Source organism: Bufo gargarizans, chromosome 5, assembly GCF_014858855.1.
Source record: "Bufo gargarizans isolate SCDJY-AF-19 chromosome 5, ASM1485885v1, whole genome shotgun sequence".
In the NCBI taxonomy this organism is placed as follows: Eukaryota; Metazoa; Chordata; class Amphibia; order Anura; family Bufonidae; genus Bufo; species Bufo gargarizans.
The window spans coordinates 144,386,823-144,635,936 of record NC_058084.1 but is presented as its reverse complement, the minus strand read 5'-3'; the positions used below and the strand labels follow the sequence as shown (position 1 = coordinate 144,635,936).

General features: G+C 43.3%; 1 protein-coding gene and 1 pseudogene across 6 annotated transcripts; one reads left to right on the top strand and one right to left on the bottom strand.

The window, feature by feature from the left end:
- Window positions 1-27,602: 27,602 nt before the first annotated feature.
- Window positions 27,603-242,736, bottom strand: ARHGAP28 (Rho GTPase activating protein 28). Of its 6 annotated transcripts, XM_044293643.1 has the most exons (16): window positions 219,034-219,048; window positions 160,443-160,566; window positions 112,856-113,052; window positions 110,001-110,218; window positions 97,647-97,734; window positions 93,903-94,045; window positions 88,370-88,535; window positions 88,197-88,288; window positions 86,504-86,581; window positions 82,495-82,657; window positions 79,291-79,373; window positions 61,463-61,660; window positions 49,387-49,530; window positions 46,389-46,516; window positions 33,448-33,506; window positions 27,605-30,814 (listed from the first exon to the last, which is right to left on the bottom strand). In XM_044293643.1, exons 2-16 carry the CDS (start codon window positions 160,448-160,450, stop codon window positions 30,723-30,725), a joined length of 1,857 nt encoding a protein of 618 aa, XP_044149578.1. In that variant the 5' UTR covers window positions 160,451-160,566; window positions 219,034-219,048; the 3' UTR covers window positions 27,605-30,722. The 6 variants fall into 6 exon arrangements, with proteins under 6 accessions (XP_044149579.1, XP_044149582.1, XP_044149581.1 ...); XM_044293644.1 differs by lacking the exons at window positions 160,443-160,566; window positions 219,034-219,048 and adding an exon at window positions 242,377-242,736 and having other exon boundaries at window positions 27,603-30,814; XM_044293647.1 differs by lacking the exons at window positions 160,443-160,566; window positions 219,034-219,048 and adding an exon at window positions 179,480-179,536 and having other exon boundaries at window positions 27,603-30,814.
- LOC122939732 lies at window positions 84,775-84,871 on the top strand (annotated as a pseudogene).
- Window positions 242,737-249,114: the final 6,378 nt, after the last annotated feature.

The following is a 249,114-nucleotide window of genomic DNA, read 5'->3' as shown; positions in this document are numbered from 1 at the left end:
TATGATTAGTAGAGTTGAGCGAACACCTGGATGTTCGGGTTCGAGAAGTTCGGCCGAACATCCCGGAAATGTTCGGGTTCGGGATCCGAACCCGATCCGAACTTCGTCCCGAACCCGAACCCCATTGAAGTCAATGGGGACCCGAACTTTTCGGCACTAAAACGGCTGTAAAACAGCCCAGGAAAGGGCTAGAGGGCTGCAAAAGGCAGCAACATGTAGGTAAATCCCCTGCAAACAAATGTGGATAGGGAAATTAATTAAAATAAAAATTAAATAAATAAAAATTAACCAAAATCAATTGGAGAGAGGTTCCATAGCAGAGAATCTGGCTTCCCGTCACCCACCACTGGAACAGTCCATTCTCAGATATTTAGGCCCCGGCACCCAGGCAGAGGAGAGAGGTCCCGTAACAGAGAATCTGTCTTCATGTCAGCAGAGAATTAGTCTGCATGTCATAGCAGAGAATGAGGCTTCACGTCAGCCACCACTGCAACAGTCCATTGGCATATATTTAGGCCTAGCACACAGGCAGAGCAGAGAGGTCCCGTAACAGACAATCTGGCTTCATGACAGCAGAGAATCAGTCTGCATGTCATAGCAGAGAATGAGGCTTCACGTCACCCACCACTGCAACAGTCCATTGGCATATATTTAGGCCTAGCACACAGGCAGAGCAGAGAGGTCCCGTAACAGACAATCTGGCTTCATGTCAGCAGAGAATCAGTCTGCATGTCATAGCAGAGAATGAGGCTTCACGTCACCCACCACTGCAACAGTCCATTGGCATATATTTAGGCCTAGCACACAGGCAGAGCAGAGAGGTCCCGTAACAGACGATCTGGCTTCATGTCAGCAGAGAATCAGTCTGCATGTCATAGCAGAGAATCAGGCTTCACGTCAGCCACCACTGCAACAGTCCATTGTCATAAATTTAGGCCCAGCACCCAGGCAGAGGAGAGAGGTCCCGTAACAGACAATCTGGCTTCATGTCAGCAGAGAATTAGTCTGCATGTCATAGCAGAGAATCAGGCTTCATGTCAGCCACCACTGCAACAGTCCATTGGCATATATTTAGGCCTAGCACACAGGCAGAGGAGAGGTTCATTCAACTTTGGGTAGCATCGCAATATAATGGTAAAATGAAAATAAAAATAGGATTGAATGAGGAAGTGCCCTGGAGTCCAATAATATATGGTTATGGGGAGGTAGTTAATGTCTAATCTGGACAAGGGACGGACAGGTCCTGTGGGATCCATGCCTGGTTCATTTTTATGAACGTCAGCTTGTCCACATTGGCTGTAGACAGGCGGCTGCGTTTGTCTGTAATGACGCCCCCTGCCGTGCTGAATACACGTTCAGACAAAACGCTGGCTGCCGGGCAGGCCAGCACCTCCAAGGCATAAAAGGCTAGCTCTGGCCACGTGGACAATTTAGAGACCCAGAAGTTGAATGGGGCCGAACCATCAGTCAGTACGTGGAGGGGTGTGCACACGTACTGTTCCACCATGTTAGTGAAATGTTGCCTCCTGCTAACACGTTGCGTATCAGGTGGTGGTGCAGTTAGCTGTGGCGTGTTGACAAAAGTTTTCCACATCTCTGCCATGCTAACCCTGCCCTCAGAGGAGCTGGCCGTGACACAGCTGCCTTGGCGACCTCTTGCTCCTCCTCTGCCTTGGCCTTGGGCTTCCACTTGTTCCCCTGTGACATTTGGGAATGCTCTCAGTAGCGCGTCTACCAACGTGCGCTTGTACTCGCGCATCTTCCTATCACGCTCCAGTGCAGGAAGTAAGGTGGGCACATTGTCTTTGTAGCGTGGATCCAGCAGGGTGGCAACCCAGTAGTCCGCACAGGTTAAAATGTGGGCAACTCTGCTGTCGTTGCGCAGGCACTGCAGCATGTAGTCGCTCATGTGTGCCAGGCTGCCCAGGGGTAAGGACAAGCTGTCCTCTGTGGGAGGCGTATCGTCATCGTCCTGCCTTTCCCCCCAGCCACGCACCAGTGATGGACCCGAGCTGCGTTGGGTGCCACCCCGCTGTGACCATGCTTCATCCTCATCCTCCTCCACCTCCTCCTCATCCTCGTCCTCCTCGTCCTCCAGTAGTGGGCCCTGGCTGGCCACATTTGTACCTGGCCTCTGCTGTTGCAAAAAACCTCCCTCTGAGTCACTTCGAAGAGACTGGCCTGAAAGTGCTAAAAATGACCCCTCTTCCTCATCCTCCTCCTCCTCCTCCTGGGCCACCTCCTGTTCCATCATCGCCCTAAGTGTTTTCTCAAGGAGACATAGAAGTGGTATTGTAACGCTGATAACGGTGTCATCGCCACTGGCCATGTTGGTGGAGTACTCGAAACAGCGCAACAGGGCACACAGGTCTCGCATGGAGGCCCAGTCATTGGTGGTGAAGTGGTGCTGTTCTGTAGTGCGACTGACCCGTGCGTGCTGCAGCTGAAACTCCACTATGGCCTGCTGCTGCTCGCACAGTCTGTCCAGCATGTGCAAGGTGGAGTTCCACCTGGTGGGCACGTCGCATATGAGGCGGTGAGCGGGAAGGCCGAAGTTACGCTGTAGCGCAGACAGGCGAGCAGCGGCAGGATGTGAACGCCGGAAGCGCGAACAGACGGCCCGCACTTTATGCAGCAGCTCTGACATGTCGGGGTAGTTGTGAATGAACTTCTGCACCACCAAATTCAGCACATGCGCCAAGCAAGGGATGTGCGTCAAATTGGCTAGTCCCAGAGCTGCAACGAGATTTCGCCCATTATCACACACCACCAGGCCGGGCTTGAGGCTCACCGGCAGCAACCACTCGTCGGTCTGTTGTTCAATACCCCGCCACAACTCCTGTGCGGTGTGGGGCCTGTCCCCCAAACATATGAGTTTCAGAATGGCCTGCTGACGTTTACCCCGGGCTGTGCTGAAGTTGGTGGTGAAGGTGTGTGGCTGACTGGATGAGCAGGTGGAAGAAGAGGAGGAGGAAGCCGAGAAGGAGGAGGTGGCAACAGGAGGCAAAGAATGTTGCCCTGCGATCCTTGGCGGCGGCAGGACGTGCGCCAAACAGCTCTCCGCCTGGGGCCCAGCTGCCACTACATTTACCCAGTGTGCAGTTAGGGAGATATAGCGTCCCTGGCCGTGCTTACTGGTCCACGTATCTGTGGTTAGGTGGACCTTGCTACAGATGGCGTTGCGCAGTGCACACTTGATTTTATCGGATACTTGGTTGTGCAGGGAAGGCACGGCTCTCTTGGAGAAGTAGTGCCGGCTGGGAACAACATACTGTGGGACAGCAAGCGACATGAGCTGTTTGAAGCTGTCTGTGTCCACCAGCCTAAATGACAGCATTTCATAGGCCAGTAGTTTAGAAATGCTGGCATTCAGGGCCAGGGATCGAGGGTGGCTAGGTGGGAATTTACGCTTTCTATCAAATGTTTGTGAGATGGAGAGCTGAACGCTGGCGTGTGACATGGTTGAGACGCTTGGTGACGGAGGTGGTGGTGGTGGTGTTGGTGGTACATCCCCTGTTTGCTGGGCGGCAGGTGCCAACGTTCCTCCAGAGGCGGAGGAAGAGGCCGAGGCGGCAGCAGCAGAATAGGCCGAGGCGGCAGCAGCAGAAGAGGTAGCAGGGGGAGCCTGAGTGACTTCCTTGGTTTTAAGGTGTTTACTCCACTGCAGTTCATGCTTTGCATGCAGGTGCCTGGTCATGCAGGTTGTGCTCAGGTTCAGAACGTTAATGCCTCGCTTCAGGCTCTGATGGCACAGCGTGCAAACCACTCGGGTCTTGTCGTCAGCACATTGTTTGAAGAAGTGCCATGCCAGGGAACTCCTTGAAGCTGCCTTTGGGGTGCTCGGTCCCAGATGGCGGCGGTCAGTAGCAGGCGGAGTCTCTTGGCGGCGGGTGTTCTGCTTTTGCCCACTGCTCCCTCTTTTGCTACGCTGTTTGCTCGGTCTCACCACTGCCTCTTCCTCCGAACTGTGAAAGTCAGTGGCACGACCTTCATTCCATGTGGGGTCTAGGACCTCATCGTCCCCTGCATCGTCTTCCACCCAGTCTTGATCCCTGACCTCCTGTTCAGTCTGCACACTGCAGAAAGACGCAGCAGTTGGCACCTGTGTTTCGTCATCATCAGAGACATGCTGAGGTGGTATTCCCATGTCCTCATCATCAGGAAACATAAGTGGTTGTGCGTCAGTGCATTCTATGTCTTTCACCGCTGGGGAAGGGCTAGGTGGATGCCCTTGGGAAACCCTGCCAGCGGAGTCTTCAAACAGCATAAGAGACTGCTGCATAACTTGAGGCTGAGACAGTTTCCCTGGTATGCATGGGGGTGATGTGACAGACTGATGGGGTTGGTTTTCAGGCGCCATCTGTGCGCTTTCTGCAGAAGACTGGGTGGGAGATAATGTGAACGTGCTGGATCCACTGTCGGCCACCCAATTGACTAATGCCTGTACCTGCTCAGGCCTTACCATCCTTAGAACGGCATTGGGCCCCACCATATATCGCTGTAAATTCTGGCGGCTACTGGGACCTGAGGTAGTTGGTACACTAGGACGTGTGGATGTGGCAGAACGGCCACGTCCTCTCCCAGCACCAGAGGGTCCACTAACACCACCACGACCATGTCCACGTCCGCGTCCCTTACTAGATGTTTTTCTCATTGTTATGGTTCACCACAACAACAAATATATTATTTGGCCCAATGTATTGTATTCAAATTCAGCGGGATATAAATTTGAGGCCTAGTATTTAGGCGCTGGGTGACCGGTATGGATTTAGTGACAGAATTAGACTTGGAAATGCACAGAAGCGTGTGTGTGAAGTTATTCTGAATGACCCAATGTGCACCTTGAATATTATATACCCTTTTTGGGATAGATTTCAAATAGCTCTGATATAGCAGGAACCACTAAATTATGAAATTGCTAAATTGGGAATTGTACTTCAACCCAGAACAAAAAATGTGCTTTGACGGGCACTAAATAACTTTCCCAGCTACAACAGTACAGCGGTAACGAGAGATTTAGAGGGATTTAAATTTGAGGCCTAGTATTTAGGCGCTGGGTGACAGGTATGGGTTTAGTGACAGAATTAGACTTGGAAATACACAGTAGCGGGTGTGTGTGAAGTTATTCTGAATGACCCAATGTGCACCTTCAATATTATATACCCTTTTTGGGATAGATTTCAAATAGCTCTGATATAGCAGGAACCACTAAATTATGAAATTGCTAAATTGGGAATTGTACTTCAACCCAGAACAAAAAATGTGCTTTGACGGACACTAAATATCTTGCCCAGCAACAACAGTACAGCGGTGGGTAACGAGAGATTTAGAGGGATTTAAATTTGAGGCCTAGTATTTAGGCGCTGGGTGACAGGTATGGGTTTAGTGACAGAATTAGACTTGGAAATACACAGTAGCGGGTGTGTGTGAAGTTATTCTGAATGACCCAATGTGCACCTTCAATATTATATACCCTTTTTGGGATAGATTTCAAATAGCTCTGATATAGCAGGAACCACTAAATTATGAAATTGCTAAATTGGGAATTGTATTTCAACCCAGAACAAGAAATGTGCTTGAACGGACACTAAATAACTCGCCCAGCTACAGCACTAGGGACAGATTTAGCTGGATATAAATTTGAGGCCTAGTATTTAGGCGCTGGGTGACCGGTATGGATTTAGTGACAGAATTAGACTGGGATATGGCCAAAAAATGAACAGACTATTGCTGGTTAAATGCACTTGGTGTGACAGCTTCACCCTGATGTAGGCTTTAGCCAAAAAACAACCACACCATTGAGGGTTAAATGCACTTGGTGACAGGCGCAGCTTGCCCCTGATTTTGTATATGGCCAAAAAATGAACAGACTATTGCTGGTTAAATGCACTTGGTGTGACAGCTTCACCCTGATGTAGGCTTTAGCCAAAAAACAACCACACCATTGAGGGTTAAATGCACTTGGTGACAGGTGCAGCTTGCCCCTGATTTTGTATATGGCCAAAAAATGAACAGACTATTGCTGGTTAAATGCACTTGGTGTGACAGCTTCACCCTGATGTAGGCTTTAGCCAAAAAACAACCACACCATTGAGGGTTAAATGCACTTGGTGACAGGCGCAGCTTGCCCCTGATTTTGTATATGGCCAAAAAATGAACAGACTATTGCTGGTTAAATGCACTTGGTGTGACAGCTTCACCCTGATGTAGGCTTTAGCCAAAAAACAACCACACCATTGAGGGTTAAATGCACTTGGTCGCAGCTTGTGCTGGCGCACCACAAGACACAAAATGGCCGCCGATCACCCCAGAAAAATGAGACTGACAAACGGTCTGTGCAGCCTAAAAACAGTGAGCAATTGAGGATCAGCAGCTCAATGATCCACAGCTGCAGATCGATCAGTTAATTAAGTCCTTTGGAGGAGTTAATCTGCCTAATCTCGCCCTACTGTCGCAGCCGCAACCTCTCCCTACGCTAATCAGAGCAGAGTGACGGGCGGCGCTATGTGACTCCAGCTTAAATAGAGGCTGGGTCACATGGTGCTCTGGCCAATCACAGCCATGCCAATAGTAGGCATGGCTGTGATGGCCTCTTGGGGCAAGTAGTATGACGCTTGTTGATTGGCTGCTTTGCAGCCTTTCAAAAAGCGCCAAGAAAGCGTCACAAAAGCGCGAAGAAAGCGACGAACACCGAACCCGAACCCGGACTTTTACGAAAATGTCCGGGTTCGGGTCCGTGTCACGGACACCCCAAAATTCGGTACGAACCCGAACTATACAGTTCGAGTTCGCTCATCCCTAATGATTAGGCATCTTTCACTGGTACGGTGACCCAAACATACACATTGGCCTAAATCAGGCAATGTTTATCTAACATGTATGGGACCTTAACTAGTCGACACAGACAGTTTAGTGATTATATAAGCAATGATGGACCTGATACCAATTCTGTATAGGAATCTTGTTTATCATTTTAGGATAGTTAAGGCAGGGTTCACATCTGCGCTGTGAACTCCGGCAGTCTACCTAATATCAACAAAGCAGATCTTCTGTTTTCTTACCAATAAAGGAATCTGTATTCAGCGCTCATTGCTGAGCATTGCAACACACTGTAGACTGGACTAGTTCAGGTAATGTGCACTGCTAAGAAACTATACTTGTCAGGGTTACCAGCAGCCAATGTTTTTATGGACAAATTGGAAAACCAAAAGGAATCATAAATATAAAAAGTGATAGTACTAATACTAGCAGCATTTACTGTGAGCTGTAACATGTTGAGAATTATACTCACAATGACCTGCACAAGCTCAAAAAAGTGGAAAAACACTCCCTATTTTTATGGACTGTTAAGGAATATGGATGGCTGGAAGCCCTGCTTTGTGTCTTTCTGTGTTCTTGTGCTGCAAACAGCCAACAGCATTGTATAATATATTACTGATTCCTGGGCGACAGCAAAATAATGACAATGCCACCAATGCCCCCTTTAGTGGGCACAGGGTATATTAGAGAATTATAGCCGAGGATATAATATCCGCTGGTGACAGCATTGACATTATCTGCGGGATATCTCCTGGATGATGTTTCCACATCCCAAATACCTTTTTTAATTTGTTTGCGCATACACTTCCAAATCATACGCTACTGTACATGTGACAGACTTTCAATCGTATATAACATTTAATATGAAGAAGTCGAGCAGTAAGGGATGGGCAGTGGCCGCGATGCAGATGATGCACGCAGAGGCCGTGGCCCTGGGCCCGATTAAACTGTGCCTGCTGCCAGAGCACAAGAAAAACAATCATCCACGATACCTAGCTTCATGTCCCAGTTTGCAGGGCGGCACAGGACACGACTCTTGAAGTCAGACCAGTACAATGAGGTGGTCGGTTGGATTGCAGCAGATAATGCTTTCACTCAGTTAAGCACCACCCTGTCTTCCACCAAGTCCAGTCTCAGTAGCCAAGAGTCTGCTCAACCCAATCCTAACCCTGATCCTCCTTTCTCCCACCATGGAGAGTCTGAGCAAACAAGTGACCCCACACTCGGATATTCAGAGAAGCTCTTTTCAGCGCCATTCCTTGATTTGGCCCTCTCGTCAAGCACGCTTGAAGAGGGACAGATCTTATGCCCTGATTCCCAAACTCTTGAGCATCCACAATCACAAGAAGATGACGGTGGGGAATGGCAACTACTGTTTAATAAGGTGAATGATGATGAAACACAGTTGCCAATAACTCAACGGCAATTACTGTCTCAAGAGGTTGATGAAGAGGATGAGACACAGTTGTCAATCACTGAGGTAGTGGATAGGTCAACAAGTCAGGAGGATGAGCAGAGTGAGGAAGTGGAAGAGGAGGTGGTGGACGATGAAGTCACTGACCCAAACTGGGAAGGTGGAAAGCCGAGCGAGGACAAAAGTACAGAGGGGGAGGGATCTTCTGCACCGCAAAAGGCTGGAAGAGGCAGTGGGGTGGCAAAAGGGAGAAGACGGGCCACACCAAACAGGTCACCATCTGTTCCCCGGAGCACCCTCTTTTGGGGTTAAAATAGCAGTCTGGCGCTTTTTTGAGGAAAGTGCGGACGACAAAAGAATTATAATTTGCAACCTGTGCCATACAAAAATGAGCAGGGGCGTGAAGACTAGCAACCTCACCACCACCAGCATTATCCGCACATGGCATTAAAGCACCTTAATAGCTGGGCCGAATGCCTGGATCCACAATCTGTGTCTGCGGGTCATGCCTCCTCTTCACTTGTGTTACGTGCTGGCCAATCCCCTGTCGAAGGCGCAGGCCCGGATGCCTTCCGTCCTGCACCTGGAACTTCGCAAGCACCATCAGCAACCACATCCACTTCCATGTCCCAGTGCAGAGTACAAATGTCCTTACCCCAGGCATTTAAACACAAGCGCAAATACCCAGCCACCCACCCACAGGCCATAGCACTAAATGTTCAGCTTTCCAAATTACTGGCCCTGGAAATGTTGCAGCTTAGGCTTGTGGACACTGAGGCCTCTGCAGCCTGATATTGGTGGCCATCACGTGTCACGCAATACCCAGTCACCACCATTTTTCAAGGTGTGCCGTGCCCGCCTTACACCATGTGTCCCGTAACATCACACGTACCCTGACCAACAAAGTTACAGGAAAGGTCCACTTAACCACAGACACATGGACAAGTGCATTCGGCCAGGGACGCTACATTTCCCTGACGGGACAATGGGTGAATGTTGTGGCGGCCGGGATACTAAAATGAGCATGCTGATTCCAAATATGAACTCTGAATTTGCCTGACACGTCTAGATTTCAACCCCTTAAGGACCCTGGGATTTTCCATTTTTGTGTTTTGTTTTTCACTGCCCGCCTTCCCAAAGTCCTAACTTTTTTTTCCCATTCACATAGCCTTATGAAGTTATAAGGGCTTATTTTTTGCGGCACAAGTTGTACTTTATAATGGCACCATTTACGGTTGCATACCATGTAGTAGGAATCAGGATAAAAATGGGGTAGAATTAGAAAAAAATGCAATTCTGATAAAGGTTTTTATTTATTTTTTACACTGTACACTATGCGGTAAAATTGACTTGTTATCTTCATTCTCCAGGTCAGTACGGTTCCAACGGTACCACACTTCTATAATTTTTCTTGCGTTTTAATACAGATTTTTTTTTTAACCTTTGGGGGAAAAAAACATTTTATTTTAGAACCATATTCTGACCCCTATAACTTATTTTTTTTTATGTGTACATGTGTACGGGGCTGTGTGAGGGCTCATTTTTTGCGGGACGGTCTGTTCTTTTCAGTGATACTAATGTGAAGTGTGTGCGACTTTTTAATCACTTTTTATAAAATAATTATTGGGCAGTTGAAGTGATAAAAAATGAGAAATTGGCTGTTTTTATTTTTTTCCCATTACGCCATTTGCCGTATGCCATTAATATTGTTATATTTTAATAGTATGGGCATTTTCGCATGCGGCGATGCCCATGGTGTTTATTTTTTTATTGTTTAAGTATTTTTATTTTAAGGAAAGGGGGGTGATTTGAACTTGTATTTTTTTAAATATTTTTTATATTTGCCAAAAAATTTTTACTTTTTTTTAACTTTTTTTACGTCACCTTGGGTGACAATAACTGACAATCATAAGATTGCCTATTGTGTTCATTGATGTCTATATAGACACCATTGAACACTTAATTTGCACTATACCAATACAATGCTGCCACCTAGTGGCCTGCATTGGTATAGTCATCTATTAGGCACCGAAGCCTGCTTGAGGATTTAGCCTATTAAATCAATGTAATAGGTTCCCCGATGTCAGATGGGAAACGCTGTTACCAGAGCGGAACTGCGTGACTTCCGCTTCCGGACTGCGCAGATTTCGTTGTAACATTTGACCACGGCATCTGAGAGAGAAAATTTATGTGATCAGCCTTATGGCTTTGGCGCCGACTGCAGGTGCGAGCGGGTGCTATGTTTGGGGACCGGACTTTTGCTGTATAGCAGACGAAAAGTTTTTTTTGTTGCGTGGTGTAATGGCCGTAAGCTCACACACATCCCGTGCCTAGCCCACGTCTTAAAATTAGTGGTTCAGCGGTTTCTCAAAACCTACCCCAATTTGCCTGAGCTGCTGGTAAAGGTGCGCCGCAAGTGTGCACATTTCCGCAAGTCATCAACAGCTTCAGCCGGTCTGTCAAGGCTGCAGCAGTGCTTGAAATTGCCAGCTCACCGGCTGTTGTGCGACGTGAGCACGAGCTTGAACTCGACGTTCCACATGTTGGCCAGGCTTTATGAGCAGCAGAGGGCAGTAGTGGAATACCAGCTGCAACATGGTCGTCGCCTTTCCAGTCAGCTCCCGCTATGCACAAGCGAGGAGTGGGCATGGATGTCTGATCTCTGTGAGGTTTTAAGAAACTTTGAGGAATCAACACAGATGGTGAGCGGTGATAACGCTATTATCAGCATAACCATCACACTTCTGTGTCTACTCAAATGCTCTCTGCTCACAATTAACGACGCTTTGCATGTGGAAGGCGTGGAAATGGTGGAAGACATTACACAGGGTGATAGCCAGACAACCCTCAGTTCGTCTTCTCAGCACAAATTGAATAATGAAGATTAGGAGGAGGAGGAGCAGGAGATGGTTGCCTTCGCTACAGATTGGAGTACCCATGGAAGTTTAATTCCATCTGTTCAGCGTGGGTGGGCAGAAGAGGAGGAAGAGGCTGAGGAGATTGAGAGTGATCCTCCTAATGACCACAGCGAAGTCTTGCCTGTTGGTACTCTGGCACACATGGCTGGCTTCATGTTAGGCTGCCTTTCCCGTGACCCGTGCGTTATACACATTTTAGACAACACAGAATACTGGCTGTTCACCCTTTTCGACCCCCGCTACAAAGAGAACTTCTCATCTCTCATTCCTCTGGTGGACAGGACAAGCAAAATGGTGAAATACCAGAACATCCTTGTTAAAATATTTCTCCAAAAATTTCTATCTGACAACTCTGGCGGCAGAGTCCGTAGTTCCTTGGCCAAACGAGGAGGGGAGAGAAGGGGAACACATAGCAGTTCCCACAGAGGCAGGGCAACACTCTCCAAAGCCTGGGACAGTTTCATGACACCCTGCCAGCACCCTCACCCTGATGCACGGCCTAGTGTCACAAGGAGGGAAAATTTTGGGAAGATGGTGAAGGAGTACATAGCAGACCGTGTCAGCGTCCTCAATGATCCCTCAGTGCCTTACAACTACTGGATGTCCACAAACTGGCACTCTACACCTTGGAGGTGCTGGCCCGCCCTGCTGTCAGCGTTTTGTCTGTGCGGGTATTTAGTGCTTCTGGTGGCATTATAACAGATAAGCGTATCCGCCTGTCAACTGAAAATGCTGACAGGTTGACTCTTATAAAAAAGACTTCTCGACTCCACTAGCGTTGAGCAAGCATGCTCATGTTCATATATGGAGTCAGTGCTTGGGGACACCCCAGTGTATTTAAATCTAATTTAGCCTGTATTTCAGAAAAGTTTCTTAATACAAACTTACAACCTTCTGCATTAGAGGCAAGGCACTCAACCACTATATATGGAGTCAGAGCAGGGACTCCTAAGCCGAAGAAGAGTCCCAACACCCACCCCTCTTCAGAACAGGGGGTGCCTGGGGTTCCCCCATTGACTTCTATTGTGCACAGTGCTCGATCGACACTAGACTCCACCAGAGGAAAGCTGATGAACGTAAAGGCACTATAAATGTGTTGTTTATAATGTACTGAATACACTGTGTATTTTCTTGCACCCCTTCCACCACAAACAAGGGTATATGGTTGAATCTTCCTTTTCTCATCCTATTCCTCCTCTTCCATTATATCAACATGCTTATTCGTCGCATATATGTTCTTCACATATAATGTTTTACAGGGTCAGATCAGCTGCAGGCCCTCGCATATAATTTTTTAGAGGGTCAGCTCACCAGCAGGCCCTAACCTACAATCTTTTACAGGGTCAGGTCACCAGCAGGCCCTCGGATATAAATTTTTAGAGGGTCAGCTCACCAGCAGGCCCGCACCTAAAATCTTTTACAGGGTCAGCTCACCAGCAGGCCCTCGCATATAATTTTTTAGAGGGTCAGCTCACCAGCAGGCCTTCACATACAATCTTTTACAGGGTCAGCTCATCAGCAGGCCTGCACCAAAAATCTTTTACAGGGTGAGCTCACCAGCAGGCCCTCGCACAAAATCTTTTACAGGGTGAGCTCACCAGCAGGCCCTCGCATATAATTTTTTACAGGGTCAGCTCACCAGCAGGCCTTCACCTACAAACTTTTACAGGGTCAGCTTACCAGCAGGCCCGCCTTAAAATCTTTTACAGGGTCAGCTCACCTGCAGGTCCTTGCATATAATGTTTTACAGAGTCAGCTCACCAGCAGGCCTTCACCTACAAAGTTTTACAAGGTCAGCTCACCAGCAGGCCCGCACCTAAAATCTTTTACAGGGTCAGCTCACCAGCAGACCCTCGCACAAAATATTTTACAGGATGAGCTCACCAGCAGGCCCTAGCATATAATTTTTTACAGGCTCAGCTCACCAGCAGGCCCTTATCTACAATTTTTTACAGGGTCAGCTCACCAGCAGGCCCGCCTTAAAATCTTTTACAGGGTCAGCTCACCTGCAGGTCCTTGCATATAATGTTTTACAGGGTCAGCTTACCAGCAGGTCCTCGCATATAATTTTTTACAGGGCCAGATCACCAGGAGGCCTTCACCTACAATCTTTTACAGGATTAGCTCACCTGAAGGCCCTCTCATATAATGTTTTAGAAGGTCAACTCACCTGCAGGCCCTCACCTACAACCTTATAGAGGGTCAGCTCACCAGCAGGCCCTCACCTACAATCTTTTACAGGGTCAGCTCACCTGCAGGTCCGCACCTAAAATCTTTTACAGGGTCTGCTGACCTACAGGCCCACACATGTAATGTTTTACAGGGTCAGCTCACCTGCAGGCCCTGGCATATAATTTTTTAGAGGGCCAGGTCAGCAGCAGGCCCTTAACCATTATTTTTTTGATGGTCCGCTCAGCAGCAGCCCTTTCACTTAGTGCAAATTTTTATGATCAGTCAGCACAGTGACTTGGTGCTGAGCCACATCACTCAAGATTGCCGATATCATAGTTTTTCTCAGCAGGGAATTGAAACCTATAACTGGCAAGGGTGTATTGCCAGCAGGAGATTAAGGCTACTTTTACATCTGCATTTTAGCTGGATCCGTCAGGGGATCAGCAAAAAATGCATCCGGTCAATAATACAACCGTCTGCATCTGTTATAGTCAATGGGGTCGGAGCGGCATTCCGGGGGCACAAGTGAACTAGCGGCAGGATGGATCTGACAAGCTGTTCGCCCGCCGGAACAGCCCACTGGAGTCCCATGCCGCTAAAGTGAAAGTACCCTAAGAAAGAAGCTATAAATCATCAGATATTAAGTGCTATCTAATATATAAAGCTGAGTGTATGTGTGTGTGTGCATGTATGTTCGCTAAAGGAAACCGCACCATCGCATTTACAATCATGAAATTTGGCTCAAAGGTACATCAGGTGTCTGGGAAGGTTTTAGACCAGGTCTTAGCTCTCTAGCACGTACCGTTCCTGAGAAATTCCCCCAAAATGCATTAACCAATAGAAACCTGGTCACATGACCCTTGCCAGCCAATTGAAGCTCGCAGGCCACTCTCCACATACACACAACTTTACACCAGGTTTCCATAACAACCCAGCCATTTTTCTTCACTGCTGTAGATGAGCTTTAAAGGAAATCTGTCACCAGGATAATCACTATTGAAGTAAAGCCATGGAATAATAGAACATATTACCTAATTTCAAGATGTGCCTTTGTTCCAACAATAGATGTTTTGATCCCCTAAAAATCCAGTTTATTTGGTATGCAAATGAGTCAGTAAGGTGCCCAAAGGGGTGTCACTCTTGCAGGAAGGAGTCCAGACACGCCCCCTGCCACAATAGGTTCACCCTCAAAAGACAAAATTAAAACCCCCACCCCCAGGTCCTGCTAAGCCACGCCCCTGATCCAGTTAGGTCACGCCCCCTACTACTACTTCCTGCAGCTCACACTCAGACAGCACAGTAGTGCCGTCTTAGAGTGAGCTGTTCAAAAGGACACACCCTCGATCCTGTTAGGCCATGCCCCCTCCCACTCCTCAGCCAATAAGGATTGAAAAAGTGAAGTTAAAAATCAACTTTTAGGTCCCGCTAAGTCACACCCTAGATTCGGTTAGGTTATGCCCCCTCCCACTCCTCAGCCGACAGGGATTGAAATAATGCAGCTCACTCTCAGACAGCACAGTGCTGCTGTCATAGAGTGAGCTGTTAAAAAGGACATGCCCCTGAAATGGTTAGGCCACGCCCCCTCCCACTCCTCAGCCGACAGGGATTGAAAAAATGAAGTTAAAGGGATTCTATCACCTCCCCTAACCCAAAATCCGATTTTAAAGCAGCCATGCAGCACAGCTTACCTTGATTAGGCTGTGCTATTTTATCTTGTAATCCGTCCAGTAGTTTCTGTAAAAAACGACTTTTATGGATATGCAAATGAGCCCTGAATGTGCCCAGAGGGGCGTTTTGTTCCTCTTAGAGAGCCCAGTACCGCCCCTCTTACAGTGCCCAGCCCGCCTTCCTTGCACTGTCTAACCACCCCCAGCCTCCCACAGCCTCCCACAGCCTCTCCTCCCTCTCCTCCCCCTCCCTCACGGCCGAACGAACTCTCGCACAGGCGCAGTACCCACTGAGGGCTGCACCTGTGCGATCAGCAGGAGACTGAGGGCAGGCGCTTCATCCTCGTCACTGGGCATGCGCCGAGCCCAGTGACGTCCGTTTCTCGCTCTTCCCTCAGTCAGCCTGGTAGGAAGCGCAGAGGATAGCCGATCGCTGCTGCACCCTGCGCTTTCTCCAGCCTGCCTGCCTGCCTGCCACAGTGAAGCCAGCCAGCGATTTCTTTCCCCACAGTCTCCTGCTGATCGCACAGGCGCAGCCCTCAGTGGGTACTGCGCCTGTGCGAGAGTTCGTTCGGCCGTGAGGGAGGGGGAGGAGAGGGAGGAGAGGCTGTGGGAGGCTGGGGGCGGTTAGACAGTGCAAGGAAGGCGGGCTGGGCACTGTAAGAGGGGCGGTACTGGGCTCTCTAAGAGGAACAAAACGCCCCTCTGGGCACATTCAGGGCTCATTTGCATATCCATAAAAGTCGTTTTTTTACAGAAACTACTGGACGGATTACAAGATAAAAGAGCACAGCCTAATCAAGGTAAGCTGTGCTGCATGGCTGCTTTAAAATCGGATTTTGGGTTAGGGGAGGTGACAGAATCCCTTTAAAAATCAACTTATAGGTCCCGCTAAGTCATGCCCCGATCTAGTTAGGCCGCTCCCCCTCCCACTCCTTAGCTGACAGGGACAGGACACATTCTAACTTGTGCTAATTACTGGGTGGCCACGCTGCTGGATCCCTGTTACAAGGACAACGTACCGTTCTTAATTCCGTCACTGGAGAGTGATCGTAAGATGCGCAAGTAGAAGCGCAAGCTGTTAGATGCACTGCTGGTAGCATTCCCGCCTGACAGCGGGGGCACAGTGGAAGCATAAGGCAGAGGAGGAGGAAGAGGTCGCCAACGCAGCTGGGGAACCACCAGCACCTCAGAAGGCAGGGTTAGCATGGCTGAAATGTGGAAAAGCTTTGTCAGCACACCACAACAACCAGCACCACCAGCTGATATGGAACGTCTTAGCAGGAGGCAGCATTTCAGCAACATGGTGGACCAGTATGTGTGCACACGCCTACACGTACTGAATGACTTGTGTTCCCCCTTCAACTTCTGGGTCTCCAAATTGGGCACATGGCCTGAGCTTGCCCTTTGCGTCTTGGACGAGCTGGCCTGCCCTGCAGTCAGTGTATTGTCTGAACGTGTGTTTAGCACGGCAGGGGGCATTATCACAGACAAGCACAGCTGCCTGTCCACAGCCAATGTGGACAAGCTCACGTTCATTAAAACGAACCAGGAATGGATCCCACAGGACTTGTCCGTACCTTGTGCAGAATAGACATGTATACCGGCCTTACCCAGCCATTGTTATACTACAGCGCAATTGCTCATTGTTGTATTTTGGATATTTCCCACTCTATTGGAGTGTACACTAATAAAAAAAAAATTATAATAAATAAAACAAAAAAACAGTGTTGGCTACCTCTTCCTCCTCCACCGCTGCTTCCACCTACACCGCTACATCCACCGCCTCCTCAAACTCCTACTCCATATGGACCTCCACCTCATAAATCAAGATAATTTTTTTAAAATTTGTACGTATTTTATTTTATGTCATTTCACTCATTTTTCTGTTACATTTTTGGGTGAAATTACCAATTTTTGGGTGTGATATACCCCTGCTCTACCTAGTAAACAGGTACAAAAAAAATCACTAATTTGTCTGTTACATATTCGGGTGAAATTCACAAACTTTTGGGTGTGATATACCCCTGCTCTACCTAGTAGACAGGTAATAAAAATTCACTAATTTGTCTGTTACATATTCGGGTGAAATTCACCAATTTTTTAGTGTGATATACCCCTGTTCTACCTAGTAGACAGGTAAAAAAAAATTAACTAATTTGTCTGTTACATTGTTGGGTGACATTCCCAAATTTTTGGCTGTGGTATACCCCTGCTATACCTAGTAGACAGGTAAAAGAATTTCACAAATTTGTCTGTTACATATTCGGGTGAAATTCACCAATTTTTGGGTGTGATATACCCCTGCTCTACCTAGTAGATAGGTAAAAACCTTTTACTAATTTGTCTGTTACATTTTCAGGTGACATTTTACCAATTTTGCCGTATACAAACCCCTGTTCTGCATAGGTGACAGGGAATTAAATTTAAAAAAATATTTAATTGAGGCGCGCCACCTCCTTTACTTGTAAGCTTCGGCTTCAATAATTTGTCCTACTTTTCCGCTCGATCAACATTTAATTTCATCCATTGACCTCCCTTGGATGTGGTATGTCGTTATTACGCTCCTTCTCCGGCGTGGAACCCTGATTCGCCAATATAACCGTGATCAACATGGTAGGCGCAGAAAAGAACATCGAAAGTTAATAGAGAAGATATCCAAATGGATCGTGGCTGTCACAGGGACATGCGATCAGGCAGAAGTTATCTAGAGTCAACAAAGCGGCAGCAGCGTCTCTCCTGTCTAACGTTTCCAAATCCAAAATACCCCAGTGACATTCCCTATAATTTTTTAATAATCATTCCAAAAACAGGGCATCTTAAGAGTCCTGTATTGTTATTTCGGGAGTGGCTAATTGCAGCGTGCCCCCTCCTTAACTTAGAAGCTTCTGCTTCAATACTTTGTCCCACATTTCCACTCAATCACATTGAATTTCATCCATTGACCTCCCTTGGATGTAGTATCCCTTTCTCACACTCCCTCTACGGCGTGGAACCCTGATTCGCCGCTAACCGTGATCAACATGGTAGGCACAGAAAAGAACATCGAAAGTTCATAGAGGTACATATCCAATTGGATCGTGAATATCACGGGGACTTGCGACATGGTGGAGCAGTATGTGTGCACACGCCTACACATACTGACTGATGGGTCTGCCCCCTTCAACTTCTGGGTCTCCAAATTGGACACATGGCCTGAGCTTGCCCTTTACACCTTGGAGGTGCTGGTCTGCCCTGCAAGCAAGTGTATTGTCTGAACGTTTGTTTAGCACAACTGGAGGGGGTTATCACAGGTTATATTTCCCAATGTTTTGGGGTGTACCCTAATTTAAACAAAAAAAATAATAATTAAAACCAAAAAACAGTCTAGGCTACCTCCTCCTCCACCGCAGCTTCCACCTACACTACCACATCCACTGCCTCCTCAACCTCCTACTCCATATGGACCTCGTCCTCCTAGATCAAGAGTATTATTTTTAATTTTTACGTATTTTATGTTATTTTAAGTCATTTCCCTATCCACATTTGTTTGCAGAGCACTTGCCATGCTCCTAACCACATTTTAATGCCATTTGCACCCTTTAGCCATTTTGATGACATTTTTAGAGCCATTTTAGTACTCCAAAGTTTAGGTCCCCATTGACTTCAATGGGGTTCGGGTTCGGGGTCAAGTTCAGGTCCAGAACGCAAACTTTTTTGTGAAGTTCGGCCAAACCCGTTGAACCAGAACATCCAGGTGTCCGCTCAACTTTAATTGTGTGGAGTAGGGCAGAAACACTGCTGAACCAAACATCCATAAAAGTTATGAAGTTAAAACATTATAATGATATAAAACCAAAATACTTTTTTTTATCTATGCGATACAAATGAAATCAAATCTACTGAGCATTTTCCATGGTTTCAGAGAGGTGATTGTGATACAGTCAGTATGGCTTTGCTATCTTTCAAAGTAAGATGTAGCTCTACATTAAGTTAAGCTGCACTTCCATAAACTCTAGTATTTGAAGGCTTAAAGGAAATTTCATTACAATTGGGACATGAAAGGGTGTTCAGTGATATCATGAGATACAGATAACAGTGATTTAAAGAGGTTCTCCCTCCCCCCCTTTTAGAAATGAGCTAGTATACACATGTTTAACCACTTCAGCCCCGCTAGCTGAAACCCCCTTCATGACCAGAGCACTTTTTACACTTCGGCACTACACTCCTTTCACTGTTTATCGCTCGGTCATGCAACTTACCACCCAAATGAATTTTACCTCCTTTTCTTCTCACTAATAGAGCTTTCATTTGGTGGTATTTTATTGCTGCTGACATTTTTACTTTTTTTGTTATTAATCAAAATGTAACGATTTTTTTGCAAAAAAAATGACATTTTTCACTTTCAGCTGTAAAATTTTGCAAAAAAAAACGACATCCATATATAAATTTTGCGCCAAATTTATTGTTATACATGTCTTTGATAAAAAAAAAAAATTTGGGCAAAAAAAAAGAAACGGTTTGGGTAAAAGTTATAGCGTTTACACACTATGGTACAAAAAAAATTTCCGCTTTTTGAAACAGCTCTGATTTTCTGAGCACCTGTCATGATTCCTGAGGTTCTACAATGCCCAAACAGTAGAAAAACCCCACAAATGACCCCATTTCGGAAAGTAATGATTTTTTTTTTTTTTTTCTTACAAAGTCTCATATTCCACTAACTTGCGACAAAAAATAAAAAATTCTAGGAACTCACCATGCCCCTCACAGAATACCTTGGGGTGTCTTCTTTCCAAAATGGGGTCACTTGTGGGTTAGTTATACATAGTCACACATCTGGTATCGCCGTACTCAGGAGAAGTTGGGGAATGTGTTTTGGGGTGTCATTTTACATATACCCATGCTGGGTGAGAGAAATATCCTGGCAAAAGACAACTTTTCCAATTTTAATATACAAAGTTGGCATTTGATCAAGATGTTTATCTCACCCAGCATGGGTATATGTAAAATGACACCCCAAAACACATTCCCCAGCTTCTCCTGAGTACGGCGATACCAGATGTGTGACACTTTTTTGCAGCCTAGATGCGCAAAGGTGCCCAAATTCCTTTTAGGAGGGCATTTTTAGACATCTGGATCCCAGACTTCTTCTCACGCTTTAGGGCCCCTAAAAAGCCAGGGCAGTATAAATACCCCACATGTGACCCCACTTTGGAAAGAAGACACCCCAAGGTATCCAATGAGGGGCCTGGCAAGTTCATAGAATATTATTTTTTTCGCATAAGTTAGCGGAAATTGATTTTTATTTATTTTTTCTCACAAAGTCTCACTTTCCGCTAACTTAGGACAAAAATTTAAATCTTTCATGGACTCAATATGCCCCTCAGCAAATACCTTGGGGTGTCTTCTTTCCAAAATGGGGTCAGTTGTGGGGTGTTTGTACTGCCCTGGCATTTGAGGGTCTCCGCAATCATTACATGTATGGCCAGCATTAGGAGTTTCTGCTATTCTCCTTAGGCCTCATGCACACGACCGTTGTGTGCATCCGTGGCCGTTGTGCCGTTTTCCGTTTTTTTTCGCGGACCCATTGACTTTCAATGGGTCTGTGGAAAAATCGGAAAATGCACCGTTTTGCAGCCGAGGCCGTGATCCGTGTATCCTGTCCGTCAAAAAAATATGACCTGTCCTATTTTTTTGACGGACAACGGTTCACGGACCCATTCAAGTCAATGGGTCCGTGAAAGAACACGGATGCACACAAGATTGGCATCCGTGTCCGTGATCCGTGGCCGTAGGTTGCTTTCATACAGACGGATCCGAAGATCCGTCTGCATAAAAGCTTTTTCTGATCTAAGTTTTCACTCCGTGAAAACTCATTTCCGACAGTATATTCTAACACAGAAGCGTTCCCATGGTGATGGGGACGCTTCTAGTTAGAATACACTGCAAACTTGGTACAAGACTGCCCCCTGCTGCCTGGCAGCACCCGATCTCTTACAGGGGGATATGATAGCACAATTAACCCCTTCAGGTGCGGCATCATATCCCCCTGTAAGAGATCAGGGCTGCCAGGCAGCAGGGGGCAGACCCCCCCCCCCCAGTTTGAATATCGTTGGTGGCACAGTGTGCCCCCACCATCGCCCCCCCTCCCTCCCTCTATTGTATTAAATCGTTGGTGGCACAGTGTGCCAACCACCATCGGCCCCCCTCCCTCTATTGTATTAAATCGTTGGTGGCACAGTGTGCCAACCACCATCGCCCCCCCCCCCCCTCTATAGCAGTAACATTGGTGGCAGTGTGCGGTCTCAACAGTAGAAGATTCATACTTACCTGCTTCTTGCTGCTGCGATGTCTGTGTCCGGCCGGGAGCTCCTCCTACTGGTAAGTGACAGTTCTTTAGCAATGCGCCGCACAGACCTTTCACTTACCAGTAGGAGGAGCTCCCGGCCGGACACAGACGTCGCAGCAGCAAGAAGCAGGTAAGTATGAATCTTCTACTGTTGAGACCGCGCACTGCCACCAATGTTACTGCTATAGAGGGAGGGAGGGGGGGGGGGGCGATGGTGGTTGGCACACTGTGCCACCAACGATTTAATACAATAGAGGGAGGGAGGGGGGCCGATGGTGGTTGGCACACTGTGCCACCAACGATTTAATACAATAGAGGGAGGGAGGGGGGCCGATGGTGGTTGGCACACTGTGCCACCAACGATTTAATACAATAGAGGGAGGGAGGGGGGGGCACACTGTGCCACCAACGATATTCAAACTGGGGAGGGGGGGGCTGCCCCCTGCTGCCTGGCAGCCCTTATCTCTTACAGGGGAATATGATAGTACAATTAACCCCTTTAGGTGCCGCACTTAAAGGGGTTAATTGTGCTATCATATCCCCCAGTAAGAGATCGGGTGCTGCCAGGCAGCAGGGGGCAGTCTTGTACAAAGTTTGTAGTGTATTCTAACCTGAAGCGTCCCCATCACCATGGGAACGCCTCTGTGTTAGAATATACTGTCGGATTTGAGGTTCACGAAGTAGCTCATATCCGACAGTATATTCTAACATAGAGGCGTTCCCATGGTGATGGGGACGCTTCAAGTTAAAATATACCATCGGATTGGAGAAAACTCCAATCCGATGGTATAAAAGAACTCCAGACTTTACATTGAAAGTCAATGGGGACGGATCCGTTTGAAATGGCACCATATTGTGTCAACATCAAACGGATCCGTCCCCATTGACTTGCATTGTAATTCAGGACGGATCCGTTTGGCTCCGCACGGCCAGGCGGACACCAAAACGACTTTTTTTTCATGTCCGTGGATCCTCCAAAAATCAAGGAAGACCCACGGACGAAAAAAACGGTCACGGATCACGGACCCACGGACCCCGTTTTTGCGGGCCGTGAAAAAAAACTGTCGTGTGCATGAGGCCTTATATTGAGCATACAGATAATGAGATTTTTTTTTTCTGTTCAGCCTCTGGGCTGAAAGAAAAAAATGAACGGCCCAGATTTCTTCATTCGCATCGATCAATGTGGATGAAAAAATCTCTGCCAGGCTGAAAGAAAAAAATGAACGGCCCAGATTTCTTCATTCGCATCGATCAATGTGGATGAAAAAATCTCTGCCAAAAAAAAAAAATGGAGGGGAAAGGCGTCTGCCAGGACATAGGAGCTCCGCCCTACATCCATACCCACTTAGCTCGTATGCCCTGGCAAACAAGATTTCTCCATTCACATCAATCGATGTGGATGAATAAATCATTGCCGGGATTTTTTTTTATTTTTTATATATATATACAAAGTGTTTGCCAAAGCATAGGAACGCCGCCTCCTCCTCAGCTCGTATGCATCGGCAAACGTATCTGTTACTGCAGAGTAGAAATCTCGTCTTGCAGCGCCGCATACACTGACTTGCGTGTAATCTGACAGCAGCGCAATGCTTCTGTCAGAATGCACATCAGTGCTGCAGCTAATCGATCGGTTGGTCCACCTGGAAGGTAAAAAAACAAAAAAAAAACAGGCCGCAACGCAATAATTTTATTAACTTTGCAACAGAACATATAAACTTTAACTTTTTTAACTGAACAACTTTTTTGCTTACTGGTGTTTTTTTTTTTTTTTTTTGTTTTTTTTTACCTTTGTAGAACAAACCTCTCCTTCCCCATGGGTCAATGTGCAAAGCGCAAATCGCCCAAAGATGTGGCGAAGTGCGTTATGCACTTTGTCCCATGTGAAAGGAGACGTTTGCAGCAGCTGTGTGAGTGAATGGGCCCTAATAGCCCTGTGTGCCTGTCCTGGTGAGATGATCCCTATGCTAATAGTGTACCTGTGAGTGGTACTTCCGGAAACACTCTCCAAAGCATAGGGCAGGGTGGTCAGGACAGTCAGGACAGAAATAGCGGGTGTCACGCCTTATTCCACTCCTGCTACAGACACGACATCTTTTTCGGGGTGACGGTTGGGTTGAGGTACCAGGAACGACATTGGGGAAATGTCGCTCGTGTAGACGGCTAACTACACTGGTGGATGGGGCCACGGAACCTCCTGGATACAGGAGGTTCTCGATGATCTCTTCCTGAAATTTGAGGAAGGATCCAGTTCTCCCAGCCTTACTGTAGAGAACAAAACTATTATACAGAGCCAATTGAATTAAATATACAGACACCTTCTTATACCAGCGTCTGGTTCTGCGGGAAACTAAATACGGAGACAACATCTGGTCATTGAAGTCCACCCCTCCCATGTGAAGGTTATAGTCGTGGACTGAGAGGGGCTTTTCAATGACACGGGTTGCTCGCTCAATTTGTATTGTCGTGTCTGCGTGAATGGAGGAGAGCATGTAAACGTCACGCTTGTCTCTCCATTTCACCGCGAGCAGTTCTTCGTTGCACAGTGCGGCCCTCTGCCCCCTTGCAAGACGGGTGGTAACGAGCCGTTGGGGGAAGCCCGCGCGACTAGTTCGGTACCACAGGCGCCAATCCGTTCTAGAAACAAATGCCTAAAGAGGGCCACACTTGTGTAAAAATTGTCCACATAAAGATGGTACCCCTTGCCGAATAAGGGTGACACCAAGTCCCAAACTGTCTTCCCACTGCTCCCCAGGTAGTCAGGGCAACCGACCGGCTCCAGGGTCTGATCTTTTCCCTCATAGATCCGAAATTTGTGGGTATAGCCTGTGGCCCTTTCACAGAGCTTATACAATTTGACCCCATACCGGGCGTGCTTGCTTGGGATGTATTGTTTGAAGCCAAGGCGCCCGGTAAAATGTATCAGGGACTCGTCTACGCAGATGTTTTGCTCTGGGGTATACAAATCTGCAAATTTCTGGTTAAAATGGTCTATGAGGGGCCGAATTTTGTGGAGCCGGTCAAAAGCAGGGTGGCCTCTGGGACGGGAGGTGCTGTTATCACTAAAGTGCAGGAAACGCAGGATGGCCTCAAAACGTGCCCTGGACATAGCAGCAGAGAACATGGGCATGTGATGAATTGGGTTCGTGGACCAATATGACCGCAATTCATGCTTTTTTGTCAGGCCCATGTTGAGGAGGAGGCCCAGAAAAGTTTTAATTTCGGAAACTTGGACTGGTTTCCACCGGAAAGGCTGGGCATAAAAGCTTCCCGGGTTAGCGGTGATAAATTGTGTGGCATATCTGTTTGTTTCGGCCACAACTATGTCTAAGAGCTCCGCAGTCAAGAACAGCTCAAAAAATCCCAGGGCCGAACCGATCTGAGCTGTCTCAACCCGAACTCCAGACTGGGCAGTGAAAGGGAAAACTACAGGTGCGGCTGAAGTTGGGGACTGCCAATCAGGGTTTGCCAGCACCTCTGGGATTCTAGGGGCTCTACGGGCACGTCTTTGCGGTGGCTGCGACGGGGTCACTACTGCACGTGCCACCGTACCAGCTTCAACTGCCCTTCTGGTGCTCGCTACTTCACCAGGTTGTACGGCAGTGCTGGTACTAGGTCCAGGGAGGGCTGGGCTGCTGGTGTATGCCTCACCACGTAATCCGACAGCACCAGCCCCACTCTGCTGCTCTTGAAGCGGATCCTGCGCAACCTGTGGTCTAGCGACACGGGGCCGGGTACGCCTGGTGGTATCAGGGACCTCAGCCTCCTCGTCCGAACTTTGGGTCAGAGAGCCACTGCTTTCTACAGGTTCGTATTCTGACCCGCTGGATTCATCAGATGAGGGTTCCCACTCCTCATCCGACTGGGTCAGAAGCCTGTAGGCCTCTTCAGAGGAATACCCCCTTTTTGACATTTTGGGCAACTAAATTTAGGGGTATTCCCTGAGACTACCCAAGAAAAAAAAAGCAAGCCTGTCTTACAAAGGGGAGGTTAGCGAAGTACCGGAGGCTGCTGCGGTTGATAAAAAATATCAAAACTGATTTTTTTATCGCCGCAGTGCGTGTAAAGTGATTGTGCAGTGATCAAAAAAAAAAATTTTTTTGTCACTGCGGTGGGGCGGGCGTGGGTGAACGCACGTGTGGGCGACCGATCAGGCCTGATCGGGCAAACACTGCGTTTTGGGTGGAGGGCGAACTTAAGTGACACTAATACAATTATAGATCTGACCGTGATCAGTTTTGATCACTTCCAGATACTATAAAAGTACAAATGCTGATTAGCGATACGCTAATCAGCGAATAACGGACTACGGTGCGGTGGGCTGGGCGCTAGCTGATCGCTAACTACCTAACCAAGGGGCCTAAACTATACCTAAAACCTAACGGTCAATACCAGTGAAAAAAAAAAGTGACAGTTTACACTGATCACTTTTTTCCTTTCACTAGTGATTGACAAAGGGGTGATCAAAGGGTTAATTGGGGTTCAGGGGGGTGATCTGGGGCTAAAGTGTGCTGTTTGGTGTACTCACTGTGTAGCCTGCTCCTCTGCTGGATCCAACCGACGAAAAGAACCAGCAGAGGAGCAGGCAGCCATATAACAGATCATATTTACAAATATGATCTGTTATCTGGCTCTGTGATTGTTTTTTTTGAAAATCATCAGCTTGCCAGCCGCGATCATTGGCTGGCAAGCTGATGACGAAATGGTCCCTGACGAAATGCCGGCCCGAACTGGGCATGCGCGGGCCGCATAGCGCGTCATCTCGCGTCTCGCGAGATGACGCGTATATGCGTCGTTGTGCGCAGCGCTGCCGCCTCCGGACCGCACATCTGCGTTAAGCGGTCCGGAGGCGGTTAAAGGGAACCTGTCAGCTGGATTTTGTGTATAGAGCTGAGGACATGGGCTGCTAGATCACCGCTAGCACATCCGCAATATCCAATCCCCATAGCTCTGTGTGCTTTTATTGAAAAAAAAAAAAGATTTTATATATATGTAAATGAGGCAAGTAAGAAGCCCAAGGAGCTGTTACTAACGTTTCCGGAGCCCAGCCACGCCCACTGTGAAGGAGCCCAGCACTGGTCGCAATCCTCTGAATCTCCTCCTTGCTCCCGGACATCACAAAGCTAGAGTGCCGTAATCTCGCAATGTGTAAGCTAGCGCATGCGCAGTGTCGGCATAGTGTTCCTTCCCTGTGCTGGCATCAGCCTCAGGGAATGAACTGCACATGCGCTAGCTCGTGCATCGCGAGATTACGGCGGTCTAGATTTGTGACGTCAGGGAGCAAGGAGGAGATTCGGAGGATGCAGGGCGGTGATGGGCTCCTTCACAGTGGTCGTGGCTGGGCTCAGAGTCAGAGAACGCTGGGCTCATCTCTCAAGCATGGAGTAGACTCATCTAAGGTTCATTTACATATATATAAAATCATTTTTTTGACACAATAAAAGCCCACAGAGCTATGGGGACTGGATATTGCGGATGTACTAGCGGCGATCTAGCAGCCCATGTCCTCAGCTCTATACCCAAAATCCAAGTGACAGGTTCCCTTTAAAAAAACTTACATATGGATTTATTGATGTACTTTTAGCCTCAGTTACTTTTTCAGTTAGGTCATATTTTCCCTTTATGAGACTATGATCCCCCAACGTATCCCTAGCCACTGGATACAGAATAAGTTTCTGATTGGTGGGGAGGTCTGACCGCTGGACCATCATCAATCACATAAACGGGGGTTACATGTCCTCTGAATTTAGAGGTGACCAAACATGCACACTGCCATTCCATTCACTCCCTATGGGACTGCTGGAAATAGCTGACTATAGCTCTCACAAGAATAAACGTTGGGGGCATTCATTGCAGGTACGGTAAAGTCGGGAAATCAGTCCCTTCATTTTCTCCCTTCTGTTTAAATAATTTTCATGTAGTGATTTTAAATGCATGTTGGTAAAAGGGGTATTTCGCCTTTTTATGTTGATGACTTATCCTCCAGACAGTTCATCGATATCAGATCTGTGGGTGTCTAACACCTGCACCCCCACAATCACTTTTTACAGGCAGCCACTGGTGAGGGAAACATAACAATGGAAGAAGCCAGAAGTAGAATACTCTATCCATTGTGTAGTGGCCATGTCACAAGGAAATGAGCTGTAGTACGCTGACACCTGAGCTGCCTGAGCCACAAGATTTTACATACAAAATTTCATGGTGTATAAGGATTATGTTGATTAGGAATACATTAAGGCTATGTTCACATCTGCATCATCATTTCCATTTCACCATACAATATGACACGCTGCACAGTTTTTTACAGTATTTTTAAAAATCTGCAACAAAGGCTCCTAATGTAGATGTGAACACAACCTGAATTTAAAGACTATGTATTACTATGTTGCTGTAACTACTTCTTTATAAAAAAAAAACATATTGGAACTTTATTAGTATTTTGGCATGCAGCGGTACCATTTTTTAAGCACTCAGCATAGCAAGATACATGCATGGACCTTGTATGACAAGACACAGAGTCTGTGCTACCACATTGTATCTATATGAGACTTTATTCCTCTCTAAATAGAAAACTCAGATTAAGAAAAAAATGGTTACAGTATAGACGCATGACAGGCCATGGCTCTATATATTAGATCTGTGCTGAGGTTTACCCGTCCTGAATAACATACTTCCTTATTTCCTGGGGCTGTCCGACAATTATCCCTGAATATAAATTGGTAAATATGCAATGTCATAGCTAACCTGGATTGAAAGCCTAACAAAATTAGGATTAAGTTTGGGAATCTATAGTGAAGTATGACTGTTGAGCGGCATCTGTTGGAGGTATCTGTAGGACATATAATTTATATTTTTTTGAATAATCACATTGATGAAGTCTGTTTTCCCGAATCACTACAGATTTTCCAAAGGAATGGGCTCTATAAAGTCCAGTAAAACCCACTTAGCTATTGCACATAGATTTCAAAGTTTTCACAACATTGCAGCAATAATGATATTGATATTAATGGTCTTTTAGTAAGTAACGTAAAAAATTTGGTAATAGAAATCAGTGATGACCTGGGATTACAGACTTTTCATCAATAGGATTTTCTTATACAATGCTTTCGAAAAGACTTGACTCTTTTCAATTTTTTCACATTTTATGTTATGGCCTTGTGCTAAAATAAAAAAAAAAAACACATCGAGTTTCCCCCATCATTCTGCATAATACCCCATAATGACAAAGTGAAAACAGAATTTTAGAAATGTTTGCACACTTATTTAAAAGGAAAAGCTAAAATATTGCATGAACATAAGTATTTAGAACCTTTGCTATGACACTAGAAATTTCTTTCTGGGCCTTCCATTTTTGGATCATCTTTGAGATGTTTCTATACGTTGATTGTAGTTCACCTGTGTTAAATTCCGTTGACTGGACATGATTTGGAAACACACACCTATTTATATGTAAGGTCTCTGCTGACAATGCAAATCAGTGCAGAAACCAAGCCAAAAGGAGGAAGAACTCAGACTGTGATAAAACAGATTCTCTGGACTGATGAAACCTCAATTCTAAGTGTCATGTCTAGCACTGCTCATCACCTGCTAATATCATCCCTACAGTGAAGCATGGTGGTGGCTTCATTATGCTATTGAGGTGTTCATCATGCTATTGGGTTGTTTATCAATGTCTGGGGAAGGGAGACTGGTCAGAGTTGAGGGAAAGCTTAAAGTAGAGATTTTCTTAATGAAAACCTGATCCAGAGTGCTTTGGACTTCAGATTGTGCCAAAGGTCCACCTTCCAACAAGAAAATAACCCTAAGCACACAGCCAAGTAGTAGCAGTAGTGGCTTAGCGACATCTCTGTGAATATTCTTGAGTAGCCTAGCCTGTGCCCTGACTTGATTGAACCCAATTGAACATCTCTGGAGAGACCTGAAAACGGGCTGCCTCTGACGGTCCCCATCCAACCTGAGAGATCTTAAGATGATCTGCAGAGAATAATAGCAGGAAATCCCCAAATCAAGATGTGCAAACCTTGTGGCATGTCACTTAAAAAAACTAGAGGCTGAAATCACTTCAACTTCACTTCCTGAATGCACGATTTTATGTTTTCTTTTTCAATAAATTAGCAAAGACTTTTAACATTCTGTTTTAATGTTGTCATTTTGGGATAATGAGTGCAGAATGATGAGGAAAAACTTGATTTTTATTTTATTTTAGTATAAGGCCACAACATAACAAAATGTGAAAAAAGTGAAGACTTTTTGAATGCACTGTAAGTTTCCATGACATTCGATGATATTCAATGAATTTCTCATTTAAGTCCCTTTTATAATGGCAGCTGTGAGGAATATGAGCAAAATAAGGAAACCAATGACCAAAGTCCATTCTCCCGAAGGGTTAGGTGCCTCTCTGTATATTATGACACAATGCAGCACCTTTCTATTGAACACTGGATTTATGCTTATACATGTGAATTCATTTTCATACAAACCTGCAATAATAATGCATTCCACAATCAAAATAAACAAGTCACGCAAGAATCGCTTTAACACAAGTCTAAAACATACATGCCAGTTGGCAAGGTGCCTGGATATTTCAATTTACAACATATCCCCTGGCAGAAACACTCATGGCCTATGGAAGAGGCACCCACTATTGTGAATGTTAAAAACATATTATGTGAATACTGAAGTAATGACAGATGGTTGACATATGTTACATATGCGTTCAGAGGAAATGTTTAAAAAATACAAAAAAAACAAACATTATGGAATATCTACAAATAGATATAAAATGTAACTGTACAAAAGTAGTGGTTCCTATACAAAAGGACGTACAACAGTTACAGTCAAGATTTCTTCTGAGATGCTGAGTAAAGCATTCATGTCACAATATAAAGAGTTTCTAAATGCATCAATGTGACCCATGAAAGGGTTCAATGTCTGTCCAGCAGTAAAAAGGCCAACATTACATCAATGTCAACAATAATACTTGTAGAAGGGACAGTCAGTAAGGACTGAGGATCGGATCTGACAACTCCAGCATTCTGGTAGTGTTTTACTTAGTCAACAGAACCAAGGACTCCCAGCCAGACTCCCAAGCTGGTACTTGCCAGGTCTTGAGCTGCAATCTGACGAGACCAGGTACATTCAGCTTAGAATGGCCGTTAAATGTTTTACTTAAAAAAAAAAAAAATGGCATAAATTATATTCCACTAAGAGCAAAAATAAGATGCTCATTCAAGGGCCACATATTTTCTCCACAGATTTAGTGTTCACTTTCCAAAGTACCCATGTCTTCATAGTCTATCATCTCAAGCAATGTGAGTCATAGTACATAGCACCTGTACTGCCCTCAGTCCAATACATTCCAACAGTGTGGCTTGAAGATAAAGGAATTGCTGCACAATCCATGGTTCTCAGCTGTTTTTGGGTTTTAATATCCATTCTGCATTAGGATTTACATGATATACATCCAGCATATAGGTGTCCGGGTCTAAGCAGTGTTCACCTAGAGAAGAAAAGAGTGGTGTAGTCAGTGACAGATGGAATACATTTTGGGTAAAAACAAAGTCAGATTGCAGTGCTCACCCGGCTGTTCAAAATCCAAGGGAGGCGCGGATAGACGTCAGGAACCAAGCGCCAAATGCAAAAAATCAAACAGAAAAAAAATCCAGCTTCCCAAGAAAAGTGATAATCTTTAATACATACGTGCCTTACAAGCCACCATACAATACATACATGTCTACGCGTTTCAGATCACAAAAATGTGGACCCTTACTTATGACTAAGTAATGTCATGAGTAAGGGTCCACATTTTTGTGATCCGAAAAGCGTAGACATGTATGTATTGTATGTCGGCTTGTAAGGCACGTATGTATTAAAGATTATCACATTTCTTGGAAAGCTGGATTTTTCTTCTGTTTGTTTTTTTACATTTTGGGTAAAGATCTGTGAACACTTTATAGACATATTGTATTATGTTACTAATCATATTACTTGTTAGCATAGCTGTAACCTTCTGACTGACCCAGGATTTTAGGATGGAATGTACTATAATGTCATACATCAGTTTTAATAAATAGTGCACTGGAATAAGATCTAACAAATTTATTATATGAGGCTGGGGCCTCTTAATACATTTGTTGCATTTTAAGGCAATCCATACAGGGCGGTTGCAGGGACATTGCTGGCGGGGCCCCTGTCCCCACTGTTTCCCTGCCAGAGCAGAAGTGATGGCATTCTGTTCCTATTCATGTAATCACTGAGACCAAGCACTGGCATCAGCAGTCATCTGGGTAAGAATGGAAAGTGAATGCAGAGGCTCAGTGGTCATATGGCATCCATACACACATAACCATAGGGTTTGGACATCATCACTCCCAGTCCAGTGGTGATTGAAAGTGGTGTAAATGGAACAGCAGGGCTTTAAAAGGTAGCATTATTTTATTTTCGTGTCAATCATTAATTTTATTTATTTAGGTCAGACAGCCCCTTTAACAGATACTGTCAGTAGTGCTAAAGCTGTAGCAGGCTTAAAGGGGTATTCCCATTTTGCTAAATCAACCTGAGCTGCAGTTACAGCAGAACTCACTTCCTGGTTTGAGGCTTCTAAAGCTGGACGGGCTTAGGCAGCTAGAGTGAAGGCTGGCCACGCCTCCTTATGACCTCACACTGAGAGCTGAGTCCTGCGTGCTCGTTCATGTGAATAGTATGAGTCATCAGGCTGACTGGCTCCCGGCAGTGTCTGTGAAGCTCATCTCTCCTGCTGTGGATTGCTATCACTCAGCAAGTAACAGCACAGGGGGAGTCGTGCAGGGACTCATAATCGTCTGAGAGTTTATTAGTTAAAAGAATCGAATGAGTCTCAGACTCATTTGATTCTTTGAGTTAAAGAGGACCTTTCACTAGTTTAAAAACTAAAAACTAACTATATCAGTGGGCAGAGCGGCGACCAGGGGTCCCCCTGCACTTACTAGTATGTCTGGGCGCCGCTCCTTTCGCCCGGTATAGGCTCCGGTGTCTGCAGCTCCCTCTGTTGTACTGGGCAGAGTTTTTGTATTAGGGTTGTCCCTTGCTGCAGCGTTGGCCAATCGTAGCGCACAGCTCATAGCCTGGGAGTCCCACATTACATGTATAATAAGAAATGTTCAGTGGGGGGCAATGATTTAATGTAACCCTATTTAATGAAGTGGGAATACCCCTTTAAACAAAGGTTGTAAACTGAGTCGGGCAATTACAGAGGCATTTATCATTGCTGATTTACAGATGCCCTGAGCTTTGGAAAATTGTTGCTCACTGCCCGTTTTTTGGTTATGATCCAAAAGTCCGGCTATTATTAAACTAGAAAACAGGAAAAAGGGCATCAGATGGAAAAATAAAAGTAACGACCTGGACAAAGCTACAGTGCATCACAGAATGCTTTCTACTGCAGTAGTAAGCTTTATATAGTGGTTGTTTAAGTGCCTAACTGATAACATTTTCTGGGCCATTGTAACTTGTAAACACATTCAATTTATAATGCCAGTGGTGTGGTAAATGTCCTCCTACAGGTGTCGTGGCCTGCTTTGAATCTGATACTTGGTATCTATTATTACTAACCTGAGCTGATGTTTTTAGGTTTCTAATGTGAGAACACATTACTGCAGCATTACAGATAGTCTTGAAACATTCTGGCAATTCTTGAGTAGTTTTATTTCTACCTAAAGTGAAGCTGTAAGGAGATTTCTGCTGCCCTATCTGAGAGCAAGAATGGAGGAAGAGAATCTGAGCTTTGTGATGAACAGGTTTATATGATTTAAAGCAGACAGGACTCCTAATAGAGACAGTGAGAGTCCTAAATTACTCCGCCCACACACAGCGATGGACAGCCTTCTGTGTACACACTGATACAAGACGGGTTGTCATTGATCCTACATGGGTGGAGTAATCAGGACTATCTCTACTCATCCTGTTCCAATCATTTAAATCTACAGTATATCTCCCTCTATCACCTCCAGCTCTTAGATAGGGCAGCAGAAATCAACTGACAAGTCCCTTTTAACCTTGCCTGCTACATTCATACAACCATGGTAGATCATGAATATGGTTCAGTCGAGCAAGCTATGACATCATACATAATGTACAGCTGACAATCATGCTTACCTATGTTTCCGCCAATTTCATATAAACTTTGGTTGAGTGATTTATCAGAAGTGCCACGGCTGAAAAGCAAAACAGAACATTTCAGGCCTTTGATTGGAAACATCTCTATGTAGTTTGCTTTCATTCTAAATATGTAAAACCAGCCTATTGTATGAGATTCTTGGCCCCAGCTGTCATCTCTGCGTTGTATTCTCTGGGGTGTACCACTAATTAGTTCCAGAATTCTAACCAGACATTCTGGTGCAAAACTGTTTGGTTCCCCTCTTATTACTATAATGAATATAGCCCTCAACAAAGATTCTCGATTCATTAAACAAGAAGAGAAAGCCAGATGCCACCAATAATATTTGTATAATGTTTACAGGCAAATAAACAAAATCTGAATATAATCTCTAGTAAACATGTAACTGCACCAGCTGCAATGAGGAGTTAATTCAATTCCATATTGCCTGCTATTAATTGTGCTTGACCTTCTATACAGCAGCGCATAAAAATGTCGCTTATCAATGGCACTTATCTTTGAACAACCAATATTCAGAAGAGACTAAGAGCTTCTGAGCTATTTCAACAATGATATTTTAAGACTACAAACACGTAATATACAGTTGCAAGAAAAAGTATGCAAACCCTTTGGAATAATATGGATTTCTGCACAAATTGGTCATAAAATGTGATCTGAGCTTCATCTAAGTCACAACAATAGACAATCACAGTCTTCTTAAACTAATAACACACAAAGAATAAAATGTTACCATGTTTTTATTGAACACACCATGTAAACATTCACAGTGCAGGTGGAAAAAGTATGTAAACCCTTGGATTTAATAACTGGTTGAACCTCCTTTGGCAGCAATAACTTCAACCAAACGTTTCCTGTAGTTGCAGATCAGACATGTACAACGGTCAGGAGTAATTCTTGACCATTCCTCTTTACAGAACTGTTTCAGTTCAGCAATATTCTTGGGATGTCTGGTGTGAATCGCTTTCTTGAGGTCATGCCACAGCATCTCAATCAGGTTGAGATCAGGACTCTGACTGGACCACTCCAGAGGGCGTATTTTATTCTGTTTAAGCCATTCTGTTGTTGATTTACTTCTATGTTTTGGGTCGTTGTCCTGTTGCAACACCCATCTTCTGTTGAGCTTCAGCTGGTGGACAGATGGCCTTAAGTTCTCCTGCAAAATGTCTTGATAAACTTGGGAATTTATTTTTCCTTCGATGATAGGATGCGTACAGGCCCTGACGCAGCAAAGCAGCCCCAAACCATTATACCCCCACCACCATACTTCACAGTTGGGATGAGGTTTTGATGTTGGTGTGCTGTGCCTCTTTTTCTCCACACATAGTGTTGTGTGTTTCTTCCAAACAACTCAACTTTGGTTTAATCTGTCTACAGAATATTTTGCCAGTACTGCAGTGGAACATCCAGGTGCTCTTGTGCAAACTGTAAACGTGCAGCAATGTTTTTTTTGGACATCAGTGGCTTCCTATGTGGTATCCTCCCATGAAATCCATTCTTGTTTAGTGTTTTACCTATCGTAGATTCACTAACAGGATGTTAGCATATGCCAGAGACTTTTGTAAGTCTTTAGCTGACACTCTAGGATTCGTCTTCACCTCATTGAGGAGTCTGCGGTGTGCTCCTGCAGTCATCTTTACAAGACGGCCACTCCTAGGGAGAGTAGCAGCAGTGCTCAACTTTCTCCTGATGAACAGAAAGGCTTTTGGAGATACTTTTATAACCCTTTCCAGCTTTATGCAAGTCAACAATTCTTAATCGTAGGTCTTCTGAAAGCTCTTTTGTGCGAGGCATCATTAACATCAGGCTATGCTTCTTGTGAAAAGAAAACCCAAAACTGGTGTGTGTTTTTTATAGGGCAGGGCAGCTGTAACAAACACCTTCAATCTTATCTCATTGATCGGACTCCAGTTGACTGACCCCTCACTCCAATTAGCTCTTGGAGATGTCATTAGTCTAGGGCTTCACATACTTTTTCCACCTGCACTATGAATGTTTACATGGTGTGTTCAATACAAACATGGTAACATTTAATTATTTGTGTGTTATTAGTTTAAGCAGACTGTGATTGTCTATTGTTGTGACTTAGATGAAGATCAGATCACATTTTATGACCAATTTGTGCAGAAATTCATATCATTCCAAAGGGTTCACATACTTTTTCTTGCAACTGTAAATAGGCAGAGTGTCTGTGCAAAGATCTTTTTGTGAGGAGCCCTTAAAGAAAACCATCATCAACTTTATGCTGACCTCACTGAGGGCAGCATAAAATAGTGACAGAAATGCTGATTTCAGCAGTGTGTCACTCATGAGCTAAAAGTAAGTCATTGCCGAGAACAAGCATCATAATCATTGCAGAACAGGCCTTTAATAGAGTCAGATCTACCTGAGAAGAGTCATGGTTATTCACAATCTCCTGCACTCTCACTCATCTGCTGATGGTTGGCAGTTCTCTCCTACAGAGAAAGGGAGAAAACTAGGTAGAAGACGGTCAGTCATCAGCTGGTGGGCGGGAGAGCAGGAATTCAGGAATAACCATGAATCTTCTCAGGTGGCCGGGACTCTTTTCCAGGCCTAGTCTGCAATGATTGTGAGGTTAATTCTCGCAACCACTTACTTTTAACTTTTAAATGACAGACTGCTGAAATCAACTCACCTGCCTCTACTTTATTCTGCCGTTAGTATGGGCAGCATACAGTTGATGACAGGTTCCCTTTAAAGGTTAAGTATCTTTGCAATATTTCTTTGCTCCTATTCATCCAATACATTTTGAATGTATTTGAGTGTATACAGCTTGTGTGCAGACCTATGTGTCTTTATGGTTACAAACAAATCCATAGAGGATATGTTTAGTGGACAATTTCAAACAGTCCAAACAGCCCAGCAGAATGTAATCCAGGTGTGGTGTGGATTTAGCTTCACCCTCTTCCCCATTTTTCCTCTCCCACTGTAGGTTAGAAAATAAGGGGGAAGATATAATGTAGTAACCCACGGGTAGGTTCACACAGAGCTTTGTTGGAGGAGGTTTTGAGTCAGATTTTCCTGCAGGTGAATCAGCCAAAGCCAGCAGTGGATCCATCAGGAAGGAGAAGTATAAGTCCTTCCTTTATGTTTCTGATTCCTTTTGAAAACCTGCAGAAAAATCTATTTCAAAATGTCCTCCAAAATAATTCTGGTTGAACCTACCCCATGACTGTTGGATCACACTTTATAAACGGTTTATTTAGAGCTTATACCTCTTGATATGTAGACGTTTGAAAAAGAGCCGTAGACACAAAATGGTATAAGATTTTTAATCAAGACTGACTCTAGAGAAAGTCAATTTAATGAAGTGCATGCACACCAAGCCTGACTGCATAGAACAAACATTTCTCCAAAACCCAAATTCCTCTTGTAAAATATTCATAGTAATAGCATTCAGTTTTCCTAATAAACAATGATTTGACCCTACTGTATACTAAACAGATTTGGAAACCATGACGGCAGCACACAAGTATAACACATGAAATAGTGGGTGTTACGCTGAGCGCTCCGGGTCCCCTGCTGGCCGCGGAGCGCTCACAGCGTATGCCCCCAGGCAGCACTCCAGTGTCTCGGCGTGTGCGTCCTCGCTCTCTAGGGCGCGCGTGCGCCGGGACTCTTAGATTCAAAGGGCCAGTGCACCAGTGATTGGTGCCTGGTCCAAAAGGGATATTAAGGGTTAAGGTTTGTGAGAGGCAGTGCTGACTTAATTAGGCTGCACCTGTGCACTGCCCATTTATACCTTCTCCTCCCACAGCTTCCTGCCGGATCTTTGTGCCTTGTGCCTCAGAGAAAGCGTTCCACAGTGTTTGTTTGCCTTGCCTGTTGCCGAACCCGTTGCTACCAGCTACTCGCCTTAGAACCTTTGCCGCCTGCCCTGACCTCTGCTACGTCCGACTACGCTCTTGCCTTCTCCCTGTGTACCACGCCTTATCAGCTGCCAGAGAGGTCGAGTTGTTACTAGGGGACACGACCTGGTAGTTACCGCCGCAGCAAATCCATCCCGCCTTGCGGCGGGCTCTGGTGAAGACCAGTAACTGCTTAGAACCGGTCCTTTTAGTACAACCCGCGCCATCGCCTCTCTGGTCCAGAGGATCCACTACCTGTCCTGCCGGTACGTGACAGTGGGGCCTAAGATAAACGCATGTAAACATTAAAGCCTGCCACAACAGAGTTTAAGGATTTTCTGCTCCAACTCTGATTAAAAGAGGGTTGCAACTTTTTTAAAGTGTTAGTTCTCTCCTACTAAGGCTTTGGGAGTGATAGATATCACCCCTATAATCCAGTTTAACATAGACATTTTATACGTAGATGCTGTTATGGAAAGCACCAATCAAACTGTTACTTTAATGCCTTCCTGCCTTACTTCTTTCTTAAAGTGGTTTACAGGATTAGAATAAAGAGGTCTTTTTCACTCATGTCCATTAGTGCACCCCTATTCAAGTAAATAAGGCTGAGTTCAGAAGTGAAACTTGATGCTTTTGGGCCCCAGTGCAAAATTTGTGAGGGCCTGCTCTTATTATGTGTCATTTATAATAACTGTCTCTTCTTTATAGTAACTGTATCTTCTTGCTATGTAGTACCATAATGAAACCTTGGACAGGAGTGCTGCTGGTTACTTTAAAGGGATTGTACATGTTGCTCTATTATAGCTATAACCTGCTGGCCGGCTGTTAGAATTGTGAAAAAAAACTTACATTACATTCCTGAGCCCCCTCTAATACAACACTGCCATTCTGTCTTTTTCCCTGGTCTGCAGCCATGAAACATTTTTTGGCTTATAAGAAACGTTAGTCCAGCTCACCTAATCAGCATGTAATATCCTGTGTGCCCGGAGTAAAACCAGCAAGTTCCTGGATGTGTAGGCAAAGTGAAGTGAAAAAAGATTCCGGCACTGTATTTTCTTCCCATAAAATCTTCCTCTTTATTAAATCACAGCATGTGCGGACAGTATCACAAACAAGCAGTTGTTTACGCATTTCAGAGACCTTCTCCTTAGTCGTAACAATATGGTCTGAGGGTTTAGAAAATTTAAAGACCTCTGTACCCTCCCCCAACTGGTGGGTGGTGGTAACATGATGTCATAGCTTAATCAACCCAAAGACTCAAACCTGGAGTATCATTTTCAGTAAACATATTAGTTAAAAAAGCCCCACACGATGCGCTCCGCACTACCCTGCGCTTGGACTATGCATGTCATCATGGCTAGAAGCCTTTGCATATCAAGAAAGCAAGCACAAGCGCAAGGTTTGAGGAGACGCATCATGTGAATAAGGCATGTACAAAATATCAATAACAAATAAAATATACATACATATAACCTGTAGAGAACTCTACATGCAAAATGAGTGGAGAGATGGATTATGCACGGCCACAATCTCCTAGTTATTATAATATGAATGGAAATATTGGGATTGCTTGTAAGTAAACCATAATAGACAGACATATAATATGATATAGTAATTATCATCCAATGGCAACTAAAAGGTTAAATGCTAACTTCCGATATAAAAATAAAATTATTGGTAAATATACACTCACCTAAAGAATTACTAGGAACACCTTACTAATACGGTGTTGGACCCCCTTTTGCCTTCAGAACTGCCTTAATTCTACATGGCATTAATTCAACAAGGTGCTGATAGCATTCTTTAGAAATGTTGGCCCATATTGATAGGATAGCATCTTGCAGTTGATGGAGATTTGAGGGATGCACATCCAGGGCACGAAGCTCCCATTCCACCACATCCCAAAGATGCTCTATTGGGTTGAGATCTAGTGACTGTGGGGGCCATTTTAGCACAGTGAACTCATTGTCATGTTCAAGAAACCAATTTGAAATGATTCGAGCTTTGTGACATGGTGCATTATCCTGCTGGAAGTAGCCATCAGAGGATGGGTACATGGTGGTCATGAAGGGATGGACATGGTCAGAAACAATGCTCAGGTAGCCCGTGGCATTTAAACGATGGCCAATTGGCACTAAGGGGCCTAAAGTGTGCCCAGAAAACATCCCCCACACCATTACACCACCACCACCAGCCTGCACAGTGGTAACAAGGCATGATGAATACATGTTCTCATTCTGTTTATGCCAAATTCGGACTCTACCATTTGAATGTCTCAACAGAAATCGAGACTCATCAGACCAGGCAAAATTTTTCCAGTCTTCAACAGTCCAATTTTGGTAAGCTTGTGCAAATTGTAGCCTCTTTTTCCTATTTGTAGTGGAGATGAGAGGTACCCAGTGGGGTCTTCTGCTGTTGTAGCCCATCCGCCTCAAGGTTGTGCGTGTTGTGGCTTCACAGATGCTTTGCTGCATACCTCGGTTGTAACGAGTGGTTATTTAAGTCAACGTTGCTCTTCTATCAGCTTGAATCAGTCGGCCCATTCTCCTCTGACCTCTAGCATCAACAAGGCATTTTCGCCCACAGGACTGGCGCATACTGGATGTTTTTCCCTTTTCACACCATTCTTTGTAAACACTAGAAATGGTTGTGCGTGAAAATCCCAGTAACTGAGCAGATTGTGAAATACTCAGACCGGCCCATCTGGCACCAACAACCATGCCACACTCAAAATTTCTTAAATCACCTTTCTTTCCCATTCTGACATTCAGTTTGGAGTTCAGGAGATTGTCTTGACCAGGACCACAACCCTACATGCATTGAAGCAACTGCCATGTGATTGGTTGACTAGATAATCGCATTAATGAGAAATAGAACAGGTGTTCCTAATAATTCTTTAGGTGAGTGTACATCACCCCTATAATCCAGTTTAACATAGACATTTTATACGTAGATGCTGTTATGGAAAGCACCAATCAAACTGTTACTTTAATGCCTTCCTGCCTTACTTCTTTCTTAAAGTGGTTTACAGGATTAGAATAAAGAGGTCTTTTTCACTCATGTCCATTAGTGCACCCCTATTCAAGTAAATAAGGCTGAGTTCAGAAGTGAAACTTGATGCTTTTGGGCCCCAGTGCAAAATTTGTGAGGGCCTGCTCTTATTATGTGTCATTTATAATAACTGTCTCTTCTTTATAGTAACTGTATCTTCTTGCTATGTAGTACCATAATGAAACCTTGGACAGGAGTGCTGCTGGTTACTTTAAAGGGATTGTACATGTTGCTCTATTATAGCTATAACCTGCTGGCCGGCTGTTAGAATTGTGAAAAAAAACTTACATTACATTCCTGAGCCCCCTCTAATACAACACTGCCATTCTGTCTTTTTCCCTGGTCTGCAGCCATGAAACATTTTTTGGCTTATAAGAAACGTTAGTCCAGCTCACCTAATCAGCATGTAATATCCTGTGTGCCCGGAGTAAAACCAGCAAGTTCCTGGATGTGTAGGCAAAGTGAAGTGAAAAAAGATTCCGGCACTGTATTTTCTTCCCATAAAATCTTCCTCTTTATTAAATCACAGCATGTGCGGACAGTATCACAAACAAGCAGTTGTTTACGCATTTCAGAGACCTTCTCCTTAGTCGTAACAATATGGTCTGAGGGTTTAGAAAATTTAAAGACCTCTGTACCCTCCCCCAACTGGTGGGTGGTGGTAACATGATGTCATAGCTTAATCAACCCAAAGACTCAAACCTGGAGTATCATTTTCAGTAAACATATTAGTTAAAAAAGCCCCACACGATGCGCTCCGCACTACCCTGCGCTTGGACTATGCATGTCATCATGGCTAGAAGCCTTTGCATATCAAGAAAGCAAGCACAAGCGCAAGGTTTGAGGAGACGCATCATGTGAATAAGGCATGTACAAAATATCAATAACAAATAAAATATACATACATATAACCTGTAGAGAACTCTACATGCAAAATGAGTGGAGAGATGGATTATGCACGGCCACAATCTCCTAGTTATTATAATATGAATGGAAATATTGGGATTGCTTGTAAGTAAACCATAATAGACAGACATATAATATGATATAGTAATTATCATCCAATGGCAACTAAAAGGTTAAATGCTAACTTCCGATATAAAAATAAAATTATTGGTAAATATACACTCACCTAAAGAATTACTAGGAACACCTTACTAATACGGTGTTGGACCCCCTTTTGCCTTCAGAACTGCCTTAATTCTACATGGCATTAATTCAACAAGGTGCTGATAGCATTCTTTAGAAATGTTGGCCCATATTGATATGATAGCATCTTGCAGTTGATGGAGATTTGAGGGATGCACATCCAGGGCACGAAGCTCCCATTCCACCACATCCCAAAGATGCTCTATTGGGTTGAGATCTAGTGACTGTGGGGGCCATTTTAGCACAGTGAACTCATTGTCATGTTCAAGAAACCAATTTGAAATGATTCGAGCTTTGTGACATGGTGCATTATCCTGCTGGAAGTAGCCATCAGAGGATGGGTACATGGTGGTCATGAAGGGATGGACATGGTCAGAAACAATGCTCAGGTAGCCCGTGGCATTTAAACGATGGCCAATTGGCACTAAGGGGCCTAAAGTGTGCCCAGAAAACATCCCCCACACCATTACACCACCACCACCAGCCTGCACAGTGGTAACAAGGCATGATGAATACATGTTCTCATTCTGTTTATGCCAAATTCGGACTCTACCATTTGAATGTCTCAACAGAAATCGAGACTCATCAGACCAGGCAAAATTTTTCCAGTCTTCAACAGTCCAATTTTGGTAAGCTTGTGCAAATTGTAGCCTCTTTTTCCTATTTGTAGTGGAGATGAGAGGTACCCAGTGGGGTCTTCTGCTGTTGTAGCCCATCCGCCTCAAGGTTGTGCGTGTTGTGGCTTCACAGATGCTTTGCTGCATACCTCGGTTGTAACGAGTGGTTATTTAAGTCAACGTTGCTCTTCTATCAGCTTGAATCAGTCGGCCCATTCTCCTCTGACCTCTAGCATCAACAAGGCATTTTCGCCCACAGGACTGGCGCATACTGGATGTTTTTCCCTTTTCACACCATTCTTTGTAAACACTAGAAATGGTTGTGCGTGAAAATCCCAGTAACTGAGCAGATTGTGAAATACTCAGACCGGCCCATCTGGCACCAACAACCATGCCACACTCAAAATTTCTTAAATCACCTTTCTTTCCCATTCTGACATTCAGTTTGGAGTTCAGGAGATTGTCTTGACCAGGACCACAACCCTACATGCATTGAAGCAACTGCCATGTGATTGGTTGACTAGATAATCGCATTAATGAGAAATAGAACAGGTGTTCCTAATAATTCTTTAGGTGAGTGTACATCAGTTCTTTCTTTTGATTAAGACCTGTTGGCACCCTTGTATTTAAAAGGAAAATCCAAAAGGCCTCTCTCAAAAGTATTTTCTTTTGGTGGTCCCCTCCCCTGGCTGGCACCATTACCTTCTCAATTGCAAATGCACGGAGGGAACCCGTACTACGATTGTGTGTGTGGATGAAGTGTTTGGCAGCACCAGATATATTAAGAATAGATGGATTTGAAATGTAGTTCAAATGTTCTAATATTCTGTTTTTAAACTGATGCTGCTAACATACATCAAATCACACTCCACACACTGTATGACATAGATCACCCCGTGCTTTTGCAATTGACGATAGGGAAGGTTGTGGAATGGTCAGCATTGTGGAAACTTTTTTTGACTGATACATACTTGCATGTTTTACAAGGATGGCTACCACATTTCACGAAGCCTTTGTAATTGATCCACATGCTCTGTAATTTTTTGTCTTTGTTGGCCATGTACAGGGAAGGGGAAAGGGAACTCGCCATGGTTAATGCTTTTCTGGGTACTATTTTACAGCCATATTTTAAAGCATTGTACAGAATATTGTCATCAAATAAAATAGGCAGACACTTCTGCACAATGCTTCGTATTTTATTGAACTGCCGTCTGTATGTCAAAACCAATGTTTGTGGGTCATTCTCTGCTATTTCCCATTTGTATTTATCCTTTGCTTGCATGTTATCCCTATTCATAGCTTTCTTACTGGTTTGATTTGCTGTTTTCATATATTCGCTGGCTTTTTGGTCTGCAGTTTTATTAAGGGTATTTTTAGATCCAAATAATAGATTGCATCTAGATTTGTTTAACACAATATTAATCCCTCTTTCTAGCATCCATGTCGAATATCCTTTTTTTTTTATCTCCTCTTAATTCCATCACATTCTTTTTGGAAAGCCACTTCTGTATTACAGTTTCTGCGTGCGCGCATGAATTCCCCCACAGATATGGCCCTTATAACATGCGTCGGATGATGGCTATTAGCATGTAATTTGGGGTTTCCTGCAGTTTTTTTCCCTATGGGTCTCCGTGTAGATTACTTCATCCGGAACACCAGTTAATTTCAAATCCAGGAAACTAATGGACTCCACCTCCACAGTACACGTAAAACGCAAGTTGTACATGTTGTCGTTCAGATAGTGCTTGAAATCCGATACGGCAGACACATCGCCGTCCCATACAAAATTATACATAGCACGCAACACATCTCCTGTATCTTTAAGATACCCCGGTATTCTTTTCACCAAAGGCTGCAGTATATTGTCCAGCCAATTACCCATGCGTTCAGTTAGGGACCCAATGCCCAAGATAATGGGGCGCAATGGAGGGGGAACCACCCCTTTGTGTACCTTTGGCAAGGCGTGCATGATAGGGGTTATGGGTGCATTCACACAGAGAAAGCGATATTGGGTGTCATTGAAATAACCTAGAGTTAATCCTTTCTGAATAAGTAGGTTATACTCACATTTATATTCCACAAGTGAGTTTTTGTCAAGCTTTCTATATGTGGACGCATCACACAAAATTTCCCCTACCTGCTCTTGTCAAGTACCACGATGGATACCCCTTTATCAGCCATCTTGATGACTACTTCTGTCATGGATTCTAATTCCACCAGGGCCTGTTTTTGGGAACCAGAGAGATTGTTAGATCGTACCTCTGACATGGTATTTTTATATAGCCCTGTTAATTCCTTTTCAAGTATGTCCTGAAAGGTATCCATGCTAGTGGTTCTGGAAATTAGGGGATAAAAGTGTGGGTTATGTGTTTTGAATCCCTCTATTGGTTCTACCCCACCTGATTCTGCATGGAGATCTGAGAGACAGAGAAGAGACAGCTGTTCATTGAATGAAAGATCTGTATACATATTAACATTTACTTTGCTTTCTATATTGGGTGTATGATCTACTGTATCAGGTATATCATGGAAGTGTCTCGATACTGTGAGGTTTCTGATAAATTTCTTAACGTCCAAAATAGTGGTGAAAAAATCAAAATCAGCTGACGGTGCAAAGTTCAAACCTAGGGATAGCACTTGTATTTGTTTTTCTGTAAATTTTACTTTAGACAGGCTCAGAACATCCAAGTCGTTATTGTATGACTCTCCATTTTTTATTTCTTGTGTACGGGTAGACATTGCATACATTTTTCCTATGTTTGCGTCCTGCATGTTTTCTTTGTTTTTTGATGACTTGCCATCAGTTGATTTCTCGTTATTTTTATTTCTTTTATAGTAAGACGGCTTTACTGTGATATTTTCACGTTCACTAGCAGGCAAGCTAATGTCATCCTGTGAGGCTTGTGAGGCATCCGTATATTCTGTAGAGTCCAATTCAGACGAGAAGCTGACTCTTGCGGTTCTCTGCGTCTTTCGTTGGTATTTACCATGGTGCTTTAATATGGACTTTGGGGTGGAGCAGAGGTTCTCCCTCCTGCCCCATTCATACACCTGATTCCGTGCATAGTCGTGGAGATCTCGCTGAAATTTTGAGTGTTTGGTGCTCATGATTTTATCTTCCAGCTGTTTAACTGATGTCATAATTTTTTGCTCCATCTCAGTATAATCAGCTTCTCCCTCATATTTGATTAGACTATCTTTGCACTCCTGGATTTCAGATTGTAATGATTGTAGTTTCTCATTTTCACAATTAATAATAAGCCCCATAAGTTCCAATGAACAATGTGACAGAATGCTGTTCCACTTGGTAACAAAGGTATCGGAAAATATGGTGGTGGGCATTTTTCTGATCCTTAATCCACGTGGGATCATCGATTTCTCTGTATATTTGACCAATGTAGTATAGTCCCACCATACGCGGGTTTCTTTTTTGTGATTTAATAAAGAGGACGATTTTATGGGAAGAAAATACAGTGCCGGAATCGTCTTTTTCACTTTAAATTGTTTTGGCTGCAGTGGTGATATTCTGTATGTCACTGCGGCCAATCTCTGGCATCAGTAGTCTCAAGCCATACATTGATAAGGCCAGTGATTGGCTGCAGTAGTATATATGATGTTGCACTGCAGCCAAAACAATATGTCACAGCTGCAGCCTGAGGAAAAGGATAGATTGGTGGCACTGAAACAGAGGGGGCTCAAGAAGGTAAGGTAAGTTTTTTCATTATTTTAACTGGCTGCCAGAGGTTACAGCTATAATAAACCAACTTGGACAACCCCTTTAAAACATCAAAAACAATTTTTAAAATATTGAATTCTACTCATTTTGGGCTAAAAATCGGACCCCCGCCTGTCAGATGCTTATGATCTATCCAGAGGATAGATCATCAGTTTAAACTAAACTGCAGAACCCCTTTAAACATAGACCACTGTTGAAAAGTGTTGCGGACCAAATGTCACAGAAAACGCCACAATCGCCATGACTTTTTTAAGCCACAATAGTGACGTAGGTATCTGATTTGTGTTTAAAGCAGTATGCCAAAGGTTCCTCGGATATTGTATTAATTCTTTTGTGTAAACCTACTTGAAAATAAGTAGTCCTAAATTCTAATTAATTACATTAAAAACAGATGGAAGACAACGGATCATCAAGTCATATGACATAACAATTGTGAAGCTATTATGTTGCATAAAATGAATATAAAGGGAAGGAAGCGGAGGGAAAGATCACCACAGCACCTGTTTTCACACTGAAACCGCGCCAGGATGTCTTTGGCTTTTGTCCGAGTGTTCAGCTGGATTGCCATGGAAACCTTTGAGTGCAATGGAGCATAGACTCTTATCACTCCTTCAGGTACATCACAGTGCTGAAATATAAAAGCAGAATGGAGCTGTAATAATCAGAACACAGGACGCTTTCTCCTTTGGGCTCAGAGGCGATGATGGATGTAGTATAAATTAAACCCAACAAAAAAATCGCGTAACATCTAGTCATTCTTGGATCTTCGGTTTACAATGTTACACAACACATATTTTATAGGACTTGAGTGCAAATCTAAAAACATGTCACTGAAAGAGATATGAGTATGGATAAAGGTGGGATTATGTAAGAAATTATTGCAACCAATCAAACAGTTTCTCTTATAGTCTTCACTATATACTGAGTTCTCAGAATCAGCACCAGCAAGAAGCACAAACGTTATACTAGGCATATACATGATATTAAATATCAGATACTATCAGATGTTTGGGTAAGATATCTCAAACTAAAAGGAAAAGGACAGTAGTCACAATAAAAATGGAAGCTCCACCAGCCATTGATTAGTAAATGTGCCACAAGCCACGTCTAATCTCACTTTTAGCCCTTAAACATAGACCACTGTTGAAAAGTGGAACTGACCAAATGTCACAGAAAACGCCTCAATGAGAGAGAACTGATGACTGGACTGGGAATCCTAAACCTCATTCCTCATAATTATACATTCTACAGCTAGGTCCAATACAATGCGTTTATTTGGTCAGATTCAGAGAATCTACCAGTACTTTTTAAAGAGATAGCTATTACAGCACCTTTTAACCTACCACCCTTCTACTGTATTGTATTTCTCATAGTGTTTCATTGACTCCCAAAAATGTCATGGCAGATGCAACTCATCTGACACCGAACACATCTCAGAACTATTAATTAGATAAGCTATCAGCGTGTAATGGGAAGTATTCACATTGCACATGGCACGTACCAAGTATCAGAATAAATGGGAAGAGTTCTTTAAGGAAATACCATCCAATCTTGATGTCTTGTGGCCACATTAGATAAATGACAGTTCCATACAGTTTCTAGCTGACTTTATCAAACTTCCTGCTGTATTTTCCATCTTATTTACATTACATACATTCCTTTGTCTAGTCTGGTGCATGTTCTTATATAGATGGCATATGATCAAAGTCAGCACTGTAAACATTTGCCTGGAAAATGAATGCACTCCCTTTATACTAACACTTTGTTCTAATGTAACTGAAGTCCAACTAACATTATACTAAGCTTCTAAATTGATAAGCCCACCAAGAGAGAAAAGTCACTATTCATTTTCTTACAAAATAGTGTCTGCAATGTTGTTAATTATTTTGGAGACCCCCCTAAACACATCCCTTATATCATAGTTTACTGTCCCCCATGAAAGTAACATGAAGGTAGTGGGACATACGTATTTATTTACTGTAATCAGATATCAATGCTTAAGGCTACTTTCACACTAGCGTTCGGGCGGATCCGTTCTGAACGGATCCGCCCATAATAATGCAGACGGAGGCTCCGTTCAGAACGGATCCGTCTGCATTATATTAGCTAAAAAAAGCTAAGTGTGAAAATAGCCTGGGACGGATCCGTCCAGACTTTCAATGTAAAGTCAATGGGGGACGGATCCGCTTGAAGATTGAGCCACATTGTGGCATCTTCAAACGGATCCGTCCCCATTGACTTACATTGTAAGTCTGGACGGATCCGCACGCCTCCGCACGGCCAGGCGGACACCCGAACGCTGCAAGCAGCGTTCAGCTGTCCGCCTGTCCGTGCGGAGGCGAGCGGAGCGGAGGCTGAACGCCGCCAGACTGATGCAGTCTGAGCGGATCCGCCTCCATTCAGACTGCATCAGGGCTGGACGGCTGCGTTCGGGTCCGCTCGTGAGCTCCTTCAAACGGAGCTCACGAACGGAAACCCGAACGCTAGTGTGAAAGCAGCCTAAATGTGTAATTGCTATTTATTTTATACTGTATAGGGACAGGGATGTTAAACATTTTTGTAATATGGTTTATTAGGGAAAGATGTTTCTTTGTACTAGAAAACTGCATGCAAACAGTCTTCACAGCAAAGCTTACTACCACAGTCGCTGACTATGTGCATGGGACCTATCACTGCCCATCATGCTGCATATCTGACTTGTTACACACAGGTGTCTTCAGTGCTTAGCAGAACACTGAAGACTAAGCACAGACTCTTCTTAGCAATGCTCAGTTCAAGCTTTGCTAAGAAGACTGGTTACACCTTGTTTTCTAGTACAAAGAAACATATTCTTCCCAGTATATTCCCAAAAATTTTAACAAAACTTCCCCTACAATATATCTAAAATAAGCTATAACAATAATTATATTTTAACACAATCAATCTTAAGAGGTAGAGGTCTGGTGGCTCCTCTGCAGCGAAGTCCAGGATAATGCTCTTAGACTTTACCCTAAGCCAAACGAGTTGGTTTATACAGTGCCACACCTACTACCCGTAACACCCACAAAGCTAAATGAGGGAGGTCGCAGAGGTACTAAACACTGATTATCACCCACTCACACAACTACCATCTAAGAAGAGTGTAGGTACTTACTGTTCTAAATACACACAGATAAAAGCCTAGGGTAATGGTCACAACGCTTTGATTTGCTTTTAGTGTACAGTATCACAAGGCAATGAGGACCATGACATGGTTCTGTATACAGGTTATCCTGCTGATTTTACAGTAGCAGCAAAATAGAAGAGGATTCACAGGCTGCACAAAAAATCCACAGCAAGTCAATTAATGCTAAAGATTTCCACAGCAAAAACAGTGTATCAATAAGTATGACCTTTTTTTTTTTTAACAGTGAATGACTGCAATCTTTCATTGACTTGCCGTGTGCATTAAAAGTATATAAATGTGAATTGACACAGATAGAAATGTTATTCTATCTAAGTATGAAGATTAAGACACACCTCTCTTCTTTCAGGCCTTTCACGCTCCATAGTCTTTCTCCTTAATAATTTCCTTACGCTCTTATCGAAAATAAGCTGTTTCTTGTTATTGTTCAACGCCGCCTCATTCATTTTCCGTACTTGCGAGATCAGAAAGGCTGGAACCTATATTAAGACAGGAAGCAACCCTTAAGATGTCTGTAAAACAGTATTTACTATATCAGTGCTTATACTATTACTCGACAGCAATAAAAGTAATAAGTAGCAGACTTGTTTGTGTAATTTGGTGGAAACATCCTGTGATCAGTGCTTGGTTTGCATTACAAATGTAAGTTCCTGCAGGTTTAGTGCTTCTCTTTATATGCATTTGTAGCTAAAAGGTAAAAGAGAGGTTTATACACAGCGTGGAATGGAGTCTATCCGCAGAGAACAGATGTGTGCAACAATGTCTATTTCAGCTACATGACTGAACTAAAGCCAGTATAATATGTATAGATTGCACAGTTCCCAATTCAATACAGTACCATCATAGAGATGTACACGTAGGAGATGTTAAACTACATAAAGAGGCACACTAAATAATATTTATGCAACAGGGTTGTCATATGTTATAACTGCTACCCAAACAGTGTTAATAGCATTACTTTAATGCCTGCTACATCCGTAGTCTACTCTCTTGGTAAAATTATCTTTTCAAGCCCTCCAGCAGCTTTCTCAACTAGACTTTGCTGCTCTGATGATTATTCATCATTGCATGTTAGTCTCATGGTAGTACATGCCCCCACAACAGCCACTGCAAACAATATCTAGTGTAACATGGTGCTCATTAATTTGAATGGTGAGCATACATGGCCAGAGCTGAGGCCAACAAAGTTTTGTTCTAATGTTTAGATAAATAGGGCTTTTCTATGTTAAGCAACCCCTTTATAAAGATTATTTATACATGGATAAACCTTGAGAACAATAAAGTTTGGATAACCTGTCCATTTTCACAGTTATCCTAGATGTAAAACTGACACAACTTGGAAGCATAACTCCAAAAGACCTACATTTCATCGGACCACAAATCTTTTTACCTACATTAAGAGATCCAGTTTTGCTGCGGGAGAAACTACTGATCCTAATGTGCTTTACCTCTTGTGAACAAGCTGATTTCTGGATGTTTCTATGTTTTGCCCCATCTGTAAACACCCCAAGATTTGTTCTGTTGAACTCTATGAACAATGCAGTGGGCAAGAATTAATGAAAGGAGGTCACTGGACCTTTTTTCTTCCAATAGTGTTGAGACTAAAATATGGGATCCACACCTATCAGGCATTTATGGTATATACTGTGGATCCTGTGGAATACCTCCTTAAAGGGGTTGTCTCATCACAGACAATGGGGGCATATTGCTAGGATATGCCCCCATTGTCTTATAGGTGCGAGTCCAACCACTGGAACCCGCACCTATATCGAGAACAGAGCCCTGAAAGTGGTAGAGGGCACACTGCGCATGAACAGCCACCTTCCATTCATTTTCTATGGGGCCGTCAAAAATAGCCGAGCGCTGGCTTGGCTATTTCCGTCGAACCCATGGAAGTGAATGAGAGCAGTGGCCGGCCATTTACTTCTATGGGGAGCGCGGTGGGACCAGCAACTATAAGACAATGAGGGCATATCCTAACGATATGCCCCCATTGTTTGTGATCAGACAACCCTTTTAAGCATCATAAACCACTAAGTTCCACAATGTGTTTAATTTGACATTTGAAATCAAACTGTGTAAATTAAATCAATGACAGCAAATGCCTAGTAGGTGATATTCTTATTTCAGTACTCTAGGGGTTCTCTGGGAATTAAGAAAGTAAAATTACTGAAAATACTTAAATATTACTTTATTATAAATATATTCTCTAATAACTTTCACTAGTTATACTTGTTTTGTCTGGGAAGCAATCTTTAGGCAAAATTAATGATTAATACACACTGATCACACAGGAGGACAAGCTACTTCACAACACTGAGCTAAAGAACTGCCTCAGCCTCCTCTGCTCTCCTTGTCATGGATTATGATCCTGAATACAGCTGATAATATCTTCAGTTAAATCTCTGGTTGAATGAAGTTCATAAGGAGACATGAAGTACAGAGAAGACGGATAGAACAGACTGGTAATGTAGCGACTGAATACAAGAGCTGCTGCTCATTAGCCACATCTCCACCCTCCTCTCTGTACTTCATGTCTCCTCATTAACTCTATCCCTACAGAGATTCAGCTGAAGATGTTATCAGCTATATTCAGGATCAGGGTTGAGTGAATCAGGTTCTGATTGCTGTATCTGAACCTGATTCTTTTAGTAACTACTGTTAAGGAAATTATCCAGCTTTTCTGAAAGTGGATATAAAATTCATAAGATGTTTTTCATTTTCTCTGTAAATATGATATAATGTGGTGACATTTGAAAAGAACAAGCATAAGCTAAAAAACCTATAGAAGTGAACTGTGTGTGTTAAGATAAGATAACATTTGTACTACTCCTGGGAAATTTTGCCTCTCTTGCTTAAAAACTAAACCCATTAGTTAACACATTTTTGTAAAAGTGAAACTTGAAAAATAACTAACCAATCAATAGATGGATTCAAAAGCCATTATTGAAATGTCTGTAAACCAATCATGTTTTACTTTGAGGGGTTACACCCTTTGAACTGTGTATAAATAAAGGGTGCAGGACACTTTCACTTTAGGGTCCTGACAAGGTTTTGAACCTTACTCAGACTTCTGTCATTTTCCTCCGTCGACGTCATTCACCTGAACACGAGGCAACGATTATCACGTGGCTGACCCTTTTCTGGTGGAGAATGCGGGCACCACAACAACGCTCCTAGCTGCAGATCGCGACACGGAGACCAGGACCCAGGAAGACCGCGGTAAGTAACCCATTGTGTTACTACCTGTCTCCTGAGCTCTGCTCGCTGTTCTGCAGTGTGGTGTGTGAACGTGGTGCCTGTACCGTGTTCTGGTGAATGTATTATTTCCCCTATATGTGCTAAACTGTTTTTAGGCGTATGAATGCACGAATGTGTGAGTGGCTGAGATAAGCTGAATCTTGGAGGGGTCTGGCTCTGCTCCTCCTGACTCAAGCTGAAAGTCTAGAGCTCACTGACTGGCTTGTCCGGTCCCTGACTCTGGAGGCCTCTGGTTCTGGTGGAGAAAGGGTTGACAGACCTATACTGGAGGAGGCTGTGAGAAGTGGCAGTGTATAAAGCTGTCCAGTAAGTTTGGATAGGGGCCCTGCAGTTCCTTGTTGGTACCTGAAAAGGCGCCTGAGGTCAGGGGTTGTTCCAATGTTATGTCATACTGTGTGGTTTCACATGTACTGAGTGCCTGCTGGTATTGTGTGAGGAAGAATTACTGCATTGCTGCAAATTCCTGTGCTGTACAGTGTATACATGCGTGGGTATTATGATTCCAGTTTGGATTGGGTGGTTGCAGTTATAATCATTTGGATTGCAGTATTTGTTTGCTTCCTGTGCCATAGAAAGAACGTAGAGGGGTTTAAGGGGTTTCCAGCGAGTAACCCCAGAGAGGACGTGTGAATTACTCTGTGTGAGGGCAAGACTATATTGTAGTATTCACAACCAAGAGATGTTAGGCTAGAGTGTAAGAGAATATGTGTGTACATAAATAGAGAACCTGAAAAGTCACACACATATATATTTGATAATTCTTTATTAGTAGAAAAATACAATAATAACTACATATATGGCGGTTTCAATTAATGGTAAAAAGTGCAGGAATATAAAGTGACAAGTGCATGGAGCCACCCAACCAATCCAAAAGCTGATATATCTGATGGGTAAGATGGTACAAGGGGTAATAGGACGATTATTATCTAAGCTAATGCAATAAATGGTAAAGATCCCAATAATAATTGCACAAAAAGCACAACATCCATATTACACCACCAGAGGTCATTAGTATATAAGAACATAAAGTCGCACTATGATTGCAGAGCAGTCAGCAAATAAAGCTAACACCAGTGAGCAGATGCTGATCCGCCTGCAAACGGCAGTTCAAATGCAATAGACCGTGGTAACCTATACTGACCAGAGAGGATAGCGTGATGGCTCCTTGCTTTTTGTGCAATTATTATTGGGATCTTTACCATTTATTGCATAAGCTTAGATAATAATCGTCCTATTACCCCTTGTACCATCTTACCCATCAGATATATCAGCTTTTGGATTGGTTGGGTGGCTCCATGCACTTGTCACTTTATACTCCTGCACTTTTTACCATTAATTGAAACCGCCATATATATAATTATTATTGTATTTTTCTACTAATAAAGAATTATCAAATATATATGTGTGTGACTTTTTAGGTTCTCTATATTGTAGTATTGCCAGACCAGTGGATCAGTGCTGCCTCGGAAGTGTGCCCACAACACCACTGGTAGTAGGAAAATTGGTGCCGCCTCGGAAGTGTGTCCACGGCACCACTAGTAGTGCCGCCTCGGAAGTGTGTCCACGGCACTACTGATAGTGCTGCCTCGGAAGTGTGTCCACAGCACCACTGGTAGTAGGAGAATTGGTGCCGCCTCGGAAGTGTGTCCACGGCACCACTAGTAGTGCCGCCTCGGAAGTGTGTCCACGGCACTACTGATAGTGCTGCCTCGGAAGTGTGTCCACAGCACTGTTGTAATTCACCAGGTGTGTGAGTACCTGGATAGTGAATTACAAGGAGCCACCCACGGGATGGGGGCTACACAGAGTAAGCGTTCCTCTGAGAAGGGAGCAGAGAAATGGGTCTCTGCAATTGATATTATGCAATGCGCAAAGGGCACTGAAGCAACCAAAGACTGTAGACAAATGCTAAAGAAATTAGGAGCAGGTGTGAATGGAACATTGGATGAACCAGTATGGCAGAAATTTCTTACTAATTTTAAGGGGTGGTTGGAAGACCATAACAAATATGACCAGGCCACAATGTGGTATGATGTAGCCCAGGGAATGACTTTGACTGCCCATAAGGCAAAAGACACTGACAAAGGGACTATGTATGAAATATGGAATGAAATTAAATTGCCAACAAAAGAATTAAACATCCCTTCTGAAGTACGGTGTATTATCCCCCATAAACCACAAAAATCTCTCCCTCCCACAGCACCACCTCCATATAAAAGCCCGGAGGGGTGGACTTGTCCTAATTGTGGACAACAGAACCCAGACACAAGAGTGAGATGCTCAGCCTGTGGGAGGCCCAAGCCACACTCTCGTGTGGGCTTATACCCATTAGTCAATAAAACCCTCCCCACAGTAAAAGCTGGGCAACTGGAAACACATGATTATGAGGTTTATAGGCCATGGACTCCTAGTGAGTTACTGGCTATGTGTAACACTTTGCCAGACCCCCGTACTGTCCCCAGTACTTTCCTTCGTAAATTGGAAAGTATCCAGACCGCATATAAAGCCACTTGGGCGGATCTGGAGAGTCTTCTAGAGACTAAAGGAGGGGAAGTACTTAAGAATCAAATGATGGCAAAGGCCCCTGGTACTGTCCCAGTGGATAAGGCCACAGACCAGTCAGGCCAGGAATTTATCATGGCCCTTAAACCCTGGGTAAAAGAGCAACAGGACAATCAGACTGACACTTTTATGATGTAAACACAAGACGCTAAGCAGACTGTAGCTGACTAAGCCATAGCTTTAGAACAGCTCTGGCTTGACTATGGGTATGAGACAGGAGACAGTAAGGACATGAGACTACTAAAACATACATTCATGTCTGGATTAAAAGCACCCATACAGGATGCTGTGAAGAAGGCTCGCCCTGATTGGCGGACCTGCCAGTTCCCTGACCTAGTGGCCATAGCAAAGGGAGCTGAGCTAGACTTACAAAATAAAAAAAAGCCAATAATGGCTAACCAACCTTTTAAACCTAAGGGCAGGTTTCAGGAAAGAATACCAGGTGGGGATCAGTCTCCACGTAACTGGGACCAAGTAACATGCTGGAATTGTGGGAAAAAAGGCATTACTCAGTCAAATGTCCCCGGAGAGGTCAGGCTACTGCCCGGACCTCTCAATGAAGTGACGCCAATCCTGTGTGTTCCCTCAACGTTAACTACCCCCTTGACGCAATCCCAGGTCCACAACTAATCATCACATCCACATGTGAGGACACGGGGAATTCAATTGACTTTTTGGTAGACACAGGAGCAGCCCATACCCTAATACAAGAAAAATATGTGCCTGAAGAGCTTATCTCCTCAGATTACATCTACTGCCAATGGGTTGAGGGAACAACTGTTAAACTCCCACTAACAAAGCCTGTTAAACTTAATATTTATGATGCCTTATCTATTGTCACGCGTGTGTTGGTAAGCTCAGATAGTCCATACAATTTGCTGGGGACTGACGTACTCAGTGCCATGAGGGCATCTGTGGATTTCTCTTCAGGAAACCCCCAAATTACAGCCCCTGTGCCTGAAGACTCTGTGTGCACTCATGTCCTTAATGACATTTAGTGCCTCCTCTACCTCTCAGAATACACCCCAGATTGGCTGTCTGAAGTGTCATCACATTTGTGGGCAACTTCCAAGACAGATGTGGGCAGACTACCAGTAACTCCGGTGGTTGTGCAGCTGAAACCTGGCATTAAGCCGCCATGTGTGTGTCAGTACCCATTAAATTCTTCACAGGAAGATGCCATTGCAAATGATCTGAAAGATCTCTTGGGGAAAGGGTTAATAATCCCTATAAAAAGCCCCTTTAATACACCCCTATTTCCTGTAAAGAAGAAACAGACTGTGAAGGGTCAGCCTCCAGTCTATCGTATGGTACATGATTTAAGGGCAGTGAATGCTGTAACTGTCATAAATACACCACAAGTGCCCAATCCACACACGCTGTTCAACCAAGTGCCCATAGATGCCACATCTTTTTCTGTCATTGATCTTGCAAATGCTTTCTTCTCTGTCCCTTTACATGAAGAATGCTGGCCCTATTTTGCTTTCACTTTTCGTCACAAGCAGTATGCATGGGTCGTTTTACCACAAGGGGCTGCCAATTCCCCTGATATTTTCTCCACTGCTTTACACTCTGTGTTGCAGTCCTGGTAGCCGGCCTATCCGGACTCTGTTCTTTTACAATATATTGATGATCTGTTGCTTTGTTGCCACAGCTCTGAACAGTGTAAAGAAGAAACTTTATCTTTGCTTATTTTCCTTGCTGAAAATGGTTGTAAAGCCTCCAAAGAGAAGCTGCAACTTTGTAAATCTACTGTGATTTTCCTAGGCCACTGTATTTCTCCAGGTTCCAAACACCTCACAACTGAGAGGGTTACTGCTATACAGCAGCACCCCCTGCCAAGTACTCCAAGGGCTCTACGTGCCTTTATTGGACTTGTCAGTTACTGTCACCCCTGGATTAAGGATTGCTCTCAGATGATGCAGCCACTATATGATTGCCTCAAAGGAGAGACCTTTGAACTCACACCATGAGCTGTGAGTGCATTTCATACATTAAAACTCACTCTCACCACGACACCAGCATTGGGCATCCCCAATTACAAACAAACCTTCACATTGTATTGTCATGAGCAAGGGGGATTTGCCTCAGATGTACTGACGCAGAAACATGGGGATCGTATGCGGCCTATAGCATACTGTTCTACCAGTTTGGATTGTATTGCCAGAGCACTACCCACATGTTTCAGAGCTGTCGCTGCTGCCTCTGAATTGGTGCTAAAGACGGAAGACTTGGTACTACAACACCCTCTTACCTTACAAGCACCACATTCAGTTGCTGAATTACTACACTCCACCAAACTGAAACATTTGTCTCAAGCCAGAATCACAAAATATGAGATGACACTCCTCAGTCCCCACATTACCTTACAGCGATGTACTGTTCTAAATCCAGCTACTTTGATGCCAGTGGATTTAGAAGAGGAGGGGGGAGTGGGAGTAGTAGACATGTCTGATCCAGTTGCAAATCATAACTGTCATGAATTGATGATTGCAGAAACAAAAGGGTTACCAAATGTTACTGAAACACCATTAACTAATCCTGATGCTGAGTATTTTGTAGATGGCTCCAGATGGTGGAATGACGAACAAGGACACTTTGTCACCGGGTATGCGGTAATCCAGGATGGTAAGGTAATCATACAAAAACCACTCCCATCTTGTGCGTCTGCACAGGAGGCAGAGTTGAAGGCACTCACTGACGCATGTACTGACAGGGACTGAGAATAAATTGTTACACTGATTCCAGGTATGCTTTTGGGGTAGCACATGATTTTGGTGTTATCTGGAAATCTAGGGGATTTCTGACTTCCTCGGGCAAACCAATTAAAAATTCAGAAGCAGTACAGAGCCTCATAGAGGCCTTAGAGCTGCCCACAGAGGTAGCCATTGTTAAAGTGCCAGCCCATGTGAAGCAAGATGATCCGCTAGCTGTGGGAAATGCTCAAGCAGACCAAGCAGCCAAACAAGCAGCTGGTCTGCCTCTCCTGACATTGTTTTTTCCAACTATGCCAGATTTGTCGCTCTTGCAGGTATTACAGGCCCAGATAATGCCTCAGGACAAAAAGGTATGGATGGAGGCGGGGGCTACGAAGACAGGAGAGCTCTGGCAGGTAAATGGCAGAACATGTTTGCCTCGGAGTTTGTATCCGCTGATGGCCAATTTAGCACATGGCCCTACTCATTTGTCGAAAGGAGCTATGAGCGCACTAGTGTTAGAACATTGGTTTGCACCTGGAATTCAGACCCTCTTTGAAAAGTTTGTTTAGGGTTGTCTTACATGTGCCAGACATAACCCTGGGAGGTTTGTAAAGACCCCCAAGAAACACACTCCCAAACCCTTGTACCCGTTTAAAAGAGTGCAGGTGGATTACATACAGCTACCCAAGGTGAGCACATATGAGTATGTCCTTGTAGCCATTGATGTATTCTCAGGCTGGCCAGAAGCTTGGCCAGTAACTACGGCTACAGCCAAAAATACTGCTAAGAAAATATTGTCAGAGGTAGTCTGCACATATGGGATTCCAGAGGTGATAGAGTCAGACAGAGGTACCCACTTCACTGGGGAGATAATGGGACACATACTGAAGACCCTAGGGATCACACAAGCTCTACACTCTCAACAGTATGGAGTCACTATAGTGGTGGTCCAAGATGGAATCACTCATGTTGTACGGTTACTGCTTTATTACTTTCTGTTCTGTATTAAGTAGCTCTAGGACCTAAGTGGAAGTTCGGATGGAGACGCATCTTTTGCAGGAAGGAAGTGTCCATTCCAGGTTTCCCATCACCGAAGTGTCCATAACGTTGACTTGAGGAGGATGGAGGTGGACTTTCAAGGCAGTTCCAGGCCTACTCACCATATTGGTCAAGGGATATGCCATGATTGACAGCACTGTCCAACCAAGGGACAGCAACGCCCAAGATGATGTTTATCTTCCTGATTCTACAACAGAGGACCACAGCTACACAGAAACTTTTAGGCTTACTGCTGATGCTCCTAGCAGGTATAGCTGACCTACCAGCTCCTAGAGATTCCAACACAGGAGCAGAAGAAGGTGTATCCAGAACTATGGACAATGATGCATGGAACAACAATGCTGCACCTACATCCACTTAGTGTGTTTGTGTGTCGTATGTGGTTTTAATAAAATGTATGTATGCTTAATCAAATGACAACTACTAGACAGAATGGAATCGATGCTTGCATCGCATGGTCTATGCAGCTTATCTGTATACTCTGTGAAGTACGGGCTGTCTAAGGGGTAATTTGTTTGTTCAGGCAGGTTAGTAGTGTAGTGTCCCACTAGGTAAAGGTGGGCACTGCACAGGTTAATGTGTATTCATTGCATTAAATGTCATGCGTTTATTTTCCCTGTATTATCTGGGTGTCAGGCCTGTCAGGGTGTAGTTTAGCCTCCCGGACGTTAGAGGGAGCTGGAGAGCCCTAGTGATATATAGGAAGGCCCAGACAGGGAAGTGTTAGTTCATTCCAGGGGACTAGAGGAGTTACTTCGTCCACCTGAAGCTCCTGAGGCTAGGACTAGCTCAGTAGAGACACCCCAGTTGCAGGACCCAACCTCCTGGGAGAAACCCACAGTCAATCCACAGGCAAGTGAGAAAGATCCAGGGAAAGATAAGTAACCCTGATGGGCAGATGCAAATAGAAAGGAAAGCAAGGACTTAATTAATACCAGAGGAAGATAGTAACCAAGGATTTAAGCCACCCTTTAGGCATCCGGGCCTTGGGATATAAAGCCAGAGCAGGAGTTCTAGAAAGGACAGTGTACATTGATTCTGAGGAAAGGTACAACCTGCTGCTGAGTGCTTGTGAAGTTACCCTCTGCGTATCTTGCATAAATATTGCCTGCCGTTTTGTGAATAAGCCTACTTGTGGAACTGTGATTGAAAGACTGTGTTACTACCTTCTGTACAAAGTTGGACTGTTCAGTAAAAGTAACGTTTGGTTCACTATTCTACCTGTGTACCTCCATCATTCCAACTACCAACGGGTGTGCCACCGTCAAAAGGCACTGGCGTCACGAATCCGTAAAGGGACCTTGCCTCAGGCACTCTAAACACCTGCAACAACCAGGGCACCTCACCCAACATCAGGCCAGGTCTCTACACCCAGAGTGTGCCCCAGAGGAACTAGTGTCTGCCTCTCATTCACTGTCGCATGCCTGCCCAGGGTCCTCCAAAAAGTGAGTAACCCTCTATTGCCCATACCGTGACCTCACTGTCGCTATACCCTGCAGGTCTGGCGTGCTGCAGTAGTTACCAAGACACACATGATACAATGAAGCCTTCAGAAGGAAAAAACGTCTACCACGTGAACAGAAAAATTGAAAAAAAGGAGGGAAATGTTAAGGAAATTATCCAGCTTTTCTGAAAGTGGATATAAAATTCATAAGATGTTTTTCATTTTCTCTGTAAATGTAATATAATGTGGTGACATTTGAAAAGAACAAGCATAAGCTAAAAAACCTATAGAAGTGAACTGTGTGTGTTAAGATAAGATAACATTTGTACTACTCCTGGGAAATTTTGCCTCTCTTGCTTAAAAACTAAACCCATTAGTTAACACATTTTTGTAAAAGTGAAACTTGAAAAATAACTAACCAATCAATAGATGGATTCAAAAGCCATTATTGAAATGTCTGTAAACCAATCATGTTTTACTTTGAGGGGTTACACCCTTTGAACTATGTATAAATAAAGGGTGCAGGACACTTTCACTTTAGGGTCCTGACAAGGTTTTGAACTATACTCAGACTTCTGTCATTTTCCTCCGTCGACGTCATTCACCTGAACACGAGGCAACGATTATCATGTGGCTGACCCTTGGCCTGCCGCAACACTACCTTAATAATATGGGCTCCGTCTTACTATAAAATGTATGTCCTCCGTGGAGGTCTTTCTGAAGTTTCTGCAAATAATGCGAGACTTACTTTGCTTTGCTTCTATCACATATCAGTTTGTTTATTGGCATAAATTAGTGTATCAAAATACAAAGCTGAACTTGGCTTTGTTAATGAGGAACAAAGCCAATTTTGTCTTAGTATTTTGATACACTAATTTATGCCAATAAACTTACTGGCGTGATATAAGTGAGACAAAGCAAGTCTTGCGATATTTACAGAAACTTCGGAAGGACCTCCGCAGAGAACATATATTTTACAGTAAGATGGAACCCATATTATTAAGATAGCTTTCAATCGAATCGGGTTCGGATACAGCAATCCAAACCCAATTCTCTCAACCCTATTCAGGATCATAATCCATGACAAGCAGAGCAGAGAGGACACTGAGGCACCTCTTTAGCTCAGTGTTCTGAAGTAGCCTGTCCTGCTGTGTGATGTGGACAGGTTTTTTTGTGTACTAATAGGACTGCGGTCATTTTATTTACCCTGATGATAGAAACCCCCAAACAAAACAAGCCATTTTAAATAATGAAAGATATTAGGAAATGTATTTATATTAAAGTAATATTTACATATTTTCAGTAATTTTATTTTAATTAATTCTTGGAGAATCCCTTAAAGAACCTTTTTTTTCTATAAACTTAACATAAAAATGTTTTTCTCACCGTCCATAAAATGTCCTGGTACCTAATTAAAATTCGGACAATGTGTGCAGTAAATGCTGCCGCCTTCATCTCTTCTTGGCTGGGACTTTTGCCTTTGTAAATAAACAGGTTTGGTGCAAGGATCATTGATACGTTCCACAAACTCATTTTGTTTTTTACTTCATTTGACACAACTTTTTTAAGGAAGTGCAGTAAAGCCTAATAAAAAAAATACAATGAAAACAATGTAGAAATAATGTTATTTCTTATAAAGTACAGAACAGTAGAAGATGGAATATAACAGATGTTACATATCTTGTCATAGGTGTTTATGAGCCACTCACAACCTCTATCACCTCATAAACATATGACAATCTTTTCTAAATAGTTGATATTGCTGGTATTGCTCAAACGTATCCCAGTCCAATTTATAAAAGACCCTGCAACAAGCAGGAATTATGTCTGGTATGAGGGCCTGACACCCTGCACCCCTGACAATTAGCTGTTTACTTGTAGATCCAGAGCAGGAACCACACAGTATGTCCATTCTGTAGTGGACAGAGCTGGTTACTGCAGCGCTGCTTTCCTTCACTAGAATGGGAGCAGCATTGCAGTTATCAGCTCTGTTCACTAAACAATGAATGGAGCTGTGTAGTTTTGGTGCCAGAACAACTCAGGAACAGCTGATTGGCGAGGGTGCTGGGCGTATCCTGAGGATAGACCATAAATATCACCGCAAATTGTGGATCGGCAAAATGCAGATACCGGCCGTGTGCGTTCTGCATTTTACGGACCGCAAATGCCCGACCCTATGATAGAAATGCTTATTCTTGTCTGCAATTGTGGACAGGAATAGGACATGCTCTATCTTTTTTGCAGGGCCGCGGAATGGAAGCACGGACACTATGTGCTGTCCGCCTCTTTTGTGGGCCCAGTGAAGTGAATGTTTTCCCACCCGTTCCGCTAAATTGCTGAACGGATGCGGACCCAGAACTACAGACGTGTGAATAGATCCTAAAGGGAATGTATCACGCTATTAATAACTAAAACAAGTATTTTTCTAATAGTTTTTTTATTTTGTGGTTTTAGCTTTTTTATTATTATTGTACATGACTATGGGGAAAAGTCATCTTGTCTGAGCTGCTGTTCTGCTTTTTTGCAGCACTTACAGATACTTACAGGAGAAACCACATAGACATAGGAAACTGGGGTCTGTACTTTGACTTCTACATGAGCTCTTTGGCTACCCTGTGACATACATCATGTAGAGGTCACTGTGCAGGAAGGGGGAGGAGGATAGATAAAGTGTTCTTTGTCCATCACCTATTGAGAATGGTGGTCCTGTGTTATCTATATACAGTACTTAGAAAAATTATTCATACCCCTTGAACTTTTCCAAATTTTTTCATGTTGCATCCACAAACTTAAATGTATTTTATTGGGATTTTATTTGACAGACCAACACAAAGTAGCAATAATGTGTGAAGTGAAAACAAAATGATACATGATTTTCAATTTTTTTAAATAAATAAAAATCTGAAAAGTGTGGTATTCATTTGTATTTAGCCCCCTGTACTCTGATACCCCTAAATAAAATTCAGTGTTACCAATTGCCATCAGAAGTCACTTAATTAGTAGAGTCCATCTGTGTGTAATTTATTCTGAATACAACTACAGCTGTTTTGTGAAGGCCTCAGTGGTTTGTTAGAGAATATTAGAGATCAAACAGCATCATGAAAAGCAAGAAACAAACAAGGCAGGTCAGGGACAAATTTATGGAGAAGTGTAAAGCAGAGTTAGGTTCTAAAAACACAAGATCTGAACATCTCACAGAGCACTGTTCAATCCATCATCCGAAAATGGAAGAAGTATTGTAGAGTTGAGCGAACACCTGGATGTTCGGGTTCGAGAAGTTCGGCCGAACTTCCCGGAAATGTTCGGGTTCGGGATCCTAACCCGATCCGAACTTCGTCCCGAACCCGAACCCCATTGAAGTCAATGGGGACCCGAACTTTTCGGCACTAAAACGGCTGTAAAACAGCCCAGGAAAGGGCTAGAGGGCTGCAAAAGGCAGCAACATGTGTTAAGGCCGATTCATTGGCCTGTATTTGTGGGAGGGGCACGGTTGCCTATATCATGGCACCTCTACCCCTCCTTCAATGAACGACGTGTCAAACGCTGGCCTCGTTCGGTGCGTGAAGTTGCGTCTGGTCCTGGAAGTTCGTTTCCACGCAAAGCAAGCTACTAGATCAGGTAAGTGGCTGCCACAATTGCAGTCTCGGCTCACAAGTCCGGCCGGCAGTGCCGGCTCCCTTAGGTAAGAGGGGGCCACACTGCACCGGAGCGTCTGCCAGGAGCCCCGACTCCCACGTGGCATGAATCGTAGGGTGCAGGGATCAGCGCGATCCCGATTCATACGTCTCTCCTCCCCTAATGTCTGGCACGGGCCGCTGTGCCATTAGCTAGGTAGGGCTCTCGGTAGCTGTAGTTAATTCTTTCCCCTCATGCCCCTCATGTCCCCCATGTCCGCTCTGGCCCTTGTCATGTCAGCCGCACACTCACCTCAGCGTCCTGCTTGCTGTCTCCTCCGCTGTCTGCCCGTGCTGCAGGTGGCCGGCGCTGTGTGAGCTCCCCCTGGTGGCCGCCGGAGTCAATGCAGTCCATGGAGCAGTGTTGGTTGTCACAGGCTCCCTCTGGTGGCGTCTGCCGGCTGTACAGTCCATGGTGCTGTGCCCTGTGTTGGCTCCATCTAGTGGCCACCAGGGGTTATGACCACAAAAAAAAAAAAAAAAAAGGGAGTGTTGAGAAATGGTGTGTGTGTGTGTGTATATATATATATATATTTATACATATACATTTAAGAAGAAAAAAAAAGGGGGAGAAAAGAATCATTATAGAGTGTTACCCATGCTTCACTGATGGAGTTTAAGGAAGGGGCGATATACTTGTTCAGTGCTAGTTAGAGGATCTCCGTATTGTTGGGCACACGCCTCTACGCCTGGCGGTATGTCGTACGCAGGGATCTTACATATGAATTATTCCAGGATCTGTGTCGTCCTTCTTCCAATATATTCTGCACGTTGTTCAACCATCAGGGTACAGTATGGCAGTAGCTGTGTCGTGTTACTATTCCTCTTCTCTCCTTCTGGTGGTGGGTCAGTTGTGCCACCGTCAGACTCATCAATCACTGGGGTGTTCTAGGTTCAGCTATCGCTTCTCCTCGGCTCAGGTCCTCTCGTCCCTTTTCACTCGTATTCTTCACAGTTGCATGGGTCTCGACCTTCCCACAGCTTACGTCACATGATCCCGGTGTCGGTTGGCAGTCAGAAATTGATTTGTGCATGCTGTATTTACAGGATATGTCACGCGCTTCAGACATAGTGGAGGCTTCGGTCGACAAGAACCCCGCCAGGATGTCAGAAGGGGGCAATGTGTCGTCTCCTCGCACTTGGACCGTCCCTAGGCTGATGACGGAGATGTCCAGACGGGGTGTTTCGCATCCCGCTTCTGCTGGGAAGGCTGAGTTATACCGGTTATTGTCATTAACTAAGGCCCTCAGCAGCAGGTAGAAGTCTCAGTGGTCACTGTTCAGAACTCGCTGACACAGATCCATCTGTTGTTGAAAACAGTAGGGTAATTGCCTGTCGGGATGTGTCAGTGGTCCTGGAAGGCCGGGACCACAGGCTGAACCGCAAGCTCACGGTACCTGAGTTTGTGCTCGTTTTTAGTTTGTACAGAGACGTAGTCTGTTCAGTTCGTCCCGAGAGAAGGGTTGAACTGGATTTATACTTGTTCAGGATAACAGAGTTGGGCTACAAGTACGGTGGGAGTTCCTTCTACGACTACCATTGTTCTTCTCGGTCAAGGCAGCTGCCACCTCAAGTCAGTTCCAGTTTCTTACTAACTGGGCCAATATTGATTCAGAGATTTGTAGGCATTTCGCCGGGCTTAAAGCACTATCATGCTCCCTGTGCCAGTCAATTGACCATTCTACGGTGTGGTGTCATAAGGCTGCCCAGAGTGAGAGGTCTAGTTCTACAGGTCCTGTTTCCGGCCCGTCCGATTCACAGATCCTCTGGTTTAGGTGACAAGCTGGGTAGACCCATCGAACTACTCGGCAGGTCACAAATTGTAATAATTTCAACCATGCGTCCTGTAACTTCAGTCAGTGCCGCTTGCTACACATATGTACTAACTGCTTCAGAGCCCACCCTAAGTAGTCTGTTCATTAAAAGAAGATAATAATTACATGTGTGTTGTCAATATAGTTCGGTTGCAGCAGTTCCCATACTTAACATCAACTCTCGTCCCATCAGAAGAGGTTAGCATGAGATACAGACGTGGACAAAATTGTTGGTACCCTTTGGTCAATGAAAGAAAAAGTCACAATGGTCACAGAAATAACTTTAATCTGACAAAAGTAATAATAAATTAAAATTCTATAAATGTTAACCAATGAAAGTCAGACATTGTTTTTCAACCATGCTTCAACAGAATTATGTAAAAAAATAAACTCATGAAACAGGCATGGACAAAAATGATGGTACCCCTAACTTAATATTTTGTTGCGCAACCTTTTGAGGCAATCACTGCAATCAAACGCTTCCTGTAACTGTCAATGAGACATCTGCACCTCTCAGCAGGTATTTTGGCCCACTCCTCATGAGCAAACTGCTCCAGTTGTGTCCGGTTTGAAGGGTGCCTTTTCCAGACTGCATGTTTCAGCTCCTTCCAAAGATGCTCAATAGGATTGAGGTCAGGGCTCATAGAAGGCCACTTTAGAATAGTCCAATTTTTTCCTCTTAGCCATTCTTGGGTGTTTTTAGCGGTGTGTTTTGGGTCATTGTCCTGTTGCAAGACCCATGACCTGCGACTGAGACCAAGCTTTCTGACACTGGCTAGTACATTTCTCTCTAGAATTCCTTGATAGTCTTGAGATTTCATTGTACCCTGCACAGATTCAAGACACCCTGTGCCAGACGCAGCAAAGCAGCCCCAGAACATAACAGAGCCTCCTCCATGTTTCACAGTAGGGACAGTGTTCTTTTCTTGATATGCTTCATTTTTTCGTCTGTGAACATACAGCTGATGTGCCTTGGCAAAAACTTCGATTTTTGTCTCATCTGTCCACAGGACATTCTCCCAGAAGCTTTGTGGCTTGTCAACATGTAGTTTGGCATATTCCAGTCTTGCTTTTTTATGATTCGTTTTCAACAATGGTGTCCTCCTTGGTCGTCTCCCATGTAGTCCACTTTGGCTCAAACAACGACGGATGGTGCGATCTGACACTGATGTTCCTTGAGCATGAAGTTCACCTTGAATCTCTTTAGAAGTCTTTCTAGGCTCTTTTGTTACCATTCGGATTATCCGTCTCTTAGATTTGTCATCAATTTTCCTCCTGCGGCCACGTCCAGGGAGGTTGGCTACAGTCCCATGGATCTTAAACTTATGAATAATATGTGCAACTGTACTCACAGGAACATCTAGTTGCTTGGAGATGGTCTTATAGCCTTTACCTTTAACATGCTTGTCTATAATTTTCTTTCTGATCTCTTGAGACAGCTCTTTCCTTTGCTTCCTCTGGTCCATGTCGAGTGTGGTACACACCATATCACCAAACAACACAGTGATTACCTGGAGCCATATATATAGGCCCAATGGCTGATTACAAGGTTGTAGACACCTGTGATGCTAATTAGTGGACACACCTTGAATTAACATGTCCCTTTGGTCACATTATGTTCTGTGTTTTCTAGGGGTACCATCATTTTTGTCCATGCCTGTTTCATGAGTTTATTTTTTTACATAATTCTGTTGAAGCATGGTTGAAAAACAATGTCTGACTTTCATTGGTTAACATTTATAGAATTTTAATTTATTATTACTTTTGTCAGATTAAAGTTATTTCTGTGACCATTGTGACTTTTTCTTTCATTGACCAAAGGGTACCAACAATTTTGTCCACGTCTGTATGTCACCATAGATCAAGCCATCGCTCTTATCTTACAGTTAGGTCCCAGCACCATCCTTTCTAAAGCTGATATTGCAGACGCCTTCAAATTACTACCGATCAAACCATCCCTCTGGCAATGGCATGGCATCAAATGGAGGGACCTTTATTATTTTGCTTTCAATCTCACATTCGGGTCTAAGAGTAGCCTGTGGTTATTTGACCAATTAGCCAAGGCTCTCCACTGGATTTAGTCCATGAATTCCACTGTAGCTATGTTATTCACTTCCTGAATAGTTTTTAATTATTGAGCGTCCTGACGCTCCCCCCAAAGACCTTCGTTGCTACTGGAGTGTTTCAGACAATTAGGGGTTCCTGTCTCTCCCAAGAAAGTGGAAGGTCCCTCCGCAGTCATCACATTCCTTGGTATAGTATTGGACACCCAGAACATGGTTGCCAAGGGACAAATTACAGAGAATCAGGGAAGTCGTTCATAGTTTCACATCCACTAGAGTGATTATAAAGTTCAGCTTCAGTCCCTGTTAGGTATGTTGAACTTTTGCCATGCGTACAATTCCGCAAGGTAGGGCATTCGTATCTCGTTACTTTCACTCCTTCCTACAGCCCCTTCCCAGGATAGCAGCATAGGTCTGGGCGATATGGTCATAGCTGACTTGAACATGTGGAATCATTTCTCACGCAATGGAATGGCATCTCGCTCTTTGTTCCCACAATATCCGGCAACTCCCCCGTAATTTTGTCCGACGCCGCTGCCAATACAGGTTTCGCAGCTATTTTTGGCAATCATTGGTTAGCAGACAGATGGCCAATCGAAGTCAGTTCCATTCCTGGGTTTTCCGTACCTCAGCAGTTTTGTACTCTAGCCCTTAGTGGCAGCATCCCATACCTGGGGTCAAAGTTGGTCAGGTCAGACAACGTCCTTCGCGTCCGATAATGCAGCCGTCATCGAGTTTCTCAATAGTGGTTCTTCTAAGTCTGTATGTCATGTTATTTCTTAGGCGCCTGGTCCTTCTGTCATTACAACACCAGTTTCGTTACATAGCTTCACATAGCCGGTAACCACAACGCAGCAGACGACGCATTATCTCGTTTATTACCCTCTTTTCACAGATCTGTCCAGAAGCCGATGTCATCGGGAGTCCAGTCCCGCCATACGCTGCTCTATTCCTTCCATAGACGCTCATCTCGCCACCGCTCGGTCACTGTTAGACAAGTCCCTCTCACCCAATACAGCCAGAGCCTACCAGACAGGTTGGAGAGCCTTCCAGAGATTTCAGGACTCCTGTCCGCAAGGTGACACTGAGTTCGTTCCGTACATCCTGGCGTTTATAGGTTACTGTCACCCCAATCTGAAACTATCCCACGCCGCGGTCAAGTCCTACCTCGCAGGGGTGCAACATTTTAGAGCCATGAGTTTCACCCAGCCAGGTTCGTTGTTTTCAATCCATGCCATTAAAGCTACTCTGAGGGGTCTCGAGAGAAGCGACTGCGAGACACGCACTCGCCGGCTACCCGTCACTGGCCAGCTTTTCCGCGACCTTTCCGACCTGCTAGACAAAACCATTCGGTGCACTGCATAGTTGATAATTAAGCTGCCATGTACCTGGCCTTTTACGGGTTGAGACCGGCCGAGTTTACCTCCCTGGCTAACAGTAGCAGATACGTCACTCTCGGTCAGCTCTCGGCTTCCAGAGATGGTTACATACTCTCGCTACTCATCACCAAGACCTCTCAGGTAGGCACCCCGACCCAGGTGTTTCTTCCCGACCTCTCATCAATGGGGCCCCGTGCGCGTGCTGCTACAGCTTCTGTCCTCTCTGCCAAACAAACCGCCCGACAGTCCTTTGCTACCATTCCATAATACTCACCTTACCTGTCCCCAATTCATAACTCATATTCGCGTTTTACTGACTAATCTGGCAGTAGACCCGTCCTCAATATGCGGGTTCGGAATCGGGTTCCAGCACATATAATCATAAGACTAGGTCGTTGGCGTTCGTCATGTTTCAGCCGCTACATTCCTTGTCCATATACTGAAATGAGTCTTGCTTGTCAGAATTTGGTGTTATGAATAAATGTTTGTAGCGTTCCGATATGATAGGAATTGTTGCTCTTTTTGGCCTCCTTCAGCTATTCCTTCAACGTCGCGGTTCCGGCATAACTCTAACCGCTTTAGCTAGCCAGCAGGTAGGAGTCCTTCTTTCGTGAGTGCCCCGACCACAAGTGTTAAGGCCGATTCATTGGCCTGTATTTGTGGGAGGGGCACGGTTGCCTATATCATGGCACCTCTGCCCCTCCTTCAATGAACGACGTGTCAAACTCTCCCACCCTACCCACCCTCATTCTCAGCTTCACACCAAGGGGATGGCCTCCTTCAGCTATTCCTTCAACGTCGCGGTTCCGGCATAACTCTAACCGCTTTAGCTAGCCAGCAGGTAGGAGTCCTTCTTTCGTGAGTGCCCCGACCACAAGTAGGTAAATCCCCTGCAAACAAATGTGGATAGGGAAATGAATTAAAATAAAAATTAAATAAATAAAAATTAACCAAAATCAATTGGAGAGAGGTCCCATAGCAGAGAATCTGGCTTCCCGTCACCCACCACTGGAACAGTCCATTCTCAGATATTTAGGCCCCGGCACCCAGGCAGAGGAGAGAGGTCCCGTAACAGACAATCTGGCTTCATGTCAGCAGTGAATTAGTCTGCATGTCATAGCAGAGAATGAGGCTTCACATCAGCCACCACTGCAACAGTCCATTGGCATATATTTAGGCCCAGCACACAGGCAGAGGAGAGAGGTCCCGTAACAGAGGATCTGGCTTCACGTCAGCAGAGAATTAGTCTGCATGTCATAGCAGAGAATGAGGCTTCACGTCAGCCACCACTGCAACAGTCCATTGGCATATATTTAGGCCCAGCACACAGGCAGAGGAGAGAGGTCCCGTAACAGACAATCTGGCTTCACGTCAGCAGAGAATTAGTCTGCATGTCATAGCAGAGAATGAGGCTTCACGTCAGCCACCACTGCAACAGTCCATTGGCATATATTTAGGCCCAGCACACAGGCAGAGGAGAGAGGTCCCGTAACAGAGGATCTGGCTTCATGTCAGCAGAGAATCAGTCTTCATGTCATAGCAGAGAATCAGGCTTCACGTCACCCACCACTGCAACAGTCCATTTTCATAAATTTAGGCCCAGCACCCAGGCAGAGGAGAGAGGTCCCATAACAGACAATCTGGCTTCATGTCAGCAGAGAATTAGTCTGCATGTCATAGCAGAGAATGAGGCTTCACGTCAGCCACCACTGCAACAGTCCATTGGCATATATTTAGGCCCAGCACACAGGCAGAGGAGAGAGGTCCCGTAACAGAGGATCTGGCTTCATGTCAGCAGAGAATCAGTCTGCATGTCATAGCAGAAAATCAGGCTTCACGTCAGCCACCACTGCAACAGTCCATTTTCATAAATTTAGGCCCAGCACACAGGCAGAGGAGAGAGGTCCCGTAACAGACAATCTGGCTTCATGTCAGCAGAGAATTAGTCTGCATGTTATAGCAGAGAATGAGGCTTCACGTCAGCCACCACTGCAACAGTCCATTGGCATATATTTAGGCCCAGCACACAGGCAGAGGAGAGAGGTCCCGTAACAGACAATCTGGCTTCACGTCAGCAGAGAATTAGTCTGCATGTCATAGCAGAGAATGAGGCTTCACGTCAGCCACCACTGCAACAGTCCATTGGCATATATTTAGGCCCAGCACACAGGCAGAGGAGAGAGGTCCCGTAACAGACAATCTGGCTTCACGTCAGCAGAGAATTAGTCTGCATGTCATAGCAGAGAATGAGGCTTCACGTCAGCCACCACTGCAACAGTCCATTGGCATATATTTAGGCCCAGCACACAGGCAGAGGAGAGAGGTCCCGTAACAGACAATCTGGCTTCATGTCAGCAGAGAATCAGTCTGCATGTCATAGCAGAGAATCAGGCTTCACGTCACCCACCACTGCAACAGTCCATTGTCAGATATTTAGGCCCAGCACCCAGGCAGAGGAGAGAGGTCCCGTAACAGAGAATCTGTCTTCATGTCAGCAGAGAATTAGTCTGCATGTCATAGCAGAGAATCAGGCTTCACGTCACCCAACATTGGAACAGTCCATTGGCATATATTTAGGCCCCGGCACCCAGACAGAGGAGAGGTTCATTCAACTTTGGGTAGCCTCGCAATATAATGGTAAAATGAAAATAAAAATAGGATTGAATGAGGAAGTGCCCTGGAGTCCAATAATATATGGTTAAGGGGAGGTAGTTAATGTCTAATCTGGACAAGGGACGGACAGGTCCTGTGGGATCCATGCCTGGTTCATTTTTATGAACGTCAGCTTGTCCACATTGGCTGTAGACAGGCGGCTGCGTTTGTCTGTAATGACGCCCCCTGCCGTGCTGAATACACGTTCAGACAAAACGCTGGCCGCCGGGCAGGCCAGCACCTCCAAGGCATAAAAGGCTAGCTCTGGCCACGTGGACAATTTAGAGACCCAGAAGTTGAATGGGGCCGAACCATCAGTCAGTACGTGGAGGGGTGTGCACACGTACTGTTCCACCATGTTAGTGAAATGTTGCCTCCTGCTAACACGTTGCGTATCAGGTGGTGGTGCAGTTAGCTGTGGCGTGTTGACAAAAGTTTTCCACATCTCTGCCATGCTAACCCTGCCCTCAGAGGAGCTGGCCGTGACACAGCTGCCTTGGCGACCTCTTGCTCCTCCTCTGCCTTGGCCTTGGGCTTCCACTTGTTCCCCTGTGACATTTGGGAATGCTCTCAGTAGCGCGTCTACCAACGTGCGCTTGTACTCGCGCATCTTCCTATCACGCTCCAGTGCAGGAAGTAAGGTGGGCACATTGTCTTTGTAGCGTGGATCCAGCAGGGTGGCAACCCAGTAGTCCGCACAGGTTAAAATGTGGGCAACTCTGCTGTCGTTGTGCAGGCACTGCAGCATGTAGTCGCTCATGTGTGCCAGGCTGCCCAGGGGTAAGGACAAGCTGTCCTCTGTGGGAGGCGTATCGTCATTGTCCTGCCTTTCCCCCCAGCCATGCACCAGTGATGGACCCGAGCTGCGTTGGGTGCCACCCCGCTGTGACCATGCTTCATCCTCATCCTCCTCCACCTCCTCCTCATCCTCGTCCTCCTCGTCCTCCAGTAGTGCGCCCTGTCTGGCCACATTTGTACCTGGCCTCTGCTGTTGCCAAAAACCTCCCTCTGAGTCACTTCGAAGAGACTGGCCTGAAAGTGCTAAAAATGACCCCTCTTCCTCCTCCTCCTCCTCCTGGGCCACCTCCTCTTCCATCATCGCCCTAAGTGTTTTCTCAAGGAGACATAGAAGTGGTATTGTAATGCTGATAACGGCGTCATCGCCACTGGCCATGTTGGTGGAGTACTCGAAACAGCGCAACAGGGCACACAGGTCTCGCATGGAGGCCCAGTCATTGGTGGTGAAGTGGTGCTGTTCTGTAGTGCGACTGACCCGTGCGTGCTGCAGCTGAAACTCCACTATGGCCTGCTGCTGCTCGCACAGTCTGTCCAGCATGTGCAAGGTGGAGTTCCACCTGGTGGGCACGTCGCATATGAGGCGGTGAGCGGGAAGGCCGAAGTTACGCTGTAGTGCAGACAGGCGAGCAGCAGCAGGATGTGAACGCCGGAAGCGCGAACAGACGGCCCGCACTTTATGCAGCAGCTCTGACATGGGGTAGTTGTGAATGAACTTCTGCACCACCAAATTCAGCACATGCGCCAAGCAAGGGATGTGCGTCAAATTGGCTAGTCCCAGAGCTGCAACGAGATTTCGCCCATTATCACACACCACCAGGCCGGGCTTGAGGCTCACCGGCAGCAACCACTCGTCGGTCTGTTGTTCTATACCCCGCCACAACTCCTGTGCGGTGTGGGGCCTGTCCCCCAAACATATGAGTTTCAGAATGGCCTGCTGACGTTTACCCCGGGCTGTGCTGAAGTTGGTGGTGAAGGTGTGTGGCTGACTGGATGAGCAGGTGGAAGAAGAGGAGGAGGAAGCCGAGAAGGAGGAGGTGGCAACAGGAGGCAAAGAATGTTGCCCTGCGATCCTTGGCGGCGGAAGGACGTGCGCTAAACAGCTCTCCGCCTGGGGCCCAGCTGCCACTACATTTACCCAGTGTGCAGTTAGGGAGATATAGCGTCCCTGGCCGTGCTTACTGGTCCACGTATCTGTGGTTAGGTGGACCTTGCTACAGATGGCGTTGCGCAGTGCACACTTGATTTTATCGGATACTTGGTTGTGCAGGGAAGGCACGGCTCTCTTGGAGAAGTAGTGGTGGCTGGGAACAACATACTGTGGGACAGCAAGCGACATGAGCTGTTTGAAGCTGTCTGTGTCCACCAGCCTAAATGACAGCATTTCATAGGCCAGTAGTTTAGAAATGCTGGCATTCAGGGCTAGGTGGGAATTTACGCTTTTTCTCAAATGTTTGTGAGATGGAGAGCTGAACGCTGCCGTGTGACATGGTTGAGACGCTTGGTGACGGAGGTGGTGGTGGTGTTGGTGGTACATCCCCTGTTTGCTGGGCGGCAGGTGCCAACATTTCTCCAGAGGCAGAGGAAGAGGCCGAGGCGGCAGCAGCAGAAGAGGTAGCAGGGGGAGCCTGAGTGACTTCCTTGGTTTTAAGGTGTTTACTCCACTGCAGTTCATGCTTTGCATGCAGGTGCCTGGTCATGCAGGTTGTGCTCAGGTTCAGAACGTTAATGCCTCGCTTCAGGCTCTGATGGCACAGCGTGAAAACCACTCGGGTCTTGTCGTCAGCACATTGTTTGAAGAAGTGCCATGCCAGGGAACTCCTTGAAGCTGCCTTTGGGGTGCTCGGTCCCAGATGGCGGCGGTCAGTAGCAGGCGGAGTCTCTTGGCGGCGGGTGTTCTGCTTTTGCCCACTGCTCCCTCTTTTGCTACGCTGTTGGCTCGGTCTCACCACTGCCTCTTCCTCCGAACTGTGAAAGTCAGTGGCACGACCTTCATTCCATGTGGGGTCTAGGACCTCATCGTCCCCTGCATCGTCTTCCACCCAGTCTTGATCCCTGACCTCCTGTTCAGTCTGCACACTGCAGAAAGACGCAGCAGTTGGCACCTGTGTTTCGTCATCATCAGAGACATGCTGAGGTGGTATTCCCATGTCCTCATCATCAGGAAACATAAGTGGTTGTGCGTCAGTGCATTCTATGTCTTTCACCGCTGGGGAAGGACTAGGTGGATGCCCTTGGGAAACCCTGCCAGCGGAGTCTTCAAACAGCATAAGAGACTGCTGCATAACTTGAGGCTGAGACAGTTTCCCTGGTATGCATGGGGGTGATGTGACAGACTGATGGGGTTGGTTTTCAGGCGCCATCTGTGCGCTTTCTGCAGAAGACTGGGTGGGAGATAATGTGAACGTGCTGGATCCACTGTCGGCCACCCAATTGACTAATGCCTGTACCTGCTCAGGCCTTACCATCCTTAGAACGGCATTGGGCCCCACCATATATCGCTGTAAATTCTGGCGGCTACTGGGACCTGAGGTAGTTGGTACACTAGGACGTGTGGATGTGGCAGAACGGCCACGTCCTCTCCCAGCACCAGAGGGTCCACTAACACCACCACGACCATGTCCACGTCCGCGTCCCTTACTAGATGTTTTCCTCATTGTTATGGTTCACCACAACAACAAAAATATTATTTGGCCCAATGTATTGTATTCAAATTCAGCGGGATATAAATTTGAGGCCTAGTATTTAGGCGCTGGGTGACCGGTATGGATTTAGTTACAGAATTAGACTTGGAAATGCACAGTAGCGTGTGTGTGAAGTTATTCTGAATGACCCTATGTGCACCTTGAATATTATATACCCTTTTAGGGATAGATTTCAAATAGCTCTGATATAGCAGGAACCACAAAATTATGAAATTGCTAAATTGGGAATTGTATTTCAACCCAGAACAAAAAATGTGCTTTGACGGACACTAAATAACTTGCCCATCCACAACAGGACAGCGGTAACGACAGATTTGGCGGGATATAAATTTGAGGCCTAGTATTTAGGCGCTGGGTGACCGGTATGGATTTAGTGACAGAATTAGACTGGGATATGGCCAAAAAATAACCACACTATTGCTGGTTAAATGCACTTGGTGTGACAGCTTGACCAACCACACTACTGAGGGTTAAATGCACTTGGTGACGGGCGCAGCTTGCCCCTGATGTAGTATATGGCCAAAAAATGAACAGACTATTGCTGGTTAAATGCACTTGGTGTGACAGCTTCACCCTGATGTAGGCTTTAGCCAAAAAACAACCACACCATTGAGGGTTAAATGCACTTGGTGACAGGCGCAGCTTGCCCCTGATGTAGTATATGGCCAAAAAATGAACAGACTATTGCTGGTTAAATGCACTTGGTGTGACAGCTTGACCAACCACACTACTGAGGGTTAAATGCACTTGGTGACGGGCGCAGCTTGCCCCTGATGTAGTATATGGCCAAAAAATGAACAGACTATTGCTGGTTAAATGCACTTGGTGTGACAGCTTGACCAACCACACTACTGAGGGTTAAATGCACTTGGTGACGGGCGCAGCTTGCCCCTGATGTAGTATATGGCCAAAAAATTAACAGACTATTGCTGGTTAAATGCACTTGGTGTGACAGCTTCACCCTGATGTAGGTTTTAGCCAAAAAAACAACCACACCATTGAGGGTTAAATGCACTTGGTGACAGGCGCAGCTTGCCCCTGATGTAGTATATGGCCAAAAAATGAACAGACTATTGCTGGTTAAATGCACTTGGTGACGGGCGCAGCTTGCCCCTGATTTAGTATATGGCCAAAAAATTAACAGACTATTGCTGGTTAAATGCACTTGGTGTGACAGCTTCACCCTGATGTAGGCTTTAGCCAAAAAACAACCACACCATTGAGGGTTAAATGCACTTGGTGACAGGCGCAGCTTGCCCCTGATGTAGTATATGGCCAAAAAATAAACAGACTATTGCTGGTTAAATGCACTTGGTGTGACAGCTTCACCCTGATGTAGGCTTTAGCCAAAAAACAACCACACCATTGAGGGTTAAATGCACTTGGTGACGGGCGCAGCTTGCCCCTGATGTAGTATATGGCCAAAAAATAAACAGACTATTGCTGGTTAAATGCACTTGGTGTGACAGCTTCACCCTGATGTAGGCTTTAGCCAAAAAACAACCACACCATTGAGGGTTAAATGCACTTGGTCGCAGCTTGGATGCACTTGGTCGCAGCACCGCACAAGACACAAAATGGCCGCCGATCACCCCAGAAAAAAGTGACTGACAAACGGTCTGGGCAGCCTAAAAACAGTGAGCATTTGAATTTCAGCAGCTCAATGATGCACAGCTGCAGATCGATCGATTAATCAAGTCCTTTGGAGGAGTTAATCTGCCTAATCTCGCCCTACTGTCGCAGCCGCAACCTCTCCCTACGCTAATCAGAGCAGAGTGACGGGCGGCGCTATGTGACTCCAGCTTAAATAGAGGCTGGGTCACATGGTGCTCTGGCCAATCACAGCCATGCCAATAGTAGGCATGGCTGTGACGGCCTCTTGGGGCAAGTAGTATGACGCTTGTTGATTGGCTGCTTTGCAGCCTTTCAAAAAGCGCCAAGAAAGCGTCACAAAAGCGCCAAGAAAGCGACGAACACCGAACCCGAACCCGGACTTTTACGAAAATGTCCGGGTTCGGGTCCGTGTCACGGACACCCCAAAATTCGGTACGAACCCGAACTATACAGTTCGAGTTCGCTCATCCCTAAAGTATTGCACAAATGCAACCCTACCAAGACATGTTCATCCACCTAAACTGACAGCCCAGGCAAGGGAGGACTAATTAAAGAAGCAGCCAAAAGACCAAGAGGTCACTATGAAGGATCTGCAGAGATCCACAGCTCAGGTGGGGGAATCTATCCACAGGACAACTATTAGTCGTGTACTCCACATATCTGGCTTTTATGGAAGAGTGGCAAGAAGAAAGCCATTTTTTAAAGTAAGCTATAGGAAGGCCCACTTGTAGTTTGCCACAAACCTGAACACACCATCCCCACCGTGAAACATGGTGGTGGCAGCATCATGCTGTGGGGATGCTTTTCTTCAGCAGGGACAGGGAAGCTGAAGATAGATGGAGCTAAATACAGGGCAATCCTGGAGTAAAACCTCTGCTGCAAAAGACTTGAGACTGGGGCAGAGGTTCACCTTCCAGCAGGACAATCAACATAAATATACAGCCAGTGCTACAATTGAATGGTTTAGATCAAAGCATATTCATGTGTTAGAATGGCCAAGTCAAAGCCCAGACCTAAATCCCATTGAGAATCTGTGGCAAGACTTGAAAATTGCTGTTCACAGGCGCTCTCCATCAAATCTGACTGAGCTTGAGCTACTTTGAAAAGAAGAATGGGCAAACATTTCAACCTCTAGATGTGCAAAGCTGGTAGAAATATACCCCAAAAGACTTCCGACTGTAATTGCAGCAAAAGATGGCCCTACAATGTACTGATTCAGGGGAGCTAAATCCAAATGAAGGTCACACTTTCTTATTTACTAAAAATTGTGAAAACCATGTATGATTTTCTTTTCACTTTACACATACTTGCTACTTTGTGTTGTTTATTACATAAAATCCCAATAAAATACATTAAAAAATGTGCAAGATTTCAAGGAGAATAATGTTTCAAGGCACTGTATATTTCATTGTAATGATAACGAGATGACTGCTGAATAGGCTCAGGGAAAACGGCAGAAATATGATTTCAAAACTATTCTATATAGATAGGGACTTTAAAAATGAGAAAAAAACTTTGTTTAGCATAAATGGTATGGACATTATGCAAAAGTAGACCCTAACCAACAGTGCATATCATATAACCCAGGTTTCTGAGATCTAACCCCAGTCTTTGTATATCCTGTTCATGGATGTAGTGTTAATTAGTATACAAAGCCATTTTGTAAAGCTTTCAATGCAGAATTATGCATTTTACAGAGTTTTTCCGCCAATCTGGTTCATAAAAACTCCACATATTCATATACCTCACTTTCAGAAATAAGCTTTTCCTGTTTTTCCTTTTTTTACAGAAATACTTTCTATTCTTGAAACAGGAAAGTTTACTATTTGTTGATTCTCCTACCCATTTTTTGTACAACTAAAACAACTTGGGAGCCAACTGAACCTACTTAAAAAAGGATGGGGCAACCTTTCTTATAGGCCCCATGGCAGGCTTATTGGCTGCCTCTATGGCGTATTCCTGGCATTCATATCATGAAATGTTCATATCATGGACAATATCATTGGTAGCAGGCAAAGTTCGCCATCACTTTAGTCTACATTCAGCACAGGACAGCTCAGGATGACCTGTTTTAACGTTATTGTCTAACTCATTTTGTCATACTGTCATGTTGACAGGATAATGTAATATATAATTTATTTAATCATCACCTAAACTACTATTTCATAACAAATTAAAAATCATATATCGGCAACAGTTGTCTGGCATAGACATCATTTTGTCTCTACCTATTGCTACCCTCCGATATCACATCACTATTAATGACACTAATAACTGTTGGAAGGGTTCCTATTTCTCAGTGATTTTCTATGATAAGATGCCATTATGAGATCTACTTAGACTGTAGCTTGTACCAAGGATTTATTGGTATATGCTGCCAAGTGCAAAATCTGGATTTTCTTTCTGGAAAACAATGCACATATAATCAACATGTGAAATGATTGTAGGGAACTTACGTCTTACTCCTGGAAGGAAATGCATAGAAATATTTTGTGATACTGTTTCTAATTTAATTTACCTTGGCAGTATCTCGGTTGGCATCTGGCAGAAGCATGATTAATAGATGTAGAGCCTGCAGCTGCAATTTGATCTTGGAGATTTCTAAAGAAATGAAAATAATTGAAATAAGAAATCTTATATGAAAGTCTGAAATTTGATTAGTTACCCAGAAAAAGGCTTGCTGTGCGCTCCTGAGGATTTGTTTCATAAAATATCTCGGAGCTGAAAGATTACCCTGTTATAAGGCAGCCTTTTACATCATTTGATGACATATACTGTACCATGCTTTATCTACAGAAAAAGTTCGGCACAATGGACTTATTTATTACATGTTTGACCTACAATGGTATGTACAGTGACACGGTTGCAACAATATCTGCAAACAATGACTTACACGGAAAAGCACAGAGGTTCTCCTAATGGCATTCTTAAAAGTTAAATATTACCTAATGTCCAGACTCTGGTATATTATAAGAACATTCTCATTTCACTAGGATGTATTCATGTGGTGGACAAGCTAAAGACAAAAAACGTTGGCACCCAATTGTCCCAAATGGCTACAGTTTGGTATCTTTATGCTTACACAGTATATGTTTGCTCAGTTTTATAGCTCCAGAAAGCAACATTTAGTGACACCACTTTTTTTTATCAATGTCTTGTATAGTATGGGCCACAAAAAACAGAACCTTGTGTGGTTCGTACAGGAAAACAGATAATGGAGGAATTACACATTTACAGAAGATGCTAATGAATAACATCTCACCAAATCAGGTATTCCGGTACAACTCTGTTGCAGGTAAGTGGCGTCTCTAATGAAATAGGCTGCTCCCAACTGCTGGGCTACTCAAGGAGGGCTCGTGTGCAGTAGTCAAAATGTCGAGGGTAAAAACAGGTTACTGGGGTGCCGTCATGAGATGGTAAAAAGATTATTAAAAAAAAAGAAATAAAGTGCAATTTGTTTTGGAGAGTCAGTACAACTGGTGCCGGAGGAAGGGGATTGATCCTCCAAAACGTGTTGCACTTTATTATTATTTTTATAATTTTTTTCACCATCACATAAGAGCACACCTATTTTTACCCATTTTTAACCTTTTGACTCCATTTTCATCAAAGACTACTGCAACCAAAATCTGCATACCCATAGCTATGCACCAAATGCCAAGTTTAGATCAAGAAGAGGCTTTTGGTGCAGCATTGAGTGTCAATACCCATTCTGCCAATAGACACCACGCCTCATCAGACATGATGTATTACAACAGGTCCAAAAGCATCAATGATCATATTAGCAGTCAGTAACACTTCTGTTTATCCCCTTCCTTTAAAGGGGTAATCCGGTAAAGTAACCCAAGCTGTGACCCAACCAGAACCCATACCTACACATATAACCAGCTTCAATTTACTTTGCAATCCATTTGTCTAGCTCCTGTGTGAGCCTGCAACACATTGAGTATCATGGCGCCTGATCTTCCCTCACAAAACTACAATCCCCCCTAGCTTTCCTGCTGTGAGTTTGTGCTTGTTCATGAGTGTTGATGTTTATTGGTTGGCTGCCTGATATACAGCCCAGTCACGCCCCCTCTACTCAGTAACACTAACACTCCATTTGTTTCACAACACATTTAGCTAAAGGATTGATAGCAACACACTGAGCATGCTCGACCTAACAAAGGCTCAGAACTACAGGTCGCTGTCATGGTAAGTGGCAGAGGAAGAAAACTACTTTTATAACTACTGAACGGTAAATATGTGAAATTTACATTATATTAGGAAATTATTGATGATGAATTAGTTTAAAACATAAATTATATTTATAGTAACCGGAATACAGGGGTTGTCCCATTTCAGCAAATGGCATTTATCATGTAGAGGAAGTTAATTCAAGGCACTTTCTAATGTGCTGTGATTGTCCATATTGCCACCTTTACTGGGTTGATTCATTTTTCCATCACTTTATATACTGCTCTTATCCAAAGGTTAAGACTACCCTGCAATTCAGCAGTGGTGGTCGTGCTTGCACACTACAGGACAAAACACAGGCCTCTCTGGTGGCCAAGATCATGGGAGCACACATAGGCACGCATGCCCAGCAGCTCCCGTCCCAGCCACTGTGTTTCTTTGAATGAGCCTCCTCCAATCGCAATTCTTTGTTGAATCAATTATGACATGTTCATTCATTTCTTAAGGTGCTCTGGTGAAATGGAAGTTGAGCACCGATTCTTTGCTATGGGCAGTGGACAGTTTTATGGTAAGACCGCTATGATGGATGATGTCCATAATTCTGTACAAACCGCACAAAGAAAATAGGGTTCCGTTTTTTCCTGGTTCATCCCATTAAAATGTCTATATTAAAAAGAAAATGGGCTTTTTCTAAGAACATGGGTTTGTGTAGGAAAATACTTTTATTGAGTTAATTTTTTTAATGCGTAATCAACAGATAATGCATAATAGCTATTAAAATAACTTGTATGTGTTGCTTATAGCAACCAACAAAGGATCAGATCAAATTTTTGCAACACAGGTTGTGAATAGAAAGCAGCTCCAATTAAAATGTTTTGTTTTTTGGCAATACGGAACAAAGGTTTGTGATATTAATTAATTATTGTCTATGGTTGTAAGCTGGCTCCTTACATGATGACATAGTGGGTTCACATCAGCGTTATGAATTCCGATATTGCTTTCCGTTATAACAAGGTTATAACGGAAATAACGCAATTCGTAAGACGGAATTCAAAACGGAAGCCTTTAGAGACATTCTGTTTTGATCCTTCATAATAGAGGTCTATGGGCAAGCATAATGGATTTGCCTGGTTTCCATTATGCAGGACGGAAAAAAAAGTCTTGTTGACAGGACCTTCTTTTCCATCCTGCATAACGGAAACGAGACAGATCCGTTTATGCTTGCCCGTAGACCTCTATTATGATGGATCAAAACGAATGCCTCTAAAGGTTTCCGTTTTGAATTCCGCCTTATAAATTCTGTTATTTTCTGTTATAACCATGTTATATAGGAAAGTAATAACGGAAATCATAACGTTGATGTGAGCCCGCCCCTTATTCTGGTTTGGGGGGCGTTTTGAAGCTAACAGATTCTCTTTAAAAACTGTAAGGAATTGATACAGAAAGTATACTGGAAAATGATATAACATTTTATTATATATAGTATAGGATTTATTTGCAGAAAATGGAATACCCATTTAATCCTTACAACATCGCAGTTACTTACTTTCTACTAAAGCAATGAAGGCAGGGAGATACTCCATTGTAAACAGAGGTGCGGGCAATTCCCTTATAAACATTTTTAGAAGACAGGCAGCATCCGTGTTTCGAACTTTCTTCCAGTCAAAAGTGTTATTGTAAAATTTTAATTCCAATTCTTCACGAAGACTCTGTAAAAATGGAACAATCTATTAATTCAGCAACATATCCTGTTCTCTCTGGGGTTAAAAATTCAGGAATTTCTTAACAGGCCTTTACGGTAGTCAGAACTGCTGTTTTTAATAAAAAGCACAGAATGTATCTCATGTGTATAGCAGATATGAGTTTTTTTTTTTATATCATTAGTAACTCCTGACTATCCTCCATATAACTTTGCTCTCCTAATGGGCGAAGGAACAGCTGACTAACTATTGGTGAAATTCACAGATAAAAAAAGTTGAGTTTGCGTCACTAATTCTATAAGGCTTACAGGATAATTTGACACTAAAACCAAAATAAAAAACTTTATTAAGGTATATCAATTAAAATGGGAGGAAGAATTGTTTAACTCCATATCACAAGGCTATGTGCCATTCACCTGCCCAAAAATTTATCCCTCAATCATACAGACCCCCAAACTGCATGGGGTGAGTATGGCATACCCTAATATTAGAAAGAATATACTGGGTAGCCTGGATGCACAAGCTACCTACGTCAATTCTATCAGAATTTGTATTTGCCCCAGTCCTTGGTATCTACTAGTTTTAGTTGCAGAAACCATTCAGTAGAATCAGGCAAACTGCTCTATTCTTCAGTGTGCCTGGTCCCGCGCTCTCCACTCTTGCTGTATTAATAACTGCTTGAGCAGCGCTCCCTCTCACTGGTTCCTACAGATGATATAATGTAACAAGTGCCCTGTATTATATGTACATTCTACATCAAGCAATATCGCGGCTCAACGCATTTCTTAGATCATTAGATTAAAAGCACAGAATGTATCTCATGTGTATAGCAGATATGATTATTTTTTTTTTTTATATCATTAGTAACTCCTGACTATCCTCCATATAACTTTGCTCTCCTAATGGGCGAAGGAACAGCTGACTAACTACTGGTGAAATTCACAGATAAAAAAATTGAGTTTGCGTCACTAATTCTATAAGGCTTACAGGATAATTTGACACTAAAACCAAAATAAAAAACTTTATTAAGGTATATCAATTAAAATGGGAGGAGGAATTGTTTAACTCCATATCACAAGGCTATGTGCCATTCACCTGCCCAAACATTTATCCCTCAATCATACAGACCCCCAAACTGCATGGGGTGAGTATGGCATACCCTAATATTATAAGGAATATACTGGGTAGCCTGGATGCACAAGCTACCTACATCAATTCTATCAGAATTTGTATTTGCCCCAGTCCTTGGTATCTACTAGTTTTAGTTGCAGAAACCATTCAGTAGAAACAGGCAAACTGCTCTATTCTTCAGTGTGCCTGGTCCCGCGCGCTCCACTCTTGCTGTATTAATAACTGCTTGAGCAGCGCTCCCTCTCTCTGGTTCCTACAGATGATATAATGTAACAAGTGCCCTGTATTAAATGTACATTCTACATCAAGCAATATCGCGGCTCAACGCATTTCTGGATCATTAGATTCTTCATCAATATTCTAACCATATACAAACATAAACACAGAGTGTGAGCCTCTGGCACTAGTGCGGCCATAAAGCGGCTGCCGAACCTACCCTGGGATGCGTATATATATATATATATATATATATATAAGAGAAGGAAGATAAAAAAAGGGGGTATACATACTCCATCCGCATAAGGTACTAGGAACCAATCTCTGTGACCCAGGGTTATAACAGTATGAGTCATACTGGTACAGGCCAGTATGGGTGGCATCGGCACAAGCAGGATTGGGATGTAAACAGTTAATCCCTTGTCTTACCTGCAGTGCGGTGTCAAAGTGATATAGTCAAAGTTAAGGGGGACATAGTCATTGTATCCATTATATGATGTGACCGAGGGTGGCAGATTCATTTTCCAATAAGACATTTGATCTGATTTGTCCTCCACTCTCCCACTACCTGTATCTTTGGATTCGCCAAAAGGTCCATTATTACTTTTGGAGATTATTATCTCCTATTCAGCCGAGCAATAGAGATGTCAGCTATCGCTCCACCAGGGGAACGGCTACCGAAGCAGCACTCCTCTTTTTTCGGGGTAGTTGTGGCTGCATGTTTGTGGGCCATTTCGGGGGCGGGGTTACCTGTTTAAATGATCGTAGGTTTGTATGTGGTCGCTTCTCAGCCTTTTGGCTAAGATCAAGTGTAGCATCTGTTCTTAGATTCCTGGTGGCCAGAGCCCTGCCGGGATGTAGAACAAAGAACCACACAGCAAGCCTAGGGTGTATGGCTTGGGTTTAAAGGTACCCTTGCCAGGTGACCAAGGCCTCTGCTGGATCCATCCCAGGGGCTGAGATGTTCGAAAGCCCGAGGTGCAGAAGTGCCCCCTGGGGTGCCTGAACTCACTGGGGGTGGGAGCCCACTGAGTGACGACACATTTGCACGCACTTCACTTTTACACATTTTGAGCACACTTAGCCTGGACAAGATGAGCGGCACACATTCACTTTATTTATTTTTTATGTTCACTGTGTGTTCACTTTCCACGTTTTGTTTGTCCACTAGCATTTCTTGGGTACGGCACCCTTACAGGTACCCCCCTCTAGGTCTAGGGGGGGTGGCCATCCCGGTTCCGCACCCCCCTGCCCCGGGGGAGAGACCAGCCTTTGTTGTTGAGGCTCTGTGCTACACCTGGGGTGGCATCCAGGTTGAAGCCGGAGCCACAGGCGCGGCGTACCCTTGGCTTCAGCTGAGGCTTGCCTGGGTGTACCCCCGGCTTCGACTGAAAGTTACCTGTTTTGTCTTGGTCCCTTGCAGGAACATTATGGCCTGGAGGGACTGGGAAAGGTTTATGGGGGGTCCCTTCTTCTTTGGAAGAGGACTAGTGAACGTATTTTGTGTGGCATGCTGCACGGTTTTGTTGCATGGATGTAGAAAGCACGCTCCTCGGGCTTAAAAAAAAATATTTTTGTATGTGGTTAGAATCTTGCATCAGCTAGAAGAGAGGGTATATAAAGGCTCCTGAAGAAGAATGTAATGATCCAGAAACGCATTGAGCCGTAATATAGCTTGATGTAGAATGTACATATAATACAGGGCACTTGTTACATTATATCGTCTGTAATAACTAGTGAGAGGGAGTGCTGCTCCAGCAGTTATTAATACAGCAAGAATGGAGAGCACGGGACCAGGCACACTGCAGAATAGAGCAGTTTGCCTGATTCTACTGAATGGTTTCTGCAACTAAAACTAGTAGAGATCAAGGACTGGGGCAAATACAAATTATGATTGATAGAGTTGGCGCCAAACCTTGTGTAGGTAGCTTGTGCATCCGGACAGCCCAGTATAGTCTTTACTTTATAAAATTATTCCATACTCACTCCATGCAGTTTGGATGTCTGTATGATTGAGGGATAAATGTTTGGGCAGGTGAATGACACATAGCCTTTTGATATGGGGTTAAACAATTCCTCCTCCCATTTTAATTGATATACCTTAATAAAGTTTTTTTTAATTTTGGTTTGAGTGTCCAATTATCCTGTAAGCCTTATAGAATTAGTGATGCAAACACTACTTTTTCAGCTATGAATTTCACCAGTAGTTAGATGATTTATCAAGATGGGCATCTGCTACGTCGGATGGACCCTGCGCTGCCGGAGCAGTCATTTACTTCATCATTAATTAAATGACTCCTCTGCACCAGACTAAAACCTACTTCAACCTACTTAGTTCACTCATCATTTATAAATGTGCTATAGCTGATTGCCCTGTCCGCACCCTGCCCCTTTTTTAGAAACTGGCAAGGGTGGCTTAAAAATGCTAGTTATAACTATATCTAGTCATACTGATATTTAAAAAGTTGCAAACTCATGTTTATTAATATTATAGAATTTAATAATTACCTTAACCCGAGAGGCAGAGCCTGGAACTCGCAGTATTCCTTCAGTCTCTAGACCTGTTTCCTCAAGTCGCTGCAATAACTAATGAATAATGTATTTATCAGACACATCAATAATTAGGATTAAGAGGGTTTCCCAAGATTTTAATATTGATAGCCATGATAGGCCATCAAGATCTGGGAAGGGGTCCTGAAACCTTGCACCCCACTAATCAGCTGTTTCAGAGTAGCTCCGGAAGTTAGTGGCAGAACTGCACAACACCTTCTGTTGTGTACTGGATGGACCTGGTTACTGCAGTGCTACTCCCAATGAAGTGAAAAAATGGGTACACTAGGGGAAAAATGGCCTTTCAGGAGTTAAAAAATAAAATACCTCAACCACTTGCACATGTGGGGACACTCGCTTCTCACTAGATGCAGCAAGACCTGACACTCCCAGTGTGATGACGTCACATGGTCACTCTGGGAGCGCCAGTATTTATTTTTTTGTCAGCAATAACAAAATTTTAAAAAACGGCGGGTCACTATGGGGGACATTATACATGCTGATGAAAACTATGGGGGGCATTATTTAGACCGCAGGAGTTGGGATTAATTTGAAAAAGCCAATGAAAATCATTTATTTTTTATACCCTTTAAAAAAATTATGCAAAATGGATGCAAATCTGTCATTAAAAATGTACAGACAGAAAATGGATGCACAAATGGTTGAAAAATGGCCATAAATAATTGACAGTGTTTCTGCTTTTAACAGCTGTCATGTGCATGTAGTCTAGGAAACTCCCCTTGTACTGCAGTGTTTAGAGGGTTAAAATGGGTAAATTGATCCAATGCTGGAATATGGAGTCTGCAAGAGGTAGGGTCCAGGGACTGTTTGTTTACATTTACTTCCTGCAGATTGATCTGTCTGCCCCTGTAGCTCTGGTTCTGGATGTCATGATATCTGGACTCTGTGACTCTGGTTCTGGAGGTGGTGTCTGGCCCCTCTGCCTTAGCTCCGGAGGTCATGTCTGGCCCCTGTGGCCTTAAAGGTCATGTCTGGCCCCTGTGGCCCTGGTTATGGAGGTCATGCCTGGCCCTAGTTTCTAGAGTTCATGGTTCTGAAGGAGTGTGGCAGCAGTGGGCAAGTTCACACTTGGCGGTTTTCCAGTTAACATGAACGTTGTATGGATTAAGAAGATGTATGGAGCAAGCTCACCTGCTGAGCTCACTCCATATATAGCGTGTGCTGGCTGAGTAAAAAAAAACCCACAAGAACCTGATGATAGCGACCTGATGATGCTAATCCCGGTCATTAAACCCCTTAGATTCAGCTGTCAATACTGACCGCAGCATCTGTAGGGTTAAGCACAGGGTTTTGAACTCACTTTTACTGTAAGTCATGGAGCTTAGCAGGAGGGTCTATGGCCATGCGCAGCAAATTGTACAGATATCAAGGGGAGCACCCTACAATGCTTAGGACAGCATGAACTCTAAATACAACCCTGGAGAAGATTCTTCAACAAACTATTTCAGTTTGTAACATCAAATAAATTGTTCAGTTTGTGTGTAAAAACCATACTCATGAGAGAAAAATACATTAACTGTAGTTATGTTGGCACAGAGCAATTGAAAGCACAGAGAATAAAAATGTTGGTTTCTATTGATGGTAAAATATAATCCCGCACCACTGTATTTACTGTATGCTGTATACTTACTTTTTGAAAGATCAAGGGGACCTTTGTACCAGGCACTTTCTTTTGATCATTTTCTAATAATGTTGTCAAAGGCACTCCGAAAAGGCCATTTTCTAAGCAAAGGCATAAAGAAAAATCATTACCAACTTGAAACCAAAGTTTTATTACAAGACACTGATGAGACGATATTTTACCTCTTCCTTTAACACGTAGAACTCTATTTCTCTTTAATTCAATCCCTAAAGCATCATAAAAGGCTGTTAATTCGATTAGGGAGAGATAACGTATTTTCTTCATGTCTTCAAGAGATAAATCTTCAACTTCAGTGAGCCCAAATCTGCTTTTCCAAACAATGAATTTCTGAAAGATAATGACAGGAATTTTCTGAATGGTTGACTTCCAAAGTAAAATTATACCCAGTGTATGAAAGCGATTATTTTAAGATTTCATGCATGGATACATACGATATGTATAAATTGGTATAGCTGAACCTTCAACCTCAACTGAATGTGGTCTGAAATAATAATAATGTCTCTTACAAAGGTATTCTACATACACATGTCAGAAAAGAAAGCACAACTCAGAGCTGAAATATCCCAGCATTCTTTGCTTTCTCAATTTGGAGATATAAATTCTGGGCATGTACTGTAATGTAATGTAAGAAAGTAAATTGTCCCACTATATTATAGAAGCTCAGTTGAAGTGGTAATCTCATCAAAAACATTTATGCCATATCCAAAATAAAGTTTGAGAACATTATTAGAAAATTACCAAAAGAAAGTGCCTGGTACAAAGGTGCCCTTGATCTCTCAAAAAGTAAGTATACAGTAAATATCCACAGGATATGCCATAAATGACTGAAAGATGTGGTTCTCATTTCTGCAACCCACATCTATCTCCAGAATGAGATCCCTAATCCCCTCACCATTCTGACTGCTGCTAGAGCCACCTAAAATGGCCATGCATGTGCAGATCTCTCCGTTCACTTTTCTAGGATATACGATAAATGCATGTGATGAGGATAACACTTTAGACTGTGAGGGATATGTTTCTTAAAAAGCTATTTGACTTTTTTTTTTATAAAAAAAAACTCTATGGAATTTGGTTGGTTGAAAACCCCCAAAAAATGCAAATTATGGCACATTTACCAGTTCAGAAAAGTGCCAAGAAAGGGAGAATTAGTAGGATTAATCTCCATCTTTGCAACAAATTTATAAAAGTTTAAAGTCATAAAATGGTTTAAACCAATTGTTTTTATTTAGGACAGACAAATTGTCCTAAAATATAATAGGGATGTGCTTGAAATAAATTCAGAGGAAGTAATTCAATAACACTTCAACTTTAGGGGCTGTTCATATCCAGTTTTTAAAGTATGTTTAACGTATACCTTAGATGTACAAGAAAAAAGAGTATACAATCATATACAATCTTTCTGTATTTTTTTAATGTACAGTATACATTTAACAGATGTGCATACTGTATGTTTTAATATGTCTGTGCAATTTTTGTTAGAAAAAAAGTGAAACTTTTCTTGTTTTAAATAAAGACTTGAAGATCTGAAGTAAGGACAAGTGAATCAATTCATTGGAATTGAAATTTGACCCAAATTTTCTTTAAAAATACAGAATTGGTAGAATCAGAATTTCTTTATACCTGTTTGATTAGAATTTTTCCATAAAGAGAGAGAAGAGAGATTTCTCAGGCATTTAAAGCACTCTTGATTTAGATAGAATTGATTCATACCTGAATCAAATTTCTTGGCTAATTCAGGTGAATCGAACTGAAACAAATCTTAGAAATTTGCTCATCTTTAATCTGAAGGCATCATCAATACAGATATGTTAAAAGGATGGAAAGGTAATCTCTTACTTTTCCATCTGTCTCTCATTGATTACAAATCAAAAAGAAGTTTAGGTTTCTAATCTTTTTTTTTTTGGATGACAGAACCAGTGATATACTTTGCTATTTTGCCCTTTAAAAAATATATATAAAAACATTAAAAGGACACTTCTGAATTATGTTTGCCTAATTATTGGAGGGTCAAGAGATACGCTTCAACATGTTATTACTGTATTCCAATGTATACGTTCAACGTAAAGCAAAAACAAGAACAGCCCCTCAGACTGGTGTATGAAACATCATTCTTAAAAAAAAATCCCTTATAAAAATTGTAGTTCTAATCGCATAATGTTGTCAAGAGATTAAAAAAAAATGCTATAAAAGAGTTAATACAAATATGTCAGTTAATGAATAGCTCATACAAATAATACAACATTTATCTCATACGTGGTCCTACACTTCTAGTAGAAGATGTTGTAAGCTGCCATTTAAATGTAATTTTATCTTTCTCTACCAATGTATACGGTCACTGAAAACAAATTGGACAGGAAGACACAAGAATGTTACAGTTGACTGCATTCTGAAGCACAATCATACATATAAACAGAGGAGTCACATTATTATGACCACTTCCTACTCTTGACATCGGTAGTGTGTAGCTCATGAAGAAAGTCACGTGACGTCAGCTGGCTTGATAGGTACATAAGGTATGTGATAGGCTGTCTGCACACATATACCTTTTTGTTGTCATGGGTAAAAGGGTCGATTTATCAGACTTGCAAAAAAGGATTATTGGCTTTCGGGCAAAAGGTAGCAGTATTTCTGAAACTGTAAACACCAATATTTTTGGGGAGAAACCAATATCATCCGGATTTTCCCCTAATGTATAACACAAACAACGGCCGATCCGGATAGAAAACAATACATATCTTTATTCGTACATAATACATAAAATATAGTTAAAATCAGTTGGAGGTGCAAATACACATGAGGCTGAAATTGCCACACAGGAGATAACAAACAGTATAAGCGCCAGAGTGTAACTCAGTCATACACAGATAGGAATATGAGGTCACCGCATTGAATGCATAAGATTATTGCATAGAGTATCAAACTCCAAACTGCAGATGGATAATCCCAACCTCAAAGATCCTCTGTATCTCCCACGTCCCGACGCACGTTTCACTTAATGCTTCATCAGGGGGTAGTGCTCTAGTGCACTACCCCCTGATGAAGCATTAAGCGAATCGCGCTCTTGTGAATAAGCGACATGGAAACTGTAGAGCGCCACATGCCACTGATGTGAGAATTGAACATTGGCTAACAAACTGCCTGAGGACGGACCAACAAGCTACATTGGAGCAGCTCACCGCCACAATGAATCAGGGGGGTTCCAGACGTGTTTCTTAAAAACCAGTTCAGCAAAACTTACTGCATATGGGGCTCTGAAACAGACTGATGTTTCCTGCACTTTTACTAACAAAGTTGCATCGGCAGAAAAGGCCTCAATTTTCGTGACAGTATGAGAATTGAACCTCTGCTGATGGGCAAAGGATTGCCTTCTCCCATGAGTCACATTTTCTGCTTTATTGAATGGATGGACGCTGCCATGTCAGGCCAGAAACATCAGAGAACAAACACCCTGCAACCATTACTGGAACCACACAAGCTGGTGTGGCAGTGTTATGGTCTGGGGAATGTTTTCTTGACATTCTTTGGGCCCACTCTCCCAAATCACCACACATGCAATATAACAAAACATCACTTTATTGAAACACAATGTAACAATGACAATAAACACATATATAAAATCATGCAGATGAGTACTGTGATAGAGAACCCACTTGGCCAGTAAAGTGCATCCAATATTAGATAAAGTGAACAGTGCAAAATGGCAAGAACCAAGAATTAATGTAGGGAAAACAACTCAGACTACCAACTAAGTAAAAGGTTGAACCAACATTAGCCGATAGGGGTATCAACATTCAAATAGTGATCAATACAGTCTACTGGTGCAGCCATAATAAATGCATAAATACAAAAATAGACATAAATTGATGCATCATACCAACCCGGGGGGGGAAGAAGCAGTTTCCCTGGTGTGCGTTTCGCCTCGCCAAGCTTTTTCAAAGGAAACTATCTGTAGCGCTCAAAGACAGGATTGTGTGGAGACACAGAAATAGAGAAGGGTACAAAAAACTTCTGTTGCACTGAAAGTTCCCATGAGTACGGTGACCTAAAAAAATCTTAAATGGAAGAAGCTTGCAACAACATGAACTCTTCCAAGAGCTAGCCGCCCCACCAGAATACATAATTGGCAGAGAAGGGCCATGGTAAGAGAGGTGACCAATAATCCAATGGGTCACTCTGTTGGAGCTCCAAACATCCTGTGTGCAGATGGGAGAAACTTCCAGAAGGTCAACTATTACTGCAACACTTCAACAAATCTGAACTTTATAGCAGAATGGCCAGTAAGAAGCCTCTCCTCAGCAAAAGACACATGAAAGCCTGTCTGGAGTTTGCAAAAAAGCACCCAAAGGACTCTCAGACTGTGAGAAACAAGATTTTCTGGTCTAATGAAAGGAAGATTGAACTTTTGGCACTGCTTATCACCTGCTCACTAATAAATTCTTTACAGTGAAGTATGATTATGGCAGCATCATGCTGTAAGAGTGTTCTTCAGCGACTGTGACATGAAAACGCAATCAAGAATGCAATGGACCTCAGCAGGGGCAGGATGGGAACATAAAGTGGCCCTGGAAAAAAAAAACTAAAAGTGGTCCTATGTTGTAGTCAGGTCATAAATTCACAGAACACATTTATTCACACCGTGGTTTCATGATCCAGTTGCCCAATATTTTACATCGAAAAGAAATAACATAAATCCTTGACCGTATGTTTCGGTCTGGATAGACCTTCTTCAGCGGTCACATATTATCTGTAGCACATGTGCAGCGGCTGACTGGGCGATACACCCGCCGCACATGTGCTACAGATAATATGTGACAGATGAAGGTCTATTAAGACCGAAACGTACGGTCAAGGATTTATGTTATTTCTTTACGATGTAAAATATTGGGCAACTGGATCATGAAACCACTGTGTGAATAAATATGTTCTTTTGAAACGCAAAACCTAGCAATCTGTGTGCCTCAAGTTCCTTTACATAGATTGTGGCTAAATCTAGCCCTTGACTGGCACCAGAAGAAGAAATTGAGTGCGGTTCTCCATTTCTCCACAACAAATTCACAGAAGGTGGGGCAATACAGAAGGCGGGGCAATACAGGCAGGCGGCATCAGCAATATCATAGCACAAAATACTGTCCCATCAGAACCATATACCACAGTGCAGAACAATATATTGCCCCAAAATCCTAACCCTAATCACACAGCCAAGACAACACAGGCTTAGGGACAACTCTGGAAATGTACTTGAGTGGCCAGGCCAGAGCTCTGATTTCCAGCCAATTGAATATGTCTGGAGAGGCATGAAAATAGCTGTCCGCCAATGGTCCCTATTCAACCTCACAGAGCTTGTTAGAATCTGCAGAGAAGAATGGCACAAAGTCCTCAAATCCAGGAGTGCATAACCAAGAAGATTGGAGGCTGTAATCACTGCCAAAGGTGCTTCAACTAAGTACTGATGGTGTGAATACTTCTGCAAGATTTTAGTTTTTTCTTTTCTATAAATTAATAAATATTTTGAACATTCTGTTTTCAGTTTCTCATTATGGGGTATTGAGTGCAGAATGATCTGGAAAAACTTACATTTTTTTTATTTTAGCACAAGGCTGCAACATGACAAAAGGGTCATAAGACTTTCTGAATGCATTATGTATACCCATAAATGAATGCATCACATGTGCCCATAAATGAAATTGCACTTACAGGTAAAATACAGTCATCCTTTTTAATTTTTTGGTTCGTCTGTTTCTCTTTATCATTTATAACGATGGACTCTGAGAATGACACCTCAAAAGACAGTTCTTCTGCTACCGCAGGGTTAATTTTTTCTAAAGTGCAGCTGTTAGCTAAAACACAAAGAGAGAGTTTGGAAATTATACTGAATTATCATTCAATCATATATCCCTTCTTTGATGATAAGACTGATGGACACAAGTAACTATACACCAAACTCCTACCATGTACTAAGAAGATTTAAAGGGAACCTGTCACCACGAAATGCAGTGCAATCTGCAGGCACCATGTTACAGAGCAGGAGGAGCTGAGCAGATTGATAGTAAGGGCCCCATAGCAAGGATCAAACCAGGCTCCCCAACACAGGACAGAAGGGTTTCTGCCTAAACTCTTTTCAATGACCCTTAGGCCATTTTTCCCCTCCCTCATTGGCTAAAAGTTGTTCCTTTAGAGCAGGCATGCTCAACCTGTGGCCCTCCAGCTGTTGCAAAACTACAACTCCCATCATTCCCTGACAGCCTACAGCTATCATCCTACAGATGTGCATCGTGGGAGTTGTAGTTTTATAACAGCTGGAGGGCCGCAGGTTGAGCATCCCTGCTTTAGAGGGTAGAGTCCTGACCAAGTTTTCACCCCCAGTAGAAGAGGAGATGATCTAAACTGGGCCCCCTCTTGCCCTGAGCCCCATAGCAGTCGCATAGTCTGCTGATATGGTAGTTACGCCCCTGTTCATAGGGGAGTTATCAGTGACTGACAACTGATCTGTGTATACACACTTACACAGAGAATGCTATCAATAACTAATAACACCTCCCCTGTGTACAACTATCAGTGACTGACAGCTATCTCTGTATACACACTTACACAGAGAATGCTATCAATCACTGATAACACCTACCCTGTGTACAACTCTCAGTGACTGACAGCTATCTCCTATCTCTGTATAGAATACTATCAATCACTGTAGAGGGAAGTGCATATATTGTGTATATATGTATATATCAGCCTAGCTATTATGCTCTCCCCCACCTTACATGGGCATGTGTGGTGCCATGGTGTATCTGGGGGGATGCTCTCATTTACTCCTTGAGCAGGAATTCCTTTGATTTCTTTGTCTGTACAGGGGGGGCAACTAGCAGTCATCTGTTACAGTCTGAGTGCATGCATTCCGTCACACACACAACATGATGTCATATCCCTGAGCCTTAGGTTGAGGAGGGGGAGGTGGGCTGCTATGGGCTTATATTAGCCCAAGCCAGAACAAAGGCTCTCTCTCTCTTGGGCTCATCATCACAAACAGAGGAAGGACACACATGGAAGAGTGGACCTGAGTTGAGCCAAGCAGCCCCAAGAGAGAATCAACCCCTGCAAGATGAGCATCAGCGAAAATCTTTCCTTGGGAATGAGCAATTAACCCCTGGATGGCTGAGTAACCCTACCCTATATCACCAACGTATTAATCCCTGCATTACCTTCCCTACACAATACCAACAACGAACCCTTTCCCTATTAACCCCTGAATATTCCATTGCCACCAAAAACAGCTTCATTAACCATTTCACCCCTGCCATAGCCCACAGCTACCCCAGCATTAACCCCTGCATTACCCTATACCACCAACCATATACATTATGCCCTGCAATATTCCCATATCCCTTCATTCTGCCCAAATAGTCATACCCCTGCATTACCCTATACCACCAAAGCATTGCCACCAATCCCTGCAATATTACCTTGTGTTAACCCTTTCACCAACCCTGAGTTAACCCTTTTCCATACCTAGCCACCAACCCTGCATTAACCCTTGCAGGACAACTCTAACTGCTGATTGTGTTTAACCTCTTGCTATCCCGTAGGGATAGTTTATAGCCAGGTGGGTGGGTGCTGCTACTGTGTGTATGTAAGTGTGATATTTAGATAGTTTGTGGGGTGGAATTGTAATTGGGAGTGTGCCGTGTTAGTGTAGTTAGGTTTAGCTGTGTTATAGTGCTGTTAGTATATTGCTGTATGCGTCTATATGTATATATTTATATAACTATTGATATAAATATATATATATATATATATATATATAAAAAGGAGAAGTTTTTGCAGCTCTCACCTCTAATCACCTTAGCGAAGCACGGAAAGAAAGTGGCTTGAACCCAGCCAGACTTGATATGTCCAAAAACAAAAGGGTCGATTCCAGCTTCTGACGTATAAAATGATATGTTCTTTATTCGGCTTTCAAAGTTTAAGATCCAACATATATCACATGGAGAGACACAGAGTAATTGTGACGCATTTCGGGCTATAGTATTGAGCCCTTCATCAAGACAATACATAGTGTGCTAAAAACAAGTACTTATATACAGCACAAATGGGTTCCTCCTCCTTCTCTAATTGGATAGAGGTTGCATCCCAGGCCCAGGTGTTCCAGGATTAGGAAATCTACCCAGGAACACATGGGCAGGGAAGCAGCAATTCAGTGTTATACATTCAGGATCACATGCTGATGAACTACATATACTGCAAAGTTAAATCATATTTTCTGTTTAGACCCTTTGGTATACAGGTTTCCAGAATAAACATCCAATATGTTTCTCTACTCAAAAGCTTTTGTTTGCGAGATATCGCCCTTGTGAACAGTGGCAAAATGCATTGTTGCCGCTGAAACATTTCGGGACATAAAATGAGGGACATCACTTAGATGCTTTCTTATGCGTACCTTCAGATCATTTGTGGTGCAGCCTACGTATTGTACACTGCATGTTCTACATGTTATAACATATACTACGTGGTCTGTATTACAGTTTATGTACTGTTTTAGCATATGTTTTTTGTTGTTGGCTGTCGATGTGATCTCTTTTGAGATAAACATATGTCGACAGCAAATACATTTCTTGCTGCCACATTTGTAGTTCCCGTTAGTTTTCGGCCAGGTGCTTATTCTGGGAAAATTTTCCTTGTGATATATGTTGGATCTTAAACTTTGAAAGCCGAATAAAGAACATATCATTTTAGACGTCAGAAGCTGGAATCGACCCTTTTGTTTTTGTATATATATATATATATATATATATATATATATATATATATAGCATAAATATAAGCGACTGTAGAATTGTTATTGTTAATAAATACCTTATTGTTTAAAATACAGTTTATAGTCTTTTGTAATCGCTGTAACATAGTGCACGTAGTTCAGGAAATAGGTATAGCAATGGGTAGTTTGTATATATAGTATAAATAGGCGGAGTCATGAATAGGCGACTTATGACTATTTATGAATAATTATTATTAATATATATATTTTTTTTAATAATCAACATTCCCTTTTACAATCACTGATAACACCTACCCAGTGTAAAGCTATCACTCACTGACAGCTATCTCTGTATACACACGTACACAGAAAATGCTATCAATTACTGATAAGACCTCTCCCATGTACAACTATCAGTTGACAATTATCTCTGTATACACAATTACACAGAGAATGCAATCAATCACAGAAAACACCTCCCCTGTGTATAGTGAAGTCAGAAAAAGGAGAGCTTATATTGGATAAATTACACGTTTTACCGAATTTTTTCCCACAAAACTATATATCAATCTGCTCAACTCCTCCTGCTCTATAAGAATGTGTCTGCAGATTGTACTGCATTTCATTGTGACAGGTCCTGTTTAAAGTAGTGCAATTTCATGAAAGACTAATTACAAGAACAAACTTACAAGTGATAGGTTTCCTTATGGTTTTTTTCATGGGCATCTGAATCCCATTCGTTGCAAGAGGGGACACGGGTATAGCTTCAAATGTGGGCTGCAAAAACACGAGAAACAAATAATATTAATCAGAGTAAAACAATCTACAACATTCTAAGACTTATTGACTTAAATAAAATAAACCCTATGGTCCCTGTTATTCCATATGGCTGGGAATCACTGCCTGTCTGCCATTTCCAAGGAAACTGTGGACAAGTTGACATACAGGGCGAGATTTATCAAAACTGGTGTAAAGGAAAACAGGCTTAGTTGCCCATAGCAACTAATCATAGCAACCAGCAACCGTCATTTTCCAAAAAGAGCTTTGAAAAATATTGGAAACTGATTGGTTGCTATGGGCAACTGAGCCAGTTTTTCTTTACACCAGTTTTGATAAATCTCCCCCATACTCTACACCTTCATGGTAACCACTGAAGACTTTTAGAGGTAAATACATGTATATACAGCTGCAAGAAAACGTATGTGAATCCTTTGGAATGATATGGATTTCTGCACAAATTAGTCATAAAATGTGATCTGATCTTCATCTAAGTCACAACAAAAGACAATCACAGTCTGCTTAAACTAATAACACAAAGAATTAAATGTTACCATGTTTTTATTGAACACACCATGTAAACATTCACAGTGCAGGTGGAAAAAGTATGTGAACCCCTAATGACTAATGACATCTTCAAGAGCTAATTGGAGTGAGGTGTCAGCCAACCAGAGTCCAATCAATGAGATGAGATCAGAGGTGTTGGTTACAGCTGCCCTGCCCTATAAAAATACACACCAATTCTGGGTTTGCTTTTCACAGGAAGAATTGCCTGATGTGAATGAAGCCTCGCACAAAAGAGCTCTCAGAAGACCTACGATTAAGAATTGTTGACTTGCATAAAGCTGGAAAGGGTTATAAAAGTATCTCCAAAAGCCTTGCTGTTCATCAGTCCACGGTAAGACAAATTGTCTATAAATAGAGAAAGTTCAGCACTGCTGCTACTCTCCCTAGGAGTGGCCATCCTGTAAAGATGACTGAAAGAGCACGGCGCAGGCTGCTCAATGAGGTGAAGAAGAATCCTAGAGTGTTAGCTAAAGACTTACAAAAGTCTCTGGCATATGCTAACATCCCTGTTATGAATTTACGATACGTAAAACACTAAACAAGAATGGATTTCATGGGAGGATACCACAGAGGAAGCCACTGCTGTCCAAAAACATTTCTGCACGTTTACAGTTTGCACAAGAGCACCTAGATGTTCCACAGCAGTACTGGCAAAATATTCTGTAGACAGATGAAACCAAAGTTGAGTTGTTTGGAACAAACACACAACACTATGTGTGGAGAAAAAGAGGCACAGCACACCAAACCTCATCCCAACTGTGAAGTATGGTGGTGGAGGCATCATGGTTTGGGGCTGCTTTGCTGCGTCAGGGCCTGGACGGATTGCTATCATCGAAGGAAAAATGAATTCCCAAGTTTATCGAGACATTATGCAGGAGAACTTAGGCCATCTGTCCACCAGCTGAAGCTCAACAGAAGATGGGTGTTGCAACAGGACAACAAACCAAAGCATAGAAGTAAATCAACAACAGAATGGATTAAACAGAAGAAAATACGCCTTCTGGAGTGGCCCAGTCAGAGTCCTGACCTCAACCCGATTGAGATGCTGTGGCATGACCTCAAGAAAGCGATTCACACCAGACATCCCAAGAATATTGCTGAACTGAAACAGTTCTGTAAAGAGGAAAGCTCAAGAATTACTCCTGACCGTTATGCATGTCTGATCTGCAACTACAGGAAACGGTTGGTTGCAGTTATTGCTGCCAAAGGAAGTTCAACCAGTTATTAAATCCAAGGGTTCACATACTTTTTCCACCTGCACTGTGAATGTTTACATGGTGTGTTCAATAAAAACATGGTAACATTTAATTATTTGTGTGTTATTAGTTTAAGCAGACTGTGATTGTCTATTGCTGTAACTTAGATGAAGATCAGATCACATTTTATGACCAATTTGTGCAGAAATCCAGATCATTCCAAAGGGTTCACATACTTTTTCTTGCAACTGTATCTGCAATAACAGTTACTTGAGTTGAAATCAAGATTTTTGGACTAAAATATATACAATTATAGATCGCCCCTGATATATTTGTTTTAGTAAACAATTGTATTCCTTATTATGATTCTATGTAGTGCCATTTTGTTATTATTCCTGATAGAAGTGTATCAAAACAGGTACAACTGAGTGTTACCACTGAGGTGTGTCCCTGTACAATTTCACACTACCCAATCAATACTACTAGTGGCAAAAACTAGTTAGCAGGGACACAACAACTGGTATCACTTCTTGCAGGAATAACAGGCATGGCACAACATACAGTCATAGCAAAAGATGCTAAAGAATTGTTATTGCATAGAGGATGCAAGTGGATAATTAAAACAGACATGTCAACAGAGGTTACACCTCTTTAACTGGGTTTTCCAACATACTGTTAGCGAAAAGTTAAATACCAGTGAGATATTGTGCCCACAAGAAAAACACCATTCATCTGTTATTGGTGAGTGGTTGGCTGCAGTGGTCACAAAGCCTCATCACTTCTGACTTGATGGAGACCCGAAAGGGTAAGGATGGGAGTTGCAGCGTTGGAATGGCAGGACTTTCCACAGGTAAATGTTCTTTTATTTTGCTCACACACTTTCCTGCTGGTCTTTAATTTTGCACTTATATCAGACAAAGCCTTTAACCTATTAACAATAATATATTTTTCTTCCCCATCCTTGAATTGATGAATTTTATGGAGCTGGAAAGATCCACCACATTAGTCCTACAATTGCTTCTGGGGTGTCCAAGATACCTTTTTGTTGTATAGCGCATTCAAGTGCAAACATTAACAGCTCTTTTTTAAAGTGTAACTGCCAGTTTATTTTTATTTGTGTAATGTGTAGGGGCAGTGATGCAGACCATTTTGTAATATACTATAATTACTGAAATTATACATTTCTATTAGAAATAGCTCTAAAGTGGCCAATTTTGAGCCTTAGCAACACTCCTCTGTCTTCTGTTTACATAACAGTGGAGACTGACTGCGTTATGTAAACAGAAGACAGAAGAGCGTTGCTAATGCTCAATATGGGCCACTTTAGAGCTATTTTTCTAATAGAAATGTATGATTTCCGTAATTAAAGTATATTACAAAATGGTCTGCATCACTGCCCCTACACATTACACAAATAAAAATAAAACGGCAGTTACAAAGTAATTCTTTAATATACTTGGTGTACATATTCTTCCATATTTCTGACATCACTGCTTGTTAAAGCTTCATTCATTCAAGCAGATAAAAATCGATTCTTGAGAAGTGAAGATCACACGGGTGCACAGCTCAATACAATGGAGAAATCTGACAAGTGTACTTACTACTGTTACTACTCATGCACCTGAGTGATCATTACAAGACCAGGACAGATTTCCAGCCTCAGAAAGTAGGTAATCAACTATTCTACTAAATTACTACAAGCAGAGGTGTTGAACATGAATTCAGATAGTATGTTATATAATTGTATAGCTTTTCACGACACAATAAGTCAATATTTTAATACATTTCAATAGTAGATTCTTCAGATAGTCCCAGACTGAATATATTTTGTTTTTAATTTGCCTCCGTCTGCCTGTGAATGAGCTACGTCATAGTTTGTACTTGCAGGATGTTGACCACATTCTTGAAGCTATGTAGGAATAATATTACAAAACTCATTCATGGTCACATTTCATTTTAGAATTTCCTTCTCTGTTCCTCCACTAGAGAGAGAAGCGTTTCACTCTCAAGTGTCATTCCTTGAACTTCCTTTGCTTTATCAAGACTTCCTGTTGAATTTACAAATATTTTTTTCATACAGAATTCCTGAGTTTTAGTCACCAAGTTAAGAACCATGTACAATAGATAATGGGACTATATATATATATATATATATATATATATATACAGACTTAACACAAACTGTAAGGTTCTTCTGTATATGTAGTATAGACACTTCACTGACACTTTAATACATAATTTAATACCAGTAATAAGTTTAGCATTTTCTATTCTGAAGCAGATGGCGTAGAATAAGAAATACTAAGTCAAGGTTATAAGATTAGATTTAGAAGATCTAGTTACCCCTCGTCTACAGCAAAGTAAAATTGATTAGGCTATGTTCACGCGGATGACAAATGAGTAAAAAATGGAGGCAGTTTATAGCTGACGTGATCACAATTAACTTAAGAAAGGGGGGTGGCGAGGGTGGCACTGGCTCTGCATAGAGAAATAAAGGTTCAGTTTCCAAAAGACTTCTTTACTATAAGAACTGTGAATCTGTGGAATAGTCACCTAAGCTTATGGTCACAGCAATGATAGCTGATAGCTTAAATGTTTATGGAAATATATAGAATTATTGTTTTAAATGTTGATCCAGTTTTATTACTCTTCAGGATCAGGGATAAAGTTTTCCTCATTTATGGCAGATTAGTTTATTTTATTTTTCACTTGGATCTACAGATCATGCCTTTGTTGGCCTTTGTTGGCCTTGCTGGACTTGTTTGTTTTCAACCATAGCAACTATTTAACTAAGACAGAAACATATCTAGTTACAAAAGCCATTGAAATACATAGAAATTTTAGTTATCTTTTTCTTGCTATTCCTTACTTAACACGTAAACCATAAAGTTTAGCTCGGCTGTATCTGTACAGGTCCTTCTAAAAAAATTAGCATATTGTGATAAAGTTAATTATTTTCTGTAATGTACTGATAAACATTAGACTTTGATATATTTTAGATTCATTACACACCAACTGAAGTAGTTCAAGCCTTTTATTGTTTTAATATTGATGATTTTGGCATACAGCTCATGAAAAACCAAAATTCCTATCTCAAAAAATTAGCATATCATGAAAAGGTTCTCTAAACGAGCTATTAACCTAATCATCTGAATCAACTAATTAACTCTAAACACCTGCAAAAGATTCCTGAGGCTTTTAAAAACTCCCAGCCTGGTTCATTACTCAAAACCGCAATCATGGGTAAGACTGCCGACCTGACTGCTGTCCAGAAGGCCATCATTGACACCCTCAAGCAAGAGGGTAAGACACAGAAAGAAATTTCTGAACGAATAGGCTGTTCCCAGAGTGCTGTATCAAGGCACCTCAGTGGGAAGTCTGTGGGAAGGAAAAAGTGTGGCAGAAAACGCTGCACAACGAGAAGAGGTGACCGGACCCTGAGGAAGATTGTGGAGAAGGACCGATTCCAGACCTTGGGGGACCTGCGGAAGCAGTGGACTGAGTCTGGAGTAGAAACATCCAGAGCCACCGTGTACAGGCGTGTGCAGGAAATGGGCTACAGGTGCCGCATTCCCCAGGTCAAGCCACTTTTGAACCAGAAACAGCAGCAGAAGCGCCTGACCTGGGCTACAGAGAAGCAGCACTGGACTGTTGCTCAGTGGTCCAAAGTACTTTTTTCGGATGAAAACAAATTTTGCATGTCATTCGGAAATCAAGGTGCCAGAGTCTGGAGGAAGACTGGGGAGAGGGAAATGCCAAAATGCCTGAAGTGATGGTCTGGGGTGCCATGTCAGCTGCTGGTGTTGGTCCACTGTGTTTTATCAAGGGCAGGGTCAATGCAGCTAGCTATCAGGAGATTTTGGAGCACTTCATGCTTCCATCTGCTGAAAAGCTTTATGGAGATGAAGATTTCATTTTTCAGCATGACCTGGCACCTGCTCACAGTGCCAAAACCACTGGTAAATGGTTTACTGACCATGGTATTACTGTGCTCAATTGGCCTGCCAACTCTCCTGACCTGAACCCCATAGAGAATCTGTGGGATATTGGGAAGAGAAAGTTGAGAGACGCAAGACCCAACACTCTGGATGAGCTTAAGGCCGCTATCGAAGCATCCTGGGCCTCCATAACACTTCAGCAGTGCCACAGGCTGATTGCCTCCATGCCACGCCGCATTGAAGCAGTCATTTCTGCAAAAAGATTCCCGACCAAGTATTGAGTGAATAACTGAACATAATTATTTGAAGGTTGACTTTTTTTTGTTTTAAAAACACTTTTCTTTTATTGGTCGGATGAAATATGCTAATTTTTTGAGATAGGAAATTTGGGTTTTCATGAGCTGTATGCCAAAATCATCAATATTAAAACAATAAAAGGCTTGAACTACTTCAGTTGGTGTGTAATGAATCTAAAATATATGAAAGTCTAATGTTTATCAGTACATTACAGAAAATAATGAACTTTATCACAATATGCTAATTTTTTTAGAAGGACCTGTATATACTGTGTGTGTATATATATATATATATATATATATATACACATTGTTTGCACCTGATAAAAAAGGATTGTATGCCACATTTTCCTGCCCTTATACAAAATGCAGGGAAATTATCAAGTTTGGCATTACATATGCCAGTCTTGATCTACCGTAGCTGTTAATTTATTAAGATGTGAAGGTCTATTAAATTAGCCGCATCTCTGGTCCTCTGTGTGTCAGAAAGTGAAATCCATTCTGTTATGACTTGGTGCAGATTTTAGGGTACTTTCACACTAGCGTTTTTCTTTTCTGGCACTGAATTCCGTCACAGGGGCTCAATACCGGAAAATAACTGTTTACTTTTATCCCCATGCATTCTGAATGGAAAGAAATCCATTCAGGATCTATCAGGATGTCTTCAGTTCAGTCACTGAATGCCGTTTTGGACGGAGGAAATACCGCATATCCGTCCAAAATTCCGGATCAGTTATTGGAATGCCCAATCCGGCATAAATTTACATTGAAATGTATTAGTGCTGGATCCGGCATTAAAAATACCACAATGCCAGATCCGTCCTTCCGTAAAAATGTGCAAAAAAATAGAAAGGGATCCGTTTGTCCGTATGACAAACGGAGAGACGGATCTGTTCTTGCAATGTATTTGTGAGACGGATCCGCATCCGGATCCGTCTACAAATGCTGTCCGTTTGCATGCAGATTGCCTGATCCGGCAGGCAGTTCCGGCGATGGAACTGCTTGCCGGATCACTCTGCTGCAAGTGAGAAAGTAGCCTTAGTTATAATTATGTCCGTTTCTTTCACAAATAATACTTAATTTCCCTATGCTGCTGAGGCCTCATGCACACGACCGTATTTTGTTTCTGTTCAGTTTTTTTTTGCAGATATGATGCGGACCCATTCATTTCAATGGGTCCGCAAAAAATGAGGACAGCACATTGTGTGCTGTCCGCATCAGTATGTCCGTTCCGTTGCTCCGCAAAAAGATCAGTGCATGTCCTATTTTTTTCTAGTTTGCGGACAAGGATAGGCATTATTACAATGGATCTGCAAAAAAAACGGATCTGCAATTTGCGGACCGCAAAACACATACGGTCGTGTGCATGTAGCCTAATCCCCATCTGCTCCCACCTATACCTGCCTAGGGGCGAGTTATGTCGTAAGACTTCAAAAAGTAGCACATTTGTTACACAAAGGCTGCTTGAGAATAGAATAAATGAGTGACTTTTTAATGCAGAGAGGTTGAAATGCCCCCCAATATCCACCACCATGACAGACAGCAACTGATGCTGTTTTTACCAAACGGACATCCTATTGAACTCCTGTATCTATTTCCTATACACGGCTGCATATTAGAAGCAGTGCAAATCCTGGATAATGGCACAGCAATGCAGATCAGTGTGACAAAAGCCCAGCATTCACACTTCCTCCACTTTGCAGACATAGAACATAGACGCCTAAAGGTCAAGTAAAGCAGGATGCATGGCAGTCAAGATCTTTTGTCATATTTCATATACTGTATGATCTACAGGTCACATAGTCAATGCACCAAATTTCATGGAATAGTCACCCGAATATGCCTCCAGCCATATAACATTTTATCACACCAACATTATAATTCTTTTATTTCTACTGTAGTTTTCATATTAGGAACTGCACCATAGCAAAACTAAATGAATACTGCACAATACCTCTCTTTGTGCATTCTTGTCAGGTCAGTCATAGCAAAGAGAAAAATCTCAGCTATTTGACCCTGTAATCAGGGATGTGTCAATAGCTTTGGATGTATACTGAAGCATACAAAGTCACCCCTTTTCAGCTATTTACAGAAACATAAACCTTTAGACCAGGGGTACTAAAGTACTTTTTGTAAAGCTCCACATACCTAAGTCTGCTGTAGGATGAAGGTCCGAGCTGCAAAACATAAAAATATATAAGGAGGGACAACACCATTGGCGTATAGTGCTGCATTTTAATTTTTTTTTTTTACAACAATCCAAACCTCCAAACCCACCTAATCTCCTTTCTGCTGACCAAACAGTATGAATGTCCTTTCAGTGCCCCCTAACAATAATGATGCCCCTTTAATGGCCCTTAGACAGTATGATATCCCATTAGTGCTTCACAGAGTATGATACCCATAAGTGCACCCTCACAGCAGAGTGATCCCTTGGTGCCCCCACATATTATGATGCTCCTTAGTGCCCCTGACACATTGCAGTGCCTCCTTAGTTCCACCCCACAGAGTATGAATACCCTAAGTGCCCCCCTCACAGTACTAATGCCCTATCTGTGCCCCTTCACAGTTGTAATGCCCTCTTTGTGCCCCCTTCACAGTAATAATCCCCATTGTGCCCCCTTCACAGTAATAGACCCCATTATGCCCCCTTCATATTAATAATCTCCATTGTGCCTCCTTCACAGTAATAATGCCCCTTAATAGTAGTAATGCCCATTGTACCCCTTCATAGTAATAATGCCCATTGTGCCCCCTTAAAAGTAATAATGCCCATTGTGCCCCCTTAATAGTAGTAATGCCCATTGTGGCCCCTTCACAGTAATAATGCCCACTTTGCCCCCTTCATAGTAGAAATCCCCATTGTGCCAGATTAATAGTAGTAATGCCCTCTGTGCTAGTAATGCCTATTGTGCCCTCTTCACAGTAATAATGCTCTCTGTGCCCCCTTCATGGTAGTAATGCCCTCTGTGCACTGTACCTCCTTCAGAGTAGTAATGCCCTATGTGCACTGAGCCCTCTCCATAGTAGAAATGTCCATTGTGCCCCCTTCACATTAGCAATGGCCATTGTGCCTCCTCCAGAGTAGAAATGCCCATTGTGCCCACTCCAGAGTAGAAATACACATTGTGCCCCCCCTGCAGAGTAGAAATGTCCATTGTGCCCCCTTCACATTAGCAATGGCCATTGTGCCCCCTCCAGAGTAGAAATATACATTGTGCCCCCCCTCCAGAGTAGAAATGTCCATTGTGCCCCCTTCACATTAGCAATGCCTATTGTGCCCCCTCCAGAGTAGAAATACCCATTGTGCCCCCTCCAGAGTAGAAATGTCCATTGTGCCCCCTCCAGAGTAGAAATGTCCATTGTGCCCCCTTCACATTAGCAATGCCTAATGTGCCCCCTCCAGAGTAGAAATACCCATTGTGTCCCCTCAAGAGTAGAAATGTCCATTGTGCCCCCTTCACATTTGCAATGCCCATTGTTCCCCCTGAAGAGTAGAAATGCCAATTGTGCCCCCTCTGTGTCAAACAAAAGCAAAAAAACAAACACAGTAACTACTCACCTTGTCCCGTTCCTGAAGCTCACAGTCTTCTCTCCCCTGCAGACACAGATCACTCTGCAGCAATATGTGGGCAAAGCTTATGCAGATTACCGGGCTGCAGGCTCTGCCCAAACACGCAAACAGCGCGATCTGTGTCTGCAGGCTGAATGGTGGAACAGGGAGAAGTCTTCCTACTTCACCATTCAGAGTGCCGCCGGTCTAAACGAGGGGAGGAGCGCAGGGAGCTGAGTGGTCAATGACAGGACCGCAGCTCCCTGCGCTCCAGCAGTGAGCGCTTCCATCTGTATTGATTGAAGCGCTCATTGCTTCTAGGCTCTGGCACCCCGTGACAGTCGGCACCCTTAGCACGCCACTACATGCAGGGGTTCGGACAGCTGGCAACTGCGTCCGAATCCGTACCACGGTCCACCAGTTGAGTACCCCTGCTTTAGACCATGCATGTTTCAAAAGACATAATATGATGCAATTGTAGTTACGTTTGTGTGTTTATATGAAACAATAAGTATTAGCATATTTTGAATACATAAAAACACACACAATGTAATTCTGTGCAATTTCAAGGGAACTTCTTATTCCCTAACAGTCATTAAAATTAGAAAAATCCTCCCAAAAACATCACTTTATTATTGTAGATTTTGAATTTATGTCTCATTTTCATTCCTTAGTGATTAATTTTAGACTGAAAGGGAACCTGTCGCCATGAAAATGAAAATGAATCTGTAGGCAACATACTTTAGAGCAGGAGGAGCCGGGCAGATATATAGTTTTGTGGGTGAAGATTCAGTAAAACTTGCATTTCATTCATTTAAAGGAAACCTGTCACCAGTTTTATGGTGTTCTAACTAAGGGCAACATAAACTGATCCCCTTACCAAAATGCTGAGTCACTTTCTTAATTTGACTCAGCCGCTTTGCTAAAATCTTGTATTGAACAGCTCCAGTGCATGCCAATGAGTCCTGATTATTCATGAGCTCCGGACTTTCTCCACCCCCTGCTGCTAATTCAGTTGGAAATAAACTGTCAATCAGTGGTAGGGGCAGAGAAAACCAAAAGCTCATGAATATCAGGACTCGTTGGCATAAAACTAGATATGAAGCTTCTGAGCTCCTTTGGTTCTATAACATGATGCCTTCTGGACTGATATCATTTTCAATGTGACAGATTCCCTTTAAGGACCGACAACATATTTCACTGTCTCTCTGTGTCTATTAGGTATTATTCACTAAATTACCACTACTCCCATTTTTGCCTTCACAACTAGTCCCTTCCTCTCCTTGCTCTGTGTGTAGCTGCATGGCTGCTTCTAATTGCTAATCATCTTCTGCTATTACACTGTGCTACTGGCCTCATTTCCTTGCCTGAGCAATTAGGCCCCTTTCACATGAGTGAATTTTCCAAGCGGGTGCAATGCGTGACGTGAGCACATAGCACCCGCACTGAATCCTGACCCATTCATTTCAATGGATCTGTGTACATGAGCATTTTTTTTCACGCATCAGTTCTGTGGTTCTGTGGTGTGCAGACCTGGCCCCACAGAAGTGAATGGGGCTTTAGTGAAAAACGCATTGAATCCGGAAGCAAGTGCGGATGCAATGCGTTTTTCACTGATGGCTGCTAGGAGATGTTTGTAAATCAAAACACATTGCACTCACGCATAAAAAAATCTGAACAACTGAACACAATTGCAGACAAAACTGACTGAACTTGCTTGAATAATGGTGCGAGTTTCACTGAACGCACCCTGAACGTTCTGAACGCATCCGGACCTAACCCGTCACACTCGTGTGAAAGGGGCCTTAGATTCCTACCACACTAGTTCCTTGCTAAGATGTTTGGTCTCTGTTATCTGCTCATTTACTAACCCTGCCTGTTTACAGTTGTGATTATCTGCTACCAGTCCTGAGCCTGAACCTGTTTCTTATGTTCACATAAATTCTGCCTGCCCTGACCTCAGCCTGTTACTGACTATGAGTTTTCCTGATCTTATGGTGCTCTGCAACAGTGTCTCTTACACCCCCCCACCCGGGGCAGCTGTCTGCTATACTGGCACTACTCCAAGAAGTAGCAGCCTGGTGGCACTCCTGCAATGGAGTCCAGATTCCTGTACAGGGGTTAAAGGGTGAATACCAGGGGACTGCCAGGATAACACCCAACGTCAAACTGGTTGGTTGATAAAGTGATTTCACACCCACTGCCATAACAACTACTTGCACAATTAAAACGCTTTTTTGTTTTTACAAAATAATTAGTTTTTGTGTCACCACATTCCAAGACCAAACAGTTTTATTTTTCCTGATGGCATAACTGGATAAGGACCTGTTTTTTTCCAGACGATTTGAAGCTTTCATCTGTACCATTTTTTTATGCTTTTTATTTTTATTTTGGAAGGTGCGATGAACTGAAAGCATCAATTCTGGTATTGCTTTTTATTTTTTTTTACTGTGTTTACTGTGACCAATAAATAATGTTTATAGTTCATCTTGTTACAGGTCAATAACAGCAAAGTTTTCAATTATCAGTCTCACTGTGAGAAATTAAAGCTGCCCTGTGATAGGTTGTAATAGGCAACAAACACTGTTTTAGGGACAGTTTCTTGTGATACATTATATCTACTCTTCTAAAAACACAACAATTAACAGAACCTCAAAAAAACGAAAAAAAAGGTCTCGCTCGATTTCTAATGAATGTGGCATCTCTTCATACTTACTGTAGTTTCATGAATTCCAAAGATATCCCGCACATCCCTTACTGAATGTTTGTTCTTTTTCCTCATAGTCTGAGTGTAAGAATTGTATCTTTTTTGCACTGCAGCTGCCTGGATTCGAGTTAATGTGGAGAGTAAAGCCTGACCATCGTGTCCCTGAGTACCAGAAATTAGGTTGGACAGGCCTGCCTCTTGTAGCCATTCTGCCTCTAGCTCACCATCTGAAAAAAACAAGACAGACACAGAAGAGACTTAGCTTGCATGTAAGTGTAAGTAATCATCCTGGGATACGTATATTGATTAGAAATACATATGAAAAACTTACAACCAATGTCCTACATTTTACTGCTTATGGCGTTTAATATGCTTGTGGCGTTTATACCTTTCCTAATGTAATTGTAAAATGGATATAATTGACTAAAATCTGTGTAGAGATATATTTATGCAGATTCATTTCACATAAAAATAAACATGTAAAAAGAATAGAAAATATACCTGCCATTTATTTTCATTGGAGAGACACAACTCCTGTGCGGGATAGTTTTAACTACAAACAAGCCTAAAACAGTTTCCGTTCTTATAGGAATCTCTTACCAGGAAACTCACTGTTAAGCCAGCAACAATTTTTTGTACGGCTAGCTCAGCTGAACGTAATATTACCTTTCACTTACTGATCCATTGCTTAATTCTGGAAAAGCGCTGCAAATAAACAGTTAAATGCACAAGGGGCAGGTCCAAGCCACTCTGTGTACCCCTAGTCCTCCTGCTTCCTCTTCCAGTCTATTGACAGGACCAGGTGAGATGACTATCCAAGAATCCGGACCTGTCAATCAAGAAGGACAAGAAGGGGGCTGACAGAGGAAGCAACAGATGCACAGAGTAGCTTGGGTCCACCCTCGGTGCACTTAACTGCTTACTTGCATATGGATCAAATGTACTTTATCTCTAGAATGAAGCAACAAATTACTAAGTGAAAGGTATCATTACATTCAGCTGATCTAGCCCTACAAAACATTGTGTCTAGATTAACAGTGAATTTCATGGTGACAAGTCAACAGGAATTTGTTGAGAATAAAAAGAAAAGCCATTAATTACTTCCACTTCCACTTGTTGATTCTCCAGTCCCCACTGCTCTCCTTGCTTGTTCACCCACCACATGCTGAAATCCCTGAAAAGCCCTGCTCAGTCGATCATTGGCTTAGCAGTGACCTGCCTCTACCAGTGATTGGCAGAACAGCCTTTCCTGACATTTTTCTGGCAGTACAAAAACAGAATAAATGTAATCCCAAATTGTAAAAGACTACACTGAGTGCTGTATCTAATTGACAAAGAGTTTATTTTTCCTGGCATTTTTCCTAAGCCAGGAAATGGAGAGCGGCGGGGATGGAAGCAGCGATGGAACAGCAGTGGTGGGGATTGATGGGGGTGAGTAATCATTTTATTTCTAAAGATTTCTCCTACATTTGTATTAATTATGTACAAAAACTCCCCAAAAGGTGCCAATAAACATTAAAGGGCTTCTGTCACCCCACTAAAGTCATTTTTTTTTTTTGGGCTAGTTACATTCCTTATAGTGCGATATATGAGAATATAATGGTGTTACTTACTTTCATTCAGCCGTTTCTTATAAAAACGAAGTTTTATGATATGTAAATCAGGTCTCTACCAGCAAGTAGGGCGTCTACTTGCTGGTAGCCGCCGCAAAAAACCGCCCCCTCGTCGTGTTGATTGACAGGGCCAGCCGCGATCTCCCCCTCCGGCCGGCCCTGTCAGCATTTTAAAAATCGCGCGCCTCTGTTCATTCGGCGCAGGCGCTCTGAGATGAGGAGGCTCGTCTCCTCAGAACTCCCTCAGTGCGCCTGCGCCGATGACATCACCGAAAGAGAAGACATCACCGAAAGAGAAGACCTCAGTGCGCCTGCGCCGAAGGAACAGAGGCGCGCGATTTTTAAAATGCTGACAGGGCCGGCCGGAGGAGGAGATCGCGGCTGGCCCTGTCAATCAACACGACGAGGGGGCGTTTTTTTGCGGTGGCTACCAGCAAGTAGACGCCCTACTTGCTGGTAGAGACCTGATTTACATACGTTTTTATAAGAAACGGATGAATGAAAGTAAGTAACACCATTATATTCTCATATATCGCACTATAAGGAATGTAACTAGTCCAAAAAAAAAATATGACTTTAGTGGGGTGACAGAAGCCCTTTAATTTAAACCCGACCACCTAGTATGTATGGGGGTGTCCCAACTTTCCCCCAATAGATGATGTCAAGGGAAAGACAGGGAACCTGGCAGTATCTTACCTGTTCACTGAAAACACATTCATGCTCCACCAAGGCGAATGTTCATGTGGATGGAGGAGTCAGAAAGAAAAGGTCTATGGGCACCTTTAGGATTGATGGAGACCCAAGAAACCATTTGGACCTACATCATTGTTTTGTGACCTATTCTATCTGTGGGTTATAAACCATTATGGTGAAAAAAAACTTAAATAAAGGACAAATAGCCTCTCAGGTTCTATTTAGTGAAGACGATGAGAGAGCTGTCTAACATATGGTACTATACAAAACTTCAGAAACTTACAGAATTTTTGTACTGTATATACACAGGGATGTTGATCACACTATACATAAATACTTTTGGGGTCATTTATCAAACAAGTGTAAACTAGAACTGGCTTAGTTGTCCATAGCAAACAATCAGTTTCCACCATTTATTTCTGACAGCTCCTTTGAAAAATGAAAGGTGGAATCTGATTGCTCAGCTTATTTTATTAGACGCCCATGAGGCTACACTTCACTATCCTTTTCTGCTGCGCTAATGGAAACTTTCTAGTGACAGAAGATTAACGCCCATACCATCCACAGGCTTTACATCCACGAGCAGACTGTCGTCTGACCCATTCTCGCTGTTCTCTTTGATGTTCTTGAGTTCACACCAGAAATCTTCCATTGATGAGTTGTCCATGGAAGTCTCGGAGATGGATCGGTTGAACACAGGGGTGTGCGCGGATTCATCAGAAAGCATTCTGTTGATTCTTCGTGAATTGCTTTTTCTGTACGACAAAATTGCAAACAAGGAATGCAGTAATTCTGCTAGAACAATATAATTATATCCATCCATTTCCTATGACTAAGACATCAACACTGCTATTACATTACAGTATATATGTTTCTTGCCAGTGTTTTTTTTTTTTTTTTGATGCATGACAGCTCTTATGGTCTACATGACGTAATGCAGTGAATAGCTATGATATATTAGTACCTATTCAGGCACTTTCCTAGCTGATTCACCCCTGGAGGGCCACTGCTGAGTTCTCCCACTTCATCTAAGCTGTCATAGAAACCCTATCCGAGGAGAGATTGCTATAAAATGCTTAAAGGGGATGTCTGGACAGCTTCACTGCCTGGATAATCACAGGGACGGGGGCAGCGCGGTGGGTTGGGGGGTGGCTCTGCTCTGTGTGTATTCCATTCAGTTATTAATGTATGTCCTATGCATAGCCCCTCCATTTACATAAAGGACCCTGCAGTCCTCCTGCTGAGATCTCATTCTTATCATATAAATATTAACATTGTGTAAAGATTGAAAATGATTGACAATGGCACAATGTGAAGAACTAAAAGTAATAAAATATCAATGTTTTTGAAATTAAAGCAATTGTTTTGAATTCAATGAAACATAAAATAAATGAGATACATAAATTCTGTAGGATCTATTGTAAAAAAAAAACGGTTCCCTCACCGGATAACTACATCTACATAAAGAAATAGCTCTGCCTCTCATTTCCTTATCCACTTTCTTATTTCCTTGCATAATCAAGAAGGAATGTAACTTTCAAAGCTTTTAAATACTAGGTAGAGCTGTTCAGACATCTGCTTCCCATTAGTTTTATGTCGACATTAAGAAAACCAAAAACACTGGCTTTGTAAAAATATCGAACAGACACAGAGGTATTTCAGCTACGTGTAATTTAGGGTATTGCTCATAGGCATGGCTTTGGATGATAATCTGCCACATCTGCTGATGTACCAGTCTGATTTTACACTAAAACTTATCAAAGTACCAAAACCCAGTTTATCTACCCCCAGTTTTAAAGGCAACCTGTCATGTTGAACAGGCTGTTTGAGGTACAGGCAGCATGCTATAGAGCAGGAGGAGCTGAGCAGCTTGATATACAGATTTATGGGAAAAGATTCAGTAAAACTTGTATTTCATTCATTTAAATTCCTGCTCATTCTGAGCTTTGAAGTCAAGGGGGTGGTCCCATCAGTGATTGACAGCTTTCTCTGTATACACAGTCATAGAGGGAAGGCTGTCAATCACTGCTAGGACTGTGTCCTAGACTTCAAAGACCAGAATGAGCAGGAATTCATATGAACACAGTACATGTTATACTAAATATTTTCCATAAAACTACATATCAATCTGCTCAGCTCCTCCTGCTCTATAACATACTGCCTGCAGATTACTTAGAGTTTTCATGGTGACTGCTTCCCTTTAACTATTACCAAACATGGAACAGACTAAAAATTTGTCATTGGTTATGTTAAAGGGTAAACAAACAGCTTACACACCACATTTCCGACTGTAGTCATCTATGGTCTGGTTATAAGGCTTTTAATTGTATAACCAGTTATTGATCATATTTAAGAAGAAATAAAAAGATTTTTATTGTGATTATGTGATAAAGATAGCTAACCAATCATAGACGCTGCAGAGGCTCTACAATATGTATGCCCTTACAGAATATCAAAGGGGTTGTCCAAAAATAGCAAAAGGATCTATGGGCCGTGTCTATCTGACAAGCCCTATTCACATGGAGCTGCAATATCATACACAGCCCATAGACAACATTGGATCTGTTTTTAAATCTTAGACAACCCCTTTAAGGAGGACCTGTCACCTCTCCTGACATGTCTCTTTTAGTAATTACTTGCATTCCCCATGTAATAACATGTAATAACAATCAGGGACATTGCTAGGTGAAAACATTCGGGGCCTGGGCCCCTGATGTTTTGTCCCAGGGCTCGAATGTACTGCCTGCCAGCAAGATACAACTGTATTGTCGTCCTCAGGATGGCAATACAATTGAATCTAATGCACTTGAAGAGCTGAAGGATCTGTGATGACATCACAGGTCATGTGACCAGTAAAACAGGTAATGTTTGAGAAGGACCTATGATGATGTCACCATCATGTCACCAATTCAGGAGAGGATGGCAGTGAAGAGGAGAAGTCCTGGGGGAAGAAGCTGCGGTGATGTCTGCTACATGAGGGAAGTGAAGGGACAGGCAGAGCAATGCTGGGAGTTGTGGTTACTTAACTGGGACTGTATGTTAGGACTAAAGGGAGGGATGTTATTTACATGGGACTGTATGTTGGAGGTGGCTGAGGAGGGGGTGATGTTATTTACCATATTTTTATGCCCTATAAGACGCACCGACCCATAAGACGCAGGAGGAGGACAATAAGAACAAAATATTTTGAACCAAAAGGTGTGCTTTTGGTGGGTTTTGAACTAATGGTGGTCTGTGGATGACACTATTATGGGGGATCTGTGGATGACACTGTTATGGGGGATCTGTGGATGGCACTGTTATGGGGATCTGTGGATGACACTGTTATGTGGGATCTGTGGATGACACTGTTATGGGGGGATCTGTGGATGACACTGTTATGGGGGGATCTATGGATGACACTGCTATAGGGGATCTGTGGATGACACATATATATAGCATCTTATGCTATATATGTGTCATCCACAGATTCCCCTCCATAACATTGTCATCTACAGATCCCCCCCCATAACAGTGTTCATGTGTAAAATAGTGAATGACCCCCAATACAGGGGGTGGGGGCAGGCATCTGGTGTTGTAATGGCAGCGGGGCCCGGTGCAGTCACTGTATTCTATTACACTGGGCTCCGCTCACTGTAGTATTAATAGGTAACGTGTAGGCATGGGCGCTGTTTTACACTATAGTAATCTTTTGCAGCATAGAGAAATCCATGTAGTCAGTGGTGTACCTACCATCTAGGCAGACCATGCAGATACTATAGGGCCCGTGAGAAAGAGGGGCCTGAAGTGGAGGAGAGGCTCCCCCCCCCCCCCCTAGTGGCTCCTGTCTATCTTTCTAAAGCTAAAGGACCTTTGATGATGTCATCACAGGTCCTGTAAGGGAACTGCACAGTGTAAAGTGTAGTTCCCAGGTTAAAACAGTGCATCTGCCAGGACCTGTGATGACATCATGTTCAACATCACAGGTCCTGCAGAATATAGCAAAGGAACTGCACCAAAAATGGTGTAGTTCCTATGTTTGAAAGGTACATATGCCAGGACCTGTCTGTGATGACATCATCACAGGTCCTTCAACCCATATCAGCAAGTATTAGAAGTTCACAAGTTAATCCCTACAGATTGGAGTGGAGTGGTAAGAGGAGGTCCTCCACTTCTCGTCATTTACCCCCGTCATTTACCACCTACTCATTGCTCACTCATGTATAATACTTCAGATAGTTACAGTGACCACCAACTCATGTACCTCACACACACAGTGGCCATAATATATAACTGACCACATATTTCTGTAAACACTGCATCTACAGTATCATACCTTGTACAGGTCCTTCTAAAAAAATTTGCATATTGTGATAAAGTTCATTATTTTCTGTAATGTACTGATAAACATTAGACTTTCATATATTTTAGATTCATTACACACAACTGAAGTAGTTCAAGCCTTTTATTGTTTTAATATTGATGATTTTGGCATACAGCTCATGAAAACCCCAAATTCCTATCTAAAAAAATTAGCATATCATGAAAAGGTTCTCTAAACGAGCTATTAACCTAATCATCTGAATCAACTAATTAACTCTAAACACCTGCAAAAGATTCCTGAGGCTTTTAAAAACTCCCAGCCTGGTTCATTACTCAAAACCGCAATCATGGGTAAGACTGCCGACCTGACTGCTGCCCAGAAGGCCATCATTGACACCCTCAAGCAAGAGGGTAAGACACAGAAAGCAATTTCTGAACGAATAGGCTGTTCCCAGAGTGCTGTATCAAGGCACCTCAGTGGGAAGTCTGTGGGAAGGAAAAAGTGTGGCAGAAAACGCTGAACAACGAGAAGAGGTGACCGGACCCTGAGGAAGATTGTGGAGAAGGACCGATTCCAGACCTTGGGGGACCTGCAGAAGCAGTGGACTGAGTATGGAGTAGAAACATCCAGAGCCACCGTGTACAGGCGTGTGCAGGAAATGGGCTACAGGTGCCGCATTCCCCAGGTCAAGCCACTTTTGAACCAGAAACAGCGGCAGAAGCGCCTGACCTGGGCTACAGAGAAGCAGCACTGGACTGTTGCTCAGTGGTCCAAAGTACTTTTTTCAGATGAAAGCAAATTTTGCATGTCATTCGGAAATCAAGGTGCCAGAGTCTGGAGGAAGACTGGGGAGAGGGAAATGCCAAAATGCCTGAAGTCCAGTGTCAAGTACCCACAGTCAGTGATGGTCTGGGGTGCCATGTCAGCTGCTGGTGTTGGTCCACTGTGTTTTATCAAGGGCAGGGTCAATGCAGCTAGCTATCAGAAGATTTTGGAGCACTTCATGCTTCCATCTGCTGAAAAGCTTTATGGAGATGAAGATTTTATTTTTCAGCACGACCTGGCACCCGCTCACAGTGCCAAAACCACTGGTAAATGGTTTACTGACCATGGTATTACTGTGCTCAATTGGCCTGCCAACTCTCCTGACCTGAACCCCATAGAGAATCTGGGGGATATTGGGAAGAGAAAGTTGAGAGATCCAAGACCCAACACTCTGGATGAGCTTAAGGCTGCTATCGAAGCATCCTGGGCCTCCATAACACCTCAGCAGTGCCACAGGCTGATTGCCTCCATGCCACGCCGCATTGAAGCAGTCATTTCTGCAAAAGGATTCCCGACCAAGTATTGAGTGCATAACTGAACATCATTATTTGAAGGTTGACTTTTTTTGTATTAAAAACACTTTTCTTTTATTGGTCGGATGAAATATGCTATTTTTTTTTTATAGGAATTTTGGGTTTTCATGAGCTGTATGCCAAAATCATCAATATTAAAACAATAAAAGGCTTGAACTACTTCAGTTGTGTGTAATGAATCTAAAATATATGAAAGTCTAATGTTTATCAGTACATTACAGAAAATAATGAACTTTATCACAATATGCAATTTTTTTTAGAAGGACCTGTATGTCTTATATCAATACACTGCTCTGTGTACTGTGTATATATATATATATATATATATATACACTCACCTATGTACGCCCCTGCATGTAGTACAGTACTCACTTTAAACTCCTGTACGCAGGCCGGGCGGGCGGTGGCAGCGTAACATCATTCACTACGTCACGCTTCTACGTTACCTTCTCAGTGTAATAGAATACAGTGACTGCACCAGGCCCCGTTGCCATTACAACACTAGATGCCGGCCCACAGCCCCTCCTCCCTCACTGCTGATACACCGCCGGCTGCAATGTGCAGCATCGCGGTCGGCGATGTATCAGTGTAAATGGCAGTATTCGCCCCATAAGACGCACTGCCATTTCCCCCCCCCCCCCCACTTTTTTGGGGAAAAATGAGTCTTATAGGGCGAAACATGTGGTACATGGCAATGAATGTTGATGGTGGCTGTAGGATGGAGAGATGTTATTTACATGGGACTGTATGTTGGAGGGGGATGGGGGAGGGAGTGATGTTATTTACATGGGACTGTATGTTGATGGCAGCTGTGGGAGGGAGTTATGGTATTTACATGGGACTGTATGTTGGAGGGGGCTGGGGGAGGCAATGTTGTTATTTACATGGGACTGAATATTGAGGGGGTGATGTTAACATGGGATTGCATGTTGGAGGCGGCCGGGGAGAGGGTGATATTATTTACATGGGACTGTATTTTGGAGGGGGCTGTAGATTGAAAGGGATGTATTTTACATGGGACTGTATATTGGAGGGGGCTGGAGAGATGGTGTGATGTTATTTACATGGCATTCTATGGTGGAGGGAGGGAAATAGTGTTATTTACATAAGACTATATATTGGAGGGGCTGAAGAGAAGGGAGTGATGCTATTTACATGGGACTGTATTTTGGAGGGGGCAGGATAGATATTTTGATGTTATTTACATGGGACTGTATGGTGGAGGGAAGAATATAACTACAGGGGGCATTATAAATACATGGGGCACTTCAGGGTGAGCATTATAACAATAGGGGCAGTATAAATACTGGGGGCACAGTTGGGGTACTATAAATACATGGGACATTATAGGCGTTCTTATTACTACTGGGGGATCTATAGGAGGGACTTATAGATCCGCCTTATTTCTACTAAGAGCACTATGGGGCTCCTTATTACTAATGAGGGTTCTGTAGACAGATTTATTACCACTGCATGGGGGGGGCCTTATTTCTAGTGGTGGCTCTGTTAGGGTATTATTAAAACTGGAGGGCTCTTCTACTAATGGAGGCACTCTTGTGGAGCATTATCACTGTAGGGGACTTATTACTAATGAGGGCATTTTATTGGTGGGACTTTGAGGAGCACTATTACTATGGGGGGGACTAACTGTATGGCACTCATTTTTCTTCAGGATAGTATTTGGAGGTATTGGGGAGCAGAGCGAGCAGCAGGATAACACTGTTGGGACTCGAGGTTGGGGGATGATGATAGAAATGTGAGCAAGCTAAGATGTCTGTGTGTCACACTGCAGAGACGAGTCACGGTTGAGCAAAGTTGTTCGGACCAAATGGAGAAGTCGATGAGAAGATCTACATCGGTGGAGACGTTACCTGGGAGGTCCTGAATGTAAGAGGTATGTGCTGCTGTATAGCAAGTACAGCAAAATGTGTGCGGGGGGAGGGTCGATTTAGAGAACATGGGATCTTTTGAGTCCCTAGCAACGCACCTGATAACAATGCTTGAACATATTTTCATATAACTCTATGTTGTACTATTCCTCTATTATTCCTATTTGAAGTTTATGGATGAATTACCAGCAGTCTGCAATAAGGGTTCATCTGGGCATTACCAGTTGGCAATCTGTCCTTGCACAGTCTGCCACTGGCACCACTGATTGAATAGTGTGAGACTGTGTAGATACATACCCCAACTAGAAACACCCAGATGGACCTTTATTGTAGACCAATGGCTGTTAATTCATAAATATCTAGTAGGTGTAAAAGAGGAATGATACAACATAGAGTTGTATGAAAATATTCTTCAGAGTTATTACTTTGAGAATTCAAGCGTTCACTAGAAACAGACATGTCAGGAGAGGTGACAGGTCCTCCATCAATCAAAATAATTGTTAGTAAGTTTTACAAATACGATTAGACATGATGCATTGACTTTTATGTATTTTCTAAAATTCATGTTATTTTGGGGGAGAATTATTTTTTTCTGATCTATAATGAATAACTATAATGAAAAACAAACATCACAGGGTGAACGCATATTCTATAAAATTCGATGTAGATACAGAAATGTATTCTCATTGCTCTACAATATCCGAGAGAAAGAATAAGTAAGGGGAGAAAAACTGGGTATCTGCCTAATGGAGATTTATGCCTTCCTCTGGATCAACATTTCAGTATAATAAGTCTTACTGGAAAGACATGTCTTTTTTCGACATTACCAGGTTACTATGTTTACTCTTTTATGATTGTCGGTCACTATGGTCAAATCTACTTCTAATCCTCGAAAGAGGTGAACTGAGAAAAACCAGATTTAGGAATACTACAGATGTAATGAACTGTTCAGCTATGCATCACCCCCAAGAGGGGCAGCACTGGGTGGCCCTGAGCATTAACCGCCTGCAGATCCTGACTCCATCCATGACATTCAGAACTTTTTTTATGTATTCTTGTTCCCCTGTTGGCGTTTAGGAGAAATTAAGAACATACAGTAAAGATCATACCACAATGTGCATTTCATTTAATAAGCGTATTTTTGGAAGAAAAAAAAAATGGGAGTGTTTTAAATGTGAATTCTTAAATATTTTAATGTACTTGAAGCTTGAAAAGCAGGAAAAATTCTGGAACTCAACACTTTATCTGATGCAGTGAATCACCAAATTTGGAAGAAAAGTCTTATTTCTTCTAAACTGAAAAGCTACATTTTTGGAATGTTTGTATACACAGTCAGACATACAAACCGATTAGCTGTCGGAAGGACAAGACTCTTCATACTATATCACGCACAGCGCCATACATTATTTAGTGCCTGTGCATGGTATTGCAGCTCAATCCCATTGATTAGAAGGTGGGCTGAGCTGCATAAAGGCCATATGACTGGTGGACGTGCCGTAACAGGTCGAGTAACAGGCCATAGCTCTCAACCAAGAGCCATGTCCCCTTCCAACAACTGATCTGTGGGGGTGTTGGGAGTTGGGTCACCACCGATCAATCGTGAGGTCAGGTCATTAATGTTTAATCCACAGAAAATCCCTTTTATTCTATACTCTGAAATGGTTTACATGTAGGGTTACTAAGCAACTGTTATAAACATTTTATGGGGAGTTCCCAAAGAGACTAATCATATGATGTGGACTTAATGGGCAAGAAGTTGCACCATCCATGTAAGGTCAGCCGGTATGAAGATGCTCACATATAAACCTTTTAAAATAATACTTTAAGCATGGTTCAGATATAACTATAAGCTTTGTCTAGTCCCACTTTAGCATAATATGTACTCTATACAATATAGAGAGGACTAACATGCTCAGTGACTACATAGCTATGATTATGATGAGCTCAGGCATTTTCTGGAACTAATAAAGAAGTGAATCATCAGTATCTCTAGAGGGCTTGCATAAAATCCCTACCCGCAAAGCAAATATTTACAGCTCTCTAACCATAAAGGCATGCCAACCCCTGCAAACAATTGTTACATTATAGGTGTAATATGAAATATTATATGGATTGTAATTACAAGAAATTAAATGAGAACTTTAATTTAACAAAAACTAAAATACAATGCATTTGGGAAGTTTTCTGACCCGTTGATTTTTCACATTTTGCTAAAATAAAAACACATTTTTACAAAACAAGTTTTTCCCCATCATTTTGCACACAATCCCTCATAATGACACATGAAAACAGAATGCTCAAAATATTTGCCAATTTTTTTAAAAGGAAAAATTAATATCTGACATTGACATAAGTATTCAGACCCTTTACTCAGTACTTAGTTGAAGCTCCTTTGGCAGCGATTACAGCCTCCAGTCTTCTTGGGTATGATGCCATAAGGTTCACACACCTGGATTTGGGGAACATCTTGTCAGGTTGGATGGGGAACATCAGTGGGCTGCCATTTTCAGGTCTCTCCAGAGATATTTGATTGGGTTGAAGTCAGGGCTCTGACTGGGCTACTCAGGGACATTTACAGAATTGTAGTTAAGCCACTCTTGTGATGTCTTGGCTTTGTGCTTGGAGCAATTCTCTTGTTGGAAGGTACCTTCAGCCCTGTCTGAGCTCCAGAGCACTCTGGGTCAGGTTTTTATTAAAGGGGGTTGGCCACTTTCTGGTTATTGCTCACCAATGTGTTTGTTGAAATTCTGTACCATTTTATATATTTCATAAGGTATGGCCCCTTGTTTATGCTGTTTACATATAGGTCTTGTCCATAAAATGGCCGTGGATAGAGGGTCATGTAACCAAGCAGATCGCCTCCATTATATCTCCTCTATTCATATACACTGCACTTGCACTAAACTCCCAACAGAACAAGTGCAGATGGTAAGTGCAGATGCAATTCAGTGGAGGAGGCATCACATGGAGGTGACTTGCCTGGTCACATGACCTTCCATCAGCAGCCATTTTATTGACAGGACCTTTGTGTGGACAGCACAATTGACTTGGCAAGCATGCCGTATTTTTCACCCTATAAGTCGCACCGGCCTATAAGACGCACCTAGGTTTTTGAGGAGGAAAATGAGAAAAAATATATTTTTAACCAAAAGGTGTGCTTTTGGTGGGTTTTGAATTAATGGTGGTCTGTGCATGACACTATTATGGGGGATCTGTGGATGACACACTGTCATGTGGGGGATCTGTGGATGGCACTGTTATGGGGGACCTGTGGATGGCACTGTTATGGGGGATCTGTGGATGGCACTGTTATGGGGATCTGTGAATGGCACTGTTATGGGGGATCTGTGGATGGCACTGTTATGGGGGATCTGTGGATGGCACTGTTATGGGGATCTGTGGATGGTACTGCTATGGGGTGGGAGATCTGTGGATGGCATTGTTATGGGGTGGGGGGATCTGTGGATGGCATTGTTATGGTATGGGGGATCTGAGGATGGAACTGTTATGGGGGGGGGGTCTGTTGATGACACTGCTATATGTCATCCACAGATCTCCCTCCCTCATAACAGTGTCCCCCAATACACTGGCCCTCTGCTCACCGAAGTATTTATAAACATGAATCATTATCCTGTTATTAAGTTTAACTAAGGCTACTTTCACACTTGCGGCAGTGTGATCCGGCGGGCAGTTCCGTCGTCGGAACTGGCCGCCGGATCCGCCGATCTGCTGCTGCCTGAAAGCATTTGTGAGACGGATCCGGATGCGGATCCGTCTCACAAATGCATTGCAAGGACGGATCCGTCTCTCCGCTTGTCATGCGGACCGACGGATCCGTCTTGTACATTTTTCTCATTTTTACCGATCTGCGCATGCGCATGCCGGAACGACGGATCCGGCATTCCGGTATTCTGAATGCCGGATCCGGCGCTAATACATTCCTATGGGAAAAAATGCCGGATCCGGCGTTCAGGCATGTCTTCAGTTTTTTTGGCTGGAGAGAAAACCGTAGCATGCTGCGGTTTTCTCTTTTGCCTGATCAGTCAAAACGACTGAACTGAAGACATCCTGATGCAAACTGAACGGATTACTCTCCATTCAGAATGCATGGGGATATGCCTGATCAGTTCTTTTCCGGTATAGAGCCCCTGTGACGGAACTCTATGCCGGAAAAGAAAAACGCTAGTGTGAAAGTACCCTTATGCTGCGCTCTCCCATGTTCCCATGTTCCCCTGTATCCCCACAGCACTTACGAACAAGCTTCCATAGCAGGCAGAGCGAACGGCAGCAGTAACGTCACTCACTGACGTCGCGCGCCTGCTCCACCTGCTTCATTCATAAAGTGGGCGAAGCAGGTGCGCGACGTCAGTGAGTGACGTTACTGCTGCCGTCCGCTCTGCTTGCTATTGAAGCTTGTTCGTAAGTGCTGTGGGGATACAGGGGAACATGGGAGAGCGGAGCGTTAGTTAAACTTACAGTGAGTGCAGAATTATTAGGCAAATGAGTATTTTGACCACATCATCCTCTTTATGCATGTTGTCTTACTCCAAGCTGTATAGGCTCGAAAGCCTACTACCAATTAAGCATATTAGGTGATGTGCATCTCTGTAATGAGAAGGGGTGTGGTCTAATGACATCAACACCCTATATCAGGTGTGCATAATTATTAGGCAACTTCCTTTCCTTTGGCAACATGGGTCAAAAGAAGGACTTGACAGGCTCAGAAAAGTCAAAAATAGTGAGATATCTTGCAGAGGGATGCAGCACTCTTAAAATTGCAAAGCTTCTGAAGCGTGATCATCGAACAATCAAGCGTTTCATTCAAAATAGTCAACAGGGTCGCAAGAAGCGTGTGGAAAAACCAAGGCGCTAAATAACTGCCCATAAACTGAGAAAAGTCAAGCGTGCAGCTGCCAAGATGCCACTTGCCACCAGTTTGGCCATATTTCAGAGCTGCAACATCACTGGAGTGCCCAAAAGCACAAGGTGTGCAATACTCAGAGACATGGCCAAGGTAAGAAAGGCTGAAAGACGACCACCACTGAACAAGACACACAAGCTGAAACGTCAAGACTGGGCCAAGAAATATCTCAAGACTGATTTTTCTAAGGTTTTATGGACTGATGAAATGAGAGTGAGTCTTGATGGGCCAGATGGATGGGCCAGTGGCTCCAGTCCGACTCAGATGCCAGCAAGGTGGAGGTGGAGTACTGGTTTGGGCTGGTATCATCAAAGATGAGCTTGTGGGGCCTTTTCGGGTTGAGGATGGAGTCAAGCTCAACTCCCAGTCCTACTGCCAGTTTCTGGAAGACACCTTCTTCAAGCAGTGGTACAGGAAGAAGTCTGCATCCTTCAAGAAAAACATGATTTTCATGCAGGACAATGCTCCATCACACGCGTCCAAGTACTCCACAGCGTGGCTGGCAAGAAAGGGTATAAAAGAAGAAAATCTAATGACATGGCCTCCTTGTTCACCTGATCTGAACCCCATTGAGAACCTGTGGTCCATCATCAAATGTGAGATTTACAAGGAGGGAAAACAGTACACCTCTCTGAACAGTGTCTGGGAGGCTGTGGTTGCTGCTGCACGCAATGTTGATGGTGAACAGATCAAAACACTGACAGAATCCATGGATGGCAGGCTTTTGAGTGTCCTTGCAAAGAAAGGTGGCTATATTGGTCACTGATTTGTTTTTGTTTTGTTTTTGAATGTCAGAAATGTATATTTGTGAATGTTGAGATGTTATATTGGTTTCACTGGTAAAAATAAATAATTGAAATGGGTATATATTTGTTTTTTGTTAAGTTGCCTAATAATTATGCACAGTAATAGTCACCTGCACACACAGATATCCCACTAAAATAGCTAAAACTAAAAACAAACTAAAAACTACTTCCAAAAATATTCAGCTTTGATATTAATGAGTTTTTGGGGTTCATTGAGAACATGGTTGTTGTTCAATAATAAAATTAATCCTCAAAAATACAACTTGCCTAATAATTCTGCACTCCCTGTAATAACAGGATAAGGATTCAGGTTTATAAATACTTCGGTGAGCGGCGGGACCCGGTGTAAGAGTACAGTGACTGCACCGGGCCCCGCCCCTAGTTCCGGACTCCAGCCCCTCCTCTCTCCCGGCTCATACATCGCAGTCTGTGATGCATGAGCCGGGAGAAAATGGTGCAGAATTTCAACAAAAGCTAAATTAGTAAGTGCCATATAATCATCTTTCCTACACATTGATTAACAGTAACCAGAAAGTGGCCAACCCCTTTAAGAATATCCCTGTACTTTGCTCCACTCATCTTTCTCTCAACCCTGACCGGTCTCCCTGTCCCAGCGACTGAAAGGCAACCCTACAGCATGATGCTGCCAGCAGCATGCTTTATTGTGAGGGTGGTATTGGAAAAATTGTCAGCAGTGCCTGGTTTCCTCCAGAAAAGTTCAGCCTGGGATATCTTGTTTCTCACAGTCTGAGAGTTCTTTAGGTGTTTCTGGAAGTTTCTCCCATCTGCTCACATGATCTTTGGAGTTCAGCTAGTGTGACCATTGGGCCAAAGGTCCATTTCCCCTGATTACTTGCATTGGTGGGGCATCCACACAATCCTGTCTCTGAGCTCTACAAGCAGTTATTTTCTCCTCATGGTTTGTTTTCTTTGTCCCCCCCCCCCCCTCTAATATGAATTGTCAGCTGTAAGACCTTATATAGACAGGTGTGTGTGTCAGGTGTGTCTTTCCAAATCATGTCAAATGAACTGAATTCACAGGCAGAATCCAATCAAGGTGTAGAGACATCTCAAAGATGATAAAGGGAAATGGGGGGCCCCCAGAGATAAATTTAAAGTATCATAGCAAATTCTCTGACTAGTTATGTCCATGCAGAATTTTAATTTTCCCTTATTAATTATATTGCAAAATTGACACATTTTCTCAATATGGGACATTGAGTGCAAATTGATGGGGAAAAACTAGATTTTTTTTATTTTATTTTAAAACAAGGCCACACAAAAAAAAGTGAAAAAAGTTACAGATTCTAAAGAGTTTCCATATGCATTGTAGATCTTTGTAGACCTGACTGGTCTAAGAAAATTATGTCTCTAACTTGGGCACACACAGCCAATGGATGGACACTGGACCATAGCAGTGAGAAAGTTGTTCATTGAAAGGTACTGAGCAGTATGTGTCATTCATCATGCTAGCCAAACATCTAGAATTGTCAAAATACATATAAAAAGGAGGATGGAGGGTAAACTATAATTACTTTATTGGTCGCATCTTAAAGTTCAATCATAATTTAATAAATCCCCAAAAGTTGTAAAAACTAAATTAAAAGACATAAAAATAGCTATTATGTAGTTTAATTAATAACAATACAATCAAAATACTATATGAATCACTGCATCAAAAGAGGCAGGGATTGTATAGAACACTCAAATGTATTTTATTCTGATAAAAAAAAATATTACTGTCTTATAGATCAAGGCTGTAAAATCAGCTGTAATAGGCCAAAAAAATAATAATATAATAATATATATATATATATATATATATATATATATATATGATAATCAGAGGTGTACTTCAGCATAGAGTATTTCATCACAGGAAAGTGAATAGGTTAAAGTTTTTTCCAGGAATTAAAAAAGTTAGGGCTGTTTCACATGAGCGGATGCCGTGCGTGTCATCCGCAGCGTAGATGACAGCCAAGCCCCGCTCTGGACAGCAGAGACATGGAGCATTAACATGACAGATAATGCTCCATGACTCTCTGTGATCTTTTTACTACAAAATCACAGTGAGCTAAAGTTGTCACCATGATTTTGTAGTAAAAAGATCACAGAGAGGAGCAGAGCATTATCAATCATGTTAATGCTTCGTGTCTCTGCTGTCCAGTGCAGGGATTGGCTATCATTCACGCTGCGGATGACAAGCACGGCATCCGCTCGTGTGAAAGAGCCCTTATCCAGGAATAAATAACTTTTCACAGGTGCCTGCAGCCTGCATCCACTATGGAACAAATCATACTTACCTGCTCCCTGCTGCTACCATGCTTGCTATCATATGTCAATCTTCCAGTCCCTGGCTTGCTTACTTTCTCTCTAGCAAGAACATGATCACATGTTTCATTGCAGTCAATGACTGTCTTCGGCAGTGACATGCCCACAAAAGACAGCAGAGCAGGTGGCCATTCCCATGATGGGGAAGATGTAAACAAGCCAAGGACCTGATAATGTACACACAGGAGCCAGCGCGCAGTACCAGAACAGTGGGGAGCAATTAATGGTATGATTCTTTCAATAGTGGAGGTAGGCTGCAGGCATCTGTAAAACGATTTGTATTCCTGGACACGAGTTCTCCTTGGGCTTTGAGAAAAGGACCTAGCAGTTTAGCCTAAGCAGAGCTAAGGAAGCAGGGTGAGGGCAACAGGATGAGGGCTGCTTTAACTATTCACACCTTGAACTCGGTAGGAGCTAGAAATATGGGTATAGTCATGTTTGAAAGCATTACAATATAAGCTTTAAAACAAGACCAGGAAAATGGTTCCTAAAAAAAACGACAGCTCATCTTGAAAAATTTGGTGTCTCATATACAGTGGGATGCGAAAGTTTGGGCAACCTTGTTAATCGTCATGATTTTCCTGTATAAATCGTTGGTTGTTACGATAAAAAATGTCAGTTAAATATATCATATAGGAGACACACACAGTGATATTTGAGAAGTGAAATTAAGTTTATTGGATTTGCAGAAAGTGTGCTATAATTGTTTAAACAAAATTAGGCAGGTGCATAAATTTGGGCACCACAAAAAAGAAATGAAATCAATATTTAGTAGATCCTCCTTTTGCAGAAATTACAGCCTCTAAACGTTTCCTGTAGGTTCCATTGAGAGTCTGGATTCTGGTTGAAGGTATTTTAGACCATTCTTCTTTACAAAACATCTTAAGTTCATTCAGGTTTGATAGCTTCCGAGCATGGACAACTCTCTTTAAGTCACACCACAGATTTTCAATTATATTCAGGTCTGGGGACTGAGATGCCCATTCCAGAATGTTGTACTTGTTCCTCTGCATAAATGCCTTAGTGGATTTTGAGGAGTGTTTATGGTCGTTGTCTTGTTGAAAGATCCAGCCCCGGCGCAGCTTCAGCTTTGTCAATGATTCCTGGACATTGGTCTCCAGAATCTGCTGATACTGAGTGGAATCCATGCATCCCTCAACTTTGACTAGATTCCCAGTCCCTGCACTGGCCACACAGCCCCACAGCATGATGGAACCACCACCATATTTTACTGTAGGTAGCAGGTGTTTTTCTTGGAATGCTGTGTTCTTTTTCCTCCATGAATAACGCCCCTTGTTATGGCCAAATAACTCAATTTTAGTTTCATCAGTCCACAGCACCTTATTCCAAAATGAAGCTGGCTTGTCCAAATGTGCTTTAGCCCACCTCAAGCGGCACTTTTTGTTCTGTGGGCGGAGAAAAGGCTTCCTCTGCATCACTCTCGCATACAGCATCTCTTTGTGTAAAGTGCGCCGAATGGTTGAACGATGCACAGTGACTCCATCTGCAGCAAGATGATGTTGTAGGTCTTTGGTGCTGGTCTGTGGGTTGACTCTGACTGTTCTCACCATTCGTCGCTTCTGTCTATCCGAGATTTTTCTTGGTCTGCCACTTCGAGCCTTAACTTGAACTGAGCCTGTGGTCTTCCGTTTCCTCAATATGTTCCTAACTGTGGAAACAGACAGCTGAAATCTCTGAGACAGCTTTCTGTATCCTTCCCCTAAACCATGATGGTGAACAATCTTTGTCTTCAGGTCATTTGAGAGTTGTTTTGAGACCCCCATGTTGCTACTCTTCAGAGAAAATTAGAAGAGGAGGGAAACTTACAATTGACCCTCTTAAATACTCTTTCTCATAATTGGATTCACCTGTGTATGTAGGCCAGGGGTCACTGAGCTTACGAAGGCAATTTGAGTTCCAATAATTTGTTCTAAAGGTTTTGGAATCAATAAAATGACAACAGTGCCCAAATTTATGCACCTGCCTAATTTTGTTTAAACAATTATAGCACACTTTCTGTAAATCCAATAAACTTCATTTCACTTCTCAAATATCACTGTGTGTGTCTCCTATATGATATATTTAACTGACATTTTTTATCGTAACAACCAACAATTTATACAGGAAAATCATGACGAATAACAAGGTTGCCCAAACTTTCGCATCCCACTGTAGCTAAACTCAATAAAACATAAAAAGTTATGACCACTGGAACACAGAGGGAGAAAAAGGCAGGTCCTTAAAGGGGTTGTCCGATTTCAACCATTGATGACCTATTCTCATGAAAAATCATCAATATCAGATCACCCCTGCCAATCAGCTGTTTAAAGAGAAAGCAGCGCTTGCATGGGGACTTAAAAGTAATTAAGTATGATGTCCCCATTCATTTATATGAGATGGCTTCTGTCTGTTCAAGTGAATAGGACGAAGCTATGTAAATGGCGACGCTATAGTTGTAATTAGAGTGCTCGCTGCTGCAAATGCTGCAACAAGAAGGTAAACAGAGCAAAGAAGACAGCGTGAACTATGATTTACTATGATTTACTGAGCCACACAATGTGGAATGAGAGACATCTGTGATTGATGTCAATTAACTGTTCCAATTTTCCATTTTCATTGGTTTTCCAGGAGTTCAATATTGATGACCTATCCTCAGGATAGATCAATAATATCTCAATGTTGGCTGTCCAACACCCGCCAATTAGCTGTTTGAAGAGTACCAGTGAGTGCCACAGCCTCCTCCTAAGCCAGTGATGTAACATTCATTGGTTACTGATCAGCTGTTTGAAGAGGCCGTAGAGCTCCAAAAAGTGCTGCAGCCTCTTCCTAGGCCAGTGATCCCATGTTTATTGGTCACATGACCTATTTACAGCTCACTTAGGCTACATTCACACTTGTGTTTTGGGCGGATCTGTCATGAATCTGCAAAAACGGATCCGTTACAATAATACAACCGCATGCATCCGTCATCAATGGATCCGTTTGTATTATCTGTAACATTGCCAAGATGGATCCGTCATGAACTCCATTTAAAGTGCCAGATAAAACTGATCCGTCCCTATTGACTTACATTGTGTGCCAGGATAGATCCGTTTGGCTCAGTTTCATCAAGCGGACAGCAAAACGCTACAGGCAGCATTTTGGTGTCTGCCTCCAAAGCAGAATGGAGACTGATCGGAGGCAAACTGATGCTTTCTGAGCTGATCCTTTTCCATTTAGAATGCATTAGGGAAAAACTGATCAGTTTTGGAAGAGAGCGCATGACGGATCTCGCAAACGAAAAGCCAAAACGCGAGTGTGAAAGTAGCCTTAATTTCAAGTGAATGGTCCAAAGCTGTAATACCAAGCCCAGCCACTATACAACGTATGCTACTGTGCATGGTTTGCTGTGAGGAGTGCCAGAGCTCCGACAGCCTCTTCAAACAGCTGATCGGTAGGGGCGTCTAGTGTCAGACCCAACCAATCAGATACTGATAACCTATCCTGAGGATAGGCCATGAATACTGAACTCTTAATGCAGGAATAATTTAGGAAAAATACAATACTGTAATTGTAAAGGATGCAAACTCTATATAAGTTGAGAACTGTAGGCTGTATACAATTAAAGGGGTTGTCCGGGTTCAGAGCTGAACCCGGACATACCCTTATTTTCACCCCGGCAGCCCTCCTGAGCCTGGCATCGGAGCATCTCATGCTCCGATGCGCTCCCGTGCCCTGCGCTAGATCGCGCAGGGCACAGGCTCTTGTGTTTACAATAACACACTGCCGGGCAGTAACTTCCGCCCGGCAGTGTGTTCGGTGACGTCACTGGCTCTGAGGGGCGGGCTTTAGCTCTGCCCTAGCCGTTTTACTGGCTAGGGCAGAGCCAAATCCCGCCCATCAGTGCCGGTGACGTCACCGGGGTTCCTGTCAGCCCCATAGAGAGCCCCGGTACGTCACCGGAACTCTGAAAAATGCCTTTGCCCTGCGCGATTTAACTCAGGGCAAAGGAGAGCATCGGAGCATGAACTGCTCCGATGCTCATGTCAGGGGGGCTGCCGGGGTGAAAATGGAGGGATGTCCAGGTTCAGCTCTGAACCTGGACAACCCCTTTAAGTTATTAGTTATTATTATACCAATAACCTCCAATGTCATACACATATACAAGTGTATAAAAAGAGTAGCACCAAAGTTTGGGTTCACTTATGTTTTGTATTTTAACCTTGAAGATAAACCACATAAGATCTACTGGCTTTTATCTACCATCACCAATGTTAAAAGTAGCCAACACAGCTTGTTTAATGTAAACACACTACATACTATGCATGTTCTCTGCATGTTTGTCATGTATATAATATAGACACAACCATAATGCTAATTACCCTAAGTATAAGAGGAATGCTGAACTGTCCTACTAGTCCACCTGCTTGCAGCACACAAGGTCAAGTAGTGATAGGGTTACATGTCACTCTTCCTAATTATTTTTCCATTCCCAAGCTTAGAGGTCCAAATTGCTGGTCTGGATTTCTCTCCTTGTTCTGAACTCATCGGACTTGCAAACTTTCATCAGTTTTCACTTACTCTTGCTGAACGTAAGCACTGGAGATCTAAGCTACAATGACATATTTGTACTATTAGGAAATTCATTGCTGAGTGATTAAGTAAACTTGATCTGCTAATGTACAAGGGTTTTACAAAAAGTTCAGCAGAACCATAAATAATGATGCCAGTCAGAAAAATAAACCAGCCCTTATGAAATATTAGAGCATTTGTCCCATAACTCCATGCCTTTAAGTTGTAGACCGAAGCGAAAGTCATTCAGATTGTAACACAAATTGTATAGTTTTATAACGACCAACATTAGAAAATGCCTGTCCATTTTTCTCTTATATAATTTAGAAGTGTGTCCAATTAAAAGATCATCACCATAGACAAAAAGATTGACTGAAACACAGTAAAAAGAGTGTCAGCAGTCTTTAGCACTTAAAACTACTGACAGCTCTATATAGGTGATGGGGAGAGATTAAAGGTGTTGTGCCACTAATATAAATGTATTCCACCCAACAGAAATCGCTGTTGTATCACTTTCCACAAATAGAACCATTTATCAAAACTGCCTTATTGTAAATTGATTAGCCTAGCATTGAGGCCTGTGGCAAATCAGTTTTGATGTCAGTTGCTGTTGGTTACGTCCTGTAGTGGAGCCTTGTAATACAGGACGCACATGCTCACAGAGCTTTTTTTCCTTCCCTTCAATAACCACTCCTCTATGTGCAATGTCAGTTACATGTCCGTTATGGATGGATAGACAGATAGGCGGATAATAGATACAAATAATTATGAATTTTGCACAAACAAATTATGGACTTTAGCACAGTCTCTGTTTTTAATCCCGCTACAGAGACCATTTTGAATATGTAGCAGTAGAAAATGAACTGGTTTGTGTCTTGCTGATGTAAGGGCACATCACACTGCCCTTAGGCATAATGAGACAGTAGTCACATGACAAACGAGGATGTAGGAGTCAAGCATGGGGGTATAAGAGAAAACTACTATTAGGGTAAATTTGAAAACCAAAAATGAAAAAAAAGGAGGAATGGGAGATGTACTTGATAAATAAACTTTAGAGTTAAAAGTAGTTTATAGCATAACTCCTTTAAGCATACCTTAGGTGATAGCAGGGGCGTTGCTTGGGTCTGAAGACATCTGGGGCACGAGCCCACGTGAAGCCACGCCCCCATCCCATGAAGCCACGCCCTCGTGGCCATGAGGGGCCTTCACAGTATTTATTAACCCCTTCCAGCAGTGCCCCTTCAGTGAATGGGGGACTGCTGAATGGGGTTAATAACTACAGTGAAAGTGAAGGGTCTAGCCGTCTGGGCAACCCCACAGATCATCCATAACAGTGCCATCCACAGATCCCCCTCCCCATAACATTTGCCATCCACAGATGCCCCTCCATAACAGTGCCATCCACAGATCCCCCTCCCCATAACATTGCCACCCATAGATCCCCCTCCATAACAGTGCCATCCACAGATCCCCCTCCATAACAGTGCCATCCACAGATCCCCCTCCATAACAGTGCCATCCACAGATCCTCCTCCATAACAGTGCCATCCACAGATCCCCCCCCCCCATAACAGTGCCATCCACAGATTCCCTCCCTATAACAGTGCAATCCACCACAGATCCCCCTCCCCATAACAGTGCCATCCACCACAGATCCCCCTGTCCATAACAGTGTCATCCACCACAGATCCCTCTCCTCATAACAGTGCCATCCACCACAGAACCCCCTCCCCCTAACAGTGCCATCCGCTCACAGGAGTGAACCACTGTACATTAACATTTTAAACTGTATCCGTATCCTGCAAGTGCAACTTTAACTTTATAAATCAGATTCAGCGCTCATCTCTAGTTTTAGTCTCAAGCTCAGCTAGTCAGCTCCAGTAACAGGCAGTGCGGGCGGTGCTCACTCACTGACATCACGCGCCTGCACCACCTATTGGGAGGAGCAGGCGCCTGACTTTAGTGAGCAAGTGCCGTCCCTCACTGCCTGCTGTTACTGGAGCTGCAGTAAGAATCTAGTGAAAGATGAGCGGGCGGCGCGGCTGATTTCAAGTTAAAAGTTAAAGGGTTTCTACCACTTAGGTGTCACATATTTGGCTGTCAGACACTAGCGATCCGCTAGTGTCTGCTCTGGCCAACCATCCTAATATAATTGCTTTTGGGGCGGTGGTTTGGCTAAAAAAACTACTTTTATTAATATGCTAATGAGCCTCTAGGTGCTATGGGGGCGTCATTAGCACCTAGAGGCTCCGTCTACCTTTAGAAACTGCCGCCCCCAGCGCGTCCCTCCAGCCCGCCCATCTCTTCCTGAATGCGATCCTCGTATGTATTCTGCGCATGCGCAGTAAATGTCTGACAGCTTCCCTGCTCAGACATCTCCACTGCGCCTGTTCCTCGGAGCACTATGGCGTCATCGCGCAGGCGCAGTGGAGATGTCTGAGCAAGGAAGCGGTCAGACATTCACTGCGCATGCGCAGAATACATACGAGGATCGCATTCAGGAGGAGATGGGCGGGCTGGAGGGACGCGCTCGGCGGCGGCAGTTTCTGAAGGTAGACGGAGCCTCTAGGTGCTAATGACGCCCCCATAGCACCTAGAGGCTCATTAGCATATTCATAAAAGTAGTTTTTTTAGCCAAACCACCGCCCCAAAAGCAATTATATTAGGATGGTTGGCCAGAGCAGACACTAGCGGATCGCTAGTGTCTGACAGCCAAATATGTGACACCTAAGTGGTAGAAACCCTTTAAGTCTGCAGGGCAGGCGCCAGGGGGATTAGGATTACAGTTTTTTAGAGTTAAAGCGGCGGGCCGGTGTAGCACAGGAGAGACAGAGCGCCAGCCGGCCCTGCCAGCATAACATTCGGGGCACTGGTCAAAACATCTAGGGCTCAAGCCCGAATGTTTTGACCTAACGACGCCCCTGGGTGAGTCATGCAGGTTTCATGGCCAAGACAAACAACAATGACCAAGACAAAATACTCCCCAACTCGTTCCCCATACTCTGAGTGATGGGTGTAAAACCCAGTCAGGAGACTGCTAAAGCTGTTATGAATCCGGGGGTGGATTAAAAGCTGGATTTCTTAGTCATGCGATCTGCATGACCAGCACATACAACATTCCCCCATCATCTTTATAGCACTGTCGGCAACGTTGAGAGATCAAAATTGCTGAGTGTCTCGATTTAAAAGCAGAATACTTGGATAACTCCAAATATGACATACAGTGACTTCTGCAAATAACTCTATTTAATTTTAAAGCATCACTAACTTTTTCAAAAACATTTTGATATGTCATAGAGACATAGCAAAAGTTTTGATTGGTGGCCATCTGAGTGTTGAGACCAATCTCTTACACAAGAGAGGATAGAAGTATGCGCATATTGCGCTCTCTCTCCTCGCTGTATCAAACGGGCTCCATAGAGGTCTATAGGCCTGTGACGAATACCACACCTTGTGCCCACTTGACATCAACTACGTCGAGCTCACGAGACGCGGTATTGTCCCTGGTTACCAAAAACGTGACGTTACGCCCTCCAGAGGAGCAGGTAAGATCCGCTTGGTACAGTTTACACACACACCTCCTGTCCACGCGGGCCCAGAGAGGCAACAAGCTGCCGCAGTGAAAACAGCGTCGTCTCAGCCCGGCAAATCTGCCACCAGCTTCTCGTTTGATATAAGCCCGGTCCGCTAACGGGAATATATAGGGTCAGAAACCAACCCGCGGTAGCTTATAACTAGGCCAAAACACGGACGTGGGGATTTGTGATCGAGATACAAGATAGCACAAGATTAAATTATATATTTAATCGCCGTAAGGGCATGCTAGATATAACACAATATACACAGAGAATATATACAGTGGTCTGAGGTTACAGATACAGATTATATGAGTACAACAGGGTTAAGCAGTGTAAAAGTCAGTTACTGGGTAAGATGAAAGTTCCTTTTGGTTGTGAGATGTTCTTTGCTGGAGTCCACATGAGTGGCCGTGATCTCAGCTGGTTCCTGGGTCTCTAAACACATCACACGATGTGACCCTTCCTCAGAGAAAGACACGCCCGCTTGCTGGCACAAGACTTTTATCTGGTAGCTGGCCCCTCCCCTCCCGGCCTTTGGGAGGGGTCCACCCCCTCCCTGCTCGACTGGCTGCAAATGACCCACAAAACACTTTAGGGTTCATAGCTCCAGTCCAGAAGGTCACAGGGAGATGGTTCTGGGACCAACGGATCCGCCTAGGTTCCGGCTACAACTAGGGTCCAAACATGGTGCCGCTATTGGGTTTCTGTGGGGAGATATGGATATCTCCCTTCCCTGACATGCCACCCTCCAACAAAGCCCATGGGCACGTACATTGTGGCCACCGGGACACAAATATGTATCCGGTTTGCGCCTACGATGGTCGGGCGATTCATAATTCCTTATGAAATGTAGGTGCCATGTCTGGCAGGTATCATTGATCCTGGGCAAGAGCTAGGACCTCCGGCTGGGGGGTTTACTGCAGGATTTAGCTTGCTTCCAAACTGGCTGAGGGAGGTGTGACATTCTCCACCTGGGGCCTCCTTGAAACCTGGACCCCTGGGGGCTTTCTTCCTGGTTAGCTGACCATCAGATCACTGGGGAGGTGGGAACTTATTTTGCGTGTACACTAAAAGGTGAAGCAAATGACAAGCAGGGCTGGGGCTCTGAAGCAGGGCCCTCCTGTGGAGTTCACTACCTCTGCTATCTGTCAGCAAATGGGGGTGTGAGGACATTGCTGACAGTAAATATTAATCCATATTCCTCACAAGGCCCATCTCAATTTCGTCCTCAGCAGTGAGGAGAGAGCACACAATACACATGCACTTTTCTCCCCTCATTCTAGCGATCAGCAGGGGTCTAAGCACTCAGACACCTACCACAAAAGTTAGTGACCCCTTAAAGGGGATGTCTCACAAAAAATTTCTACAGTATTCAAACCAGCACCTGAATCTGAATTCTTTAGAAATAGCATAGCAACTAAGTTATTCAATAAAATGTATATGTATAGCACCACCTGCTCTTTGTTCCTTTTCTTATTTCATTGTCCTGCTCACTGAGGTGGCCGCACAAGTTCAGTTTAATCCTTTAACTGCCTCCTGAGTTCTGATAGGGAGAGCATGGACACGCCCCCTGAGCTGTGATAGGGAGAGCATGGACATGCCCCTTTGCTGCAACAGAAAAGACACTCCCCTTGAGCTGTCAGCTTTATATAACTATAGCAGAGCAATGCATGTGGAGATCTCTGGATCCATGTGAGGTACAGGGTTAGTTCTAGCTTTGTTAGAAAGAGATTGTCATGTACTATATGATGTCTGATTTTCATTTTTTACATTAGTCATGGGATAACCCCTTTAATTTGTTTAAAAAAAAGATGTTCTATAAAAGACATTTACACCATATACATTTTGGAAATGGACGTTTATTCCTAGTTACTCTCCATTACAGTCAATGGAAAAAGAGCTGAGCATGGTCATTTTAACTACAAATGGGGGACTGTGCATCCCTTTTTTTTTTTGTAACAGTGGAAGTCCAAGATATTGGTACCCTGATAATCAGAATGAACATATACTGAATTGCCTGAGGGTTTTATACCATAGTGACATAACATGGCAAACAGACAGAAACATTGAAAAAAGGAAGCAGCCTGCTGTATCTTGGAGCAGAATTCACGCTGATTCTCCCATTGAAATGAATGGGAAGCTGAAACAACAAGCCAAATACTGCACCAAAACCACGCAGAAAATCAGCAAGGATTCCATGCTGATTTTTCTCTCTTGTGAACATACCCTAATAATCTTATGTCTAAACATTTAGAAATTATAGTTATAATATAACTCTAATATACTCAAGTTCATTCTTGCTAAATGCATTCTGTCAAAGGGTCCGTGATTTACTGGACAGTAGAGTAAACAAAGGAGAAAATGTGAAGAAATCGCACATTTTATTTTGTATGTTCTCTAATCAGCTGAGTATATATAAAAAGCCATGTGTTTCCCCTGGTATACAGCAAACTCTTGTTCATCTAGATAAGTGACAGACCCTGGTCGGAGTGCTACAGAATAACACTGAAACAAAAATGTACATTTTAACACAGTAAAAAGCGTGCATTGTTTTCTAAATGTCAGAAGAGCATAAAGAAACTTTGCAAGATTTCAGGTTGATAAAATGAAGAGCTAAACCCTCCTCTTCCAAACAAGGACAATGACAACATACTTTAAAACAAAGCACAACTACTCTACCCCGGCACCCACACAAAACTGACAAGCTACATCGTTTACATTCACTCACATTAGTCCCTAGGCCTACAGGGACTTAAGGGCCCTTTACATGGGCCAAGAATCCGCAAGATAACCTCTAACAAGCATTCATAGAAATACGCAAATATCTGACAGTGTAAAAGTGCGGTGTAATAGATCATTCATACGGACACAAAAAATAGTTTCTGGCAGCAGATCGTGCAGCGTAAACATGCTCTGCTGCTGGCAAACAATGATTCTCTATGGGGATGAGCGATGGAATTAACAATCTACATGCAGCAGTCTCCTCCACTGACAAGCAGGCAAATTTTGGGAAGAAACGCTTCCTTTCTGACAATCTGTTGCTGTATCATCCTTTACAAAGGGACCTTTAAATGGGCCATACACATTGGACGCACACTATACAGACAAAAGTATTGGGATACAGATCTTAATCATTGAATTCCGATGTTTCATTCAGTCCCATTGCCACAAGTATATAAAATGAAGAACCCATACATGCAATCTGCCTTTACAAACCTTTTTGAAAGAATGGGTTCTTCTAGGATTCCACTACTGCAACAAGTCAGTTCATGAATTTCTAACCTCCTAGATTTTCCGCCACCATCAATTATGAGTGGTAATATTGCAAAGTGGAAGTGTTTAGGAGCCACAGCCATGAAGTGGTAGACCACCTAACGTTACAGAGCAGGGTCAATGGTTGTATAAAGTCACCAATGCTCTGCTGACTCAATAACTGCAAGGATCTAATCCTCTTCTGGCAATAACATTAGTACAAACTGCTGTTGTATTTTATCCTTGAGATGACAAAAAACTGCTAGAAGACTCCAACAGCAGCTTCCTACTCTCTTCTTGTCATGGATTTATGAGTAATGGATGTTTTTTTTTTATTTTAAGGCAGTGCCTCCATTTAAAAAAAAAAAAAAGGGAAAATCTTTAACATAACTGATTACAAAAATGATCCATGTTTTTATATTTCATTTGCAGCTAAAAAGTCACATTCATTTTTAAAAGTAATGCATTTACTAAAACAGACATGCCAGAAGAGCTGACTGTGCCGTCAATTTTGTAGATGACTGAGCTCATCACTGCAGGGTTGCTCCCACTGAAGCCAAGCTGTCTGGTTGCGATTCCGTAGCAATTGCCGAACAGCTGATCAGCCAAGGTTTGGGGGGTTGGACTTCTGCCGATCAGCTAGTGATGGCTAATCCTAAGCATAGGCCATCACTTAAAAGATGGACAACCCTTTTAAAGTGCTGCACATCCCTGCCTGGATCAGTCTTTTAGCCATGAACATTATATAAAACACTTTATTGTGTTGCAAAATGTCACCAAGGCGCCTATAAAGTGCTGGGTGTCATTTTCACAACGCGCTAGATGTGATAGCTTCTTTTCTAACATCTATGTTTATGGTGTTTATATGATTTTTATGTATATTTTTTATTATTTAGATTTGTTTTGTGAACGTCAAACATTATCTTTGACCGCAGGGCAGTTGCTCATTTTAAAAACACACAACTACCAATTCAAACAATTCAGAGAGTAATAAAAATATGCACCTCATACAAGACTCCCCACACTGTACACTATATGGAAATACAAGCTTTGCATCATATATGCCCGAGCTGACAGACACTGACAAATTTGTTTTAAAAAATGTAGACAATCAAGAATGAAGAGATAAAGATGTAAACACAGAGGTGACACTAATCTCATGTGCTGAGAATAGATATGTCAGACAACAGGTTTGCTGGGTATTTTTAACAAACTGAACCAAAAAGAAAAAAAAGGTTTAGAAAATCTCACAAAATGAAATATCTTTGGAGTACTGTCATTATTTACTGTACTTAGTTATGCAACCTAAGTTCAGATACAAGTCATGTATAATATAACAATGAATCTTCGGGATTATTTCTGTAAATGCATGGTTTAGTCCTGATAAACCATAGTATGGGTGGACAACTGGCACAACTTCTGAAAGAGGGGATTCTACCATAACTGGTTAAGGACTGCTTGCCGTATGTCTATGACAGGCAGTCCAGGCAGTTACCCTGCCGTATAGTGGCTGTGCTCGGCATCGTGCTCAGCCCTATTTACTTAACTGAAGCTGAGCTTCACCTAGGTCATGCGACTGATGAACATGATGTCCTATGGGCTGGGCAAAGCTGGAGAAGGCCGTGGTGCTAATGCTAGTGCGGCTGACTGCGGGGTCCCACCGATCAGATACCAATCCTCATTTTGTTAAAGGTCCTTTTGAAAATGAATGTAGCGATCTGATTGGTTGCTATGGCCAACTGCTCTTCTTTTCTTTTCCATCAATTTTGATAAATATCCCCATTTATTGCTAACACGCTCTCATGATTAGCTGTATGTTCTGTATAATATACCCAGAGTGCAGTATAAAAAGTATATTCATATATACTGTTCCGAACATTGTGTATGCCTATTTCCAGTCCACAAATGGCTTGTTGCCTAAGAGCCTGATTGAAATAAATCTAGTAGAGCAATTGGAGCAATTAATGGGGAGATCTCTGGATCCATGTGAGGTGCAGAGCTGCTTCTATGTTTGTTAGAAAGAGACTGTCATGTACTATATGATGTCTGATTTTCATTTTTTCTATTATCATAGGATAATCCCTTTAAACCCCCATGTGTCACATGTGGGTGTAATGCACTCCTGACCCCATAAACCACAAGGGTGCTCAGATCTCCCACAAGATAAGGACGCCCATCTTCCTCATTTCCTGCTGCTGATGCCAGATTACATAATTCCAACTATTAGGAGCAAAAAAATGAAGATATCACCAGTGCTGATCATTATCTCACCTGCATAAAAAGTTTCCAATTCTGTTACTTTTCTGGCTATGTTTATAGGGAGTAAATAGTGATGAAACAAAACCTGCAGGGATCGCAGGGACATATTTTGGTACGATGAGAACTGTTTTCCTGTTTCCATTTCAGCAAAGTATGGAAGTGGGCTATAACAGGTCAGACAGATGTCCAGCATGTGGCAAATAATAAAATAACTCTAACTGTTCATAAACTTCAGCAGTGACTTTTCATATAAAGGGACATAGACAGATGAAACTCGAAAAATTTGAATATGGTGCAAAGTTCATTTATTTCAGTAATGCAACTTAAAAGGTGAAACCAACATATGAGATAGACTCATTACACGCAAAGCAAGATATTTCAAGACTTTATTTGTTATAATTTGGATGATTATGGCTTACCGCTTATGAAACCCCAAAGTCACAATTTTGAGGTACCCTTTACTCAGGGGGTATGGATTCATTAGCTGACTAGAGTGTGACACTTTGAGCCTAGAATATTGGACCTTTTCACAAAATTCTAATTTTAAGCTGCATGAATGCAATTCCTTTCAATTTGCATTACTGAAATAAATGGACTTTTGCACAATATTCTAATTTTTCGAGTTTCACCTGTAGAACTGACATGGTGTCTAGTTCGTTAGGGTATATTTACACAATGCAGATGGGTTTCAGACATTGATCCAACTGTCCCAGTCATGGGGTCTGCAGAATTCCATGCCCGCTGCAGAAACAATTCCATTCAGATGTATGCAATGGATTTTTCAATTGCAAAAATGTCTGCAATAAATCTGCTACCTGTAAACATATCCTTAGAGCACTTTTACATGGGCTGATAATCAATCACCCAAGCATTGCCACTTGTAAACATCCCCATGATCACCCATAAATGCACCAGGGTTGCCAATAATTTTTCTTATCCCCAAATCATGGACAGACAATATTTTTTACAGACAAATGGGAGAAAATAACAAATGATAAAGATTATAAGTAATACAGGTCTATAACGTATTATACTGATAAGAACTCATTACCAGCATTTACTGTGAATGTAAAATCATAATTGAAACAGATAGATGGCACTCTGTTTACTGGTGTGGTACAAGGAAGGATATATGACATTATTTAAAATGTACAATAAAAAAAATTGTATTAATGAAAATGGATATATCAATATAAAACCGCTATAGAGACTAAGATAAAAAAAAAACTAATGATTAAAAAAAATAATAATAAAAACTATAAAGCTGGCTTGGAATCATGCATATGTGTACATATGACAGTAGCAAAACCTGATTCTGACAAGAGTACATACAAAGGTTGGGAAAAAAAAAAAAAATATATATATATATATATATATATATATATATAGTGTATATAAAAGGCCTGCACGATACATCGCCAAAGCAATCATATCGCGATAATCGACGATTGCGATATGGCGATTTGGCCGACCCAAAAATGCTGTGATTACCTACAATTAAACACCCACCGCACAGTGCGGTCGGCGAGTGTATCAACAGAGAGAGGAGGGGCTACGGGCCGGCATCTGGATAAGGGATGATAGAGGGGACCGGTGCAGTCCCTGTATTCTAATGCACCGGCCCCGCTCACTGTTGTATAATCTCATCTAACCTGTAGGCATTGTTAAAATATAATAATCATTTGTAATCCAGCTGTATTTCCTACAGCTAAGTTCCGTAGCAGAGAGGGGGGAGGAGGCAGGCAGTAGCCAAAACGGGAGGGCAGGCGGCGCGTCACTCACTACATCATGCACCTGCGCCGCCCACCTTATGAATGAAGCAGGCGGCTCGGCCATGTGACGTAGTGAGTGACACCCCTCCGCCCTCCCTCCCAGCCTGCCTCCTCCCTCCTCTCTGCTACGGAACTTAGCTGTAAGTAATACAGATGGATTAGAATTGATTATTACATTTTAACAATGCAGGTTAGATAAAATTATACAACAGTGAGCGGGACCGGTGAATTCAATTACAGGGACTGCACCGGTTCCCATTGTCATTTCAAATCCATATGCCGGCCCCCACCCCCTGTATTTGGGGTCATTCACACTGCAGGGACACTGTTATGGGGGGATCTGTGGATGGCACATAGCATAAGATGCTATATATGTGTCATCCACAGATCCCCCCATAGCAGTGTCATCCACAGATCCCCCCCATAGCAGTGTCATCCACAGATCCTTCCATAGCAGTGTCATACACAGATGCCCCCATCACAGTGCCATCCAGAGATCTCCATAACAGTGCCATCCAGAGATCCCCCATAACAGTGCCATCCAGAGATCTCCCATAACAGTGCCATCCACAGATCCCCCATAACAGTGTCATCCAAAGATCCCCCCCATAACAGTGCCATCCACAGATCCCCCATAAAAGTGCCATCCACAGATCCCCTCCATAACAGTGCCATCCACAGATCCCTTCCATAACAGTGCCATCCACAGATCCCCTCCATAACAGTGCCATCCACAAATCCCCTCCATAACTGTGCCATCCACAGATCCCCTCCATAACTGTGCCATCCACAGATCCCCTCCATAACAGTGTCATCCACAGATCTCCTCCATAACAGTGCCATCCAGAGATCCCCCATAACAGTGCCATCCACAGATCCCCCATAACAGTGCCAACCACAGATCCCCCCCATAGCAGTGTCATCCACAGATCCCCCATAACAGTGCATTCCACAGATCCCCCCATAACAGTGCCATCCACAGATCCCCTCCATAACAGTGTCATATACAGATCCCCCCATAACAGTGCCATCCACAGATCCCCTCCATAATGGTGCCATCCAGAGCTCCCCCATAACAGTGCCATCCACAGATCCCCTCTATAATAGTGTCATCCACAGATCCCCTCTATAATAGTGTCATCCACAGATCCCCCCATAACAGTGCCATCCACAGATCCCCTCCATAACAGTGCCATCCACAGATCCCTTATAACAGTGCCATCCACAAATCCCCTCCATAACAGTGCCATCTACAGCAAATAGACCTCTATTCCAGTGATGGATCAGGTAATGTGCTTGCACAATGTCAAACTTGCAATAACGTTATCACAATATAACAATATATAATTATGACAGTATATTGAAATGTTATTTACTCTTGATATGATATAGGTCAGTTATAGTATTCTGACATGTCCATTCAGCTTGTTGGCTGGTTGAATTAGTTATGGTAGTCTGACATATGTTTTCAAACTGTATTACCTATTTAGTTCAGTCAAATGTTCAATTGGTAAACTGATTGTTTAGATAAATCGGACCTTCCAAGGTAAGTGAGACTGTAGGGTCTCCTGATTCTGGTAAATTATTACACTCTCGGCTCTGTGGATTCAGATGAAATCGATGAATTTTCAAAGGTGTGCGGTCTTTTCGGGCGTGCGCGGCCTCCTATCTTACTCCTTGGCATGCCACGTGGTATCCCAGATAGTTTAGAGCAGTGGCAGCGGTCAGCTTTATAATATTGTCATACGCTGTCTCCGTGCCTCTCAACTTGTAGTTTGCTACATTCAAGGAGAAAGACCTGCATCAGACAATATCATCCCACAGTGGGAAGATAATAGCCACTATTCGATATCAGTGACAACCTGACTACCTGGATATCTCCTATATTGGATATCTCCTATAAACCTGATTATTTGGATATCCTATATTGTTGGATGCGGGTCTTACTCCTTGAATGTGAACCACATTAGCAAACTACAAGTTGAGAGTCACAGAGACAGCGTATGATAATATTATAAAGCCGGCCACTGCAACTGCTCTAAACTATCTGGGATACCACGTGGCATGCCAAGGAGTGAGATGGGACGCCCGAAAAGACCGCGCACCCTTGAAAATTCATGCTTTCTTCTGAATCCACAGAGCCGAGAGTATAATCATTTACCAGAATCAGGAGACCCCACAGTGGTAATGTACTGATACATTTTATCAAATTGACATTTTTGCTGAAACAATATAGCAATGTTTTATGCCCCATGTACATCAGTAACAACAAAAAGCCGATGACCTATATTTTTCTTTTCAATCACTTACCTTGGAAGGTCTGATTTAGCTAAAGAGTTGGCTCACCAGTTGAACATTTGACTGAACTAAATACAGACAGTTTGAAAACATATGTCACACTACAATAACTAATTCAACCAGCCAACAAGCTGAATGGAGATGTTAGAATACTATAACTGACCTATATCATATCAAGAGTAAATAAAATCTCAATATACTGTCATAATTATACAGTATATTGTTATATTGTGATAACGTTATTGCAAGTTTATGACATGGTGCAAGCACATTACCTGATCCATCACTGGAATAGTTGGACTTAATAATTTATATACAGCCAGGTCTAGAAATATTGGGACATTGACACAATTGTATCATTTTTGGCTCTATACACCACCACAATGGATTTGAAATAAAACAAACAAGACGTGCTTTAACTGCAGACTGTCAGCTTTAATTTGAGGGTAGTTACATCCAAATCAGGTGAACGGTGTAGGAATTACAACAGTTTGCATATGTGCCTCCCACTTGTTAGGTGTCCAAAAGTAATGGGGCAATTGGCTTCTCAGCGGTTCCATGGCCAGGTGTGTGTTATTCCCTCATTATCCCAATTACTATGAGCAGATAAAAGGTCCAGAGTTCATTTCAAGTGTGCTATTTGCATTTGGAATCTGTTGCTCTCAACTCTCAAGATGAGATCCAAAGAGCTGTCACTATCAGTGAAGCAAGCCATCATTAGGCGGAAAAAAACAAAACAAACCCATCAGAGAGATAGCAAAAACATTAGGCATGGCCAAAACAACTGTTTGGAACATTCTTAAAAAGAAGGAATGCACCGGTGAGCTCAGCAACACCAAAAGTCCCGGAAGACCACGGAAAACAACTGTTGTGGATGACCGAATAATTCTTTCCCTGGTGAAGAGAACACCTTTCACAACAATTGGCCAGATCAAGAACACTCTCGGGGAGGTAGGTGTATGTGTGTCAAAGTCAACAATCAAGAGAAGACTTTACCAGAGTGAATACAGAGGGTTCGCCACAAGATGTAAACCATTAGTGAGCCTCAAAAACGGGAAGGCCAGATTAGAGTTTGCCAAACGACATCTAAAAAAGCCTTCACAGTTCTGGAACAACATCCTATGGACAGATGAGACCAAGATCAACTTGTACCAGAGTGATGGGAAGAGAAGAGTATGGAGAATGAAAGGAACTGCTCATGATCCTTAGCATATCACCTCATCAGTGAAGCATGGTGGTGGTAGTGTCATGGCGTGGGCATGTATGGCTGCCAATGGAACCGGTTCTCTTGTATTTATTGATGATGTGACTGCTGACAAAAGCAGCAGGATGAATTCTGAAGTGTTTCGGGCAATATTATCTGCTCATATTCAGCCAAATGCTTCAGAACTTATTAGACGGCGCTTCACAGTGCAGATGGACAATGACGCAAAGCATACTGCAAAAGCAACCAAAGAGTTTTTTAAGGGAAATAAGTGGAATGTTGCAATGGCCAAGTCAATCACCTGACCTGAATCCGATTGAGCATGCATTTCACTTGCTGAAGACAAAACTGAAGGGAAAATGCCCCAAGAACAAGCAGGAACTGAAGACAAATGCAGTAGAGGCCTGGCAAAGCATCACCAGGGATGAAACCCAGCGTCTGGTGATGTCTATGCGTTCCAGACTTCAGGCTGTAATTGACTGCAAAGGATTTGCAACCAAGTATTAAAAAGTGAAGTTTGATTTATGATTATTATTCTGTCCTATTACTTTTGGTCCCTTAACAAGTGGGAGGCACATATGCAAACTGTTGTAATTCCTACACCGTTCGCCTGATTTGGATGTAAATACCCTCACATTAAAGCTGACAGTCTGCACTTAAAGCACATCTTGTTTGTCTCATTTCAAATCCATTGTTGTGGTGTATAAAGCCAAAAATGTAATGTGTCGATGTTTCAATATTTATGGACCTGACTGTATATATATAAAAAAAAATTATAATTAGATTTTTTATTCTTACTTTTTTCATATCTTTGTCTCTATAGCGGTTTTATATTGATATATCAATTTCATTAATTATTTTTTTAATTATTATTCATTTTAAATATTGTCATATACTCTTCCTTGTACCACACCAGTAAACAGAGTGCCATCCATCTGCTTCCATTATCCATTGTATTCTTCTGATACAGACGTAGGGTAAAGCCTGGGATTGAGCACCTAATCGATAAGTCTGAAATAGATGAGCCACTGACCCATTTTTTTATCTGTAAAATGATAATTACCACTAAAATAATCCAGTCATAGACACCTCAATTTTTTTTTTACGAACACAGGAAAAATAGCCTATTTTTACAGACTAAATATAAAATATAGGTTGGTTGTGCACACCTCATACGGGATATGTGTATATATATATATATTTATATATAGGGATGAGCGAACTCGAACTGTATAGTTCGGGTTCGTACCGAATTTTGGGGTGTCCGTGACACGGACCCGAACCCGGACATTTTCGTAAAAGTCCGGGTTCGGGTTCGGTGTTCGTCGCTTTCTTGGCGCTTTTGTGACGCTTTCTTGGCGCTTTTTGAAAGGCTGCAAAGCAGCCAATCAACAAGCGTCATACTACTTGCCCCAAGAGGCCATCACAGCCATGCCTACTATTGGCATGGCTGTGATTGGCCAGAGCACCATGTGACCCAGCCTCTATTTAAGCTGGAGTCACATAGCGCCGCCCGTCACTCTGCTCTGATTAGCGTAGGGAGAGGTTGCGGCTGCGACAGTAGGGCGAGATTAGGCAGATTAACTCCTCCAAAGGACTTGATTAACTGATCGATCTGCAGCTGTGGATCATTGAGCTGCTGATCCTCAATTGCTCACTGTTTTTAGGCTGCCCAGACCGTTTGTCAGTCACATTTTTCTGGGGTGATCGGCGGCCATTTTGTGTCTTGTGGTGCGCCAGCACAAGCTGCGACCAAGTGCATTTAACCCTCAATGGTGTGGTTGTTTTTTGGCTAAAGCCTACATCAGGGTGAAGCTGTCACACCAAGTGCATTTAACCAGCAATAGTCTGTTCATTTTTTGGCCATATACAAAATCAGGGGCAAGCTGCGCCTGTCACCAAGTGCATTTAACCCTCAATGGTGTGGTTGTTTTTTGGCTAAAGCCTACATCAGGGTGAAGCTGTCACACCAAGTGCATTTAACCAGCAATAGTCTGTTCATTTTTTGGCCATATACAAAATCAGGGGCAAGCTGCGCCTGTCACCAAGTGCATTTAACCCTCAATGGTGTGGTTGTTTTTTGGCTAAAGCCTACATCAGGGTGAAGCTGTCACACCAAGTGCATTTAACCAGCAATAGTCTGTTCATTTTTTGGCCATATACAAAATCAGGGGCAAGCTGCGCCTGTCACCAAGTGCATTTAACCCTCAATGGTGTGGTTGTTTTTTGGCTAAAGCCTACATCAGGGTGAAGCTGTCACACCAAGTGCATTTAACCAGCAATAGTCTGTTCATTTTTTGGCCATATACAAAATCAGGGGCAAGCTGCGCCTGTCACCAAGTGCATTTAACCCTCAATGGTGTGGTTGTTTTCTGGCTAAAGCCTACATCAGGGTGAAGCTGTCACACCAAGTGCATTTAACCAGCAATAGTCTGTTTATTTTTTGGCCATATACTACATCAGGGGCAAGCTGCGCCCGTCACCAAGTGCATTTAACCCTCAGTAGTGTGGTTGGTCAAGCTGTGACACCAAGTGCATTTAACCAGCAATAGTCTGTTCATTTTTTGGCCATATACTACATCAGGGGCAAGCTGCGCCCGTCACCAAGTGCATTTAACCAGCAATAGTGTGGTTATTTTTTGGCCATATCCCAGTCTAATTCTGTCACTAAATCCATACCGGTCACCCAGCGCCTAAATACTAGGCCTCAAATTTATATCCCGCTAAATCTCTCGTTACCGCTGTCCTGTTGTAGCTGGGAAAGTTATTTAGTGTCCGTCAAAGCACATTTTTTGTTCTGGGTTGAAGTACAATTCCCAATTTAGCAATTTCATAATTTAGTGGTTTCTGCTATATCAGAGCTATTTGAAATCTATCCCTAAAAGGGTATATAATATTCAAGGTGCACATTGGGTCATTCAGAATAACTTCACACACACCCGCTACTGTGTATTTTCAAGTCTAATTCTGTCACTAAACCCATACCTGTCACCCAGCGCCTAAATACTAGGCCTCAAATTTATATCCTGCTAAATCTCTCGTTACCGCTGTCCTGTTGTAGCTGGGAAAGTTATTTAGTGTCCGTCAAAGCACATTTTTTGTTCTGGGTTGAAGTACAATTCCCAATTTAGCAATTTCATAATTTAGTGGTTTCTGCTATATCAGAGCTATTTGAAATCTATCCCTAAAAGGGTATATAATATTCAAGGTGCACATTGGGTCATTCAGAATAACTTCACACACACCCGCTACTGTGTATTTTCAAGTCTAATTCTGTCACTAAACCCATACCTGTCACCCAGCGCCTAAATACTAGGCCTCAAATTTATATCCTGCTAAATCTCTCGTTACCGCTGTCCTGTTGTAGCTGGGAAAGTTATTTAGTGTCCGTCAAAGCACATTTTTTGTTCTGGGTTGAAATACAATTCCCAATTTAGCAATTTCATAATTTAGTGGTTTCTGCTATATCAGAGCTATTTGAAATCTATCCCTAAAAGGGTATATAATATTCAAGGTGCACATTGGGTCATTCAGAATAACTTCACACACACCCGCTACTGTGTATTTCCAAGTCTAATTCTGTCACTAAACCCATACCTGTCACCCAGCGCCTAAATACTAGGCCTCAAATTTATATCCCGCTAAATCTCTCGTTACCGCTGTCCTGTTGTGGCTGGGAAAGTTATTTAGTGTCCGTCAAAGCACATTTTTTGTTCTGGGTTGAAATACAATTCCCAATTTAGCAATTTCATAATTTAGTCGTTTCTGCTATATCAGAGCTATTTGAAATCTATCCCTAAAAGGGTAGATCATATTGAAGGTGCACATAGGGTCATTCAGAATAACTTCACACACACGCTTCTGTGCATTTCCAAGTCTAATTCTGTCACTAAATCCATACCGGTCACCCAGCGCCTAAATACTAGGCCTCAAATTTATATCCCGCTGAATTTGAATACAATACATTGGGCCAAATAATATATTTGTTGTTGTGGTGAACCATAACAATGAGAAAAACATCTAGTAAGGGACGCGGACGTGGACATGGTCGTGGTGGTGTTAGTGGACCCTCTGGTGCTGGGAGAGGACGTGGCCGTTCTGCCACATCCACACGTCCTAGTGTACCAACTACCTCAGGTCCCAGTAGCCGCCAGAATTTACAGCGATATATGGTGGGGCCCAATGCCGTTCTAAGGATGGTAAGGCCTGAGCAGGTACAGGCATTAGTCAATTGGGTGGCCGACAGTGGATCCAGCACGTTCACATTATCTCCCACCCAGTCTTCTGCAGAAAGCGCACAGATGGCGCCTGAAAACCAACCCCATCAGTCTGTCACATCACCCCCATGCATACCAGGGAAACTGTCTCAGCCTCAAGTTATGCAGCAGTCTCTTATGCTGTTTGAAGACTCCGCTGGCAGGGTTTCCCAAGGGCATCCACCTAGCCCTTCCCCAGCGGTGAAAGACATAGAATGCACTGACGCACAACCACTTATGTTTCCTGATGATGAGGACATGGGAATACCACCTCAGCATGTCTCTGATGATGACGAAACACAGGTGCCAACTGCTGCGTCTTTCTGCAGTGTGCAGACTGAACAGGAGGTCAGGGATCAAGACTGGGTGGAAGACGATGCAGGGGACGATGAGGTCCTAGACCCCACATGGAATGAAGGTCGTGCCACTGACTTTCACAGTTCGGAGGAAGAGGCAGTGGTGAGACCGAGCCAACAGCGTAGCAAAAGAGGGAGCAGTGGGCAAAAGCAGAACACCCGCCGCCAAGAGACTCCGCCTGCTACTGACCGCCGCCATCTGGGACCGAGCACCCCAAAGGCAGCTTCAAGGAGTTCCCTGGCATGGCACTTCTTCAAACAATGTGCTGACGACAAGACCCGAGTGGTTTGCACGCTGTGCCATCAGAGCCTGAAGCGAGGCATTAACGTTCTGAACCTGAGCACAACCTGCATGACCAGGCACCTGCATGCAAAGCATGAACTGCAGTGGAGTAAACACCTTAAAACCAAGGAAGTCACTCAGGCTCCCCCTGCTACCTCTTCTGCTGCTGCCGCCTCGGCCTATTCTGCTGCTGCCGCCTCGGCCTCTTCCTCCGCCTCTGGAGGAACGTTGGCACCTGCCGCCCAGCAAACAGGGGATGTACCACCAACACCACCACCACCACCTCCGTCACCAAGCGTCTCAACCATGTCACACGCCAGCGTTCAGCTCTCCATCTCACAAACATTTGATAGAAAGCGTAAATTCCCACCTAGCCACCCTCGATCCCTGGCCCTGAATGCCAGCATTTCTAAACTACTGGCCTATGAAATGCTGTCATTTAGGCTGGTGGACACAGACAGCTTCAAACAGCTCATGTCGCTTGCTGTCCCACAGTATGTTGTTCCCAGCCGGCACTACTTCTCCAAGAGAGCCGTGCCTTCCCTGCACAACCAAGTATCCGATAAAATCAAGTGTGCACTGCGCAACGCCATCTGTAGCAAGGTCCACCTAACCACAGATACGTGGACCAGTAAGCACGGCCAGGGACGCTATATCTCCCTAACTGCACACTGGGTAAATGTAGTGGCAGCTGGGCCCCAGGCGGAGAGCTGTTTGGCGCACGTCCTTCCGCCGCCAAGGATCGCAGGGCAACATTCTTTGCCTCCTGTTGCCACCTCCTCCTTCTCGGCTTCCTCCTCCTCTTCTTCCACCTGCTCATCCAGTCAGCCACACACCTTCACCACCAACTTCAGCACAGCCCGGGGTAAACGTCAGCAGGCCATTCTGAAACTCATATGTTTGGGGGACAGGCCCCACACCGCACAGGAGTTGTGGCGGGGTATTGAACAACAGACCGACGAGTGGTTGCTGCCGGTGAGCCTCAAGCCCGGCCTGGTGGTGTGTGATAATGGGCGAAATCTCGTTGCAGCTCTGGGACTAGCCAATTTGACGCACATCCCTTGCTTGGCGCATGTGCTGAATTTGGTGGTGCAGAAGTTCATTCACAACTACCCCGACATGTCAGAGCTGCTGCATAAAGTGCGGGCCGTCTGTTCGCGCTTCCGGCGTTCACATCCTGCCGCTGCTCGCCTGTCTGCGCTACAGCGTAACTTCGGCCTTCCCGCTCACCGCCTCATATGCGACGTGCCCACCAGGTGGAACTCCACCTTGCACATGCTGGACAGACTGTGCGAGCAGCAGCAGGCCATAGTGGAGTTTCAGCTGCAGCACGCACGGGTCAGTCGCACTACAGAACAGCACCACTTCACCACCAATGACTGGGCCTCCATGCGAGACCTGTGTGCCCTGTTGCGCTGTTTCGAGTACTCCACCAACATGGCCAGTGGCGATGACACCGTTATCAGCGTTACAATACCACTTCTATGTCTCCTTGAGAAAACACTTAGGGCGATGATGGAAGAGGAGGTGGCCCAGGAGGAGGAGGAGGAGGAGGAGGAAGAGGGGTCATTTTTAGCACTTTCAGGCCAGTCTCTTCGAAGTGACTCAGAGGGAGGTTTTTGGCAACAGCAGAGGCCAGGTACAAATGTGGCCAGCCAGGGCCCACTACTGGAGGACGAGGAGGACGAGGATGAGGAGGAGGTGGAGGAGGATGAGGATGAAGCATGGTCACAGCGGGGTGGCACCCAACGCAGCTCGGGTCCATCACTGGTGCATGGCTGGGGGGAAAGGCAGGACGATGACGATACGCCTCCCACAGAGGACAGCTTGTCCTTACCCCTGGGCAGCCTGGCACACATGAGCGACTACATGCTGCAGTGCCTGCGCAACGACAGCAGAGTTGCCCACATTTTAACCTGTGCGGACTACTGGGTTGCCACCCTGCTGGATCCACGCTACAAAGACAATGTGCCCACCTTACTTCCTGCACTGGAGCGTGATAGGAAGATGCGCGAGTACAAGCGCACGTTGGTAGACGCGCTACTGAGAGCATTCCCAAATGTCACAGGGGAACAAGTGGAAGCCCAAGGCCAAGGCAGAGGAGGAGCAAGAGGTCGCCAAGGCAGCTGTGTCACGGCCAGCTCCTCTGAGGGCAGGGTTAGCATGGCAGAGATGTGGAAAACTTTTGTCAACACGCCACAGCTAACTGCACCACCACCTGATACGCAACGTGTTAGCAGGAGGCAACATTTCACTAACATGGTGGAACAGTACGTGTGCACACCCCTCCACGTACTGACTGATGGTTCGGCCCCATTCAACTTCTGGGTCTCTAAATTGTCCACGTGGCCAGAGCTAGCCTTTTATGCCTTGGAGGTGCTGGCCTGCCCGGCAGCCAGCGTTTTGTCTGAACGTGTATTCAGCACGGCAGGGGGCGTCATTACAGACAAACGCAGCCGCCTGTCTACAGCCAATGTGGACAAGCTGACGTTCATAAAAATGAACCAGGCATGGATCCCACAGGACCTGTCCGTCCCTTGTCCAGATTAGACATTAACTACCTCCCCATAACCATATATTATTGGACTCCAGGGCACTTCCTCATTCAATCCTATTTTTATTTTCATTTTACCATTATATTGCAAGGCTACCCAAAGTTGAATGAACCTCTCCTCTGCCTGTGTGCTAGGCCTAAATATATGCCAATGGATTGTTGCAGTGGTGGCTGACGTGAAGCCTCATTCTCTGCTATGACATGCAGACTGATTCTCTGGTGACATGAAGCCAGATTGTCTGTTACGGGACCTCTCTCCTCTGCCTGGGTGCTGGGCCTGAATTTATGACAATGGACTGTTGCAGTGGTGGGTGACGTGAAGCCTGATTCTCTGCTATGACATGCAGACTGATTCTCTGGTGACATGAAGCCAGATCCTCTGTTACGGGACCTCTCTCCTCTGCCTGGGTGCTGGGCCTAAATTTATGAAAATGGACTGTTGCAGTGGTGGGTGACGTGAAGCCTCATTCTCTGCTATGACATGCAGACTGATTCTCTGCTGACATGAAGCCAGATTGTCTGTTACGGGACCTCTCTCCTCTGCCTGGGTGCTGGGCCTGAATTTATGACAATGGACTGTTGCAGTGGTGGCTGACGTGAAGCCTGATTCTCTGCTATGATATGAAGACTGATTCTCTGCTGACATGAAGCCAGATTGTCTGTTACGGGACCTCTCTCCTCTGCCTGGGTGCCGGGGCCTAAATATCTGAGAATGGACTGTTCCAGTGGTGGGTAACGGGAAGCCAGATTCTCTGCTATGATATGAAGACTGATTCTCTGCTGACATGAAGCCAGATTGTCTGTTACGGGACCTCTCTCCTCTGCCTGGGTGCTGGGCCTAAATTTATGAAAATGGACTATTACAGTGGTGGGTGACGTGAAGCCTGATTCTCTGCTATGACATGAAGACTGATTCTCTGCTGACATGAAGCCAGATTGTCTGTTACGGGACCTCTCTCCTCTGCCTGGGTGCCGGGGCCTAAATATCTGAGAATGGACTGTTCCAGTGGTGGGTGACGGGAAGCCAGATTCTCTGCTATGGAACCTCTCTCCAATTGATTTTGGTTAATTTTTATTTATTTAATTTTTATTTTAATTAATTTCCCTATCCACATTTGTTTGCAGGGGATTTACCTACATGTTGCTGCCTTTTGCAGCCCTCTAGCCCTTTCCTGGGCTGTTTTACAGCCGTTTTAGTGCCGAAAAGTTCGGGTCCCCATTGACTTCAATGGGGTTCGGGTTCGGGACGAAGTTCGGATCGGGTTCGGATCCCGAACCCGAACATTTCCGGGATGTTCGGCCGAACTTCTCGAACCCGAACATCCAGGTGTTCGCTCAACTCTATTTATATATATATATATATACACAGAAGCTTCCTTATATATGTGTTCAATATTTATTATACATGTATAACAATATATTGAATATAAAGGCTCTTGTGTTCAAAATAGTCGTCAAGGGAAGAACTTGATATAGTAACTGTAATAAGATATAACTCTAATATGATTCGATCATTAGGGTAATTGTCTCTTAATAGAACCTAATATTTCACCGATGAACTATTAGTGAAAAAAGTGATAAAATAAAAAATAAGTTATAAAAGTTAATTCATCTAACATATGAATCCAAAATGACACTACAATAGGATAGGTGCAAACCGTGCAAAAATATGTGCAAAATTATGCGAATTTTGTGATCTGTAAACAGAGCAATAATGTGAACCTGCCAAAGGAAAATAATTATAAAACCATCCACAATTGGACCTTTTTACAGTTACTATATCAAGTTCTTCTCTTGACGACTATTTTGAACACCAGAGCCTTTATATTCAATATATTGTTATACATGTATAATAAATATTTAATACATATAAAAGGAAGCCTCTGTGTATATATATATATATATATATATATATACACATATATATATATATATATATATATATATACACACACATATCCCGTATAAGGGTGTGCACAACCAACCTATATTTTATATTTATTCCTTTGCTTGATAGACAGGGTGTGTCTATATTGGTTGAAGTACCCGCTCCATATAGAGCAACGAGGTGAGCCGTCACAATCTAATACAATTTTATTTTTACAGACTGTCCAGAAATTTGTGAACACTTGACAACCCTGACACCTTTTATGCCACAGAACAAATCCAAGAATCGAAAAAATTGAGAATATAGTGTTGATGACTGCTCCATATAAATGGAGGTAAACGAGTTCCAATCCACAAGCTATATTGTCAGTCAGTGCTCGTTTCAGCCATAAAACCAATGATACTAATCCTAAAGCTGGTGCACAGATAAAGAATATTATAATGCACTATTGAAGGGATTGTCTCACTTCAGAAAATATCATTTATCATGTAGACAAAGTTAATACAAGGCACTTACTGATGTACTGTTATTGTCCATATTGTCTCCTTTGCTGGCTTGATTCATTTTTCTACCACACATACTGATGCAAGGTGACTGGGACAGAAGCTGCTGCGCGTGTGTGTGTGCCTATGCGTACGCCCACAGTCTTAACCACCAGAGAGGCTTTTTTCCTATACTGTAGTGTGCAAGCATGGACACCACTGCAGGATTGCTCATGTCTGCGCTGCAACACTGGTCGAAACTCCTAGAAATGACGAGTGTATAATGCAATGGAAAAATGAATCCAGTCGGCAAAGGAGACAATATGGACAATCCCAATACATTAGTAAGTGTCTTGTATTAACTTCCTCTACATGATAAATGCCATTTGCTGAACTGAGACAACCCCTTGAACCCTATAAGCCCAAGACTCATTATAGGACAGTATCTGAAAACTTAATTCTGCTGCTGAAATCCAGTCTTTTCTTACATTATAGAAAAACATGGTTCAGTTGTTTTGCTAACTGTTTCAAGCAGGACTCAAAGATTCCACTGGAATTCCAGATATCCTGTGAAAGAGGAAAGCAGGTCAGCGCGACATACTATAAAGTACAACAACTTGAGGAAGTGATAAGCATGTCAATCAGATAACAGCACAAGTGTAAGTATACACACTTATCGCTAGACATATTCTGTCTTCTCTAAACACGTATTCATACATTATTTAGTTTCCTTCACTAAGAAAATAACAGTTACTATATAGGTTTTTACAGAGATGTTAAGATTCTAAATATTCTCTGTTTTATTAGGGAAATCACCAATGTCCACAGGGTACACAGACAGCTTAGCCCTGTTCACAACTGCGTTAGAGGCTCCATCACATATTCAATCATTTTTCCAAAGGCCCAAAGCACAAGTAGAAGGCTAAGACAGCTGTAAGGATTCTGGCAATAACTTATTTGAATCTTAGTTCTTTAAACTCCTGTAAGCAACACATGGAGTTCAAAGTAGAAATTTCAACTTTTGAGTAAAATTAGAATTATGGAAGTGTACCACTACTTTAGAGGCATCTTACGTTACAAAATGCATACCCAAAGAATATTTCTGTCTAGCACTGACTAGAAAAATCCAAGAGCTTTATTATTATGTATGAAAAACACATAAGAAAGGTAAGGCTTCTTCCACATTGGCATTAGGCTTGACCAGCACGCTGCGTTCTTTGTACGGCCGCCTCTCGGCATGTTTGCAGTGCTGCAGCCACATGTCCCGTCCATCCCCATTATAGTGAATGGGGCCAGGCCGGACTTCCGGCAGCACATGAGTGCGAGCGTTAGTACGGATCCGGAAGGCTGTTCCCCTGCCGGCACAGCCTGCTGGAAAAGCCTAACGCTAATGTGAAAGAAGCCTAAATACTAAGGGGCACATTTATTAAGAACAACAGTTTAGACGCCGGTCTTAATAAAGGCCCATAGCTGGCGGTGGATCCAGTGCCAGTTCTAAATGTAAGACAGCTTCCGAGCTTCCATGGTAAATGAGACGACCCTGCTGGTCTGTCCCCTTCCCCACCCACTCCACGCCCACTTATTCAGACCCGGCGTGAACTGTGACTGAAATAAGCCTAATTTAGGTGTATTTCAGAATGATAAATGACCCTCTCCACTTATGAGTTTCAGGTTAACAGTTTAGACTGAAACATATAAGTACGATTCTCCAGTGCAAGGACATGAGGAATGACAGCCAGGCACAAATATACTGAGTGCCAGACAATTGGATATACTTATGCACAGAAACCAGTACAAGTCTGAGCACTAGAAAATCACCCTTTTGGAGGATCGGATGAGCTGATTCTATACTTACGATCTTGTTTCAGAGAACTGCATAAACAGCAATTTTACTTTTATAATGTAAGGGCAGATTTTCAAAACTACAGAAATCTATAATGTGACTGGTTACTCTGGACAACTCCTTTCCCATTGTACTAGTTTTGATAAATGTTCAAGTTGCAGCACTGGCAGCCAGACTGATCTGAAAATACAGCAGGGCAGATGAGGAATAAGTACACTCCCAAAAACTGGCCTGAGCTGTTAACAGCGGACAGAATGTAATTTGCAGGGAATTTTTATTCTTCACTGCCTCCTTGGACTAGTTTCAGATCACTCTTGGTGTCAGTAATAACAATATAACAGGGAAATCCCTAATATTTTATGTATAAAAACAAGAACCAATTAGATTCTCCCCATGCTTATTCCCCTAAAAACCATAGTGAATACAAATAAATATACTTTATTAATCTACTTGGTTTATGTGTAAAAAATTTGGGATCTTCCAGCTCTATGCCTGTTATTTACAAGGGACTTCCTGGTTTCAAAGACAGTAAACAGTGCAGACAGTGATGTGTGTGGAGCCCCTACTGAAGATAAAGCTGGCATGTCTTAAAGAGGACCTTTCACCACTCCTGACATGCCTGTTTTAATAGCTACACGCATCCCCAATGTAATAACAATTCTGGAGCATCTAGTCTTATGTCTCTATGTTGTGCCGTTCCTTTATTATTTCTACTAGAAGTTATGAATGACTTGCTATTAGCCTTCAGTAAGGGTACAGAGGGGCGGTTACCATTTGGGGTGTGTCCCTGCACAAACTGAAAATGGTAGCACTGATTGGATAGAGTAAGTTTGTGCAGGGAGACACCCCCAACTGGTTACCTCCCCTCTGTACCCTTACTGCAGACTGCCAGCAAGTCATTCATAACTTCTAGTAGAAATAATAAAGGAATGGCACAACATAGAGGCGTAAGAATAGATGCTCCAGAATTATTACATGGGGAATGCATGAAGCTATTAAAACAGACATGTCAGGAGTGATGAAAGGTCCTCTTTAAAGACCAATGGAAAAGCACAGCACACTTGCAGGAAAGATATTAGTTTCATTGGATATTTACTGCATTATGATGCATTGTGTTCATGCTGATGTACAATCATTTAAAATACACCCACATGTTAAAATAGAAATAAAGTCAATATTAATAAAACAATAAACAATGCTCCATAAAAACACAAAATAAGCATTTACTTAAAAGGGTAGCCCGTGTTGTCCATGAGAACATCCTATGTCAGAAAACTCTGTATTTGAATAGGGGAATTTCTTTTAATTAAGTTCCCTTTTTGCAGGAAGATGGAAGTACTGTATGTTAGCTGGTACAACTTATCTATCCTAGGACAATCATGTAGTTTAGTTTTAGATTGATGGGATACAGCTAAAGATTAATAACAAGAGATAAGCAAATTTCTTCAAATTTGATTTGTGTCTGAATCAGTCGATCGATTCAATTTGGCCTTCATTGCCTGGAAAACACTCTCTCTTTCAGAAACAAATCATAAAAATTCAAATTCTTTTGAACCAATTGACCTTTTCATTTCATGAATTTTAGAACTGATTCACTCATCCCTATTACTAACCTTTTACATAAAGCATTTGAAGAAACATAAAAATAAAAAAAATAATGAAATTACCACGGAGTCCTGGGAAAGCAAAAATTTGGAAACAAAAAAGCAAAATAAAAATAAGCAAACAAAAAAAAGTGTTCAACCATTCACCTTTTATCTAATGCTTAAAATTGGTTCAATGCTCAAAAATCTTATGAAATCTTTGTTGCTACATTTGCATAAATATTATAATGTATTACATATTATTAGACAAGTCAGTCAGAAATTATGTCTAGTTTTCTATGAACAGTCAAGGCAATAGCTCTTATGGGACAATACAATATCTAGAAAGTCTACGAGAAAATCTCTTAGTGCACATACCTTTGCATGCTGTTGTTCAGAGATATTAGACCACATTAGTTCATAATGTGTATATATAGTTTTGGCATGGCAGTAAAAGGTATCAATGTTAAAATCCAAGGAGTGGATGTTGTGTTCTCCAGCCCTGCAGAACAATGAGAACTAATCTGCTCGTGAAACAATACAGAACTTGCTCCGTTACTATTTAAGGAGTTTGTGAAGGCAACAAAAAGGTTTGTAGTGTTTTCCTGTTTGTGACAAGGCTAAAGCTTTAATCTGCTTCCTAAAATACTGGATTAAAGCCTAATTAGCCGATGGCAGCCTATTTCTTCATCAGTGTCAAAAGATTCAGAAAAAAGAAGTAGACCTCTTCAGTGCACGAGAACGCAACAAAGGAACAAGTTACTACCTTCAGATGCAGCAAAGTGTCCTAGCCTGCACTTGTCCAGGTCACTGGTAGTAAGTGAAGGAGAATGTCTGTACTCTGCAGTGACGAGCCAGATCTGGCTGCAAAGTAAGGAAATATAACATCTCTGCACTTTTTTTTTTCTTTTGCTTCAGGGGAGTTTACGTGGATAGCAGCCAACGAAAAAGACATTTGAAAAATTACTCCAAAGTAAATCTGAGTAAAGTAATACAACACCACAGCAATGCAAAATACCACAGTATGCATTTTTCATTGGTTCTTTAAAATAAATAAGATGAATATTGCATACTAATTGTGAACTGTAATACGTGCTAAATCTAAATGATAGTACTTAAAACAATACTACAAATGAGAATGATAGGAATTCAGATTTTATGTACACATATGCTGTTTTTTGTGCGGTATGTCAATCGATGTCAAATTTTAAACCTACACTGAACCAGAAAGGAGATCCTGGAAGATATTAGTTAAATGATAGGAAGAGAGCAGCAGAAGTGGGGACTTAAATGAGAACGAGCTGTAAAGATTCCACAACTCAATATTTATTCATATTATATGTACATGTATACTGTAAAGTGATATTTCTGCTACCTACACCAGAAATATACAATTTACTGCCACACATATTGGTAAATGTGTTGGACGTAGGTGACCTGCCCACAATCTGTCACATCACACCCACGCTCTGGCCAATTTTTGGTAAAGTGGCAAGGAGCTGGCGCATTCCAAATTTGCTACTTTTTGTCGTTATGCGCTACCTTTCCCCCTTTTAAAAAGTGGATGTGAAAGTGGTTGTGGTGAAGTATGAGAATTACTTTCATGCCAGATTTATCTAGTACTTTTTAAAAACAATTTAAAAAAAGATTGTAAAATCACTCCCATGGGAGGGGGGGGGGGGGTTTGTAGGAAAAATGGAGTAGTATTTCTAGAAGTGTACCAAACATTCAACTTTGGTGCACCTTTCACAAACTCAAAGAAAAATTTACTTCAAAATGTCCCATCAGGATAAATTCCCCCACAGTTTCCAAAAAAGAAGAGACCTACTGAGAGAGAGAGTATAGGAAACAACAACAGTAACAAAAGAGACTAAACACTGGTATTTACTACAAGGCTTTTATGGAAAAGTCACAAAGAAGATGTTTCTGAAAATGTGCCAGATAAGGCTGTGTCCAGATCTGTTATAAACTCCATTTTTATGTTTCAGCAGAAAAACAGAACTCAAGCTGTGACAGATCCATCACGACAGACATTAACGGTGCCCACCTCACCCCACTGACTTACAATAGCGTTCATTGGTTTCCATCATGGTGTCCGCCATTTTATTGGAGGCTCTGGTGCAGATGTGAAGAGAGCCCTATCTTGCTGTAATGACACTACTGATATGGAAGATTTTTACCATACCACATTGTTCTAAAATGGAATATTTAATAAGAACTATTATCAAACATTGCGATCTCTCTGTAAGCTGTCCTTAAAAAATATATTTTCGATAAATACCATTATGTTTGTTTATAGCATTACACAGACCATACAATGACAGTATTGTTGAAGTAGGGTTTCATTCGCTTATTATGGTGTTTCTTCAGTGATATGTGTTTATAGTACACAATATGATTAGACTTTAATTACTAAAAAAATCTGTCATGCTTATTGCGATGGACAAATATAGCCTTGAATCTACATTTACGGTAACTAATTGTAAACTAGTTGGTAACAATAACTAGGTTATAGAGAATGCATTCATTACACCAAGCACCATGCACAGTAAAGGTCACAATACACAAAAGTGAAAAATCTTAACCAGAACCGTAGGGTAAAAAGAGGAAAGAGTGAGAGACCACCTGCAGTGCTTCAACTTTGTAGTCTAGGCGTAACTTGGCACCACAACAGCAAAGGTTAATATATATATAATATAACTTAGTTAACTACCAAAATTGCAATGAAAATGTCTTCTAGGGGGATGGTCTTCTCAAAGAAGTACAATATAAATAGCACATATTATGGTCCATATTGATGGTGGTCTTCCAAAGACGAGGTCTTTGTAGAGATTTGACTATTTCTTACCATTGGTCACAGCAATTTTTTATTTTAGTGGCCTACACAGTATTCATCATACCCTTTAACATTAGTGTTCTAGTTGGTAAATGTGGTAAATTCTTGGTTGTAATATTTCACTAGACCTGGCCACTAACAAATGTTGTTTTATATATGAACACTTAAAGTGGTTGCCTTCAGCCAAAGGCATTTATCATGTAGAGAAAGTTAATACAAGCCACTTACTAATGTATTGTAATTGTCCATATTGCTTCCTTTGCTGGCTGGATTCATTTCTCCATCACATTATGCACTGCTTATATCCATGGGTCACGACCACCCTGCAATCCAGCATTGGTGGTCATGCTTGCACACTATAGGAAAAGACGCCAGTCTCTCTGGTGGCCCGCGACCGCAGGAGTGCAAATAGGATGACACTTATTCCTATTGTGTGCAAGCATGGCCATCACTGCTGGATTGCAGGGTGGTCGTAACCATGGAAATGAGCAGTGTATAATGTGATGGAAAAATGTATCAAGCTAGCAAAGGAGGCAATACGAATAATAACAATACATTAGTAACTGGCTAGTATTAACTTTCTGTACATGATAAATGCCATTTGCTGAAGTGAGACAACCCCTTTAATGAATATAGACACCTTTGGAAAGCCCTTATCTCTGAAGTCCTGACAGTGATGGACGAACATCTGCCAGGACGGTTCGCGAACACGATCAAATGATCGCGAACCGCAAGTTTGCGACAGGTCCCATTCATTTTAATGGCAGGCGAACCTGAAAAACCTTCAGCTCATATTTGCAGCCAAGAAATAATTACTATAAGTGCACAAATAGTCCCACAACATGGACAGTGACATACCAGATGTATTATTCGAATTTGCGATCTACATTCATAATTTTGTTCAATGCGAAATATCGACAATATATAATTTTTGCGTACGCGCATGCGCAAATGCACTATAAAGAAAGTATATTGGTATATAACACACTGCTTCAATAAGTTTTTTGGGGGGACGACTGGTATATCCCACCAGTAGAAATTATTTGTTCCAATAACGTTTGTCTCTCTATATACCTGCAGTATCGCAGCAGAACCGCACACAACTGCCGCACAATACAAATGCACTGTAATATACTTTCCAACATAGAAAGTATATTATAACATTGTACAAGGAAGGCAATCCATTAGAATATACATAAAGATAAAACGTAACCTTTAATAATGTTACTATGAGGGTCAATTCACATGTCCGCAAGTGTTTTGCGGATCCGCAAAACACGGAAACCGGCAATGTGCATTCCACAATTTTTCGACCGCACATCGCCGGCACTATAATAGAAAATGCCTAATCTTGTCTGCAATTGCGGACAAGATTAAGACATGTTCTATTTTTTTGCGGAAACGGAAGCACGGATGCGGAAGCGTGGATCCGCAAATGCGGATGCGGACAGCACATTCCAGCCCCATTGAAAAGGAATGGGTCTGCATCCGTTCCGCAAAATTGCGCAACGGTTGCGGAACCATTTTGCGGACGTGTGAATGGAAAAGATATCCCTCAAAATTAAAATAAATTCAATTATTACTGTTAAGCAAAAAGCATAGATGCGGTAGGCAATAACAAGTGCTCGGCGGCACTAAATCAGGTACTCGGCGGCACCAAATCAGAAACCATATGTCCTACCACATCCCGGGGGGTTTCAGAGCACATCCATGATTCCCGGAGGGAAAGCAAAAAACATCTATCCCTGGGCTAGATGATGATGTGGTATTGAAGGACAGGGTGGGCAAACAACTGTCCCTGATATTGCCCTACAGGGGGGTGCTATTCTGGCCCTGATAGCCTAACCACAGACCACCCGCCCTGATGAGAGCGACCCCGTCCAGAACCTTACCCTATATAAAAATGGCCCTAGTAAGCCCCTAGCCCCTGACTTCCAGGTGATCACTATATAGATCTATGTGTTTTTGACTCATTATAAAAGTATATTATAAGTATATCGCACCCCTCTGTGTATCACACAGATCGATAGCACACCTATACCTGTCCTTAAAAAGACTTTTGTGGCCCTATTAGCTAGCATTTGGTGTCACTAACAGTCTGTCCCTGCTCCACACAGCAACCTCTCCCTACACTGCCAAAACACTGAATGTAAAATGGCGGCCAGATCAGATTTATTTATAAGGTATGGGGTATGTCCATGTGCTGAAACGTCTCAATTGGCTGTCCTGTACCACCTGATGGATGTGTCATGGGTCAAAGTTCTTCATAATGTAAAAGAATATGGCGACGCGAATATCTCCATATGTTCGCATGTTAGGTGAATCGCAAATACGCAAAGTTCGCCACGAAATGACCGCCGGGCGAACCGCAAGACCATCTCTACTGACAGCTCATAAACACCCATTATAGCTAAATATATATTAAACTGGTATGAATTTAGCTTAAATAAGTGTTTATGAGCTCTCAAGTGCTTATGAGTCTGTGGGTCAAGACCAATTGAAAAAATCATTTGTAGCCCAAAATGAGTGGAATGCAACAATAAAAAACTGCCCCCAAAGATGTCCATAGTCTTTAAATCTCAGCTGTCTTGGAGACTTACTGGTTCCAGATCTTCCACTTCTACTGAAAACGATAAGGGTTCATTCACACATCCGTGTGTGTTTTGCGGATCCACGGATCCGCAAAACATGGACAGCGGCAATGTGCGTTCCGCATTTTGCGGACCGCACATTGCCAGGACTAAGAGAATATGCCTATTCTTGTCCGCTATTTTTTAGGATGGGAATTGCAGACCCGGAAGTGCGGGTCCGCAATTATGATCGGGGCCGCACGTCGTGCGGCCCCATAGAAATGTATGGGTCCGCAATTCCGTACCGCAAAATGCGGAATGGAATTGCGGATGTGTGAATGGAGCCTAATTGGAAGTAAATGGTAAATATTTGTGGGTGATGACACTAGTGAGTAGCAAGGGACTTCTTGGGAGGTGGCTGAACTGGCATTGCCTACTTAATAGATTTAGTTAAATTTTCAGATAAATCCAGTGTTTAGCATACACTTTCAGCATTAGTTACAGTATTTTATATAAAAATTGCCCTTTAGTATGTTGTAAGTCATTCATTGCTACTGAACTCTGCTCAATATCAAAGGGACTTTTTAGCAAAGTTTCAATCACTCTGACACAATTTACTGAAAAGATGCATGGCGGGGGCTTTAAAAAGGGAAGAAGTTATGAGTTATTTCCTTATTTATGTGTACAGAATAATTAGATATCATTAATGTTAGTTTCATTGTGATCGAGCTCTCAAAGATGTAAAGTTTAGTTATTTTTTGAATTTTGCAATGATTATGAGACACTACAAATGGGTTTTTGAAAAAGGAGCAGTTGTCAACATAACAGTAAACAGGGTCCATTAATAGGGAAAGTTTTTTGTCCAGACTCCACCATAAGCATGCAAACTTTGATTACACCAAGCATTCATGTTTATTTCAATGGGGAGGGGAATATGCTGCTTCTATACACCTCTGACAGTGTCTTATAGTCTGCAGAAAAAAAGAATCAAACATTTTGAAAATGAAAATGCCCAATCTCTCTTCTCCCACCTACAGGCTGGGTAGAATCATATGGCCCTCATACAGATCGTTGTCTTATTCCATGAAAGAGTCTGCTGACTCTAATCGTATGTATATATATGACTAGCAGACTGATATATCATTTTGTGGGAATAAAATTCGGCAAAACGTGTAGTTTATTCATTTTAAATTTCTGCTTATTCTGGGCTTTGAAGTCAAGTAACAGCTATCAGTCCTATCAGTGACAGCCTCACGGCTATGACTGTGTATACAGAGACAGCTGTCAATCACTGATAGGACCGCCCCCTTGACTTTAAAGCTCAGAATGAGCAGGAATTTAAAGGAAAACAATTACAAGTTTTACTGAATCTTTTCCCACAAAACTATATATCAATCTGCTCAGCTCCTCCTGCTCTAGAACACACTGCCTGCCGATTGTATTGCATTTTATGGTGACAGGTTCTCTATAAATAACACACATTTGTAATAGTTTTGCTGCACATAAGACCTATTACACAATTTCTCTCTTACAATTTGCAGAATCGAAGGATCTGTAATGAGTCCCTTACTAATGATATGTTCTTCCCAGCATCAATGTATTTTCCCCCTGCTTTCTATGCAATACTAACTAGGAAATGTAGTTTTCCCAAAGGAATCTGGACCAGAGGGATCTGCTGGCAGATTATTACACTGCATGGTGAAAAGTTCTCTTTAAGATTATGTTAATATTGTATATAAAGGTTCATTTTAACAAAAAAATCTGTATTCCTGTAATTGCTGGCCTCATGCCCTTGGGATCAGTGAATAAGGGTGGAGAAAGCAGTATCTCACTATGCAAATATGTTCACCCAAGAATTCCCATTTAGCATTATTTCACAGTTGGAATATGCTCATCAACCTACACCCTCTTTGCATTTGTTGAAGCTAATGTTAGCTGAAATGCACCCTTTTCTACTTATTTTTGTTATGGGATAAGGGAGATAGTGAACATAATGGATCAATAGTACAAGCCAAGATAAGAAACCTTGTCATAGACAGTATTTAACCTGAGAAAATGCCTCTTTAGCCAGTCAGCAGTCCTACCCCCTTCCTTAACTGCTCAGTGTCTCTTCACTGATTAAATCCTCTTAGGATGGCTCCTCAGCTTCACTGAGAGATCAGGTTACATTCTGTTGATAGAAGTCTATAAAGAGGGGAAGGGTGAAGCGGGGGAGAGAGCTGCTGGAAGGAGACTAAGGCATAGAAACACAGAGATGCTGCAAGGAAGTTTTTCCTCCCAGCCCAGTGCTGCTTCTATGGGTATACTACAGAGAGATAGGGAAGCAGGATCTCCTCCTCAGTATGTGTGTGCCTGTTATGGGGGAAATCATGGCAGCTCGTCCCCTGCCCCCTCCTCTCTCCATAGACTACTTTCATACGGTCAGCATTTTGCATCATTATTTCTACATTAAAACCAGAGACAGACAAAATATATCATGGGAGAGTGTTTTGGACCCGCCCTGGGTTTTGACTTATAGATGCCAATGTAAAATACTTACCAAATACTGGCCATAGACTATTATGGGAAGCATGAAACCTGATCTACCAATGAAACTAAAAGGCATCTCCTCTCTGAAGACAGACATGATTACCAAATTCAGAGAGAGGACAGCTAAGTGTGGTGGGGGAGGGGCTCATACGTGGACAAAAAGGCATTTTCCTCTATCTTATCCTTACTTTTCAATATGGAAAGCTGTTCATAATTAGAGGTACTCTTTAATTCCATGTTCTGTAGTGTTCTATACAAATGGGATCAGGGGCGTCGCTAAAGGCTCATGGGCCCTGGTGCAAGAGTTCAGCTTGGGCCCCCTTCTCCCTCAGTGCTTTGTGGCAAGGGGCCGGGAATAGCCTTCGTGCTGCCTGAGGCAAAAATTTAAACAGTACCCCCCATGCCAAATTCTTGGCCTAATCCCTTCCCTTCAGCCAGAGGTATAACTTGACCAGCATGCACTTTCTATAATGCAGGTGTCTTCTTATGCAGCACAAGGGTCTTTGGGACCCCTCAGGCTCCTGGGCCCGATAGCGACTGCTACCTCTGCACCCCCTATGGCTTAGCCACTTAATGGGATATAATCAATTAAAGTACAGAATGCTAAAAATGTAATGAACATAGTTCATCATATCAGGTTCTAAAATGATTGCTAATTTTATTTTATTTTAACACAATTTGCTCTCATTCACTGACAGCAAACAAATCTAAGGCATTGAAAAATGTCATATACCAGTCAATAATTTATAAAAACTAATAATTGTGGCCGTGGCCACGGTCAGTGAGGTGACAGGAGGGGGTCCTAACAGTGGCTGGTGTGTGCGGGACGTGGGCCTGCCTAAAAGAGGGCCAAAAGACACCGGGTAGGAAAGGTGCTGTTTAATGCGTGTGGAACAGATTACAAAACCAAAGAACGGAATACCTGGCGGGTTTCAGTCAGCGGATCCGGAATGTACCGGGAAAAACAGGCAGATCTCCACCTACCCATGTGGCGAATGACGTGCGGAGGTGTCCCGTGCTTGGAAGCTGCGGAGGCCGCTCCGATGCGGAAGGAATGACCCGATATAGTTTTGGGGTCCACCCCTAACCCAGCGACCAGGGAACGGATGTATGAGACAAACTGTGGCGTGGATAGGGGTTTCCCTTGGCACGGGAGCAAAGGAGCCTCTGGATCCGGAGAAGGCGTGGAATCAAGGAGACCTCGGAGTACCACCACCGGGCACCAGGCGTTTTCGGACTTGAAGAAGCGGATCTGTATGGGAGGACCGGTTTGCGACGTCTTGGTGGACGGAAGGCTTAACACCAGATGGTCCTGATTCCAGGACAGCTGTTTTTTCTTCAGGAAGATCGTCTTCTGGGAAGAGACTGAGAATTCTCCTGGGCGCAGGAAGCCGTAGAAGCTCAGGTACATTGCGGCCTTGATGACCAGGCTAACGGAAGGGCCAAAAGGGTTGCCATCTAGGGATGCGGATAGTTGCCTGAAAAGTTCGCCGGAGACCGGTCGACGGGAAGGATTTGAGTCCTTGCTGCTTTTTTTAATGCCCCTGAGAGTGGCCTTGACGGCTTGGGATGTGAAAGCTGGGCGAACTTCAGGATTCTGTAGAACCAAGAAATGTTGAGCCCCGGCCAGATACAAACAGATGGTGCTGGGTGCCAGCTTGAGATTGACATGGCAATGGGCCATGAAAGCCATGATGTATGACACGAAGGCTGTATCTTGCTGAGGATGATCTTTGGAAAATTTTTGGAACAGGTTCCAACCTGTGTTATAATTGCGGGCCGTGTTGACCGAGAGGGACCGGTGCATGAGGTCCTTGGCGGTAGCTAGCAGTGACCTCAATCCAACATCAGGTTGTAGAAACTGGGAATCCGGGCCCCGGTCTGGTCTGCTTCTGGACACACCTGAAAGAAGGTTTGAAAGTTGAACCTGGATAAGGCATCGGCCGCCGTGTTGCTGTTACCTGGGATATGGGCACAAGTGAAATGAAAATTATTGACCATGGCCAGCCAGACCAGTTTGCGCAACAAGGACATGACCCTGGCAGATTTGGCTCGGCCTTTGGAAATGATATCCACCAGGTCCTGACTGTCAGTGATGAACATGACGGAATTGGCCCAGAGGTGACCCCAGACAGATGCGGCTGCCACGATGGGGTAACATTCCAGAAACGGGGATAAACTGAGGGACTGTGGGTCAGCACTGACCTGAGGAGGCCATGGCCCAGCCAACCACTGGGATCCACAGATGGCCGCGAAACCCTGGGATGCCGCGGCATCAGAGAACACCCTGGCGGATGACTGGGACCATGGGGGCACGAACAGGCTGACCCCGTTCCAGGTGGAAAGGAAGCTGTCCCACATGCGCAAATCTGCCATGGCAGCCCTGTCCAGGTGGATGATGCTGCTGGGTACGGAGGCCGCCGGAAGGAGTGAGAGCAGGCGGGAGATGAAGGCCCTGCCCTGGGGCATCACCCTCAAGGCAAAGTTCAGCTGGCCCAGGATGGACTGGAGCTCGACCTTGGTTACCTGGGACGAGGTGATGGCCCCTGCCACGACTTCCCGGATCTGGGACAGCTTTGCCTCTGGAAGCCTGGCCTCCATCTGGTCGGAGTCCAGGACAATGCCCAGGAAGGTGATGGACGTAACTGGCCCTGAGGTTTTCCCCTGCGAGATGGGAATGCAAAGGGCGGAAAAAAGCTCCAGGAGGGAGTGCAGCCCGGCTGGCTGACATAGCGGAGGTTCTATAAGGAGGAAGTCGTCCAGGTAGTGGATGACCGCTGGGGTGCTGCCGTGGTGGAGCAGGATCCAATGTAAGGCCTGCGCCAGCTGGTCAAATAACCACGGGCTGCTTTTGGAGCCGAAGGTCAACCGGTTGGCAAAGTAGAACCTGCCCTCCCACTGGATACCATAAAACTGCCATAGGTGTGGGGCGATGGGCAGCAGTTTAAAAGCATCCGCTATGTCGGCTTTGGACAGCCAGGCGCCTTTCCCAGCGCTGAGGATGAGGGCGATGGCCTCGTCAATGGAGGCATATGACATAGTAAACTCCTCAGAAGGAATCAGTGAGTTGATGCTGGGGATGACAGAACCATGGGGGGCGGAGAGGTCGTAAATTAAACGTTTTTTATTCAAGCCCTTTTTGGACACAATGCCTATGGGGCTGATCCGCCAGCGAGAGAAAGGAACTCGGCTGAAAGGGCCCAGGAGGAACCCCTTCTCTACCTCCGAGTTCAGGAGTTCCCGAACAGCGGCAGGATCTGCACTGGCCGACTGCAGATTGTCGCACTCGCAGTTGGAATGGGGGAGTGCCACCAACCCTGTGTCGAAGCCAAAGCAGAGGCCCGTGATAAGGAAATCCGCAAAACCCGGCACCGGATGCTTCCGTAACAGGAGGGCCAGGAGGTCAATATTGCAGTCGGCCAGTCATAGGCGCTTGGACGCCTTCTTGGGACATGTGGACCTGGGATGAGCCCTGAAGCAGATGGAGCAGATGTGCAGGGCCCTGCACCCGCTGAACAGACATGACCCGAAGTTGAAATTGTTGCACACTTGACTGTTGCCAAGGTACACGATGGGTCTGCCCAGTTTATCGGTGGAGGAGGGGCTGCGGGATACCCCAGAGGGGCCTGGGATGACCCTGTCTGGCTCGGCCGTAGCAGTTTGGGACACCACTCGGTGGCATGAAATATCGACTGGCAAGTCGAACATGCGGGGGCCCGGAGACCGGCTAAGTGCCGGCAGAACAATTCCATGTCCAGGGTGGCCCAACTGACAGAAAACTGAAACTGGGTCAGCGCGGCAGCGGCCTTGGCTGAAAAGCCTTGGTCATAAAAAGCCGTGCCGCCGTACTTGTGCCCCAGATCAGTGACCCTGTATAGGTATGTGTCCAGCTCCTCCCGGCGAGCTGGGTAGGCGGAGCAGATCACATCCCTATACAGGCTGAAGGCCAAGACAAACTCAGGCTCCGTGAGTTTGCGATTGAGGCGGCCATCTTTGGCCCGAAGGACCACCGAGATCTCCCCGCAGTCAAAGGTCTTATTATCAGCCGCATCGTGGGACGCAATCAGGATGGACACGAGATTCACGTCCTTGCCCGCCAAGATGTCCTTCCTGATGTTGTCCGGCACGAAGTGTGCCGGAGCCACCACGGGAGCGGCAGGGGTCGTACCTGGAGCTGATAGCTGATACAGAGGGGGATCGATGAGAGGGACCACCGTCTGGGATGGAGCCGGCGCCCTGGCCTCCAAGTCCACCACCCTGGACCTGATGTCGGCCACGGACGAGACCAGCGAATCCATTGAGGCCTGCAATTGCACCAAGGACTGCTGGATGTACGGGGTCGGATCTTCTCTCTCAGGAGGACCGGATTCCGTCATCAACAGCCTGTACAGCTCCACCTTTCTGGCTGAGGCTGGGTGCCTGATGCCCCTTCTGCTTAACTCTGCCACCAGCCTCGGTACGGTCCATCTTCGGAGGGACTCGGGCCCGCCTTGGCCAGAGACCGAAGTACCCGGGAGGGATAACGCGTCGTCCATATCTGAGACCTGAGACATGGCTCCGCAGCTGGTCGAGACTTAAAGCGAGACCTGGAATTAGAGACAACAATATGGCAGCTGGAACGGACATGGGGACCGTGTACCGCGGCTGCTGCGGCCGTGGGTGAATGTATGGACGACGTACCTGAGAGCTGGGATTCGACACCCTTGCCTTACCGTCTAAGGATCAACGAGAACGACCCGGCTGGCCCTGAGGACTGGAAAAGTTAGGAGCGACGTGAGAAAATAGCGGAGTGGACCCGGAAAACAATGCAGATGCGGACGGACACGCCACTGTGCTAGCTCAAGGACGGAAACAGCGGGGTGAGGAAGAAACACTGAACGAAGAACAGAGGAATATCGGGAGAGCCCGGAGACAGAGTTGAAGACTGCGGTGAGAAGGAGGCCTGAAGGTACCGGGGTGGGTGGCGAGGAGTAACCTGAAGGTTTCAGGATGGGAACGCCAGCAGGGTTGCCTGGGTGCCGCCAGGTACGAGGAACTGCAAGACACCTGACGTGTTGGTTGCGACCGTCACGGGGGTTGTGTGCAGTGGGCAGAAGCAACCAAGAACGAGACCCTGGTGCTGTTGGCAACGGGGGACAGAGGAGACCCCTGGGCCCCGGGGTACCTGGCCAGAGAAGACCCCTGAACGTTTCAGGCTAGATGGACAGAGAAGACACCTGCACGCTTCAGGAACCTGGACAGAGAAGACACCTGAACGCCTCAGGCTAATATGGACAGAGAAGACACCTGAACGTTTCAGGCTAGATGGACAGAGAAGACACCTGAACGCTTCAGGCTAGGGTGGACAGAGAAGACACCTGAGCGCTTCAGGGTAATTGGACAGAGAAGACACCTGAACGTTTCAGGCTAGGGTGGACAGAGAAGACACCTGAACGCTACAGGGTAATTAGACAGAGAAGACACCTGAACGTTTCAGGCTAGGGTGGACAGAGAAGACACCTGAACGCTTCAGGGTACCTGGACAAAGAAGACGCCTGAACGCCTCAGGCTGAGATGGACAGAGAAGGCACCTGAACGCTTCAGGGTACCTGGACAGGGAGGACACCTGAACGTTCCAGGTTGAGTAGGAGATGCCGAACGGAGGAACTGCCGCATTAACTTACCTGAAAAACCCTCGAACTAACGAAATCCCGCGAGTGGTTGGTAGCAACCTTCTGCAACCTGTGAGAAAGATAAATACCATATTTTTTTTTTTTATTATTTTTTTTTTGGGTGAGACCGTAATACCCCCGCCCAATACCTAAACCGGATGTCAGATTGTTGCGACAAGACACGGCAGGGACCACGCACGCTACTGGCACCTAGAAAAGAAATAAAATGTGAGGATGGGGGGCGGCGATGACCGGGGGTCCCGCGAGGCCAGGCTGGAAGGTCGTGGGATGAAGGGATGGAGCGTGGCTTGCTGGGGCATGGAAGGGCCTGGGGGGCCATGGACCGGACCCGGGAGGCGTGGAGGTGTGTGTGAGCAGCTGGCCTGGCAGGTGCAGGAGGCACGGATGGGTGGATGCCAGCCAGGGACGGGCGGACTGGCGGAGCAGTGGCACGTGGAGAAGTGCCGGCCTGCATCCCACGGATGGGGGAATGTGACCTCCAGGCACTGGCGATCCAGGGTGCAATATGCCAGCACCGGCGGGTTGCGAGCAAGGTTGCCCCATGCATGACGCATGACTCTGCGTGCAAATGCAACCTCCATTGAGATGCATGGTGCAGTGCTGCAGGCTCTGCACAGCCCAGGAGACTATGGCCTGGAGGGCCAGCCGGACAGAGGGGACGGTGGGTGGGCACCAGGAGGGACCCTGACTCAGACTGGGGAAGCGCATCGGTCGGAGCGGGGGAGGCGTGGGCGGCTGGCGTGCCGCCCGGCTGTGGAAGGGAGCCATGGCAGCGGTCAGGGCTCCTCCTCCGCTCCCCCCCCCTCTCTCTCCCAGCAGCCGGCGCTGAGAACGGCAGCCGGCCGCTGCGATCGGGACTCGTCCGCGCCAGGGCCCGACCTCTCGCGAGAGTACGGGCGTACCGGAGCCTGCGAGGGTTGGGGCGGTGTGAGAGGCTGCGGCGCCGACAAGACCCCGACACGGCGAGCGGATCAGCGGAATGACCGGGGACACGAGGTGCGAGGCGGGCGGCGCGACTTACCTGACGATGACGCCTACCGGAAGTGACACGAGTCACAAGACGAACAATGAAGCGAGCGCGGCAATGAGAGCTGGAAGCAGGGGGTTTAAGAAGAGGACCTGGCCCCTCCCACAATTACAGGCTGCATGCAGCCTTAACTATTAATCACTGTTCCCAAGTGTACCAAAGCAACAGACTTAGGCTACTTTCACATCTGCGCTTTGTATTCCGGTTTTGAGATCTGGCAGAGAATCTCAAAACCGGAGAAAAACGCTTCCATTTTGGCCCCATGCATTGTCAATGGGGACAAAACAGATCCGTTTTGTTCCGTTTTGTGACTGTACACAAAACTGCTGCAAGCCGTGGTTTTGTGTCCGGTCTGTGAAATGGAGCAAACCGGATCCGGCACTAAAAACAATGTAAGTCAATGGTGCCGGATCCTTTTTTTTTTCGAATCCGAAAACGACTGATCCAGTACCCATTGACTTACATTGTTTTGAGTGTTGATCCGGTTTGTTCAGTTTCAATTTAATACAACTGCACCCTGATGTATTAAATCGAATGGAAGAGTTTTGTTCCGGTTTTGAGATCCTCTGACGGATCTCAAAACCGGAATACAAAGTGCACAAGTGATAGTAGCCTAATAGAGGCCATCCCAAAATGACAACTTAGCACCTGTCTATGAGATGTTACATGGGTTTAACTGAAGGGGAGACAACCTATGGGAACCCACTGTTTATGACATCAGGGGTACAGTATCTGCCAATTTGAATAGGACAGCGCTCTGGCACTCCCACTGCTCACTGACACTGATCAGACTGTTGTCATTCTGGGACATCACTTAAAAAAAATTATAAACTGGCCACTATATGTGAGACACCACTCTAACCTGTTATAGGGACTAAAAATGATTATTACTAATTCATTTATGATGTAATTCATTTTGATGGCTCCTAAACATAGTACGTTATGTCAACAGACAGATAGGGACTACCACAGAATGCACAGGAAACTACAGAGGTCAGAAATGGAGAATTCCATCACATTGCTACTGTCAACTGTATAGTTTCATTCCATTATACTCATTTCTGAAATTTCCGCTGCCGAGTTCAACTTAGGCTGGCACATCCCAGGTCATTGTCATACTACAGCTGACTACAGACTAAACAAGCGTGTTCACCGCAGCAGTAAATCTCTTCCACAGCAATCATAAAGATACCAACTATACTGGTTCTAGCTCACACCTCTACAAACCTTTGTGGTGCAATAGGGCATGTACTGAGTTTTCACAAGGCAATACCACTTCCTTATTCTCCCTTACAAGAACTGAGGTATCCATCAAGATTGTGCCAAACTTAGTAAGCTGTTTAGATGCCATAATGAATCTGTATAAGATCTCTATGAATTAAAATATTGGGAGCTACCAGGACCCACTGGTATAGAGCATGTACAATGCACATGGAGTGGACGCTTTCAGGTAGACGACGGTTAGCTGATGTCTACCTGTAGGTGACCAGAACACACCACATTGAAGGCAAGGGCCAAGCTGTTTGAAAGTCCGAGGTGCAGTGGCTGTGGGGTGCCTGAACTCGCAGTACAGTACATTTGTACGTACTTCACTTTTCTAATAATTACGCACATTCTCCTGTTTGCCTGGGACTTCAGGCTAGGCAAGATGAGGGATTTTTTATAATATTGGCTGAATATTTGGGTTGTAACTGGCACACAATTAGTTTTATCATTTATTTACTGTGTGTTCATGTTTCACATTTGTCACGAGGACCACACAGGTTGTGGTGCCCTTATGGCATTTCCATCCTGGAGGCCTGGGGGATTGTGTGTGGCCATTGGATTCATCACCCCCCTTCCCAACTGCCACCAAACTTCCCCCTTTAGGAGGCCCTTTTATTATTCTTGTGCATTTTTGTGTGGCATGCTGCACTTATTTGCACTTGAGTGAAGAAAGTAGCCAGCAAACTTAGGTTTTCAATAAAACAAAGAAAAATACTTGGTGATTTACTAATACTGGTATGCTATGGAGACAGTGTGATCTGTATCCATCAACAGGGGTAAGAGGTAAGTAAGGCTTCTTTCACACTGGTGTTAGGCTTGAAAGACACTGGAAGTTTTTGTCCGGCCACCTCTCGGCATGTTTGCCATGCTGCGCGGCTGCATCTCCGGCCCATCCCCATTATAGTGAATAAGGCCGGGGGCGGACTTCCGGCAGCACACGTGTGCAAGCATTAGTACGGAACAGCCTACCGGACAGGACTAACACCAGTGTGAAAGAAGCCTAATGTAGCTGAACAGGAAATGAAGCGGCCACATCCCGTCTGGATCCAGTGCAGTGGAGCGAGGGAGGGTAAGTACTATGCAAAAGGCCTTCCATACGTTAATTAGATGAACCCCTTTAAGTGAGATATCATTTTCTGATGATACTTTCCCTTTTACAGTAGCAATGTTTAGCCAGCTGATAAATTACAGAACACTTTATAAACATGATTCAATTCTATTCCATTTTCCAATGACAATCAATTCTGACGAAATCTAACATCCAGACAATTGCATTCATCAAACAACTTGCTTGCTGGCCTCAAAGTAACTAGTTTAAAGACGTATCACAAAAGCACATATGTGTGACATTGGCTCTAATTTGCTTCTGTGAGAAAATCTTCACCTAGGTATACTGCACTGCTGCCAAAATTCCCAGCCATTAATCCTTTAAAATGGTCAGTGGCAAGATATACACATGGGAATAAATGCACAAAACAAAAGAAGGAAAATGTATGTCAGAAAGTAACACAAAAAATGCTGTCTTGTTTCAATAAAATGCATAGTACTATTTGTTTGGAATATGCACAGGAGCCTTTAAATGGCATCTGTCCGCAGATTTGTACCTATGAAACTGGGTGACCTGTTACATGTGCACTTGACAGCTGAAGGCATCTGTGTTGGTCCCATGTTCATATGTGCTCGCATTACTGAGAAAAATTACGTTCTACAATATGCAAATGAGCCTCTAGGAGCAATGGGGGCGTTGCCATTACACTTAGAGGCTCTGCTCTCTCTGTAACTGTTGCTCCCTCTCCAATTTGATTGACAGGACCAGACAGTGTAAACGTTATCAGACCTACCTAACCCTGTCAATCAAAGTGGAAAGGGCAGAGCTCCTAGAAGCTCATTTGCATATATTAAAACTTTGTATTTCAAAGAAATGTGGGCACATATGAACATGGGACCAAAAAAGATGTCTTCAGCTGCCAAGCGCTCATGTACCAGATCAGCCAGTGTCCTAGGTACAAATCTGCTACAGATGCCCTTTAAGGCTAATATAAAATATGCCAATAATGTAAGATAATAATGTCCTAGAAAATACAGGCTCTATAAACATAATAGCTTTATTGTACAGTCACTGCTATGTTCACGTCACCTCAATAAATAGGTTTCTACTCCAACTCTCAAGAGATAGCCAACCTTTTGTAGGTCACAAGACTTTCAAACACAGCAGATGGTGTTGGACCACACTAAGCATTAGAAGGGAAAAAGCCTATTAAAGATGTGATGGATTGATATGGCTTTTAACCTGCTCTTAACTCCCAGTGATATGGTTTTAACCCTGCGGCCACACTTTAGCAGTGCTACAACATCCCTGGTGACACAAGTGACCGATAGGTTTTCCTGTGTTTGTGTGGTTTTCTAGAACACACCAAAAAAGTACTGATAAATGAATTGAAATTGTGAGTCCATATGGGGACAGCGACTGGTGTGAGCGCTGAACATTTCTGGGCATGGCAGCATAAGCTGGTACTTTATAAAATGAATTGTGGCACTGGTTGGGAAACATTAATTATACACAATATACACAATTCTGCTTTATTAAAACATTTTTTTTATTAAAACATTTTAAAATCTAAGTGGCTGAAGGATATCACCAACTTTCACCACTGATTCTTAAGATATTTTAAAATAGTTAAAGGGGTTGTTTGACCCAAAATTAAACTCAAGCAGAGACAAACTACTGTAAATGGAGTCATTCAGCTAATGAAGGTCCCTTCGACCCAACTCTCCTGCCTTACCTTTTTCTTTCCCCGTCAGACGTGAAGTGATGCCATGCTGTTCCAACTAGTGTGACGGCTGCAGTAAATCACTGACCTCAGTGGTTATGTATGTAAGAACAGCACATGACTGCTAAGTCTCTGGAGTGACACAGTGTTCTTGCACATTTGTATACTGAGGCCAGTGATTGGCTGCAGTGGTCACGTGAATGGAAACAGCACTATATGGCCAAGCTCCATAAATTCTTAATTTGTACAAGTCCTAGATTATGTTTTCTCTTGTAATTTCTGGACACAGACAATTATCCTGGAGATGATACTATATCATAGGGGGTTCAGCAATAGCAGTCCCACCTGGGCACTACTGGTATGATATCAAGTAATGTGGAAAGACACATGTATTTCCACAAATTCTACCAGCCATTAGTCTAAAGACTCTCATATTTCCTTATTTCCTTCAAAGGCTATGGACACCTTGGCATCCACTTTTTTCTATTTGAACTGAATGTGTTTTGTGTTAAAAAAAAAACTATTTTGAAATTGAGTTTAAATAAAGTGCATCCTAAGCCTTTAAAGGGGTTGTCTCATCTTAGACATGGGTAGCATATCTCAAGGATATGTCACCAATGTCACATAGGTTTGGGCCCCCAGGTTCCATCACATTATGAACACTATTAAATGAAACAGTTTACTCCTAAAGAATACATTTTTGAGGTATGCTTGTAGTTTTTAAGCACAGCAGCAATGTCCTACCTTATGTCTCTATTAGGTTCCTGCTTTCATTGTTGGGTTGTGGTTAATGTTGTGTGATTGAATTTGAGAGACTGTAGCATGACTCGCCACCACATAGGGAGAGACTGAACGGTACTTTCAGACTGGGTGCCCAACACGTTCTGTGATTACATTAAATGGCAATATATGAAATAATTGGCTAAATGTCTGCCATAGACATAGGCAACTATATGATTAAACTTGCGTCTGCATGTTAGACATTTTTCCTGTACTGCATACAGTTTAATTGCAAGTGTTGCAGTTTTGGCTCATGAATCCTGATTTACGCAAGACAAACTAATTTCTAATAGACACTATGGATTTTGTCTGGGTTATGAAAGTCTATCTGCATGATAGAGGTGTACATCAGCAGATTTTTCAAGAAGCGTACAGTGCCTTGCAAAAGTATTCACCCACCCCCCCCCCCCCCCCTGACTTTTTTCGTATTTTGGTGCCTCACAACCTGGAATTAACATGGATTGTTTGAGGATTTGCATCAGTTAATTTGCAGAATATGCCCACAGCTTTGAAGATTTTTATTTATTTATTGTGAAGCAAACAACAAATAGGACAAAACAACAGAAAAAGTCAATGTGCATAACTATTCACCCCCCCTAAAGTCAATACTTTGTAGAGACACCTTTTGCGGCAATTACAGCTCCAAGTTGCTTTGGATAAGTCTCTATGAGCTTGCCACATCTTACCACTGGGATTTTTGCCCATTCCTCCTTGCAAAACTGCTCCAGGTCCTTTAAGTCGGTTGGTTTGCGCTTGTGAACAGCAATCTTTAAGTCTGACCACAGATTTTCTATTGGCTTGAGATCTGGGCTTTCACTAGGCCATTCCAACACATTTACATGTTTCCCCTTAAACCACTCAAGTGTTGCTTTAGCCGTGTGTTTGGGGTCATTGTCCTGCTGGAAGGTGAATCTCCGTCCTAGCCTCAAATCACGCACAGAGTGGGACAGGTTTTGCTCAAGAATATCCCTGTATTTAGCACCATCCATCTTTCCCTCAACTCTGACCAGTTTCCCAGTCCCGGCTGCTGTAAAAACATCCCCACAGCATGATGCTGCCACCACTATGTTTCACCGTGGGTACGGTGTTCTTTGGGTGATGTGATGTGTTGGGTTTGTGCCAGACATAGCGTTTTCTTTGATGGCTGAAAAGTAAAATTTTAGTTTCATCAGACCAGAGCACCTTCCTCCATACATTTTGGCAGTCTCCCACATGCCTTTTCGCAAACTTACAATGTGCCTTTTTGTTTTTAGCTGAAAGTAATGGCTTTCTTCTGGCCACTCTGCCATATAGCCCAACTGTATGGAGCGAACAGCTGCATGTCATCCTATGTACAGATACTCCAGTCTCTGCTGTGGAACTCTGCAGCTCTTCCAGGATTACCTTAGGTCTCTGTGCTGCCTCTCTGATTAATGCCCTCCTTGCCTGGTCCGTGAGTTTTGGTGGGTGGACGTCTATTGGCAGGTTTGCTGTTGTGCCATGTTCTTTCCATTTGGTTATGATACATTTGATGGTGCTCCTGGGGATCATTAAAGATTTGTATTATTTTTTTTTTTTATAACCTAACCCTGACTTGTACTTCTCAACAAAATTGTCCCTTACTTGTTTGGAGAGTTCCTTGGTCTTCATGGGGCCTTTCAAAAATGGTGTGTATATGGAATGACAGATCATGTGACACTTAGATTGTACAGTCGTGGCCAAAAGTTTTAAGAATTACATAAATATTGGAAATTGGAAAAGTTGCTGCTTAAGTTTTTATAAAGCAATTTGCATATATTCCAGAATGTTATGAAGAGTGATCAGATGAATTGCATAGTCCTTCTTTGCCATGAACATTAACTTAATCCCAAAAAAAACTTTCCACTGCATTTCATTGCTGTCATTAAAGGACCTGCTGAGATAATTTCAGTAATCGTCTTGTTAACTCAGGTGAGAATGTTGACGAGCACAAGGCTGGAGAACATTATGTCAGGCTGATTGGGTTAAAATGGCAGACTTGACCTGTTAAAAGGAGGGTGATGCTTGAAATCATTGTTCTTCCATTGTTAACCATGGTGACCTGCAAAGAAACGCGTGCAGCCATCATTGCGTTGCATAAAAATGGCTTCACAGGTAAGGATATTGTGGCTACTAAGATTGCACCTCAATCAACAATTTATAGGATCATCAACAACTTCAAGGAAAGAGGTTCAATTCTCGTTAAGAAGGCTTCAGGGCGTCCAAGAAAGTCCAGCAAGCGCCAGGATCGTCTCCTAAAGAGGATTTAGCTGCGGGATCGGAGTGCCACCAGTGCAGAGCTTGCTCAGGAATGGCAGCAGGCAGGTGTGAGCGCATCTGCACGTACAGTAAGGCGAAGACTTTTGGAAGATGGCCTGGTGTCAAGAAGGGTAGCAAAGAGGCCACTTCTCTCCCAAAAAAACATCAGGGACAGATTTATCTTCTGCAGAAAATATGGTGAATGGACTGCTGAGGACTGGGGCAAAGTAATATTCTCCGATGAAGCCTCTTTCCGATTGTTCGGGGCATCAGGAAAAAGGCTTGTCCGGAGAAGAAAAGGTGAGCGCTACCATCAGTCCTGTGTCATGCCAACAGTAAAGCATCCTGAGACCATTCATGTGTGGGGTTGCTCACTCACAATTTTGCCCAAAAACACAGCCATGAATAAAGAATGGTACCAAAACACCCTCCAACAGCAACTTCTTCCAACAATCCAATAACAGTTTGGTGAAGAACAATGCATTTTCCAGCATGATGGAGCACCGTGCCATAAGGCAAACGTGATAACTAAGTGGCTTGGGGACCAAAACGTTGACATTTTGGGTCCATGGCCTGGAAACTCCCCAGATCTTAATCCCATTGAGAACTTGTGGTCAATCTTCAAGAGGCGGGTGGACAAACATAAACCCACTAATTCTGAAACTCCAAGAAGTGATTATGAAAGAATGGGTTGCTATCAGTCAGGAATTGTCCCAGGAGTTGATTGAGAGCATGCCCAGTCGAATTGCAGAGGTCCTGAAAAAGAAGGGCCAACACAGGTGGACATCATTTCACTAATTATGTGACTTCTGAAGGTAATTGGTTGCACTAGAGCTTTTTATGGGCTTCCTAACAAAGGGGGTGAATACATACGCACATGCCAATTTTCGGTTTCCTATTTCTAAACAATAGTTTTATTTATATATTTTTCTCATTTCACTTCACCAACTTAGACTATGTGTTCTGATCCATCACATAAAATTCATATTAACAAAACATTCAACTTAAGGCTGTAATGTACCAAAATACGAAAAAAATCAAGGGGGTGAATACTTTTGCAAGGCCCTGTATATGTCAAAAAGGTTTAACAGAGATGTGTTGTAAATCGAGCCGTATCTTTGTCAGTTTGTTATAAGAGAGGTCTTATAAAAGAGTTTGCTCACGTACAACCCATATATAGATTACTATATTTGAAAGAAATCTGTAGTAACTGAATAAAGGAGACATAAAATTTATATGTAGTCCTCAAAAGAAAGCCAAGAACAAAAGCATCCTCTAAAGGCAGATTTTTATTATTCCCAGACAGCCATACAGACAATTGTTTTTACCTCCAAGCAAAGGCTTGGAAGCTTGAAAAGGAGCCATCTTTTTAACCCCTTCCCAACCGCCTCACATAAATTTATGTTGGTGGTCGGACATTTAAAAATGGTGCCTGCTCGCAAGCGGGGCAGTCGACACAGCTGCTGGGTGCCTGCTGTTTTAAATAGCAGGCACTCTGGACTAATGTATGCGATCGACGATAACATAGCATGCAAAAACACCCATACTATTAAAATACCAAAATATTTATCTCATACGGCAAACGGCGAAACAGATAAAACTTCAAAATGGCCAATTTGCCGTTTTTTGGTCGCTTCACCTCTAACAAAATTTTTAATAAAAAGTGATCAAAAACTCTTACACACCACCGAATGGTATCAATGAAACGTACAGATCACCCTGCAAAAAAAAAACTCTATGGACATAAAAATGAAAATATTTTTTCCTCAAATTTTTAATTTATTTTCAGGATTAAAATGCAAAAAAAAACTGTACATATGTGGTGTCTATGTAAAAGTAACAGGTCAATTTTACCAAATAGGAACTCTAACCGCATTCTCCATAGGGTTTTGTCCTACCTCTAGGATTAGTAAGAGGGTCAGTAGTGAGTGTGCCCCTAGACCCAATTATACCCCTTTATGGTTACAGTCTATTAGAAGGCACAGAGGTAGGGGGTTACAGAGTTCCTTCAAGTCACAAAGCTTGGCAGCTACTATTAGCAATGGAAGTCTCTCATTAAAGGCACATAGTGTGTTTGTTACAGTGTCACAAACAGCATACTGGTTACAGTCTCTCAGAGGGTATACAGCTTGTTAGTTATAGTCTCTCTTAGAGAGCACACATCCTATTGGTTTCAGTCTCTCTAGGCCACAAATTGTATTGGTCAAGGTTTAACCACATAAAGTGTGTGTTTGTGTGTGTGTGTGTGGGGGGGGGGGAGTACTGTGGTACTGTGTTTTTGAGACTAAAACTGACATGAAAGGATACCAGATTACATCTGTTTTGTCATAAGCTTTCACAGGATCTGTCATAATGGGGGCGATTTCTCATGAAAGTATTTTTTTTAAGTCAGTTTTGCAGGAGTCTGTGTTGCTGAAATTTTGGGTAAATTTATCAAATGTCACAGGATGTTTATTAAATTTGGTGCATCTTTAGGTCTCACAATTCTGGCTTGAAATGATACTCCACTTTCTACACCAACCCTTCACTATAGAAAGATTCAGACAATATTTGTGACTTTTCAAAAAGTCTCAGTTGATATATCTGTTTCTTCAATCAATTCGACAGGCTAACCAAGCCCACATTACTACCCATTATTAAAAACTAGAGTGAGTGGAGCAAAAATGCGAAATGTCTTATGAGATTTCTGTGCATGTAAGCTCAAAAAAATCTCATAGCCTATTTTTGATAATGTATCTCCATCGTTTGATTTTTGATAATTAGTAAGTTTTCAATCAATTTAACTCAGTTGCAAAGAAAAAAAAAAAACTGTGGAAAATTGCACCCAACCCCATTTTGTAGAGATACAAAATAAATGAGAACATTACTTATAGAGCTGATAATATAAAACAGCAAAGAGTCCAGACGTAAGGGAGTATGTGCATGTCACTAGGGATCAGGCTATGTAAATGCAGTAGTCTGTTCTGGCAATGTCATTTGTCTGGCAGAAAACCACATTTATGTCAGATCCCAGGATCCAGCGGTGCTCTGCTGGATATGGTAACTTAAGCAGTCTGCTCTCTGCCTGAAAAAAACGAATGGATTTACATACGCACGATTTTAATGTAGTCTAATGTTCTTTAAAGGCTATGTACACATTTGGAAACTATTTTTGTTTATGATTGCATTTCACAAATTTTGGGCTAAAAATCATATTTTCAATTGGCCTTTATTAAAAAATATTGAACCATTCTGTCACAAAAGGTTAACTGTCTTTCTAATTGTGTCTGGTACTTTCACTTTGTGCTAGTCATCTAATAATCCTCATCTCTTCATCTCTAAACAACTGAGAGGTCACTTATTTAAGCCATATTCTTATCAGTAAGATAAGAACTAAGCTACAATGAGCGTTTATAAGGTCAGAGAGCAGAGATAAGGAGCCCCACCACTCCCCAGATGACGGAAAAGACAAAAAATCCACTGGCTGCTACTACAGCATCTCAGCTCTGTACAAAAAAAGGATTCCATATTTTTAATAAAGACCAATTGAAAAAATGATTTTAGCTCAAAATAAGTACAATGCAATAAAATTGTCCCTAAAGGTGTACATATACTTTACAGATGATCTAAATTGAAAAGAAAGGGCTCATGCTGAATTGTTGCATTTGTATTTTAAAAGGCAAATCAATACAATTATGTTGAGAAACAAGTCAAGATTAAATCACTAACATAATATACAGATGATAAAAAAGGTTTAGAGTATCCAGAGCCTCTGTAGACAAAACATTGATTAGCATATCCCTAATGATAGTCAATACTACAGCACATCAGTCAACACTGTCAAAGAATAACAGAATAAAGTGGTCTCAAAACCCCATATGCTGTTTCACATTTCTAACCGGGGAAGCAAATGCTGCACATGTGATCTGCTGCTAACAATGGAGGATGCTCACAGCGGACCACATGTACCACAAAGACATCCTACACAGGATAGCCAAATGTGTGGATGTGATTGGCTATATTAAACAGAAATTTACAGAAAATAGTGCACTACAATGGTAAATGCAATTGACAATATATGGCTAAACCCTCACACTGATATTAAAATGAGACTTTCGCCAATATATTCTTATATCAAGAACATACCGGAGTCTGCGCACCCCATCAAGGTCTCTCAAAGTGGCACGGGACCTAACACTAAACTACCTATGCCGTATGGGCAATTACAGATAGGGGCATAAAGTCTGACACACAGCGAACAGCTCCCAGTTACCTCCAGCGTGAAATCACAAATACAATGGGAGGAGGGAAGAGACTGTGAGTCCCACCTATCACTGACTCATGTGACACAGACTCATGTGCACCTGAATGTTACCCATAGATCAAAATCAAGGCACATTCAAACCTGGGGCTGCCACACCTCCAGGCGTGCATGTACAAACAGAATAACAGAATAAAGTGGTCTCAAAAGGCAGAAAATGCTCAAAACCCCATAGGCTGTCGCGCATTTCTAACTGAGGGAACAAATCCTGCGCATGAGATTCGCTTCTAACAGCAATCCCCAGCAAAAATGCATACAATGGAGGATGACCGCAGCGGGCCACATGTACCACAAAGACATCCTACACAGGATAGCGAAATGTGCAGATGTGATTAGCTATATAAAACAGAAATTTTCTAAAAATGCTGCACTACAATGGTAAACTCCAGGTTTGAATGTGCCTTGATTTTGATCTATGGGTAACATTCAGGTGCACCTGTGCGGCCTGCGTCACATGAGTCAGTGATAGGTGGGACTCACAGCCTCCTCCCATTGTATGTGTGATTTCATGCTGGAGGTAACTGGGAGCTGTTCGCTGTGTCTCGGACATTATGCCCCTATCTGTAATTGCTCATACGGCATAGGTTGTTTAGCGTTAGGTCCCGTGCCACTTTGAGAGACCTTGACGGGGTGCACGGGCTCCGGTATGTTCTTGATATAAGAATATATTGGCAAAAGTCTAATTTTAATATCAGTGTGAGGGTTTAGCCATATATTGTTAATTGCATTTACCATTGTAGTACACCATTTTCTGTAAATTACCTGTCAAAGAATACCAAAAACTCATGTTCAATAAACAGTGAAAGCGGCTAAAGCCTTTATGCATGATGACAATATCCAGACGATCTTGGTGAAGTCTGGTGTATGTAGTCCATGAATCCGTTGGAAGTGTTGCAGTTGATTGGTCATTTGTCACAGCTGGGCACTGTTGGTCTTAAAGGGGATGTCTGGCCAATTAACATTTTTTAAAGGATCCCCAAAACAGTGTAAAATAGAATAAGTGATAATGACTTTACTGATCCCACACTGCCCCAATACCAGTGTTTCCCCATCACCTGCTGGAATCTACTTCCTGGTCCCTTTCCACGCACAAGAAATGACCACTCAGCCAATCACTGCCTGAAATGGGTCACCTCTGAAACCAGTGATTGGCTGAATGGTCATTTCCTGCATATTGAAAAAGGGACCAAGAGGCAAAAAGCAGTGGGAAACTTAAAGGGGTTTTCCGAGATTGTTTAACTGATGACCTATCCTCTAGATATATCCTCAGTATCTGATATGGGGGGTCCGACACCTGGGACCCCCACCGATCAGCTGTTTGAGAAGCACTACGGCCTTCTCACCCTGCTCACCAAGCGCATACATTGTATAGCGACTGTGCTTGATATCACAGCTCAGCCCCATTCACTTCAATGGGGTCGATCTGCGCCTAGGCCATTTGACTGATGAACGTGACATTCCATGGCCTAGGCCAAGCTGTGACAAGGCCACGGTGCTACTGCGAGTTCTGGTGCCTTTTCAAACAGCTGATCAGCGAGGGTCCCAGATTTATCCAGCAGATAGGTCATCAGTTAAAAAGTCTTGGAGGATAACAAATGTCTTCAGCGGACAACCTCTTTTAGGTTTAAGCTGCACCTAAGCCATTTGACCGATGAACGTGACATTCCATGGCCTGTGAGAAGGCCACGGTGCTACTGAGTGCAGGTGCCTTCTCAAACAGCTGATTAGCGGGGGTCCTTGGTGTGGGACCCCCACGATCAGATACTGATGACCAGACGATAGGTCATCAGTTACAAAGTCTTGGAAAACCTCTTTAATACCATTCTGAGCCTATCTTAACAAAATGTCATCAGCGGACAACCCCTTTTAGGTTTTAATTTAATAGGTGCATGTGAACCATGTCATTGAAACTACATTACTCTCTACAATTCTGTTGCCCACTCCTAGCTTGTTTTCAGGATTTACTAATGCAGGTTATTGGATTGTGGTCCGGGCCTACAAAATATTGACAAACCGATTAATGCTATTAAGTATATTCCCCTATGGAGCAGCAGACGGCATGACACAATTTAGTTTATGGACACAGAACAGACACCGTCTAATGCACACATTACCTCAGGGATACTAAGTGCTTCCTCAATCAATAAACTCTAATTGGATGCACATAATTTAGTATTTTGTAAAATAAATAGCACTGCAGCAGCGACTTAGAAAGGAAGAGGAACAGGGAAATCAGTGCCCAGAGCTCGTCCTTAAGTTATTTATAAAGCTGAATACAGATGCTTCCTTATCACACACTTCCTTGTTTTCCTCCTTCCTTTGAATAAGTCTTTTGTGACATAGACAAACCTTACCATAGCAAGCACAAATATTCATATATTTACTGCAATAAATGTTAGTGCGATAAAGCACCGGGACAGATGTACAGAACAAATTGTGCACTAGAAGTCCTGCTGATTCTGCATTTTTCCAATTATTATCAGTTCTATTGATTTATTCAAACTTGACAAAAGGCAAAAATTTGATTAACCAGAATTCACAAAAATGCAGTTGAGTCCTTAAAGGGAAACCACCACATTGTGTATCTGTGGGCAGTATGATATAGAGCAGGAGGAGCTGTGCAGTATATAGGTTTGTGTGGAAATGTTTTTAAAGGAAATAAAGGCAATATGTCATCAGAAAACGGTCTATGGTTTAAATCAACTATTTACGTTAAACATATTTTTAACTAATTTTTGGAGATGTCGTTTTTAATTTTCCATATCAATATTTTTAAGAAGAATCCTAAAATCTTGCAGTTTTTGCACTGGTCCCCAAACCTAATAATTGGAACCACTTCATGGCATGTACAGATTAACTTTTCAACAGTCATCTTACTATTATCAGAAGCAGGATTACAATGACCAGTAACACTTCTGTAACTAGGTAAAACAGGATCCGCCATTCTCAGCTCATCTATTCTTTCCTCTGCACAGGTCACAGAGCATGCCTAGAAAACTTTCATAGACGTCAATGAGTCCCCTCCAGACTATTGGGTCGGTGGCCCATGGTGAGTACTGTAAGGCATGTCTCTAAGAGCTCATGCACACAGCTGTAGCCGTTTTTGCAGTAGGCAAATTGCAAATCCGCAAAACACAGATGCCAGCCATGTGCCTTACACATTTTGCAGAACGGAACATCCGGCCCATAATAGAACAGCCATATCTTTGTACATAAGGCAGACAAGAATAGGACATGCTCTATAGTTTTGTGGATGCCACGGAACAGATATCCGGATGCATTTTTGTGCGGCCCCACTAAAGTGAATAGGTCTGCATCCGAACCTCAAAAAAATGCGTATAGGATGCAGACAAAAAATATGTTTTTGTGCATGAGCCCTAAATGTTGTTAGCACCAGCTTAGGCAAGATGGCCGCTCTCATAATCATGTTCAAGAAATAGAATAAAAACATCCATAATTAGAAAAATAGAAAAAAGGGATATGTGTCACTATTTTAATGGCAAAAAAAAAAGTTACATATTGAGGGTTGTAGTACTTCCAACAGTCTCAGAACACGGTTCCAACAATGTACAGTGCAAATCTTGTTGGTTTTGTATGGGTATAGGCCTGGTTTATATTTAATGTGCTCTTTTATTCTTCCTGCAGAATCTGAGGCTGATAATACCTTTGGTAAGTTAGCTATAATACGCTACTGCGGCGTATAGATTTAGGGAAATGACTGACCAGGTTATAGATGGTGTTCTAGCAGTATTCCACTCACAGCAGTAATATCTATAGCTTTTGATAACAGACTCCATTTTCTCAGCCTTTATAGATTCTGGAATGTCCTTTCTCTCTCTCTCTCTCTCTCCAGCAGTACTCCAGTGTAAAGATGGTTCAATCTTGGTAGCTCATGCAGAGATGGTTAGTAGCTTGAGGCCTAGTGGTGAGGAGTGAAGTATATGGACTTTGTTGCCTCTCCTCTCCTAGACTAGACTGAGCTAGGGATGGAGCTAACAGTCCACACCCCAGCTTCCTAAGGAGCTGTACCAGAGTTAGCTTGCTCAACAACTCCTATACATACTAGGGATACAAAGCATAAAATTACATATAAATGAATAAAAGAAATGTGCAAGTAACCCCAGCTCTGGAGTACTGCACATCAAACTGAATGTTATCCCACAAAAATATGATGCCGATTTTCTGACATAAAACATTGCCATTGGTGTGCACATCCTCTTGCAGTGCAGGGGTAAAGACTAGCATAAAATGCTGCTCTTTGATAAATTCCCTCCTCTATATCTATTATCTCAGCTCCTCCTAGTCTATAGCATGCCGCCTGCAGATCAGACAACATGTTCAACATGACAGGTCCCCTCGAATGTTTCTGCCTACATTGTGTCTGTATGTGGCTCGCATACAAAAACCTGTGAGGGAAAAATGACTTCTCTCATAAAAGATGACAAAACAAGAAAATACATTTCCTGACTTCCTTATGTTTTTTTCCATACCATTATACCAGTTTCTACAATTGTCAATTTTCTAAAAACAATCCATATACTCCCGACACTGATGTCCTGTCACCCCCCCCCCCCCCGTACCAATTTCCATGGGAATATGGAAAGTGTTGTAGTGATGGAAGATAATAAAGAATGGTTTATGGAGAGAAGGTCAAGTCCAACATTTTCCTTGTTGGCTTTGCTAATTTCACCTCTTCATAAAGCCATGAAATTATCCAGAGGTAGACATAAACAGCCTACTGAGATAGAAAGAAAGTCACCGTACCAATGCCAAGAGGTAATGTTGAATTTAGGAACATGTACAGTAGTTTGCAAAAAATACAAAGCAACACCAAAAGTTAAAAAAAAACATTATAAATAGTAATAATAAAATAAAACACTTATTATTTTAGCCCATATTTTATAATTTTCGAGTTCAGGAGTTTCAACCACACCCATTGCAAACAGGTGCATAAAATCAAGTAGACAGCCATGCACTGTACTGTGGCTGGTGTGAAATATTGTGGAGATTAAATCATGGTATAGGGTTGATTTCAGGGTTTGTGCTAAGCCCCTTATTTCCACTAAAGGGAAATCATAAGGCTACACCACACAAAAACATTTTAGAAAATTGTAAGCTTCCAACTTCGTGGCAATAATTTTGGGAAAGTTAGACCAACCTACAAGAAAAACCTCAAATTGGGTATATAGATATACTGGGGTCTAGTATAATATACTGAGCCAACCAACGAAAAAAGACCAATAACCCCATATAGAATAAGAAGACACACATATAAAATATATGTAATTTATTAAAGACACAATTGAATAACAATAAATATGACAATAAGGGACAAGGTAAAGGGGGGGGGGGGGGGGTGAGGTGCCCCGTGTAATGGGACCAAAATCAACCACCCTCACATATACAAGAATAACAGGGAAGGGGGGGGGGGTCACAGACATTGGGTATAAAAACCGCATACTAGTGGGAGAGCTGTAAGTTCACCCAAAGTAACCTATTAACATGTGTATGCTACATACAATAATATAAGAAAGTCAATATGGTCACACATAGCAAACTTGCCCTCCAGATATAACATAGATGGCCATCAGGTGAATGCAGATTACCAAATAGTAACACAGTCAAGGGCAAAGCAGGAATGCTATGTGTAAGCATTGAATCATACTAAAGTAATAAAATAACCATGCATGAGACAAAAACACAAATTACCCATGGTATGCCGGAAACCCAAGGTCGGTGACCAGAGCTGCACCTCGACGCGCGATTCGACGAGAAATGCCATGGGCCCTGATTTATCATGCTTTCACTCCACAATTTTGGCTTAAAAAATTCACAAAATGGGGATTGCTTGTGGAAAAAAGTAGCAACTTTTTGCATTTTTACACAATTCATTCCAGTTTCTAAATATGGGTGGGAAAGTGGGCGTGGTTAGCTCTACTAATGAGTTTCATTCCAGATCTCTGAGACTTTTTAAAAATAAAGTCGCAGTCTCACTCCAGTAGGTGGGTGGAGAAGGAAAACTGGAGTAGCTTTTACAGGCAAAAGTGTTAGGTTTAAGAATGAGACAAATTTATCAAGCATGCCACATTTGATAAAGTATGTCAACACAGACTCGAGGAAAACTGACTTCAAATGTTACCCTCATGATAAATTCCGCCCATGGTATTGATTTTAGTGTGGACAAGCTTGAGGGACTTGCCCAGAGCCAAGACATCAAACCCCATCTAACACCTCCGAAGTGAATTAGAAAACAAGCTGTGAGCCGGACCTTCTTGTCCAACATCAGTGCCTGATCTGACAATTCCTTTTTTGGCTGAATGAGCACGAATTCTTACAAAATCTTTTAAAGTCCTCCCAGAAGGGTGGAGGCTATTGCAGCCTCAATAAGGGGTACAACTCCAAATTTCCTCCTGTGATTTTGGATTGACATGTCCAACAAACTTATGGAGAGATGACTAAATAATTTGGGCCATGTAGTGTACCTAACTTCAACTTTTTCATGATTTTTTTTTTTTACCTCATACAATCAACAATAAAGTTAAAGTGTAACTGTCATTCTTTTTTTTATTTTTGTAATGTGTAGGGGCAGTGATACTGACCATTTTTGTAATATACTTTAATTACGGAAATCATACATTTCCATTAGAAAAATAGCTCTAAAGAGGCCCATTTTGAGCCTTAGCAACGCTCCTCTGTCTTCTATTTACATAACACAGTAAGTGTTGAAGTCTCCACAGTTATGTAAACAGATGACAGTAGTGTTGCTATGGTTCAAAATTGGTGACTTTAGAGCTATTTTTCAGATGGAAATGTACGATTGCAGTAATTAAAGTATATTACAAAAATAGTCAGTATCACTGCCCCTACACATTACAAAAATAAAAAAAAGAATGACAGTTACACTTTAAACAATCGATTTAACAAGACCGTTAGTGATTTACCAGAAACACATGAAGCGTAAAACTGCCAATAGCAATAAAACAGATTTCTTCCTCATTTAAGCTAATAACATGCTCCACCTGATAAGGGCCCTTTTACACGGGCCAATTATCGTGAATTAGCATTAGTATGAATGCTTAGTAATGAATGTTCTCGGTAAGTGGCCCATGTAAAGGAGCCATCATCACACAACAAATGAGCAAATCACTTGTTACGTGATAGCATCATTTATGTGGTACCTAGAATCGTTGTTTGTCAGCAGCACACCACCCTGTGTTAACAGGAGATGCGCTGCCGACAAAATGCAAAGATTGGGAGAGGAACTATGATTATTCCAATTGTTCATCTCCTTTTACTTGCATCGGATCATGTTAATGAACCTTTAAAATAGCATCGATCAACCTGTGTACTGTATATTGGCCCATGTAAGAGGACTCTACTTTTATTATTTCTATGGAGGAATATACAATAAGTGACTGATCAACACATCTGGTGATATTTATCATCTGATCTGGATCCTGTCTAAATCCAACAGACAAAAAGGCCATGTCTACGGCTAAAGCAAACCTGTCAGGTGTTTTACGCTTCCCTATTTGAGAACAGCATATGACATGCGTCTCATGCCAAGGCAAATAAAATAATGGATTGAATAAAAAACAGAGTACTGTTATGCCTCTATACAAATCACTTGTGAGACCACACATGGAATATGGGGGAAGATTTACTAATACTGTCTAAGATTTAGACAGTGTAAACTGAGACTAGACAGTAAAAATGTGCCAGATTTATCACGGTGCCTGATGCTGGGTGTTAAATGTGGTGCATCTTTAGACTGTATAGCCCAAGTTTATACCACCTAAAAGTGCACAGTATTGCAACTTAAAGGGGTTGTCTCACTTCAGAAAATGGTATTTATCATGTAGACAAAGTAAATACAAGGCACGCAATAATGTATTGTAATTGTCCATATTGTCTCCTTTTCCATCGCATTATACACTACTTGTTTTCAGAGGTTACGACCAACCAGCAATCCAGCAGCAGCGATACTTGCACACTACAGAAAAAAGCGCCGACCTCTATGGTGGCTAGGACAGCGGGAGCACACATAGTCATGCATGCGTGGCAGCCAGCTTCTGTCCAGCTACCTCGTATCGGCGCTGTAGCAGTGTATAAAGTGATGGAAAATGAATCCAGCCAGCAAAGGAGGCAATATGGACAATCACAATGCATTAGTACATGCCTCATATTAACTTTCTCTAAATGATAAATGCCATTTGCTGAAATGAGACAACCTCTTTAAGCCATGTTCCATTTACTGCTAAGCTAACCCCCTTTATGCTAAGACTCGACTACTTGCTGGGGGAAGCATAAAAAGTGTCTAAGAAACGTAATAAATGTGGTGCTCCAGAGAATTCTGGTTTCATTTCTTTGGAAAATCTGCCACAAGGTGTACCTGTATGTAACAAGGACATAGTTGACTACAGTAGAGGTGGAAAACCAAAATAATTAAGGGAATTGGGTACACTGTGGTAACAAGACAGGTTTTCCAAAATTGGAGTTATTCGATTGAGAAAAAAGATGTTTTAGAGTGAGCTGATTACAATGTATAAATAAAAGAATAGGCAGTATTATAATGTACTAATACTGTATATGAAAACACAGAGATCTTTCTATTTTTACTCCTAGGCCTGCAACCATGACATGAGGACATCCTCACGTGGTGAGCGCGGTGACGTCATCACAAGTCCTTTTGCAGGTCCTGCAGAAAGAAGAGGATACCGGCTGCACGATCAAGTGGATGAGGCGAGGTTTTTTTTAACCCCTAAATGGCCATTTTATTTAGCATTCTGTCTTAAGAATGCTATTATTTTCCGTTATAACCATGTTATAATGGAAAATAATAAAATCACCCGAACAACGAACCCGAACTTTAGTGAAAAAGTCCGGGTTCGGGTCCGGGTTACCGAACTCGCAAAATTCGGTAACCCGCAGTTCGGGTTCGCTCAACCCTAGTTATTAGTACTAGAATTCTAGAGATGGGACATTCATCCAAGGTTGAGAAGGTTTTGTTCCCCTAAGGCCTCATGCACACGACAGTTGTTTTTTGCGTCCGCAAATTGTGCATCCGCTAAAAAAAATATTGGATGTGGCATTCGTTTTTTTGGGAGGATCCATTTTTGTCCACAGATCCCTTGTAATAAATGCCTATCCTTGTCCTCAAATGTGAAAAAGTAGGACATGCACCATTTTTTTTGCTGAAGGAAAACACGGACAACGGATGAACTATCAGCATTTTTTTGCTGACCCATTGAAATGAATGGGTCCCCATCCTCTCCACAAAAAAAAAACGGAACGGAGGCCGAGGAAAACAACTGTCGTGTGCATCAGGCCTAATATGGAGTAATTGGCAACCGCATCATAGGGCTTTTTTGTCTTCTTCTGCATCAACACAATAGGATTACATTTTTGAATTGATGTACCTGTGCTTGTTTTTAACTTAATCAACTTAATCTACTATTGCAACTAATATATAGAGGTAGAGAACCTGAGTAAAAAGCAAAGTCACTTCTGGCAGGACTCCCAGGAGATACAGTGAGAGTCCTTATTACTCAACTCACACAGGATGGCTGGCAGATTTCACTGTATCAGTGTGTGTACACAGACAGCTGTCAATCACTATGTGTAAATGGCGTGATCAGGACTCTCACTGTCTCTCCTGGGAGTCCTGCCAGGATTAACTTAGATTTTTACTCAGAAATCCTTCTCCAAACACAAAAAAACATCACAGAGCTCAGGTTCTGGTTTCTCTCTGGGATTTTTATGGTGTTAAATAACTTTGCCTAATGTACTATTGCTTATGTCATGAAAATCTCAATAAACTGAATGGTCCATTTGAAGTCATTGAGCAGACAGATCCAATCATACGGCATTACAGTAAAAAAAAATCTAAAAAGATCTCACATACGTGTTTTTTTTGGGGGGATGGATATAAAAAGAGCCAAGAACTAGAATCAAACCTGCTAGGCCATAGATGAAGGTGAAGTGTTTTTCTATATGATACATCAAATTGATATCAGATCATTGATATCAGATCATGCACTGATTAACAGGGTTATTCTATAGCCTATCCTCAGGACAGGACAGCAATATCAGAGGTCCAACTCCTGGCACGCCACCCATCAGCCTCCTCAATGTTTACTTGTCTGCTATCTAGACAGTAGTTTAATTGCACCTCACTGATCAGCTTCTTCAATGTTTTTTACCTGCATGCTGTCTACACAGTAGTGGTGGAGCAACCCACCGATCATCCTCTTCAATGTTTACCTGCATGCTGTCTACACAGTAGTGGTGGTGCACCCCACCGATCATCCTCTTCAATGTTTACCTGCATGCTGTCTACACAGTAGGGGTGGTGCACCCCACCGATCATCCTCTTCAATGTTTACCTGCATGCTGTCTACACAGTAGTGGTGGTGCACCCCACCGATCATCCACTTCAATGTTTACTTGCATGCTATCTACACAGTAGTGGTGGTGCACCCCACCGATCATCCACTTCAATGTTTACTTGCATGCTATCTACAAAGTAGTGGTGGTGCACCCCACCGATCAGCCCCTTCAATGTTTACCTGCATGCTGTCTACACAGTAGTGGTGGTGCACCCCACCAATCAGCCCCTTCAATGTTTACCTGCATGCCGTCTACACAGTAGTGGTGGTGCACCCCACCGATTCAACCTTTTCAATGTTTACCTGCATGCTGTTTACACAGTAGTGATGGTGCACCCCACCAGTTAGCCTCTTCAATGTTTACCTACATGCTATCTACAAAATAGTGGTGGTGTACCCTACCGATCAGCCCCTTATAAGTTTACCTTCATGCTCTCTACACAAGAGCGGCGGTGCACCACACCGATCAGCCCCTTCAATGTTTACCTGCATGCTGTCTACACAGTAGTGGTGGTGCACCCCGCCGATCAGCTTCTTCAATGTTTACCTGCATGCTGTCTACCTAGTAGTGGTGGTGCACCCCACCGATCAACCCCTTCAATGTTTAGATGCATGCTCTCTACACAGTACTGGTGGTGCACCCCACTGATCAGCCCCTTCAATGTTTACCTGCATGCTGTTACACATCTCCCTATCAAACTTTTGTTCTGATACTGAACAGTTATGAGTTATGATACTTTTTATTAATTTGCAAATTAGACCTTTGGACTTGGAACTTTTTTTGCATTTCGACTGATCAACTTCGGTTTATAAGGCTAGTTTCATATCTGCAGCACGTAGATCCAGCCGCCTGAACCGGCAGAGAATGCCGGAAATCGTCTGGACACAAACCGCTCCGTATTTTTGCCGGAATGCTGTCAGATCTCTGCTAGAACCCTTTATACTTACTGGGGCCGAAAGGCCTGCTATCTGTATACGGCAGCACCGGATCCGGAAAATTACGGCAAAAATGCTGCAGATGTGAAAGTATTAAACAGTTGAACATAATGAACTTTGGCCTTTTTGCACCCAAAGATATACTGTACTTTAAGAGATACAGAAATGTAAACTAAAAGGGGTTTCTGAGATATTTTTTTCTGCTACCTATCCTCTGGATAAGTTATCATTATCTGATTGTGGGGGTCTGACACCCTAAACCCCTGCCGATTAGCTGTTTGAGAAGGCTCACAGTAGCGCTGCCTCCTTTTTTCAGCTTTCCCTAGGCCATGTGATGTCACTTTCACTGCTCATATGGCATAGACACAGCTCAGCCCGACTGATGTGAATGGGGCTGAGCTGCGATACCAAGCACAGGCGCTATACAATGTACGGCACTGTCCTCGGTGAGCATAGAGTGGCCATGGCGCTACTGTTAACGCTAGTGCTAGCTCAAACAATTGATCGTCAATGGTCGTCAGGATAGGTCATCAGTAAAAATATCTAGAAAAAACTTTTTAATCCATACAAATACCTTGTGTAATTAAATGATACCAATATTATACAGCAGAGTGGGAAATAATGCAGTATACAAGTACAGGAGCAAAAAGATATGCATGCAAAAAAATACCCAATACTGAAGACAGAAGATAAGTTTTTGTTTCAGGTGGAGTCCCTGTACGTAAGGATCTGGTGATCATTTCCCCCTCTTCATCCTCTTAATGACTATTAGGCCAATGGCCCACTGTTCTGTTCGCTAACAATATAGTCCCATTCTACAGAAAAGTCTTGCACAGGTTATCACCACCCAGTACCAGAGGGAATGGGATCAACCAGAGCCCTCTTCTGCCAAGAGATCCATAGCAGCCACATGGTCTGTCTGTCTCAACAGTATTTATGCAGTTGTTCTGCATAACTCAGAAATTCCTGCTGGTGACAACCTACGGGATCAAAATAGATGTAAAAAAAAAAGTGGCGACAAAAACAAATTATATATTTAAGTAATTAACATTTCAGACAACATGCCTTAACATTTAGGCCCCAGTTTGGGTTAAAAATAGAAAATCTATCATGTTACTAAACCATAGTAATGGCACCATGCTGTTGTGTACAGTTCTCATACGTAAGCTTACCCCCTTTTGGCAAAGCGTAGCTGCTATGTTGTGCCAAGTCAAACATCCAGCTCCTGCTCTTAACATCGTAAGTGCCTAACTTACAGATGATTTTACTCATAAATACATTTTATAAAGTTGTCTGACATCCTGATCACTAAAGCAGACCCCAGTAAATGAGCCAAAAATGTGCACTCCGAACACTGTTTAGATAGCAGCAATCAAGGAGTCTACAGCAAAGAGAAAAGTATTGCCGTCCTCATGTGTGTTTTATCCATTGTATTGTTCGTAATTGTAGATCAGTACAGAAGTAATAACTGCTACTAACACAATATCCAAGGTCTTACATTCGCTTCATTGTGTTGGCGGTATTGTTGGAAAAAACTTTAGCTGCAGTCACAATGAGGGTCAACCATGGTGAACCCTGTAGTTAGAATACAGAGGAAAACATACAAGTAACTTTAGCATAAAAACAAGTCATTAAAAAAGGAGCGCACACGTCAAAAAACAACACAGGACAATATATTTCTCATATACTTCGGTTCCTAACCATTAAAAGGGTTGTGTCATCTCACACATTGGTGGCATATCGCTAGGATACAGTATATAATATAATATAATAATAATAATCTTTATTTATATAGCGGCAACATATTCCGCAGCGCCTTACAATTCAGGGGTTCATGTACAAACAGTCATAAATAACAGCAACAGACAAGTTGATTACTACAACAAGAGGAATGAGGGCCCTGCTCGCAAGAGCTTACAATCTAGGATATGTCACCAATGTCAGATGAGACCTGCTCTGTTAGGCTGGGTTCACACGGGCGTTGCAGGAAAAGATGCGGGTGCGTTGCGGGAACATGCACGATTTTTCCGCGCAAGTGAAAAGCGTTTTAATGCGTTTTGCCCGCGCATGAGAAAAATCTGCATGTTTGATACCCAGACCAGAACTCGGACTTCTTCACAGAAGTTCGGCTTTGGGTTAGGTGTTGTGTAGATTTTATTATTTTCCCTTATAACATGTCCTTGCACAGTCTGATATTATCTACTCAGTGCTGCCAGTGGGACACGTTCCAACCGGTAACACACGTTGGTAATTGATTGCAAACTAAGTGAAAAGAAGTGGCGCACTGGATTGGTGCTAACAGCTGGAGAGGTGCTCTCAGTAAAAAGGACTCACCCTTCCTTTGATATAATAGAAAAATATATAAAACAAATACTGGGCACTCTCTTAATATAGGAACCTCATAGTTTATTGATAATACCACACATAAACAATTAATACTTCACTATTTAAGATAATAAAACATGCAATAAAAAAAAAAAAATGTAATACAATAAAAAAGATTCCTTAAATGATTGGTACCGATCACACATAAAGTAAAACAAATAAAATATAGATAAAAAAAAAATATATATAGAAAGTCTCTGGGTGTTTGAGGGGTAAAACAGGATCTCCAATTTGCTGTCCCTCCAACTTAAATTTGGATGTAGGAAAGGTCGTTTATGGGAGTGTTATATAAGTCCTCCACAGACCGAAATAGCGATATAGTTGCAGTGATCTATTAAAGCGGCGTCCCGCAATTACTCACTGTTTTGCTGTACACTTGTGCATCCGCCGCTATATCCGTGTTGTAATTCAGGGATGTTCGCTGATAGTCGCAATCCCTTAGCTGTCTTCCCGGCGCCGCTCCGTGGGTCTAAGAGCCAGCACTTGGGTAAATTTACAGACTCCTTGTACCACGCTGAGCTTGCTGTATAGGTGAGCGTGATAAACTCTTACAGCCTGTCCTCAGAAGTGCGTGTAGGGTCTGCAGTTGAAGACAGGAATGATTTTGATGCGGGCGGTGTAATAGCGCACAAAGTCCAAGTCCATCCAGGGGTCCTAGCACCAAACGCGTTTCGGGGTCTATTGTTACCCCTTCCTCAGTTGCAAACTGTTAGCAATTTATTCATAACCTCTAGCAGGAATAGTAGAGGGACAGCACAACAGAGAGTCATAAGAGCAGCTGCTCCAGAATTATTACATGAGGAATGCAAGTAGTTACTAAAACAGACATGTCAGGAGAGGTGACAGGTCCTCTTTAATGTGTTCAGATCCAATCATACTCCTATGCTATACCCATGCTTTACTACAGCGCTCTATGGGTTACACGGCAGCAGCACGCGTTTCTACCCCGGTCTGATACTCTGCTACAATGTGTCAGTGTATACAGAACTATAAGTTCCTATAGAATATGGTGTCTACTGTCCACAATACTGGATATATTGTAGTAAACACTCAAGTATAAGGATTGTTGAGGACTGAAGTGATCTTTTTGTACACTGACAGTAAGCAGAGATCTTACAAACGACAATAGATTATAATGCAATAAAAATGAATAAAGAACAACCAATTGATCACTTGTACATAAAAAAATGGAGTAATTTTCCTTTATACAGTGATTTTATTTTCATTGTGCAATAACTCCAGACAATAAGTGAGGTGTGGGGGGAATTGTAATGTAATGAAATATCTAATCACTTTCTTTCCCTACTCCCTCTAGTCCTGCTTTTCGATGCCATGTCGATTTGCATTTATCGCACTTCTTTCATCCATTATCTACCGGTAACATGATAGAAGCTGCGTACAACTGCAGTTACAATATGGTTTGCAGATCATAAAACTTGTAGCTTATTAGGTTTCATCCAAACCAGCATACTATATTTTACCTTGTAAATTGCTGGGATTCCATTAAGAAGGGCAGAGGCCTCTTTTCTAAACATGTGCATTTTTGTAGGTAACTCCAACTTTCATTTAATCAAACATAGCCGACCCTGTTCTGATAGACAAGGCAGCTGGCCAATTATACAGGGAATGAAAGGATCAAAGAATACCCTGACATTTTCCATCATCCCTGCATGTGTCTGTATCCCGGAGATCAGGAGAGAAATGGGAGACCCCACCTCCGGCTTCTATGAAAACACAGATGACTACACGCTCAACCGCTACAAAATTCCCAGCAGCAATGCCATGTGTGCACGAGTGCTGGGAAAAAATAATAACACGACTGTAACCTAGAAAGTTCAGAAAAGATTTAGAGCTATACTGATTTACCTTTCTTCAGTAGTCTTATCCTAAAAGAAGCTTGATTTATTTATTTTATGCACTTATATAGCGCTACTAAATTTCGCAGCACTTTACAGACATTAGCATGATTGAGACATAATGTTTTCGGACTAAGGCTAGTTTTACACTAGCATTTTTTAGGTCTGGCAGGGAACAGCCTGCTGGATCTCTCTGCACTCCGCCTTGCCAGAAGCTACCGCATCACCGTAAGGCCCCGCTCACTATAATGGGCATCGGCGGAGATCTGGCCAAAACACGGCAAATATGCAGAAAATCGGCCGGAGGAAAATCACTGCGCATAGCAATTTTAGTCCAGCCGATTCCCAGCATGTTTGTCAGTTTGCAGGCAGATCTCCTCCTCTCCCCATTATAGTGAATGAGGTTGGCAGGTGTCAAGTAGCGTCCCGCAGTGCGGGCTGATTTCTAATGCTGCTCCTACAGGTAGAAACGACTGTGAAATGGCATTGGGGCTCCAGGAGCTATTGTGGTCAGTATATTATATACACGTTTATGTACACATCTCATCCTAATGTTTATCCCCTTTTGGGTAATTGGACTTGGTTTTCCTTTGCAATGATTGCCCTATACGGTCACTTATGTTGCCACAGTTCAGCTCTTTGATTCGGTGTGGGTATGGGTTCCTCCCTGTTTTAAATCATTGTTTGTGATATTTTAATGTTTCAATAAAGATTATGGATTTTTTGTTCTGGTATTATTTGTGTGGTGTTGTAATCTATGGAGGTGGTAGTGTGAAACTAGACTAACCACCAACAAGAAATGCTCCATGTAGCACCAGAGAGATGAGGCTGTGCAGGGGATGCCTGCTATCACATCCAATACTGGATCCTTACTGGCGTAGCTCCCAAAGTTTTAGTTTATGAGACTTCATCAAAGATCAGTTTGTTGGTATGTATGTAACGTGCAAGTAGATGGTGACAATAAAACTAAAGGTGGATTCAGATGGGCCAACTGAGCGGCCGATTGTCGGGAATGAAGTGTTCCTTCCTGACAGCCTGATTGCTATGGTGATCCCTTGTCCTCATACAGAATCATGGCTTTTGGGCAGAAGATCACTGTTTAGACTGTTTATCAGTGGTGCCTGCATGTAATGTTATGAACATATATACTGAAGGATACTAACACATGATACATTTACTCAAATGTGGTCCCCTTGGTCAGCAGGGATAGATACTACATCAGCACACTTACCGGGACCATCCTCTCCATCCACCCCACAGTAACCCATTCTATTCCTCGCCTTCACTGCTGCCAGTGGTTTGATGTCATATATGCCATGTTACCCTATTACTGATTTATATTCTCCCACATGCCTTATTTGCTGTACTTGGCACCTCTGTAATTGTTCTACAATGGCTCATGTTTGTAACTAAACATCCCATCTATGAGTGTGCCTGCTACCTTCTTATCCTAAATCTTCTCCTTTTGACTGGGTGAGTCAAAACCAGCAGTTCAGCACCTCAGCCATTCTACTGACCAGTTGAGCCGCCTTAATCCTATTTTTCATATTGTTGGCAATGTTGCCACTCATTTTATGTAATGTTATCCTTTTCACTATTCTGATCCTCATTATATATGAAAATCAAATAAAGATTGTTTAAAAAAAAAAAAAAGCAGTGAGGGAGGGGCTGACCACAGAAAGGAATGGAGCTTGGGTGAAACAAGAGCAATGGTGAAGTCCTCATTGCACCAAAGGTCTAATTTGCATAATAAGAAAAAAGTATCATAACTTGGGAACGGAGCCTCAGACCAACAAAGAAACGCAGTGTGAACTACAGCTAAGTGTCTACGAAAACTGTTTGAGAGGGAGATACCTGATGACAGATTCCCTTTAATACAGTGCCGCCTGAGGATCCATAGATCACAAGCATCCAATACTGAACGTCGGCCTGGTCCCTAACGCACATGGATTTCTCCAGGTTCTCTGGATCTTTTGATGATATTATGTACTGTAGATTGTGGAATATTCAAAGTCGTCTCAAATTTTCCATTGAGTAGCATTTTTCAGAAATTGTTCCATAATTTTTCAGACACAGTTTTTTGAAGATTGGCCAACCTCTGCCCAGCTTCTGAGAGACTCCGCTTCTCTACCATGCTCTTTTTTAACCCAGTCACGTGACTTAGCGGCAAATTGCTCCTTCAGCTATTTTCATTTAGTACCACTTACTTTTCCAGCCTTTTGATGTCCCTGTCCCAACTTTTTTGAGATGCGTTGCTGTTATCAAGTTGATGTTTTCCATGAAATGGTAAAATGTCTCACTTTAACATCAGATATGTGTTTTATGATCTACTGTGAATAAAAAATGGGTCTGGGATATTTATAAATCATTGCATTCTGTTTTCATTTACATTTATTGACATTTTACACAGAGTTGCAAATTCCCAAGATTGCTGAATCATTTCTAGCTAGATGCTAGAAAACAATGCCAGGTTCTACTTGACCTTGTATGAATCCTTCGCACACTGCCCTAGAGATCAGACCTGGAGATCACTTATTAAGAAATTCCTCTCAATATTTTCTATTAATACATTTCATGGCTCTGTATTATAAAGAATGGTTAGGTCCCGAGATGAATGCCAGGTGTAATTTAGGCAATGCTACCACTCATTGCTATGCCCATGTGCTCTAGTCCAAGCAAAAGAGATGAATATACAAGTGACAAACACAAAACTGACAAACATGGATGGTGAATGGAGGACAGTGCAGGAATATTTTGTATACACTTGTGTCTATGGGGGTGGCCAATTAACTAAAAGACTATCTCTGTATATTTTTCCAATTTGCCATCTCCATTAAGGCTTGGGCACTTTTTGTAGTGTGAAAGCCAGAAAAACACCTTTCCAGCAACCACTAAGCTCAATAGAAAGAGAGTTGCATGTATGAGTTTTGTTTAAAAAAATATCTGTGATTGGTACTGCAGCTCAGCCCTATTGACTTGAATGAGGCTTAGCTGCGACTAGGCCATGTCATTGATGTACAGTGACGTCACATGGCCTAGGATTAGCAGGGGTCCTGGGTGTCATACCCCCGACACTCTGATATCAATGACCTATCCTGAGGATTAGTGTTGAGAGAAGCAAGCTTCGGATGCTTCATCCAAAGTCGCTTTGTTCCAAACTTTGGAATAATACTGTACGAAGATTCGTCAGAATTAGAATGTATGGTCTCCGATGAGCCAAAGTAAGTTATTCACGAAGTTGCCCATGACTTCGTTAAATAACTTCGGTAGTTGATCTTTAAAGTGAAAAACCACTTTAAAACTTGAAACCAAACTCGGCTTCAGTTCCGACTAGTACCTCGGACCGAAGCCGAGTTCAGTTTCAAGTTTTAAAGTGGTTTTAAAGTGGTTACTGAAGTTATTTAACGAAGTTATGCACAACTTTGTGAATAACTTACTTTGGCTCATTGGAGCCCATACATTCTAATACTGTACGAAGATGGATCTCCATACAGTATTATTCGCTTCACTTAACGCTACTGCGGATAGGTCAATAGTAATGGAATAGAGAGATGGCTTCATGGGAGAGGGGACATGGTCTAATATGCAACACTGCAATTCTGGTGTAAAATGCTTTCTTAAACTAAGTCAACCAATACTTGGTAGTTAGACGATATTATCTAGCCCTGCATGAAATTTATCATCCCAGAGCAACTGTGAAAATGTTGGTGCCAGTCTAGACAACGTAAGATTACACCATCTATATGATTAGTAGGGCTACATGCCTACATGTATACTACTGTATGTATTTTGTGGTCCACAAACCGCGGATCTGCACAAATTTTGGTTACCAGCCGTGTGCATGCTGCATTTTCATAATAGAAGTGCCAATTCTTGTCTGCAAAATGGACAAGAATAGGTGATGTTCTAAATTTTGCGGAACAGATGTGGGCAGCACATGGATGTCATCCGTGTGCATTATTTGCTCCCCATAGAAATAAATGTGTCCACGTGTGATCAAAAAATGAGAGCAGATCAGACATGGACCCAACATACTGTCCAGAGACTCATTTTTCTTTGAAGTTTGAGTGAGGACAACAGATCAGCAGATTTATTGTAGTACCTAGCTGATAAAGTATAGGACCTCATAAATAATCTGGGTAATTAAGAGTCTCACTAGGAGCAATCCTGGACATTGAACTATATAATCACCTGATTAGGATATAATTACAGGGTAATGGAATGTTAATTTACTTCTCACTTGCTGATAACTTTGTTTAATAAGTGTATAGCTGACGGGAAATAATATTTACCATATCATTCTTTACTACATCATAAGGGGTTGTCCAGGTTCTAGATACTGAAGATCTATCCTCAGGATAGGTCATTCATATCAGATCAGTCATGGTCAACCAATTGACACCCCCACTGATAAGGTGTTCTCAGGAGCTGTGGCATTCACTTCAGTAGGAGCTACAGTAAGGCTGCTTTCACACTAGCGTTCGGGTTTCCGTTCGTGAGCTCCGTTTGAAGGAGCTCACGAGCGGACCCGAACGCAGCCGTCCAGCCCTGATGCAGTCTGAATGGAGGCGGATCCGCTCAGACTGCATCAGTCTGGCGGCGTTCAGCCTCCGCTCCGCTCGCCTCCGCACGGACAGGCGGACGGCTGAACGCTGCTTGCAGCGTTCGGGTGTCCGCCTGGCCGTGCGGAGGCGTGCGGATCCGTCCAGACTTACAATGTAAGTCAATGGGGACGGATCCGTTTGAAGATGCCACAATGTGGCTCAATCTTCAAGCGGATCCGTCCCCCATTGACTTTACATTGAAAGTCTGGACGGATCCGTCCCAGGCTATTTTCACACTTAGCTTTTTTTAGCTAATATAATGCAGACGGATCCGTTCTGAACGGAGCCTCCGTCTGCATTATTATGGGCGGATCCGTTCAGAACGGATCCGCCCGAACGCTAGTGTGAAAGTAGCCTAAGTTGGAACGGGCACTAAACAGTGGTCAGAGCTTTCTGCTTCCAGCTTCGTCTACTGAGTTTTTTCTGGTGAGCTGCTGAGGGCAGCTATTTGGTGGGGTTGCCCCTAACTATCTGATATTGATGACTTATTCTGAAGATAGGTCATTAAAAGGGTTATCCCATCTTAGACAATGGGGGCATATCGCTAGGATATGCGCCCATTGTCTGATAGGTGCAGGTCCACCTCTGGGACCTGCACCTACAAGGAGAACGGAGCGGAGAAAGTTGAGGAGGGCGCACTGCGCATGCGCAGCCGCCCTCCATTCATTTCTATGGAGCCGCCGAAAATAGCCGAGCTGTCGGCCCCACAGAAATGAATGGGAGCGGTGGCCGCACATGCGCGGTGCACTCTCATTCACTTCAATGGGAGAGGCGGGGAGCTGCGCCTGGTGGCGGGGTCCTCCAGCCACAACTCTCCCCGGCTCTGTTCTCCTTGTAGGTGCGGGTCCCAGAGGTGGGACCCGCACCTATCAGCCAATGGGGGCATGTCCTAGCGATATGCCACCATTGTCTAAGATGGGATAACCCCTTTAATATCTGGAATCGGGACAACCCTATTATAGTAACAAAACACGTTTATGGCATATCAATCAGAAATGAAAGTACTCTGAGGTTTTAGTAACTGCCCTTGAAGGGGTTCTCTGGGATTTACATATTGACAACCTATTTTTAGGAAAGGTCCTTAATATGAGATCGTGGGGGTCAAACTCCTGGTATCCCCTCCAATCAGCTCGCGTGAGCGGCGCAGCCTCATCACAGCTTACCAAGCTCAGCTCTATACATAGTATAGCAGCTGTGCTTGGTATTGCAGCTCAGGCCCTTTCACTTGAATGGGGCTGGGCTGCAACTAGGCCACGCAAAGAACATAATAGTATGTCCTAGGAAGAGGCCTAAGCACTCATGGAGCTGGGTGCTGACAGTTGGACCTCCACCAAACTCATACTGATGACCTATCCTGAGGATAGGTCACTAATATGTAAATCCAGAACAACCCTTTAACCTCAGAGGCCACATATCAGCTGCCAGTTTTCCATTAAGTATGGGAAATGGAACCCTTCTTGAGTTCTATGTGTGCCCCACCTTGCCAATTGAAAATCAACTTTATAGTCTAGCGGAGTAAATATATGAATTAACCTTGTTACAAGCCATACATAATAATAGCCAATAGATTCAGCTATAGTCGGGGCCATAAAACACAAACAGAGAGAGAAAGACCACCAGTCCTCAAGATAATGTGCAGGTAAAACATACGGTAACTTTCAATAATACATGGTTTAAAATTGCCAAGTAAAAAAGTCTAATGCTCCTTACTAACACTGTCCCTATACAGAGTGCCCTACTTAAAAATAGAGATCTCCAACTTGCAACCTGCCTCTAACAGTCCCTGGTATGTCCCTCAATTATAAAAGGATGATATAATAGGCACTACAGCAAGGATAACTGGGGAAGAAGAGAAGGGCAGGGGGAAGAGGAGGCTACCATAACCCATTGTAGACAGTTGAAAGTAGCACCATCTAGTAACCAAAAAATACATACAGTACATGTATACAGCCAAAAAGGCTTAAAAGTCTGTCAGTGGTACTTGGGCCCCACAGATTATATACACCTATGTACAACAAAAAACAAGTAGGTAAAAGACATGTAGAGTCCCAACACCATAGGGTAACATCACCTGCATGGTGGTGATTCCAAGTAAGGCTACTTTAACACTAGCGTTCGATCGGATCCGTTCTGAACGGATCCGATCATAATAATGCAGACGGAGGCTCCATTCAGAACGGATCCGTCTGCATTATTTTAGCATATAACAGCTAAGTGTGAAAATAGCCTCGTACGGATCCGTCCAGACTTTCAATGTAAAGTCAATGGGGGATGGATCCGCCTGAAGATTGAGCCATATTGTGGCATCTTCAAACGGATCCGTCCCCATTGACTTACATTGTAAGTCTGGACGGATCCGCACGCCTCCGCACGGCCAGGCGGACACCCGAACGCTGCAAGCAGCGTTCAGCTGTCCGCCTGTCCGTGCAGAGGCGAGCGGAGCGGAGGCTGAACGCCGCCAGACTGATGCAGTCTGAGCGGATCCGCTCCATTCAGACTGCATCAGGGCTGGACGGCTGCGTTCGGGTCCGCTCGTGAGCCCCTTCAAACGGAGCTCACGAGCGGACCGACGAACGCTAGTGTGAAAGTAGCCTAAATGAGTTATGTGGCCTATCAAAAAATGTGGGCTCTACACAACTAAGACCCTTGTGCCGCATAAGAAGACACACAAAGCACTGAGAGAAGGGTGGCCCAAGGTGAACTCTTGCACCAGGGCCCATGAGCCGTTAGCTACGCCCTAACAGACCACTGTAAAAATTTGTGACTGACTGTATGACCATTTTCTACATGTTAAGAGGCAAGGACCAGTGGGGGACCAGGAAGAGTCATAATGTGTATAATGTAAATTATGCTTTAAAAAAAAAAAAATTGTATCCAATTCCCAGCCTTTCTAAATCATTTTCTTTCCCGGTCTTTAAAAAGAAAAATCAACTGAATCTCGCAGTTGTAATTACTTGCCACCATGACCCCTGACGCACACAGATGATCTGTAGAGGAAACTGCCTCTAACATAGACAACACACAGCACACACTTTATACTCAAATACACATACCTACATAGCACTTGAGTTACAATATTGCAATCAAGGTACCGATTCAGTGCATCAAGGCTAACTACTGTGTAACTATTGTCTGAAACTCCTAATGGAAAATTCATCTTTTGATAAAGTTCTTTACAGCCATTCATCCCCTTATTTGCTTGAGGTTTGGGGTGTGGGAGATCAAAGAAAACAATGAGACATCACTGGCTCCAACCACACTTGTCACTTCTTTTGGAAACATTTACAATGCACGTAGGCTGGGTCTGGGAAAGTCTTGTTCTCACTCCCAGAAGAACCTCACTACATACTTCTCTGTAACATCTCAGATTCTAGATAAATAAAGCTTGAGGAGCTGGGGATAATGTGCACCTTCCCTTAAATATCAGTAAACTCTGGATAAAGAGAGAGAGCCTAACATCTATAGGTGTATTATTAACAATTTGGAATAATCCTATAGATTATGGAAATCTCAAATATGATCATTTTCCTGCAGATTTCCTACTGTCCCACCAGCAGATCTACAATATAGGAATCCAGCTTCATCATGTTGGTTGTCTGACGTAGCTAGAGGGTGATGGTGATTTCCATTTCACTGCTCTGCTCTTATAGTGCTGACAATTACTGATGAAACGACATAAGAGGCCAATCTACACAAACCCTGTGATTCATTCTGTGATGGAGGGTATTCATCTTGGACACGTCAAAGCTTCTGTGGTAAATGCGGACTATTTTCAGTCATCAGCTTTGTGAATCATCAAGGTCTCTTCTTGTCAACTGGTTTACTATAGATTTTTCCTGCAGCATTCATTCTTAATGAGAGTGTAAAACTCAATTCTCTCTTTAGTGCAAGTGTCTTCTAATGATAGAGCCGGGCATCTGCGGGGACGTCATATTTTATGGCTTTCTGTGTCTGCTGTACCAAAGCGCTATGCCCCTGCAGGGCAATGTCGTGGAATTTTTTTCCCCAGCCATCATATGGGCCATTACCAGATTGTTCCGATCTGTTGTGTGTGATTTCAATAAAAAGAAATACATAAGGGAGAAGAAGTATCTAGAGAAACAGTATATGAACCCATATTAAAGAGGTTCTGGTGAGGGATCTCTATGGTACATTGTTAATATATGGTCAGCAAGGTCCCATTCACACCATCTGTAGTGTACGTCAGGTCATGTCAAGAGGACTTCCCAATGTATACATCTAATGGATGCCTCAGCTGAATGCTACTGCATTATACAGTGTCCTTTGTCCATGAGCTTCCATGTTAAAGATGACTATGCTATATTATCCTGCAAAAAAGGGGATACTGGCATCGACCAGCCCAGTGGAGGCTAAAAGAACACTCGTTTGGTTTCTGTTGGATAGATAAATGCTTACAAATATGCTTTCCTACTGTATATGTTAAAAGTATATGACAAGGACAGTGTGACACCACCTTGAGGACCTCACCAATCAGGAGAAACCTGTAGAATAAGCCTGATCTTAGACATTTATAGCTTATGCACAGGAACCCATATATCTATCATATTCATCTTCACCCTCACCAGTCTCCAGAACAGAGGTCCCTAAACCCCCATCCTGCCTGGTAAAGTGGCCTATGGCTGAGAATGAAAGTAGAAGTCAGTGTTGGACTGGGGTTCCTTGGGCCTACCAGAGAAACCTATTTATTCTTGGGGCCAAAACTCTATATCATCAATAGAGTCTTAAAGGTTTTAATCAAAGAAATAGACCCATGTTGGCAAGTGATTGCCTCCAAAGGCAGCTCCAAATTAGTTTTTTTTTCTTCTGAACCTTTAGGATTTAATAGGTTATTAGAGCCTGGACCTACCAGAAGATCCTCTGGTGCTTTGGTGGGCCAATCCTACCTTGGGAGAGGTTTCCGGCTACTTGGCTGTTACCATAACTCTCATAGAGTGAATGGACCCCCACTTCCTTCATTCTATGCCAGGATGTGTGCAGCTTGAAGCCTTCTCCCCAAGTAATGGTGGTGGTGGTCGGAGGGGTTAATGTGGAGTTCACATGTATTAATTTTAACAATAATCTGCCCAAGTACTATAGCAATAATCACGTGGTATAAATAAATTATATCTTATTACTGACCAGTATAATTATTTTCCTATCCAGACCTTATGATCCCCGCAATGGGATACCCTTATAGAGGTTGTGCGGCTTCATTCTCCAGGATGACAAAAATTTTTTTACCGTTCCCAAGATAACAAAATAGTTTGTATCTGCAGAGCTAAAGGCCGGTAATGATGTGGCCTCCATTTCACTGGGGCAGAATTGATATGAACTCATTCTGACATACAGTACATTTCCTGTAAGTATAAAGTCCCATTACTTACTATGCTAGGAATATAACCATGTTGTGAGGGTTTTAATAAATGTCCTCTTGAAATTACAGATGTAGCAGAGCTAAAACGGACTGATTACTCTGATAACACGTCACAGTGTTATCTTGTGCCGTCTTATGACAAAAGCCATTGAACTACATTAAAAGAGTTAGTTAACCTTTTTGTGCCATTTTTTACTTAACGAGTTAACCATCAAGTTTAGCTCAGCTGCATCTCTATGTAGAGTCTATGATGTGGTAGATGCCACTGGCTGTCACAGCTCAGGGGACATGTCCTTTCTGCTGCAGCTCTTTCCCTGTCACAGCTAAGTGTGAATGTCCTTTCTGTTGCAGTTCTATCACTTGCACAACTCAGGGTGTGTGTCCTTTCTGCTGTAGTTCTCCATCTGTCACAGGTCAGGGGGGTGTCCTTTCGGCTACAGCTCTAAGCCTATTACAGCTCAGGGTGTGTGTCCTTTCTGCTGTAGTTCTCCCTCTGTCACAGCTCAGGGGGGTGTCCTTTTGGCTACAGCTCTCTGCCTATTACAGCTCAGGGGGAGTGTCCTTTCTGCTGTAGTTCTCCCACTGTCCCAGCTCAGGGGGCCGTCCTTTCGGCTACAGCTCTCTGCCTATTACAGCTCAGGGGGAGTGTCCTTTCTGCTGTAGTTCTCCCTCTGTCACAGCTCAGTGGCGTGTCCTTTCTGCTACAGCTCTCTCCTGTAACTGTCATAACTTCTAACAGTAGATAAGACTGGTGGCAGTTGAAGGATGCAACAGAGCATGGACAACCACCTCAGCAGATGGTCGTGCACATTTGTATACAGAGTGAACAGCAGGAGGCACCATAATAATGAAATAAAGAGAATATCTGAGAACTGGAGCATTATTGTAAAAGAAAGTAAATTACAAACAACAAATTTTCATGCTGAATTATATTAAAATAGCATTTAATGGTGGCAAAACCCCTATATACCAGTCCTGATATATAATTGCTACACCTCTATCCAAATGCCACTGCCTATATTTGACACTGAATTTAAGCCAAGATGTCTTGCAGTGTCATTTATTAGCCTTAACGTCTTAAAGCACAGCTGCCACTGACCTTTGGCTTTAAGTAGTTAAGAAATGAGAAGAGATATGACACATAAGCAATCTGTGGTGCTATTCTTGGCCATAAGAAAACGCAAAACCTGATGGGATCTGACAAGATTTGTTGGGATCCTTTTGAAAATGTGTAAAGCTGAAGCCTATTAGACCAAATAAATCTGAAGAATCTGAATGATTTGCCGGTCAAGAAGAAAAATATAAACTATAAAAACAAAGGGGGGGATGTATTATGTTGGGACTTTTCAAAGTCAGTTTTGCTTTAAGTGTGCATAGGTAAAAGGTATGCCAAATTTATCAAAAGTCATATACTGTTTGATAAATATTAAATATTTTTAAACCCTTTTTTCTAGAATTGCTTCTCCGGTTTTCCTATGTCAGAACTTTACTGGAGTGAACTTGTGAAAAAAAAACACCACACCTACGTCCCATCCTTTTTCAAAACTAGCAACGTTGATGTAAAATGGCAAAAAAAAAAAAAAACGCACAGTTTGGTACAAATCAGCAATTTGTGACTTTTTTACGCCAGAAAAATGTTGTACAAACTTTGGGGGTCATTTATTAAGACTAGCGTTTTAGACGCCGGTCTTAATAACCCCTGCACTGGTGGTGGATCTGCCAAAATTATGTAGAGGCGCCAGTCTCTACATAACTTCAGTGCAGCCACTGCCGGTCTAAAACTACGCCAGCTTCCTTGCTAGTGTAGATTTAGAACATTTTCTACGCCTAAAACAGACCCACCCCAATTTTTAGACCTTTGCGTCAGTGGGGAAAAGAAAACTGGCAAATATCAATTAGTAAATGCCCCATATATGCATTCCCCCTATAGTATAGATCAGGGGTGCTCAACCTACGGCCCTCCAGCTGTTGTAAAACTACAACTCCCACCATGTCCTTCTGTAGGCTGATAGCTGTAGGCTGCCTGGGAATGATGGGAGTTGTAGTTTTGCAACAGTTGGAGGGCCGCAGGTTAAGCATGCCTGGTATAGATAATTTATTTAGAAAAAAATTCTAGTATACTTATATATTATAATTCTAATAATATTAATCCTAAAGCTGATGTAAGCTTAGACCGGCTGTGTAGACCTGCTCCAGATTTATCACAGGGGCGCAAAGCGGTTTTTTTCTGGGCGATGCTACGCATATTTTCCGGCTTGCGGACAGATCTCCATGGGTCCCCATTATAGTTAACGGGGGCCGGATGGAGACTTACAAACGCTAGAATGCAGAGAGCGCTAGTCTGAAACTAGCCTTAGTCCAGGCTCAATTTAATGGATTGAATCGAGAAATCATACACCCTCCATCGCGTGCACTATGCGTTCCCACTCCCTGAATACTTGGAAACATCTTAATAACTAGCTTCCACTTTAAATCAACTTCTTGCAACTTGTCTTCAGCTCTTGTATCTTCCTTTATAATATATTTATCTACATTTCCCTTTTGTTGTGTCGCAGTTGGCATTCTGCCATGGATGTACGTGAGAGAGGTCTCTGATGAGTGTAAGTGGCAATCTTTTGTAGAAGCAATGGAAGATAGTGAACTTGCTATAATCATTCCCCTTTCGACGCAAGTTGCACGTGGAATTCCAGTGAGGAAGATGCAATGGATATGCCTTTAGGTAATTTACTGAATGCACCTTGAGAAATGAGAGGTCAAAGGAAAATCCTCTGTCCTGCTCTTTGATGCATGTTGGTAGTGTCTAGACTCCATGCACAGTAAGGACATTCTGACGTCACATGGTCATGTGACATGCTAAAGTCATATGGCTTTAAAGGAGACACAGGTTGTGCTAGAAGGGTAATATTTGCATCCCTTACACTGTGGTAATAAAGATTAGGCTAATTTCACACTAGCATTTTTCCTGAATCCGCCGGGGCTCAGCAAAAACGCTTCAGTTACTGATAATACAACCATCTACATCCGTTATGAACAGATCCAGTTGTATTATCTTTAACATAGCCAAGACAGATACGTCATAAACTCCATTTTCTATTGTGTCAGATTGTGTCAAACTTGCATTGTGGGTCATGACAGATCCATCTTGCTCCGCATCCCAAGACGGAAAGAAAACAGTTGCTTGCTGCGGTTTGCTCTTCCGGTATGGGAACGCAACGCTTTTTGGTGCATTCTGTTCAGTTACATTTTTTCCCCAATGACAATAAATGGGAACAAAATGGAAGTGTTTTTCTCCAGTATCGAGCCCCTATGACGGATCTCAATACCGGAAAATAGAAACGCTAGTGTGAAAGTAGCCTTAGTAATATAATACAAAAATAAGAATAAATAATCCCTAATAATGGTGTTTAGGCTGAGGCGCCTGGTTATTTTGAAACTGAGGCATTGAATGTCACATAACCTTGTGACATTACACGGAGTTTGAAAACTACTGATGCATGTCTGACAAACAGGATAAGACTGAAGGACACAGGGTGTGAGATCACAGGAGATGAGGAGTTACAAGATTAAAGGCATATGGAAATAACAACCATAGATAACTTACAAAATACCCATATAACGATAACCACTAGATGGCAGCAAAGTAGACTAAGCATAGTGAATCACATATAACACAGAATACAATATGGAATTCTAACTGAGCCATTAGCTGGTACAGCACAGTTGGATACAACATGCCGGAACTCAATAACAGTTATTACTTGGCCAGCAGGGTCTCAGCTTGCAATATAATTACTGACAAAATACTGACCCACATGTCAATCTCAGTTACCATAGACTATTTGGAATCAGCTCATATGTAAAGAACAGTGGAGGCAGAACTATGTTTAGTCTTTGCATTATGGTGTTGAACCAAAAACATTTGCTAGTAAAGCCTTTCTAAAAGACACATTTCTAGGAAACATTGTTGGGCATGTTTCTAAGAAAAAACAAGTCACAAGGTTGCATTGGAAAAAAGAAAACTCTACTGCCGAGTTGACATTGAGTTCTAAATGCTCCAAAGTAAAAGAGCAACAAAACAGTGACAATAAGGTATGATAAGTTTACCTTTATGGAACATTTAGATGCTCATGTAAAAAAAAAAAAAAAAATACAAAAATGCTGAGAATGTATTGTCCTAAACCTGGCCTTAGACTATAATGTAAAAATGAGAAGAATGTAGAGGACTTTAGGAGATTCGTTCTGACATTTGACAGGTGTCAAAGTGCTATGCAAACTACAAGCTATCTATTAAACTTCCAGCTCATCTTAGAGTATGTTCTCACAGAGCAGAAGTTGAATCCTGTAAAAATTTGCTGTAAAATCTCTTGATTCAGATGGTTGCATTTTTTGTCTGTGTCCCATACATATGGGCAACAGACTGCACAGAGACACATGGTCTAAGTGGGGTTCCTTGGGCCCACAAGAGAAAATTTTGAGGGCCATAATATCTACATCATTAATAAAGTCTAATAGATTTTGATCCAAAGTGATGAGTTACTGGGTCCAAAGGCAACTCTAGAAGTTTTTTTGTCTTGGACGTTTCGGGCCCACTATGGTATCGGAGTCTGGGCCCACCAGAAGATCCTCCGGTTCTCTGGTAGGCCAGTCCGAAGCAGCACACAGACCCATAGACGTCAATGATACGATTCACTTCTCCATTTTCCGCATGAACAGAGGGGACTATGCAGAGAAACTTCAGTACAAACTACTTTGGTCCATGTCTCATAGAACGTGGACTTGGAAGCCAGTGGAGACAATTGTCTGCGGCGGTTGCTAGGTCTATGTCATCTGAGGGGTACAATGATGGGGAGCAGCGCAATCGCCGTTCCCTGTCATTGAACCCACTCCTTATTAAGAAAAGAAAAGCAGCCAAATCGAATTTTTGAATACTTCGCTCATCTCTAATAATAACATATAATAAACCAAATGCTTCTTCTGATGACAGTTTCTGTCAGCTCCATCATAAGCATGTGCAGTCGGCTGAGCATGCATGTTTATTTCAATGGGAAGAGGAGAAGAAAGGATCGTGCATCCTGACAGTACCAGTATACAGTAAGCAACTGCTATTAGCACTAAAGTATGATGCTGGAATTATGACTCTTCCATAGTCAGAGTCCATCTCTATGGTATACTTAGAGATGGGGGGTCATGTGATGGATCACATGATCTCAGAAACGGCGCTGAACTGTTAGTATAAATGATTTGAGAAATTTCCAAGCATGACCTTGGATTTTGGAAAATCCTTTTAATTTTGCACGAAGAGACCCTTCAAGTTAACCAGTGAATAATATCTAAAAATTCTGCCTTCTCAAGATCTAAAGCTCCATACAGATGTTTCCACTACACGGTATCAGTGATTTATTAGACTTGTATGTACCTAGTCTTTTACAATCATCCTTATTTTGTCTTCCTTATCACATTTACTCCTTCGGATTTGATTTCAAGGTCGGGAAAAGAAAACTTCATCTGGAGCCAGCGGATCAAAGCCTTAGGTTTCCTTCAGTGTAATTTTAAGAACATTTGATGAAATATGGAGTCGTTCCCTTTGTATGGTTGGCATTCCTCATGGCCACATGCTGAGCTAATAAACCCTGTGTGGATGCTGATCCCTGACAGCACATATGGCAAGTTCCAGCCATGACTTCAGGGCAGCTGTTGTGTGTTAAGATTAGAAATTGGAGACAGTTTGGTGGTTACTCCTCAAGAGTCATCTTTTCTTATTTTACTAATGTCAGAGCCCTCTGAAACATGTTATTCATCAAAGCCTCCATATGCCCCGCTTTCTGTGCTGCAAGTTTTCATTTTTCCGAAACAAATCTAATTCTGCGCGTACTACACACACGTATGTGCACACGCGTCCTGGCTCCTACCCTGTGAGCTCTGTGCTCCTCAGTCACTCACTGATGCTTCCTGTTTTAAACTATGGTAATGGTCTGTCTGGACCAAGCTATGTCCTGTGTGGTGTGGGTAATGTGGTGGAGCCTGCGTCACGGATTCCATCAAAAAAGCCTTCTCTACAACGTCAGACACCAGGATGGAAGCCCAACAGAGCCCGTTATAGACAATGGGAAGTCAGGGATCCAGAAATAACTGATGATGTGAACAAAGCCTTAGGGTGCATTCACACGACCGTATTTTTGACTCCGCATCCCTTCCGCAATTTTGCAGAACGGGTGTGGACCCATTCATTTAAATGTGTTCATTGTGTGCTGTCCGCATCCGTAGATCCGATCCGTGGCACCGCAAAAAAAGATAGAGCATGTCCTATTCTTGTCCGCAGACAAGAATAGGCATTTCTATCATAGGGCCGGCTACATTCACATGGCTGGTATCTCTGTTCTGCGGATCTGCAAAACACATAACGTTGTGTGAATGTTGCCTTAGATAGACAATTGTGTTGAATTTATCAGGCATGGATAGACACCTAGATGGATAAAAGATAGATAGATAGATAGATAGATAGATAGATAGATAGATAGATAGATAGATAATTAGGTAGATAGATAGATAGATAGATAGATAGATAGATAGATAGATAGATAGATAGATAGATAGGTAGATAGATAGATAGATAGATAGATAGATAGGATAGAAAAATGGAGAAAAGCAATACTTCAACCAGATCATAGACAGGCTGCCAGCAACCAGAACTGTGAGCCAGGGTCATGGGTAGTTACAAAGAGAGAAAAAAGTTGCAGCTCTCCACATAAGTCCATTCAAAAGTAGTATAATCACCCACATATAGCCAGCAGGAGTTCAGTCCCATCACATGACCTTGGTAGAAAGATATATAATAGATAGCTAGGGTAGGTAGATAGTAGGTAGATAGATAGATAGATAGATAGATAGATAGATAGATAGTTAGTTAGTTAGTTAGTAGGTAGGTAGGGGATAGCACTCAGTGATTTGCAGCCCTGGTCCCAGGTTCTAATCTGGCCAAGGACTACCATACTTCATGGAGTTTGTGTTCTCCTGTGTCCTCCCACACTCTAAAGTAGCCTCACTAAGAACAGCAATTGATGGTGATGTCTGTACAGCACTACAGAATATGTCAGCGCTATATATATAAGTACAATAAAGATAGATTTAAAGATTGTTTTGAGCATCTTAATAAATAATATCCATAATGTTTAATAACAATCACCTTCCAATTGACCTAGAAACCAGTGGTGACTGCATAGCCCCCGCTGACTGCAGAGCTGACTGTAGCAGAGCCCCGACCCGTGTAACTCCTGTACACACCACAGTGACAGCGGCAGAAAACTTTCCAGTCAGGGATGACTACATGCCTAAGTTACATTACAGAAGAAAATGTCACCACAATTATCGTACGATCTGATTGCATCAATGCCATTAGACCCGTGCGTTGGTGGAGATTACCTGATGGTGAGGGGGGACCGGCTGGCTAGCATTGCCCCGGGCACTGGGCTCTCCTCCGCTCTCGGTGTTTTGGATGCAGTGTAAGAATGGTATCCTGTGAGGACCACACTGGCCGAGTCCTTCACCTCCATTATAAGGGCAGATACATGTCGTGGGGTCCCTGTCACAGACACATGGCAGCCCTCCCCCGCAGCCCTGGGTGCCCGCTGCCCGCCTTTGTCATGAGGGAGCCGGAGACTGGGGTGAGAGCAGGACAGGACGAGGACTCGTTCAAAAACACCGCCCCCACTCCTGGGAAGTGCTGTGTGCGGGAGCAGCTCTTTGTGCTCTCCATTGTGCTGTGGCCCTCACCATCATGGTGCTGTCACCCACTGGTCACCACAATGCACTACACGTCTCATTCACACCTCGAAGTGGGCTCCTTCCTGACACCAAATACTACACCGACATTATCTGAGGAAAAGCACAGAAAACAGGACTGCTGACAGACAACAGGACTTCTGACCGACAACAGGACTTCTGACAGACAACAGGACTTCTGACAGACAACAGGACTTCTGACAGAAAAGAGGACTTCTGACAGACAACAGGACTTCTGACAGAAAACAGGACTTCTGACAGAAAACAGGATTTCTGACAGACAACAGGACTTCTGACAGAAAACAGGACTTCTGACTGACAACAGGACTTCTGACAGACAACAGGACTTCTGACAGAAAGCAGGACTTCTGACAGACAACAGGACTTCTGACAGACAACAGGACTTCTGACAGAAAAGAGGACTTCTGACAGACAACAGGACTTCTGACACAACAGGACTTCTGACAGAAAGCAGGACTTCTGACAGACAACAGGACTTCTGACAGACAACAGGACTTCTGACAGAAAACAGGACTTCTGACAGACAACAGGACTTCTGACACAACAGGACTTCTGACAGACAACAGGACTTCTGACAGACAACAGGACTTCTGACAGACAACAGGACTTCTGACAGACAGCAGGACTTCTGACAGAAAAAGATTTAACCTCTATGTCAGTAGTAATGGGCATAAGATGGGCATCCTACTGGGTTCCCTCTTCACATGGGACGTTGGGGACTTGTCGCAGATTCCTTAGTAACGCAGGCATTTTTCTTTTTTTTTTACCTTTTCATTTTTTACTCCTCATATAGTTGTTTTGCATGGAACAAGTTGCACTTTCTAATGGGACCATTTTCGATGGCATACGATGTAGTGGGAGGCTGATTTTTTTTTTTAAATAGGGTGGAATTGAAAAAAAATAATGCAATTCCGACACTATTTTATGGGTTTTATTCTTGTGGCTTTTCACATGCGATAAAAAGTGACACGTTAACTGCATTCTGCAGATCAGTACAGTGATAACACATTTTTTTGTAGTTTTTTCCGTTTTCCTTGTGTTTTAATACTTAAGAAAAAAAATATTGTAAGGCCTCCTGCACACGACCGTAAGTGTCCCGTTGCCATATTGCGGACCGCATTTGCTTATCTGCAATACACGGGCACCGTTCCGTGTGCATTCCACATCACGGATTCACTTCAATGGGTCCGCAAATCCGGAGATGCGGAATGGTGCGGAACAGAAGCACAGAACGGAACCCTACCGACCATACGGCACAGTCCTGATCCGCTTGGGTTGCAGCCAGCTGTGGTCAAGAATCGCACAACCAATTAGGCCGTAGCTTCCTGCTATTTAACTAATGAAGACCGCACTTTAATATGGCTATTATGAATTCTGACCACCTATACAATGCGGCCTTTATTAGTTAAAGGGGAATTCCAGTAAGTACAAGTTATCCCCCACCCACTGATCATGAAAATGAGGACCCCATACCTCCTGCAGGCTCCTTGCTGCTCCCCTAAAATTACTGGAATGGCAGGTCTCACATGTGCGCGGACGCTCCATTTATTTCTCTGGAAGTTCCGGAGATAGCCGTACTCATCCGCTATCTCGGGTTTGTGACATTTTAAAGTCCGTTTTTTGGCATAGTGAATTACCCATTTATCTTGTAGGGCTAGCTCAGCTCAATGTAATGCTATCCCAACAAAGAAGGAGAGGGAGGGGCTGGAGGGGGGAAGCAGGAGTAGAAAGGGTGCACAGAATGGTTTGGGCACTCCCTCTGTGCACATAATCGCTCATTCGCATACGCCTGAATGAGGCAACAGATTGCTAAGTGAATGGTATCATGACTTACTAGGATGGAAGATTAGTCCGACCACCTTTACCACCACCCCTTTCATTTTCCTGTTAATAAGCACACAGAGAGTATATTTTGGTGTAAATAGGCTGTAGCGACCAATTTATTAACATATTATCCATAATAAACATTTCTTTACGCAACTTGCATGAAACTGAATCATGCCAAAACATTCCACCTTCATAACCCCCTAATGATGAGGTATCCTGGAAGGCAACCCAACCATTTTAACCCTCTAGTTGTAATTTAACCTTACCCTTGGCCGCACTCACCGGCCCAAGGGCACCAAACATCAACATTATGCCCCTGCAGGCCTTCAAGCCCTAACAGGAGCCCCCAGCCTTCAACTCACCAAAACTCCTAAGATGCACGCCCCAAAGATTCATGCAACTATTCCAAATAGGTTTTTGCCTCCCAGGATCCCCTTTTTACCTGCCCCCGCTATGACAAATCCCCACATTAAACAGAACAATTAAGGGTGGATGGGAGGGAACTTGAAATCCTGCTGCCTGGCAAGTGACTAACCCCGCCCCTCACTTGTTTAAATACTGCCCACTAAACCTCTACTGTCCCACCCTCCCATTGACCAATCCCTATCCTGCATCCATTTAAAATACTTAAACCCCTTCCTAGCCTACCACTTCCCCCTAAGTCAAGCCGCATTCTGCTACGGCTGCACCCCGCTCCATCGCTCTTCTTACAATCAGAGCTAGGCTTACAAGGTATTGTGCTTGGTGAAAGACTCCCTTTAAGGCCCCCTGCACACGAACGTGTGCTTCCCGTTGCCGTATTGCGGACTGCATTTGCAATACACGGGTGCCGTTCCGTGGGCATTCCGCATCACGGATGCGGAGCCATTCACTTTAATGGGTCCACAAATCCGGAGATGTGGAATGGAGCGGAACGGAACCCTACGGAAGCACTACGGAGTGCTTCTGTGGGGTTTCGTCCCGTACTTCCGTTCCTCAAAAAGATAGAACATGTCCTATCTTTTTGTGGAAAGGCCGGGTCGCGGACCCATTAAAGTGAATGGGTCCATTATCCGCTGCGGCTGCCGCACAGGTGCACATGTGTGTTTGTGTGCAGGGGGCCTAAGGATGTAGTTTGTGTTTTATGGGTTTTCCAGGACTTTTCGATGACCTACCCTTAGAAGACAGACCCTTGTTCTGATATTGATTACCTAAAGATAGCTAATTAATAAGTATGTTTTAGAAAACCCCGTTAAATGGCTTGCACCATTAAGGCAACCCTTTTCCATGTTCCGTGCAGTAGAATGGTAGTATTGGACTAAAGAATACAGTAAACAGGACAATTTACAGACCAAAAGCTTATTCCATTGACAAATCACCTTACCAAAGCATTTTTCTTTTTTGCTGCAGAACTTTACACCAAAAACACCCACAAAAAAGCTGCTACAAATGTCAATTTTTACAAATACAACTCTGTGAAACCATCTGTAACCCCTTCTGTCCCAGCACCGTGCATGTACAGTGGAAGGAGCTGTTTTAAATATGGCACCCGTGCCATGTCGCAAGCGCAGGAGGTGCCATAGCCGCCGGGCCCTGGGCTGATGTCTATGACCGGCAGTAACACTGATCGCGGACATTGGACATTAAAACCTTTAGGCCTCTTTCACACAGGCGTCAGTATTTTTGCCCGGATAAGAGGCAGGTGCGTTGCGGGAAAATGCACGATTTTTCCGCGCGAGTGCAAAACATTGTCATGCGTTTTGCACTCGCGTGAGAAAAATCACGCATGTTTGGTACCCAAACCCGAACTTCTTCACAGAAGTTCGGGCTTGGGATTGATGTTCTGAAGATTGTATTATTTTCCCTTATAACATGGTTATAAGGGAAAATAATAGCATTCTGAATACAGAATGCATAGTATAATAGGGCTGGAGGGGTTAAAAAAAAAAAAAAAGTTAACTCACCTTCTCCTCTTGATCGCGTAGATCCCGGTCTCTTTACTTCTTGAATGAGCTGTGGGCTAAATGACCACAGCTACGCGATCAAGAGGAGAAGGTGAGTTAACTTTTTTTTTTTTTTTAACCCCTCCAGCCCTATTATACTATGCATTCTGTATTCAGAATGCTATTATTTTCCCTTATAACCATGTTATAAGGGAAAATAATACAATCTTCAGAACATCAATCCCAAGCACGAACTTCTGTGAAGAAGTTCGGGTTTGGGTACCAAACATGCGTGATTTTTCTCACGCGAGTGCAAAACGCATGACGATGTTTTGCACTCGCGCGGAAAAATCGCGCATTTTCCCGCAACACACCCGCCTCTTATCCGGGCAAAAAAACTGACGCCCGTGTGAAAGAGGCCTTAGTTTTTCATGGCCATTTTGCATCAGTGTGTGCATCCATTTTCTGGCCGTGTGTCAGTTTTTAATGTCTGTTTTGCATCCGTTTTGAATCAGTTTTTCATTTAACCGTGCCGTCTTTTAAAAACTGACATGAAAAATGGATGAATTTGATTGGCAGTTATTTCTAAACCCACCCTTCTTAGAACACCCACAGGATGGTAGGCCCCCAGCTAATATAATATCCCCCATAGTGTAGGATTTAGTTTTTTACTGCCCCCAGCTTTAATAATGCCCCCAATTTTGGCCCCAGCTAAAATAATGTCTTCCAAGGTATAAATCATTTTTTTTATAGTGCCCCCAGCTTTAATAATACCCCAAATGTAGTCCCCCATCTTAAATAATGTCCCCCATAGTGCAGGAATATTTTTTTTTATGTCCCCAGCTTTAATAATGCCCCCAATGTAGGGCCCCATCTTAAAGGGATTCTGTCACCAGTTTTAAACCCCTCCAGTTAAAAATATGGTTATGTTCAGGGAGCTTTACTGATTCCTAATGTGGTCTTATAAATGTAATCTGTAGGGTCATTTTGGCATTTTGCCTAAAAAACGCTATTACTTACCTGTCATTCATAAAAATAAGGTGCCCAAGGGGATGTAAATGGATCCAAGCTGCCGCCCGCACCCACCGCCGTTCGTGCCCAGCGCCGCCTTTCCTGACCTCAGCGCCGCCTCATAATCCTGTGTGACGCCTCCGGCTCTCCCTCCCTCCCCCCTCCTTCTGCTCTAACATCTCGCGCGTGCGCACAGGCCTCTGCCTGATGCGCCCGTACAGACTTCTCCGTTCGGCTTCATGGAGCAAAGTGCGCATGCGCCGGCACTTCGCTCAACCTCCGAACGGAGAAGTCCGCACGGGCGCATCAGGCAGAGGCCTGTGCGCACGCGCAAGATGTTAGAGCAGAAGGAGGGGGAGGGAGAGCCGGAGGCGTCCCACAGGATTATGAGGCGGCGCTGAGGTCAGGAAAGGCGGCGCTGGGCACGAACGGCGGCGGGTGCGGGCGGCAGCTTTGATCCATTTACATCCCCTTGGGCACCTTATTTTTATGAATGACAGGTTAGTAATAGCGTTTTTTAGGCAAAATGACCCTACAGATTACATTTATAAGACCACATTAGGAATCAGTGAAGCTCCCTGAACATAACCATATTTTTATCTGGAGGGGGTTAAAACTGGTGACAGAATCCCTTTAAATAATTTACCCATGGTTTAAATAATGCCCCCATCATGGCCCACCACAGTTTTTTTTTTTGTTGATTATACAAAAGAAAAATAAAAATAAACTCACCTCGCGCTGCAGCAGTCTCTTCTTTCTTCAATGAACAGGACCTGCCGAAGGTACACGATGACGTCACTGGGCACTCCCATGTGGTTACGTCACCATGCATAATGCAGGTCCTGCTCAATGAAGAGAGAAGAGACTGCCGCACCGCGAGCAAGTGGATGAGGTGAGTTTATTTTTTTTTAACCCCTGCTGGCTAAAGTGTACCCGTTTTTAACGGCCGTTAGACGGGTGCACTCCTGTCAATCGGCCGTTAAAAACGGTCCCATTGATTTCAATGGGTCCGTCTGACCGTGAAAACAGCCAAAAATAGGACATGTCCTATTTTTGGATGGACGCTATCCACTGGCCGTTAAAAGAATGGCCATGTGAATAGCCCCATAGACTTTCATTGGTGCTAAAATGGCCATGTGACGGCCGTTACTTAGACCATTATTCGTGTGCATGAGGCTTTAGATGCGATGGTCAATTGTGATGTTTATTCCACAGAAAAATTTGCCACAATATCCTTATGTCTTACATGTAGAGACTTGCTGTGGATTTCACATTGTGCAGCGCAAAGGGTGGAATCCGCAACAATTCTGCATCGAAATGCATGTAAGGGCTTGTTCACATGACTGCGTGAAGCCCGTGCCCATGCAGTGGACCGCAAATTGCGATCCGCAATGCACGGGCACCGTCCATGGGGCAGCTGCATGGGGATCGCAGACCCAGTCACTTGAGTGGGTCAGTGATCCGTCTGTTCCACAAAACATAGAGCAAGTTCTACCTTTTTGCGGTGCGGAGGCACGGAACGGAACCCCAGAAAGCACTCCGTAGTGCTTCCGTAGTGTTCCGTTCTGCACCGTTCCGCATCTCCGGATTTGCGGACCCCTTGAACTTAATGGGTCCGCATCCGTGATGCAGAATGCACACGGAACAGTGCCCGTGTATTGTGGATTCGCAAATGCGGTCCGCAATACGGCAACAGGCAGCACACGTTCATGTGAATGAGCCCTAAGGGTGGGTTCACACTAGCGTTAGAGATTCCGTTATGGCTTTCCGTTATAACATGGTTATAACGGAAAATAACAGAATCCATAAGACGGAAGGATGGATCCGTTCTTCTGTCCATAGACTTGTATTATGACTGAATGCAAAACGGAAGCCTTTAAAAGGCATTCCGTCCTAATAGAAGTTTATGGGAATCAAAACGTATCCGTCTGGGTCCCATTATGCAAGACGGACTTTGACAGGACTTTGTTTTCCGTCTTGCATAACGGGACCCAGACAGATACGTTATGCTTTCCCATAGACTTCTATTAGGACGGAAAGCAAACGGAATGCCTTTTAAAGGCTTCCATTTTGCATTCTGTCTGGGCATTCCGTTATAACAGAAAGCCATAACGGAATCCCTAACGCTAGAGTGAACCCACCCTAAGGGTCCATTCACACATCCGCAATTCTGTTCCGCATTTTGCGGAACGGAATTGTGGACCCATTCATTTCTATGGGGCCGCATGATGTGCTGCTCGGATCCGGAATTGCGGATCCACACTTCCCGGTCCGCATTTCCGCTCCCGAAAAAAATAGAACATGTCCTATTCGGCATATTCTATTATAGTGCCGGCAATGTTGTGGTCAGAAAAATACAGAACGCACATTGCCGGTGTCCGTGTTTTGCGGATCCACGGATCCGCAAAACACACACGGATGGACCCTAAGACGTTTAAATTTTGTGGCAGATTTGTCTTTGGCCTAAAATTCAGGTCTGTGTAAATCCAGATAACAGAAATAACACCTAGATAGCAGTAGTAGTATTGTGGCTGTAAAATAATACCACTATCACTGAAAAAGCGCAATTAAAACATAACTTTTAATCAACTAATTAATTAAAAATACAATCTCTAAATTACTGATAGGGTCCTACCCGCAAGTAAGTGAAAAATATAATATACTTGTGTCCGGGTAGGTAACCTAAAATTATTATGGGCAGGGGAGGCTATCCCTAAATGCCCTGATACTCCCTACACGGATACAGTAGAAAAATGTCTGAATCCAGCGCAACAAGGAGGACAGTATGGCTTTAGGGATAAAGTACAAATCTTACAGAGTTTAGATGTGACGTGGGCAAAAACCTGTACTACTTTCTCTTTTGTTTCAATCTCTGCTGGTAAAGAATTTTCCACCCTGCTTGTTAGCTCAGTGATTATTCTTTTTTGATTGCTTTCACAGTTGTTAATGCAATGAAAAGCCCAATAAAGTTGAATATTCATTTGTTTAGCCTGAGGGCACAGTCATCTGACTGGAGAAAAATAAAATATCAGGGGATATGGCGCCCTTGTAATTTCTCCCGTACACTGTGAATAAAAAAATATTTTGTGCATTTTATTCCCCTCACTCATTTATCTGTGAATCTCAGGCAACTGAATAGGGACCCAGCTGGAAAATAATTTTTACAATTTTTTCTATCTTTTTTTCAGCACTGCTGCCATGCATGATCTCATACGTAATGTAAATTCCCTGTTCGTCTGTCATATCTAAAACTATGGTAAAGATTCAGATCCATTATGATTATATAATTTCCTAACATGCATCAACAGATACATATTTCTTACTTCTAGATCGATAGATTAAATACTAATTGATCCATGAAGATCTAAAGTATTTTTTTTTGTCGCATCCATATTTTATAAAGTACAGTGTATTATACCATTTTTAGGGATACATCTAAGGATCAGTGGAAAAAAAAGATCCAATAGGCACAAATATCATATTTAGTGTTGAGCGAATCAAAGTTCATGAAGTGGACTTCAATCCGAATTTCAGGGAAAATTCGATTCGCCGTAAAGCCGAATTTCCTCATGCATTAACAGTGATAACAAATCGATTTTCCCTGAAATGGGGCAAAAAGATAAACAAAACATCATGCCTAACTCATTTGAGCGCGAAGCGCCAGATCCGCCATCTTGATTGAAGATCCCACCAAAATCCCATCTGCGGAGACCCTGTCATTGCACCAACTATTTACAAAGAAATGCGCTTCATAATGAAGTAATTCAGCAAGAAACAATTTTTTTATTTTTTATTGGAGCGATGCAGACAAATCGAATTTTCCATAACTTCACTCAACACTAATCATATTATATTTTGAACGTGCAGACTACAGGAGCAAGTGACAATGATCACAAAGTTCTGCTGAAAATCGGGGCCATCCAAGCTGAGACTTGTTTAGTGCCAGAATCTTCTGATATGATATTTTCAATTTATGAAAAAAACTGAGAGCTATGTTATATAAGGAAGCCTGGGGACATCAGCATGTAAAGAAATCAAAATGACCTTATCCACTACTCTAGGCCCCTTTCACACGAGCGAGTTTTCCGCGCGGGTGCAATGCGTGACGTGAACACATAGCACCCGCACTGAATCCTGACCCATTCATTTCAATGGGTCTGTGTACATGAGCGTTGTTTTTCACACATCAGTTCTGCGTTGCGTGAAAATCGCAGCATGTTTTTCACGCAGCCCTGGCCCCATAGAAGTGAATGGGGCTGCGTGAAAAATGCATTGCATCCGCAAGCAAGTGCGGGTGCAATGCGTTTTTCACTGATGGTTGCTGAGAGATGTTGTTTGTAAACCTTCAGTTTTTTATCACGCGTGTGAAAAAAGGCATCAAAACGCATTGCACCCGCGCGGAAAAAACTGAACGCAATCGCAGACAAAACTGCCTGAACTTGCTTGCAAAATAGTGCGAGTTTCACTGAACGCACCTTAAACGCATCCGGACCTAATCCGTCGCACCCATGTGAACTCAGCCTTAGGCCTATTGCACATGACCGTTTTTTTCCCCGTTTACTGGCCGTTTTTTTTGCGTTCCGTATACAGTCCGTATACGGAACCATTCATTTCAATGGTTCCGCAAAAAAAACTGAATGTACTCCGTATGCATTCCGTTTCCGTATTTCCGTTTTTCCGTTCCGTTTAGGCTGAATGCACACGGCCGTTGTTCACGGCTGTGAGCGGTCCGTGGAACCGCGGCCTGGATTCCTGCTGAGAGCAGGAGCGCACGGCGTCATTGGTTGCTATGACGCCGTGCGCTCCCTGCTGCCGCCACAGTACAGTAATACACTGTGGATTAGGCGACGGATTAGGTCCGGATGCGTTCAGGGTGCGTTCAGTGAAACTCGCACTATTTTGCAAGCAAGTTCAGGCAGTTTTGTCTGCGATTGCGTTTATTTTTTTCCGGGTGGGTGCAATGCGTTTTGATGCGTTTTTCACGCGCATGATAAAAAACTGAAGATTTACAAACAACATCTCTCAGCAACCGTCAGTGAAAAACGCATGCCATGTTTGCTGCCACCTGCTGGTGGACCAGGCATATTATATGTGAACAATTACAAAATAAGAAATATGAATACACATTTTGCAGGACCTGGAAATTAATACATAGGAGATAGTGGCAAGGTGCAAAAGTGGTAGCACCTCTGGGGCGTTACACTAACTATAACAGTAAACTTAACCTATATGAGAATAGACCGCTCACACCCAATTGACACTATTTGGGTTGAAGTTTTTAACATAGCAAGACTGAAAAAAGACACTAGTCCATAAGGATGAAGTTATTATGCTACAGCGTTGATCCAGAAGTAGGCAAAAACACTATGGATTAGTTGAAAATTACTTCATATCAGACTTCTTGCACACGACTGTAGTTTGGTTCCGCATCCGAGCAGCATTTTTTGCGGCTCGGGTGTGGACCCATTCACTGTAATGGGGCCGAAAAAGATGCAGACAGCACTTCGTGTGCTGTCCTCATCCGTTGCTCTATTCCGTGGCCCCGCAAAAATGATAGATCATGTCCTATTCTTGTCCGTTTTGCGGACAAAAAAAAAAATTGCATCTCTATAATGGGCCGTCTGATCCATTCTGCAAATTGCAGAAGGCACACGGGAGGCATCCGTGTTTTGCAGATCCGCAATTTGCGGACCGCAAAACACGGCACGGTCGTGTGCAAGAGGCCTTAGGGAGGGTGTCCAAGGAATTCCTCCTGTCCTCATATTATTTGAGTTCAATGGGGGAGAGGTATGAGTTTCCCCAAAGACCTCTAAGGCCCTGTTTACATTACATATTCCTTGATGTATAATTTCAACGGAAGGCTCTGCGATATGACACAGCATAGCTAATGCAGTGGTCCATAGATCCCAATTGAAAAACAAAACATATACCACACGGTATAATTTTTTGGGTGGCCTGCTGTATAGGAAAGTTTAGCAGGTTTTCAAGGCATATCTGCCTGACAGAGGCCAAAAGGACACTGAAGCTGTTCAATACAACATTTTTGCAAAATAACTGGGTCAATTAAAGAAAATTACCCAATATTTTGTTAAAGGGTTTGTTCAATTTTTTTATTTTTTATTCTTTCTATGTTTCTAACTAGGCAAATGTAACAGCTTTCCAATTAACTCACTTTATCTCCAGTGGCTGGTTTCTCAGATTTCACTGAGGGTCACATGACCTGTGATGTCAGCTTCTCTCCCTGCTCTAATAATGTTCCTGCAGAAGCCTGAGAGATCTGTACACAAGACATCACTGTACTGGCCACGCCCCCCCTGCACTGCCAGCTGCTGCTTATTGCTCTCTCACAGGATTCTTAATGCTTGGTTCACACCCAGGGCTCCCATCAGAAATTTTGGGGCCCCTTACACAGCTCAAGGCCTGGGCCCCCCCTCCTACTCCGCCGATTTAGAATCCGTCCTGACTCCACCTCCCCTCCACCCCCAAGGACCTACCCCCAATTTCATAATTTTTTTACAACTACAAAGACAGTAAAAAGTGATAATCAGTGATTTCAGTAAGGAATTAATTTTTGACCAAATAATATGAAGCCTGCTACCACGACAAGGTAGACTCTTTTAAGCAGGACCCTACACTAACACTAACTACACTACCTGTTCTAATCTGCCCTAGCAATCTTCCTCTGGCACATTTAAGAAAAAAACACCTTAAAACCACAAGGTTTACTGTTACAGTGTTATGGGGGAATCTGTGGATGACTTACTGTTATGGGGGGAATCTGTGGATGACTTACTGTTATAGGGGGAATCTGTGGAGGACTTACTGTTATGGGGGGAATCTGTGGATGACACACTGTTATGGGGGGAATCAGTGAATGACACACTGTTATGGGGGGAATCTGTAGGATGACACTGTTATGGGTGGAATCTGTGGATGACACTGTTATGGGGGGAATCTGTGGATGATACACTGTTATGGGGGGAATCTGTGGATGACACACTGTTATGAGGAATCTGTGGATGACGAACACTGTTATGGGGATCTCTGGATGACACTGGTATGGGGGGATCTGTGGATGACACACTGTTATGGGGGATCTGTGGATGACACACTGTTATGGGGTACTGTGGATGACACACTGTTATGGGGGATCTGTGGATGACACACTGTTATGGGGATCTGTGGATAACACACTTTTATGAGGAATCTGTGGATGACGAACACTGTTATGGGGATCTGTGGATGACACTGTTATGGGGGATCTGTGGAGGACACACTGTTATGGGGGATCTGTGGATGACACACTGTTATGGGGTACTGTGGATGACACACTGTTATAGGGGATCTGTGGATGACACACTGTTATGGGGATCTGTGGATGACACACTGTTATGGGGATCTGTGGATGACACACTGTTATGGGGGATCTGTGGATGACGAACACTGTTATGGGGGATCTGTGGATGACACACTGTTATGGGGGATCTGTGGATGACACACTGTTATGGAGGATCTGTGGATGACACTTTTATGGGGGATCTGTGGATGACACTTTTATGGGGGATCTGTGGATGACACTCAACCACTCTCAAACCCAACTGGTCAAACTTGTTAAATGGATCCCAAACACAATATGCACAATAACACCCCCCACCCCCTCCAACACTTAATAAACCCCTTCATGGCCTAAACATTTTTTTTCAAAGCTGAACACACAGCTAAATAGGGCTGGGTGGGCTGGCAAGGGAGGGGTTAATAACAATAAGTGATGGAGGATCCTGGCCCTGTGGGATAATCCAGAAAACAGCTTTGCATTTTACCCCCGAGCAAAGACCACACAACATAGAGCTGCCGAGCCAAGTAGACAACATAAGGATCAATATGAAAATAAATAATTTGGAGCCTTTGAAATAGCTCAGCTCAGTATGCGGCATAGGCCACTTTCACACTGGTTTCTGTTTCAGGGATCTCACAAGCGGCCCCAAACGGATCGGTTTTGCCCCAATGCATTCAGAATGGATAAGGATCCGTTCAGAATGCATCCGTTTGGCTCCGTTCCGCCTCCATTCCGCTCTGGAGGCGGACACCAAAATGCTGCTTGCAGTCGGATCTTTAGATTCTTTTCACCTGTGACTCATTCGATTCTTTAGACTCCCTGTACAGTGTGACTCAGACTCAGAGCTGCTAGTGCTTGCCTTGCCTCAGCTCTGATTGGTTGGTGGGCGGGGAGGGGAGGGGCTGGCAGAAGCAGCTTCCACTCTAGGATCAGATTACACTCCTCCCGAGCCCCTCCCCTCCCTGCTGCCGGCGTCTCTGCTATTGTGTGCTGGGACTCACTGAGCTGTTTCACTCGGATCAGCTCAGTCAGGTGAATCGACTCCTCCGGTTCAGTGAACTGAATCGATTCAAATGAACGATTCGTTCATGAACCGGACATCACTAACAAGGAATAATCAATTGCCCCCCTCTAGCGATGCAATAAAGTTCAACTCAAGTCACTGACAAATGGGAGGGGGGGAAATTTTTTTTTTTTTATTGGAACTGGCAGGGCCCCTTACTGGGGTATTGGCTGTACCCCCCTGATGGCGGCCCTGTTCACACCTGAGCGTATTCGGTATGCGCATTTTCCAGGCGTTTTTATCAGGCGTTTTTGAGACATATTTTTGGGCGTTTTTGTATTTAGGAAACGCTCGTAATACGCGCGTTTGTGTGATTGACAACAGAGGCATGATGATGCTTTTATGGGGATCTGTGGATGACACTGTTATGGGGGATCTGTGGAGGGCAGTGTTATGGGGGATCTGTGGAGGACAGTGTTATGGGGATCTGTGGAGGACAGTGTTATGGGGGATCTGTGGAGGACAGTGTTATGGGGGATCTGTGGAGGACAGTGTTATGGGGGATCTGTGGAGGACAGTGTTATGGGGGATCTGTGGAGGACACTATTATGGGGGATCTGTGGATGACACTGTTATGGGGATCTGTGGAGGACACTATTATGGGGATCTGTGGAGGACAGTGTTATGGGGGATCTGTGGAGGACACTTATGGGGGACCTGTGGATGACGTTGTAATGGGGTGGATCTGTGGATGGCACTGTTATAGGGGATGTGTGCTATGACACTTAGGGCCATTAGGGGGACCAGCATAAGACACACATATAGCATCTTATGCTGGTCCCCCTCATGGCCCTATGTGTCCCCTCATGTGTCCTAAACTGCGCACATAACTGGCTTTGTGTGTAAAGTATTTTACTACTGTCTGAAACAAGCTCTCTGCTATTGATAAAATGGCCAGCCTCTGTACTCACTTTCACTATGAATGCACTGCAGCGAGCGTCAGTGAGCTGGCCGGCCGGCACGTGACTGACGTCACTTAGTAACGCTCCTCCCACTTAATTCAGGAAGCAGGAGCCTTACTAAGTGACGTCAGTCACGCGCCGGCCGGCCAGCTCGCTTCCGCTCGCTGCAGTGCATTCATAAAAGTGCGTACAGAGGCTGGCCATTTTATCAATAGGAGAGAGCTTGTTTCAGACAGTAGTAAAATACTTTCCACATAAAGCCAGTTATGTGCAAACAAGAAACGCCCATTTTCGCGCATTCCCGCTGAAGTCTATGGGCGGGAACGCGCGACAATACGCCCCAAAGAAGCTCCTGCACTTCTTGGGGCGTAGAGCGTTTTACAGCGCATTCTTACGCGCTGTAAAACGCTCAGGTGAGAACCATGCCCATAGGGAATCATTGGTTCTTGCCTGTTGAGCGTTTTACAGCGTGTAGGAATGCGCTGTAAAACGCTCAGGTGTGAACCCAGCCTAACCCCTTCACATGCACAGACTCAGAGATGAAGTGTTTACTGTGCAGCTGCAGGCAGTGAGGAGACAAATGTTGGGCACAGGAGCTGAAAAATAAGTTCTGCAGAGCATTGCAGGTAGGGGGCAGATCCTGTGTGTATTAGCAGTGTCATTTTACAGCAAGGACTTGTAATTCTACACATACAACATGCTGCTGAGTCTTCCAGAAGGCAGACATGATACTCAGGGCAGCACTTGTATTCTCTCCTTTACTAGTGTCATTATACAGCTGGGACTTGTAGTTCTACACATACAACATGCTGCTGAGTCTCCCAGCAGGCAGACATGTCACTCAGGGCAGCACTTGTATTCACTCCCTTAGCGGTGTCATTATACAGCTGGGACTTGTAGTTCTCCGCATACAACATGCTGCTGAGTCTCCTAGCAGGTAGGCATGTCACTCAGGGCAGCACTTGTATTCCCTCCCTTAGCAGTGCAGGGGGAGGGGCAGAGATTGTTTTTATTGCAAGTAAACAAAAGGCCAGAAAAGAGCAAAGGAAATGAGGAAATAGATTTTTTTTGCCTAAAACTTGCTTAGCTTAGTTATAAATTGCTGACCATCAGATTTACAGTGCTACATCTTTTATTTTTCCATAACTCGGACAACCCCTTTAAGGGGATCTGTGATCATTTTATAGTGCCCTAAATCAAGACAGCAAAAAAAAAAAATGACAGATCGTCTAAGAAAATGGCAATAAACTCAATAAGCTTTTGCCCTAAAAGCCCTAGCATGAGCTCAAATTCAGATTTATATCCATGGATAAAGCCTCTGTAGGGATTCTACAGCACTCTGCCTGCTTACTAAACTGTATCACATCACGTAGATCAAATGTGACAGAAACTGTAATATATGGACTTCATACATAGAATCTAATAACATACCGACCAAAGCCAAGCAAAATATTTAATTCATGCCAAATATAAACGTAATCTATCTGGATTATAATCAACATGAAACTGTATAAATTAAATTATTCAGATAATATGAAATCTGATATAGTGTCTGTTTCTTCTTATGAGTTGCTTTATTGTTGATGACCTATTGGAATTAAAGTTACTCTGTCACCAATATTTTGCCTATATAACTAATACTAAGGTGCACCCAAACATCGTTATTTGCAAATGAGGCACAAAGTGCCCAGCAAAGTATTCCAAACTTCTAAAGAGCCCAAGCCCCCCTCTTTAAAGTGCCCAAACCTGCCTTGTCAGAGAGCCTAGTACTTCCCCTGTGTGATCCTAGTACTTCCCCTGTGTGTCACTGATGCCCTCCCTCTCGGCCTGTGATGTCACCTCTCCTCTGTGCCCACATCCTGTGCAGACGCAGACTGGTAGTCTGCCTGGGTCTGCGCACCACAAGACATACAGCGAGCATCAGCCCTACTATATGAACTGCGCCTGTGCAGTTCCACTGGCTTTGCAGGACTGCCAAAAGTGCAATGATGGCCATCTCAGTGGTCTTGCAGTGATGAAGCCAGCAAAATAGCAAGACTGAAAAAAGACACTAGTCCATAAGGATGAAGTTATTATGCTACAGCGTTGATCCAGAAGTAGGCAAAAACACTATGAAGTAGTTGAAAAATGACTTCGTATTAGGGAGGGTGTTGAAGGAATTCCTCCTGACCTCGTATTATTTCAGTTGAATGGGGGAGAGGTGTGAGTTTCCCCAATGACCTCTAAGGCTCTGATGTATAATTTGAAAGGAAGGCTCTGAGATATGACACAGCATAGCTCATACAGTGGTCCATTAATTCCAATTGAAAAACAAAACATATACCACACGGTATATATTTTGTCCTGTCGCCCGCTGTATTGGAAAAGTGAATTCAACTGTATCTCCATCCTCAGGCAGGTGATACAGTTGAATACTGTGGCAGGGGCTGCAGTAGTTTGTGCTGCCCCGTGGTATTTGGTTCTGTCTGAGTGGTATTTTGTGCTGCGCTAAGGTATGCTGGCTCCACCTGTTGGCCCTGCCTTCTGTTAGTTTGGATTTGCCTACAACAAGGGGACACTTTTAGTTTTTTTTCCAGGGCCACTTTAAGTTCCCAATCTGCCCCTGCTTGTGAGGCCAAATGAAGTTTAAAAAATAAAAAACATACTCACATCACGATCCCCTGCTGTTGTTCTGGTGGTATCTCTACTTCTTGGCCCAGGCTCAACACAGATGAAGCAGCAGGAGATGCCTAGTTAGCCCATCAGTGGCCACGTTAGTGAACCTCCTCAGCCAGTGACTGGCTAACCAGTAATCTCCTGCCATTTCCTGAGTGTCGAGTCAGGACCAGAAAGCAAAGCCCAGTAGGTGTTGGAATGAGTAATGCTTATTTTATTTATTTGATACCATTCTATGCCTTATCTAAAAATATTTATCCTGCACCCCCTTTAATAAAAATGGTCAGTGATTGGAATCCCCATTATAAGCCAGAGCAGGAAATCACTGTTAAGACCAGCTCTCCCTGTAGACAAATGTATTGTATGAACATGCTTTGATTTAAATGGATTCTGTGTTCACGTGGCAGATTTGTGCCCTTATGTTGCAGGAAAATGGTTGCATGCCACATGGTTCCCTTGGTGATAATTAGTGTTGAGCGAAGTGAAGCAGAGTTTAGTCCAAAGTTTAGGAAAGCATCGATTTGCAATGAATCCGAATTTCCTCACGCTTCATGGTAATGAACCAGTTTTTCCTAAAATGGCGGCTGCATGTGTTAGAAAACAAAACTAAGTGTAGAGGAGACAAGCCAGGGAACACAAGATCACCACCCATAATGCTGTGCAGCCAGCCAATCCGCAGGTAGTCATTCCCTGTGATGTCACAGCCCTATTAAACCCTCATCCCGCGCGGTCACCGCCATTGTCCTGTGAGCTTAGCATAGCGAGAGAAATGGCAAGTACTTATGTGCTAGGGACAGTGTTTCTGAAAACGAATTAATACCAATAAGATGGAAGCCTTTATTATTCTAGTGTCCAGCGTGCCAACCAATACCATCCAGTCTACACCCCTTAGGAGGTCCAGGTCTTATGATGACTGTGACGAAACCAACCTCGCCACGGTGTTTTGGAAGGGGCTGTTTGCCAGCCTCCTGCCCCAGGATTACGGCCCTTTGAGATACTTTTGCTGACTTTTAAACCCCTGAACCTATTCAAGTGAATTTTAGATAGCTTAGTCTCTAAGTTTTACTGGTTAAATTGATGTAAGTTATATGTATGTACAATGTAAACTCACAAAGTTGTAACAATTTATAAAAAGTATAACTTGTCAGCTTTGGAGATAGTTGAGTGGATAGACAGAGGGGAGGAATATGCTGGGTGTGTTTATATTGTCCCATTGTGCCATTGTCCCATTGTGTGTTTAAATGGTGATGTCTGTCCTGTTGTCTCCACATGTGTATTGGCGATTTCCCTTTGTCCTGAGAGATAATTGGATTGCTCCTCGGTTGTCTCCAGGGCAGAGAGGAGGAAACCATGATGCATTGTGGGGATGTGTTGTATCTGTCCTGTGTCGCATTCTCCCTTCTGGTCCCCTAGGGGCGTGAATGATTGGTTGCTGTACTTACATTGTATGTGTTGTAATATATTGATTGGTTGTATTTCAAAACCCTGTGGGCAGTACTATGTTGGTGGTTTGTGAATAAAAGAGGCTGTACGTGAAGTACAGTCAGTTCCTGTTTTAACCCTCAAAGTGAAGTGTCGTCTCATTCTTGGGGGGAGGATTTATGGTATGCTGTTCCAGTTTGACTGCTAGGAGCGTAAACCTATTCGTATGGTTTCCTATTCCACTGCCTACAGCATTCATCTGCTTCTTCGGTTCGGTGATGGTGGTGTCTGCCAGAGTGCTTGGAGACCTCAGGAAACACATCCAGCAACGGAGGTACTCAGTCGGGTTGCCAGGTGTTCCGTTACAATGACCATCCTCATCTTTTGCTGGCTTTACTTCCTGGAAAAGTCTGCAAGATGCAGAGAGAGGAGGAGCTGGATGTTCCTGATGACCTATTCTGATCGATATTAGATGATGTGGAAAAGCAGATGGCAGAAGAAGGGCTCCCACCTGTAGGGCAGGAGAGCACTGGGGTTGGAGAAGTGGATATGCCAGCATATTGTGCCTCCACCTAACCAGCCAATCCCCATACCAGCAACATCCCCTGTTTAAAGGCGCATTAAAGGTATTTTGTGGCCATTAACAGTGTGGTCTTCATTGTTAAAGGAAAGGCCGTGCAGTTCATCACCTGAGCACGGCCACTCCGTGTGGCTGTACCCTAAGGCAGAGTGGCCTGAGTATACCTGATTTATAGCGATTTGTGACAAATTAATTTGTAATGAATCAAATTTCTTGGGAAACTTCGGCGAAGCTGCCAAATTGAATTTTTCAAAACTTTGCTCATCTCTACTGATAATAACTGAATATGGGGGTTCCCAACACTGGGTCCTTGCAATCAGCTAGTCATGTGATATTTGGATTTTATGGAATATATAAAGTAAACTTATTGATATGCCTTCACTTTATGATTGGTGTGTGTGTGTTTTTGGGGGATCTCTTGCACCTCCACCAATCCTGAGAATGAAGGCGACACACCATTAGTATAGTGCTGTGTATAATTTTTTCCTGCACATCTGGGTAGCTGAGGAACACCGATCAGGGGAGAAACAGCTATTAGGCACAGCACCCAAAAATTTGACAAATTATAAAGCGATCACATTTCCTATCCATACACCTTCACTTCATGACATAGGAAAATCCCTTTAAAGGGGTTGTCAACCGCCTTCCTTCTGGACAGACCTGTGAAGGGAAGCATACTTGCCTTCCTCCCAACGCTGGCTCCCGGCTACTTCCCTCTTTGGCCTCCACTGCTCTGCTCACGTCCCTGGATTTAAACTTGCAGTTTGGCAATGCTGCAGCCAATAACTGCCCTTTGCAGGTCTTCCCACAGAAAATTCTGAGCTAGATATACTCCCTTCATCATTCAATGTCATAACAAAACATTATAACTGCAACAGCACTCGGCAAACCAAATAAAGTACAAAAAAAGTATTCTGATGCTAATGCTATTTGAAATTCTTGGCAAATACATTTTGTACAAAATTATTTGGGCCCGTCTGCCGCACGTCAAGGCGATCTCTGTAAGACAGGAAACTAACACTAAATTCTACCCGTTATGTGCCATGACGGCTATCATAAAATTCAGGGAGTGCAGGTTCGGCATGCATGCTGGGCCCTTTCTGATTTTTATCATTTTTGGTGCCAAAATAGCCTTCTTTGAATACTTTTTTGTACTTTATTTGGTTTGCAGAGTGCTGTTGCATTGTATTTTTTTTCTTTGTGTTTGTAGCCATGGCAGTGTGCACCTGTGCATTGGGATGTGCTGACTGACCCCCTTTTTTCTTTGCAGTTTGAACCGGAGGTGTGGCTGATTCTATTCAGTCGTGCACTCCTGACCACCCTGTCTGCCCCATAGGCTAATTTAAATTAGTGTAAGCATTGCATTCATTAAAAGCCATTTGGCACCAGAAGAGGTATAGAGCGGGCTCAGCATGCATGTTGGTTCCTGCATTCCCTGAATTCAATGAAGGCTATTTTGGCAACAAAAATGATAAAAATCAGAGTGGGCACCCATGCTGGGTGAGAGAAATATCTTGGCATAAGACAACTTTTCCAATTTTTTTATACAAAGTTGGCATTCGACCAAGATATTTATCTCACCCAGCATGGGTATATGTAAAATGACACCCCAAAACACATTGCCCAACTTCTCCTGAGTACGGCGATACCAGATGTGTGACACTTTTCTGCAGCCTAGGTGGGCAAAGGGGCACACATTCCAAAGAGCACCTTTCGGATTTCACCGGTCAGTTTTTACAGATTTTGATTTCAAACTACTTTGCACACATTAGGACCCCTAAATTGCCAGGGCAGGCAAGTTAGTGGAATATAAGACTCTGTTAGAAAAAAAATAAAAAAATACAATCATAATTTTCCGCTAACTTGTGACAAAAAAAAAAATTCTAGGAACTCGCCATGCCCCTCACGGAATACCTTGGGGTGTCTTCTTTCCAAAATGGGGTCACTTGTGGGGTAGTTATACTGCCCTGGCATTCTAGGGGCCCTAATGTGTGCAAAGTAGTTTGAAATCAAAATGTGTAATAAATGACCTGTGAAATCCTAAAGGTGCTCTTTGGAATGTGGGCCCCTTTGCCCACCTAGGCGGCAAAAAAGTGTCACACATCTGGTATCGCCGTACTCAGGAGAAGTTGGGGAATGTATTTTGGGGTGTCATTTTACATATACCCATGCTGGGTAAGAGAAATATCTTGGCAAAAGACAACTTTTCCAATTGGCAAGTTGGCATTTGATCAAGATATTTATCTCACCCAGCATGGGTATATGTAAAATGACACCCCAAAACACATTGTCCAACTTCTCCTGAGTACGGCGATACCAGATGTGTGACACTTTTCTGCAGCCTAGGTGGGCAAAGCGGCCCAAATTCCTTTTAGGAGGGCATTTTTAGACATTTGGATCCCAGACTTCTTCTCACGCTTTCGGGCCCCTAAAATGCCAGGGCAGTATAAATACCCCACATGTGACCCCATTTTGGAAAGAAGACACCCCAAGGTATTCCGTGAGGGGCATGGCGAGTTCCTAGAATTTTTATTTTTTTGGGCACAAGTTAGCGGAAATTGATTTTTTTTTGTATTTTCTCACAAAGTCTCCCTTTCCGCTAACTTGGGACAAAAATTTCAATCTTTCATGGACTCAATATGCCCCTCACGGAATACCTTGGGGTGTCTTCTTTCCGAAATGGGGTCAGATGTGGGGTATTTATACTGCCCTGGCATTTTAGGGGCCCTAAAGCGTGAGAAGAAGTCTGGAATATAAATGTCTAAAAAAATTTACGCATTTGGATTCCGTGAGGGGTATGGTGAGTTCATGTGAGATTTTATTTTTTGACACAAGTTAGTGGAATATGAGACTTAGTAAGAAAAAAAACAAAAAAAAAACAAACAATTTCCGCTAACTTGGGCCAAAAAAAATGTCTGAATGGAGCCTTACAGGGGGTGATCAATGACAGGGGGGTGATCAGGGAGTCTATATGGGGTGATCACCCCCCTGTCAAGCGGGAAGGATCCCAGCACCGCCCCGCGTCCTCCGAATCTCCTCCTTGCTGGCTGACGTCACAGAGCTGGAGCGCCGAAATCTCACGATGCGCGAGCTAGCGCATGCGCAGTGTCGGCATCATGTTCATTTCCTGTACTAGCATCAGCACAGGGAACGAACTACGCATGCGCTAGCTCGCACATTGCGAGATTTCGGCGCTCCAGCTCTATGAGGTCAGCCAGCAAGGAGGAGAATCGGAGGACGCGGGGCAATGCTGGGCTCCTTTCCGCTTGACTCATCTCCGGATACAGGACTCATATCAGGTAATTTGCATATCAATCAAAACAGTTTTTTAACACAATAAAAGCGCAGAGAGCAAAATCCTGGTGACAGGTTTCCTTTAATAAGAATAGCATTAGCATCAGAATACTTTTTTGTACTTTATTTGGTTTGCATTGTATTTTTCTTTTTTTTTGTGTTTCTAGCTATGGCAATGCGCACCTGCTCATTGGGTTGTGCTGACTGACCCCTTTTTTCTTTGTGTTTCTAGCGATGGCAATGTGCACCTGCTCATTGGGTTGTGCTGACTGACCCCTTTTTTCTTTGTGTTTCAAGCCATGGCAATGCGCACCTGCTCATTGGGTTGTGCTGACTGACCCCTTTTTTCTTTGTGTTTCTAGCGATGGCAATGTGCACCTGCTCATTGGGTTGTGCTGACTGACCCCTTTTTTCTTTGTGTTTCAAGCCATGGCAATGCGCACCTGCTCATTGGGTTGTGCTGACTGACCCCTTTTTTCTTTGTGTTTCTAGCGATGGCAATGTGCACCTGCTCATTGGGTTGTGCTGACTGACCCCTTTTTAATTTGCAGTTAAAACATTATAACTGGTACATTAATAATACTTAGTAAATTGATCAGTTACAAACTTGAAGACTAGTTAAACATATGGATGGTTGAAAGGGCATTCTGCAATGCATTCAATGGCCATGAAATGCCACAATTTTAAACATTTAAACAATATAAGCACATAAGGGTAAGTTCACGTGCATCAGATTTGTTGCAGAAATTTCGGCAGGTGTCTCATTCATCTGAATGGAGCTTGCAGAAATCCATGCATATGCTGAATAAACACTTCCAATTATACATATGGAAATTTCCATAGTGTGCGCACACAGTCCAGACACAATCTATAAGTCTACACTGGCCCTAACTTAATATATAATATTGAGTTGTATCCATTCTCACACAAGAAAGTAAATGTACACTTACCAATGAAGAAAATATCTGGAGGAAGATGTCATAACCGCAATTCCAGAATCCATGCTGACATCAACTCTTTCTATGATTCTATTAAACTGTACTTGGACTGCCAAAAAGGGCTTTATCCAGATTTAAGGCAAAGCAAGCAGTTCTATAACGATGGACGGTAATGCCTGGAAACTATTTTCCTGACCGTTGTAATCCTTGTGGATATCGTTATTTCAGCTATTAGATTTATGGCATGTTTCCAGCAATGTGATAATTTTCCTTGGTACATTAGTTCATTATGTTTCCTTCACTTCTGCTACATAATCTTAACACATGTCCTGACATCTCTTCCTTTTCTTGGCTCGGCCACCGCCGATGTCTGTGGATGTCTGGCTGACGACTCAGCTGCCTAGATATAATCAACATTTCTACACCATGGGTTATTCATTATCAAAAAATCTAGCTCTGGTTAATATGTGCTTACTTTAACAGCTACAAAAACACACAGATGAGAATGATAGGAAGGATTCAGTGTGCATGTGAATTGCAATGGACATGATGTAATGCAGGAAAGAAATCTGCTCAGCACAGAATTTAATAGGGAAATCTGGTTTAACAAAATACAGTATCTTTATATGAAACCTCCCATGTAACGCAAATGGAATCAATATCTTGTCTAAATCCTCACCCCACGGTGCCCTGTCCATTATACTAGCTTTCTTACACTTTGAATGCAGTGATCCTTATTCGGGTTACTCTTAAAGGGGTTTTGCAAGAATAGAGGGGGGTGGACCTGTCATGACGTAAGGGCAGTTGGCCACCGCTGCGGCCAATTTGGCAAATTGGCTGCAGGCAATTTTAAACCAGATGTTTACAGCGAGGGATCCCCAGAAAAGCAGCTCAGGCCTGGAAGAGAAGGAGCGGAGACCCAGCACCAAGAAGCAGATAAGAACCGTTCCCTTTACAGGTCTGGCCAAGTGGAGGGGAGGATGCCAAAAAAACTAACAAACCCATTCTTGCACAACCCCTTTAATGTTGGGACAATGTTTTATAAAGAAGATAAGAAGTCAAAACTGTAGATACTCATCAGATCTCAGGAAAATGGAAAATGATTCTTGGGCAAGCAGAATTTAATGGTCAGAACTAGTATCTTCTCCAAGCAACAGAGGTCAGGCACTGGCAATCTCTGGTATATGATGGTAAAGCTAAGGGTAATGTGTCATCATGCCATGTTCTGGCTATCATAGAGCAGTCTGGAGTTTTCTTTATCAAGTGGAAGAAATTTAAATAAAAAAATAAGAAAAAAATTACCATTGTTGTAAAAAGTGGAATAGGTGCTTCAAAAATATGGCACTTATTCTGAATAACATATTTCTCCCGCATATAGCTCTAAATCACTGCTTCCCTTCAGATAACTTATTACAAAGCTGGTTGCCTGCAGCCGCCACTAGGGGGAGCTCAGTGCACAGGAATTTATACAGGTACAACTGACTGAAATAGAAGCTGCAATAATCTCTTTGCACTTAGCTCCGCATAGTGGTGGTTGCATGGAAATGCAGTATTTTTATGTCTGGAAGTAAAGCAGGAGTTCAGAGCTGGCTGCTTTCATAACTTAAAGAGGACCTTTCACTGATTATGACAATGTGAACTAACTATACAGACATGGAGAGCGGCGCCCGAGGATCTCACTGCACTTACTATTATCCCTGGGCGCCGCTCCGTTCTCCCGCTATGCCCTCCGGTATCTTCGTTCACAAAGTTATGGTAGGCGGAGTCTGCCCTTGTTCTGCTGTAGCGCTGGCCAATCGCAGCGCAGAGCTCACAGCCTGGGAGGTTATTTTCTCCCAGGCTGTGAGCTCTGCAATGCGATTGGCCAGCGCTACAGCAGAACAAGGGCAGACTCCGCCTACCATAACTCAGTGACTGAAATCTCTGCCTACTATAACTTAGTGAGCGAAGAGACCGGAGGGCATAGCAGGAGAACGGAGCGGCGGCCAGGGATAATAGTAAGTGCAGTGAGATCCCCGGGCGCCGCTCTCCATGTCTGTATACTTAGTTCACATTGTCATAATCGGTGAAAGGTCCTCTTTAAATAGCACTACACCTGTCCACAGTCTATTTACTCTAATGGGCTGAGCTGTAATACCAGACACAACTGATGGACAGGTGTGGCACTATTTCCAAAAGATAGCAGACATGTTTTTCTAATCCTGCACAACCTCCACAAGACAGAGCATTATTCAATAAACCTAAAAGGTCCTATTTAAAGTTCTATGTGTTATCATTTTGGTGTTTTTTTATTAGTTTACTTTAGGATTACTTGAATATTTATTGTACAGCTGGCGACTGCAATGATCAGTTTTTATACTTCCACATGAATGATAAAACATTGTGTATAGTAAACAGAATTGCTTGTTCACAGACCCCTGTAAATGAAAGTACACAGCTGACATTACAGGCTGTGCGCGTTATTTATGGGTGTGACAGCGTATTGATAAGAACTCTACAAATGGAGGCAGGTATTGTGCTCCTCAGTTAATATAGTTAATGGAGAAATCAATACACATTTCCAAGCTAACTGCCAGATTGATCAGACAAGTAGCTACAGAGCTTCTGTCATGCAAGCACACGTAATCCCTATTTACAGGACCAATGTACTTCTGCATTCTATAATCCAATTATTCCCCACACAAGACCCTAAGTGACTTGTTGACTGTTCTAAATCAAGTACAGGCTAGTTGTAATACAATCTGCTTCATCTCCTTTATATCCAATATTAGACATGTACTTGTAAGGTTCTTCTCCTACAAGGAAACATAGGGGGTCATTTATTAAGACTGGTGTTTTAGATGCCGTTCATAATAAAGCCCTATAGCTGGCGGTGGATCCGCCGTAGTTATGTATAGGTGGCGCCAGTCTGAAACAGGTGTAGAAAATGGTAAATGAGACAGGTCTGTGGCCCATCCTCTTCCCTGCCCATGTCACGCTCACCTATTTAGACCTGACATGAGCGGTGAAAAGCCAACTAAACTCCGCAATCTGCACTTAATTTAGGCGTATTTCAGTTTGATAAATGACCCCCATATTCTTTTGCACTAATGCACAGTGTTGAGCGAATCGAAGTCTACGAAATTCAATTTGCCGGAATTGAAGCGAATCGATCTTCCCTTAATAAAAAATAAAATAAAATCATACTTACCTCCTCTGTTTGAGCCGGCCACCATATTGATTGAAGATCTCACACAAAATCCCATGTGTGGTGACATCATCACGGGCTGTGCGAGATTTCGCGCTAGATCTTAAATCAAGATGGCGGTGGTATGATTTATTTTTTAATTTTACACTTGGATTTGAGGGGTACAATGATGGGGGGTGGCGCAATTGCCGCTCCCTGTCATTGCACCCACTACTTAAAAAGAAGTAATTCGTCACAAAGCAATTTTTTTTGTAAAATCCGGTGAAGCAGCTTAAATAAATTTTTCAATACTTCGCTCATCACTAGTTATAATGTTATGTTACTGAGTGCTACTATTGACCCTGTTACAGTTGCAATACCACCTAAGTCGAATTTGAATCTTCGCTCAGCATACCAAAGCATTTGGGACAACTGCATGCTTCCAAGTTTGTGGGAGCAGTTTGGGGAAGGTCCTTTTCTGTTCCAGCATGACTGTGCCCTAGTACACAAAGCAAAGTCCATAAAGGGATGGTTTGGTGTGGAAGAACTTCACTGGCCACACAAAACTTTGGCCTCAACACAATCCAATACCTTTAGGATAAATAAGAATGGAGATTGTGGGTCAGGTCCTTTCATTCAACATCAATGTCTGACCTCACAAATGCTCTTCTGGATGAACTAGCAAAAGTTTTCACAGACACTCTCCAAAATCTTGTAGAAAACGTTCCCAGAAAAGTGGACGTAGTTTTAGCTGCAAAAAGGGGACCATCTATAAATTATGCCTATGGATATAGAATCGGATGCTATAAAAGCTCTCAGGGATGGACTGGTAACTTAAAGTGGCCCGGGAAAGAACAGTGTTGTTGTAGATGTGTCAGAATTGATAGAAGGCAGGGCAACACAAATTGAGGGGGCTAATGCAAGTTGACAGAGTCAGTAATACCACAGTGCAGCACAGAATACCTCCCCAACAGAAGCAGTCCCTTTGTGGTGGCCATCAATAGCTGCCATGTTCTGTCTCCCTCCAGTTGTCCCTAATTAAGATATGGAGCAGGGGGCTCAGGATGTGAGATGTGGGCCACAACACCAAACCAGCCCTACCTTTAGCATGCTGCCTGGACTGCACCTAATAATGACCCCTGTTGTGTCCCCAGTAGTATGAACCCAGCCAGCTTCAGTGAGGAGGGCTTAGGCAGGGGTGGATTGGCCATAGACCGTACAGGGAAATTTCCCGGTGGGCTGATGCCCAAGGGGCCATCTGAGTCCTCCTCACAGCCAGCCAGTGGAAGTTTTTGGGGATGTATTTTGTGCTGCTGGTGGCAGTAATGTGTGATGGACTGCAGTATTTGGCTTTGTTGGGGGTGGTATAATGTGCCATAATAGGGTATTGCTGGCCTTGCCTACTTGATTTGGCCCTGCCTTCCATCAATTTTGACCCAACTACACTTTTTAGTATTTTTTCCACTTTAATTTCCCAATCCGCCCCTGGGCGCCGGTGGCCGTGTAGTGCACAGGCTCACTGGGAAAATTCCCTGTAGGCCAATCCGCCCCGAAAGCTCCTATAGGTGTAATGTGTAGGTGTCCATATAGTGTAGCTGTACACTGCTCATATACCTTCAGGCAGAATGTTGATGGGTGCTGCATATAAATATGAGTTGAACCACATTGCCTATTGTATAGAACACAGCTTATATATTGCAGTATTAAAGTGCCCTCACACATAGCAGAATTTTCCTCTACTAAACCAACAGGTGCAGATTTTACAAAGTTGTAGTTTTTGTAGTGAATTACATGGCAGATTTTTACACAATGGAACAGGATGGGTATTTTCTTTTTGAATAATGTTGCGGATTTCTGTGCGAATTAAATCTCCATTGAAATGAAAGGAGACATTTAACCACATGCAATTTGCCACAAAATGTTTTTAGTGTTCTATTCCTGCTGCAGAATTAATATTAATAGAACGCAGGTATTGACACATCACCCCATAGGATAACATAGGGGTTGTCTGTATGTTATGGATTTTGTTGTGGAAAACTCCACCACTAGTGAGGGCACCCTTACTTTAAATATTTGCCTGTGCAGGGGTTAATGGTTTACAGGGGCGGACATACCGCCTGTGCAGCCAGTTCAGCTGCACAGGGACCCAGCATGGGAGGCGGCCCTGCACTCACCTTTCTCTTCCAGCGGACATCGAGCACAGCAGGATCGTTGAGTGCTCGGGAAGGAAGGTGCTGCACTGTATTGAGAGGAGATGAGTACAGCTTAAGGACCTTTAATGATGTAATCAATGGGAGGAGCCAAAGAAGAAAGACTGTACATCCAACACTGTTATAGGGAGATGCGAGTTTTTGAGAGAGAAAGAGAGAGCAGTGGAGACACATTTATTAGGATAGGTATATTTAATGAGGTGACCACATGCACCATTACTGGTTGTAAGAATAGTCAGCAGAGGACACAGTAAGGGTAACTGGAGCTGATCCAAACTACCCCCCCACGCTACACTTTATAGTTACTGATCTTGACCCCTCCACTTTCATAAAACACCAGCAAACCACATTACTTTCAAAGAGGACCTAGCTAGTATTTTTTTTTCCGATTTGCTGTTGTCTAAACCTGGTGTGCGCCTTATAGTCCGGTGAGTCTTATAAAGCTAAAAATACAGTAAATATACTTGTGTGGCCACTAACATAGTTCAGAGGCATAGCTATATAGGTTGCAGCCATCACAGTTCGACCGTCGACCTAAGCTAGGGGCCCACAGGGCCCCCCTTGCCAGTAGCGCACTACTAACTACCGTATATTTCACTTTATAACTCGCAGTGCGTCTTATAAAGTGAATACTAGTGAGCTCACTAGTCTGCAGGAGGTGGGGGAGTGAAGCGCTGTGAGCGCTGCACTCTCCCATCCTCCCTGGTAATCTCTTGGCCGCGCTGCACTGTCCTGACTGCGGACAGCGCATACTATGACCTGACAATGTGCGCAGTCAGGTGACAGTCAGGCACTGCAGTGCGGGCCAGAGGAGACCAGTGAGCTGGGACTGCAGGAGAGCCTGCCACACATGTAAAGCAGCGGCGGAGCAGGAGAGGTAAGTTTATTTTTTATTTTTTTTTGTTCTGATCTGTGGTCGGATATGGGGGTTTGAGCATCTGATATGGGGGTCTGAACATAAATAAGGGGGCCCTAGCATCGATATGGGGGCCTGAGCATCTGATATAGGGGTCTGAGTATCTGATAAGGGGGTCTGAGGATCTGATATTAGGGTTTGATCTGATATAGATTCTGAGGATCTGATTTGGCAGTTTGATTTGAGGATCTGATATGGCGGTTTGATTTGATGATCTGATTTGAGGTCTGATATGGAGGTCTGATCTGAAAGGAAGGGGGTATTTTTGTACTAGTGCACATTATAAGGAGGCATTTTTCCACTGGCACACATTGTAATGAGAATTATTACTACAGGGGGACATGATTACTAGTATAGGCACTATGGGGCATTATTACTGTGGGGGGCACCCTGGCACAGTCAACTTAGCAGAATTATTTTTGGAGGACATTATGGATACACTATTAGTGTCAGAAATA

Bases quoted from the DNA above. Each gene is read 5' to 3' on its own strand.
- ARHGAP28 (XM_044293641.1), bottom strand. From the start codon at position 219,164: ATGGAGGTGAAGGACTCGGCCAGTGTGGTCCTCACAGGATACCATTCT. The intron at 82,658-86,503 runs GTAATTATTAAA...CCATTTTTACAG, and splicing joins GCTCTGCCTCTCGGGTTAAG to AGTCTTCGTGAAGAATTGGA. The intron at 33,507-46,388 runs GTGCTGTGGTGA...TTTGCTTTTCAG, and splicing joins CGGTTTCAGTGTGAAAACAG to CCGTGGCACTTCTGATAAAT.